We start from the raw sequence: 288,358 nt of genomic DNA, 5'->3' as shown, positions 1-288,358 counted from the left end.
TAGCAGTTCCTCTCTCAGGAAGTTTTGTTTTGAATAAAAATTTAATGTCTTGAATTTATTTTTGGTGGAATCATAACCTTTCTATAATCATTACCATTATCATTACCATCATCATTATCATTATCACTATTATTATTATTATTATTATTATTATTATTATTATTATTATTTTATTATTATGTCCTCTTAGGCATATCACCACAGTATCTTCTCGTCTTCTAGAATGCTGAAAATATCAACAAGTATTTTATTCCTGTTTGGCTCTCTCTTTCCATGTCACTATACAACTTCTCTGAAATGTTCTTTTATATCAATTCTTTCAATTTCAGATTTTTGACTCATATCCCTGCCCACATTATGTTCTCCACTAAGTGTTTGGGAAGTGAAGAATTATCTATTTTGTTCTTTAAAGCTGTTGTCTTTATTCTTTCTCATGTGAATGTTCTTTATATCATTTTAAAATATGTTCCACTACTCTGACACCTTGAATGGAGAGTAGGGCTTCCCTTTCTTTAGTTCATTCTCCTTGCATATTTTAAAATTTCTTTTTGTTCTAATGGGAATTTATTCAACCTCCAGGTACCTCTGCCAAATTTCCCAGTTTTTGAGAAATTAATTTTATCTATTACCATAGCATGGTAAGAAATAATGTTATCTTTCATATGGACTCCTCCCTTGAACCTATCTCCAACATCCAATCATTCACAAAGTCCTAATGTTTTTGCCCCCATGATTCTCTCTCTCTGTTTCTCTCTCTCTCTCCTTCTCCCTCTCCCTCTCATTCTCTCCCTTTCTCCCAAGATTTTATTTTTTTATATCAATATGATTTCTTTCAGTATCCATACCATTTTCCAGAGAACCATCCAATATAATAATAATAATATTAAAAGGGAAATAAGAGGAAAATTAGAATAACTGATCAATCAATAAATGCAATGTACATTTCTGGAGCTTCTAACTTTTTAAGGGACTTGGGGGTAGGTTATATTCTCATATATCTTCTTTTTGAGCCACTTTTGTTCTTTGTAATATCCCAATTTTCATTATTGATATTGTTTCATTATTTGTGCTTCCTGTTTACATTGTAATCATTGTGTATATTGTTTTCATGACTATTTATTTCACTCTTCATCAATTAATGATCTATCCATGCTTCTCTTTATTCACCAAATTCATTGCTGTAGCACAGTAATATTATATCATATTCATATTCCACAATTTATTTAGCCCCTGCTCAATTGATAGGCATTTATTTTATTTCTAATTATTTTTGATCATTAAAAGTGTTGTATCAATATTTTATCTTATATTTGATCACATTCCTTCTGTGGATTTGTGAGAATTACTTTTATAGCCTTTAACTTTATTAAAGTCATTAATTTTCTTATATATCATCTTTAATGATTTTCTAGAAATGTCATCAGCAAATCAGGATATTTTTATCTCATTTTTACTTGTCTTTATGTCTTCATTTTTTCTATCTTGTCTTATGACTAATGCTAACATTTCCAGCAAAATATTGTATAATACTGGGAGGAGTGGTAATTCTTCTTTACTCTTGTATTTATACTGGGAAATCTTCTTGTGCTTTCCCACTGATTATGATTATTGCTTTTGATTTAAGATTGATACTTTTCTTTCTATGCCTATACTTTCTGGGATTTTTTGCATAAACAAGTGACTTTATCAATAGTTTTTTTTTCCCCACACCTGCTGAAATAATCACAGATTTTGTAATATTAATTTTAATAATATGCTTAATTATGCTGATTGCTTAACTAATGTTGAACCTGTATCCTTTGTACAATTACAATTTGATCATAAAAATTAATTTTTATTCAATATATTTGAATCAATATTCACTAATCAGGTTTTTCTTTAGTTTTCCTTCTGTGTTTTATCCTTTCCTGGTTTAAGTACCGCTACTAAATTTGTTTCAAAAAGGATCAGGTTTCCTTTCTCAGTCTTAGAGAGTAATTTGTATATCATTGGTACTAATTATTTTTTCTTTACAACTGTGAGATTTCTCCTTGAATCCAAAAGAAGTAAGAGTATTGTTATTTGTACTTCCTTCTCAGCTTGCTATACTATTCTTGTACTTTGCTATTGTGACAAATAAAATTGAATCACCTTACCTGTCCCCCAGTGTGGGGGGAAACTAGCTAGGATTTACTTATAATTAGAAGCTTCAGGAACAGTTTAGGCATTAAGCATTTATTTAAGTATATTAGAAGTTAGTAAAGAGAGAACATGTGTCTCTGAAAGAACAGAAAAACTAACTCAGATCTATGAGAGAGAGAGAGAGAGAGAGAGAGAGAGAGAGAGAGAGAGAGTGAGCGAGCTGCCTCCACCTAGCAGATCATGTTCCCCAAAGAGAAAGAGTCTCACTCAGTTCAATGGGAAGCTCCCTGTGGGACTGGAAAAGGGGCAGTGCCCACACACTGGTAGTATTCAAGTCCATTGATTGATATGACTTAAAGGCGATCCATGAATTCTGAGGCTGCTTCCAGGATGTCAGTTTGACTTCAGGAAGGTCTAATGCTTTCCTGTCAGGGGGCCCTGGAGGGTAATATTCTCACACTCTACTCTAGATTGCTATACATTCTGAGAATAGAATGCATTATTAAAAGTTCTATTTTATCTTCTGTTAGTTTATGTCTTTTATATTTTTTTAACATGTTCCTCTATTTCATGTATGTTCTTTTTTTTTTCAGGGAAATGAGGGTTAAATGACTTGCCTAGGGTCACACAGCCAGTAAGTGTCAAGTGTCTGAGGCCGGATTTGAACTCAGGTCCTCCTGAATCCGGGGACAGTGCTTTATCCACTGAGCCACCTAGAGGCCCCTCATTTATGTTCTTAGGTTTTATTTTCCCACAGCATATAATAGTAGTTTGTGGTAATGTTTATAATTTCTTCTGGTTTTGTTGTCATTTTACATTGTTTATTTGTTATTTTCTGCTTGATTTCCCACCATCTTCTTTTTAACCAGATTGGCTAAAAGTTTATCAATTTGATAGTCTATTCAAAAAACTAATTTTAGTTTTATTATTTTTATATTTTAATACCACATCTATTCTTTTTCTAATTTTATTACAACTTTTGTGCTTATTTTCATCATATTTATTGCCTTTTAATTTTTAAGGCACACACACACACACACACACACACACACATATATATATATATATATATATATATATATATGCAAGGACATTACAATTTTCCCCTTAAGATGACATTAGTGACAGCCTATAAATTTTATGTTTTTTGTTTCATCTTTATAAATTTTTTTTCACTAAATTGTTTAGAACTCCCATGTGGCTGCATTCATTTTTGCTTTCTTCAACTTCTCCATCACTGAGATATCTTATCATCTTGGAAGATCCAGTAAGAGTTGGTACTCATACCTCATCATTAACAGTTGTCTATCTGAAAAGGAGGGTAGAACGATAAAGTCTCCATTTGTGACTTTGATTTTCGCTTGTGTACCATAAAATGATTATTACTTTTCTTACTTGTTGTCTATAAAGAATATTTATGATTTCTGCCCTTTAACTTTCATATTCTATGACTATGTCTATATCTATGCCTATGCCTATGCATCTCTCTCTTTATACACACACACACACACACACACACACACACAAACACACACACACACACACACACACACCAATCCCTTTTTTAAAATAAAAATTCCATGTGGCACTGAGAAATACATTTATTTTTTTCTACCACTTAAAAGTAGCATAAATATTTTAACTCTAGTTTCTCTGGCAATTAGTTCAATTTCAAATTTTGTTCTTTCAAATAGACATACTGAACTGAGGAAGGGACAATGTAATTTCCTCCCACTATTTCATTATTCTTTATTTTCTTCTGCCACATTTTTTTTTATGAATTTAGATATTAAGGCATTGAAACATATAAGTTTAATATTGATATAGGCTTGCTATTCATGGTTCTTTTTTACATAACGTAAGTTCTTGTTTATCATTTTATGTTGTGATATTTTTGTTTTTTTTTATCGAATGACATGATTAAAATGTATTGTTATTGTTGTTTGTATTACCTTATAAATAGCATTTTTTCTAGTCCTTCATTTTAATTCTATATATATTTTAGATTTGTTCTTTGTAAGCAACAGTTTATGAGTTTTACTTCCTCTCAAATTTGTCAATTATTTTGTTTTTATTTCACCATTTATTCCATTCATATTTAAAGTTATAATCAAATGTATACATTCCTCACATTTGTTTCTATATTAGGATTTTTTCATCTTCCTCTGTAAACATAGTTCCTTGTTTCTTTGATTATTTTTGGTTAATCTACTTGAAAGCATTTCTTTTCCTACTTGTTTTCTTCCCCTTATCCTCAGCACTCCCACATCCCTACTTGCTACCATTTTGTCTAGTCTTGGAGCTTTATATCAACTAATTAATTTTTAAATTTCTTTGTTTGTTTGTTTTGGTGGGGCAGTGAGGGTTAAGTGACTTTCCCAGGGTCACACAGCTAGTAAGTGTCAAGTGTCTGAAGCCAAATTTGAACTAAGGTCCTCCTGAATCCAGCATCGGTACTTTATCCACTGTGCCACCTAGCTGTCCCCTTAAATTTCTTTTAAAAATATCTCTTTCCTTTTTTCCCTTCTCATCTAGACAAAGCAGAATAACTCTTATACTCTTCCCTTTCAGTTTGTTTATAATTTTGTAGATTTTGCTTCCTGAAATCTTTTTTCTGTTGTGCCTTGTACTTAGAAATGCCAGTACCTGCAATTTATAGAGACAGTGTTCCACTGTGGTAATTATTTTCCAACGTTCTTGATTATGTAGTTAATTATTAATCTTTTCCCTCCTCCTGGTCATTTCCCCCATTTGCCTTGAAATTTTCTTTCTAGATTGATGCTTTCTTCTTATTCAGTGTCGGTTGCCTCTGCAAGCTCTGATTCTCTTTGAGGTAGGATGAATTGCTGCAAGTAGCTAAATCCTTGAAGTGCATACTCATTTTAAGCTTCCCATCTCCCTTCATATAATAGCTTGCTTCTCCTATAAGAACTTTCATTAATGATATCCACTCCAACCAGTACAACCTGATTTTCCCCTTTCAATTTTCCCTTATTTTATACCCTCTCTTTATCTCCTTGTTCATTTTCCATAGCTTTTCTTCTTGAGAGATTACAAGTTATTTTCCCTTCATAATTAGCCTTTTCCTTGATGTGATATATATATATGTGTGTGTGTGTGTGTGTGCATGTGTACATATATACATATGTATGTCATATCCCTTCCCTCTGTCTTCTTTCCATTTCCCCTATTATCTGCTATCCTATTTTGTAATTTCATCCCCCCAAAAAAGAAGTTTTACCCATAGGTGATGTTTCAGACCTCTTTTTCCATTGTGACCTCTGTTTGGCTCTTGCTTTCACTCTTATATCACTTTTAGAAAGAAATGTTTTGTTGATTTCTGTTGTTATAGTGTTGTATGAATCTATTCACGTTTATTGTAATCTACTTGTCAGAAGTATACATACACACACACACATATATATGTACATGTGTATGTATATGTATAAACATATCTATATATCTATATATCTCTATCTCTATCTCTATAATTATTTGACCCTTTTATATTGAACATCTGTCTTTTTTCATTAACAGTTAGAACCAGCTTGGCAGGGTCCATTACCATGGGGTGAATCTTGAACTTTTTTGTTCTTTTTAAAACATTAATCCATTTCCTCCCATGGTTTTGAGTTGGTGCAGAATTGTCTTAAATGATTTTAATTTTCTTTACTTTATATTTGAAGGCCTTTCTTCTGGTTGATAGCCACATGTTTCTGGAGTGGGGAGAGTGGATCACAGGAATTTAACAACTATTTGTATTGGTGTGTGCAGTATAGTTTTGTTCTGTTATGCCGATGGCTCTTAAACCCATATATCTGAACCTTATTTCACTATTTAATTGTTCTGTATCATTAACTGCCTGATGGACATCCCCACCTACAAAGCTCATTAGAATCTGAAACTCCATATGTCTGAAATATAACTCATTATATTTATTCCTGAAGCCATGTCTCCTTTTCAATTTTATATTTCTATATAAGCCACTGGTATGCATCTAGTGATCCACATTTTTAGCCTCAGTCATTCTCAGTTTTCCCCTTTACTAATAACCAAAAAGATTCTCTCTTGTTGAATATATCTGAATATCTCTCACACCAACCTTCTCCTCTCCCCCTGACATGGTCACAGCTGTACCTCAAGTCTTCATTACCTCTGGCCTACACTATTGTAATAACCTCCTAACTGGTCTTTCTACTTCCACTGTCATATTTAACTTTATGGGTTTAGGTTTTTTTGTACTAAAATGTCATTCTTTTTCAAATAACAGAATCTTACATGCTATACCACTAATCTTCATGATTGCATTTTCATATATATTCTTATTTTAAATTGTCATTTCCTAATATTTGTGCTATTTTATGTAATCCTTCAGTGTTTCCTTTGAACTCGTTCCTAATTTTGCATCTTTCATCCTACTGTTACTTCTTCAATAGGGCTGTATTCGACTTTACCTCCTCTATATTCCATTTGTCCCTTCTCCTTTTTACAATGGGTACTACTGTGAGTCTATTTTTCTAATAGTTTTGGGTCATTTCTTTCATTAGTTTCTCTGTCTGCTTTCCTCCCACTTTCTTTCCTTTTCTGTTTAGCTTACTTAGGCAAAGCTGTGATTACGGATGTAATTGTTCTTTATCTTCCTTGCTCTGCAAGAGCTATCCTCTCCCCACTGTTTTCTTGTTGTACCTCTTGTTCAACCCTAGCATCTCCATCTGTTTTCTTTATATTTTATTTCTTCACCACATCCCCAGATCCAAATTTATCTTTCCCTATTCCTTTATGTCTTCTTCCATAGCATCCCCAGGGGCCTTCCTCACATTTATATAGACAGATTTTTTGTTTTAAATTTTTCTTCTTCTTTCATCCTAAGCTCCTTCAATTTGTTTAGGTGTCTCTCCCTCCTTTTTACTTTGACATCTTCTTGAGAAGTTTTAACAGATATGTTACATACTATTATGTTTTCATAGGAAACACTGTGTGGTCCTTGTTCTATAAACTTTTCCTGATTAGAAATTTATGATCATATAATAACTCATGATAAATCTATAGCAAATATTTAATTATGTCTTGTACTAGTTAGCTTCCTTGACCCTATTTAAAAATAACCAAAATAGCTTTCCTTCCCTTATCACAGTCTACTTAATTTACTGGAAACTATTCCTATTAAAACCTTCAATAACTATATTTATGTTTTTAACTAAATCATACTGTATCCAGCATTCATTGTTTTCTTTTATTAATAAGAATGAAGGGGGGCAGCTAATTGGCGCAGTAGATAAAACACTGGCCCAGGATTCAGGAGGACCTGAGTTCAAATCTGATCTCAGACACTTGACAATTACCTTGGGCAAGTCACTTAACCCTCCACTGTCCTGCAAAACAAACAAACAAACAAAAAAAACCAACAAAAAGAATGAAGGAAGCCTTTTTCTTTCTCTTATTTAGTGAAATAATTGCAAAGCTTTTCCAGAAATCTCATTAGTTTTTCATATATGTTATTTTTTAAAGTAATAAACCTTTTTTATATAGTTTTGAGTTCCAATTTGAATCCCTCCTTCCCTTCTTTCCCTCCCTCCTCCTTAAGGCAGTAAGCAATCAGATATTGGTTATATATGTACAATCATGAAAATAATCACCATATTAGTCATTTTATACAAGAAAACTTGAATAAAAGAAAAAAATGAAAGAAAGTGAAAAATAGCATGCTTCAATCTGTGTTCCATCAATATCAGTTCTTTCTTTGGAGGTGGATAGTGTGTTTCATCACTAGTCCTTTGAGATTGTCTTGGATGATTGTATTGTTAAGAATAGTTGTCATTCACAATTTTTCATCAAACAATATTGCTGTCTCTGTGTACAGCATTTTCTTGGTTCTGCTCACTTCCCAAACATCATTTCATAAAAGTCTTTTCAGGCATTTCTGAAATCATCCTGCTCGTTATTTTCTTCATGTATTTTAAATATTTATAGATGTTTATTTTAATGAACTTGAATTATACCCAATATATCTCTTGATTTCATGCTAAATGAATTAACAGGATCTTTGTCTCTAATACTGCCTTCATCCCAAGAAGATATGCACGATGAATTTTCCATCAAATTTATCATAGGAGAAATCATGAGCAATATGTTGGCTTAATAATTTTCTCTTGACTCTTTAAGAGTAACTCTTAAAATTATTAAACCATAGATATACATATTATAAGTAAATCCACAGGAAAAGGAGGGAAAAAAAGCCTAAGATGATGGGCAAGTAACTTAATTTCTGTTCTCACTTTCTTCAACTGTAAAATGGGGATAATAATATCTACAATGCAGGATTGTTGTACGGAGGATCAAATTCGATTACATTTGTAAAAAATAATTCATTTAGTATAATGCCTGGCCATATTAGGCATTATATAAATACTTATTTCCTCCCTCCCTCCCTCAACACTCTTCCAGCAGCCTTTCAGTAGCTACATCAGTGATATCAACCAACTCACAAGCTCATGCCTGGGAATCATTAATGTATTCCTTCTACCCCAAAAAGACACTATAGGATCCTCTCCAACACTCATCCTTTTACAGCCATGAGTATCTTAGCAATAAAGGGAGGCTATGTCAAAAATAGCTCTTATTAGATTTGGCATGACCCTTGGTTTTGGACCTTCTGCCCCAACTTATGGAGTCTCCCTTACCTTTAACAACTTCTCAGACTTTCCTACACATTGCAAAAAGGAGCAAATTGATTCATTGCCACTGATGAAGGAAAGGAGAGGACCTTAGGGAGGAGCAATGTTGGGGCCTTATTGTACAAGGTCTAAAAAAGAGGGTACTGAAGAACACCTCAGAGCAGTCCTACCCCACTCAAATCCAGAGAGTTTTCATGACAGGGATCAGACCAGTTCTACTCCACTCAAATCCAGAGAGTTTTCATGACAGGGATACAGGTCAATAAATCCTATTTCCCTACAAACCTAATGGCTGAGTCTACCAAACCTTTGGGAGAGCACCAGATCATGAGTAAATTGTAAGAAGCCATAAACTGAGTCATGGATGAGCCCAAAAAATGGCTAAACACCAAACATTTCAAGAAAAATACTCAATAAAACCTTGTAGAACAAGCAGATAAATCAACAGCAAATGTTTTAAAAGCAGAAGGAATGTTGAATTGTAAATCCTCAAGGATACAAAATCTCCACACAAATGTCACAACACAACTGAATGTGAACCAATTTCTGCTGCAATATCAGATCTTTTTGAATCTGAAGAGAACATAGAACAACAAGAATTTTTACAGAACTAGACAAAATAAAAATAACATTGATTTTGAGGGAAAGATCTAAAATATCAACAATCAACAAGAATTTATGAAACACCATCTATGTGTCACTATGCTAGCCATGGATGATACAAATTCAATTAATAAAACTATGACTCCTTAAAAGAAATTTATAGTCATTGACAAGAAGGACAAAAATGTATATCCTAAATAAATATAAAGAGAATAAATACAAATAAAGATGAAGCAATTAAATAGAAGTTATAATGAGCAAAGAATTCATATAGATGATGGTGTATAAGTAATATCTTGAAGGAAAAGAGAAATACCAAGGAAATATTGAAAATAATACTCATAGAAGTGGAAGGAAAATGGAATTTTCAGACCTTATCATGTATTTTAAAATAGAATTCATTAATACTATTTAGTTCTAGTTAAAAGTAGAAAAGAATATCAATAGATCAGAAGAGAAAAATATAATAGGGATTTGATATATGCTTGGAACATCTAAGATGGAGGCAGTCATGTGGGAGATGCCAGGAAACTGACTCTGGGAAAAAGTATTCCACTCTTTCCCTTGTATGCATAGCCAGATCTATCTGTGTCTTCAAAAGTAACCCAGTTGAGGCATGATCCTTTTCTAGTGGTGGAATCCAGAGGTGAAGGACTAATTACTCATAGTAGAGGCACCATTCAGTGAACTTAAGGTAAGGATCTGAGGGAAGCTTCCCTTCCCCTTAGGCTCTGTAGGACTAGAAGACCAGTTTCGGTTTGGGGTCTTTTATTTGTCCTTTTTGGAAGCTCTAGGTATGGTGAATAGATTCTCTAACCTAGAAGCTCAAGTAATAAAGGCCTTGGAGAATTAGATTCAAGGCTGTGTATTATAAGAAGCCCAGCAAAGAACCCCTGAGAAATCAAAGGGCTAAGATGTGAGCCCAAGGATGTGGGTAGTACTTGGAGTTTAGTGGAACTAATACTGCATAGAAACTGAGCAAAGTTATAAGCCTAATCCCCCTTACCTCCACATTGCTCAGTTGTAAACTTGTGTCTTTGTTTTTACCATTCCTTTGAAGAATATATTCTTTTTAAAAAAGTTAATCTGACCTTAAATTTGTTAAATGAAACTGGGATTAGACCACCTAAAATTGGGTTATTATAGTTGGAAGGAGTTTCATCCAATTATCATGGGTGAGAGGTGGTGATCCTTAGGTATTTTTCAGTAAAGAATTACACTCTGGCACACAATCCAATTATAATTGAAGTGGTCTTTTATTTGGTGCTAGAGAAAGTTACTGATGGGAAGGTCAGAGATGTAGCCTCCTGAGGAGAATGAAGAGTTCAAAAATACTTCCTCCAAGACAGAGGGAAAGGCAAATCTTTTTACAGAGGATAGATTGGGGTGGGTAACCACTTGAAAACTGGAATGTTCCCTTTTTGGGTGGGGTGGGGAAAACTTGGATGCTTGTCATATTCCTGAGAGTCAAGGGGGATTTTTTTTTTTAAATGATGATCATGACCTTTGGGGTTATCTCTGTCTCTTGACTACAACCAAAGTCAATATTCTTGCTATAAACCTCCATCTCTCCTTACTTCCTCCACATGTCTGTCCTGCTATCTGGTCATCACTGAGTCTGCTTCTCACAGAAGTCCCCTAATTGATTCCAAGCCCATGTCATGCTAAGCCTATATCACAATGATAGAGATAAGAGTTTTTCAATGCCTTAAGAGAAAGCTGGAGGAGGGGGTGAACTTTACCAGACTTGGCCTTTAGGCTTTAGGGGCTAAGGAATCATTATATTGAGGAAAAGCAAAAATAATTAAACCAAACAACCAATGGTGAATAATCCCCCACGTAAGGAATTATTTGTGATTTGGGGTTTTCTTAACCCTATCTTTGCTTTATTATGGTGAGACTGAAAAAAAAAATGTAAGCATGGGTGTGTACTTTGGGAGATAACTGAACAAATAAAAGGAACTCTGACCACAGGAAACATTTATTAAAACTAAGTAACTAAGCCTCCTCCCCCATGCCCATGTGGGTCTGGCCAGATTATAATGGGTACATCCTATGTTGGTGTGCTGAGCCAATTGGAGACTCAGCATGGCTAAGAACTTCCCCTCCCCTTCCTGTGGGGGAGTCAGTTAGATTCAATTGGATACAGTTAAAGAGGCAGTTAGAGAGGGCTCTGAGGGAAATGGGAAATGAAGGAAAGCAGACAGTTAGAGGAACTGCTGGTGTTTGACCTTCAGACAAAAACAGAAGAGACTATAGAGCTCATTCTCCTTAGAGCTACAGGTTTCAGGTATTGGTAAGTTTGTGGGTTTTTTTGTTTGTTTGTTTGTTTGTTTTTTTTAGGCAGAGCTAACTCTTTGGAGCTAGCTGGGCTGGAGGCAGGTTCAGGGTGCTTGGGGCCTTTTTACCCCAGAGATTTATACATTCGTTCTAGTTCTATTAATTTCACTTGTATTTTAAACTTGTTACCATTAATAAATAAACCTGTGTTTTATGTTTTTGAAAGAGGCTGATTCTTTTCTTACCTGATATTAAGGCAAGCTGCCCAATTAACTCTTCTCATACTAAATTTGGCCCTTACACCCACAGTCATAAATTTCCCATTGGGAAAACAGAAACAAAGAAAAACCATCTCTTTGACAACAAAAATGAAAAACATTCTGGAAGAAATTAGGATTAGATCAAAGACTTCTATAATATACCAAAATTTAAAATAAATCTGTGGCTTGAATATTAAAGATCATGTCATTAAAAAATATAAGATAACCAGCTCAAATACCTTTCACATATATGATTAAGGAATTAATTTTTTTGTGGGGCAATGGGGGTTAAGTGACTTGCCCAGGGTCACACAACTAGTAAGTGTCAAGTGTCTGAGGCCAGATTTGAACTCAGGTCCTCCTGAATCCAGGGCCAGTGCTTTATCCACTGTAACACCTAGCGGCCCCAAGGAATTAATTTGTAATGAGCAGAGAGGCAGTTGCAAATAAATAAAATTTATAATATTGGTTTCATCAAATTCAAAAGCATTTACATTTATAAAATAAATGCAACTAGTATATATAGGGAATCTTTGACTGGGGAAAATCTTTGTTATCAACTATCACTTAGGTTCTCATCTTCAGATTTTATAAACAACTCACTGAAATACGTATCATCAAATTTCTTTTCCCAAGTGAAATATGGTTAAATAATATGGAGAAAAAGTTCTCCAAATAAGAAATCCAAACTCCTTATACCCATTTTAAAGGATGTTCCAAAGCATTAAAATGAGAATGACTTTGAGTGAATGTTATTTTTGCTTTTATAAATACACAAATTAAAAATAAAGGACATTCATATAAGATACTATCTGCATCCAGAAAAAGAACTGATAATTAGAATTTTCTCTAATTTGTATCTTATGGTAGCCATCTCTAGGGAAGGAGAAGGAGGTAAAATAAATGTACATGATAACTTTATTATATATTTAAAAGAATATCAAGTTATGCATAATAGATAAACATTTTCACATGTAATCATCTTTTTATTATATTATGTTATGGACATTCTTGTTTATTCCATAAATTAAAAATAAAATAAAACTTTAAATTTTAAAAAGCCACACAACTATGAGGTTTCAATGCAATCCCCACAAATTGGCAAATCTGCTGAAAGATAGAAAAAATTAATAATGAAGAGAATTGAAAATGTGGTAACATTATAACATTGTTGGTAGAGCTTTTACTTGCTTGAGCCATTCTGGAAATAAATTTGACATAATAGGAACAAAGTAGCACACACACACTCTTGTACATATACATATATATTTTGTGTGTAGACATATATATACACACACACACATACACATATATACACTTTTGCTTTAGATATATATCCAGTGGAGCCTTTTTTATTACTGTAAACCATATTTAATGAAGTCTTTAAAAATATTGTTAGGTGGAGCTTTAAGAAACAAAAATGTGTGCAAGAGTCTGTTACATGGTTTTAGGTGCCTGTGGTCAAATCGTATACAAATTAATCCATGTACTTTTCTTTTCATTGCTGCTAGAAAGGAACTCTGACCTGTGGATGTGTGCTGGAACCAAGCCTGCTTACTTGGACAATGATTGCATATTATTCCTTCTAGCAACTAAAATTTTATAGTCCCTATACTGGACTTCTCTAGATTCACCCAAACTGTATAAAATTATTTTTTTTTAAATAATGAACTTTTTTTGATAGTTTTGGTTACCAATTTTTATCCCTCTTTCCCTCCTTCCCCTCTCCCCTACCTGAGGTGGCAAATACTCAGATATGGATTATACATGTATAAGTATGTAAAACATTACCATATTTGTCATTTATACAAGCAAATTTTATTAAAAGAAAAATGAAACCGTGAAAAATAGTATGCTTCAGTCTGCCCCATCAATATCAGTTCTTTGGAGGCAGATGGTATGTTTCATCAATAGTCCTTTGGGCTTGTATTGAATTATATTATTGGGAATTAAGTCATTCACAGTTCATCAAGCAATATTACTGTCTCTGTGTATAGTGTTCTCTTGGTTTTGCTCACTTCACAATACATCATTTCCTACATGTCTTTCCAGGCCTTTCTGAAGTCATCCTGCTTGTCATTTCTTATAGCCTGATAATATTCCATCACCATCATATACCAGTTTGTTTAGTCATTCCTTAATTGACAGACATTCCCTCGATTTCCGATTCTTAGGCACCACAAAAAGAGCTGCTAGAAATATTTTTGTACAAATAGGTCTTTTTCTCTTTTTGGAGATCTCTTTGGGATACAAACCTAGCAGTAGTATTGCCGGATCAAAGGGTATGCACAGATTTATAGCCCTTTGGGCATATTCCAAATTATTCTCCAGAGTGGTTGGGTCTTTTTACAACTCCACTAACAGTGGACACTAACAGTGTCCAAGATTTCTCATATCCCCTCAAAGATCTAATGTTTTCATTTTTTGTTATATTTGCCACTCAGAGTTGTTTTAATTTGCATTTCTCTGATCAATAATGATCTGGAGCATTTCTTCATATGATTATAGATAGCTTTGATTTCTTTGAAAATTGCCTGTTCATATCCTCTGACCATTTATCAATTGGGGAATGACTTGTATTTTTGTAAATTTGATTCAGTTCTCTATATATTTGAGAAAGGAGGACTTTATCAGAAATATTTGTTTCAAAAATTCTTTCCAAGTTTTCTACTTCCCTTGTAATCTTGGTTCCATTAATTTTGTTTGTAGAAAAGCGTTTTAATTTTACATATTCAAAATGATCTATTTTATATTTAGTTTTATTCTCTATATGTTCTTTGGTCCTAAACTCTTCCCCTGCCCATAAATCTGACAGATAAATAATTCCATGCTCCCTTAATTTGTTTATGGTATCATCCTTTATGTGTAAATTGTACCCATGTTCACCTTATTTTAGTATATGGTGTGAGATGTTGGTCTATACCTATAAATTGTCTAAATCTTAACTCTGGACCAGAATAAGTATCAAAAGACTCCCAGGCATGGCCTGTACACAGTGACTATCGAATGTCCTTCTGGATCCCATCCTCATGTAATGAAAAATGGGTTGTCTATGTGTGAAACCCTGAGCGCATTCTCCCTTATTTTATTTCAGACCTTTGAGATGTAAAGCTATTGAACAAGTCTTGCTGTGCTTCTGGATAGAGAATTCTCAGATCCCTAAGGTGCTTACTCCATAAGATTGTATTTCTAATAGCTATTCTTATCTTCTTACTGACTCTTTAGCTCCCAAGCAATGGGTTAGAACTTTTGGTTTCAGCCTTCACTCACTGATGACATTTGATTCATAGTTTATTTCATTCATTCATTCATTCATTCATTCGGTTATTTATTTGTTCATTTGTTCAATCATTCATTAATTAATTTATTTTTATTTTTTGTGGGCAGTGAGGGTTAAGTGACTTTCCCAGGGTGATACAGCTAGTAAATGTCAAGTGTCTGAGGCTGGATTTGAACTCTGGTCCTCCTGAATCCAGGGCTGGGGCTATATCACCTGCACAACTTAGCTGCCCCCTGACTCATACTTTATTAAAATCTTTTCCTGTTTTCCAGTTAATAGTTAAGTTGCATATAAAATCTTAGACTTCTCTAAATCTCCACCTTCACCTCTTAATTTTGGAATGGCCCATTCCAAATTTATAAATAACACTCATAGCCTATCTAAATTATAGCAAAAGGGTGCACACAAATACAAATATCTTTGATTAAGTAGATTATCATAGGAAACAAGTGACAGTTTGAGAGAGGGAATGATTCAGATAGATAAAGGTAGAGAGAATTAGGGACCTATTATTCCTGAAAATACCATCTAGGAGCCTATCTCAATGAGCTCTACTCAATACATTTTGCGTAAAGGATCTAACCACATAAGTTACTACTTGGGGTCTAGAGGGAGTAATGAATATTACATGTTTGGGCCTTTTGAGTTAATGCAAGAATGCCTATTTTACTTCTAAATGTATCTGACATCCTCTAAGGAATAGAACTGGGACAATTTGCGTCAGTGTATGTTTTGGAAGAAAAGGGAGAAGGCTATGATTTCTTTTTCAATATTAGCACAATTATATCTAATAATACTAGTTGGCTTATTCAGTTGGGTAGAACATTAGGTTAATGAGGACTTTGGTCACTGTATTGGTTGGTTAGCTTTGTTCTAGTCCAAAGCCATAATTTTTTTCCAATCTAGAAGTATTGAAAATGCATGTTGTTGTAAATAAAATGGCCTGGTGATGAAATATAGAGAGATTCTCCCGATTCCTTCACCCCTTCTAGGAACACCCTGGTTATGATGAGTTAGTAACATCAACTTAAGGAAGGTGAGACAGTCCATCATATCTTACAGCTGCCTCTGTCAGAGATACAAGTGATACACTGGGTGTGCTTTGATCTTTGTGCACAAAGGAGAATTCGACTTAAGCTGCATGCATGAGACAAGCAGAAGCCCAGGATTATTTGCAAAATCTCTTCACCTAAGATTGAGGCTTGATTTCTAAGAAATCTTCAGTTACTCCTTCTAGTACTTTGTTTTCCTTTGTTTAGGGCTCTGTAACTACAAGTCTAATGTGTTTCACCAGATTAAACTTCCATAAGAAAAGAAATAAATCTTAGATGATTGAACTTAAAATTGCCTGACTGCTCACTTCATCATTCCACAGGAAGAGCTTGAAGTTTAGCTACTATTTGTGAATTCATGGGAAAGCATGACATTTTCCTTAGAATAGTGAATTAGTTGCCCTTTTCCTTATTCCTTATCATAGATTTTCCTTTGTTGTAAAGCCTGCTAAAAAGAAAAAATGAATAAAATTGATTTTTGTTCTTTCCATGATGTATTCTCCATTTCATACTTGTGACCTCCTTTGTATAATCAATGCTTGGATATTACTTATCTTGTTTCCATCTTAGTGAATCTCCTACTCTACTTATATTTCCTTTATCATTCATTATTACAAACTTTTCAAATATCTATCCATTAAATTCTAATTCATAGTGTATTATGCTGAAGATTGCCCATTAAAAATTAAATGCTTTTATGACCCATCCCAAAACAACTTACATGATTTCTGTATTTTCTACAGTCTAATCCAAAGCTAATGATACATCTTAATTCAACTATCCTTCTGCCCAATAATACCCCATTTGCCCTGTATTTCTCACCCATGAGAACATCTTTATTTCTCCTCCTTTCTTAGGGTTAGGAGAAACAGCTGAGAAGTTAATGCATATTGCACAGATGTACAATATTATTTTACTCTTAGTGCTTAGTGGCACTTCCCCAACTCCCCGCAACCCTGCCACTGATGCTGTCTTTCCTAGATATATGCAGTTAGGCACTAATTCCTGATCATTCTTTTTCACAGAAATGTAGAGTTTCTATGTTGTCTCAAGGAGCAATCCAGTTCATCCCAAACTTGAAAAAATAATCTTTTCTACAATACACCTGGCATGTCTTCATTTAGCCTTTATTAGATTATCTAGATCTTCAAAGGAAGAAAATAGAATGTGCCACAGTGGCACATTCTACTTGGATAGCTTTATTTATTTATTTGTTTGTTTGTTTGTTTATTTATTTATTTCATTTGGACTTAAAAAAAATCAACCCTCAATTTACCTTTATGCAAACTATCCATTCTTTTCATCTCTACCCTCTAGCGTAAAGTAGAATAAATCTAATGACTTCAGCACCTGAATACAGTGATGGATATATGAGCTCATCAGATTGAGTATCAAGTTCAACCCATCTTGTTGACTCTTTTTCTATATCATCCTGTAAATTCTTCAAAAAGGTTTGACTCAACATGCTACAGTATTCCCATAGATCTCTTGATATTGTGTGGATATTACTGAAACAAATTGGATATCAATCAATTATTATTCCATTTTGCCACTTGATTAGTTCATGCTCTTTACCATTTATGTGTCTTATCTTTAAATAACTTCTTTCTTGCATTTCTTCATAGATAATATGTTGTAGCCTACCCATCTCTACCATGCCCCTCTCTATTGTTATTGGGAGGTGGAGGGGACAAATAACTAAAAATCTTCATAATCTGTGTTATTTTTATTATAATAATATAGTAAAAATAATGAATAGTAATGTGTTTTTCTTTAGAGCATACAGATATAATAAAGTGGGCCTATATGGGTCATTTGAATGCTTATAGTTTTAATTGGTGAATCTCTGCAGCGTTTCAAGGCTTAACCATCATAACATCACTAAAAAGCTGACATCAAGGAGACTTATGTTACCTACACAATGCCAGGTCTTTTTCACTACAAATTACATATAGGTTACATTTATCAATCAATTCATATCATGAAAGGAAGTGAATGAAACTGTGTAAAATATAACTTCTTGCAAAAAATTGCACATGCTGAATATGCAGAAAGATACAATGAAGTAGAAATCAAGTATTCTTAAACACAAAGATATTGCCCACAAATACTCTAACTTATCATCACCATCACCACCACCACCATCATCCTTATGGTATACATATCAGAATCAGAATTTAAATCATCTCTAAATGCAGTAAAATATCCAGTGCCAGATTGACTACCCAAAGCTTGATCCAAGCACCACAAAATCATTTGAAGTTGGAAACATCTGGAAAACCTTATTTAGCATATGTAATCCCTTTTTGATATGGACTGTTTGACATCCTCTATGCCAATTTACAAACACCTTTGGGAAGTATGTCTCTATATGTTAGAAATTACAATGACCATCAATGACTTATAAAGACTGGTGATGAAATACACTATCCATATCCAGTAAGAGAAGGGATAAATTAAGGTTATATAATTATAGTATGTTAAATTATATCACCATTATCATCATTATTAATATTATATTGTGTCATATATAATTGTTTTGTAACATATCATATTATCTTATAGTAATATTATATTATTACATCCAACAGGTATGAAAACAAATTGTGTTTTTTTTGTAGAAAATTTCATATCTGTAACTTTAGAGATAAAATTATAGTCATATTAGTATTTTTACTATTTCATTGACTAGAAATTTTTGAAAATGTCATGTGTTTCAAAGAGTTCATTATATACTTTTTGCCTTAAAAAGCCATCTAGTTATTAAAATATAGTTTGATATTGCTTCATAGCATCTTAGCAGAAAAGTAGTAGCAAAGGGAGAGTCCGTTCCATCAAAAAGTTTTTAAAACTTCCTATATTAAACTATTAGATTTAAAGCTGAGATAAATATTAGAAGCAATGAAGTAAAACCCACATGTTTTACAGAGGGAAAAATGAGATACAGTGAATTTAAGTGATTTACTTAGGGTCACAAAAATAGTGGGTACATGGGGTAGATTGAGATTCAGATCTGCCTTTCTGATTGCAAGTCCAGCAATCTATCCACTCTGTCATCTAGATGCCTTTTGAAATGGCAGCCAAAAAGTTATTATGATATTTGTTTAAAGTACTAGGAAGATAAGGCTTAGAAGGATCAAGGTGATAATTCTGCTCTGTCCTGATAAGACCATGTCTGATAACATATTTAGTTTTTGGTACAACCTTTTAGAACCTAAAATGACAAATTTTAGTGAGTTGAAGTGTACGGTAGTCACGATGGTGAGAGCTATATAATTGGCATTTACTGATCAGTTGAAAGAACAAGAATATTTACGCCATAAGAAAGAAGACTTAGGTGCACAGGAACATGCATTTCCATATATTTTAATGTAATGTCATGTGTAAGAAAACTATATTTATTTTTATTTTCTCCACAGAGTGTAACAATTGGTGGAAGTTTCCAAGAAACTAATTTCCAAATGAGAGAAAAAATAATTTTATGCAATCAGGGATTTCTAAAATCAGAATAGACTGCTTTAGGAGGTGGTGAAATCAGGCAAAGACTTTAAGCAGAGTTGAGATAACATGTCCAGGTTGCTGTGTGTCATGCCTTCTCTGGTATAAATGACCTCTGACGTCCATTCTAATTATTAAATTATATGATATTATGGCTCAAAAATCTGAATACTCTGCCTTTCTAATGCTTGTCATCCAAAAAGACTTCTCCCCATAACTAAAATGATTCCTTGCCCCATTCCTTCTACCATCACTCTTCACTTCAGTCTTATGCCTCTGTAATCCTTGAATCTTCTCCTTTCCCCTTCCTTCTAATGGATCTCATAGAACCCCTGATCTATAATTGACAAAATTCCCTTTATCCTCATCTTTTCTTTATAATCTTTCAAACCAATGGTATGAAAAACTGGGTTTCCTTTGAAGACAATCTTTTTTTCAATGGTGAGCACCCTTTATTTCATGTTCTCCAATTCACAGGACTAAGACAATAACTCACCAGAAATATTTCTATCAATTTCAACTTCTAGACCTGCTCAGCTATTAGCATTTGACCTCCCTTTTGCACTTTATATTATCTAGTTAAATCATTTTGATGTAATTGCTTATCACTGTCATCTTCAAATCTCTAAAAGATTATTCCACCATCTTCAATGTTTTCATAAAGTAGCTAATAGTCTTATTTTGTGTATATATATATATATATACATACCTATATCTATCTATCTATCTATCTATCTATCTATCTATCTATCTATCTATCTATCTATCTATCTATCTATCTATATCTAAATCTATCTATCTATATACACCTATATAGATATATATAGGTGAAGCAATTGGGGTTAAATGACTTGCCCAGGGTCACACAGCTAGTAAATGTCAAGTATCTGAGGCTGGAATTGAACTTGGGTCCTCCTGAATCCAGGGCCAGTGCTCTATCCACTGCGCCACCTAGCTATCCCTATATTTTTTCAATTATTAAACATTTAGTGAGCTTTCCCTTCTCATCATCACCAAAAATGTAAAAGAAAAATAAAAACCATTGTTCACATGGAAATGTGTTTTGTATATCTATATATATATTTGAAATGAGTTGTGTTTTGTCTTTCCTTCTAAATGGGTGGGGGAGGAAGAAGAACTGAAAATAAAATAAAATTTTAAGTGTAATAACATATGGACATTAAAGCAAAAGAAATTCCCACATAGGCCATATCCAAAAGTATATATCTTAATCTGCATCTTGAGTTTGTCATCTTTCTTTTAGGAGATGGATAGCATAGTTCATCATCAGTCCTCTGCAATCATGATTGGGCAGGGTTCTTAAGTCTTTCAAAGTTGTCTTTGAAATAGGGTTACTATGTAATATTGTGTAATTTTTTCCTTCTTTTCATTTAATTTTTCATTTCATATTGATGGTCTTCAAGTCCAATTAGTATCATCATTCTTGGTGAAATATATATTCATAATTATTCCACAGATCTCTCGATTAAAGTACTAAAATCTCATAACTAATTTCACTTTTATCTACATATCTTCAGTTCTCAGCACAGTGGCTGGCTCATTGTAGGTACTTCAAAGATGGTTGTACGTAGATAAATTAGAATTTGCCATCATATGAAACTACTCAATCAACAAGATCAAAAACTCATAAATCTTTGTCATTGGTGACAAATTCTTAATCTTTAATTCTTCCTACTTCCTAATTCCTCACTCGCCTTTCATGTTTGTCATTATCTCTAATCCCTCAATTATTCCACATTCACCCAATACATAACATTTTTCTGCCTTCACTTTCCTTGCTTCATAATTGATAGTCAATGAATAAGCACTTATTGCCTACCACGTTCAAGGCACTGTGCTAAGCTCTGGGATTACAAAAAAAAAAAAAAAAAAAAAAAAGGAAAAAGACAGTCCCTCCTCTCAAGAAATTCAGTGTAATAGAGGAACACAACATATAAATAATGATGACAAGATAAGATATATAAAGGCTAAGTTTGAGTGGTCTTAGAGGGAAGGCACTAAGATTAAGGAGAAGTAAAGTCTTCTTGCAGAAGGTGGGGCTTTATCTGAAATTGGAAGGAAACCTTGGGAGCTAGGGGGCAAAGACAAAAAAGGGGAGAGTTAAAGGCATGGAGAACATCAAGTAAGAATACCTGGAATCAGAAGGTGGTATGCCCTGTGTAAAGAGCAGTAGGGAAGCCAGTGTTACTAGATTTCACTGTACTTGGTGGGAAGTAACATATAAAAAATAGGAAAAGTAGAAGATGTCAAGGTTATGAAGGACTTTGAAAGCCAAATAGAAGATTTTATATTTGATTCTGGAGGTAATAGAGAGCCATAGGAGTTTACTGAATAGAGATGTGGCATTGTCAGGCATTCATTTTAGGAAGATCAATATGACAACTGAGTAGAGCATGAACTAGAGTAGGGAAAAGCATGAGTCAGGGAAACAAACTATTAATATGTTAGAGTTATGAGGTGCTGAAATCTTGTACCAGAGTGGAGGAAGTGTCATATGAGAGTTCTAAAAAAAGATGTTATGAAGGCAGAAATGACAGAGCTTGAGAATTGGTTGTATATGGGGGGGTGAAAGAGTGAAAAGTTGGGGGTCACACTTGGATTGAGAGGTAAGTGCCTGGGAGAATGGCGGTATTCTCAATAGTAATATGAAAGTTAGGAAAGGGGGAGGATTTAGGGTAAAAGGTAAGCTCATTTCTTTTTTTTTTTTTTTTTTTTTAGTGAGGCAATTGGGGTTAAGTGACTTGCCCAGGGTCACACAGCTAGTAAGTGTTAAGTGTCTGAGGCTGGATTTGAACTCAGGTACTCCTGACTCCAGGGCCAGTGCTCTATCCACTGTGCCACCTAGCTGCCCCGCAGTTCATTTCTTAACATGTTTATTTTAAGATGTATATGGTATAGTCAGTAGTAGTTCACCATAGTCAGGTATATATAGAAGCATGGTGGTCAGGATAAAGGTTAGGTCTGGATAAGCAGATCAATTTTTTAGAAATAATCATTGAATCTATGGTCACTGATGAGATCACCAAGCTTCTGTCATTGGCCTCCTTCTTCTATACTTTTTCACTTGGGGGCCTACCATGTTTAGCAGGTGTGGTCTGGATAAAGTTCAGGAAAAAGAGCCTGATATGTAGTCTAACAGGTAGGAGGACAACAATGATAGAGCAGAGTCAAAAAAACTTAATTGGGAGAGATTGAAGGAGATTATTATTAAGAGTGTCAAAGGCAGTAGATACAGTTCAAAGATAAGTTTTGAGAAAAATGTTTGATTTGATAATTAAGAGATCACTGGTAACTTTGGAGAGAGGATTTTAAATTGAAGGATAACATCAGAAGCCAGGCAACAAGGTAATTTTAAAAATGAGAAGAAAGGAAATGAAAGCATCTCTTGTAGATGACCTCAACAAGTTTATCCATAAGAGGGAGGAATGATATGAGATGATAGTTACAAGAACAAAGTTCATTGAGGGGGATTTTTGAGGAGGAATCAGAGAGAGGGCAATCTGCTGGAGATACCAGAGTGTAATGGGATCATTTGTGCATGTAGCAGAGTTAGCCTTTGCATGGGAAAGGGTCACCATTCATCCCATGAATCAGAAGTGAAGGAGAAGAATAATTTCATTCAATTCAATTCAATAAATATTTATTAAGTGCCTACTATATGTCACAGACACGCACACAAACTGAAAAACAAGGTTGGGACAAAGGTACCTGTTGTGTGGACATGGTGATAGAATTGAATATAAGAAGTACAGCTGGTGGGAAACATCTGTGCTGAGAGTCATCTTTAAATGGAGTCTGTGAGAGATGCATTTTGCTTCATTTTCCAGCCCCCCAATCAGAGGGAGAGAGGTTATTGAGTGTAAATATGAGAATTAAATACTGAAGTTTATATACTCTTTGGTATCGTGAGTTTTCTGTTAATGAGCTTTGAAAGGCATCTAAATGATGTGAGTTGAGGAGGAGCTGAAAACTCCACAAATGGCCACATTTTTTCAGTGAATTATAAGGTCAAATTCTCAGTTTAGAGGTTGGGAAAAGGAGAGTTATGAAAGATTTGCGAAGAAATGAAAACATGCGGGAAATCTTCTATGGTGTGTGATACAGTGAATTGATTAGAGAGGAGTGGACGGAATGCCTTGCAATGGTGAAGGCTCAGATGAAATTCTGCAAAATACATCTGTAATGAACCTGATAGGTATGCTTTTTAAATTTTCTGCAGCTTTGTTCAGCAGCATGTGAATAGGAGCAATATCAGTGTGTGGTAGGTGGAATCCAAGCTTGCATTTTGATAGGAACTATTTTTGGATAGGTTAAACAGGCAAGGGACTAAAGAGAAGAGGATAATATAGAGTTGAACTGGAGTTACCTTGGGTCAAGATAAGGAAGGGAAGGATGTATAACCAGTATAGGGGTGATGGTTTGCGGAAAAAAAAAACCAGTGTGTGTGTGTGGGGGGGGTAGGTAGGTGGCACAATAGATAAAACACTGGCCTTTCAGGAGGACTGAGTTCAAATCTGGCCTAGGAAACTTGACACTTACTAGCTGTATGACTCTGGGAAAGTCACTTAACCCTCATTGCCCTGCAAAAAAAAAAGAGGAGGAGGAGGAGGAGGAGGAGGAGGAGGAAGAGAGAGAGAGAGAGAGAGAGAGAGAGAGAGAGAGAGAGAGAGAGAACAGCTGAGTTGAAGGATTGAAGTTCTTGATGATGAAGAGATGAAGAAATGGGTTTGAAGTTGCAAGGCAGAAGGAGACGTTGAATATTAACATAATACAATAAGAAAAAATGATTTCAACCTTCATGAACATGGATATGGAATATTTATAGTGGATGGCACAGTCTGGGTTATGATTCCTTTTGCGTATAGTTGTATATCTGGGGTGATTTGGAGGAGGACATCATGGCAAATGAATACAAGATGGGTGAAATGGGAAATTTTAAGTCTTTGACAGATATACGAAATGGAAGTCATGAATATTATTATTGATACCAAAAGAGCTTGATATCAGATGAATCAGAGAAGTTACCCAACAGTTCAACTAGTTTGACTGAGATATTGTGCCCAGAAGAGTGTTAGTCAAGCACAGTTAATGAATCAGCTAAGCAGTAGAAACATCTGTTCAAGACAAAAGCTATAGTCCCTACAAAAGTTTTATGGAAAGTTCTTGAAATAACAATAGGATATCAGATTTTATTGTTCAACATTGTACACAGTAACAGCAACATTGTGTGATGATCAACTGTGATAGACTTAGCTCTTCTCAACAATACAATGATCCAAGATAATTCCAAAAGATTCATGATGGAAAATTCTTTCCACATCCAGAAAAAGAACTATGGAGTCAGAAGGCAGATCGAAGAGTACTGTTTTCACTTTTGTTGTTTTTTCTCCTTTCTTGTGGTTTTCCCCTTTTGTTCTCATTCTTCTCTTGCAACATGACTGACATGGAAATATATTTAACATGATTTTACTGTATAACCTATATCACAGTGCTTGCTGTCTTGAGGAGGGAGGAGAGAAGAGACAGAGGGAGAAAAATTTAGAACTCCAAATCATGCAAAAAGGAATGTTGAAAACTATAATTACATGTAATTGGAAAAATAAAATAAAATACTATAGAAGAAATAAAATAAAATAAGAACAGGACACTTTATTCTTTAAGATTTGTGAATGAACTATTACTTCATTTTTCTTTAAGTGTAGGCCTATTCTTCCTTATAGATTACGAGTACATTGATGGAAGAATGTGACCTTAGTTTAAATTGTGGATTGTAATGTATTTTTTATTTCTGTTTTTAGGTTATGAATACTTTTGATTATATTATCTTTTTAAATTCTTGCAAAATAAATTGATAAGTTTAGGATATATGCCATAGTTATGAATGAATGGTTTATATAAATGGAAGTACATTTGATGACACTCAGGAGCTAAATGGGTGTATAGTAGAATTGCATTCCCTTAAAGGAGCAAGGTCATGGGGGCAGCTAGGTGGCACAGTGGGTAAAGCACCAGCCCTGGATTCAGGAGGATGTGAGTTCAAATCTGGTCTCAGACACTTGACACTGACTAGCTGTGTGGCAAGTCACTTAACCCTCATTGCCGTGCAAAACAACAAAAAACAAAACAAAACAAAAAAACCAAGGTCATATCTAGGAGGCAGAGAGAGACGCAGAGAGAGACGCAGAGAGAGACACAGAGACAGAGATACAGAGACAGAGAGGGGTGTGTGTGTGTGTGTGTGTGTGTGTGTGTGTGTGTATGTTTGTGTTTTTTTTAATTTTTAAAAAATTTATTTTAGTGAGGCAATTGGGGTTAAGTGACTTGCCCAGGGTCACACAGCTAGTAAGTGTTAAGTGTCTGAGGCCGGATTTGAACTCAGGTACTCCTGACTCCAGGGCCGGTGCTCTATCCACTGTGCCACCTAGCTGCCCCGTGTGTGTGTATGTGTATAAACCTATGGAGGTGGTCCTCATGTAAGATTTAAACCAAGTTTGATGGCAGGTTGGTGTGAATTATTTACCCAATAGATTAAGTACACAAGCCCATGGCAGAGGTATAAACTGTTACATTTGGTGGAAACACCCCATATACCTGTTATATCAATTTTCTGCCTTTTCTTCTCCAATAGAAACTCTTCAACACCTACTAAAATGCTCTCTAAACAGAAGAAGACCATCACCATTGTATGACAAATACATTTAATTGACAGGAAAATTTTTTTTCAAATCAAGGTGAAATTTATCCTTTTGCAACTTCCTTTCATGATACATAGTTTTGCCCTTGGGGACCAAGCAGAAAAAATATAGTAGCATTTCTATTTAACTCTCTTCAAATACTGAAAAATCACTCTCATATTCTCATTCAAAATTCTTTTCTCTCATAAAAACATCCCAATTTGCTTAATAGATTCTCATATGAATTATACAGAAGGCTGTTCATCATTCTGATTGCCCTCTTCTGGACAGAGAGTAGCTTCTCTGCATCCTTCCTAAAAATGAAATGCCTTAAACTGAACATAATATTTCAGACATGGCAGAGTACAGTAGAGATATTGCCTCCTCATTTGGGGATGCTGTGCCATTGTTGGCTATGATGTCACAATTGAGTCATATACATTATATTTCAAGAAATCATAGTGTAATCCTCTTAAACATTTTCCACATTGACTAGCCTAACATGTCCCCTCTCCTCTTTAGCTCCGAAACGAATTCCCATTGTATTGGCTTTTAGACAATTATCATGACTATTCTTTTTCTGAAGAGATTGAAAGCATCCATCCTGAGTTCCTACTCTCAGCCAAATCAATGTATTTTTTTTCAATGCAAAAAACATTTATTTTATTTTTTCCATTTATATGTAGAGTTAGTTTTTAACATTCATTTTCATAAAATTTAGAGTTCCAAATTTTTCTTCCTTCCTCCTTTTCCTCCCCCCTCCACAAGACAGCAAACAATCTGTTATAGGTTATATATGTACAATCCATAAGTGCTCTTTTTATCAGTTCTTTCTTTCGGAGTGAATAGTATGCATCATCATTAGTCCCTTGGGATTGTCTTGGATCATTGTATTGCTGAGAGTAGTTAAATCATTCACAATTGCTCAATGAACAATACTGCTGTCACTATGAACAATGTCTTCTCAGTTCTACTCACTTCACTATACATCAGTTCATATGAGTCTTTCCAGGTTTTTTTTTGGATCATCCTGTTTGTCATTTCCTATAGCACAATACCATTTCACTACAATAACATACCACAGCTTCTTCAGGCATAGCTCAATTGATGGACATTCCCTTGATTCCCAATTCTTAGCCACCACAAAGAGTTGCTATAAATATTTTTTGTACAATTTCTCCCCTTTTCTCTTTTTCACAATTACTATTATTAACTATTTCCCTCCATCCTATTTCCTTCCACATGATATTTACTCTATTACCTATCTTCTTTCACCCTATCTCTCCTTAAAAGGGATTTGCTTCTGTCTGTCCATTCCCCCAATCTGCCCTCTCTTCTTTGGCCCCTCTCTCTTTATCCCCTTCTGCTCCTATTTTCCTGCAGGCTTAGATGAAAAGACCTGAACTGAATGGCAAATTTGATTTTCAAATAGAAGGCCCTAGAGAACCATAAAAAATTGGAGTTGGGGGACATACCTGGGGGTGTGCCGTGGATGACTGTCTTGTGTCTGAGGCCAGGTTTTGGCTGGGTTCCCCCTGGGTCTGGGGTGGATGCTTTGTCCACTGAGTCACCTAGCTACCCCATGATGACATCTTTACTGTAAAATTGAGGTGTGAGAGAAAGGCACTGGGAGAGGGGGAAGGACAGAGGTTGCATGGTGTGAATTCCCACATGAAAGAAACAGGAAAGGGCTTATGGAGTGGGGGAAGAGATGGGGGAGGAGCAGGGCACTAAATGAACTTTACACTCATTAGAAATAGTTCAAAGACCCTTAAACTCATCTGAGTTGGCTCAAGGAGGGATTAATACACACACCCAATTGGGTGGAGTAATCTATCTTCAAAAACTTGTAAAGGGGTAAAGTTTCTTCCCATTCATTTACTTTTTTACTGTTCTTGGTCTAAAAAAAAATAGTAGCAACAGAGTAGGAATATTGCTTCATCTCATTTTCTAAGTACTTTTCTTGTCTGAAAAATTTATAATGGCCCTTTTTTTTTCTCTGCTAGTTGTCACATATTTAAATTGAAATTATTCAGAGAAGTATAACTATAACAACTATAACAATAACAGTAAAAATAACAATAACTATAACCATATATATATATATATCCCTGTGCAACTTGTGTGTATATATGTTTGTATATAATGCTCTATATCTATATTATCTATATCATCAATATCAATATCCATGTCCATGCCCATATGCAATCGATATCATCTATCTATAGTTTTCCTTCTTCAGGACTGTCTTTCCTGTCTCACTGTGTGTATATGTGTATGGATGCATCCATGTAAACACATGTCTGCATATATACATGTACCCATACACACACACATTCACAGTGCTTAAAAACGATATATACACGTATGTATATTTACATATACGTTGTTTATATGCACATATGTGGGGATGTATAGCATTCATTTGTGTATATACATCTACATATATAATATGAGTGTATGTGTATTCTAGAAACAATAGGAAGCTGTTGGACTTGGTTGAATTGGTGGAGCACCATAGTCTGTTCTGTACCTTAAGGAAAAATCACTTTGCTAGCAGTATGTAGGATAGATTAGAGTGATGAGAGATTTAAGGCAGAGAGACAAATTAAGAGGTTGTTGTAATAATTATGGGGAGAAAGTATGAGGGCATGAAATAAAATATAAATTGTAAATAGAGAGAAGAGAAAAATATAAGAAAAATTGTGAATGGAGAAAGTATATGATTTGGCAATTGATTGAATATATTGGATAAGGAAGAGTGAGGAATTAAAGAATAATTTAAGATTTACAAAGCTGGAAGAGTAAAGAGATGGTGTTGTCTTTGAGGGAAATATGGAAAGTTAGAAAAAAAGAACAGTGAGGTCAATAATGAGGGCAGTTTTTGATACATTGATTTTAATATACCATGAGATATCCAGTTTTAAATGTATAATAAGCAATTAATGGTGTGGGACTGAAGATAAGGCATGATCCTGGGCCTGGATATAAAAATCTGTGATATCTACATAGAGCACATATAAATAATTAAATAATCATATTAACACATAAAATCATATATTATTCCATTCATAATACATTTTCCTCACCTTTAAAAGGAAAGAATCTGCCAAGATAATCTTAAAATCTCTAAAATTTCTGAATTCTGGGATTCTAAGACAACTAATTTTGGAAAAGGACCTTCAAAGAATTCCTAAAATGTATGATGTGTGTGCATTCATAAGAAAATATGTGTATCTAATTTCATATATATAATATTTCACTTGTGTCCAGGTACACAATATCCCTTAAAATTCGTTATCTTTCTTTTTATTTCAGTTTTGAGAAATTAATTATTCAATCATGTGGGTCCTATAGCTGCTAGGGAACCATGTCTACAGTAACTAAGTAAAACCTTCTTTTAAGGAGTACAGTGATTATCTAGTGGCATATTTAGCTTATTTTCATCAGTTAAATATTTCCAACTGAACTTATTATTCATTTATTCATAATCAAATCTACCCTTGTTTCTCACCAGGAGGGGACAGATCTAATTAACAAGGGTACATTCTATTTCCATCATTTTCTTTCATTATTATTGTTCCTATCGTTTTCCAAATAGGTGAACAACCCACTCATCTTATTGAGATTCCTGCTCCCCACCCCATTTACTGGTTGTTTTATATTATGAAATTCAATCTGTAGTTCAGGTGGCCCTCTATAATCCTAACATGTTTTTTTTTTCCTTCTGATAGAGACTTTTGGCTCTCTTCACTTTCTTTAGAGTTCCTTGTGAATGACCATACACTTCTGCTTATAGACATAGATTTATTTCAATTTAATTTAGTTCATAATGCATTTGATTAGCTGAGGATTTATTGAGTACCAACTGTTTGTCTTGACTACATAAGGTACTAGCAAGAATACATTTTTCCATATTCAATTAGACACTCTCTGCCTTCAAAGGGTAAGCAATATCATTGTAAAGAGAAGACATGAAATTATGAGATAATCTAGAATCAAATGTCAAAATGTGTGACTCAAACAATTAATGTTTTATATTCAGTCATAATTAGTCAGAGAAAGAAAGAGAACTGTGTAGATCAAAATATTCAGGAAAGGAGGTGAGATTTTAAGTGGCCAATACAAACTGAATTGTGTTTGAATACAAGGTAAAAGGAAAGTGACCTTTTGGGAGTTGGAGTTAAGCTGGGTGGGGTCAAGGAGGCATGGGCAAATATAGAGAGCAACCATGAGCATAGTACATGTCAACATCAGTTAGGAGACTGTACTGATGAAGGGTGTGTGCATGTAGAGGGACAGTGAAAACGAGGACTAATGTGCATTATTTTCTTAAAAGAGAATGATAAACTGATGAACAAGGATTTTTTCATACCTACTATATGCTAGTTCCTGAGTGTTTATATATGTGTATATGTATACATGTGTATATATGTTTATCATATATAAAGCTTCATTTCATTAGGTAAACATTTCTAACTGAACATTATTATTATACATGTGCACCCACATTAATAGGGACTAAGAGCTACACATAAAAGTACATGCACATAAACATATACATGCATGTTATATATGTATATATACACATACGTGCACACATATGTGTATATACACCTATACTTGCATGCATGCATGCATGTGTGTATGGATATATACATATACACATGCATATATACATATACACATGCATATATACACACACATATAAATATATACGGGGTGGTAACTTTTCTAGAAAATGGTACAAAAGAAAAAATTCAAATGCTGAAATATTAAATCTCTGTAAAATAGGAGGTTAGGTTCCTGTGAACACCCAAAATTGTAATTTTTCCCTTGAAATTGTTGAAAATAACTTTCTTCATATCATTATAATAAAACATTAAGTTTGATAATATGCACTTTTGCTAACATAGTAACCATGAATTGACTCATAAAATGCAGTACATGAAATAAAATTGATAATATGATAAATATTTTTCACTAGTAATTTCCTAGAATTCTGTGACCTTTTGTGCTAAAATTTCCAAAAAATGGTTTCATAAAACATTCACTTTTCATAACACATCATATATACAGTACCACAAATACCATACAGCAAATAAAATTCATAAACTATTACATTTTTAACCTAAATATAAACTTCTACTGGGTCAGATGACAGTGTGAGTGTATTGTACCTATACTTACTCCGGTAAACATCTCTACTTTGGCTGCCTACTGAAAGCCAAGGGAGATATTGGTGGAACTTTAGTTGTTGCTATTGGAAGATGCTAAGAATGATGAGATCTCATCATCACTTGTGACACTCTGTCCTTCATGGCTGGTGGATAATGTTGGAGATTGTGAAGGATGCACTAGGTTTAAATAATCCATCAGCTGGCCTGTGCTTCCTGTACTGTTTGAGATCCTTAAGAGTCTTGGAGTATGTGAGCATAGCAGAGGTAAATTGATATTTGCCTTTGAGGCTCCAATTGATGATGGGATTGGTAGCCTCATTGTCTCTGGTCATCTGGTTGATTATGCCAAGCCACTCTTCAAGCTTGGAAACTCTTGAGTTACACAGTCTTGGGAGTTTGTTTTTTATCATCATCTTCACTGTCCTGCAGACCTTGAGACATTGCATTTAACTCCTCTTTCTTTGGCTCCTGGGGTTGCTTCTTAAGGATGTCATAAACATCTTCCACTGCCATATGCTTAAACCCTTCACCTCCAGTGGTACTAGGTACATTGATGCTTCAATATTCAGCTTCCCTGCTGTATGAATATCTTTAAGGCCCTCAGAGTTCCTGATACAAGTAGGCCACACTTTTTTCCCAGCAATTGTTCAAGGTAGTCAGTAAAACATTTCCCGAGGCTGCATTAATGTAGTCAGTGACTTGAAGCACAGTAACAGATTTCCAGAAATCCATCATGATAGGTTTTCAGGTTTGCTTCCAAGTAGTCACAGGGATGATGGTAGATTTCCCTGGTATAATGGGACTTGAAGACTTTTATGATTCTTTAATCCATAGTCTGGATCAAAGCTGTGTTGAGTGGCATAAAAATGACTTCTACATTTTTGTGGGCATTTCCAGCTGCTCAATAAAATGAACTGCTACAGAGTCTAGTATTTTTTTTTTTTTTGGTGGGGCAATGAGAGTTAAGTGACTTGTCCAGGGTCACACGATAGTAAATGTCAAGTGCCTGAGGCCAAATTTGAACTAAGGTCCTCCTGAATCCAGGGCTGGTTCTTTATCCACTGTACCACCCAGCTGCCCCCCTACAGTATCTGGTATTAAAACAACCTTGAACGCAAGGTACTTCCACTACAGGTATCATTCTACGTCTATAATGAAACAGTTGTTGAACCAGTCTCAGAAGATCTCTGTAGTCATCCATGCTTTTCTATTCCAGCACTCAAATGCACTGGTATTCTGGCTTTTTTCCCTTTCAGAACCCTGGGACTTGGGACCAGGTATTTCCTTACTGGATTAGAATAGAAGTCAGTGCTGGCATTGGTGCCCAGGAATAGGCTCAAATGATCCGTAAAAACCTTGAACCTAGGGACTTTGGCAATGGGTTTTATTATGTATGTATGCTCTGCTACCTGTTTCAAAAAACAGTCTCATTGGTATTAAACACCAGTTCTTGCAGGTAAGCTTTTTTCTCAATCAGTGTGTTCAACATATTCTGAAACTCAGTAGCAGCTGTAGTAGCAGCAGAACCAACTTGACCAGAAAATTTCAATTTTTTAAACCATACTACAACTTAAAACAAAAAATTTACCCTTGGTTAGCTACAAAAAGACTTTAGATTTTCTTGGCCCTTCATTGCATATTTGTAAATTTGTTGGGCCTTCAAGTAAATGGTTTCCATATCAACCACACTCTTTCATTCTTCCATCCTCTCATTTACACACAAACTTATCCACTTTTCACTTTTTTTCAATTTCCTCATCACACACTTGAGAGGTTATGTTAACACTTTCTGTAGCAAATTTATGAACACTTTTATGGATACTTTCTTCCTCTTTGCAGTTATACCAAATCATCTATTCATTAACACCAAACTCACAGCTGACAACAACTGTAGACATTCTGGCATGAATTTATCTAACACCTTTATTTTCTCACTAAGCTGCATCACTGACTGTACACTTAGTCTTAGAACCCAGAATACTTGAACTTTAGGGGCAGAATTACAACACAAAACTTTAGTCTTATAGGGAAATGCTGAAAACATACAACAATGGTAAGATGAATATGACCAATGAAGCACCCAGAAGGATACCACAAACTTGCATACATTCCGACTCTCATTTTTTCTCTACTGCATATAGCTGTGAATGTGTGGGGGTGCCAATATAAAAGTAAAAAGGAGGTTATGAATATAATCATGTTTAATGTAGCAAAAGTTAAACACACAAATGTTGATGATTGATTGCATGTACATAATATGTATAGTGCATGTGTCTCTATATACACACATATATATAAATATAAATAATGCATGCATGAATGTATAAATATACCAATAAATACAGGTATAATTGTATACATCACATATATGACACTATATTTATGTATATACATGTGGGTATAATGCAAATATTCATATATGAAATGGACAACATAATTTGGGGGAGACTGAATTAGTGTGATCAGGAAAAACCTACTGTAGGAGGTGACATTTAATGTCATCTTGAAAGCAAAATAGACATTGTACAAAGCAAAGAGGAAGCTCATTTGAGTAGAATATACTGTGTATGGTAGGGGATTAAAGTCTAACAAACTAGAAAATGTGAAGTAGGTCCAAATTATGAAGACATTTATTGCCAACCAAAGGGATTTCCATTTCATCCAAAGGGCAATAGGGAACCAATGGAGTTTTTAGAGTAGGGTGGTGATTTCTTCAAATGTATGCTTAGGGAACTACTTTGCCATTTATGTGCAGAATACCTTGAGGATGGGAGAAACTACATAGTCTATATCATTGCCTTTACCAAATATGACCATTGGAAACCTATTTAATTTTTAAAAGTCTTTGGTAGTATGTATAGAATGCTAGACATTTTGTAAGAAAGACTTTCAAATTCTGTTTCATCTCAGGCAAATCACTTAGACCCTACATAACTCAGGCAGCTCTCTAGTATTCATCTTCTAAGTTGTATAATTGAGGTAATATTTGTTAGTGGAGGGACTTCTGATATTGAATTCCCCATCATAACCTAAACAATAATAAATCCTTCTAGTATTCAAATCTTAAATTATTCTTCTTATTCATTTGCCCAGCAACGTTCTGAATATGGGGGAAGGCTTCATATATAGAAACCTTGCTTTTGCTCCCTCAGCAATACGAAATGTTCTTTGAGGCATTTCTCTTTACCACCACCCTCCCCTCACCATAAGAATAAGTTGTACTGTCATTTTTATTTGGTCCAGGTGATCTCATTAACATAGATAGCAGAGGTCTATGTGATTAATTGTAATAGGCTGCCATTGTTTCATAACTTCAGAGTTGTTTTCTTTGACTTACTCATGTAACCATAGGATAGCTTATATAACATGGATGTAAGCATCCTTGATCTTAGTGTTGCATTTGCTTAATCTTAGGCATTCACCTATTTTTCAGTGCTGAAATGTTCCCTTAGTTATGACTTTGTTGAATTGTGCTATTAATACAGAGATCTCAGTTAGAAGAGATTAGAACTAAATGGTGCCTAGGTGTTTCCCTGTTGGGAGATATTCAAATGATAATTGGGCCATGATATTTCTCAGAGGTGAGGAGGGATTCTGTAGAATAAGAGAAGACAGTGACTTAATTGGTATAAAAATGAAACTTGATTCTCCTATATATATTTGCCCATTTTGCTCACTTTAACCATTAGCATATCAAATTTCCTTCCCAGTAAGTTCCTTTGCTCAACTTCAGTAACCTGAGAGAGATCTGGTCAGTTTGACACACCTTGGTACATGTCATAAAGTCAGCTTGCTAACATACAGTTCTATAGATTCACTTACCTGTTTATCCTTGTGGCCAGTGACATGATTTGTCACTCAAGAGGCTGAACTATACAAATCAACATGTATTCTAAAATACTCCCCTGTATTCTTTGATTACTTCATGTCTATTAGTCTTGCCTTCCAAACCAAGCCATTAGCTCAGATAGGAAGGGACTGTGATTATTTTTTCCGTTTTATTCAACTCATTGAAAAATTCACTAAATGGGTACTCAGTAATTTCATCCTAGGACTGAGAAGAATGAAAACCTTTGGTACTATTGTTTTTTGTGCAGAGAGCAAGCTGGAACTGAAAGGTCGATGTTGGAGAAGAATAGACTGCTAAATTCATGCATTTTTGTGTGTGTCAGGCAATTGGAGTTAAGTGAATTGCCCAGGGTCACACAGCTAGTGAGTATTAAATGTCTGAGGTCAGATTTTTTTTTTTTTTTTTTTAGTGAGGCAATTGGGGTTAAGTGACTTGCCCAGGGTCACACAGCTAGTAAGTGTTAAGTGTCTGAGGCCGGATTTGAACTCAGGTCCTCCTGACTCCAGAGCCAGTGCTCTATCCACTGCGCCACCAGGCTGCCCTGATTCATGCATTTTTAAGGGCCATGTTGTAGCTTGCATGCAATTACAGTTTTTTTAATTAAAATATTTTTTAATTAAAAAGTATTTATTTTCTCTCTTTTGTATCTAGTCCCCCCCAAAAAATCCCGAGGAAAACAAAGTCAAGGAAAACAAATTCTGTTGATGACCATGTTCCAAACTATGTCTTGTTCTGAAAATTTAATACATTACTTTCTCTCTTCCTTTCCCCTCCCCCATACCTTCAGACCCTGTCTCCTTTCTCCTTGGTTGGGCCCCACTAATTACTCTGTAGACAAGACATTTAATCCTGGAGCCTATGAAATTAAAAAAAATATGATAACTATCTCAATATATTAGGTTTTCTTTGAAATTATGTATTTTATGCATTAAAAACATTATTCTGAAAAGGAGTCCATAGCCTTTAAGAGATTGTCAAAGGGGTCTATGAAACTAAAAACATTTAAGAAACCCTGATTTAAGCAGTTGCACCAGCAGCAAGTGAACTTTTATAAACTAGCTTGGTCTTTTAATAGGCGAGATATTTCTAATGCTGCTGAGAGTATTGACTTAGACCATAGTCTATAGTCTATAGGAGGGGGAGACCTATGAAACTTCTGCTTGTCCCTTGTACCTTGTCAGGCCCATTGGCTTTGCAGGGGAGATTGAATAGTATTTTAACTTTTAATATTTTTAAAGTGTGGTCTTTTAATTGAATTTTCCATTTCAATAGTGCATTTCGAACTTTAAATTTATTGGTTGTGGTTGTTGTTTTTATTGTATCATTTTTCAATTTTGTCCAAAGCTTAATTACCCCATTTAGGGTTTTCACAGCAAAGATACTACTTTGCTATTTCCTTCTTCAGGTCATTTTACAGATGAAAAACTTAGGGAAAGAGGGTTAATCTACTTACCCAGAGTCACATAGCTAGTGAGTGTCCGAGGCTGAATTTGAACTCAGGTCTTCCTGACTTGAAGGTGGATATTCTATCCACTGTTCCATCTAGCTGTTCTTCCCCCAAAACTAGACAGATGCAATGATCTAAGTACTTGTATATTGGTCCTTTTTGCTGCTCCTGCCCCACATGACTTGACCCCTAGATGCTGTTGAATTCAATTTTTTATGTTTAATTTTTCTTTCTATTTCCCTCTACAATCCCTGTGCCTTGACTTTATCATGCCCCAGGAGGTCCTTTCTTTGGTATAAGCATATTCAGACATACTCAGGAATCTATCTTCACTCCTACATGACTACAGCTTTTAGAATTGCATTTCTCAGGCCACCTCTGGGGATTGTCATGTCAGCTTCTCTCACTGTCATGTCAGCCAAACTTCACAGCTCAGTTCCCCTATTCTAACCTCTCTAAGAAGTGCTCTCTTAGTTCTGGTTCAATTTTTCAATAAAATTAGACACTCGTTAAGTCATCAAACATCTAAAAAAGGAAGTTTACTTTGCCTTAACATACAAAGGATTTGCCACAAAGATATTATTTATCTTGAATATTCATAGATATGATCTTCTTTACTGTCTCACAGAAATAGGTTTTATCAATAAGTCATCAGGATATAACAACTTATGTGGTGTTAGGCACCCACCAAGTCTGAGAGACTTAGATTTCATGTAGCCTTTACTTTTCATGCCCTCAGATGACAAGGAAGTTACCTTAGGTAAACTGCAACCAATCAAGTTCCATGGGGCAGCTTTGTCTTCCTTTAGGTAAAACTACCCCATATTATATCTGGGAGATACAAGACCAAGAACAGATTCCTGGGTGCTGTCTGTTGAAGCACTTCTTCCAAACTGACATAGAACCTTTAACTCTTAGTGCAATTTTTTTGTTGTTGAGGCAATTGTGGTTAAGTGACTTGCCCAGGGTCACACAGCTAGTAAGTATCAAGTGTCTGAGGTCATATTTGAACTCAGGTCCTCCTGAATCCAGGTCTTGTGCTCTATCCACTGCACCATCTAACTGCCTCAGAACCTTTAACTTTTAAAGAAGTAAACAAAATTTAATAAACACTTACTAAGTGCCAGACAGTGGGGATGTAAAGACAAACAAAATAAAAGACATGCCATGCCCCAAAATATCTTTCATTCTCTCATAGCAATGGGGGTAGGGGAGACAATATATAAAAGGGCACTGAAAAGGAGGAAGATGTAAAGAAAGGTTGGTTCCAAAGTCTTGAGAGTAATATATGGCTCTTCTGGGTCCTTCCTCAAAATGAAGAGTCCAGAAGGATATCACCAATAGAAGAAAGGGGCTACAGGTAGAGATAGAACTCAATAGCAACTGAATAGGGAACTCAAAGCAACTGAATCATGATGGCAAAAGTCCAGAGAGAGAAGTATGACTTCTCTGGGCCTTTTTCAAAATAGAGTTCCTAGGAATAGCCAATTGGAGAAGGGAGCTATGGGGGAGGAGGGAAAAGGCAGCTAAAGACTGGTATAGAAATCTAGGTAAAGAAGCATTATTGGTCCAAGCCCTTTCTCAAAATGGAAATTCTAGCTAATCAATCATCTCTATATCCACCAGATCATACTCTCATATGGCCCACATTTCTCTACATTGTTCACAAGAATTGCAGAAAAACTATCAAAATCTGAGATATAATCTAGACAAAATATTTTTAGAACATTCTTCTCATCTACAAATTGTATAACTTATCATAAAAAATGAAGTTAGTTTGGAATACCCTGTTCTTTATTAAGCTACGCTGGCTTATTGTGATCAAAGTAAAATACAGGCATGAATAAATTATTGGAATAATTCAAGCAAAACAAACATGTTTTTAACTGAGTTTTAGATGAAAGTGATGTAGGATTCCAATTATAGAGACACTTAGATTATGAAATTTGATTCTATATCAAAGTAAATGATTGAACAATGAAAATCAAAAGAAATTTAAAGATCAAGTCCAGTGGTATCACATTCAGGTAGAAACAAAGAGCACTGAACCTTACATAAGGATTCCTGTGGGTTGCATTCTGAGATATATACATATAACCTATATTCTATTTTATTTTATTTATTTTATTAAATATTTCCCAATTGCATTTTAGACTGATTTGATCAAGACTTGGGAATGTTGGGAGATAACATTGTGACACTTCTGATCTATCCATTTCCTACATGCACTTCTTGTTATTGCTCTTGTTCTTGTTCTTTTTCTCAGAGTCACATATGCACATTTTATAATGTGGTGCTTAAAAATGTAAATAACAAGGCATAAGTAATAGAGGGGGAGATCTTCATTTATTGATAGGGCCATATTTTTTTATGCAGATACAATAGTCAGCTAAGTAGTACAGAAAATACAGTGATTGATTGGGATTCAGAATGATTTGACTGCCTCAGACACCCAGTCCTTGGGTAAGTCAGCTTTACAATTTCCTCATTTGTTGAATAAGGTTCATAATAGCAACTATTTCATGAGGTCATTGTGAAAATCAAACAAAGTAGTATGTATAAAATGATTTATAAACTTTAAAGCTCTGTATGAGAATAATTATTTTTAGTCTTGTTGTTGCTACTATTATATGAAGGAAACAATAAAATTTTCATTCCTTTATTCAACTATTTATGATACATAATTTTAGTGACATTTAATTTTCATGTGTACAAAGGTAGTTCTTCTGAGAACCCTCTTGTTTGTTTCTTTCATTCAATTGACTCATCTCATCCATTTACAACATTTCAATCCTATTTCCACATAAAATGAATGATGCTGATAATTCTTTTTTCTTATCTATTTGTCCAGGTATTAAGGCTACGAGGTGTTGCTGCATCAAGAGGGGGTATAAGAGCAGGGCGAGGTATGGGTCTTATGGAGATCACACAAAAGTTAAAACTTTGGGGAAACAAGATCCCTAGCCATCTTGCAGATGTCCCTTCCTGTATCTTGTCTCCAAATTTGATGGTAACTCTAAGAAATACTTCACCTCCTATAATCAGGTTCCCATTTTCATTTCAACTCCTTGGGCTTGGCCCCCCTGAGGAAAAAATAAAGCCTCAATAACAACACCCCTTGTATCTTTATTCCAATATTATCCCTTTCCTCACTAACAGAAGTAATGTGAATTTCAGAAATGTTCTCATAAATATTCTAATTTGCATATTTTCGAATGCCTGAATTACTGAATATATTTGAGAAAATCCCTGATAATCTCTTTCCCTAGAAATGTTCAGAGAAGAGAATTATGGGTGATATGGAAACCAATCAAATCATTATTACTAATGTACTTGTAGAGTAACACAGGTGTATTTTACCTGGAGACCATGCCTTAAATAATGCAAAGTTACTTAAAAGTATATGAAATTCATAACTAATATAATAATAGATGAGGTAATTTTATTTTCAAAAGATGACTCATGAATATTGACTTCCTATTCTCTTAGAGCTTTAATCCTACGTTTTAAGTTGCATTTGAAATAAAAGATTTATTCATTTCAAATGTTAAAAATAATAACTTAAGTGTTAGCTAGACAAGATCAATCACTTATTTATACAATTTCCTATATTCTTAAAAGGATATCATATTTAAAAACACAAAGTCATATAAGAATATTTTGAACAAATCTTATATGTATACTTTCACATAGTTCAATAGAGGGAAATTTATAAATTGTAATAAGGGTTTAGAAAATTTCCTGATTTTATTAGCAGCACTAATGGTGTGCTGATATGAGTCAGTGTTAGACATAAGGATGCCTGTTTACTTGGGTTGGCAGTTAGGTGGGGGAAGGTAAGAGCTGTTTTGGGAGAGGGGGGAATGTGAGATGAAAGACTGTGGAATTTGAGTTCACTGCTCAGATTAAAAGTACACTTATGATAATTATTTAACCACTGTGATATATGTATATATATATATATATATATGCATGTGTAGATATACACACATACATGCATGTATATTATTATATACGTGTGTATGTTTATATATAAACACATTCTTTTTTAAAAAGTTGCTAATGGTGTTAGGACAGAGGCCAAATGTTCCTGATGATACCTTTAATTTGACCCTTTGACTAAACCAGTGACCATTCAGTACAAAGACTATCAAATGAACATCTATTATGTAGCAAGCTCTGGAAAAGATTGTGAAGATATACCATCTTTGCCCTTAAGGAGCTTATAATCTAGTTAGGAAGAAAATATTTATTTACATAAGTAAAATACTTGAAAAACCAGGCTGAAATTAACTGTCATAGTGTGTGGTACAGATTAATAATTATTATGCTAAATCAGAAAGGGGAAATGTCAAGAGTGGAAAAACAATAACAACAACAACAACACATGCAAAAGGCATAGGAGGGTCATTTGATTATACAGCCACAGTGTGACATGGTTATCAAAAAGCCTAAAGAGCTCGGGATGCATTAACCAAAATGTAGGGTGCCCAAAAGGGAGATGAACAAATATTCTCTGGTATCAGTTAGACATCATATGCAGAATTATGTTTAGTTTTGTGAGTCATAATTTAGGGCAAGAAATTGGAATTTGGTGATATCGGCCTCTTTGGCAGCTTGATGGAACCTGTGGGCCCCTTTTCCTAATATTTTAAATGCATACAATAAAAATAAATAGGATTAGGAAGGAATATAGTCTATAGACAGAAATGCTGTGATTGCATAAGGTCTAGAGAAATTCCTTGTAACTAGTGTGCTGACCCCTTAGTCATAAATATGTTTGAGATGTCTGTACCAGCTGTAATAAGATAGGAAAATATCTGAGTTCTGTTGTTAACAAAGTTACAGTTTTTGCTAATGCTACCTTTCCCCTTACATTCATCATTGGAAGAAATGCTAAATTATAGTCAAAGGTTAGTGAAAATAACAATGTGATTTTTTAAATACAGGTTTACAAAACTCCTTAAAATCTAACTACAGATCCTTTAAGGGTTCCTACTTTATGAAACCTTTATTTAGAGGGACATGGACAAATTGGAGACCATTCAGAAGAAAGTATCCATAATAGTGCATTCAAAGTTGTTATATGAGGAGCAGTAGAGTGAACTGGGGAAATTTAACCTCAAGAATAGATTTATAACTCTCTTTAAATATTTGAAGAGCTGTCATGAGGAAGACAGATTCGACATGTTCTGTATAACTCTGGAGGGTGGCACTTGGCCCAGTGGCTAGAAATTACAGGAAGATGGGTTTCAAGGCAATATGAGGAAGAACTTGTTAACACCCAGAACATTCCAAAAATGCAATGAACTGCCTTTTGAGGGGCTAGATTTCCTGGGTTTTTTGTTTGTTTTTTGTTTTGTTTTGTTTTTTAATGTAGAAGTCAGATGACCATTAGGCAGGGTTTGGTAAAAGCAGTCCTTGCAAGTGGAGCCAAATAAATGACCTCTTAGGTTCCTTTTATTTAAGATTTTATGTGATCAGTGCGGGAAAGATCAAACTACTGTCTGATATTCAGATATTACAACATTTTCTATTGGGCAAATAAAGTAGAAGCAGCCAGGATACCTGAAAGCACTGAGAAAAAGAGGAAGGTTCTTTGTAATCTTTCTTGCCTCTTTCAAGCTAGGTTCAGCCAAAAATGGGCAACAGCCTAGCAAACAAAGGACTTTTGGTTCCCAAATGCCATTCTCATAATCGATATGGACAGCTAAGACTGCAGCAAACTGCATTGATCATTCAGCCCAGTACCAGTGATGTGTACAGTGTTTGCCAAGCTATTGTCATCATTTTCTCTTAAAAGTAGAAGTGGCTGCCTCAACCTTAATTTTCTCATCTATAAAATTAGAGGCATGGCCTAGTAGACCTACAAAGTTCTTTTTTAATTCTAATCTTTTATGGATTCATGAAATTATGTCTACACACAAAAGTGGTTCGATTGTCGTAAACCCAAACCCTAATTTTAGCTTTAGAAACAAAATAAAAAGCCAAATTGACTTGAGAAATGCTGTACTGTTGATAAAAATTAGCTCGTTTGAAACTTTTATAGCAATAAGCTTCCTACACTCCTTCTGTACTTAACCTTATTTGTGGTACACTTTTCTGTGGGGAACAATAATTTAAGCTGTTCCTATAAACACTAAATGAAGTGGAGAAAGAAATTGGATAAACAAAATAAAGTTGGAAACATGAATCTTTGATAGCCATACATATCATGGATCTTTAGATGTATTTTCAAACATCCCATCCACCAGTAGTAAATAAGTGCCTACTATGTGTCAGGTTCTGTCTTAGGTGCTGAGTATACAAATATATAAGACAGTTTCTGCAATCAATAAGTTTATATGCTGCTATGGGGGCCACATGTTTTTATGATAAGTAACTGCAAGATATATGCACAGTAATCTGGAGGTTTACAAATAGGGGAATCATTCTTCAATTTTGTCATCCAGATGTTTGTCATCAGGTAAACCTAATCTTACTGTAATTTCTATTGACCATAGTTTTAATGTCACTTAAGACTCGTGAAGTGTTGTTTTTTTTTTGTATTCCATTTTATCTCCCATCAATTAGACCCTAACCCAATTACAGATAACAATGACAAAGTGACAAGGAGACCTAAATCATACTATCTGAATAATACTTGTTTCACAAAGAAATCTAGAAATATAGGCCAACTGAGGCAAAACCCTTGAATTCTCTGTTGAAATGTCTACATTTTCTCTTTTCAGTTGGACCTGGCCTAGTTTCATTAAGATCTATACAGAGAGAATGTGCCTTGACATAACAGCTATCACCTTGCGTTTGAATTACAAATTCTTTTTGTTCTTTAGCTTTTGACATGCTTTTAATGCTTTTCTAGTTCAGCATGTTATTAATTGTGATTTCCATTAATCTAAAGTTACCCAGGAAGAATGGAAGGTGCCAAACACATTTTTTTCCTTTGAAAACTACATTGTGCAGTAATATTCAGAGCAACACCCACTCTCCAGCAATTTTGAGTTGTGTGGAATGAGTCATACAGACATATGCATGTGTATTTTTATCTGAGTAGAAAATGTCATGCACGTCTAATTCTCAACCTTCCAGATACATGCACTTCTGGGCTTTGTTCCTGTTTCTCACATGCATGGAATGCATAAATTTGAATTTAGTCTAATAAATCAGGTGTTCTAAAAATCAACAAAGAAAGCCTGCTTGTGCATTCACTTATTTTCCTTCAGTTCTTCAAATTATACTTCATTATTTTTGATGGGCCCTAATTTCAGCAATGTAGTTTGAAATTCTCCCTCCCCACCCCACCTACGAAGAGTAAATGGTTTAATCAGTTATCAATACAAAAAATACCTAGTGGCAAGTCTCCCTTTGCTCAAATAGGAAGGCCCTCAAACCATAGTTGATTGTCAGGTACACACATAATGGTCTTTTTTTGATTGATAACACTTACTAAGACAGAAGTCGTATCCCATTGGCATTGCTTTTGAAAACTGAGTGTAACCTTTATGCTGCAAGGTGCATCACACTCTGCCTCAGCTGACCTCCTCTGCAGGCTAGTTTCCTGAATAACTAGAATCCTGGCTCCAAAGCTGCCATGGCTCAGACTCTTGGTATGATGAGCAACATTGCTGGCACATCAAACTGAGAAAGAAAATTAACAGTCAGGCCCATTTATTGCAGCCTGGGTAAGAAAGAGGGAGAAAAGAAGGAAGGCTTTCCTTTCACACTACTTCAGTTCATAATACTGTAGTTGTGAGTAAACTATGATTTTCATCCTTTGGGGGAAAAAATCAAGAAAAAGTATGCAGGAAAGAAAGAGATTTTTTCAGCCTGGATCAACCAAATTTGAGAATATATTTTGTGCTCCCCACCAATACTTGTCCACTTCTGAAAACAAGGGAGTATGAGAGACATGGTTGCTGGTAAGGAGAAGGAAGGAGATTTGCCATTTGGGCATGTGAGAGGGAGAGAGACAGGTCACAGTTGTATTGCTCTTTGGAAACAGCTGAGTCCAGTTGGTGTGATTCAGGTCATATTATTGTCCTGCCCCTATTCCCTTTTTCCCTTGTCCCTAGTTCTACTAATCTTACTTGTGTTTTAAATAAGTTCTTGTTAATAAACCCTGTTTTGTTTTCTTTTTGGTTTGGTTTTGTTTTTTGAAAGAGGCTGTTAATCTCCTTCCTTACCCCAATTAAAATTTGGCCCTTATAGATGGGAAGTGAATTTCTTATCTTTCTTATGGTCATTGCTACTAGAAAGTGGAGCCATTTCCAGTCATCTTGATTTATGTCTTGCTACTCGATTCTGATGCCTCTAAAGAAGAGAGTGAGGTTGATGACTTTGCCCAGCCCTTAAATCTAATTTACTTGTAAGTCAAGGCATCATTCTCCTAATGTCATTGTATGTCTTCAAGAATGAAGGACAAACAACAACAACTACTACTACTACTACTACTACTACTACTACTACTACTACTACTACTACTACTACTACTACTACTACTACTACTACTACTACTACTACTACTACTACTACTGGAAAGTATATATTAATCTAAAACCCTGTGGCTCCACTCGCCATTTCTGAACATTTTAAACCAAAATATCTTTTCTTGGCAACCACTTTCCTTTATCAGGTAGAATTTATGGTCCTTAAGAACAGGCAAATTTTTCTGTTTTGTATTTGTCTCCTCATCTTCTTAAAGTTCATGGCATATTTCTAGTCATTTTGCAGACATTTCTGACTCTTCATGACCCCATTTGGGGTTTTCTTGGCAAAGATAATGTAGTGGTTTACAATTTCGTTCTCCAGCTCATTTTACAGATGATGAAACTGAGGCAAAGAGGATTTGCTCAGGGTCACACAGCAAGTGTCTGAGGCTGGACTTAAGTCAGGTCTTCTTGACTCTGGGTCTGGAGCTTCATCCTCTCACTGAACCACCTAGTTGACCTAGTTGCACATAGTAATCACTTAATAAATGCATTTTAATTCATCTGTTCTTCAGGACAAGTATTAGCCATTTTGATTTATTTTATTTTTTGTGGGGCAATGAGGGTTAAGGGACTTGCCCAGGGTCACACAGCTAGTAAGTATCAAGTGTCTGAGGCCAGATTTGAACTCAGATCCTCCTGATTCCAGGGCCAGTGCTTTATCCATTGTACCACCTAGCTGCCCCTCAGCCATTTTAATTAAATACTTTTTATTTTCCTTTTGAGGTTGTCATTCTTTCCATTAATATGTATGTATATTACTTCCTAAGAAACATTTTTATTAAATGTAAACTTCATTGAAGGTTTTTTTGAATGTGAATAAAAAGCACATAACTTTGAATCAAACATATTATGATGGTCTATAATATGAAGTGTTGAGCACTTGAATTCAGGTTCTGACACCCAATCTAGTACTCATATAACATATGGCATTTATAGACTCCTTTCCCCCCCTCCCTCAGACTTTTTATTTCATCAGGATGTAAATTCTCCTTCCCCCCAGTTATTTAGATCTAGAACACAACTTAGAGAGTGTCCTGGGGCCTTAACAGTTTAAATGGCTTTCCCATGGTCACATGATGTATCAAAGAAAGGAGTTGACTCTAAGTTAAGTCAACTCCAATTTATTAAGCACCTAGCATGTAATAGGCACTTTATTAAGTGCTGGAAAAACAATGAAAGGAACACACATACATGCACATGCACATATGCACACACATTCACCCATGCATACACACCAAAACATACAGGTACAACAGCACAAAAATGTTCTGCTTTCAAAGAGCTCACTGACACCTACTATACCTTTCCTCAGTCTTAAATACTTTAAGGAGGGATCATATTTTTCACCATACATATCCCATGCACTGATAAATTATAACCCTTCGATAGTAGATAGGTTTGAAGAATTACTGTGATAGAAAAATGCATCACTATGTATTAAACGATGAATATCCTTATCTTAGCTAAGGTAGTCCTCAGAAAACAGGCATCACATATCCAAAACAATGTCTATAACTAAAACCTTTTTAAAGCTTATTACATAATATTGTAATTTACATGACTTATTTCCCTTTTTAAATGTTAGTCTCCTGGAAGATATAAGTGGCATTTTATTATATTGTTATAGTCCACAGCACTTAGTATTTGCCATTGGATAGCGTGGCTATTCAATAACTGCATGTTGAATGAATAATGAACTGAATCTGTAGCAAGAAGGGACTGTGTTTCTTGCATACAATTTAAAATAATTTGTATCAGATTTTGCAGAAGGTAGTGAGTGAGGGGATATATGTGTGTGACTGGATATTTATTAAATTCCCAAGGGTTTAGAAAAATACTGACATTATATTATTCCAAGAAATACAAATTTAACCCCCATTGTACTAATTATTTTCTTTACCCTTTCCCTTTTTTTTGGGGGGGGGGGCAGGTAAATAAGGGTTAAGTGACTTGCCCAGGATCAAACAGCTAGTAAGTGTCAAGTGTCTGAGGTCATATTTGAACTCAGGTCCTCCTGAATCCAGGGCCAGTGCTTTATCCACTGTGCCACCTCGTTGCCCTCTCCCTTTCCCTTTCTGAGGAAGAAGGGAATAAATAATATAATGGAACTTGATGGGAATTAAAAATACTTAATAAGAAATATTAATACGAATGGGATAAATTCACTCATAAACTTTTGAGGAATATGGAAGCATTGATTACAAAAGAAAATCCAACAGCATGCTGTAAATAAGAAATGCACTTGGTTTTGTACAGGTTTTTTTTAAGGATTAGAATTAAATTTATTTAAAAAGAGCAAAGCTGGCAAACATGATCTCAAATAAAACAACAGTAGAAATATATACAGTAAAGAGATGAAAAAAGTGAAACTGTACTATACTCAATGGTACTTGGTAGACATGAACAGATTGTAATACTTACCAAAGAAGGAGCCACAAATAAGAACAATTAAATTATGCAATTAAAAAGTCATCTGATGCTGCCACTACTATTATTAAGTAATATGAGTGAGCCACATTGATAATATAAGATAACTTATGGATAGTCAATTTGATCTATAAGGATCATTATGATTTTAAGAGAAAACAAGAAGCCCCCGGCATGGTAAGTGGAGCACCTCTGGAGCAGTTTGGGGAGTACATGAACAAAAAGATCATAGGAGATACATACACAGATGGATTGTGACCTGTATCTTTGGAGGGTATAGCCACATCAGTGAGGTTACAGATTATGTTGAGCAATTCTGGTAAATGTATCATTACCTTTTTCTCTGAATAATATATTTTAACTAGTTTCATCAAGCCATTTGAAACTCCTTGGAATACATGATTTGAGATCTTATAATTTTGTTCTATTTTAGTGTCTTATCTGGCCATGGAATAGAACTTGGATTCTTGCAAGTTATGCCAGTAGAATGAAAACCCTCCCAATTCTTACAAAATAAGGATGTAAAATAACAGCCTGTATTGCATTAAGACAATTGGGGGAGGGGGCAGCTAGGTGGTGCAGTGGACAGGGGAACTTTTAATGACTCCACATATCTCCTTGAGGAAAATCCCAGTTTTGAACCATTAGTTCCAGTGATAGTTTGTTTATGTAATTATTTGGAAACTTTCAATCTCCCAAGAATTAAAATGTGCATTACTCAAATGGCAGTAGAGTAGTGCATGGTCAACATGATTAGATTCCAAACGTAACCAGTGAAGAGGTACATTTTTGAATCAGCACCAAGGGTAGTGAAAAAAATAGGATCCCTAAAAAGATAGTGTGCCAGTCATGTAGTGAAGTCAATGAATAACTGCTGCACAATATGCAGATTCGCATGGTATGCACACAACATTGAAAAGTATATAGAAAGACTCTTTAGCTGGTCTGTGTTTGGAGGATTTAGGAGATGGACAAGAGCTGCACATGATGACATGGAATAGATGGTTATAATCATCTCCATTAGAAAGAGGACCTACATGGATGAGATAACATATCTACCAAAGTATCAGAGAATATACTAATCCTTAGTTAGCAATGAGAAGGCCTGACAGTATTATGTGAGGTAATTTCTCACATAATGACAGATGAACATAATAATACTCACCTAGTCATCCTGTTTCTAGTCTATAATATATTTAACACATTGCTGCTAAATTAGTCTTTCAAAATAATTCAATTCATTATGTCATTTCCTTCAATGATCTTCCATTTACCAATATCTATATATAATGCAGATGTTTTATCCTGACATCCAAGGCCTTCCCTCATCTTGTTTAGATGTACCTTCCCAATCTTATTATTTGGTACTTCATCACCCCCATAATCTACCAAGGCTAATCTGCTTGGTATCTCTTGAACATGTATTCCCCTATTCTTCCTCTCTACTAAATTGTATATATATATATATATATATATATATATATATATACCTTCCAAGATAATCTTGATCAAAAAGGCATTATATAGCTAGGTGGCGCAGTGGATAGAGCACTGGCCCTGGAGTCAGGAGTACCTGAGTTCAAATCCGGCCTCAGACACTTAACACTTACTAGCTGTGTGACCCTGGGCAAGTCACTTAACCCCAATTGCCTCACTAAAAAAAAAAAAATAAATAAATAAATAAAGGCATTATAAATAGTGTGCTTAGCTTGTAGTCAAGAAGACTTGAATTTAAACCTTGATATTAATGACATGTGGGGGTCATGAATAAATCACTCAAATTCTCTGAAATCATTTCCTCATCTATAAAATGCAAGCAATGATAGCTAGACCTGGAATACTTATTTCACCTTGATAGAGGATCAAATGAAATAATGTTAATAAAGAGTGTTGCAAACTCACAAGTACTACATAAATTTTAACTTCTATTACTCTTTTCTGCTTTCATAAACCCTTATGAAATTCTCCAATCTACACCTTTTCTGAAAAAGAATTATTGGGAACTTGTCGTTAGCAAAACTTTACATATCCATGCATATGTATTTATAGATACAAATTATATGACAACATGTAATTTGACAAAACTGCCCTATTTGTTTGTATTTATTTCTGTACTTTTAATCTTATGCTCATTTAAAAAATAGTTTATTGATGCCTTTTGAAATGCCTATCATTGCCCCCTAAGCAATCCCTAATTCCTTAATGGAAGCCCTCCCTTGTAATAACCTTTATTAATATATCTCCTTTCTTGGAGCTCATAAAAACTGGGTATATCATTTATTTGAAATGTAATCATGTACTAGCTGGTGACACATGTTGTTATCTTTGTGTTAGCATTTATATTTTCATGGGGTTATTTTTAATTTCTTCCTGGGCAGAAAACTGCCTTATGCTTCTTCTATGTCTCCCAGAGCACCTAGTCCAGTGCTGAGTATGTACATAGTAAATGCTCAATATTTATTTGTTGAACAGATGAAATTATGGCCCTGGATGGCATGGCAGATGAGGGTTAACCAGAGCAACACATCCTTGCAGGCAGAAAAAACTGCCACGCTGACTCATTCAGCAGCTGCAATGTGTTTTCTTATCTAAGTGTCAGAATTTGAAATAGACAGACAGTAAAATGGAACATTGCAGGTCTTTATGGGACCTGGACATTTTTGTGGTTTAATTACTTATCTCTTTGAACTATCAGGCATGATTTCACTCTTGGAACCAAGGAATGTGTTAGTTCCATTTTGGAAATGTTGGGAGAATTTCTTGTACTTGTTTAGATATCAGGAGAACGAATAGGCCTTGAATCCATTTGCTCTCTTGGATCACCTATTCAAATGGACAGTAGATTGGGGTGCCAAGCATAAAATTTCTGTCATGCTAATGGTAATCACAACTGAAATGTGCATGTTCCAATGTGGGGTTAGCATTCTGTTGAAATCAATGGAGAATAGAAAGTGAGTCACTGAATAAACATTTATTAAAGGCATACTACATGCCAGACACCTTGCTAAACACCAAAGATGCAAAGAGAAGCAAATGTTAGTCCCCCCTATTGAGAAAGCTCACAATTTAATAGGGTAGAACCAAGCAAATACATATGTACAGATAAGCTATATCCAGGATAAATACAGAAAATAGTAAGAGATGGAAGACATTAGAATTAAGAAGAGTTGGGAAATACTATACAAAGTAGGATTTTTTAGCTATAAGTTTAAGGAGGCCAGGGAAATCAACCAATAGTCAAATATGAGGAGGGGAAGTATTTTTGGTGTGGGGGACAGCTAAAGAAAATGCCCGGAGCTGAGATATGCACTGTTTTGTTCATGGAACAGCAAGGAAACCTTTATAACTGGAACAAAGTATGTGCGGCAAGGACAAGAAAATGGGAAAAAATTATGAGGTGCATAGGTTATGGAAGACTTTGAACATCAAACAAAAGATTGTGTATCTGATCCTGGAGATAATAGGGAACCACTGGAACTGTAGGGAAGAGGGAGGCGATGTGATTGGATCTGTCCTTTAGGAAAATCATTTTGGTGGTTGAATGTGAGATGGATGAGAACAAGTGGAGATTTGAGGCAGGCAGCCCCATAAGCAGGCTATTGCAATAGGCCAGGCTTCAGGTCATGAGGCCCTAAACCAAAGTGTGGGAATTGTCAGAGGAGAGAAGGGGATATATTCAGGAGATGCTACAAAGGTAAAATTGACAGGTGTTGGCAACAGATTGTTTGTGGGAGTGAGAGATAGGGAGGATGACACCTAGGTTGTGAGCCTGAGAGACTGAGAGGATGGCAATACTCTCTACAATAATAGAGATGATAAGAAGATAGGAAATGGCACACACACATATACACACATAAAATTTAATGTAAGCTTTTAGAATTGTAAAATGAGACCCCACAGATGTGGAAAGTCCCTCCAACCCTCAAACCTTCACAATTAATGAAGAACAGCACACATCATCTTAGAGCAGTTAAAAAAGATGTATATTTTGTCAATACAAAGGAGGAAAAATTGATAGAAGATTTTTTCCAGTATATATTTAACCAGTCAACAGCTTAAAGAAAACAATTGTGATGATAATTTTACTGATAAATAATAGAGGGTGATAGTTACACACCACTGGATTTATCAAATATACACTAGCAATAGAATATATGAAACATCTCATGGCCAAGAATGGAATCTAAAGATCTTCCATGGGCAACACACAAAGTCTTAGCTAACAAGATGTTGATAATTAAATAGATGAACCATTCTTTAAGCACTTACTTTTTGTCAGTAACTGTGTTAAGTGCTAGAGATACAAATAAAAACTTACAAGATAATCATAGATTTGAAAGAGCATCAATTCTAGAAGGAAGAAAATACAAAAAGGGGAGTTGAAAAGTGAGGAGAAGGGATATGCATAGAGTTGCAGTTTATAAAAGTGGCTAGGAATTTGCATGAGAATTGATTTGGGATAAGATGAGGCCAAAATTTTCCTATTAGAGTTTGGATTCCCTGGGTTGGAATAACAGCCTGTTGGAACAGTATGGGGTGGGGTGGGAGATGAAAGCTGAGATATAGGCCAGTGGTATCAATGGAAACATATCCATTTGGGCCACAAATTGACTTAAAAAATACAAATTAACATTATTTATGTTGTGTTTTCATTTTATTTCCTTTGCTTAAAATGTCCTAAATAAATTTTGATCTGGTTAAAGCTGCCTTTAGTAGTGTTGCAATAGTGGGCCTCAAATTCGTCACTTCTAGTCTAGGCAACATGATGATGATGGGATGACTGGAAAACCAGCTGTTAATTGAGAAGCTTGGGACAAATTGCTGAGTCATGTGGATTTGTTTTTAGAGATGGAATGATTTTTGATGGTAGTTTAACACCAGGTCAGTGCCACAAAAATTACAAAAGTTTTTTCCTTAAGGAGCCACAGTTAAGTGATAAATTTAGATCATAAAGGAAATGATGGAATCTGTAAAACATACCAACATGCCACTATAGTAGGTGACGATCTAGTTCCTACCAAATATAAATCAAGACATGACCTGTTGGATAGAATTAAAAGTCAGAAGTTAGCTATCTTTCATGGACTCACTGATAATGAATTTGAATGCTAAAAATATAGATGTCAGACTATCCCAGAGGACTCAACAAATAAGCTGTGTTGGGACTGGGTCATTACCACATTCTAAGCTGTTTCCCATATTTGCCCAGACAAAACATTTTTGCCTCGAAACAAAAGAACACTACTTTTCATTAATGTTACCACACTGAATATTCATAATCTCTAAGTTACCAGAACAAAAAGCTTTCAAAATAAAGAGAGCTGGAAGAGAAGACCAGTATCATGTGGGAATGACATGAGGTCTGAATCCTTCCTGTTATCCTATTTGCTTCTGAATTTATATTCATCATGTTTTCAATGGGCCTATAAAGTATGATTTTGAATCGTAATGTTTTCATCTAACTACAAAAATGATGGTTTAATCAACTTCTTCACTATTCAAAATAAAATGCAACTTTTATTAAGTCCAGGGTAGTTTTCAAAAGTACAGCCCTACATCTGCATATACATAGTAGACATGACATCTTATTTTATGAGAGAGGGAGATAAGCTGTTACATCTAGATGAAATATTATACATACTCTTAAGAGTGATCAGGGAAAGTAGGACTGATATTAACCCCTTTCTCCACTCCTCCAAAAAAGCATTTCATTCTGAGTATTTGATATTTGAGGAAGGTGGTACAAGTATTACTATTTGGATTTTGTATATGAAGAAGCTGAAAGAGAAGTTGCCTGACTTACCTGTGATGGAGGCAGAAATCAAATATAAGACTCACCCTCCATGCCAAACCAAGAACCATTTCTATATCACACTGCTTGATAGACTACCTCTTCCTCCAATCTGCCCTCCCTCCTTATCCCCTTCTCCTCCTTCTTTCCTGCAGGGTTAGATAGATTAATCCACCCAATTGAGTGTGTTTGTTAATCCCTCCTTGAACCACCTCTGATGAGATTAAGGTCTTTGAGCCAATTCTGATGAGTGTAAGTTTCATTTACTGCCCTGCTCCTCCCCCAACTCTCCCCCCACTCCATAAGCCCTTTCCTGTTTGTTTCATCTGGGATTTCACCCCATTCTACTTCTCCCCTTCCTCTTGCCCCAGTGCATTCCTCTACCCCCTCAATTTTACCCTAAAGATATCATCATGGGTCAGCTAAGTGAAACAGTGGATAAAGCATCCACCCTGGATCCAGGAGTTCCCAAGCCCAAAACTGGCCCTAGACACAAGACACTCACCCATTGTTCAACCCCAGGCATGTCATCCAACTCTGACCACACCACAAAAAAATAAGTACGTAACAGGTATCATTCCTTCATAATCAATTCCCACCTGTTCCCTCTGTGTAAAATTATTTCTATCATCTGCCCTAATACTGAGAAAGTTCTTATTAGTTATATGTATCATCTTCCCATGTAGAAATACAAACAATTTAACCTTTTAATATCCCTTTTAATTTCTTTTTCATGTTTAGCTTTTTATGCTTCTCTAGGGTCATGTATTTGAAAGTCAAATTTTCTATTCAGTTCAGGTGTTTTCATCAGGAATACCTGAAAGTCCTATTTTTCATTGAAGTCCCATTTTTTTCCATGAAAGATTATGCAAAATTTTTCTGGATAGGTGATTCTTGATTGTAAGCCCAATGCCTTTGCCCTCTGGAATATCCTATTCTCTGCCCTGATCCTTTTATGTAGAAGCTGATAGATCTTGAGCTTTCTTGACTGTGGCTCCACAGTACTTGAATTGCTTCTTTTTGGCTGCTTGCAATATTTTCTCCTTGACCTGGGAGCTCTGGAATTTGGCTAAAATACTCGTGGGAATTTTCATTTTGGGATCTCTTTGAGGAGGTGATGAGTGATTTTTTTCAATTTCTATTTTACCTTCTGCTTCTAGAATATCAGGGCAATTATCCATGACAATTTCCTGGAAGATGATGTCTAAGCTCTTTCCTTGATCATGGTTTTCAGGTATTCCAATAATTTTCAAATTCTCTCTCCTGGATCTATTTTCCGGCTCAGCTGTTTTTCCAAGGAGATATTTCATATTGCCCTCTACTTTTTTTATTCATTTGGATTTGTTTTATTACTTCTATTTGCTCAATCCTAACTTTTAAGCAATGATTTCCTTCAGGGAGCTTTGGTACCTCCTTTTCCATTAGGCCAATTTGGCTTTTCAAACTGTTGACATTTTTTTTCATGATCCTCCTGCATCACGCTCATTTTTCTTTTCATTTTTTCCTCTACCTCTCTAACTTTATCTTCAAAGTCCTTTTTGAGTACCCCTATGGCCTGAGACCAATTCATATTTTTCTTGGAAGCGTTGGATGTAGCAGCCCTGACATTGCTCTCCTCTTCTGAGAGTACATCTTGATCTTCCTTGTCATGAAAGACATTTTCTATGGTCCTCACCTTTCTCTATCTGCTCATATTGCCTATATTTTACTTGTTTTTAAATCCTTAGAGTGTGGTACTGTTTCCAGGTTGCACTGTCCCAAGCTCCAGGGTATCCCAGGTGGTATGATTTAAGGAGGTTATTAACTTTCCTGGCTTATTCCCTGCTCTGTACATAATCCCTGGCCAACTTTCTAAATAACTAGACAGCACAATTTTGTGTGCTGTGGTTGCTAGCTCTGAAGACCATGTACCCCTCCCCAACCTGGGCCAGTGCTACTCAAGCCTACTTCCTGGCTCCAAGCAGGAGTAAAACAACCAAATTCTACCTCAGCACCAGCAGAGACCCCTGTAATCTCCCCCAGGCCAACCACTCAGCCCTCTCACCAGACCATGAGCTTAGTTCTAGATGACAATGGCACTGTAGCTGATTCAGAGTTTCTGGTGGTCTCTCTCTGGCTTGACCTGCCTGGGATTGGATATGTCTCAGCATGACCATGGAGTTGGGCTCCACTCCTGCCTCAGCATAGCAGCCCCCTCCTGCCAACCTTCTAAGCCATTTTTGGAAAATGATCTCAGGCCTGTGACGAGTAAAACTAAATGTGTGGAAACCTATTTCTGTCCCAATTGTAGGGAAAGCTAGGAGGGTTTACTTATAAATTAAGAACTTTAACACCAGTCTTTGGGCATTTATTAAGAGTAAAGAGAGAATACGTGGTGTTCAGAAATATAGGAAAGCCAATCTACCCTAGAGGAGAGATAAGGGTTCAGCCTGGCCTCCTTCTTCTCCCAAGTCTTCTGCCACCATGGGCTTGTTCACATAATGAACTGTGTGAGAGGGAAGAGCACTTCCTGTGTGCCCCAGAAGAGGCAGTCCTTACACACTGCTTCAAGCTGATTGGTTAGTGTCACCCAAATCCATTGCTTCACTGTATTGATGTCATAGTCCTCAGCCTCTGAGAACACTCTTTCTTGGGAGTCAGGCAGGTGTGGTTTTAATCAAGTCAACTTTAAGTAAGTTACTCATCAGAGTCAGTCAGTCTCACTTAATTCAATCAATCCAAATCAATTTCCTCTGGTTGGGCCCTTTGGTTGCTGGCAAAAATTGATTATTTCTTACTGGCCATTCTTTTGTGGGTTTTGCTACTCCAGAAATTGTCCTATGGCATTATTTGGAGGTTTTTTGGAGTGATAATGTCATGAGTTCTGAGAGCTTACTGCCTTTCCTCTGCTATCTTGGCTCTACCATGGAAGCTTTGAGAAATAAGGTCTTTCATTGGGGCAGAAGAAATATAGCTCATGGTATTGCAAAGCAAGATGCTAGGAATACCCCAAGTTCCCTGGTCTTAAAGCATATTTATTTTTATCTCTTCAATACACCTCATAAATTTTGTAACATGTGGCATAAGAGCTTCTTGCCACATTCTATCTCCATTTGGGAATTTCTGTAATTTCAAGACAATTTTGCTTCTTTGTATATGAATATGTTTATTCATTTGTTAAAAATTGTAATAAATGGAAAGAAGACTTCTGGGCCCACTGGAAATTTTTTATAACAGTCTAAACATTTAAATTTAGGTGAATGTTTTACAATTTAATAATAATACTCATATTTTATAGCCTAACATGGACTGTTTCTGACTTGGCTTTTTTTTATATATCCTTGAATGGAATGGGATGTTAATTAGTAAAAATTTATCTTTTTTCTCATCATCTATCCTCAAGGATTTCTATTCCCTCGTCTAGGAAAGCATTTTTTTTCTTCATATCTAATGCACTATTAATTGGAGAGATGCAAAGCAAAATAATTCTGGGGTACTACCTCATAGCAATTATATTGGCTAACAGAACAGAAGATGAAAATGACAAATATTGTAGAGGATTGGGAAAAATGAGATATCAATGCACTGTTGGACTTGTGAACTGATTTGACCATTCTGAACAGCAGTTTGGAACTGTTTCCAAAAGGCTATAAAACCATGAACTATTTGACCTAGCATTACCAATTATAGGTCTTTTTTCCAAAGAGATCATAAAAAAGGAAAAAGTACCCACATGTAGCTGTTCTTTTTGTGGTGGCAAGGAATTGGAAATTGAGGGGATGCCCATCAGTTGGGGAATGGCTAAACATATTGTGGTATGTGATTGTGATAGAATATGATTTTGCCATAAGAAATACTCTCAGAAAAACCTGGAAAGACTTATCTGAGCTGAGGCAAAGTGAAATGCACTGTTTACAAAGTAACAACAATATTATAAGTTGATCAGTTATGAATGACTTAGGTATTCTCAGTAACATAATGATCCAAGACATGTTTGAAGGGCTTATGATGAAAAGTGCTCTCCATCCCCAGAGAAAGAACTGATGATATCTGAATACAGATTGAAGCATAGTTGTTTAACTTTATTTTGCTTGAGTTATTTTGTCTTTTTTTTAACAACTAAATATGGAAATATTTTGCATGACTACACATATATAACATATATTGAATTGCTTGCCGTCTCAAAGGGTTTGGGGTGAGGGAGGAAGGGAGATGATTTGGAACTCAAAGTTTTTTAAATTGATGTTAAAATTGTTTTTACATGTATTTGGGGAAATAAAATACTAATTAAATAAAAAATAAAAAAATAAGATCTGGGGGGCGGCTAGGTGGCGCAGTGGATAAAGCACCGGCCCTGGATTCAGGAGTTCCTGAGTTCAAATCGGGCCTCAGACACTTGACACTTACTAGCTGTGTGACCGTGGGCAAGTCACTTAACCCCCACTGCCCCGCAAAAAAAAAAAAAAAAAAAAAAAAAAAAAGATCTGGGTATAAGTCTTGTTTCTGATACATGTTAAGTTTTTTATATAGTCAAGTCAAATCATTTAAATTTTCAGTGTTTCAAGAAATAAAGAAAAGGAAACCTTCACTTCTTTTTTCTTTTTTTGGCAATGAGGGTTAAGTGACTTGCCCAGGGTCACACAGCTAGTAAGTATGAAGTGTCTGAGGCTGGATTTGAACTCAGGTCCTCCTGAATCCAGGGCTGTTGCTTTAGCCACTTCACCACCTATCTGCCCCCTTGAAATTTTCACTCTTAAAGCTCCCAATACCAATGAAGTTACAGATTGAGATTTCTCCCAAAAGACTTACAGTAATTTTATCCATGGGTTTAAAAATCCCAAATTCATTGCATTCCTTTTTGAATACTTTTAAAGAACATATTTTAATTATGTTTTTCACCAATATATTTTGGTTAATAGAGTATAAAGCTACACTCAATAAGCAGAGAGCCAGTGAAGTTCTCTGAATGGTACAATGAATTGCTAAATTTCTTCCCATTTTTACTCAATTTGTAGCAGGTTTCTTGTCTGTAATCTGCTTCACTGACTTTGTTACTTATTCATTTTATTCATTTTAATTGGCTAAGAAAATTATTTGCTTCCAATCTGTTCAGGAAAATGAATGTTAATTAAAACAAGGGCTTCAATTGAATCAATTAAGATTGTATCCTTAAATCTACTCTCCAGAAAGGCTTTGGGGAGGGTAGAATAAAACTAGTTCTAGCAAAATGACTGGCTTGATACTTCACAGTTATAGCTAATGTGCTTTATTCTGTTTGGCCCATAAGCTTATGAGCAATGTATTCTTTTGGGGATGTAGAGAAGGCAACCCTTATTTGACTTCCCTCTATATTCTTGCTCATCTGCTTTGCCTCACAATTTTCCCTATTTTTAATCCACTTCCTCTTACATATGCATCTTGAACCTATGGTTTAAAGTGCATATCCAGAATTGACTCAAACTGGGATGGACTATTAATGTTAGACATTAGGAGTGTGGAGGAGTAAAGGTTATGCCTCTCCCAAGGCAGCTAATGTAGTAGATGTTCCCCCAAGGGGAAATTATCTCTGCTACTAGAAATATGGTTGTCCTAGGGCAATACCCTACCTCAGTCATAGCCTTCAGAGTAGCAGTGAGGAATAACTGAAAGTCCCCTGGGAGACCCTGTTGTGCACACAGTTCAATCAGGGCTGAATTCCAAGGTAAGTCTTAGCCTATGCACTTGCAGCTAATTCTGCACTAAGAATTTCCTAGGAGAGCTCACCCAGGAGCACAGTGTTCCCTTCAGGCTAGAGGGTAGCTTCATCTTTGGAAGAGTACTATATTTGGTCCCTCTGGTTATCCCCATCTACCCCCATCCCCGCCCAACACACACACACACACACACACACACACACACACACACACACACACACACACACACTTTGTTGTGGCCAGTTATAAATTTCTTTGACCCTGAGGAGCCTGAGAAATTCTGGGGAATGCTTACTCTAAATTCAGTGAAGTTGTATTGTTCTAGTTTACTTTTTTGTGTGTTCTCTCCTGCAGAAATGGAATGAGCCCTAAGGGAGGCTTGTGCCCAGTTCAGCTCAATATTAAACTTTTATAATCATCCTATCCATAGTACCATTCTATGTTGTGATTGAATACAAACCCACACCATATGCCATCAGGTTCTACTTTTACCTCAGCCACTAAAAAGTGAATGAACTATAGCCTTTATAAGGACTCTATAGTGGTCATGTATTTTTGCTTGCTTCTTGGTCTAGCCATGTATTGGTATCAAGAATTCTTAGTTCTCAAACTCCCTCCCACAATATAGATCAATAGGTTTCTTACAAATTATAGCCAATGATATTTGCCCTGGGTCATCAAAATTTAAGTTACTTGCCCATGTCACAAATGTCAAAGGCAGAATTTTACCTTCTAGACCTGGACACTCAATTTTCCATCTCCTAAGCCATGCTTCCACTCATTCATGGTCATGTTGAATAATAATGTTAATCCTGATAATTATAGCTGGTTTCAAATCAACCATCAATTTCCCACTGACCTTACCCACCACTCCTTATCTCTACTTTTCCTTTCCCACATACTCCTTTTTTATATATTTGATGTAACTTTAAATGACCTTTTAATTTTTTATCACTCTTTTCTATTAATTAGGCCTAATTACTGTTATTGAAATTTTTAAATACATTTATTCTACCTAGGACCTTGGTCTATGGCAACACTTCAGTCCACTCACATTTTAAGGACAGCTGGATATTATGAATTAGTGAAACAAAATAGTCAAACTACAATGAATCAGATGAACCACATGTGTTTAGGGTCCTTCTATGAGTGCTTAGGAACAAAGCCCTTATAAACATTTGATTCAGGATGCCCATAATAGTTATTCCAGTGTTTCAAAGTACCATCATCTGTATTTTTTCCTATGCCAAAAGAAACTACTTATCATATGATAAGGTGATTTCAACTTAAAATATGTCAGTGTAGCCAGAATCAGGCAAAGTTCCTGCTATTTTGGAATAGTTTCTTCGATGAGAAGATTAAAAAAAATGAATCACAACTATTTTGAATTGCCATTTGAATAATTTACTTTTGTTCCAGACCTTGATAACTTAATTCTCTATCCACAATATTCTAAAAGAGAACAAATAGCAGCTTATGATTTTAAAGACACATATGTAGAACCTGAGAAAAAATAGATGGCAATTGACTTTGTTCCTACATATTTATGTTTAATTAAAATTAATTGAAATAAATAATGCTTATTTACCCAAAAGTGTTTTCATTATACTAAATTGATAAATAACCATTTCACAGCTTTATATGTGTTATCTTGGGGAACTGATAGCAAAAAATGATCAATTCGCTAAGTTATGAGGTGTTGGATAATTATTTTGTGAAAATATTTTTAAAGTATAGTTTACTTAAAAATACATTGAACATCTTATAATAAGATACAGCTATTTTTCATTATTCTCACAGCTCTCTAGACCATGTAGGGTTTCTCTGGTAGGAATGTTATTGGTGCCATTTTCTAATGGAGAAATGTACAGCTCCCTAATACTTAGGTCAATTCTAACACCATTAAATCACACCACTCACAAATCTATTTCAGCTGGAAGCCAAACTGGAAATAAGTTGAAAAGAAACTATGAGACTTGAATTCTAGACCCATGTCACCTATCCCCTCTATGATCATAGAAAACTCTAATAATTTCTCTCTTCTACAAAATGGGAATGAAAATAACTGCCATGATTATTTCAGAAGATTAACATAATAATGAAATTAATATTGAGTGTAAAAGTTTTGAAAAGAAGCACTGAAAGAAAAGTTATTGGCTTGGAGTCCAGTAATGACTATTTGAACTTAGAAAGTCACTCCATCTCTTGCATTTTAATTTCCTGCTATATAAAATATAGACAATCATATCCACACCTTAGAGCAATGGTGGAGATAAAATGAGATGAAACTGGGTAATTTTGGAAAATCTATGATTGATTTAGTGGGTTTCCTATTCCTTGGGTTATTTTTGGAATATTTTGGAATATTTTTTCTGGAGCCAGACATTTATCTTTAGGTTCCCTGACAAGGGACCTACACCACCCTGGGAGGACACTACTGATAACTGATGCAGAAAGTTCTCTGAATTTAAAATATTATGTACATATAAATGGTGATCACATAAAATTATTGTTCTAGAACATGCACCATTCAAATGTATTTGGGAAACTAGTGGATCTGTGCACAGTCCCCAAGCAGGAAAGTATATTAGAGATTGTGGGAATATGCTCAGTGTTGTTTTTGCTCTGTCCTTCTCCAACCATACTCATTAATGATAACCTGTACTACATTTAGGACAAACACCATATCCCTGGAATTAATACACAGTGAGCTTCTACATATAACTTATTGATACCCAATTTTGACATGTAGGTAATAGAGACACACTTATTGATGATGATGATGGTGTTTTTTTTTTTACTTGACATCATCTGGAGTGAAATAATGATTGGAGATCTGAAATTTCAAATCTGATTTCAAGTGTAAGTAGAGGGTGATTGGACAGTGTATAGATATTTACAAAAATTATCCTTTCCTATGCTGCAATCTTCATAATTTGGGTGATGAGATTATAAAGAAGGTTATTGAGCAAACTTTATTTCTGAGAGAATATTTGAGCAAATCCTTGCTTTATAAAAAAGTGGCACTTCAAAGATGAGACAAATATATTCTCCCTCAATAATAATCTGGATTTATTTGGAGAATATTGCTCTAATTAAGATAAGAGAAACTTAGTATCCTGCATTTATGTTTCAAAACAAAGGTTTTCATTGAATTAGTTACTTCTGAATTAATTGTAACAATAGGAATTTCAAGGATTAGAAAGTAAAAGTTGCTATCAAATGGAAATCAGGGGGCGGCTAGGTGGCGCAGTGGATAAAGCACCAGCCCTGGATTCAGTAATACCTGAGTTCAAATCCGGCCTCAGACACTTGACACTTACTAGCTGTGTGGCCCTGGGCAAGTCACTTAACCCCCATTGCCCTGCAAAAAAAGAAAAAAAATGGAAATCAGCCTTTTAGGGTAAACTCCTAAATTATATATCTCTATCTGTATCTCTATCTATCTCTACATCTATATCTATATCTATGGAGAAGGATTGAAAGTGAGGTTCTCTAGGAGTGAATTTTAGACCTGATAACTGGAACATTCATGGTATGTATATTATATTGAAATGGCCTCAAACACTTCCAGCAGGAGGAGAAATAACTTTCATGAAACCCACTAACTGGGGGAATTTATGCAACCATTTTTCATACACAAGCTGTTAGTCTTCACTTGAGACCTCGGGGAAGAGGTTGGCAAAGAAGAAAGAGGAAAAAAAGAAATTAATGAAGGAAAACAAAAAGGGAAACATAGATGTTTTCAAGTACTCAGCCTGGGGTCCTTGATTTCAAGTGATAGCAGATGGCATTTCTGCCTATTTGCAGCAGATGAGTTAGCTCTTCACAAAAGTTAACTGAATTTTTTTTTCATGAATATGGTCAACATGAAAACAAAACTCAAACCAGAAGAACAATAAAAGAAAACTCATTTGCGTTACTTAAATACAAAGTAGCATATAATCTTTAGAAATGCATTTCATAACCTATGACAAAGAAGTAAATATAAAAACCATTGATGGGAGTCCTCTACAAGTGTGCACCGGATGGATTTCACAATCTTTCTTTCCATATACACATATTTGTAGCCAGGAAGACAATGTCTATGGGATTCCTCATAATTCATGGCTTCCAATAAAATATGTTCAATCCTTAAATGAATAAATGAATGACTGAGTCTGGTGGTGCTAGAGTCCAAATCAAGACACCAGGCTCCTTTGCTTTGATCTTACATTAACTTTTACTGTGTGACCTTTGATATATCAATTTACCTTTCTGGCTCTCACTTCCCTCACACTCTAAACAAAATGATTGCATTGAATTATAAGCTCCAGTTCTAAAAGTCAATGGTTGTATAATTGTTAAACACTCAAATTCCCTAGCATAGGAAAGGCTAGATTCATAGGGAAAAGGTGGAAGGAGACAAGTGGAGTAAGAAGGCACACAGTCACATCAATTATAGAAGTGTCGGCCTGATTTTTTTAAAGCTTGAAGCTGAAGAGAGTTTTCATATTATTTCAAAATTCTGTATTTCCAGTCATGCCATCTATTTATTTAGCAAGTCTGATAAAGAAAGTTTTCCCTCTGTATCTGTAAATGTGATTTATCCCTCTTCAATTACAAAGTTTAAAAATGATAAAGATAAAAGTACATTTCTAAAGTGCCTCTTTAGATTGAAAGCTTTATGGTTTCATGGTTCTATGATTTTGAAATATTTTCTCATTTGTTACTCTCAGCAACAATGTAAAATAATTATTGCAAGAATCAATATCTGCATTTTCTAGATGAGAAAATAGTTTTAGATGTGACCTGACTTGTCTGAAATCCTCTAGGAAGAAGAGGCAGAGACAGAATTCAAAACCAGATTTTTAGACTAAAATTCTGGAGGGTCTGATCAATCTACAAGAAGCAAACAGTTTCAAATATTTGGCCCCAGTTTTTCATTTCCCCACATTTATAATATATATGATCAAATGTAATTTCTTAAAGAAAAGGCAGAGTGTGAACTTTACTCAAAATTTCCATGCTTGAACATCAGAAGGGTTCTGTCTAAACCTTACTTCCAGAATTAATATAAAAATCAAATCAATTCAATATCAATATAAAATCAAAAGCAATCAATTTAAATAATTTTGAATGGACATTGAAAAACTAGTTAGGCAATAAAGATTTTCCATGGCTGCTCATTCTTTATCCTCTTTTTGGGATGTATATGTGGATGTATGTGCATATATATATACACATGTATACCTACATACATAATATACACATATATAAAATAGAGACATCACCTAAAGATCAGAAAGAGGAATGACATCCACTTTAGATAGTATTTCTTTCTTTCTTTTTTTTTTTGTGGGGCAATGAGGGTTAAGTTACTTTCCCAAGGTCATATAGCTAGTAAGTGTCAAGTGTCTGAGGCTGGATTTGAACTCAGGTCCTCCTGAATCCAGGGCCAGTGCTTTATCTACTGTGCCACCTAGCTGACCCTAGATAGTATTTCTAACCTAGGAACTTATACATGAGATACTGGGAGTCTAGTCCTGGTTCTTCCATTAACTAGTATTTTTCCTTTTGGATTATTAGTTTGAGGACTTTATGACTTAAAATTCCCTTTCCCCTCTAGTGATTAGTGACTTAGAAGATTATTAAAAATGTAAGGATTTCTATTTGTGTATTAGACACTTGATTTCCCTTTGGTAGAAAATTAGTAAACTAGTTCTCCAGTGGAGTTCCCAATGAAGAAACTCCCACTACCCATGTAAATTTGCACTTATTCTGTAATTTATAATCCCAGGAAACTGCCCACAGCACTGCGAAATTAAGTGATTTCTCAGAGGCACAAAGCCAGAAGAGATCCAGGATAGAATGTGAACTCAAGTCATTCCAAATCCCAGGCCAGCTCTTTATCTGCTATATCATGGTGCCTCAAAAGCCCAGTGAACATTCAAAACACAAACTAGAAGTTATAGCCTGTGACTGGGTGATGTAATGGGGAGAGTTAGACTTAGGTTTTAATCTTTCCTCTGACACTCACTCCGTAGGTGACCATGGTCAAGTCACTTAACTTAAAGTTGAGTTTCAGTTTCTTCTTCTAAAATATACCCTTGGGGGCAGTTAGGTGGCACAGTTGGTAAAGCACTAGCCCTGAATTCAGGAGGACCCGAGTTCAAATCCAGCCTCAGACTCTTGACACTTACTAGCTGTGTGACTCTGGGCAAGTCATTTAACCCTCATTGCCCCATCCCCCCCCAAAATATCTAAAATACACCCTCTAGTAGCTAAGTGGTGAAGCTGAAATGAATATCAAAAAAGCTAATATATGTGAAATGTTTTTCAAACCATCTAGACATATTGGTGTATATATGCATAAACATGAATGAATATATATACACACAGGTATATATGTATGTATATTTGTAGTATATGAATGTACATACACACATGCATATATACACATTCATGCACATATACATGCACTCATGTATGCATCCTTCAGGGATGACACCCTGCTTACCGTCACAGTAGATTGTTCTGGAATGGGGCTAGATCATCTTAACAGAAATGACTATAGAGCTGAAACATGTGTGAACTAGAGATTTAAATGAGGCTAGTAGAAAAAAATCAATTTATCCTGGAATTTATTTTAGAATTTAAAATTCATTAACTGCTGGAAAATATGTTGTGGTAGAACTTCCCTTCTTAATTAATGTGATCTATACTTTAGGAAGTTTCAGTAAAAATTAAGAGAAAATATTGTTGTTTGTCCTTTGTTTTCAAAAAGGAACATGACATTGGGGTGATGTCATGATTTGCACCGAATTGGATTTATGTGAGGGAGGGCTGTGCAAGGTCACCAACCTCACTCTCTCCTTCAGAGCTATCTTGGTCTATTGGCAAGGTATAGATTAGGATGACTGGAAATGGCCCTGGAAAGGGAAAGCAGGCCTGTTGTTGCTTGCAGATGAGATAACAGGCCAGGGGGAATGGGGAACTTGCCTCTCCTTAAATTGTACCACTTCAGACTCCCTGAACCTTGGGACAGTGCATCCTGGAAGCAGTGTCCCACTTTAAGAAGGAGTTAAAAGTCAAAAAATAGACTAGGAAAATGAGCAAACAAAAAAAAAATGCTGACCCTGGAGATAGCACTTGATCTTTAAGGCAACTGGGTTTAAGAGACTTGCCTAGAGTTACATAGCCAGTAAGTGTCTAAGGAGGAATTTGAACTCAGGTCTTCTTGACTCCAAGAGGTAATGCTATATCCACTGTATCACCTAGCTTCCACAAGGGGGGAAAAACATGAACTTAGGAATAATATGCATTAATATTATTTAGCTTATCTTAACTGAGATTTGAATTAATCTACCTTGTCTTTGCATTTTATATAAATGTGAAAACACACCATTAGCAAAATTTAATATATTCTTTGTTTAGTTTAAATATTCACCACTCAGCAATTTTATAAATGTCTTCATAGTATTTTGTTAGCAGCTACATCCTTTCACTGTTTTGCCAAGTAGTGGATATCCAGATGCTCATAAGCACAATAATGTATTGGCATAAACTAATTATCTGCTATGTGAAACTATTTATATCTACTCACTACATTAGTAAGACATGAAAGCAGTTTACAATTTCCTTTAAATAGCCACATGCACCTGAATGTTGGTTTAACAAAAAAAATCTAGAATAAAAAAGATATGTCTCTTTATTTTTTAATTTAATTTAATTTTTTTGATGAGACAATTGGGGTTAAGTGACTTGCCCAGGGTCACACAGCTAGTGGCAAGTATCTGAGGCAGGATTTGAACTCAGGTCCTTCTGAATCCAGGGCTGGTGCTTTATCCACTGTGCCACCTAGCTGCCCCCAATCATCTTTTTTTAAAAAAAGAAATTTAGTTCTCTTCTTTTCAGTCTTTCCATTTTTTCCATAAATAGTTGTTTCTTTCATCTTTTCTTTCTTCCACCCCTTTTCATTTTCATGGTATCATATTGGATAACCAAAGCTATTATTCCATAAATGCCATCAAGGAATTAGGCATTCTATGTATCAAAATATAAGAGAAAAACTAAATTGTTGAATTCTACCAGAAACATCTATGCCGGGTTTAGAGAACATTTAATGTCCTATGATAACAGCATGCACTTATTCCCAACACCATAATTTAATTTTAAATATACATTAAACTAATTACAATAACAAATTAATTAGTTTCCAAGACTATATAATAACGGAGTTGTTCAAAATTAACTCAGGACAACTATGGTATGTATTCTTAGCCATATTATTCTGATATTCACACCCAGTTGCCAAAGAGCAGCAAGAAAGCTAAAAGCTAGCTGGGCCAAGTTGCTCTGTAATGGAGCCAGTAAATTAGAATTTAATTTTGCAGGAAAATCCCCCTACTGAGTTTATTTATTTTTGAGTATGTATTTTAGCAGAGAAGAGATCAAACTGCATGAAGGATTCAACTGTGAATTCTCGGGAGGAGCTCAAGCCAGCCTCCTGCGTGATGCATGACACACCAAGATCTTATTTTTTTTTAATGGTCATTTCTTTTTAGAGTGGAACATTTAAAAATTCGTAGGAGCTCTTGTTCAATTACTTTCTAGGTTGAAGATCTTCATACTGTAATGTCCACTCTTTGTAGGAGAAATTAATGAACAATCTCTCCATTTGGAATCTGATTATTTGGTGATCCCAAATACAAAAATGTTATTTAAAGCTAGAAGGGACAATAAAAATAATGTGAGTGATTTTATTTTTTAAACAAAATTTCTTCTATTAAACTGTCCCACTATTACACTAAAATGTGTCCCCCCCATACATATGGATGTTTTTATACATATACATGCATATACACATATATACATATGCATAGACAAGTAAAATTAAGTCCTACATCAGTCACATATTACATTTTATAGATGAGAAAAGTGAAACCCACAGAGATTAAATGATTTACTCAAAATTACATAGCTAGTTATTGGCTCCGTTGGGATTAGAATACAGGTTCCTTAGATTTCTGACAGTCCAGTTCTTTTTTTCACTACTACACCACATTAATAAAATTCAAATGTGGTGACTAAAAGATCCACCAAACAAATCCATAATGATAACACCAATTTGAGTTCTCAGATGAGATGTAAGGGAGCCTCTTCCTATCCAGATCTACTTCTGGATATCAAGGAGAAGATAGCTAGATTTAACCCAGCTAGACAAAGATCCCACAAATTTAGACATTGTCTATTTTTTTAGGGACTTAGACATTTCTTCAAAGAAGGAACTATGAGTATGTAGGCCCTTTGGCTAAAATAATCAGGAAAAGTTCAAACAGATAGATGGGGCTTCCCTACCAGATACTAACAAAATGTAAATTTTCTAGGGAAATTCTTGCTAACCGTCAGCATACTGCATATCAGTTTAGATAAAGGGGAAACACTTCTCTGGATACAATTACCTGTGTGATGCCATCTCCCTCAAGGATCAGGTAGATGTTGCACTTTGTCCATTTCATATGAAGAAGAAAGCACATAGAGTAAATATCATTCATGCATTTTCCAGGCAATTTCCATATTTCAGGAATCAGGAAGAATATGTCTGCACCATTCATGTCATAGTTTTTATGTATTAAAAGTCATGCTAGACCTAAGGTCAAGTGATCTGAGCTATCATACATGGAAGACAGTGAAATTCAATTTCCTCAGCTAGAAAATGAGGTCAATAACTGTGGTACCTTGTATGGTAACAACCTGAATATGTTATGCAAATGTGAACTATTATCTGTATATAAATTCTCTCTGTGCTCCCCAAATGTACAAGTCGTAGGATTATGAAGCCATTCTCAAGCCTCTTTATGTGAACTATTGGGCAATGGTAGATCAGATACTACATATTAACATCATCCTTCTGAAAAATGGCAAGTCTTTCAACTGGGCCAAGAAGCACCTCTTTTGTCATTAATTTCTTGAAGCAATTCCATTGTAGTTGCCTCACTGGATGGAACATGTTTCTCATTGGTTAGCAGAGTTATGTCTTGTTCTGAGGGGACCTTGCTTATCCTGCCTTATGAATACCTTAATAAGAATTTACATTGTTTCCTTTATTGCCTATTAAATGAAGCCCCACTCCTCAGGCTTATAAGAAAACACTGTTATACACAATGATAAAAATATCCCAACACGATGGGTCCCCAAAACAAGCTCTCCACTTGAGGATAGCTAGCTAACTAGCTAGATGGTAGATAGACACAAAGAAAAAAGCAAAATAGCCCTTGCCATCAGCAGCTTACATTCTTATACACACACATATACATACATATACAAATACACACATGCATACACATATATGTGTTTGTGTGTGCATATGTATAAGAACATAATCTTCTGAGGGCAAGGGCTATTTTGCTTTTGTCTTTGTGTCTATCATGCCGAGCATAGTGCCCCACATATAGTAGGGGCTTAATAAGGATAAAGCCCAGGATGTAATGGTTAAAAGATGGAGCTGAGCCAGGAAGACATAAGTTTTAGATCTGTCCCATGCACTTATTAGCTATGTGAATTTAGAAATGTACTTACCCTCTCTGAACCTTAGTTCTCTCATTTATAGAATGGGCATAATTCTAGCAAGCTACCTTACAAAATTGTAGTGAGGATCAAATGGGATAATATATATACACACATACACACACACAAAGTGTTGCACAGTTTAAAGAGCTATATAAATCTTAGCTATTCTTATTACTAACATCAACAACAATAACATATATATGTATATGTATGTATGTGTGTATACACACACACACACACACACACACACACACACACACAACATTTAATTTAACTGAATGGAACTCTACAGAGAGAACTTTTGTTACCTCAGTGCCTTTACTCATTCTGGTTCCTACCCTCTAGGTCTCCTTTCTTTTTTCTTGTCCCAATCTTGCACTTCTTTCAAGAACTAGTTGAAATAGGATGACTTACATGAAGCGTTTTTTTTTTTTTTTTTTGCAGGGCAATGAGGGTTAAGTGACTTGCCCAGGTTCACACAGCTAGTAAGTGTCAAGTGTCTGAGGCTGGATTTGAACTCAGGTACTTCTGAGTCCAGGACTGGTGCTTTATCCACTGCGCCACCTAGCTGCCCCTACATGGAGCATTTTAAGGACTGCTTCAGTCCTAAAATCACAGATCTTTTTCTTTTCACTGTACCTGGGATACATCATATCTATACCATATACTGTAATATTATATCATACGTTTGTGTTGTTCAGTCATTTCAATTGTGTCTGATTTTTCGTGACCCTATTTGGGGTTTTCTTGGCAAAGATAATGGCTTGGGGGACAACCAGGTGGTGAAGTGCATAAAGCACCTGTGGTCCTGGATTCAGGAGGACATGACTTCAAATCTGGCCTCAGGCACTTGACACTTACTGGCTGTGTGACCCCTGAGCAAGTCACTTAACCCTCATTGCCCCCCCCCCCCCAAAAAAAGGAAGAAATAAAAAAGATAATGGCTTGGTTTGCCATTTTCTTCTCCGACTCATTTTACAGATGAGTAACTAAGACACATAGGGTCAAGTGACTTGCCCAGAGTCACACAGCTGGTATGTGATATCAGACCTAAACTCAGGAAGACTTATCTTCCTGGCTCTAGGCCTGGCACTCTATCTGCTATACTAGCTAGGTACCCGGTATTATATATGCTCTTGCATTATACCTGTTTTTTCATACCTTGCTAATATAATCCTCAAACTTCTTCCATAAAAATGTAGAGATTTGCATATATAAAGTAAAAATGAACCTCCCAATTAATGGGAACATTTAAATATGGAGATAGAGTAAATAAAAAAAAATTCTTCTGATATTAAAAATTCTAATAATAAAAACCTCTTAAAATATTTTTCTTTCTATAGAACATTTAGTTTCTTAGTATTTTAAAGCTCTGTAAGGCACAATCAAGATCATTTGCTCCAACTTTTCTGATTTTACAGAAAAGGAAATTGAGGATTAGAGAGATTACATAATTTACTCAGGATCATATAGTTAGGTACCAGCAGAACAGAGACTAGAATAGGAGTGTCCAAATTTGTTTCTTAACACTTTCCATCATACAGTAATTTATTGATTCTCCCTTACTACTTTTTGCTTGCCTTGAACGAAACATGAATTTTCAAACATTTTTTTTTGTTTTTATCTAATCCCTATATAGTTGGCTTTGCACTGAGCTTAGAGACTTTGAAAAACATTTTTCCAATTTGAACTTTATTGTTCTTTGCTTCATGTTGATTTGATGAATGATTATCTTGAGCCCTATTCTCCAGTGACTGATTCATTTGTTAGATGTTCTGACACCTTTGAGATGAACTAGATCCATATTTTAAAGGTTATGATTTTTGATTTTTGGTAAAATCCTGATATGCCTTCTCTGAGACTATGAGCTAAACAATGCCATCAATCATAACATACTTAGGTCACCATATGGATTCAGACAACACTGAGGTATGAGTGCCCAAAAATTAATTAATAGGGAACATTTTTTTTCCAAAGAAGCCAAGGGAGTTTTATAGCTAACACTAATAAAAGAAATTTGTATTTGTAATGTTAAGGGCTAAAATTCTAGCTAGTCTGTCTAAAATATTTAATGAGTGGTCGCCAATAAATTATAAGCTTTAGCAAGAGTTAGACTTTTAAGCATTTATTAAGGAGAATAAGAATTTGGTAAAGAGAGAGAGAAAGGCCTAGATTCCTATCTATTAAAGGGAGAGCGCATTTCTAGCTCCCTTCTCCGCCAGAGTCCAGAGGAAAGAGCCCGAGACTGAGCGCCAGTCTCTTCCTTCCCCCTCCCACTAGTCCGCGTCACTTCCTGATGCCAAAGAAAATACTCCTGGTCTTGCCCTCAAAGACCTTCGCTTCATGGGCAGAACTCTTCTACAGTAAGTATCCAGCAGGTGGCGTTATTCCAATCGTTACAGTAATAATAACAAAATATAAGTTATTTTAACTATTACTGATGCCTCCTTGTGTATGATCAAATAATTGATCAGAGTTAGTATTTAGCAATTATCACTGATTTTCCAGTGAATGGTTAGTAAGGTAATGGTATATATCTTGGAAAATTAAATCATCAGATTTTGCTTGCCAACTCATCAGTGGCACTTAATAAATATTTATTTGTCGATTAGTAAACACCCTACGAAATTTGGCATACAAAAACATCAGTTCCAGCTAACAGTCTTAACCAGCGCTGTTCAATAAGCAAATGGTTAAGATAGGTCCCATAAGACACACATATTCTCTTAACAAGAATAACTGGAAACCTAATCTTTTAAATGAGAATTGTTACACTGGGACAGAGCCAATAACAAAAGCTTAACTTAAAGAACTTGCAAGAAAAACACATAGCATACTTCTGTATGTTCTCTGGCTAGAGATAGGGACAAGGTCTATGATCTCTACAAGCAAGGGTGCTTTGGGATACCTGTGATAATATATATCAATATGTAGTTTGCAATAATAGAGGCATTGTTCAGAATAAGGGAGTTGATATTCTCACTTACTTTGCAATGACCTTATTGTATTGTAGTTTTGAATTCAGTTTTGGACAGCAAATTTTAGGGAGAACATAGGCAAATCAGGGAATGTCCAAAGGAGAGAAGCCTAGATGGTCAACACATGAGTAGCAGTTGAAGGACATAGGACAAATGTATGGTCATAAAATTTTCAAATGTGTTTATGCTCATTCCATTTAAACATCAATTGAAGGAACTAGAAAAGTTTAGATTGGATAAAAGAATAATTGGTAGTTCATGATAGCTATATACGAGTTTTTGAAGCCTGTTGATGTTCAGGAAGAAGCAAAGGTTTCTGCTTTGCTCCAGGGGGAAGAATCATGCATAAGAGTAGATGTGGTAAAGAGGCCAATCTTTTCTTTAAACAAGGAAGATTCTTCCTAATAACTACACCTAGATAAAAGTAGAACTGGTAATTCCATAGAGTAATAGCTTCTCTAATACTGAGGAGGTCTTTAATGTGGGTGGTGCTGAATGACTACTTTTCAAGGAACATTGTTGAATGTTCTGGCACAGATTGCATTATAGAACTCATCTCTTCCAGGTCTATGATTCTGTGATCTTCATCATTTTTAAGTCATATACTCCCCAAAGATGCTACTGCCAGGAACCCATCTCTTTCCACTATGGTCAGGCTCTTTAAGCTATTCTGATTTTGTACAGGTCATGTTAGGGAAGAGAAAAAATAAGACAAAATTCATGACCATCCTAAAATGGAGCCAAGTAAAGGTATGTCTGTTGGGGAGAGTCCTGCTGCTTAGATCTTAACAACAACATTGTTCCAGAAACAACTGATATTGACCACTACCATAGCTAATGTTACACAGATGCAAAGTTACTTTGTTTGAATTTGGGGAAGTAAGGAAGACTTTTTTACTCTTGAATATCTTCTCCACTGACATCTAAAATTATACTTTTCCTTGGCTTCCCTTTTAAAATGCAAAATATTCTTCAGGAAGGTAATCAATGAAGTCCATATGACTTAAATGTGAATGAGTTTAGCACATTTCTCTTGACATTTATAGAGAAAACTAAGGGTAGTAGCTGTTTCTGAACTGAGGGGAGCAAATACCAGGATAACTTCCTATACTTAATAATTATGTTAAAAATCAGTACTTGGGGCAACTAGGTGGCACAGTGGATAAAGCTCCAGCCCTGGATTCAGGAGGACCTAAGTTCAAATCTGGCCTCAGCCACTTGACACTTAGTAGCAGTGTGACCCTGGGCAAGTCACTTAACCCTCATTGCCTGGCCAAAAAAAAAATCAGTCCTGGTGGGCAGCTGAAAACCTCCATCTTTACTGAAAGTTTATGCCCTCTGCCATTTAGATGTGTCTACATAATATACTTAAAAACCTAAAGAATTTTCATGGTTCAATTAGGCCAATCACTATTTCAGTCAGTGGAAAAATAAGACAACTAATTCAGCCAATATGTTTATCAAAAGACCTTGTATATAGTGACCTTTATTAAACACAGCAATACATATCTACGTACATTTAAAAAAACAAACAAACATAACTATTGTTATTAACAGGTCAATAGTTCATTACCAGTTCTGCAACTTATAGGTTTAGAGAGTGGCCAGAAAGCCCTGAAACTTTAAATAACTAGTCCAGGGTCCCATAGTCAGAAGTAGGGCTTGAACCCAAGTTTTCCCTATTATGAGGCCACCTCTTTAGCCATAAGGCCACACAATGCCTTACATGCTCAATTACATATATATGCTCAATTATACATACACATTTTGTACAAAAACTCATATATGTATATTATAAATACGTGGTTGTGTGTTATATGTTCAGTCCCCTGAATTCACACTCCTACATGAACCTTAAACCACATATGCACATTCAAGTAAAGGCATGCAAAGAAAGAAAAAATAATAGCACAAAAAAGAGAGAAAAGGAGAATGCAGGAAAAGTGACAAAAAAGTAAAAAGGGAAATACAGGACAAGCTGGAATAAAAAAGGAGGACAGGTCATATCAAAAGGAGGACAGCAAAAAAAAATAGTAGGGAAGAAAAAGAAAAGAGTGAATGAAAAACAAAGTGGGTGAGTAGGGAAAAATAAGGGCACATGGAGGAATGTGGGTAAAAGTGTGTGCTCTAGAAGTAGGGCTAAGTTAGTGGAAAGATGGCTATAAGCAAAGAAGTCCTGGAGGTGTTAAAAAAGAATAGAGAAAACAGTAGATAATTAACACAAAGAAGAGGTCATAAGAGAAGGGGAGAAAGAACAATAGGAGGAGTAAAGGGAGAAATTATTAGATCATAAAAGTTAGAACTCGTGGGAACTTAGAGATCAGCTAATCCAATTACATGTTCTATAGATGCTAAAAATGTGAAAAGTTCAGAGCGATTCAGTGACTTATCCAAGGTCACACAGCTAGTTAGTGGCACTTTGTATGAGAACTAATTTATCATGATTCCTCGTCATTTTCCATTACCCCACATTGAGGAGGATTTTTTTAATGAGGAAAAAGGGGTGAAAAATGCAAAGATGGAGATTGTAAAATGGGTGAAGAAAAGATCTGAAACAGAACAAAGGAAAAAAAAAAACCTGAGTAAAAATGTGTATGGCCCCAAACCTCTTTAACTTTTGGAAAACATTCTGATAATAAAGCATTCCTTTTTTATTTCTGTTCAAATAGATATGTGTAATTTAAGATTCTAATTGTGGATTCTAATCTGTTCCCCCAGTTTTGGGGGAAACTGACTAAAATCACTGATAAAAACAAGTTTAGGTTTTTTTAAGGGTTCTATTGGAAAATAGAAAGGAAAAAGATTGAGAACAGAATTCCAACAGCTGGCATTCCTACTCTTTCCTCAAATTTCCTGTGAAGTCCTCTGCTGCCACCAACCACCACCAAGTCAGGAGCCCAAAAAGCCCAAGAGCTCTCCGCGCAGGCTCCCCTTTCCTCCTTCCTGTCTCCTCCCAGAAAATAGGAGGCTTCTCAAGTTGATTGGCTAGTAGCCTTGATAGACAGTACCCATGAGCAAACGTCATTTCCTGACGCCAAGGAAAAGCCACAATGTCTCTGAGGCATTTTCCTCATGGTGGAGCTTTCCCACAGCAAGTCTCCAGTAGGTGGCATCATTCCACTCATTACAGATAGCAGGCATTTCTTGTGGGGAGCAGAGCATTTATCCATTTCCTATGTGATGTTTGACTTGACTGATCATGTGTATTATATGATTCTACTGTTTATCACTTCTATTTTCAGTAGATAAGTATTTTAGTATATCTATGATCTCATAACTGTCTGTAGGTTCTCCCTTCAGTAACTCAGATTGAAACTCATTCATGTCCTCTCATTCTGTGTAATGTTTACTCCTTTCCAGAAATCCTCAATATTTCTTCTTTGGCAGGCAAAATGTAATTTTTTCTCAACTAACAGTAAATTAATTATGCCCCTACGATGCACCTTAGGGATACAAAGGCATACAAAACATTACTTTTACTGTTCATTGAGTATATCCTGGTTGTAGTCAAATTTTCAGCACTGGAAGGAATCACAGATATCATTCAGTCAAGTTTTCTTTATTTTATAGATGATGAAACTGTAGGTAGAGAGATTAAAGAACTTGCCCCAAATCACAGGACAAATTACAGATCCGACTCCAAGTTGTCTGATCCTAGAGCCAATATTTTTTATATCATACCATAGTAGTTTTCACAATTGTAACATCTATATTAATGAATTAGTCTTGATTTACTATTACATAATTTCTTTTATTTGTTAATAGGGGAAAACAATCCCATTATCTCCTTCATATCTGGGCTACTTCTGACTGAGAGGAGAGAAATACTATAAACTGTTGCATTTTTCAACTCTGTTGGGGACTGGGAAAAGGTTTTTTTCAATGACACTTATTGTAAATGCAATTTTTGCTCATCCCAGAGGTTGGGAGAACTTTGACATGAACATTCCTGCTTCTAAGTCTTTGCTCTTCCCTCACCTGGCTTGCCCTTTTTCTGTACCTCTGTCAAAACTAAACATATTTATTCTTCAAGGTTCTAAACTTTGCTCTTTTGGAAAACTAAGACCTACCTCACTTCTTCCCCATTTTCTCTCACTTTAATCCTTATTTGCAAAGTTGTTACACAAAACTTACATGGTGTTAAGAGATAACAGGACCTATAAGACCATGTTGTGCTTGTATTTCTTAATATTCAATAGATACAGCAGGAGTAATAGAGCTCCATTTGTGGGAAATGTTCCAAGTATAACAGTTCTCCATGAATAGAGACTAATTGTTCTCTGAATAAAGAAATCTTTTTCTTACAGTGGTGGCAAAGAAATACTTCCCACCCTCCATAACTCCAGATGAAGATTCCTGTCTTTCCCTGGCTTCTATGAATACACAATCTTATTCACTCTGTCTGTGTCTCTGTCTTACTCTCTCTTACCCTCTGTGGTTTCTTTAGCTTTTCCTCTCTCTTTCTGTAACTTTTCTCCTTTCTGACTTTCTGTCTCTGTCTCAATTTCTATTTTTCTTTCCCTCTGCCCTGTCTATCTCTACATTTGCTCTTTTTTTGCTCCCTTCTTCCATTTGCTTGCCCTTCTCTTTCCTTCCATCCTTGAATTCCTCTTCCTTCCCCTCCCTCTGCTCATCTATCCCTCTCCCACCCTGTCTCTATCCTTACACACACCCCCCACACACAGATAGAGCCTATAAGAGATTTATTGCTTAAAATGGTACCCCAAGTGTCTTATATCTCTATAATTGTTTTGAATTAATCTTCATTGCCAAATGTCATTTTCAAAAAATCACAACATCAGCAACTTTTATGAGGCCTTCTGATCAGTTTAAGTACTGAGACCATTCCCCAATTATTCTTCTTTATTTTTTCCTCATTAATTAAATGCATTTAAAACAATCTTAATCAAAATTCTTGTTAGGAAATTGATCATTTAACAAAGATTTATTTTATTGCAAAGACTACTTATTCATAGTCTCAGTATATTTTGAAATATTCAGATTTATTCATTCCAAGACATATTTAAATCATGAACGTCCTCCTTCATAGGTTCCTCTTAAATTTGCTCATTGTTATCTATATACAGTTTCAACAACTATATGATTTTAACTTGTCTATGAAATGAAAAAATAAAAACTTGCACACGTTCTTCTTTTCTTAGCTGCATGCTTTGAGCTCTTAAGGGTAATTTTGTGTGATATCAATTCCAGGGATATCTATTAAGTATAGGACATCTTATGAAAGGCCTATACTGCAAAAATATGCAATTTTTTTCCCACCTTTTCGTATTAATACTCCTCAACTCTATGTCTGTTAGAATTGCCAATATGAGTACCAATCAAGCCCACATAATAGGCAACACCTGTATTTTGACCCTTGGCATTTTAAAGAAGAGTATGATTTATTAGAACCTGAAATTTTGGCTGTGATTTTCTGTAAGGTAAGCTAAGAAAGCTTAGTTTCTTTAAAATGTTAAGTTTACATACACATGAAGCACCATTATAAATATTACTAGTGCTACTCAAGGGTACAGACAGATGTAGTCAAATTGTAACATAGCTTGATTTTCAGTCAGCTATGTGATGCATTATAACACAGTAGTTGTCTTCTTTTTTTGTTTTGGCTTATACTTTTCTTTCATATATGGTGTTAGAAATTGTCAGTTATATTGAGGAATATTGCAATTTTTACAGAGAAATACAAATAGACTACACATAGAAATTCAAAGAAACAATTGATCTTTGTAAATCCTTAATCCAAGAACAATTAACTCGAAGTTTCCCAGAAGTTGCACATATTACATGATATCCCTGCATATTTGGTTGAACAGTGTTGATTTGAATGTTCTATGAAAAATGTGTAAATTGGTTTATAAACAGAAAGCTTCAGCACGAGGTTTGAGGAAGGAAATGTGCATAGTTTATTTCAACCAGTGTACATGAAATATTTAGCTCTTATGAATGTGACCTAGATACAATAATTTTATCGAGTAGTATGTGAATTATTAGTGTGTAAGACTAATGACTCTCCACATTTAAGCTGTGCCACTCTTTCAGTGTCTTGGGGCAAAGAGGACTTATTAGTACAAATCTATCTAAATCCACCTCACAGAAATGGCGGAACTGAAACATTTAAGATTGTAAGTTACTGCTATACCTCCAATAAAATGTTTTGTTAATTTTTTTCAAATTAGTCATGTAACTATAAGAAAATATTATGTTGAAACATTTTAATTATAAGAATTCCAGGTTACTATTTACGACACTGTTTAAGTCTTTTTAACATACTAAATCCCCTTATTTGTTCTAAAGTACTTTTTGTTGTTCATTTCTTGTGATCAAATCTGATAGAAATGCATTTTTTTCATCTATACCTGTAAAAGAAATTACATTATACTATTTTAAAAAAATCATTAATATAACAGTGAGTGATATGTTGTTTTCTGTCATATACGTGATTCTGATCTTACAATTTAGAAACCATAGAACTGCCTTTTGTGGAATAATTTAAAAGGAAAAGTAAAATATTCTGAGCCTTTTTTCATAAAACATCTTAATAGCTGTACAATTATATAATTGAAATAATTATTTGGGTTTATTAATTCAAAAATTGATATTGGCCTACCTCCTTCTTCACTGTGCCCTAACATCATCAAAATGCTTGTTATCCTTCTTTATAGGCTTAAAAATTGACCACATCCTCTGGGGCATGTAAATCTGTTCTCTAGAGCAGTGGTGTTAAACTTAGTGAATGCTGTTTTTTTGAGAAAAAATGGTAAAATTTCCTATTAGAAAAACACCTGTTCTAAAATATATCAAGAATCATGCTGGAATTTAAAATCATAAGAAAGAACATGCCAGAAATTTTCATATAAATGAGGGAATTTGCCACTTCTTTAGGTAGGTTTTTCCCTCTTAGCACTCTCCTTTAAAATGCTGAAGGAGGAAAGGAAGGCATATTAAAAAGAAATGATCACATAAAATCAATCAAGAGGAAAGGAACTCAAATAGGGCTCTTCATATATTCTCAGCCTGGGATGGTTTAGATTTGTTGGCAACCAATTAGATCTTCATCAGGATTGGCTGCCCTAGGACTCTCTCTAGGAGCAGAAAGGAAGAGCAGAGTTACTTGCAGCCCACACAAGCTGGCTTTGAGCCAGGCATCATCATACCAGGCTGTTAACCTGCATCTATTCCAGAAAGAGAATGAGGTTGAATCTGTGAGGTCTAAGTGTGGATGGGGGGGGGGAGAAGGGGGGAAGGGTTAAATTGTATCAATGCCACAAACATTTTGCCTGGAACAGTAGCAACAAAAGGAAATTTATTGATATTATATACTCATAGAGACCCTGTGCATACCATTTTAAAATTGGAAGCTTCTTTCATTTACTTTTTCCCCTTAAATGTGTTCCAATCCATCATTAATCAACTTAGAATGATATTTGTATACTTCTATGATGGGGAAAACAAAAATAATAGACCATTTGTTATCAAATGTTTTTTAATGTGTAAGACTAGTCCATTTTTAAAGCAATATATCTTGAAACCTATAGGAAAATTTAATATAAAATATAGAAAAGCCCATGGCTCCTGAAACATCGACTCATAAAATATTCTCCCTTGATGTGGGTTGTCATGGACTTGTAAAGATAAACAAAAATGAGAAAAATTTACAGGAACTTAGTGAGAAATTACTTCAAAAGGGCCAGGGTTTCTAGAGAATATAAACAAAATGAAGATATGGAATTCTAAATTCCAATTTCAGAATATACTTTATGTGATGACATAAGGAAATGCATAGAAAATAGTGGTATTCATTAAATATTATGATTATAGTGAATAAATAAAGATGGGAGAAAATGCTACTATGCAACATTAACTACTAATAAAAAAAATTGATAAAATAGAAATGGCAAGCTGGCGGATATCTTGACACTAAGAGCTGTATCTGAGGAATAAAGGGACCGTAACTACTGACAGAATAGATTAGAAAGTACTCAAGCCAAGCAGAAAGGGTGAGTTTGGTTTCCCTGCTTTACATGGTAAATGACATGCATATCATCTTTGTGAATTTCAATTAGACAGTCAATAGGCAAACAAGTAAGGAGAATACTAATATGGACAGATTGATGGAAAAGAACTTAGTGGTGTTCTTCACAGAGCTGAGTAAAATAAGCAAATGTTTGTTTAGATTGTTGTAGTATATAAACATCTTAGAAGGTGGAGATTAATAGGTTAAAAGAGCAACTTGAAAATATCTACAGTGTATAATTTCCTCCCCCTTTCCCTCCTACAACCTAACAAAAGTAGAGTAAAAATGGATTGAAGATTTCCAAAAGAGCATCATTGTAATAGATTATTACTAAAGCATTTGTATTTCTCTGTCTCTCTGTCTCTCTCTAACTCTCTCTGTGTCTCTCTCTCTCAAAATATGTTTGTATTTCATCACTACAGTAGAAAGGAGAATGATCAACCATATATGATAGTGAGCCTGATGTAGGGTTGAAAATTAAAACTGTTTCTTTAAGGAATTTTAAAAAACAAAAAGCACTTTTGAAAAAGGAAAGAGTGAAAAATCAAATACTGCTCCAATATTCTTCTAATGGATGTTTAATTTAAAAAGCATCAGTAACCAAGCATGTCTTCTGTAAGTCAGTTAATATAAACTTTTTGAAATTGTTGATTCATTGTAGCCCCACTATAGTAGTAGGAAGGGGAAAGAGCCCATAAGAATAGAATAGGGGCAAAGGAGGAAAGTGGTTTTCCAGGTGCCTGGAATTAAAATGGATACAGATCACTGATAATTTCAATCTGAAAGAACAGGAGTCTGGATCGGGGGTTTTTAAAGAATCCTCTGTCCTTTTCAGAGTCTAGTAGAAGAATTGGCTGACTAAATAGTCGTCAAGAGGACTCAGGAGAAAAAGAAACTTCTTCAATCTTTGGCTTCAAGGAAGGTATTTTTGAACTTTGTTTTGTTTGGGTAAGGTAATGGCAACAGAAAAGGTGACTTTTCCTCTCCCCCAAAATCCTTAACACTTTCTCCTCTTCGGGATCAGTAGTGCGCTCCTATGAAGGGAATGGGGGTGGGAGGATACAATCCTGGGCATCTAGCTACTCAGCAGATTAGCCTTTCTTCCAATACCTCAATTCTCCTCCCCCCCCCTCCCCCAGAAACCTCCTCTTTCTCAAGGGGGGCCACAAAGCTACAGCTGCTGTAATAAGCACAGAGCAGGCAGGGCCATGAGTACTGACTGGTTTTTGGTCTCTCCTGGCCAATAAAGGGAGCAGGAGGGAGCTGTCCAGCGCACTCATGAGCGCACTAGGCTACAAGGCTACAGCCACCCAGCAGGCGGTGGTCCAGAGTAAGGGTTCTTCTCTGCTAGTGTCACAAGGTGGGGGCGGGGAGAGGACGTTTTTCGGGTGTAGGCTAATTTAACCCTCTTTCAGGGCTTAGGCTCCTCCTCCCACTCCCCCAGAGCCTGGGCTCGTGCCCGCCACCGGCTAGTGCGCACGGCGCCTTCCCCCTCCTCCGCCGCCTGCTATCTCCTCCTCCTCCTTCTCCTTCTCCACCTCCTCCTCCTTTACCACCGCCACCACTACCACCACCACTGCCACCTCGCTGCTCTGCTGCTGCTGCTGCCGTCGCCCGCCTCTGCTGCTGCCACTGTGGACTGCTGCTCCTCTCTCCTCCTTCTTTTACCAACCCACTCTGAATCAGCTCCCTTTTCACGACTGCTATTGCTGCAGTCCTCTGCTTTCTCTCTTTCTCTCTCTCCTTAGCGCTCCAAGTTTCCATCTTCCAGCCTCCTTCTTTCAGGATCAGGCCAAAGGGAGGGAAACATCTAGGTCCTGTTTGCTGCTCCAGGTAGGGTCACAAGCGTTAGTTCAACCAGAGACCATTTCCCTTCGCCTCATGTGCATGTTTGATCTTGTTCCACCTCACCCCAACCCCACCCTACTTTCCTCTTCTCCACGGGAAAAGAGGGGCTCTCTAGCTTCATTTCCTTTCGGAATAGCCGTCTAATAATTATAAGAAAACAACAATAAAATTCACAACCACCACTACCCAGCAAGACATTAATCGGGCTCCGTTATATTCTTGAACTTTGCACTACAGGGATTGCTGTTGCCTCTTTAGTATTTGAGCTGATATCCTTTCTCATATTGTAATCATCAGTTACTGAACAGCTGTCAAACACGTTCGTCGTTTCGCAGCAGTCCAGCCGGCTGCCTTCTGAGACCTAGTCTCAAAAACACCGCGAATAGATATATTAGTTGGGGAGGGGGGGTTACGGTTGGCAGCTACACTCTAATGAAACCAGGCATGATGGAACCAAGCTTTTGGTGGGCTTGTGTCCCCCCTTCACTTCCTTGCTGTCGTTGCGGTGTGATTGCCTGGGTTGGGAGGGTGTTGTGGCATGAAACATACTCTCTCCCCTCCTTTTTCTTCCCCCCTCCCCCTTTCCTTCTGCAGCTCACATGTCACTTTGGGTTCCCTGGAATTTCATGTTTGCACAAAACAGGTGTTCGCAAAAGATGAGAATAGGATAAGTTCCTACTGGAGTAAAGTCAGATTACTTGTTCATGGTGTTAAAAATGCGCCCCCCCCCCCCAATCACTCCCTGCCATTTCTTCATTAATTTTGTTACATTGCTCTGTAAAGTGAGTCTTCCTCAGAATGAGTCTTTTAGTCTAAACGGTCAGTGAGAGTATATAATATATATATATATAGTTCTGAGTAGGTTTTTGCTGTTTTCTTTTTTCAGGGCTTTGCAAAGAACAGTTATGAAGAACAAAACTGTCAGACTTCACTATGCAGTTGGTCCTTCTTGTTTTCTTGGTGTGGGCACAGCAAGGTGAGATTTGTGTTTTCATCATCTAATTTTATTATTTGAATTAAGAAGAAAATTTGTTTTGAAGATCAACAATAGTATGGGAGAAAAACTATTGAGAAATTGGGTTATAACAATGTAGCTTGATGTATTCTTATCTATGGAAGAAGATTATCCTGGTAATATCCTAAGGTGTTTTAGATATCATGTAAAGTTGCCTAGTTATTCTCTTTTACAATAAGATACAATGGAGAGAATAAGTAGAGTTCAAGGGAATGCACTGAATGAAAAATTGCCTGGGAAGTGTTTTCTCTTCTTAATATTAGGTTATAAGGTAGTGGAGTAAATGTGTTATATCTGCCACAATTCTGCAATTGTTATCATTGTTGTTAAATAGAAAGTCGCATTTTTAAATGAAATTTTAATAGACTTGTATCTTTTGGTCAATATAGCAAACAAAAATGATATTTGATCTTAAACCTCTAGGTGGAGATAGCAGACAACTTCACATTCTTAAACAATAAAACAAAAGCTTGATTTATTTAATCAACTTTTCCATCTTGTAAATTTAGAAACCATTTCAAAATGACAACTTAATAGAAAATACTTATTTTTAAAATGCTTTAAATTTCCAATTACCTACACTTCCCCAAAATATAATATTTGTGACTGCAATCTGTAATTTTATTTTCATATAAATAATTTTATCCAAACATCAGAATGGCATCCTAATTTAAATGTGTTTAGAATATTTATTTTTAAAAAAATAATAGAAAATTGTTATTCCAGTTTAATGATAAAATTCTCATATACACTTTGGATGTGACTATTCTATTTATTAATTAAAAGCCAACCAAGATGTTCCATTTATATTTACAAATGTTTTTTTTTGATACAATAAGTAGACAACTTTATTAAAATATCCTAAGGTAAGTTCAAGATAAAGAACCCATTTCCAATAAAACACATTTTACTTTAAATATATTGAAAGGGAACTGATCTCTGAATTGGAAAATATCCACTACTTTGTTACATTAAATATTGGCTCCTAAGAAGAATCTTAAATACAAATTTTAAATATGATTTTTGGTATGAGAAGGTTTACATGAAATTTCAGTCTTATCTTAGTTATATGTTTCTAAATAAGTTATTTCACCAATGTAGAAACTTTTGCCTCCCAGAGCCTGAAAAAATTTTACACACATAATCTTCTGAATGCTTGTGAAGTGTACACAGTTAAATGTTTTTCTTTGCTTCCTGTAACCATGTGTGTGTGTGTTAGCTTTCAATTTTGTGGGTGTGTTTTGATCTATATGGTAGTTTTGATTGCTAGTGTGAGTGTGTGGATGTGCAATGTTCATGCACTTTATATATGGATAGTCATTTATTTGTACATTTTCACATATAGTTGTCTTGCTTAAATAATGAACAAATTATAATCATGAAAATTTTGCTATTTTCATTAATTTTTTTCTAACTGTTCTTAGCTTTATCTTTGTACCCATGATAATATAAAACTAGACTTTTATACATTATATAAAATCATGCACTCCAATTCTTTGGTCAGTATTTAAATCTCAAATCAGGGTAAGGGGAAAAAAAAAGCTTGTGAAGTAAGTTTTTCCTCCACCATCTATCTGAATTTCTGATTAAAAAGCTAAGCTTCATAATCATGTTCCTTCGGATATGAGAATACTTTTGATAGAAATGCTGATGGTAAAAATCAAGTCTCTACCACTTTCTGAAGAGAACGTAAGGCCATTTCAACTTATTTTATATTACCTATTCAGGAAACGTCTGGATTAATTTAATATGTGAAAAGGGGTTATTACTGTTGTGGTAGACTGATTTAAAGCTATTGCACCTTTAAGACTGTCTGCAGAAATGTGTTCAACTGCTAATCTGTTTTAGAGCCCACCCCACAGTACTGACATCAGAGGACTCCCTGAGCATGATCAGTGGAGTTCCCTCATATCTATATTGTATTTTATGTGGCCATTGGGTGGAGGCATATATAAAGGATGTGGTATATGTAGTTTTGGAGATAAAGTAATGGCAAGGAAAAAAAGGAAACCTGTCAAACAATAAGGTATAGAATTCTTATTCCTTAGTAGAGTTAATCTGTTTCACAATTCAAGATTCAAAACATTGAGTGATTATTTATGGCACATATATATTTTATTATCACTTTCTGTCAGTGTAGCCAAATTTTTACTACTTAATTTGATGATTATTGCCAAATTGTTATATTTGAAAATAGATTTTAAAATATTCTGTCAAATCTAAAATATGACACTTGGGAAAATTGGGGAAGTTTGTAAAATATTAAGCAACAGATATGTGAAAACTAATTTGATTTCAAGCTTTTGAAGAACTCACTGTTGGTGTCCCTTTTCAACTGGATAGCCTATTCTCCACACTGTTTGTAAAATACATTTGTATTTATAGTAGTGATAACAAAAAAGGTGGCACTAGTAACTTAGGTGATAAAACTTGTAAAACATTAAAAGACAAATAGCATAAGAACAGAGTGTTCACATTACATAAAACCAGGTATCTCTCAGCTTGTAAATTGTCTCTTTAGGGTGGTACTGGCTGACCCTCAAGAAGATGAAGCTAAGAATAACATTACCATATTTACAAGAATTCTCGAACAGACTTCTTGATGGTTATGATAATCTGTCTTAGACCGGGATTGGGAGGTAAGTAGTTTTTTGTCCTCTGAATTATGTTTGGTGCCCACAGGAGTGAAATGATAACATCAATGAATTATTTGATAACTTTTTACTTATGGATAGCTTTATGCCTATTTAATCACTGTTTAAATTTAAACTGCAGGTGAAATGAAAAAACAAAACCCTAATCTAATGATATATATCATATTTGTGATTTTCTGAGTGATCATGAACACATGAATAGATAAATTAGCCAAGCATTTATTAAGTGTCTATTACATGCCAGGCACTGTTCTATGGACTACCAATACAAAAAAAATAAACAAAAAACTACATACTTAAGTGTAGCTTACATTTGAAATATATGTTGCAGATAGATAGATATTCACACCTAAAATCAGTGGAAGCATAGAACTTCCTTTGATTTATGAGATGTGTCCACTTAAATTGTCTTTACTATGTTTGACAGAAAGAGTTTTTTGATGAGTATATTGAAATCTATGATGAATTAAGTCGATATCCATATAGAGAGAGATATGTCTATATCTCTCTCTATATATTTATGTAGTTTTAACAGTTTTATTTTACAATTTTTCCAACAGAACTTTTCCTTTGATGAGGGTGCTGGCAAGTAGAATAGAAAATATAATATAAGATATAATAAAATATTTTAGCATCTTTGAGATTACTTTAAAATGTGATTTTGTTTTATAATAGATGTCAAAGTGTACCTCTGTTCTTCCTAAGCTTTTAAAACCATTTTAAAAACATAAGTAGCTGATGCCTATGTTCAATTTGGCAGAGATACCATGTGATTTCAATTAAAAGAACAATTTTCAACAATGAAAAATAATCAACTTTACCCATAAATTTAAATGAAATTAGTTTTAGTTAATGTGTTTACTTTAATCTTCCTTAGAAAGGAGCTAGATAATAATGAACAGTATGAGGAAAATATTGGCTCGGCACAAATTTCTAAACAGATGTTTGAGTCAAGAAATTATGTGCCTCTATTATATCCCATATTACCTTTTTAGGTATAAAAATGTTAACATGCCATTCCAAATCACTTACATATACATATACATTGACATAGAGACAGAGACACAGACACACACAGAATGTTTTTGATAATTCAAATCTAGGGATAAAAAGGTGAACTATTGATGCCCATAAATTATTTTTTTTATCTTTTCTCAGAGTGATAATATAAAAATTTATTTAATAATTCTAAAGTCTATCTGGATCAACTGCCTGCCAAGTGTTTTACAGATATTATTTCCAATAAAGATTTGTAATGTTTCAGCAAAAACTAGTAGGAGATCTTCCATGTTATAAAGGGATTTGACCCTTAATTAGCAAATTAGCTATTATTTGAGTAGAATATTTGGATTGAGAAATTGCGAAATGAGCATTAAAAGAAAAAAACACTGGGGTGTGTAGCAGCAAACCTATAAGAAAGAAAATTTTCTTTTATTTTTTCATTTATAATCGAATCCCTGAAAAGCCAGATTTATTTTTTAAAATTATTTTCATGTAATTAACATATCTTTTAGTCCAAATGAAAAATAAGAAAATTAACTTTTGTGTTGGCATATTGGCAAATAAACCACTGTCAAACAGTTGCTGAAATGAAACTGTGCCAGGCAAATAAAGCCATTTAGGATTTATATGTTTTTGGAGGTAGGGTGTTTTCAAGAAGATGGTTTTTTCCTAATGATATAATTCATATTTGTTTATAAAATGGGTTTTTTTCCGATGCTTTTTTTTTTTTGTGAGGCAGTTGGGGTTAAGTGACTTGCCCAGGGTCACACAGCTAGTAAGTGTTAAGTGTCTGAAACCAGATTTGAACTCAGGTCCTCCTGAATCTAGGGCTGCTGCTCTATCCACTGTGCCACCTAGCTGCCCCCTCTCCTATGCTTTTAAGAGTAGCATATACAAATTTAATATAAAGGTACTTATAGTGTGGTCTACTGAAAAGATCATGGGGATAAAAGATTGATTTCCTTATTAAAAATGGATTTTACTATTAGCCTGTCAATTGAAATATAAATATCTCTTGTGACTCTCTTCCCCGCTGCCATTTTAGTTCAAGAATTTAAAACCTTTTGATTGGAAGACCCATCAGGACTGTTTCTCCTTCTTTCAATGTATCCTGACATACAATAAGTGAATTAATTTTTTTCTAAGTATCACTTGGATTATGTCACTTCTTGGCTTCCCCAAAAAAGTGGCTTCTAAATTCATTCAAAATAAACTCTATAGGTATTCAAGGCTTTTTGTCCTCTAAGGCCCTCCAGAATCTCTTTACAATCTTGCTTCCTACTGCTCCTCTCAGCCAAATTTCTCATTCATCCTTGGACATATTTGGACATTTCTGCTCCTGAAACTTTGTTCATGCCAATTCTTCACCTGAAATTCAGGTCCTTTTACTTTGTTTAGCTAAATCTTGAATTCCTGTTTTAAGGGAAACTAGACTGGTTTTACCCTTATAGATTCAATTCAACAAGCATTTATTAATCCTTGATTATCATTTATATAGCACTTTAAGGTTTGCAAAGGAACTTACAGATGTTGTGAATGTAATTAATCTTTACAACAACCCTTGGATGTAGGTGGTATTATAATATCCATTTTACAGATGAGGAAACCAACAAGGACTTGTCCAGGGTCAGAGAGGTAATAAGCCCTAAGGCAGAATTTAAGCTTGGATATCCCTGATTCATGTCTAGCACTATATCCATTATGCCATAAAGTTATATACCAGACATATTGCTAGGTCAGGAGGCTACAAAGAAAACACAGACATATTCTCTGATTTAAGGAGTTTATATTCTTTTAAGTTGGGGAAAGGGGACAGGGATAGCATGTACAAAGATAAGTAAAAATAGATATGTAAACAAAACGAGTATAAAGTCATTTACAGAAGAGGGAGCACTAACAATTGGGTTTTTATGTGGGAGGAGCTTTTGAGCTGAACCCTAAGGGAGTTTTCGATTCCAATAACAAAAGGTGAGAAAGAAAAGCATTCTCAGTTTGAGGGACAGCTTTTTGAAGGTTAAAATGCTGTGTATTGGGGGGAAAAAACCTTTAGAGAAGTCAATTTAGTGGAACATAGAATTTATGAGGGAGGAATCATTGAAACTTTCTGTGAAACTTTCCTCAACTGCTTTATTGAAATTCTCTTTCCTTCCTAAGACTCTTTGGCACTTTTGAGGCCACTCATTTATTAATTATGGGATATTCTGTATTGCCTATTTACTTATATAGATCTTAAATAGGTATATACATGTAGCATATCTCTATGTGTTTATATGTATAATTTTTTCTCAATTACAATGTAAACTCCATATAGGAAGGACTGTGATTTATATATTCAGCAATTTGCATATCCTTTGTACATCAAATGTTTGTTTTATTACTTACTTATCTAAGTTTCCTCATTTATAAAATGAAGATATCATCTTTACGGGTTAGTTAATAATAATAAATATTGGTATAAATAGGATATAATATTATTGAAATCAGAAGAATTCACTTTCACAATGCCAGATATTATACGTACTTCTTCAACCCATAGGAGTTCATTGTATGAAGTGATGCAGATCAAGTTCATATTGAAATGGGAAGCAATTGTTTATATGGATTAGCTTCCACAAGCTAATATTAAAAGAAATGTGAGACTTTTGACATATTGATTAGGACATCTATGTTAATCAATTATAGAATGATAGAATTTGAGAGGAGAATGGGTGTTGAGATAATTTATTCCAACCTTTATATTTTATAAATGGGAGATTTTCCTTAATTCAATGATTGCTAAGTTCTATAATGTATTGAAGACATGTTCCCTGATACAGAAGCCTGGACATTTGAGGACCAGAAAACTGATACATTAGAGCTACACCTTTGGTATTATTTTCCCTCTTGTCTGCTTGTGTAGATTACTGTGCCTCCTTCCAGGTTTATCACTTGTATTTGGTTCCAGATCTATGTGTTTTCTGGGAGGTCAGCTAACACTAGATGGAGATCTTTTGTGTCCAGACCAATCTGTGGATGATCTGAAATGGAGAGCTCACTTTAATTGATGAAATTATAAAGGAAATCCACCACTGGTAAAATGTTTGCCTTAGATTTATAGTCCTTTGAGACTAGAGCTGAATCCAAGGATTACCTCACTTTCTACTACACCATCAATGCTACACCCCAACCCCATCATCCCCAGAAAGAAATTTCTTTATGGAGATAGTCTCTCTGCTACCCAAGGACCAGAACTGTTTTTTTCTCAATACTTGAATCCATCACTCTTTCCTGTGTTACCCAAACAATTACTTAAAGCACAACTTGGTATATCAAAATATCTAATTTCCCTTAAAAACCAAACAAACAAACCAACAACAACAACAAAACCCAGTATGGAAATGCTGAATCCTGAAATGCCTTCATTATATAGAGGGTATGAGAAGAAACATAATTCTGTCTGTCTTTTAGTTATTAAAAGCCAAATATTAATATAGTAGAAATAGCACTTTTTTTGGTATAATGGAAATTAGAACAAATTAAGCATTGGTATAACAAGGTAGCCCAACTGGAAATAACAAGCCATGTAACCTAGGGCAAACTACTATGATGTAGTATAGAAAGGGGAGGCCTGGAAGTCAGAAAGAACTGGCTTCTTATTCCACCTCTGACACTCACCAGCTGTGAACTCTTTAACTTCTCTGAGGCACTTTGTAAGTTTTTAAGTTCTATCTGTGTTAATTTCCCTTGTCATAAAGTTCAGGGAAATATGATTTGATCTTTTCATAACTCATGTAGATATTCTGACAATCAAATAAAAAAGCGTGAAAACATTTTATTATGCCTGTAGTTGTATGAAATTGTTAGATTATTAGTTGAACAAAAGGGTTTAGAAAAACTCTTGGAAGTATGAGCTTAGTAACTGAAAGCTTCTTTGAAACTGCAAAGTAAGGAATTGTTGGTAGGCTTTTTGTGTTCAAATAGACTGCTTCATTGTGACCTTCTCAAATCATAGCTAGGTTGGCCTTGAATATCTTATCTACCAAAACCAGTAGCTTCAGATGACCTAAAACTAAGAACCTCGATCAATGCCCAACCCCTGTCTTCTTCTTGATCTTTTTATCTAACACTTCACTGTTCTGCCCAGGGATTTTATATTACATATGAGACTTTCCAGTGATTGTGTCCTATATTTTAACCAAGTGAAAGAAAATTATTTATTTTTTTGAACTCTTTTGGGGGGTAATTGGGCATGAATGGGATGATTCCAGAACACTGTGTCATTTTCAGAAAGTTTGTGTGTGGTAGTCTATTTGATTCTTATGCTTTGTGAGAGGTTTCACTGGGTAAATATTAACATTTGGGAATTAATTTTGGGAAATCTATCCTAAGAACTATACTCACCTGCAATCATGAAAAATACTAACATAGCAGGAAACATCTCATCTTGCTCCCATTCCTGACCTGCTGATCATAGCTCTTGTTATTTTCTCTAAATCCATAAAAAAAAAAATCATTGTTAGCTGTAATACCAGCATAAAAAGACTAATAAGGTATAGCAAATGATAAAGATGTGTCTGCAAGTCTTCTAAGCAGTAGAGGATTTTAAACATTTCTCTATTTATTTTATTTTGTGTACAGACTATTAGCAGGACCAGAACGGTTCTAGTTAAAATTTAATTTCATATGCTTTTATCATAATAGCTTGTGGAAGAAATAGGCAAAATTTTGGGGTAAAATCTTGTCCCCACCATAAACGAAAGAAGTAAATTAATATTTACCTTGTGTTATACTATTTTATTGTTTTTTTGTATATTGTAACAACCATTTGTGAGCATTCTTCATAAGCAGTAAGCTCTCTACTACATATTCTACAAACTTTTGCTACTGCTTAAGCATGAGTATGGCTCTAAATGATGAGACTCCTTATGGAAGCAGTCTCATTGCTTCACTATAAAATTAGCTTGTGCATGTAAAACATTTGCTATTTAAATGAGATACCTTAAAGTTAACTTAAAATATTACTATCATATCTATAATCATGACTGTGGGGCATTATAATCAATCCTAGATATTTCACATAATGTTAATTTTTATGTTATTGAACCAATTTTTAGTAATTTTTCCTAATTTTTCTTTGTTAATTCTTGTAATTATGGTCCATTAAGATCTGTATTGATACTATTCTTTAGTGCATTTCTCTTGCTCTGTAAAACTCACCCACTCATCACAGGAGTTCTAGATTTGATGCCCCACCAGGAGTGATGCAGATAGCTTTATATTTGAAATTAAACAGCATGTGTTCATATGCTGGCTTGCTAATGTACTTCCTATGTGGCTATAGACTACATACTTTGCATTTCTGGACCTTTGTTTCTTCATCTTTAAAGTGAAGTTGGCAGATTATACTCATCTAAGGTCCATTACATCTTCTATTCTATGATTCTGTGATCCTTCTGAGGCCAGATTTGAACTCAGGTCCTTCTGAATCCAGGGCCGGTGCTCTATCCACTGTGCCACCTAGCTGTCCCCAATTGCTTCATTTTTAAAAAGAGGAAACAAATCCAGGGATTTTAAGAAACTTGCCAATATCACACAGATAGTAAGTATCTAATACAGGATTTGAACCTAGTTTCTGTGACTTCAGAGGCCTTTTTATATTGTACCATGCTGCTGTGTTTACTATCTTCTTCAAGTCTTGTGGCAGAAGAATAAAAGCAGAGGAGTAATCTTTAAGGAGAAGGAAGGAGAAAGATCAGCTAGGTCTTTGATCAGGAAAGGTAGTTCTAGGCCTTGAGGCTGTAGTTATATGAAATCATTGATCTCAGGACATGTTGTTCTATAGTCAGGAACTACCAAGATAGAGAGACCCTGTATCTAGAGGTTTTTTTTTTTTTTCTTTCCTGGAAAATAGAGTTGGGCCTGCAGAATGTTTTGAAAAACTGACAGACATTCATTTTCACCCAGTGAGCATGCCTTTCCCCTCTCCCATTTTGGAGGGCCAGGGAGATGATGTGGTTCACAAAATAAAAGGCATCCTATCCTAAATTCACCTATCATTTTGGGTTAAGCATGGTAATATAGCAAAGTCAGGATTAAGGCTCCTCCTGGAACCCTCCCCCAAAAGAGAACAATCTCCTACCAGGCTTACTTGTGCCAGAAATTCACTTAACAAAGGACAAAGACTTTCAAATCACAATTAAAGATAAAAGAGTTCAGATGCAAATAGGACCTGGAAAATTAACATATTAATGTAAATGAGTTGTACTCAAAGTATAAATGTTATCAGATGATCTGTTACTGTTTTGAGTGGAGGAGGAGTTTAGAGGAAGATATTCAAAGCTAAGAAGAGAAAGGGATATTACTAAAGAGTGGAAGTTCAAGAAAAAGGACTATTTTTTTCTTTTTGTTTGAGTATACTAATTTTTTAAATTATTTATTTAATATTTTTTCCAGTTACATGTAAAAACAATTTTTTAACATTTAAAATATTAAGTACCAAATTCTCTTCCTTTCTCTACTCCCCCTTTTTTGAGAAGGCAAGCAATTTGATATAGGTTAAATGTGTGCAGATGTGTAAGACATAATTCCATATTAGCCATGTTTTGAAAGGAAACACAGACCAAAAATAATAAAATAAATGAATGAATGGATGAACAAATAAATAAATAAATAAAGCAAGGACGATAAAGAAAGTTAAAAAAAGTATGCTTCAATCTGCATTCAGACTTCATCAATTATTTCTCTGGGGAGAGATAGCATTTTTCATCATAAGTCCTATGGAACTATCTTGGATTGTTGGCTTGCTGAGAATGGCTAAGTCATTTATAGCTGATCATCTTACATTATTGCTGTTACTGTGTACAGTGTCCTCCTGGTTCTACTCCTTTCACTTTTCATCAGTTCAGGTTTTTCTGAGAGCATTATGCTTGTCATTTCTTATAGCACAATAGAATTCCATCAATCACATACCACAACTTGTTCAGTTGTTCTCCAATTGATGATCATCCCCTTGATTTCCAATTCTTCATCAACCAGAAAAAGAGTTGCTATAAATATTTTTATACATATGCATCTTTTCCGTTTTGATTTTTATCTCTTTGGGCTATAGACCTAGTAGAGGTTTGATGGGTCAAAGTGTATACACAACTTTATAACCCTTTGGGCATAGTTCCAAATTGCTCTCCAGAATGGTTGGATTAGTTCTCAACTCTGCCAACAATGCATTAGTGTCCCAATTGTCACACATCCTCTCTAAAATTTATCATTTTCCTCTTCTATCATGTTAACCAATCTGATGGGTGTGAGGTGGTACCTCAGAATTGTTTTAATTTGCATTTCCAAAATAGCTATAGATAGCTCTGCTTACTTCGTCTGAAAAATGCCTTTTCATATACTTTAACCATTTATCAATTGGTGAATGACTCTTATTTTTAGAAATTTGCAGGGCAGCTATGTGGCACAGTGGATATGGCACTGGCCCTGGATTAAGGAGGACCTGAGTTAAAATCCGGCCTCAAACACTTGACATTTACCAGCTGTGTAACCCTGGGCAAGTCACTTAACACTCATTGCCCCACCAAAAAAAAAAATTTGCCTCAGTTCTTTATATATCTGAGAAATGAGGCCTTTATCAGAGACATTTGCTATTAACTTTTTCTCCAGTTATGATAAATAACTGTATTTCTCTCCATTGTATTCCCCCTTGTTTATATTTAAACTTGTTTCATATAGATATATGGAATGAGAGGAAGCCTGAAATAGTAGATAGTGGATGAACTTGAGAGTTTAAGTTCTTCCTTGAAGCTAGGTTCAAGTCCTGCATCTGAAATCTATTAACTATGTGACCCTGCCTAAATCATTTACATTCTCACTGCCTTAGGTAACTTTGAAAACTATAACTTACAGACCAGTTGCTAATATGCTTCAGTGGAGGGATTTTATAAAAATTTAGGTCAATATTAAAAAAGGCATTTATTAAGTGCCTACTATGTACAAGGAAATGAACTGGCCATGGGGTAAACAGAGATTAGTTAATCTGCCTCTTATATATTGCCAGTTCATTTATAATCAGTCACTTCTAAATGATAATCACATCTCTTCCAGTATGGATTTATTTTATTTTATTTATGGAGAGAGAAATTTTGGTTGAATAATGATGTGGGAAGCTCCATTTCAGATTGAAGAAGTTAGCAGAGCAGAAGGAAGTGGGAATGTCAATTGTAAATGACTCAATGAATTTAAGCCATGAAAGTGAAGGGAGATTTGGGGCAATAGCTAGGAGGGATAGATGAATCAAATAAGGAATTTTTGAGGATGAGGAGGATAGGAGCCTGTTTGTACACAGTGGAGAAGCAGCCAATTGAAAAGAAATCTTGAAGATAAGTGAAAACCTGAGGATGAGAGAGGGGGCAATATGTTGGAGAAGACAGGATGGAATGGTATTATTTGTTAACAGAGAGCTTTGCCTCAGCAAGGAGAAGGGATACTATATTATACATGGCAGGGGGTGAAGGTAGAGACAGTACCAGAATCTTCCTGGCATATGAGTTGAAAAGGAGGGGAGAAGATGAAGCTCTCATTGATTTATAATAGATTTGGTCAGAAGAGTTTTGTGACACCACCCATTTTCTATAAAGAGATTTTAGAGTTCATAAACAATGCGGAACATTTGTAGGTGATGACAAAATGAAGAGTATGAGTGTTTCTGTATGTAGCTGTCATTAAATAGGCCAAGGTCTCCCACTGCATTTGGAGTCATCTTCTGTAATCCTGACCATTGTGTTACCACTGGACTCAGATGACTCTGGAGGACAGATGGAGGCTGATAACTTTGCATAGCCATGCCTCACTTAAATCCAATTCAGTTGCAAGTCAAGAAATCATCTTCCTGATGTCCTTGGTCCTCTTTAAGGACCAAGGACAAATAACAATAGACATATGGTGGGTCATAGGAAATGAGTGACTTGAGAAATTGGGAGGTAAGAATGTTTTAGGGAGTATTAGTATGTATATTGAAGTCCCCTTGTATGAAGGGAGAATCTGGGAAGGAGAAAAAGACTATGAGTCAGGCACTGAACTCATTGAGGAAAGAAGGAATGTGTCCTAGAGGCAAGAACTTTCAGGTTTTTGATTGGATGTATGATATGGATTTAGTAAACTTCAAAGGAGAAGAGATTTATAATGGAGGTAGAGGGTACGTCTATAAGTGGCAATGGGGAGCAAGGAGTATTCGGAAGTGCTAAACTCAAACCAATCTCAAATAGATAGGAAATATAGGAATTCACCATTTCACAGTGAGTTGTTTATAGTAGCAGTGCATTTGTTAGAAATTAATTAAAAACTAACAATATTTGTTTGTAGGTATAAGTGCTACACATACTCTTTGGTATTTTCAACTTGTTTTTTAGAGGTGAACTGACCATACTGCTCTCCCTATACAGTGTGAAGAAGTATTATTGCTTTGATGTAAATGAGGAACATGGAAAATACTGCTTTCCTCTTTTGCACCATGTTTAGTTTAAAAAGGTAAAAATAGTGTTTTTCCAAACAGAAGCAAAAAAAAAATGGGAAGATCACATATCATATTAACCATATCATTATTATATAAATATTGAGGAATGAATGCTATACTTGCATTTCTTTTGAGAGCATTGCTAGATTACAGGGTGAAAAGGAAGGGAGAAAAAAGTTAAAAAAACAAAAACAAAAAACTGTATGTCTCCAAATAGCATTCTAAAGCCCATTAGTTAGGTTCTCCTTTGTAGTGTAACCTAATGCATTTTAGTAGGGATTGGGGAGACATTTGATTTCTATTAGGGATGTGAAAGGGTCAGGTGTTTGTAGAAAAGTAGGTGTTAAAAGCTTTCCAAGACAGACAAGAACTCTAGCCTGAAATTGGATGGCTATCTTAGAGTAGGAAGGCAATTGCCATGGGAGAGTTTCTAAAATGAGATGAGAGGCTCTCCTATATACTTATACTGCATTTCTCTTGAGAAGATTTTAGATTTGAAAGATGTTTATTTGGTATTCACATGGTCAGGTCAGAGTGGGAAGAAAATGCCTAATTATATGATTTTAGAAAAAAATACTTTTTCAGCCTTCTCAATAGAATTAAATATGCCAGCCATTCTGTGTTATGAGGATTGAGGGCAAATGGAATAAATTCAGGTTGGTTATGATGAGCATACAGAACAAGGCTTCAATTTCTCAGCAAAAGGAGTAGACTAAAATGCCAGCCAGGTTTTCAAGCAAGATTAAAAACTGGAGAACAGGAAAGAAGAAGTCTTAATTAAAAGAAAGTGGAATTGCAAGACTGGTGTTCAGGTCAGGTAGAGGGGAATATGGGAGGAGAGATCTAATTAGTTATCTAGGGCATGTAAGAGGGTAATCATTGAAGCGAAACAATGCAAGACTGATCGTGGTGCTGGGAAGGATAGCAATAGACTATTTTAAACAGATATTAAAGAAAAGAAATAACAATCAAAAATATCAAATGGATTATGGGTGATAGATAGGGTAAGGATGACTAAAGAAGTGAGTGAATATAAAATAACATTATGGAAGATTTTACTGTGGGTGAACCTGACTGAATTAACATGTCTTATGTAGAATGGAAAACAATGTGCACAGAAAGTAACATTCCTAAAATACTTGACATTATTCTTATGAAAATGAAAAGTTTCCTAAATAACTCATTACAGATTTGAGTCATAAATTATGATTGTGCAGTTGCTTAGTAGAAGGCAACGAACCTACAAACAATGGCATTATTGCTATTGCTGCTATATTATCACCTGATAATGGAGTCATTACCTAAAGTGGAATGCCAAAATATCTAAGTCAAAATCATAGTATTTTCAGAACTTAAATTCTAAAATAAAAAAGAAATATATATGGGTAAAATGCTGTGATACTAGAATTGTTTTGCACTTTCATTCCATGTAATATTCCAAATATTATCAAGAACTCTAGAAGGGATTTTTGTTTTGGCTGGGGGTGGCAGAAGAGAGGGGGAAGGGAAGGGGAGAGGGAGGGGAATGGAGGGAGAGGAAGATTGAGAGGGAGAGGGAAAGAGACAGAGAGAGACAGAGAGGGAGGGTGGGAGGGAGAGTGAGTGAGTAAGCAAGAGAGCACTGGTCACAGAGACACTACTGTACTGTGCCGTTCACATCTGTGGCAATATAATGTGACATGGAGACTGAATTATTGATGTAAGGCACCAGTATTTGAATGGATAAGGCACCACTTTAGAACTCCTATTCCCCATGACTCTTTGTCCTCACCAGCAGTCACCATACATGGCTAAAAATGGGTTGATCTCGGCCATCTTGATGGACTAGTTCTGCACCAACAAACCTAGGTGGGCACTTAACATTATTGTGATGGTAACTTTCCATTTCTGCTACGGTTACTATCTTAGTCCCCAACTGAAGGCCTGGGGTAAAATACATTAAAAGATTAATTTTTCAGGAAGAGAAGAGGCTAAATCTGTGTATGAATATAATCTAAAATTCAGTAGTATAGAAAATAAACAAATTTCAATGAACTACATTAGCCTTTCAAATTCCATTATGTCCTAATAATTTTGCCACATGCCCTATCTTGGTACTTTCTCCAGCTTGCTTTGAGGAGATAGCTTAATTTTTCAAACACTTCACCACCATCATGTCTGGACAAGATATTGTTCATAATTGACTTTTTTGGTTTTTTGTTTTTGTTTTTGTTTTGCAGGGCAATAAGGTTTAAGTGACTTGCCCAGGGTCACACAGCTAGTAAGTGTCAAGTGTCTGAGGCCATATTTGAACTCAGGTCCTCTTGAATCCAGGGCCAGTGCTTTATCCACTGTGCCACCTAGCTGACCTCCATAATTGACTTTTAAAATATAATTTGTTACCTTTGTAAACAAATGGGTTTTATTCTCCAACATTGTGGTAAATTTTTCAAATGCAGGTACTGGGAAGATAGCTTTGTTTTATAATCCCCTGTAGAGCTGAACCCTGACAATTCTAGATAAGTAACATCAGTTTCTGAAAAATCTCCAAATCTCAAAGTTGGAACAATTCAATTCAATAAACATTTTAAGTTTCTCTTACACTGCTTCAAATTCTTCCTTCTGGGGTCTAGGAAAACTGTCTTCTAGGTGTCATTCTTTCAAATACATGGAGACAATGTTATATGAAAGGAGAAGTTAACACTCCCCTTGATAAAAGATGGAAGAGGTTCTAGTAGCCTTTACAACACATATACAGTTAAAGCATTGCCACCTACTCTGTGGCATCTAATCATCAGACCATTACCCCCCTTCTCTTTTCCAAACCAAATGAATTGGGCATCTAACATTACATAATTATCCTCTCAATTATTTATTTATATATATAAACCTCAGATTGTTTATTCTCTTACATTAAAATAAAAGTAGTTTTATGTTTAATATCTGAGTGATGTAGGATCTAGTAAATCAGCAAAAGCAGAAATAAGTCTATAGGGGTACAGGGTGGCTCCAGAGAGACTAAACCTTCTTGAAGATTAATCTGGATAGGGAACATTCTCTTCATGCAAAAATTTAATAAATACCCACTTTAATAAATACCACGGCACGAGGTGCCATGTTAAATATCAATAATAGCAAAATTAAGTAGATGGAAATCATATTTGTATTGGATATTTGTTTATATGTATATATTTTAAACATTAGCTATATAGAAAAAACAAATTAAGCAAATCATTTTTGCCCAGATTATAATGTGCATTTTGGTTGAGTAGCTTATTGAATTAGTCTATACATATTTATATCTCTGTCAAGCATTAAAGATGAACAATGAGCTGTACCCAGAACTAAGGAGAAATGGATTATATTTGGAATATGATTCAGTGCCTTCCATGACCCCATTCTATTTGTCACTATGAGAACCCAAAAGATGCTATGTGGTTAAAGGGAACGGAATACTATGTTATACTGAAAAAAAGGAAGTGAAAAAGAAAACTGCATAGTTTATAGAATTCAGATCATATCACATGTTTGTGATAGTCTAAAACATTATCAATAAACATCTATCATCAGAAATGAGAGTGGATTATATAGTGAGAATGAAACAACAGAGGTAAATCCAGATCATACACTGGTTTCAACAAGGTATTAGAAAAAAATCAACGTAGGACTTCCAGTATAATTGGTAGTTCCTCTGAACAGAACTTGTACAGACAAATGGATAAGAATATTGTTACATAAGAAGACCTAAAAGGTCTATAATGTACATCAGTAGTAGTACCAATAGAAATTAAATCATGAATCCACCAAATGACCAAAATCATAATAGATTTTGAAATGGGTATTATTTGGACTGGCAATTTTTTTGTTTTTTTATCATTTCCTTATGTTTCCTTCCCATCGCCATATTGGATTATCTCTTGTCCTTCAAAAGAGCTTTTTAGGCTTTTGATTGTAGTTTGGGATTTGGACAGAGGCTGTTTAAATGAATAAGAGAAGTCCTGATACAGAAGCCATCTGGGGCAACTTAACTGGTGCTTTCAGAATTTACTGGAAAGCAAGATTTTTTCTGACCATATGCTCAATTGTAGCTTTATGAGAAGAAATTGAGAAGACTGTGTGTCCTAGAAATATGATTCCAGCATGAAATACAGTAAATTCTATAAATATAGTTGACTGTATAACCAAAATGTTTAATTTTCTCAGAGAAAATGAGGATATAGGATGAGATTTTCACTAAGATCACTCCTGGCTCTGATATTTTGTATTTTTGTGATTTTTTTCTTACTTCTATAAGTCTTGATTAAAGAATATTGTATGTGGGAAAGGAAGAAGCTTGAGAAAGGGAATGAGATAAAGAAATTATGGAATTCAATAGTGCTTTTTCATCTGAGACTGATTAGAGGTCAGTAGGCATTTCTGGTAAGGTTAGTTCATCCTTTTTGGCTCATCTGGAACATAACAGTCCTGCTGATGTGAGAAGAAGAATGTCATACTGTATAGAGCCAGTGCCAACCTAACAGAGGGATAATGTGAGAATTATTTGAACTGTATTTAGGGAATAAAGATTACTTTACACTGATGATAACAATTGATTTTTTAATTACCTTTAGCCATTGACCTCAGAACTTACTATTTCTGTTGTTCTTCTGTGCAATACTCTTCCCATGAAGCTTTGTGGTAGAGTTTTGATTATTCAGAAACTGTAAACTGGAAATCATTCCTGCTTACTCTTTGTGGATGAAAAAGAAATAGCTGGCTTGGTGAAATATTGTTAGGGAAGTGAGAAAGCAGAAAGAAACAGGCTGGTAATTGTTTCTAAGAAAGTAATACAGAGAAGATGAGTGATGGGCTAGCTTTCTTTTAATTATCTGCCATTTTAACTTCCTTTAAAAAATTTTAAGATTCTGTCAATTTTCAAAATCATTTTTGGGGTAGAGGAATATAGGGAAGGTGTAAGACCCCATTTTTCTACCAAGGGGTAGGAGAGTGAAGAGCTGTTCGAGTCTTCAATTGCATTGTTTTCACTGACAATATCAAGGACTTTTTGGACTGGAATATGCAGACAAAATGGTTAATAAGGAGTTGATTTGTTGTTGTTGAGGTTTTTTAGTCATGCCTAACTCTCCATGACCCCATTTGGGGTTTTATTGGCAAATATATTGGAGGTGTTTGCCCTTTGATTTTCCAGCTCATTTTACAGATAAGAAATTGAGGCAGAGTTAAGTGACTTTCTCAGGGTCACACAGCTAGTGAATGTTTAAGACTTGATTTAAACTCAGGTTCTTCTTACTCTAGGTTTGGTCCTTTATATACTGTGCAATCTAGTTGATACCCAAGATAAATAGATAGAAAACACTTACCTATGCCTGATGAACATAAGTTACCTGGCCTATGATACCAAAAGAACTGGTGAATATGATGATATCTGTGAAGTATTGGAGAGAACTCCAAAGGGAGCAAAACAATAGTGAACGGAAAATAAGGTGCCAATTTTTTTAAAGGTCAATGAAGACTACAGAATAGGATAGCAGCCAGTGTGATGAGGGATCTTAAATACAAGAATGAGTATTGACTGAAGGAAATGAAGATATTTAGTGTGAAGAGAATTTTAACCTGGTGTGGGGGAGGTGAGACACCATGGGGATGTTAGCTATTTTCAAGTATTTGAAGACTTTTTAGGTGACAATAAAAAGAGTCTAAAGAAAAAACTGGGAGAAATAGGTTGAAGTTTCAAAGAACACAATTTAGACTGGATTGGGGGAGGGGAGTGATGATTTGAGGTATCCTTAAGTGTAATGCTGCCTTCAGGGGGACTCTTCCATAAAGGTTTTCCAGCAAAGGCTAGATTATGACTCAGTAGGTGTATATTACAAGGGATTCCTTTGCCAAATAAATTTTGGAGTAGAGAGTTGCTGAGCCTCTAATGTTCTTTCCGTCTCTGAGGTTTTATACAACCTAATCTGGGAGTGAGATTGTAATGGGGAAGGCGGAATGCACATGATAGCATAAATTCATAAATAAATGATCTACTGTATTCTTATTTTAGAATTTTATTTTTCAAAATTACATATAAATACAAATTTTGACATCAACTTTTAAAAAGAATTTGTGTTCCAAATTCTTTTCCTCCCTCACTCCCATCCCAAAGAACTAAAGCAATTCAATATAAGCTATACATGAGCAGTCATGCAAAACATTTCCACATTAGCCAGGTTGTGAAAGAAAACAGACAAAAACAAAACTTCAGATAAAGAACTAACCAAAAAATTATGCTTCAATCTGTATTCAGAGACCATCAGTTCTCTCTCTTTAGATGGACCGCATTTTTCATAAGACCTACAGAGATGTCTTGGATCATTGCATTGCTGAAAATAACCGCGTCATTCACAGCAGATTATCTTACAATATAGCAGTTATTTTGTATACAGTACACTTCATGTTGCATCAGCTCATGTAAGTCTTTTCAGGTTGTTCTGATAGCAGCCTTTTTTTTTTTTGTCAAAGAAAAAAATTATTTAAAAAATGCGTTTCCATCTGTTTTCAGATACCATCAGTTCTTTCTCTATAGATGCGTTGCAATTTTCATAAGTCCTTCAGGTTATATTGGATCATTGCCTTGCTGAAAAAACCCACATGCTTCCCAGCAGATCACCTTACACTATTGCTGTATTTTTTTATACAGTACATTTCACTCTGCTTCAGTTCATGGAAGTCTTTCCAGGTTTTTCTGATAGCATCCTATTCATCATAACCTGTATATAGTACCTTAAACTTGACAAAGAATTTTCTTCATAATAGCCCAGCAAAGTAGGTACCATACATTTTGAGATTATAATCAGTCATCATAACTATTTCCCCCATCCTATTCCCTTCCCATGATATTTACTCTATTTTCTATCTTCTTTTACCCTATTCCTCCTCAAAAGTGTTTTACTTCTGACTGTTCCCTCCCCTGCTCTTCACTCCCTTTTTTCACCCTTCCCTCCTTATCCTCTTCCCCTCCTACTTTCCTGTAGGCTTAAATAGATTACTCCTCACACATGGGTGTGAATGTTATTCCCTCCTTGAGCCCACTCTGATGAGATTAAAGTCTTTGAACAAATTCTGTGTTCTAAATTTTTCTTCCTCCCTTCCTCCTCAATTCTCCCTATGAAATCAAGCAATTTAATATGTCATACTTGTGCAGTAATGCAGAGCATCTTCACTTTCCCCGAGAGTGTTTTGCTTTATACTGCTCTTTCCTTCAATCTGCCCTTTCTTCCTTCTCCTCTTCTCCCCCACCCCAACTCCTTCCCTTCCCACTTTTCCTTAGGGAAAAATATATATTACTATACCTACTTGAGTATCTATGTTAGTCCCTCTTTGAGCCAATTCTGATGATATTAAGGTTCACTCACTCCCCCATGCCTCCCCCCTCTTCCCCTCCACTCCATAAGCTTTTTTCTTGTTTCCTTCATGTGAACTGTCTCTCCCCAGACCATCTCTCCCCTTCCCTCTCCCCTAGGCTATTCCTCCTACCCCTCAACCATATTTTAAAGATGTCATCATGGGTTAGCTAAGTAGCACAGTGGACAAAGCACTGGCCCTGGCCCCAGGAGGCCCCAAGCCAAAATCTGGCCCCAGACATAAGACACCCCACAATGTTTGCCCCACAAAGATTAATCTAGATAGGGAACATTCTCTTCCAGGGGGTTAGATTCTGCTAGCAGCCCAGTAGAACCCCTTTAATCTTGAAAATAATCTCAGAGTCTTTTTGTGGGTATTCCTGCTCCAGGGTTTCTTTTATTGCTGTTTTGGGGGTAATTGTCTCAGAAGCTCTGTGTGTTTAATGTCTTTCCTCCACCATCTTGACTCTGCCCCTTCCTGATAGCATCCTGCTCATCATTCTTTTCATAGTAAACTACATTTATATGCTACTTTAAAGAGAGATTTACTTACAATAAACCCATGAGGTTGATTCGTGCAACAACAGTAATAGATAACATATATATAGTACCTTGTACCTAGCAAAGAATTTTCTTCACTATAGCCCAGCAAAGTAACTACCATACATTTCATCACTACTACCACCACCACCACCACCGCTATCATCATCATGGATCAATTCTCACACCATCAATCAGTCCCCATCCTCATCCATTAATCCTCCTCATCATCAATCAGTCCTCCTCCTCATCAGTCAATTCTCATCTTCATCCAATCATCATCAATCCACCCATTCATCCATCAATCATCATCTTACAATACTCTTGCCTCTACTTCAATTTGTTTTCACAGTTACTACTGTTAACTGTTTCCCTCCATCCTATTTGATCCCCCATGATATTTACTTTATTTTCTATCTTCTTTCACCTGATCCCTCATCAAAAGTGTTTTGCTGGGGCAGCTAGGTGGTGCAGTGGATAAAGCACTGGCCCTGGATTCAGGAGGACCTGAGTTCAAGTCTGACCTCAGACACTTGACACTTACTAGCTGTGTGACCCTGGGCAAGTCACTTAACCCTCATTGCCCCACCAAAAAAAAGAAAAAAAGTGTTTTGCTTCTGAATGTACCCTCCCCCAATCTACCCTCCCTTCTTTCATTCCTCCCTCCTTATGCCCTTCCCCTCTTACTTAGATAGATTACTCCACCCAATTGAGTGTGTATATTATTCCATCCTGGAGCCAACTCTGATGAGTAAGGTCTTTGAGCCAGTTTTGATGAGTGTTAAAGCACATTCACTGCTCCACTCCTCCCCCATCTCTCCTCCCTTCTTTCACCCCTCCCTCCTTATCTCCTTCCCCATCTACTTTCCTATAGGGTTTAGATATATTACTCCACCCAATTCTGTGTGATTGTTATTACTTCCTTGAGTAAACTCTGATGCAAGTAAGGTCTTTGAGCCAATTCTGATGAGTGTAAGGCTCATTCACTATCCTTCTCCTCCCCATCTCTCCCCCCACTCTATAAGTCTTTCCTGCTTCTTTCATATGGGATTTCACCCCATTCTGCCTCTCTTCTTCCCCCTCCCACAGTTCAATCTTCTCCGCCCTCAGTTTTATCTTAAAGATGTCATCATCGGCCAGCTAGGTGACACAGTGAATAAAGCACCCACCCAGTACCCAGGAGGACCTGAGACCAAATTCGGACTCAGACACAAAACACTTACCCACAGCTTGACCCTGGGCATGCCATTCAACGCCTGGCCACCCCACCAAAAATAAAGATAAATAAAAAATAAATTATTTACAGATATCATCCCTCCATAATCAATTCCCCACTCGGCCCTCTGTCTGAATTTATTCCAATCATCTGTCCTAATACTAAGAATGTTCTTATGAGTTAGATATATAATCTACCCCTGTAGGAATGTAAACAGTTCAACCTTTCAACATCCCTCTTGATTCTTTTGACTGTTTACCTTTTTAGGGTCCTCTAGGTTCTTGAATTTGAAAGTCAAATTTTCTATTCAGTTCAGGTCTTTTTATCATGAATACCTGAAAGTCCTCTTTCTCATTGAATTTCTATTCCCCCCCCCCCCCCCCCCCGAGAGATTGTATTCAGTTTTGCTGGGTAGATGATTCTGCATTGTAATTCCAATTCCTTTGCCCTCTGGAATATATTCCATGGCCTCCAATCCTTTAATAAAGAAGCTGGTAGATCTTTTGCTATCCTGACTGTGGCTCCACAGTACTTGAATTATTTCTTCCTGGCTACTTGCAATATTTTCTCCTTTACCTGGGAGCTCTGAAATTTGGCTATAATATTCCTGGAAGTTTTAATTTTGGGATCTCTTTCAAGAGGTGATCAGTAAATTCTTTCAATTTCTATCTTACCTTCTGTTTCTAAAATATCAAGGCAATTTTCCCTGACCATCTCTTGGAAGATGATTTCTAAGCTCTTGTTTTGATCATGGTTTTCAGATAGTCCAATAATTTTCAAATTATCTCTCCTGGATCTATTTTCCAGGTCAGCTGTTTTTCCAAGAAGATATTTCACATTTCTCTCTATTTTTTTATTCATTTGGGTTTGCTTTATTGTGTCTTGGTTTCTCATAAAGTCATTAGCTTCCATTTGTTCAATCCTAATTCTTAGGCAATTATTTTCTTCAGAGAGATTTTCCATTCAGCTTTTCAAGCTGTTGAATTTTTTCTACTGATTTTCCTGCATTACTTGTATTTCTCTTTCCATTTTCCCCCCTACCTCTCTTACTTTATCTTCAAAGTCCTTTGTGAGCACCTCTATGGCCTGAGACCAATTCATATTTTTCTTGGAAGCTTTGGATATAGGAGCCCTGATGTTGGTATCCTCTTCTGAACGTGCACTTTGATCTTCCTTGTCACTAAAGAAACTTTCTATGTTCTGCATCTTTCTCTTTCTTCTCATTTTGCCCACCTATTTCTTGACTTGTAACTTTTTCTTAAAGTGGGGCACTGCTTCCAGGTTGCACTTTCCCAAGCTTCACGTGGTCCAAGGTGGTATAATTTATGGAATGTCAGGTTCTTCACTTGCTTGGCCTGTGCTCTTCTTTGTAAATAACCCAGGTCTCCTTGCTTTTCAACCAGAAAATAAAATTTTTGTTTCACTGGGTTGATAGCTCCAGTGAACCTGCACCCCTCTCCCCCCTGGGTTATAGCCACTCAAAGCTTCCTGGTTCCCAGTAGGGGTAAAACTACTGAGCTCTAATTCAGTACCAACAGAGACCCCTGTAACCTTCCTCTGGCCAACCACTCATCCTTTTCCCCAGACTGTGAGCTTAATTCCAGAAGAAACCAGTGCTGCATACAATTCATGGGCTCTGGAGGAGTCTTTCTCTGGCACAGCCTACCTGGGACTGGATCAGTGTTGGCACAGCCTCAAGTTGGGTTCTACTCCTGTCCCAGCATAGCAGACCCCTCCTGTTAACCTTCTAAGCTGTCTTTGGCTGGAAAATAATTTTACCCCATCCTTTTGCGTGTTCTTCTGCTCTCAGTATTGTCTTATGGCATTATTTGAAGGGAATCGGGGGATTTGGGGGAGAATCCTGAGGAGTCACTGCCTGTTTTCCACCATCTTGGCGTTTGATACACTGTATTCTAAGTAATTTCTAATAATACACAATAGAACCTGTTCTAACCTGACTTATTTTAACCTTGATTCAAATATGCTGTGGTCATCTCATATTATTCCCAAACATAATACCTTAATACAGAAAAAAATAAACAAACACAATTATTTCATTAAGTGAAGGGTTAATCATGGCTTGTTATAAAAGAAGAATTTTATTGTAATATAGATATCAAATTACTATATGCATCTATATCTTCCACATTATGATAGGAAAATAAATTTTTAGCACTTTGTCCTTTTACACGAGAAGTTTGATATCTCTGGCAACCTCCTTTTGTCAAAAAATGGTTTGTAGTCACCATTAATCTGGATAAAGAGCTGTATTAAGGGAAAAATTACTGCTTTAAAATATTCCATTTTTATTGCATAAATTTACAATTTATTTCACTTCCATGCCAATCGTGGAACAAAACTTCTCTAAAATCATGTTTAGGGGGCAGTTAGGTGGCGCAGTGGATAAAGCACCGGCCTTGGATTCAGGAGGACCTGAATTCAAATCCGGCTTCAGACACTTGACACTTACTAGCTGTGTGACCCTGGGCAAGTCACTTAACCCCCATTGCCCCGCAAAACCAAACCAAACAAAAAAATCATGTTCAAGGTGTTAAAGGTCAACTTCTTCTTATTGTAGTATCAAATTACTTCACATATTTAAAATGCAAAACCAGGGGCAGCTGGGTGGTGCAGTGGATATAGCACTGGCCCTGGAATCAGGAGTACCTGAGTTCAAATCCAGCCTCAGACACTTGACACTTACTAGCTGTGTGACTCTGGGCAAGTCACTTAACCCCAATTGCCTCACCAAAAAAAAAAAAAAAATTGCAAAACCTCTAACAAAAAAATAAATAAATAAAAAATTCAAAGAAGTAAAGTTAGTGAACCTGAAATAATTCTTTGAATTACTGTCAATTTATTCCATATTCAAAAGCAGTGTTAGGAAAGTACATTATTTCATAAGTTGTCTTCCTTACGTTCTATAGCACTATAATATTAGGATTTTACTTCTGTTCATTGTTGTTCATTTCAGTCACGTCCTACTGTTTGTGACCCCTTTTGGGGTTTTCTTGGCAAAGATACTGGAATGGTTTGTACTGAAGTGGTTTGCCAGCTCATTTTACAAATGAGGAAAGTGAGACAATCAGAATTAAGTGACATGCCCAAAGTCATTTAGCTCATGAGTTTCTAAGGCAGAATTTGAACTCATATCTTCCTGCCTGCAGGCCTAGTTCTCTATTGACTGTGACATTTGGCTACTCCAAATTTCACTTCTATCTCTTTGACCTCTCTCTGACATTTTGTCCTTTAAATGTAGTAATTCCTCATGGGTTTGGCCTTAGTTTTCTTTTTTCTTCATTTATAATCTCTTAGAAAAATTACCAACTTCTATGACACATACTTCTAGATGGACATTTCCCACACACCTGTGTCTAGCTTTTCTCTTGAGTTCTGTTCCAACTACTTGTGGTGCCTCTCAGCTTAGATGTCCCACTGACACATCAAAATAAACATATATAAAACTTACCATCTCATTCTACTCTTTATGAATCCTTATATTCCATTATTTTCACAACCATTCTACTCAACCAAGCTTAAAATTTGGCATCAAGTTTTGATGCTCTTGATCCTGCTGCTCCACAGTGACTAGTAGCCAAACCTATTGATTCTACTTTCAAAATATCTCTATTATCCATCCCTTCCTTACATTTTCATTGTCAATTATTTCATTAACTTTTTATTACCTCTTACCTTCATTATTTTTATGGTTTTGCCACTTCTAATCTCTCCCCCTCACTAATTCATTTTACATTTACTGACAGATTTTTAAATCTTCTTAAAACATGATTTTGATTCTGTCAATCCAATGTTTAAAATATTTCAGTGAGCAACAAAAAATGTGGTCTATAAATAAATTTTATTATAATTTTTCAATAATGGGGTTAACTTCTTAACTTGCTTTTCTAGGCCCTATACAATATTAGTACAATCTAAATGTTGATTACAGCTTTACTGCAGCTTTCCTTTAGTTTATGCTAATACCTTATAAGTCCTCTAGAGACCAGTTAAATGGGAATATTTGCCATTCAGTAAGATATTTATAAAAAAAATTGTGGTATTACAAAATAGACAAATTAGTGAAAACCATAAGAGAACTTGAATCTACACATTTTAGGACTAATTTTACAAATGAGGACACTTGAGCTCCAAAGGTTAAATTATTTTTCCTATTCCATATACCTTGTTGCTGTCACAGAACTAAGATGAGAGAATTAGTTACTGATTTCTAGTCTAGTCATCTTTTCACTGCACCGTGAAGTATAAAATGCTCTTCTTAAAACAAAGAAAATACCTGACTCATTGAAGGGTTCTGCTTGATCATATGTTCTCTGAATTAATTTCAAATAAGATTTGAGTGAAAGAATAGATGCATTGACTAATGGGGAAATATCTTTAACATCACTGTAATGTATAACCTAGATAAAATTGCTTGCTGGCCTTGTAAGGGGGGAGGGAAAGGAGGGTCGGAGTAAAATTTGGAATGCAAAAAATTATTTTTACATGTAATTGGAAAAAATTAAAATTAAATTAAATTTTAAAATTTGATGCAGCTCTTCAGGAACATATCTATTGTTTGAAGGAAGCTACACAACCAACATAAGGCCTTTAAATTTAAGGAATTTCAAGACTGTTAATAAACAAACAAACAAACTGACGCAGGAGCTCTTTATACTTGTGGTCCAAGTTTTTAAGGATGTATCATTGTCTTAGATGGCTATAATTAATAGTCTTGATATTTTTTTTGGCCAGGTAATGCCAAATTAAGCATAGGTTATTTTTTAGGTGGTTTCAAGGGAATTCCATAGTTCATACATGATGAATGACCTATACTACTGCTCTTCAAAGTTCTAAAAACACACATCTTGAAGAGATCTCCATTATATATGAAATATATTTTACTTCCCTTATGTTGACTTCACCAATGCTTAATGTAATATAAATGTAACAAGTTGCATAACATTGCAAATGGACAAAAGTACTAGACAAATAAGTACAGAATTTAATGATTCTTACACCAATTGAAAGGAGGTATGGCTGCTAACTTTAGCTAGAGAAGTTATATATTCTATATAGTTATAACAAAATGTTTCCACCAAATTCTTGGTAAGTGGCAATCCTTGATGATAAACTTATATGTTGATGAAAATATATGTTAGTCATTTAGCAGTCATCAATACTAGTTAACAAAACAACTGTATGTATGTATGTATGTATTTCCAGGGAATCAATGCTAATAGGCAACTAGCCTTCCTTTTTGAGAGAATCCTTGGTGACACTGCAACCTATAGTTATCCACTTATTCTATTTGTGTACAGAGTATAGAAATCAAAGATAGTACAAACACATTATAACTCAAGGAGGTCTATTAGTCACTAATAGAAGTTTGTTCGTTTTTGTGGTGGCAAAGAAATAAAACTGCAGGCCACACATACACATATACATATACATACATATAGATAGATATGTACATCATGTAAACAGCCTATTTTAAAAATGTTATTTGAGTAGAAAAATGGAGTATGACACAGCTCTGTACTCTGGCTGATGATAGTAGCCATTGCCTCAACATATCAGGACAGTGAAATAATGCTAAATGCAATTTTTAAAAGAAGAGAAAAGTACTATTAAGTACTAGATGGGATTCACATTGCTGCCCAGACGGAAATTACAGTTTTCAATTAAGAGAAATCACTAATTTTTGTAGAATTACTTAATTAAGACCAAGTTAAGCATTATTTCTCTGATGCTCAACATGGCTTCTTTTTCTGATATTGTTGTATCACTTCCTCCTTTAAAAATATATATATATATATATATATATTCTGGGGCAGCTAGGTGGCTAAGTAGATAAATCACCAGCCCTGGATTCAGGAGGACCTGAGTTCAAATCTGGCCTCAGACACTTGACACTTACTAGCTGTGTCATCCTGGGCAAGTCACTTAATCCCAATTGCCTCACCAATATATATATATATATATTCCACTCAATCAATTAGTGGAAAAAGAGGAGATTGACTTGTGAAGGAATCTTCAATCCTTCTGTTAACTTTATTTTTAAATTTTTAAAAATTTATTTTTATTTTTTTACACGTAAAAGCAAATTTTAACACTGATTTTTACAACTGTGCATTCCAAATTCTCTTCCTGCCTCCCCATCCTCCTTTAATAACTCAAGCAATTCAATAAAAGTTATACATGTTTTGTCATGTAAAACATTTCCATGTTATTCGGGTTGTGAAAGAAAACAGATAAAAAAACTTTACACACACACACACACACACACACACACACACACACACACCACAAAATCATGCTTCAATCAGTATTTAGATACCATCAGTTCATTCTCTGTAGATGGATTTTATTTGGAGCTGTCTTGGATCATTCCATTGCTGAAAAACAACCAAGCCATTCATATTAGGTGATCTCAAAATATTGCTGTTATTTTCTATACAGTACAGGTTTTTCTCATAGCATCCTGCTCATCATTTTTATAGCATGATAGTGTTCCATAATAATCTCATCCCAAAATTTGTTCAGCCATTTCCCCAGTTGATGGGCATCTCCCCAATTTCAAATTTAACTTTTTTTAAATCTATTTTTGGATACCAACCTACTAGTAGTATTACTAGGTTAAAAAGTATACCTGGATTTATTGCCCTTTGTCCATAGTTCCAAATTTTTCTACAGGATGTTTGAATCAGTTTACAAATTTAGCAAGAGTGTATTAATGTCTCATTTTCCCCATATCCCCTACAACATTTATCATTTTCCTCTGCTGTCCTATTATCCAATCCAATAGATATGAAGCAGTATCCCAGAATTGGTTTGACCTGAATCTCTCCAATCAATATTTAGAGCATTTTTTTTTCACATGGCTATAGGTAGCTTTGATTATTTCATCTGAAAACTTTTCATGTCTTTTGATCATCTATCAATTGGGGAATGACTCTTATTTTAACAAATTTAAGTCAGTTCTCTATGTATTTGTACACTGAGACCTATCAAACAAACTTGCTTCAATTTTTTTTCACAGTAAGTATTGATAACTGTATTTCTCTCCATCTAATTCCCTCCCCATGACATTTACTCTATTTTCTATCTTCTTTCACCCTATAACCCCTCAAAAGTGTTGTGCTTCTGACTACCCCTCCTCCAATCTGCCCTCCCTTTCACCCCCCCCACTTATCTTCTTCCCCTCTTACTTTACTGCAGGATAAGATAGATTACTATACCCAATTGAGCATGTATGCTATTACCTCTTTAAGCCAATTTTGATGAAAGTAAGGCTCAGTATCTCCCCTGCAAGTCCCCCCACCTTCCCTCCACTTCATAAGTTTTTTCTTGCTTTTATGTGAGATACTTTACCCCATTTCATTTCTCCCTTTCCCTTTCTCCCAGTGCATTCCTCTCACCCCTTAAATTTATGTTTTAAAGATATCTCTTCATAATCAACCCCTGATTGAGCTCTCTGTAAAAATATGTTCCATTCAGCTGCCCTAATAATGACAAAGTTCTTATGAGTTACAAATTCCATCTTCCCATGTAGGAATGTAAATAGTTTAAACTTTTAATGTCCCTTATGATTTAGTTCTCCTGTTTACCTTTTTATGCTTCTCTAGGGGCTTGTATTTGAAAGTCAAATTTTCTATTAAGCTCAGGTCTTTTCATCAAGAATGCCTGAAAGTCCTCTCTTTCAGGTGATTCTTGGTTGTAACCCCAGTTCCTTTGCCCTCTATAATATCATATTCCAAGTCCTCTGGTTCTATAAAGTGGAAGCTGCTAGATCTTCTGTTTTCCTGACTCTGGCTCAACAATACTTGAATTGTTTCTTTCTGCCTGCTTGCAATAGTTTCTTGTTGACCTGGGAGCTCTGGATTTTGGCTATAATATTCTTGGAAGTTTTCATTTGGGGACCTCTTTCATTAGGTGATCGGTGGATTCTTACAATTTCTATTTTAATTTGGGCTTCTAGAATCTTGGGGCAAAAATTTTCCCTGACAATTTCTTGGAAGATGATGTCTAGCCTCTTTTTTATCATGGTTTTCTGGTAGTCTAATAATTTTCAAATGATCTAGCCTGGATGTATTTTCCTGGTCAGGTGTTTTTCCAAGGAGATATATCACATTTCCTTCTATTTTTTCCTTCTTTTGGTTTTGCTTTATTGTTTCTTGATTTTGCATGAAGTTATTAGCTTCCATTTGCTGAACCCTAATTTTTGAGGAAATATTTTCTCCAAAAAGCATTTGTACCTCCAGTTTCCATTTGGCCAATTTGACTTTTCAAGCTGTTGACTTTTTTTTCTTGATTTTCTTGCTTCACTTTTATTTCCCTTGTTTAATTTTTTGGGGGCCAATGAGGGTTAAGTGACTTGTACAGAGTCACACAGTTAGGAAGTATCAAGTGTCTGAGGCCAGATTTGAACTCAAGTCCTCCTGAATCAAGGGCCAATGCTTTATCCACTGTGCCACTTAGCTGCCCCCATCAATCTTATTTCTATTTACATTTTTTCAACTACCTCTTTTTTTTAAGTTGGGCAGTGAGGATTAAGTGACTTGTCTAGGGTCACACAGCTAGTAAGTATCAAGTGTCTGAGGTCAGATTTGAATTCAGGTCTTCCTGAATCCAGGACCAGTGCTTTATCCACTGCACCACCTAGCTGCCCCCTCCTCTACCTCTCTTACTTAATTTTCAAAGTCCTTTTTGAGTCTTGCTATGGCCTGAGACCAATTCATATTTTTCTTGGTAGCTTTGACTTTGTTATCTTCTTCTGAGGGTGTATTTTGATCCTCCTTGTCATCACAGAAACTTCCTAAGGTATGCATTTCTTTTCTGTTTGCTCATTTTCCCAGTCCAATTCTTGACTTTTAACTCCTTAAATTGGGGCACTGCTTCCAGGGTGGAGGGCATACTTTCCCAAGCTTCAAGGGATGTGAACAGCTGTTCTCTGAGATATTTCTAGGAATTTATAAGTCTTTAGTTCTTCCAGGGTTGTATGATTCCATTAGAGGCACATTCACCACTCCCCTAGCCTGTGCTCTGTTCTGCAAGCAGTCACAGGCCTGCTTCTCTACCCTGAAAGCCAGAACAATGCCCTGCTCCACTGTGGCTGTAAGCTCTGGTGTGCTTGTGCCCCTCCCTTGCCTGGGACCACCACCCAAGGATGTGACCCGGAAGTGAGCCCGGGTGCAACAACAGAGTTCCATCTCAGTGCCATCAAAGAGATCCCTGTAATCTCCCCCTGGCCAACTGTCCAACCCCCTCACCATCCTTGAGCTGAGTTCTAGAAGCAGCTGCTGCCACAGCTGATTCAGAGTCTGTCAATGGTTTTCTGGGGTGGTCTGCCTGGGGCTTGATCTGTGCTGGCATGGCCTACACAAGGCTGCACTCCACTCTCACTCTGGTACAACAGAACTTTTCTGCTAACCTTCTAAGCCATCTTTGGCTGGAAAATGTTTTCATCCTGGCCTTTTGTGGGTTCTGCTGCTCTAGGAATTGTCTTATGGCACTATTTGAAGGTAATTGGAAGGGTCTTGGAACAAGTTTAGGGAAGTTATTGCATTTCTTCCACTATCTTGGCTTCCCATCCTTCTGCTAACTTAAAAATATATATATATATATATATTTCAGCATCTGAAAGAGTATTAAGCTCCTCAAAACCATATTTTCTGTTCTGTATGCACCTAGCTTCCCACTGTACATATACACCATGCAATTGATAAACATACACACACACATGTTTATTGGTAGTGCATTTGAAAGGCGGGAGAAGAATTGGCTAAAAATATAGAATCAGGCAATTAAAAAGAAATGATTCCTTCCTGATCAAAATAAATTTCAATTATCCAGAATAACCATATCTAGAATAGGAGAATGTGAAGATCTATGATGAAGAAAACTGTTGAATTTGGTCTTGGTACAAATGGGACAGCAAGTAGTTTGACATGGACAGGGGAGATAGAGTAGCCTAGGCATTCATTAGACTGAACAAAAGGTTTTGCAATGAGGCAAATGTTCTGGATGAAACCAGGTATAGAGAAGATCTTAGAAAATAATATAGCAAGATTTGTTTATATAAAATTTGAACAGTTTTGTATAAATAAAGTCAGTGAACCTAAAATTTGAAAATTGGGAAAATTTTATAGAAAATTTCTCAGAAAAGTTTTGATATGCTTTCCATATATAAATTGTGTTTATATTCACATAAATTTATGCATATCTATATAAACACACAAACACTTGCCTACTGTCTACACACACAGACACAGACACAGATAGACAGACAGACAGATACACACACACACACACACACACACACACACACACACTCAGTTACTACTTCTATCACCTTCTTCCCTTAGAGTCTATTTAAAACAGGCTCGGCCAGGATGCTGTCAGAAAGACTTTTGAAAAATGCAGCCCATCTACAGAGAAAGAACTATTGGTATCTGAATAGAGATAGAAGTATAATTTTTTTTGGTAAAGGTTTTTTGTCTGTTTTCTTTTACAACTTGACTAATGTGAAAACGGTTTGCATGACTGCACAAGTATAACATATTGAATTGCTTGAGTTCTTAAAGGGGTGGGGAGGAAGGGAGGAAGATAATTTGGAAGAAAAAGTTTTCAAAATCAATGTGAAAATTTGTTTTTATATGTAACTTGGGGAAAATTCCAAATAAATAAGCAAACAAATGAATGAATGAATATATGAAAAAATAAATGAACAAATTAATGATTGGATAAACAAATAAATACATAGATAATTGAGTGAGCGAATGAATGAATGAATGAATGGACAGATGGATGGACGGATGGACAGACAGATTAATGAACGAATAAATAAATAAATAAATAAATAAATAAATAAATAAATAAATAAATAAATAAATAAAAAAAAAAAAACAGGCTAGGCCAATGAACCTAGAGTGCTAACAATAATTGCACTGTCATCACTGCTTCTATGCTGGGAGCAACACTATTTTTGAGTGAATAGGCACATTCTTTGGAGAACAGGCACATGCACCTTGACATCATCAACATAAACAATTGCCATTGGTGAAAAGACAAATATAAAAGCAATGCCTCACAAACCATTAGCCCTGATTTTAGTCCAGTCCATACAACCATCATCCCAGAAAACAAACTCTGTGGAAATGGGATCTGGAGATATATCCAAAAGAGCTGAAATCCCTCTCTCTTCAGTTCTAAGTTCCTTGTTACCATGAAAGAGTTCAACATTAGAAATAAACAGAAAATAATGGTGAAAAGGATAGGAATGAAGAAAAATACCACATTATGACTTCAAAATATATTATAAAGTAACAATCATAAAAATCACTTGGCAGTAGTAAAGCATATTTTTGGAACAAACTACATCAGAAAGAATGAAAAATAATGGAACTCAATAATGCAATATTATATAAAATTGAAAACAATTTTCTTGGGAGAGAACTTCCTATTTCACAAGAATTATGGCAAAACTTTTAGGTGGTCTGTTGGAATTTCTGCTGTATATAAAAGATGGTAAAATAAGAAAAAGAAGAAAAGGCAGAACATATACTTTTCACAGCTGTGGATAAACTTTAAAATGCTATGTAAATACTAGATATTATTATAAACATAAAAATGAGCATAAAAATAAAATGAAAAAATGTTGCAAAATTATGAAAATAAGCACGGCTCCTTGGAAGAGGACAATCTCTTATCCCATTCCTTTGAAGATGTGGGAGTTTCAAGGACATAAAACACTGCATATATTTTTGGAGCTTTTCTGATAACTTGATCTGTTTGGGTGATGTTCTCATTTAAAAAAAAACTTCTTTGTAATATGGGATAGTTCTGAGAGAAAGGAAGAAGAAGGACATGGGGAAATATAGGTAATATAAAAAGAACTCTACATATCAATAAAATTCATTCTAGAATTAAATATATTTTATATATTAAATAAGATATTATTAGTGGAAAAATATTAAAGAAGATTCATTACCATTTGCTTTGCCATTATACTGTAAGGTACACGAATCCTTTACTTTTGACTTATAGCTAGAATTTCCTATATGTGTCATGCCATCCATTAGAATGATAACTCTTTGGGAGTACAGGTTATTCACACTTTTACATTTTTTAAAAATTTCTAATCTGCACAGTGATTTTAATATGGTAAATGTTAATTTATTTTCATGCAAGCTTATAATCAAATTGTATTATAGATATTACTCTATGCTCACAAACCAAAGTAAATATTTAAACATAAAAAAGTCAACTATTATGTAGTGGTACACTTGCAGGGAAGTGGGACTATTTTAAAAAGGCCAGTATTTTCATTCTGATATCTTATGATTGTGAATCATGGAACACCATTCTCAGAAGAATCAAAATTGATGAGATTCAAATGACAATAGGACATATTAAGGGAATAAGTAAGCTACAGTGTCATCATTATAATGACTTGAAAAGAACAAATAGCATAAAAGGTAACAAGAACAGCTCTGATTGGAAAAAAATGTAGATTGCTAGTTTTGGTGTGAGAGTGAAAGAGATAAGATAGGTGAGTTAGCTGGCATATTTGAATGAATGAGAGGATGCCTGCTACCTACACATTAAATACAAACTTAAATAAAGCATTTTTTTAAAAGGTATGGACAAAAATCACGTGAAATGATAAAGTGTGAATGGGTTGTACAAAGAGGAACCATATAGAGGAAGACATGGACTGAGTTTTGTAGTTTAGGAAAGAATTCCACATGGATTATCATCATCATCTTTGTCATCGTCATAATCATCAACCACTGTGTGAATTGCATTAGAAGTACCACAACATCCTATACAAATGAATAAGACTAGCCATATCTGTGTAGATCTCTGGGTGCATGTGTGTGTGTGGGGGGAGGGGGGTGTTTGTGTGTGTTTGTTAGTTGGGTGGTCTTAATCACTATTATACTACCTCATGTGCCAACAAAATAGATAATGCCTGTGTATCTACATTTTACGCATTAACAAGAAATTTAAAAATACTTTTTTGTTTGTATATTAAATGGCATTGGAATGAACCTTCATAAAAATTCTCATTTATTCTCAAGAAATGATTCAGATTTTAGGAAAATTGGAGGAAATACAACCAAATAAGAAATGATACCGGGGCAGCTAGGTGGCGCAGTGGATAGAACACTGGTCCCAGAGTCAGGAGTACCTGAGTTCAAATCCGGCCTCAAACACTTAACACTTACTAGCTGTGTGACTCTGGGCAAGTCACTTAACCCCAATTGCCTCACTAAAAAAAAAAAGAAAAAGAAAAAGAAATGATGCCCCAAATTAAAAATTTCTTTTATCCCAGTTGTTATTCATCTTCTCAACCAATTATACCATAAGCAAATATGATTGATAAAGGGAGGAAGGCTAGCAAGCAAGAAAACAAACAAAACCAAGAATACAGAGATGTGCCTTTAAATCATTGATCTATGTATTGTCTCTCTACTTCTGCTAAGTGTCAAATATGATGTTCTATTTCTTTTTTATAAAGCCAATGACTGGCAATGGATACTGTGCGCAAGTTGATGCCCAAATTAGTTTAAAGAGACTATAGAATTATATGTTTTATAAAGGATGTGCTGCTAATGGTTTGGTGTCATTTATAATGAATACCTCCCACAGCTAGGTCCCCATTAAGGTCCATAAAGAATCCTCTGAAATCGGCACAAGTATTTAAAATTGCACTATTCAGAGTTACAATTAGGCCAATGATTCTAACCCAGTGGAATTAATGCAGAAGATATTCAAGTATGGCACATTTCACATGATTTTTATTCACATTAAATACAATATTGCTATAATTAACTGCATGCTTAAGCTTTGCAAACAATTAATTTCATATCATATAGTGTATTTTCAGCTTGCAACTCATGACCCCAGACTCCATTGGAATGTGAACTGAGGAGGTAAGGAAAAAAAAATGAAGCAAATGTCAGTGCCTTTAAACATTTACAGACTGACTTTGTGAAAAGAAAATTATGGAAAGAGGATACTATGTAATTCAAAAGATTAATGAGAGATGAAGGTAGAAGAGTTGTCTAGGAGAATGAGTGAGAAGCAAAGAAGCATTATTTTCTTTTAAAAAGAAGTTTTATATTTTATTTTCCCCAATTAAACATAAAAAAGTTTCAATTAAACTTTTATCCAAGAAAATTGATGTAAATTTCTTTACAGTTATGATTACTAATTATGTATTTCACTCCATCTTAATTTCAACTGTTTATCCTAGTCTCTCTCTCTCTCTCCATTCCCAAAACTGCTTTATTTCTGACTACTGCCTCACTTGATCTGTCCTCTTTTCTATCAGTATATCCCTTCTTTGATCCCCTTCCCCACCTACTTTTCTATCAGGTAAGATAGATTTGATTACCCAAGTGAATATATATGTTATTTCCTCTTTGAGCCAATTCTGTGAGAATATGTTTCACATGCTCCCCGCCACACTTCTCCCATCTTCCCTCCACTGTGAAAACTCTTTCACACCTCTTTTTCGTGAGACACATTAGCCCATTATAGGTTTGCCTTTCCCTTTCTCCCAGTTCATTCCTCATTCTCAACCATTAATTTTATTTTAGATAATCATTCCATCATATTCAAATCATATCCATACACAGTGTTTATATATACTCCTTCAAACTTCTTTAATAATGAGAAAGTTCTTAGGCTTTACAAGTATCTTTCCTTGTTGGAATGTAGAAAGGTTAATCTTTTTGACTCCTTTATGATTTATTTCTCTTTCCTATTTACCTTTTTATGCTTCTCTTGAAAATTGTATTTGAAAGTCAAAATTCCCATTTATCTCTAGTCTTTTTAACAGGAATACTTTAAAATTTCTATTTCATTAAATGTCCATCCCTCCCAACCACATCTCTGAAGAATTATACTCATTTCTATTGGGTCGGTTGTTGTCTAATTCTTTTGACCTCCAAAATATCATATTCCAAGTCCTCTGATCCTTTAGTGTACTGTCAAACCTTCTGTGATCCTGACAGTGGCTCCACAATATTTGATTTGTCTCTTCCTCACAATTTGCAATATTTTTTCCTTTGCCTGGAAGCTTTGGACTTTGGCTATAATATTCTTGGGAGTTTTCATTTGGGGATCTCTTTCAGGAAGTGATGCATGGATTATTTTTCACTTTCAATTTTACCCTCTCATTCTAAAATAACAGGGAACTTTTCCTTGATAATTGATTGAAGGATGATGTCTAGCTTTCTTTTGTGATCATGGATTTTAGGTATTTTCATAATTCTAAATGATCTCTCCTTGATCTATTTTCCAGGTCAGTTGTTTTTCCAATGAGATATTTTATATTTCCTTCTACTTTTTCATTTTTCATGTCATTTTTATTTTTTCATAATGTCTCATGGAGTCATATTACACTTGCCCCATTATATTTTTAATGACTTATTTTCTTCAGTGAATTTTATATCCTTTACTCTTGGCCAATTCTACTTTTTTGAGAATTTATTTTCTTTTTTCCCCAATTTATTTAGAATGTTATTCTTTCCAAAATTACATGTAAAAACAAATGATAAAATCAATTTTTAAAACTTTGTGTTCCAAATTCTCTTCCTACCTCACTCCCCAATATCCTTTAAGAACTCAAGTAATTGAATATGTTATACATGTGTAGTCATGCAAAACAATTCAAAATTAGTCATGTTGTGAAAGAGACCAGAAAAATCATTAGAAAAAGTAACTAAAAGTATTATTCTTCAATCTGTTTTCAGACATCATCACTTCTTTCTCTGGAGATGTATTTCATTTTTCATAAGTCTTTCAGAGTTGTCTTGGATCATTGTATTGCTGAAAAAAACAGTCATTCACAGCAAATCATCTAACAATATTTCTGTTATTTCATATGTAGTACATTTCCCTTTGCATCAGCTCATGTAAGTCTTTCCAGGTTTTTCTGATAGCATCCTGCTCAGCATTTCTTATAGCACAATAGTGTTTCATTATAAATTCATCCCACCATTTATTCAGCCATTTTCCAATTGATGGGCATCTCTTCAATATCAAATTCAACTTTTTTATCTCTTTCTGGATACCAACCTAGTAGTGGTATTACTAGGTGAAAGAGTATTCATGGTTATATAACCCTTTGGCCATAGTTCCAAATAGTACTACAGAATGTTTGGATCAGTTTACAACTTTACCAAGAGTGTATTCATGTCTCATTTTCCCCATATCTCCATTTGTTATTATCTTGTGCTGTCCTATTATCCAATCCAATATGTATGAGGTAGTCCTCCAGAATTGTTTTGACCGGCATCTCTCAAATCAAGTGAGTTAAAGCATTTTTTACATATGGCTATAGGTGCATTTGATTGTTTCATCTGAAAACTTCTTATCTTTTAATGATCTACCAATTGGGGAATGGCTTTTATTTTAACAAATTTGACTCACTTCTCTGTGTCTTTGGAACTGATGCCTGTTCAGACAAACTTGCTTCAATTTTTTTTCACAATTACTGTTGCTAATTGTATTTCTCTCCATCCTACTCACTCCCCATGCCATTTATGCTATTTTCTGTTCTTTTATTTTTCTTTCTTTCTGCAGGACAGTGAGGGTTAAATGACTTGCCCAGGGCCACACAGCTAGTAAGTGTCAAGTGTTTGAGGCCAGATTTGAACTCAGGTCCTCCAGAATCCAGGGCCAGTGCTTTGTCCACTGTACCACCTAGCTGCCCCCTTTTACTGTCTTTTCTAACTTTTTAATGCTATCCCTCTTTAAAGCTGTTTTGCTTCTCACTACCCTTCCACCAATCTGCCCTCCCTTCCTTTACCCCTCCACCCCTTAACCTCTTCCTCTCCTACTTTCCTGCAGGGTAAGATAGATTCCAGTGCTCAATTGAGTGTGTATGTTATTAGCTCTTTGAGCTAATTCTGATGAGCATAAAGTTCACTCACCCCTACACTCCCTCCATCTTCCCCTCCACTCCATAAGCTTTTTCTTGCATTTTTTATGGGAGATACTTTACCCCATTCCACCTCTCCCTTTCCCTTTCTCCCAGTGCATTCCTCTTACCCCTTAAATTTATTTTTTAAAGATATCATCCCTTCATATTCAATACATGCATGAGTTCTCTGTTAAAATGTACTCCATTCAGCTGACCTAATAATGAGAAAGTTCTTATGAGTTACAAATATCATCTTCCCATGTAGGAATATAAACAGTTTAAACTTTTAATGTCCCTTATGATTTTGTTCTCCTGTTTACCTTTTTTATACTTCTCTAGGGGCTGGTATTTGAAAATCAAATTTTCTTTTAAGCTCAGGTCTTTTCATCAAGAATGCCTGAAAGTCCTCTCTTTCATTGAATTCCCGTTTTTCCCCTCAAGGATTATACACGGTTTTAATGGGTAGGTGATTCTTGGTTTTAATCCCAGTTCCTTTACCCTCCATAATATCATATTCCAAGCCACCTGATTCTTTAAAGTGGAAGCTTCTAGGTCTTACGTTATCCTGACTGTGGCTCAGCAATACTTGAATTGTTTCTTTCTGCCTGCTTACAATAATTTCTTGTTGATCTGGGAGCTCTGGATTTTGGCTATAATATTCCTGGAAGTTTTCATTTGGGGACATCTTTCATTAGGTGCTTGGTGGATTCTTACAATTTCTATTTTAATTTAGGCTTCTAGAATCTTGGGGCAATTTCCCCTGACAATTTCATGGAAGATGATGTCTCGGCTCTTTTTTTTTTTTTTATCATGGTTTCCTGGTAGTCCAATAATTTTCAAATGATCTCTCCTGGATGTATTTTCCTGGTCAGGTGTTGTTCCAAGGAGATATTTCACATTTCCTTTTATTTTTTCATTCTTTTTGTTTTGCTTTATTGTCTCTTGATTTCTCATATAATCATTAGCTTCCATTTGCTCTATCTTAAGTTTTAAGGAATTATTTTCTCGGAGAGGTTTTGTATCTCCTTTTCCATTTGGCCAATTCATCTTTTCAAGTTGTTTACTTTTTTTTTTCATGACTTTCTTGCATCACTTATTTTCTTTCCCTTTTTTCCTCTACCTCTCTTACTTTATTTTCAACATCCTTTTTGAGCCCTTCTATGGCCTGAGACCAATTCATATTTTTCTTGCTAGCTTTAGATGTAGGGGCTTTGACTTTGTTATATTCTTCTGAGGATGTATTTTCATCTTCCTTGTCACCATAGAAACTTCCTTGGGTCAGCATTTTGTTTCTGTTTGCTCATTTTCCCAGCCTTATTCTTGACTTTTAATTCCATCTTAAAGTGGGGCCCTACTTCTAAGGTGGAGGGTATACTCAAATCAGGGGATTTGAGAAGCTGTTCTCTTACATACTAGGTATTTGTAAGTCCTTAGTTCTTGAAGGGTGGTATGCTTCCATGAGAGGTACATTCAACACTCCCCTGGCCCCTGCTCTGGTCTGTAAGCAACTACATGCTTGCTTCTATACCATGGAACCTGGAACAGAGCCCTGCTCCACTGTGGCTGTAAGCTCTGGTGTGCTTTTGTTCCTCCTCCACCTGTGACCACCACCCAGGACTGTGAACTTGTTCTGAGCACAGGCAAAACAGAGTATTGCCTCAGTCCCAGCAAAGAGATTCCTGTAATCTCCCCCTGGCCAACCACCTATTCCCCTCACCATTTTTGGGTTGAATTCCAGAAGCACCTGCTGCCACATATGATTCAGAGGCTCCCAAGGCTTGGTTCTCTGGGGTGGCCTGCACTGGGGCTGGATCTGTGCTGGCACAGCCTGGATTGTGTTGTGCTCAACCATCACCCCATTACAACAAACCTTTAGTCCAGACCTTATAAGTTATTTTTGGCTGGAAAATGATTTCTCCCTGTCCTTTTGTGGGTTCTTCTGCTCCAGGAATTTTCTTATGGCATTATTTGAAGGTATTTGGTCTTGGGTCTTGGGGAGAGCTGAGCTCAGGGAAGTCATTGCCTTTTCTCTGCCATCTTGAATCTGCCCTCCAAGAACTTACTTTCTTCAATGTATTTTTGTACATCTTTCCCTTGCTTTGGCCCGTTCTGTTTTTTAAGTAGTCCTTTTCTTCAGTGAATTGTTTTTTTCTATATTTTTCCGTTTAGCCATTTCTACTTTTAAGGCATTCCTCTTTTCGTTGAATTTTTGTTCCTTTCTTACCATTTGGCCTATTCTGTGTTTTTCAGGGTTTTTTAAATATTTTTATGTCCCTTTTACCAAACTGTTGAATCCTTTTCATGACATTCTTGCATCACCTTAATTTCTTTACTCATTTCTTTCTTCTACCTCATTTATTTGATTTTCACAATATTTTTTGATGTCTTCCAGTATTTTTATTCAATCTGTGACCAATTCATGTTTTTTCTTTGGGGATTTGTCTGTAGCAGTTTTAACACTGTTGTTTTCTTCTGAATTTGTGTTTTGATCTTCCCTGTCACCTTAGTAACACTCTATGGTAAGGATCTTTTCCATTCTTTGCTCCTTCTCCATCCCAATTCTTTAATTTTAACTTAGTGTTAAAATTGGGCTCTGGTCCTAGGGCATTGTGCAATGATTTGTGTTTTTGTTTGTTTTGTTTGTGTGTGTGCCTGTGTGTTTGTGTAGCTATTTTCAGAGTAAGTTCATGGGCTCTGTAAGTTTTCAGTTCTTCCAAAGAGGTGTGATCCAAGGAGAAGTTGTTTTACTGTTCTCCTGGCCTATGTTTTAGTCTGTGAGTGATCACCAGCACACATTTCTGTTCTCAAAATGTGACCAGGTTCTTAACTCCCCTATGAACTTAAGCTCTGTTGAGTTGGTGCTCTTCTTTATTATGGACCTGTGATCTATGACTGCAACTCAGAATTTGAACATGGGCAATGCTAAAAAGTCCTTCCCCCAGTACCAGCAAAGGGACCCCTTTAATCTCCTTCTCACCAGTTGTCCAATATCCATATCATCTATAGTGAAGAGCTCAAAAAGCCATGGCTGGTGCTATGATTCAGTTGTCCCAAAGGCTTGCTCCTGGTTTATTGGGGTGCATCCTGCACTTGTACATTTGTGCATGACTGGGATCTACTCTCACCTTAGTATGACAGACATTTCCTACATACCTTCTAGGTTATCTTAGGCTGGAATTTTTTTCACCCCAATATTTTGTGGGTTCTTCCCTTCAAAATATGTTTTGAGGCATTATTTAAGATTATTTATAAGGGAATTTGCAAGAACTCAAGTGAATCCCTGCCTTTTCTCTGCCACCTGTGCTCTGCCCCTGACCTCTATTAAAAGGCATTATTTTTTGTTTTGTTTTGTTTTGGTGAGGCAGTGGGGGTTAAGCGACTTTCCCAGGGTCACACAGCTAGTAAGTGTCAAATGTCTGAAGCCGGATTTGAACTCAGGTACTCCTGACTCCAGGGCTGGTGCTTTATCCACTGCGCCACCTTGCTGCCCCAAAAGGCATTATTTTTAATGGAAAAATTTGCCAAAATCATGAAATACTCAAGGTAATAATAACTCATTTTTGTTAACCATTTTCAGATTTACCAAGTGCTCTACTTATAACTCAATGAGATATATCATTATGCCTATTATAAAGTTGATAAAAGTGAGGGTCAGAAAAGTTTAGCGACTTGTCCATATGTCACACACATCAGAAGACAGTATTCAAACCAAGGACACAAACTTCATTGATCATCACAACATTTCAATGCAATGAATGTGAGTATACAGAGATCAAAATTCATGATGTTTTAAAAACTTCTGTAACATTTTCTTTTTAAGCAGTGCCATAAACCGTAATGGTTCCTTTTTGTGCAAACTATAGCTAATGATAATATATCCTTTGGGCTCAGTCTCTGATTCAATTTCCCCCCCAATAGACCCTTTTTATGGCAAATAATTTTCCTTAAATGGATTTTGAAATTATTTTTAACCTAAAGTTATTATTAAATTATAGAAAATTAGGGAAAAAGGTTATTACATATATCAGGCATTCATTTTCTAGCACTCACTGCAGGATGGCTCATTTAAAATGTACTAATCTTGATTTGCCCAGCACCTAAGGTACTCCCTGGGAGTAACTTTAGTTGATCCAATAAAGCCCAAATGAGCTGGCCTGCAGGTCTCAAAGAAAGACAGATTTTAAACATAGGACTACTGGGAGTAAAAGTAAAAGTTCTATATTTTTCTCTTCTCTGAGTTTTTTCAGATGATTTTACTTTAATTTAAAGCTGTATAATATTAAAATATTACTATATTCTCTTTCTGAACGGAAATAGTGCTTTCTGGCTCGCATTGCAGTTTCAGATTTTCTATTATGTTATCCTAAACATGAACATGTGTGTTTTTTTGTTTGTTTGTTTCCTAGTAGAAGGAAGTATGCATAGAATGATGGATCTGTAAAGGTTATAAGTTCTAAGAATTTAGAGTTGGAAGGGATCTCAGTGATCATATTGTCCAATTTCCTCATTTATAGATAAGAAAAAAAGAAGCCAGGGGGCAGCTTGGTGGTTCAGTGGATAAAGCACAAACCGTGGATCCAGAAGGACCTGAGTTCAAATCCAATCTTAGACTTAGACACTTGACACTTACTAGCTTTGTGACCCTGGGCAAGTCACTTAAGCCTCATTACCCTGCAAACAAACAAACAAGCAAACAAACAATACAGAAGCCCTAGAGAGCTTGATGGTTTGCCTAATAGGGAATTGTTCTTATAATTGTTCCTAATTCAAATACATTAAATACTAGATTCTAAATATGAACCCAAGAGCCTCTTAATCCATAACATTTCCTCCCTCCATGATTCTCTGAGACTTCTTTAGAGCCCATTGTTGAAAGGATATCTCTAAATGGATGGGTTACACCTAAAATAAAGCTTCTGAAATGAGACATGACTGGGGAAAAAAACAAAACAAAACAAAACAAAACAAAACAAAACAAAACAATTTGACTCCACTCCATTAACCTTAAGAGCATAAAATGTGGGAGCTGGAAGGGAAATGGAAACAAATAGGCTATCTAGACCATCATCTAGGCTAATACCTCCATTATACAGAGCAGGAAATTGAAGCCCACTTAAGAGAAATAAATTACCTGGATCACATAAAGAATTAGTGGCACACCTGGGACTAGAACCTATCTTTAAACAAAACAAAACAAAACAACTCCTAGGGCAGCAAGGTGGCACAGTAAATAAAGCACTGGCCCTGGATTCAGGAGGACCTGAGTTCAAATCTGACCTTAGACACTTGACACTTACTAGCTGTGTGACTCTGGGCAAGTTACTTAACCCTTTTTGCCCTGGAAAAAAAAATCTTAACCTAAATTTATTTTTATTTGTTGTTGTTTTTTTTTTAATCACATTGTTCTCTTTCCAAGAATACCTCAATGATTCCAATGATCCCACAAGTATTCTGGGTGTTATTATACATAGATCACTGTACATATATGTGTTTGTATGTATGTGTACATCTACATGCATGCGTTTATGTGTATGTGCTATAGTGTAACTCATCTAACACATGCCATTACTTGTCTTTCATTAAGAGTGCTTTGCAGTTTCAGCTAATTTTCAACATAAAAAGAGGATTATATATCAGACAAAAAACTTGAAATCAAGGGGATTCTCATAATTTTGGAACTGTCTCCAAATTTTTCATTTATAAATATAATGTAATATAATTCCACAGATGGAAATGTGTAGAATCAGAATAATTTATGTTATGATTAAAATAATATAAAGGAAAATAATTGAAAGATTTCTGAACTACAATTCTTTCTAAATTTTCATCTACAATGGCTATTTCTTATTTTATCTTTCTGTTTCTTTTTCTGCAGCTCTCTCTTTTCCTCTCTTTCTTCCTTATTTTCCATCTCTCTGACTTTCTGTCTTTTTCTTTCTGTCTTTGTCTTTCTCTTTTCTCTGCCTCTTTTTTTGCACAGATACAAATACCACACATATTTATTTGCTCACACAAATATGAACTGATTTAGTTAATTTTATATGTTGGAAGTACTCTTTAGTCATTTACTTGCTTTTTCTATCATGGATGCTTCATAAAATCTCTTTTAAGGAAACTATAATTTACAATCTGAAAGGATTGCAGTTGCCTTGGCTAAGTACATTTAGCACAATATCTCTGTAAATAAAAATCGCAGGGGAGGGGGCGTCTGCATTAATTGTGAATTCCTCCTTTAATTGTATTCTGTACTGGTAAACTGCCATGTCACTAGCAAAAAGAAAAACAGATAAGCAGATATGTCCTTGTTTTATGATCCCATGGATACATATTTACAGTATTTTGGAAAATAAGATTCTTTAAAAATGAAAAAAAAAAGATTTTTTAAAGGGATACTGAAAAGATAACAGCAACTACATTATGTAGGTAAGTATTTAATACCAAAAACAAAACAAAAAACCAACAAAAAAGTATTTGACTTGATAGTGCAAAACAAAAGCCCTTCTCCAAGACTGTATGTGCTAAAATATATGAATAAAAATATGTAATACATATTTCATTTCCAAATTATGAAAAAAGTTGATAATTTGTGGGCTTGGTTATTATAATGACTAATATTTAGATATTGTAGATATTTAGGTAAATGATATGATAACCATAACAAAAATTCCAAATCCCATAGGATTTATATACTCATGGCGAATGAAAACACTCCTAAGGCCTGTCTTCATCTAAAGCTCTTTCTTCTCGATGTTCCTCATTGTCTATACTCACTCCAAATGCACCTCAGAGAGTGAAACCTGACCATAGCAAACTAGATTAGTTTAGTTCTATGGTTCATTTTAGAGGTATAGGCAAGATTACCCTGGGCAAATTATTCATAAAGTGAAGGAGGTGTATAATAAATGGAAGAAAATTGGAAAATCTTCTAAAATAAACATCCTGTACTTTATGGTGTTAGCAAGGGTAAGTTTTGCCTACACATCATCTCTAAAATGGACTGTTAAACTAAATTAATCTAGACAGTTTGCTATGTCAAGTTTTCACAATCCATATGGAGTCTCCTCTCCTAATTGATCATACCCATCTGTGTCAATTGTTTATAACCTAAGCAGTGAACTGTGCAAACTGTTATTTATTTTCTGTATATGTATGCAGACCATTTTAGCCATGCCTTTTAAAAAATATACAGAATGGGGTTTGGACTGAGGTCTCCCATCCAAAGTGAAGGCAAGGTTTATTACAATTATATGATAAACTTTGGCAACTTAATCCTTGCAGTGAAAGTTCACATAATCGGTTGTAAATTGACACTTAATTCTTCATTTCAGGGGAGATATAGCTTGGGACTTAAGGAATTTTGCCTCAATATTTATTAAGAGGAGTGTATTTTCTTTTAGTGTTATATTTATATCCTTGTGATGTTTACAGATGGGATACATAAAACCTTTCATGCTTTGAAGAAGAGCAAACAACATTATATGAGGGGAAACAAAGGAAAATATTGCTGCTCTATTTTCTTAATCTGTCAGTTGTACATCCAGGTAAAATGCTGGGGTACAACATTTGTAAACATGGCATAGAAATGTTATGGTACTGCTATGGCAGAAACGTTATAGTCAAGAAGGAACAGGTTATATGTGAAGCCTACTCATTGAACTACAACTGTTCCTTTGATTGCAAACTGGCTATATTTTTATTTCAGGCAGTACAAAATATCATTTATCAATGTGTTTCTACCCTTAAAGCAAAAGATGAATAAACTCATGCACCTAACTCAGGGATGGCAAATGTGGTATGTTTGTGTGGTTTTTTTGATCCATTAGCTAGTTTGGTGATACAAATATACCTTCTTGTAACTGTACTGAGAGCTGCACCATCAGTTTAAATCACTTGTTGGGTAGGAAGGGAAGGGCAGAAAGAGAAGCCATTGAGTATGAAAGGATAAATACCAAAGAATGAAAAAAATATTATGGGAGTAGTGGGGGTGGGGGAAATGAACCTATTTACAAAATCACATCAGATTATAGTGAAATTGGACATCTTAGAAATAAGGTATAGAAATAGACCTAAATTTTGCATTCTCTCTCTGTCTCTTTCTTTCTCTCTCTTCCTCCCTCCCTTCCTCCTCATCCTTTATTTTATAATATATAACCCAATATAGTTAATAGTTTTACCAGAGAAGTATATATGTCTCATTTTAAAAGATTATAAAAATTTCAGGGGCAGCTAGGTGTCACAATGGATAAAGCACCAGCCTGAGATTTAGATGTTAAAATCTGGCCTCAGATACTTGACACTTCCCAGATGTGTGACCCTGGTCAAATCACTTAACCCTCATTGCCCCGCAAAACAAACAAACCCCAAACCACCAACAACAAAAATAAAAATATTATAAAATTTGATAGAGGTCTTTTGATTAATCTGGTGACTGATCATATAAGCCACAATTAGGCCATGGTTACTCTATGTCTATGTTTATATCTATTATGAGGAGTCTATGTCTCCTCATAATCTTTATCACAATTGTGATTATCAATTACTAGGACTCAGGGCATAGCATAATTGCATGAATTAATCCCTAGAGAGGTAAAGAGTTCTAGCAATCTTATGAATCCTATGGACTCCCTACTTAGAATAATTACTTTTTATTTGATTGGTGATTGCAGGACACACTAAATTTCAGTTATAGGTGAGTGAAAACAAATGAATGTTTTGTTTTTTTTCCATTGAAGTTCATGTTCTCTTCTGAAATCTACCCACATGTGCCCTGGGAGGGGGAGGGCAAGAACCACAACTTAAGAACTTCTGTTTTGAAGCAAATAATTTTGGATTCTGGGATAAACAGTACAAAATAAACACAAAGGACAAAAAAGGACAAAAGTATCCTCAAATCAAGTGTAGGTTGTCTGAGGTGAGGGAATACCATAATTTTTTTTTAACCTCCCATAGTAGGGGAAGAGAGATTTGAGATATTGTCCCAGGAGAAAGACCACATATGAAGGAGGACCAAAGTATACTCACACCCAAATCATTCCAGGGGGTTCATCTTGTATGTAAATTTTTGCACTCTCAATATTGGGGCAAATTCCTAGTATCCATGGTCTAATTATGGCTCACATTATCAACCACTGGAACAATTCAAAAGACCTCTATAAAATTTTATAATCTTTTAAAATTCCAGAATCATAATCCATTCCCTTTCTTCTATTTCTCCTTGAATTCTGAGATTCCATTTTTTCATTTTTATTCCATTATCTTGTGAAGTTAATTTCTAGAACTGTACCCTACCCTGCACCTATTTCCTCAGTAGCATGCTTTTTATTATCCCCAGCCAAAATCCACGTTTCCTGGGGATTCATTTAATAATATTTTGGCTGCACAGATTAATTTAGCTAATGAGCATCAATTCTTTTATGTGCCACCCAGGAATTGAGATGATAATAGAAGATGAAGTGATAATAGGGAGAAGTACTATAAAGAGAAAGAGAGGAAAGCAGTATTGAATAATTTTAATAAAAAGAAAGGTGTGAAAATTAACTGGGTTCAACTCCAGCTCCTATCTATCCATGGCTTTCTTATGGAACTCCCAATGTAAGATGTTGTGGTTTAAACCTCTTAGTAGAGCTATGGGGCAATTTATACCATAGAAAATCATGTAAAATTAGTGACTTAATTATATTTATACAAAACAACTAGCCCCTCATTGCAAATCTTATGATTCTCTGATTCTTCCATGTTTTTGTTCTTTATCTTCTCAAGTAGATCTTAGTACCAAACCTGAGGCTAACTAGCTAGTTAGTTATTGACAATTATGTGCTCATTAATTAAAATTGTATCACTTGGAGGCAGCTAGGTGGTGCAGTGGATAGAACACTGGCCCTGGATTCAGGAGGACCTGAGTTCAAATCTGACCTCAGACATTTTTACACTTACTAGCTGTGTGACCCTGGTCAAGTCACTTAACCCTCATTGCCCTAAAAAATGCATCATTCAGAAGAGTTAAAATACATTCTGAAATAATTTGAATGTGTTATATAGCTATCTAAAATGTATTTTCTTCCTGACCATCATTTTGAAACCACAGTAAGATATAAAATGTTGAAACATGCTAAGAAATAAGATAAGGATGAACCAAAAACAATGTTAAACCTAAAGTAACCATGAAATTAAAAACAAAAATTTTTACTTAGTGGTGTCATGAGATATGTGATAAAATTATTAGAACAGAACCTCTGAAATGTTATGCTTCCAGAATACTTTAAGATAAACTAAATTTAATGAGCATGTGACATTTTCAAATCAGAAAGTTAATATACTAAATATTCTGTAACTTTATTTTTGTTCTAACATATTTCAAACATGAAATACCAAAGAAGGTATCAAATACCTTTGAAGAATTGTCATTCAGCAAATCAGTTTCCTATGTGGGATTACAACTTATAGAGTTAAAAAGAATCTCAGAAATCATGTAGTCTAACACTTTCATATTACATATGGGAAAAACTGAAACTGAGAGAAGGTATATTACTTTCCCTGGTACAAAAACTAAGTAATAGAACCAGGAATCTAGTACACCATATTGTTGGATACTAAGTTTATTTTTAAATTATTTTATATATTTAATTAAATATTTCCCAATCATATATAAAAGTTATCAATTTAAAAAAAAAACTGGTTCCAAATTCTCTCCCTCCCATCCCACCATTTTGTCCTCTTTGGGAGAGCAACAATTTAATTTTGTTTATACATATACTGCCATGACAAACACCTTTCCGTAGTAGCCATGTTGAAAATCTAAATAAAAACTAAAAAACAAAAACTAAATAAAACAACAAAAATAAAGTATGCTTCAATCTGCAATCACAGTTCATTAGTGCTACCTCTGGAGATAGCATTTTTCTTCATTGGTCCTTTGGAATAGATTTGGAACAATTTCTTGAACCAGAGTAGCTAAGTCTTTTTACTATTGATCATCCTGAAAATATTGCTGTCCCTGTGTGCAGTGTTATCCTGGTTCTGCTCATTTCACTTTGTACCACTTCATATAAGTCTTCCCATGTTTGTTTGTTTGTTTGTGTGTGTGTGTGTGTGTGTGTGTGTGTGTTCTGAAGCCATCCTTCTTATCATTTCCATTACAATTATATACAATAGTATTTCATGACAATTATATAACACAAATTTTTTTCAGCCATTCCCCAATTCCTGGACATCACCTTAATTTCCAGTTCTTTGCTACCATAAAAGGAGCTGCTATAAATAATTTCATATAAATATGTCATTTTATTTTTTCTTCATTCTCTAATAATGGTATTACTGGGTCAAAGTATATGCAGAATTTCTTAGCCTTTTTTGCATACTTCCAAATTATTTTTCAGAATATTTGAAGTGCTTCAAAACTCCACCAACAATTCATCCCTTTAGCAATTTTCCCTTATCTCATCCAGAATTTTCCATATTCCTTTTCTGTTATGTTAGCCAATCTTATAGGTGTGTGTGTGTGGGGGGGGTGACTAGAGCTGTTTTAATTTGCATTTTTCTAATCAGTAGTGATTTAGAGATTTTCTTCATGTGACCAGTGATAGTTTAAATTTATTTTTCTGAAAACTTCCTATTCTTAGCTTTTGACCATTTATCAACTAGGGAATAGCTTTTGTTTTTGTAAATTTGTCCCATGTCACTATGTATTTGAGAAGTGAGTCCTTTATTAAAGAAAGTTACTACAATTTCCCCCTAGTTACCTATTTTCCCTCGAATTTTGGGTGCATTGATTTTGTTTGTGTGAAAGCTTTTTGATTTCACGTAATCAAAATTATTTATTTTATTTCTCAAAATTTCCTCCATTTCTTGTTTGAACCTAAAGACTTCCCTTATCCATAGCTGACAGGTACATCTTTCCATGGTACCATAATTTACTCATAACAACTTTTATGTACAAATCATTTATTCATTTTGACTTTCTCTTGGTATATGGTGTGAGATATTGGTCTGTGCCTACCTTCTGCCAAACTGCTTTCCAGTTTTCTCAGCAAGTTTTTTCAAATGGTGAGTTCTCAAACCAAAAGATTAGATCTTTGGGTTAATAAAAAACTAGATTACAATGGTCATTTACTATATTGTATTGTATACTTAATCTATTCCAACTATCCAGATCTCTGTTTTTAGCTAGTAGCATATTGTTCTGATGATAGATACTCTGTAATAAAATTTCAAATCAGGGACTGTTGGGCCACCTTCTTTAACATTTTTTCATTGATTCTCTTGATAGTCTTAATATTTTGTTTTCCCAGATGAATTTTGTCATTATTTTTTCTAGCTATATAAAATAATGCTTCGGTAGTTTGATTGGTATGGCACTGAATCAATAAATTAACTTAGGTAGAATTGCTATATTGATCATATTGGCTTTGCATGAATAATAAATATTTCTCCAATTGTTTCTATCTGTTGTGTGAAGTGTTTTATAATTGTGTTCATATAATTCCTGCATTTGTTTTGTCAGTTAGACTCCCAAATATTTTGTGTTGTCTGTATTTGTTTTAAATACATTAAATCCATTAAATAAATTGTTCAGTAGTTTTCTTTCTCTGTTTTTGCTTTCCCTGGTTTTCTCATCAAAGTCACATTTATGTCAGAGAAACAATTTGGCAGGATTCCTTCTTTACCGTTTGTTTCAAATATTTTACATAACAGTGAGATTAATTATTGCTTAAATGTTTGGTAGAATTCCCTTGTGAATCAATCTGGTCCTATGGATTTTATTTCCTTAGGGAGCTCATTAATGACTTAATCAATTTCTTTTTCTAAGGTAGTTATTTTAGTATTTATTTTCTTTTCCTGTTAAACTGGACAGTTTATATTTTTGTAAATATAAATCCATTTCATTTATATCGCCAATTTCACTCATGTATAATTGGACAAAATTACTCCTAATAATTGCCTTTATTTCATCCTCATTTTTTGTGAATTCACCCTCTTTACTTTTGATACTGATAATATGGTTTTCTTTTCTTTTTTTAAATTAAACTAACTAGTGGTTTATCCATTTTATTGCTTCCCCCCAAAAAAAAAGCACTTTGATTTATTTATTAGTTCAATCATGTTGTTTCATTTTTATTAATCTTTTCTTTGATTTTTGAGGATATCTCTATTAATATTTAATTGGGATTAAGTTGTATTTTCCAACCTTTTTAGGTGCATTCCCAGTTTATAGATATGCTCATTCTGTCTTTTATTTATATGCATATTCAAAAATATAAAATCCCCCCTAAGTTCTGTTTTGATTTCTTGGTTACATCTCACATATTTTGGAATGTTGTTCCATTGTTGTAATTACGTTTAATGAAATTATTTATTGTTTCTAAGATTTGTTCTTTGTTCTTTTGACCCACCCATTCTTTAGAATTAGATTATTTAATTTCCAATTAACTTTTAATCTACGCTTCCATGGCCCTTTATTGGAAATATTTTATTGTATTCTGATCTAAAAAGGGTGCATTTAATATTTCTTCTTTCCTGCATTTGGTTGCAAGTGTTTTATGCCCTCATGTATGGTCAGTTTTGTGAAGGTGCCATGTACAGTTGAGTAAAATGTAAACTCTTTTATATCTCCATTCAGATACCTAATAAATCCAATTTTTTGTAATATTCTAGCTATATCGGTGACTCCTTTCTTATTTATTTTATGTTTAAATATATCTACCTCTGAGAAGGTAAAATTGAGGTACTCCACAAGTATAGTTTTACTGTTGATTTCTGCCTGTAATTCATTTAATTTTTCCTTTAAGAATGTGGATGCTATACTATTGAGTGCTTATACGTTTAGTGTTGATATTATTTCATTGTCTCTGGTTCCTTTTATGGCTATTTTTGCTTTGTTTACGATGATTATTACCCCTCACCTTTCTTTTGCATCAGCACAAACTGCACCAACTGCTTAGTTTAATCGGTTTCTTTCTTTTTCAAGTATGTTTCTTGTGAACAATATATATATTTGGATTCTGGTTTCTAATCAATTCTTCCATCCAGTTAGATTTCGTGATTGAGTACATCACACTCAAATTCAGATTTCTGATCCCTAACTGTGCATTGCTCTCTATCTTATTTTCTTCTGCTTACCTTTCTCTTACTATTTTATCCTGTCTCTCCTCTAAAATCTGTTTTACTTCTGACCACTACCATGTTTTATTTGTCCTCTCTTTTATCATCTCCTTTTCTCTTATTCCCTTCTCTTCCCACTGTCATATTAGGTAATGTATCTGTATCTATGTGTATGTGTATATGTATGTGTGTATCTATTTATCTGTCTGTCTGGCTATCTATTTTTACTTATTGAAACAATTTAGATGTAAGGGAGGTTCAGACATTGCCCACCCCCTATAATTTTCCCTGTTACTGTAATAGCTCTTCCTTGAATTCCTTTTTACATGAGAAAATTTTCCCCATTCTTCCTCCCTTTTCCTCTTTTCCCAGGACATCACTCTTACTCACCTATTCATTTTTTAATATCATTCCAACATAATTGAATGACTCCCTCACTCACTTTCTATTTAGAATCATTCTAACTGCCCTAAAAATGAAAATAAAGTTCTTAGAAAATACATGCATCATCTTCTGATAGAAAAAGGAATACAGTTAAACCTTATTGAGTCCTTTATGTTTTCTTTTTCATATTTACCTTTCCATGCTTCTCTTGAGTCTTGTATTTGAAAGTCATATTTTCTATTCAGCTTTAGTATTTTTATAAGGGATGTTTGAAAGTCCACTATTTCATTATATGCCTATTTTCCCTTGAAGGATGTTTTTCTGTGTAGGTTATTCTTGGTTATCATTCCAGCTCTTTTGCCTTTCAGATTACCATATTAGAAGCCCTTTGCTTCTAATGTGTTCACTGCTAAGTGTTGTATGATCCTGACTATGGCTCTATGGGATTTGAATGCTTTCTTTCTTTCTGCTTGAAATATTATTCTTTGACCTTGGAGATTTGGAATTTTTTGTTTGTTTGTTTTTTGTTTTTTAGTGAGGCAATTGGGGTTAAGTGACTTGCCCAGGGTCACACAGCTAGTAAGTGTTAAGTGTCTGAGGCCGGATTTGAACTCAGGTACTCCTGACTCCAGGGCCGGTGCTCTATCCACTGCGCCACCTAGCTGACCCGGAGATTTAGAATTTTGACATGATATTCCTAGGAATATTTATTTTGGGATCACTTTCAGATGATTATTAGTATATTCTTCAATTTCTCCTTTAAGCCCTATTTCTAGGATATTGGGGCAGTTTTCCTTGACAATTTCTTGAAATATGATGTCTAGGCTTTTTTAAAAAATCAGGTAACTCATTCTTAATTTAATTCCTCTTTATCTATTTTTTTAAGGTCAGTTGTTTTTCTAATGATATATTTCTGATTTCCCCCCCTTTTTTTTTTTTGCGTTGTTCTTTTGACTGCTGTTATTGTGTCCTCATGTCTTATGGAGTCATTAGTTTCCACTTGCCCAATTCTAATTTTTAAGTGATTACTTTCTTCAGGGAACTTGTTTACCTCTTTTTCTATATGGCCAATTCTGTTTTGTTGTTGTTGTTTGTTTGTTTGTTTTGTTTTGTTTTGTTTTGCGGGGCAGTGGGGGTTAAGTGACTTGCCCAGTCACACAGCTAGTAAGTGTCAAGTGTCTGAAGCCTGGTTTGAACTCAGGTCCTCCTGAATCCAGGGCGAGTGCTTTATCCACTGTGCCACCTACCTGCCCCCAATTCTGTTTTTTAAGGAGTTATTTTCATCACTATATTTTTGTATCTTTTTTTTTAATAAGCCAATTATGTTGTTTAAGGTGTTATTTTCTTCAATTTTTTGCCTCTTTTGCCAAGTTGTTAATTTCTTTTCATAATTTTCTTTTTCCTGCCTAATTATTCTTCTTTTACTCCCATTTGATTTTGAAAAGCATTTTTTAATGTCTTCCTGGAATTCTTGTTGGGATTGTGTCTAATTCACTTTTTTTTTTCCTTGGAGGCTTTGCATGTAGCTATTTTGACATCCTTGTTTACGTTTTAGTTTGTATGTAGATCTTTTTTTTTTTTTTTACCATAGTGTTTTTTTACGGTTATGTCATTTTTTTTTTGTTGTTGTTGTTTGCTCCTTTTCCCACTCTACTTCTTCATTTGAAATTGTATATTAATTTTGCACTGTGTTTCTGGCATAGAGGTCAGGAACTTTGTCTTAATTTTCAGTTTTTTTCACACTTCTCTTTTCAGAACTAGCTCTGGGGTGTGATCTTGAGAGAGATATCATCACAGCTGTCTTGGTCCCACTCTGGTACTTACCCAGGAAGACTCCCTGATCCTTTGACATAGCAATAAATACTGCTCCTCAGAGCCCCTAGTCCTTTGGTACCAGGAACAATGCCCTTTGAGTTATCCTCTTCCTTGTGACAAAAAGTGCTCCTTTCTGCCCTTAAATCATTAGCCAGAAGTGGTTAAAAATAATGGAGTTGCAAACAGTTATCCCATAGGGTTCCCACCCCCTTTTGACCAAAAGTACTCCTCTCTGCCCTTGGGATAAGACCCAGAAGTGGATATAGGCAATGAATTTGCAAGAAAACATCTTGTCCTGTATCCAGTTATAGCATAGAGATCTCATATGATCTCTTTCTCTCCAGGTGCCCAATCCCTTTCTGTCACCGCAACTTAGTTCAATCACTGGTGCTTCATTCCCATAGATTTGGGGCCAGCCTTTTCCCCTGTGCCATAGATCTCTCTTTCTGACCTCCTATGTTTTCTTGGACTGTAAAGATGCCTCACTCTGACCTTTTGTTGGCTCTGACACTTGAGAATATGATTGGATGTGTTTTTTTAAGGCTATTCATAAGGGAATGTTGGGAGAACATGTCTGAGTGTGTTACTCTGCCATCTTTTCACATTAAGTTTCTACTTTATTTCCTATATTATTGTTGTTGGAGTAGTAAGTGTTAGAGACATGAACCATCTTGAAATACCCGTTTCTAAAAATATCATTAGTAGAACATGAATATAAAACATTCATTCAAAATTATCATTGTTGTTTTATGAATAAATCTTCTTTTTGAACATATTCAATGATCTAAAATTTTTACTTAGTATCTATGCATTAACTCCCTAATTTTCTATTTTCCCCACTTTTTAGTGGGGCAATGAGGGTTAAGTGACTTTCCCAGGGTCACACAGCTAGCAAGTATCAAGTGTCTCAGGACAGATTTGAACTCAGGTCCCCCTGAATGCAGGGCTGGTGATTTATCCACTGCGCCATCTAGCAGCCCCCAGCTCCCTAATTTTCAATATTTCTTAAAGTATTATTGACTACATACAAAACAGCCTTCATAAGGGAGATAAATTGTTGTTTTTTCTCTTCAAATTCTGTTAATTTTATGTCATTCTTATTTCAAATAGTTTAGTATAACACTCTTAATAATGCTTTTATTTCATTAAGATATTTTTCATGAAAAAGAGGATAACCAAATGGAAACATGGTTGTCTAATTACACCAGCAGTAACTGATGCAGTGCCACAAAATTCATAAATGAAAAATTGTCAGTAAACTTGAATTGTTTTTCCCAGTTGCTTTCAGAATGAATACTGATTACTGTTTGTCAAAGGGGAAAGTCAGTACCATATGACTTAGTATTCAGTTAATCACATTTCTTAGAGGATTCAGTGTCACCAAATCTATGATAATTTATTGTAAAATCATGATGTTGAAAATATGAAAACATGTGTGAATAGGATCATGCGTTTCCTTACCTCATATTTTTTTTAAATGGAGCTACACGTGAGCAAAAAATAACCCAAAACAAACTAACAAAAAAACCTCTTTCCTTTGACTCTTCCCTTTATTTTAGGTAGTTTGTGTCTTAGCAAGCGTAGAGCCAGGTTTTACCAGGCAATAAAACTATTCCTGATGGGCACTTTAACAAATTAGCATAACATTAGCTGGACACTGGGCTACTGGAAATGATCGTACTTTGGCGTCCACAAATTTTTTAGCCACTCTATGGAAGTGTAAGAAGATTAGATAAAAGCCTTGGATTCAGATTATTACATTTTCACTTACTAGCTATGGGGGCTAGTACTGAGTCACCTCACTTTAAGACTTGCATTTATTTTTTTAATCCTGTTTATTAGTCTTAACTTCCAAATATACGTACTCAGTTCATTACTCCATACCATCACATATCCATCAATTCCACTCATTTTATTCATTTATTCACTGATTCAACAAATATCTATCAAATATCCTCTGCATATGAAGCACTGCACCTGCCTGATAGAATGTCATTTATATTCATTTTGAAACACCATTCATTCAACAAGACACATATGGATGTAGATATAGACAGAAATACAGATAGAGATGATATAAATTTTTGTTGCTCTATGAGGAAGCCCTGAGAAGAGAAAACAAAGATACCTATGTTGCCACCACATTAGATGATAAATATAATCACAGAATTACGGTATGATGGGGAAAGCCCTGAATTTAGAGTAAGAGATTCCTTGTTTAGGGGCAGGGTAGGTGGCCCAGTGGATAGAGCACCAGGCTCTGGATTAAGGAGGATCTGAGATCAAATCTGACCTCAGAACCTTGACACTTACTAGCTGTGTGAACCTGGGCAAGTCACTTAACCCCAATGCCTCACCAAAAAGAGAGAGAGAGAGAGAGAGCAGAGAGAGGAGAGAGAGAGAGATGAGAGATGAGAGAGAGAGAGAGAGAGAGAGAGAATGAGAGAGAGAGATCCTGGTTTAAGTCTCAACTCTATAAAGATGCTTGTTAAGTCTAGAATGGCATTGCTGGCTCCCAAGTTCAGATGCTACTTACTCATATTTAATATTCTTTCTAATTATGTAATTAATAGTGAATCCAGAGAAGTATCTGCAAGCATAACTTTAGATTCCTGTTTATGACATACTGCCCAAATTGTGCTGCTCCCTCTTGATAACTGCCTCTTGGCTGGATTCCACTAGTCAGATGATCTGGTGATATGTGAAGCCATCTAGAATGGATTTTAATAGCGAGTACCTCAATAGATTGTTAGCTTCTCCTTTACAAATTTTGTTCATATGTAACAAAATCAATCTTAAGTAACACAGTTGGCCCTAGTACACCCACCAAAGGGAATGGTTGCCAGGATTCTAAATCAATCATTTATGAGATCTGACTGTCCCAGCAAGATTGTTCTGGCATTGTGGCAGGCCCTGTTCTGCTGATGCTGCATCTCTTGGGCACGGCCAAACTGTACTTGGAATCTTACCTTAACATTTTGCCTCAGGGGGCAGTTAGATGGCACAGTGGATAAAGCACATGTCCTGGATTCAGGAGGACCTGAATTCCAATTTGATATCAGACACTTGACACTTACTAGCTGTGTGACCTTGGGCAAGTCACTTAACCATCATTTCCTCCCCCTCCAAAACAAAACAAAACATTTTGCCTCTATTTTCTTGCATAATCAGCATATGCAAAATTGACCAAGCATCTTTTTTTTTTTTTAAGTGAGGCAATTGGGGTTGAATGACTTGCCCAGGGTCACACAGCTAGTAAGTATTAAGTGTCTGAGGCTGGATTTGAACTCAGGTACTCCTGACTCCAGGGCCGGTGCTCTATCCACTGCACCATCTAGCTGCCCCTACCAAGCATCTTAATATGACAGTACAACAAAATCTACATTTCACTACAACACTGGGAGGGTCAATAAGGTCAGAGTCAATACAGGGAGAGTGCTAAGCATAGACTCAGTAAGACTTTGCCTCTGACACTTACTAGTCTTGTATTTCTGGGCAAATAACTAACTTCCACGTACCTTAGGAAATCCCTTAGATTATGTTTCCTATGTCAAATATAGTTGCGATATAGCAATAAATGACAAATCATTTACATATTTCAAAGAGGCAAACATCATTTGAATTTATCTTCTGGGTTCTTCTCAATCATTCATTCATCAAACATTTAACAATGGATCCATTGTGTAACGAGCACCACCCTAGGTGCTGGGAAAGTTATAAGACAACACATGGTATCTGCTTTCCTAGTACTTACAATCCAAAAAAGATCACTGAAATACATATTATTATATAATTAGTACATACAAGGCCTTTCAGTATAGTGCAGAAAGTACCAGATTTAGGGAGAAAGAACTGGGTTTTAAACCCAACTCTGCTATTTACAACTTAGGAGACTTTGAACAAGTCAGTTAATCTCTACGTCCCAGTTCCCTCACACTATTTTGGGCTCTGGAGTGGGCTGAAATATTTATGAGGCTGGTGATCAACAGGGGCTACAGATGATCCAAGGACTCTGCTTCTTCAGGCCTGAGCCCATCTTAAGACACAGGGCTGTCACTTAAGTTGCCATGAGACATTGTATATTATTATTATTGCTTTTCTCTTTCTAGTGGTGTTTTGTGATGGAGCTAATAAGGGTGCTCTCCAGAACATAGTCAAGCCATATTTGACAAGAGAAGAATAGGGCCCAGCTTTAGATATTACCCTGCAGGACCTTTTCTGCTACATCCTTACTGCATCACTAAACCTGATTGCTACTATTTTGCTGCCTGGATATTCTTTGGGGTCAATGGATATTTATTACTCAAGACTCAAAGACCTACTGCTCTAACCAACCTTATCAACCAACCACTTCAAACTCCTACATTACTTTACATATGCAAACATCTGGAGTGATCCAGCACCCCGAGTATTTAGTAAATGCCAAATATGTCCAGAGCATTGTACTAGGAACTGATGGATAGAAAAGGATTTAAAGGTAAATAGTCCCTGCCAGAACTTACAATGAAATATGGATACCAAAGTTTCAAAGTATTTTGATCAGACATCTGGCTATTTATTTGATAGAGGAACAATTTTAAAAGTTATAGGTAATTTTATATAGTCACAGAAGATGAATGTATTCTTCTGTAGCCGCAGAAGAATATATTCTCTATTGCTGAAACTAGCTCCTGCCTTTAAGCCCATTTTCTATCTATTGGCATGCTATCACTATCTATTTTTCAAAACCCAGCTGAGAGATTCCTCTAAAAGTTTTCTCTGATCATACCTACCCGAATTTTAATCCACTTTCAAATATCTCCTAGCCTTTTGTATAACTTTTATCTATTTATATTCTAAGAAGAGTACTTAGTGTAAAGGTGTCAGAGCCAGGAAGATCTGGAGTCAATTTCTGCTTGTGTCACATTGCTGCGTGACCCTGGGAAAGTCACTTTTAATACCCCAGGAAACACAGACTATTGGTACAGAACCAATGTCAAGCTTCATTGAATGAGGGTGTTTCTTTACGGGGAGTTTTCTGTACCCATGAAATCTTAACTTATGCCAAAAACAAATAAAAACAAGTATTATTATGTTGTTTAGCACTAACATTCTCTTCTCTTCCAACTAATTCATATGCTCTTTGATGACAGGGACCATGCACTAATATGTTTGTTTAATCCTGCATCCTGTACCATATCTTTCACATACTTTCTACTTAATAACTAATTAATTTATCCGTCATTGCTTAATGGCATTATGGAAAAGGCACTTACCTGGGATCCAAGTCTCAGATCTGATATTTATTAGTTGTGCAATGTTGAACAAGATAATTAGGCTTTCAGAATCTCAGTCGTCTCATCTGCAAAATGGAGATAGTAATTCTTCTTATCAACCTTGAAGGGTTATTAGGGAGACTAAATAGTATAATGAAAGGGAAGAACTTTGTCAGCACTATTGAAATGCAATATAAAATGAGGAGAGAAGGCCTTCAGACCAATAATGTCATTGGCATGAGCCATTCCTCATATAAAACTTCAGTCTGTTATTGCAGATAACTAACACCTAAAATATTTATCTTTATAAATTTTTTGGGAGCAGTAAAAGTTTTAGAAACATTACATAATTAGTGTTTGTCAGGGGAATAACTAGAATGCAATATACTTCCCAATATACATGTTCTAATATACATACATACATATACATATACATATACTTATATGTAGCCTCTGTATCTTCAATAATATAATCATAAATATACTTTTATATATAATATAGTCTACTAGATGCTCAGCAAAATAGAAAGATAATCAAGACAAGGGAGCCTTCCCTCAAAGACTTTGAAATCTCATAAGAATGGTTAAAGACATACAAATATACATAACATAAATTGGAATATTGCAAATGTACATGAAATATCAACAAATGCACTAAGACCTACTGAATTAAATGGATTTATATTTGAAGAGTAAAGTAGGAGATTCTTTTGGTTTTGATGCCAACAGACCACAGCCATATGCAACATTTATAAAAGTATCAATAGGGGCAGCTAGGTGGCGCAGTGGATAGAGCACTGGCCCTGGATTCAGGAGGACCTGAGTTCAAATCCAGCCTCAGACACTTTACACTTACCAGCTGTGTGACCCTGGGCAAGTCACTTAACCCCAATTGCCTCACCAAAAAAAAAAATAATATAAAAGTATCAGTAAAATAAAGAAATCAACACTATCCAGATATTCTTTCTTAAAATATATTATTTTCATCAATATTTTGATTCTTATATCATCATAGTTATTCCCAGTATCCCTCTCCCTCTCAAAGAGCCATCCCATATAAAGTAGTACTTTATAGAGAGGAAAAGGAATTAGTAAAACTACTCAATCCATATTTTGAAAAAGATGTAAAATAGGTGCAATGTGTAACACCTGTGGAAATACCACTTCCATCAAGGGGTGGGTTGGAGAAGAACTCATCTCTGTTCATTCAAGCACTGCTTGATATTTATAAGTCTCCTATAGTTGTATTTACTTCTGCTGTTTTTTGGGGGTTGTTGTGTAGTCATTCTTTCCATTTACATTGGTGTAATCACTATAGATATTGTTTTTTTAGATCTGCTTCCTTCACTTTGCATTATATAGATCTTCCTATGCTTCTCTGTATTTGTCACACACATAATTTTGTAAAATAGTACAAGATTTCTTTACATTCATATGCCACAATTTGCTTTATCATTCCCTAATTGATGGGCATCTGTTTCATTTCTAAATCTTAGTTATTACAAAAAGTGCTGCTATAAATATGTTGGAATATATGATAATTTTCTTTTTATAAATGGCTTCTTTGGGACAAAACCCCAGTAATAGAATTTCTGGTTCAAATGGAAAACATATTTTAGTCATTTTATTTCCATAATTCAAAATTGCTTCCCAAAATAGTTGTACCACATCATAATTCCACCAACAGTGGAATACCTCTCCTTCAACAGTGTGTCCAATATATACTATTGCTATTTTTTCTCATTTTTTGTCCATTTACAGTGTTTGACAAAACCTCATGGTTGTTATTTGCTTTTCTGTTATTATTAGTGATTTAGAGTGTTCTTTCATTTGGTTGTGAATACCTTGCAATTCTCTTTTGGAGAACTATTTGTTTATATCTTTTGACCAGAAATCTGTTGACATATGGCTATTAGTTACACACACACAAACACACACACACAGATTTTTTTCTCATTAAACCCCTTCCCTTCTCCTAAATACATGAATCTTTTCTTTGCAGAAGCTTTTCAGTTTCAAGTAATCAAAGTTATCTCCTTTTTCTTTCATAATTGCCCCTATTTCATGTTTGGCTAAGATTACATCCCCTACCTATCACTGTAAGGATTATATGATTTCTATTATTTTTATAGTATTAGTTTTAATATTAAGGTTTCTTCCATTAAGAATGTATTGCAGAATGTGGTATAAAGTGTTGGTCTAAGTGTAATTTCTGCCATACTGCTTTACAGTTTTCCCACAATTGTTTTTTATCAAATAAATAGTTGATTTCCCTAAATAATTTGTTTTCCACTTTATAAAACACTGGGTAATTGATTTTTATTGTTTGTGATTCTCCCTTGGCTATCCAGATTTTCTTGAATAATCATTAGAACTTTACTTTTGCTATCACTATTACAGATTCTTCTCTGATTTAATATTACAAATACATGTTTTACAATGTTTTGAGGCAAATATGGAATATTGCTAAATTTGACAAAATTGCAGCCTGATAGGCAATATTAGTCATAGAAAATGCATTTTATTTCACTATTGCACCTACAATTCTTGCTTTATTAGCACAAATAAATGCTCTTTTTAGATTTCTACACTCAGCTAGACATTCAGCTTGCTTATTTATCAACTGATATACTATGCCTTTCCATAGCTGACAAAAAAGTACCATTTCAAAAATTACTTTGCTTCAGACCTGAAATCATAGTAGGTTCTTCAAGAATATTACTTTCACCAGACTGACGATGGTGTTCTTACAAGTAATAAAGGTTAAAAAGAGAACATACTTTCCAAAGAATTTCTAAGTTATTGCATTATTAATTTAGAACAGTGACAGTCAGATGTGATTAGCATTAGATTCATTAGACAATGTTACTTACTCTTTATTTTTTGGTGTATGTTTACTTTAAAAACTTCAAAGCCCCACTTAATTCCAACATTCTTTGCTTTGGAAATATCAGCTAATCAGTTAATCTTTCTAATCCAACAAGAAGTATTATCTGAAACTTCCTAGCGATAATGCTGTTGTTCTCACCTTCACGGTCTCAGCCGATTTCCTCAGAATTCTAGGAACAGTCAGGCTATAAGTGACCTCCAGAGTTCAAATCAATTCACTTTAACATGACCCTGTTATGGGTCATCAAGTCCATCTTTCTCAACTTTATTTTTTATTCTCTTTCCATAAAATTAAACTGTTCTAATGCAACTATTTTGTAGCAGAATTACAAGGTTACTATTTTAAGTAATCATGTTTATACTTGTAATGACTTAGTTTAATCGCCATCTTTGTTTATAAGATTTTAATGTAGAAAAGTAATTTTGCAATTAAATGTTGTTATAATTATCATAGGAACGAATATCATAATTTGTTCATATAATGTATTTTGTTTGTTAATGTCACACATATCTCTATCTATTTTTGTAGATTGAGTTTTACTCTAATAGCATTATTTGACGTTACTGTATTTTTTAGGAAGGGAAAATTCTTTACCTAGTGTTTCCATTGTTCTTTCACTTTAGCGCTATACTATGCTGACAAATTCCCATCCAAGCTTATTCTATATGTAATGCAGTCCCAAAGGATTGTTTCATTGTCTTTGCTTTTGAATTCTCCTTATTGTTTCAGCATGCTATTTTGGCTTGAATTTATCTTAATCTGGGTGCTTTTATATAATCTCATATTTAATGAGTGTAGGGAAACAGATAATCATATAATCACAAACTGGAGGAGATCTCAAGCAATCATTTGGCACAGCTCCTCCATTCAAAAGAAGTCTAGCACACCTGAATCATTTATGACAGATGGTTACTTATCTCATTTGTTTATCCTAAAAACTTTCAGGGATGAAAATAATTAAGTCTACCATCATAGTTTTCTCCACTGGTTAAACACCTGCAAAAACATATAATTCTTATGAACTCTGTCTTTTGTAATATCTTTATCTCTTGTTCAGTTCCCCATATAGAAGGACACTTTGTCACTGTCTTCCTCACAAGTTTTCTGTCGCATCTTAAAAACAGTCATTTCCTAGAAAATAATGTTGCTAGGAGCAGTAATTTAGTAACTAAATTAGGGGAAGCTTCCAGGTTGTCAGTAGCCTTTTTCTCCCCTGCAATCTGTGATACTTCATATCTGTCTCTGTATCTCCAGTACACAGAAGGCCCTTGATACACAACTGTTGTTTGCTTTATTTAGTGATCAGTGCCCACCCATCGAGGTGTCTGTCCATGGCTCTAATACCCAAAAATAGGACTGGGAGAAACAATACAATAACAATTCTTTCCCATATCACATAACAGAGCAGTAAATTAGTAATTTATTTAAAACTTAACTTTTCCCTTTCCTACAAATCCTTACTTTCCTAATATCCTTCTAACATGCATGGGAATACCATCTCCTTTTACCTACCCTGTTCTAAATAAACTTCTGATTATACCATGATATTCTTTAATTTTTTATATTTTAATTACCTCTTCCTATAGACCTTATGAGGAAATAAACTATCCTTTTTAACCTTTTGATTATAATGTGTGGTAGATTTAATTATTCTGTATTATTTATTGGCTTGTTTTGAGGGGATGAGGAAAAAAATACAAATTTTTTTCTCATTTACCCTCTCACATTAGACTGTTAGAGTGAAGAATGCCCTCACCTAGCTGCCCCAATTATCTGCTACTAATTAGAAATTATATGACCCCAGGAAGAAGGTAAATGGACTATTTCCAGCATGCTCAGTTGAGAAGTTAATAGACTAGACCAGATTAGACTGAACAGACGAATGAATTTCAATATCAGACTTGGAATTTCCTAAAGTAAAGGATATCCATGAAAGCTCTAGCTGTTCCACCCAACAGGGAATCAGACAAGGTCAAGCTAAATTTTGAGGATATAGGTAGAGAGATTGGCTCAATAAAGAAAAAATTACCTGTTCATGCATTTCTTTCTTTCTTTCTTTTTTGGTGAGGCAATTGGGGTTAAGTGACTTGCTCAGGGTCACACAGCTAGTGTCAATCATCTGAGGCTGGACTCCAGGGCTGTTGCCCTATCTATCCACTGCACCACCTAGCTGCCCCTGGTTATGCATTTCTAACTTCTGATGTATTGTTTCTGAAATTTTCTATTGTTTCTGGATGTCTATGTTATCTTTTTCATTAGAAATTAATATTGGAAAATGCCTTCATTTCTGGAATGTGAGAAAACAAGAAAGAAAAAGAAAGAGGAGTGGTGGGAATTAGGTATTGGAAATAAGCACCAAGATATGGTGAGACCTGCTCACCATAGGGGGATTGCAGAATAAGGAATTAAGTGAGGCAGATCTCTGAATTTAGGGTGCCAAGACAGCTCAGGGACCAAGCAAGGCCTAAAGATACAGTGTTGAAGTTGGGATTTAGTGATTAGATTGATACAGAATAGAGTCTGGAACCAAAGAATTCTGAAATGGCTCCAAAATGAAGGTATCAACCCCACCAAAAATGTCTGAGATCATTGAGGTCTAAGGCTCAGGCCTAGAATGTTGAGTCCATAGCCAAGCTTCATTCAACAAACCCATCCAATTTTGAGTACCCATTTAGTACCTAATAGGTATTTGGATAAACAGAAGAGCTGCTAAGAAATATATGTAGTCTTCAATGAGCTTATATTTAATTCTTTTTTGATCAAAATAAAATTTTTGCTTCAAATAATTTGCCATTTTATTCAAATTAACAAATATTTATAGATTTTCTATTTTATACTTGTCATTTTCCTTGATTCTTTTATCTTTTAAAGCTCAGATCTTTGAGTAAAGGCACTTTAAGTGAGCAATGTAATATGATTGAAAAAACATTGAAAAAACAAATCAACTTGAAAATTTATAAGCATTATATAAAGGAGATCTCATTATAATGGTTATTATTATTAACTATTATGTGCAAGGCTCTAAAGGAAAATAATTTTCTGGGACATAAAAATGGAAAAAATGTGAATACCAGTTCTGAAGGACATTATTTTCTGAGGTATCTAAGTATTATTACAAGGTAGGATATGAAAAATTCATATTCTCCTCTTTACCAATTGGATAACAAGATTCTTAAGGCTCTGTCTTTCTCCAATAGCTCTAAATATTTGTAACTCCTTTACTTAACTAAATATAGAGGTACTGGGTGCTGTGTGTATGTGTGTGGGAGCAAGAATGTATGTTTCAATTAAATTGATTTATATTCCCATAATATTTCCACTCATCTCTACTTCTCTTTGCCTCTGAGACTCAAGCTTTTATGAATTATGTATTTACTATAAAATAGGGGTGTAGAGGAAATATTATTAACTTTGTCAGAATTTTCTATGGATGGGTAATGGAGTAGGACATATCAAACTAACTTCAGAGTGAATTTTCCCAACCTTATTTTTCTTAAGCAAAACATATTAAAATACTGTAAAAAGATGATTCTTATAGTCATTCTTCAATGTAAGAATAGATCATATTTTAAAGCTAATTTTTATGTCAACTAGCAGCAACTGGAAGTTTTGTTTTGCTTTTGTTTTTAATCTCATTAATACAATATTAGGTGGCTATATTCTCAGGCAAGCTTAACGATCTATTATTCTAACTTAGGCCATTTTTGTTTTCCATACCTGTGACTTCATCAGTTCAGGGAACTCTCTTTGGGGAAAATTCCTGTCAAGGTATATTGACAAGTGCTTTGCAGCTAAAGAGTTGGTTGACTTGGGTCTGGAGATGTTAGATTGTACAGGGCCACACAGTCAATATAACAACAGAGATAATTCTTGATCCTAGGTTGTCCTGATTCCAAGGTCCTTTTTCTCTGTCTTTGTCCACAGCTGCCTTTCATAACATATAATATATCTTAATTAAGTACTCTAGGACCTAATAACTACTTAGGATGCTTCTTTGGGGAAATTAATGCTATATTCTTATTATGAGATTCCAGGAACACTTTTTTTCTTGCCTGAGTATCATGGGACTAGGGATGTGGGAAAATGGTGCTTCATTACAGTAGATGTTGAAGGGTGAGGGGTTGGAAGATAATGGATTATACTGGAGCTGCAGGAGGCATGGCAGAGTTGAGGATTTGGGTAAGAGCTCCCAGACAGTGACAGGGAGGACTGTTTTAAAAGGAATAGGTAGTGTACATCAAATCAGCCTTAACGTTCAGGTTACATCTAAGCTATAAGTAATTTTGGGTTGTTGCACCAAAGAAATTTTGTGACATTGGACTATAATTAGCCCTCTGTAATGTCCTCCATCTAATTAATCTATATGCCTATTTATCTATACATATATGTGTTTATGTATATATATATATGTACACACACATATATATATTTGTGTGGGAGTGTGTGTATGTATATGTATATAAATTTGTATGTAGACATATATAAAGGTATACACACATATAAATATATACACACAGGTATATATACATACATTTATACATATACATATATACATATACCTGTACTATGTGTATATTCTATATACATTCTATATATACATATATTTATATACGCACACATTCTATCTCTCTATCTACAGACACATACACACATACATATATCAAAAGAAATCATGTTTGGAAAAGTTGTCCATGGGAGGTTAAAGTAACACCCCTTAGTTTCCTAGATGTAGGACTTCTAGAATAAATACCTGCTATTTGGTCATTGTTCTATATAATCCACTTTTATATAACATTTTAAGATTTTATAACACTCATCTATAACCCTCCCTGGCTCCCAGTCCCTTACATGTGTTGTTTCCCACATTAATATGTAATCTTTCCTTTTTAAAAATTTTATAAAAATATTTTTAGCTCTCAACATAGTACATGACATATAGTGATTGCTTAATAAATATTTCTTTTAATTCCTTAATTCATACATATATAATATTTAAAATGTAGTAGAAAGAGAATTGTATTGAGTTAGAAACCTATGTTCTAATTCAAGAGCTACCACTACTGAACTACATTTTAGCTATATCTCAAGACCATTTTTAGTATGATTTTTTTCATTTGTGAAAAGGGGAGGTAGAGTTACATAAAATCCAAAATGCCCTACAAATCTAAGATCTCTGATTCTAGTTGTAATGACCAAACTTAGGTTCACCCTACCTTTTATTCCCTCCACAAGTTTGGTAATAGCCCATAATTGTAATGCTTTATTGAACCATCCAAATAATTTTTAACTTACCCCATGGAAACTACCATTATCATCTTAGTCATTTGTTAAACTTTTCTGAAACTTCAAACATATGACAAAAACAGTTCATATATCCCTGGTGCTAATGTACCAAGTTGTTTTGCTTTATTTTTGGAAGAAGGCAATATTTTTATCTCTTTTATTTCCAGTACTTCTCATGCTTAGTTGAATTTTGTTCCTAATATCTGATAACCTTATAATAATGCTTAACATTTTGTTGAACCCCCTTTTTTGGCTATTAGTTTCACTGAGTTGTGCCTATACTAACCTTGAAGATTGATTGATTCATTCATGCATTTATCGAGCATAATATACTGTTAAAGATGCTACTGAATCTCAAAAACCTTTGTAATGTTTTCAGACAGAAAACGAATGTTTTAAGTTATATATCTGCGATTATATCACTTTTTCATCAGAAAAAATTCATAAGAATTTTTTTAAATCAAAATAATTTTAACTGGAACACCCTTAGAAAGTATTGTCCTAGGCATTGAAATCATTGAGATATTAATTTAAAAAAAACTTTTGTCCTTGCTTTTGGATATAAAACTAAAACAAAACAGAAATTATCATAAACTTCTCTCAGTAAAAAATGTGGACCTTGACTTCATCTTTCTGAATGTTATACAATCTTAAAAATATCAGAATTATGTGAGAATTGGAGCAAATATAGACATAATTCAGGAAAACACCTCCTCACCAAAAAAAAAAAAAAAAAGACAAAAAAAACCAAACAAACCAAAAATTTTTAACCCCTGAGACTGAAATTCCCAAAAGGATCTCAATTTGCTATCATTTATTTGATTCTTTCTAAGAGTGAGCACAGGAGTGTTGTGTATAACTTGAGACATCTTTTCAAATGCATTTCAGTTATCAGTTAAGTATTTTAAGAATTCAAATGCATTCTTGCTCAAAGGACAGTTTATCATTGAAGAAATTTTCTCCAACTAGTATAAATTCTTTGTTTAATGTGTGGCATATAATTAAATAAAAAAGCTCTTCCTATTAGAATGAATCATATGTGTTTATAAAGATTAATTGTCCATTTTTAGAACATCAAGGAGGAAAAATACTTATTTTTAAATAACAAAGCTAGATTCTTATCCTGAAGAAATATTTCAGTTTGAAATTGTTTTTAATCTAAAAAATCAAATAACCACAGGTTTGAACATTAACTATGCTTTATTTTTAGCACTGTTGGTGATTTTATTGTAAGCTTGTTTTCTTAGGATGGTTTGTGAAGAAGCTATTTATTATGGAGAAACAGACTTGAAACAGACTGCACTTAATAGCTATGATCTGAAACAGTGTAATAGAGCTGCTATAAAAACATTTTATATTTAGAATTGAGATAGCCTCCTATTAAAAATCCAACAAGAATGGTTATTTTCATGGGTTTGTTGCTTGTAAAAGCAAAGAAGGAGTTTGTTATGTGTACATATCTTTAGGTATATGTGTGTGTAGATTTTTATAAATATAACTATCATGATGCAACTTTCTAAACAAATCATCCTTAAATATGCCTTTATATTATGTCATTATAATTTTCACTATTTACATTAAACCAATTTTTTTTTAATTAAATCAGACAGCATTACTGAAGTCTTCACTAATATCTACGTGACCAGTTTTGGCCCTGTCTCAGACACAGATATGGTGAGTCTTTATTAAAAGATCATTTTGAATAAACTATTTGATTATAGCTGTCCCAATGTTATTTATAGATTTTAAATCCTTGTCTTTGTTTTTTTAATTTTGTCTTCATGATAGTACAAGGATATTTTCTTTTCATACCAAATGAAAAACAGCTTGTCAACACAGTGATATGTTTTGCTAGTTTGGCTTTTTATAAACACTGTTTACATCTTTCCTTTTACCTTTGTCTTAACTTGGTGTCTAAATACTTGTTGCCTTTTATTCTAGGGATATTGTTTAGACGTTCCTCTTTGGTTTAGCTGTCTCTGAGTAATTCTTAGTTTTGTAGATTTTGTCCATCCATATAGTCCATACCACTTACCCAACATTTTATTAGCTGGTCAAAAATCTGGTTTCTCCCTTTTCTTACCTCTTTTTTCTTCTTTAGGGAAAATGAATTAGGCAAAACAATACCACATACAGGACATACTGTAGCCCCGAACTTTAAGTTTTTTGTGTAATGGTGAAGATTTTTTTTATCGTTTCAAATGAAAGATGTTTATCTTTCTTAGTCATTTATTGTCTTAATTTTAACCCGGCCCTTTTTATCACAATTTATATATTATTAAAGTTGCAAAGCCTTTTTGTTGAAGGCTGTCTTCAGAAAGATACAATTTATTTGTTCAGAATTTCCTGCTTGACCTGATCTATACTAATTTCATATTGGAATTTCTGCTTGTCATATAGACAAGAACACAATATTAAGTCTTGGTTAAGAACATATAACCTCAGTTCAGACGAACACAAAGTTTCTTGAAATCCATTTGTCCTTCTCTCATGACTACTTACTACAGCAATATTTATAGATATTGTAATGAATATACGTCTATAAATTTGTCAAGGGGAGATTGTGACTAATGTTTAAATATCATGAGGAATCTAGGATTGATATTGAGGGGTGAGTCTTTAGGAGGAAGGGCATACCATTTTCTATCTGCTGTCTGGTTTCAACTGCAAAGAACAAGATGCTTCCAAACCAAGTACCCTCTGGTGTCCCCATTTCCTGCTTTCCTATCTCCTTTTGTGTGTTGTATCACCCCACTAGATTGTAAGTTCTTTGAGGTCAGGTACTATATTTCTTTTTTATTAATTATACATCCAGAACTCACCACACTGCCTGACACATGTTAGGGAATAAACTTTTTTGTTGAATGGACAGGGACAAAGAATATCAAACCTGGACCCTATGATATACACAAATTCTCAAAATGAAGGAACTTAAGTGCTTGCAGTGATGACATTATCTATTCTTCCAGTTTCTGGATAAGTACTTCTGAAAAATTGATGATATAACTTATATAAACAAAATTACAGAAATTTTATTTTGTTTGGACACTTAAAAACATAGATCCATAATCTCATTATTGTAGAAAATTCTCATTATGAAAACTCACTCTGTAGATAAAAATTGGGAAATAATTTACAGTTTATACTCTAAGACAATTATCTAGGGTCCCTAGGAATTTAAGTAACTTGTCCATATTAATATAGATGATATAACTTAGTGGCAAATCTTGAACACAGATCTTATTCATCCTAGGATGGCCCTCCACTATGCCCCACCTCTTGTTATGTGCTGATGATTTTAACATACTTAGGTAAATGTTCCTTTAAAGAAAGAAGTTGGGACAGCTAGGTAGCACAGTGGATAGAGCACTGGCCCTAGAGTCAGGAGGGCCTGAGTTCAAATCCAGCCTCAGACACTTGACACTTGCTAGCTGTCTGACCCTGAGCAAGTCACTTAACCCCAATTGCCTCACAAAAAAAAGAAAAGAAAGAAGTTAATTCAAATCATCTGAAACATCAAACAAGTCAAGTGAAAAAAGAATTTATTAAATACTTTGCCAAGAATTTTGCTAATAATTGGAGATTTAAAGAAAAGCAAAAACCTGCCTTCAAAGAGATCACATTCTAATGGGGAAGATAATTTACAAACAACTGTATACAAGCAAAATATTCCCAGGGTAAATTTGGAGTTATCTTAGAGGCAAGGCAATAAAGCATTGGGTGGAAGAAAACAGTATGGCCTTCATTGAGAAGCCTCAATTTGATCTTGGTCTTAAAGGAAATCAGGCAGGCCAGGACGTAGAGATGAGAAGGGAATGAATCCCATACATGGGGGACAGTTTATGAAATGGTACCAAGTGGGGTTTGAGGTTAGTATAGCTAAATCATCAAGTTCATTAAGTCAAATTTCAAAAGATTTAAATTTAGAAAGGGGTGAAGTTGTGAAACACTTTAAAATATAAGCAATAGATTTTATTTTTGATCCTGGACAAAATAAGGAGTAAGAGAATGATATGGTCAGACCTCACTTAGTAAGATCGTTTTGTCACCTAAGTGGAGAAAAGACTGGGGTGGGGAGATACTTAAGCCAACAATTGAGATGGGTGAGGGATGCCACAGAAAGTTTTAGGAAGGATGAAAAGTTTTGGAAAAGCCTCTGTGGTGAGTGGGATAATGAATAGATTATAGAGTAGTAAAAACATTGCTTTGGCACAATGGGGACTTTGATGAGATGATGTAACATAAATACGTTCCAGTCAGCATTGTTTTGTGAGCTTTCTCCAATAGTTCAGCATCATATGAATAAAATCAAAGGCAGCAACTAGTGGTAGTAATCCAAGTTTGGGATTTATTAAGGCATAATTGGTGATAGGATAAGAGGGCAAGTGACTCTAGGATAGAAATAATCGTTAGAGTTAGAAAAAAGGTACAAGAATTATTTCTGGAGTTACTGTAGGATCCTGTACTTGGGAAAAAAAATCATTTAGATGTTGACATACTTATTTCTTACTTAAGAAAATTTTTCATAGACAAATTAAGGTGATCTAATTTTTTCCATCATAGAAAGATAGAATTATGTCTGTACTAAGAGAGTAAACACATATGCTTCAGAGCAGAATTGTTTTAGTGTTTTGCATACTGAAGATACAAGAGACAATAATTCAGTGCATTAGAATGTATTTGAAGGTGTGAGATGACATTAAAAAAAGTGGAGTAAATGATAAGTTTAATACCTACCACAAGACCTTCTGCTCAGCCTCTATCACTCACTACAAAATGGAGCAATATAGAAGCAGAATGGATGATAGAAATTTAAATTTAATAACCTAATTCAATATGTATCCTATGCCAAATTTGGCACATTGTCAGGACAGGAAGAGATTGCTAAAATCATCCCAAAGATTGATTTAAGGAAAGGGTTTGAGTAAATGGTCTTGGATGAAAAACCCAAGCTTCAAATAACTTCAGTAATATTAGATTATGTGTTCAGTGTGTCTTACCCTTTAGACCAAGGAATTTATTTACCTCTTTCCTCAGGCTGCTTAATGGTTCACTCAGAGTATAGGGACATCTTCCAGACTGCACAGCAAATGGAGATCTATTTAGCTATTGTGTAACAGGGCATTTGAAACATTTCAGGATACCTACAATCTATTAGGATGTTCTTCGAAAATAGGAACTTTTTCACACTCTTTCCATATTCTTTCACTGAACCCCACTTCTACCAGGTTCTTTCCAGAGGACTCTGAATTTATGCACATGCATATATACATGTGTGTATATATATTATGCACACATAGATATAGATTGATAGATATAGTTATATAGAGATAGAGATATAGATGTAGTGTATACACAAACATAAATGTGCATTTGTATTTGGTCATTAGCTTCAAATTTAAATCCCTTCACAATCTGGCTCCCAACTACTTCCCTAATCTGACTTCATATTATTTGCCTCCATATATTCTCTGTTTCCATCATAATAGCCAACTAGCTGTTCCTATTAGAGAAAATTCTATCTCTTGTCTATGTGGCTTTGAAAAAATGCATACAACAAAAAATGTTAATTTCCACAAAAAACAATAAAACTAGCATTTATATAACGGTAAAAGGATTCCAAAATGCTTTGTATGTATTACTTGATTTGCTTCTCACAATAATCACCTGAAGAAGGTGCTATTATCTTCATTTTACCAATTAGGAATCTGAGGTTCAGAGGTTAAGTGACTTACCAGTATGTAGTAAGTTTCAGAGGCAGGTTTAAAACTCAGGTCTTCCTGACTCTATCTTTGGGAATTAATCTACAGAGTTCTCTTAGTGCCTACATGAGTCTGCCTAGAAGCAGAACTAATTCATCTGCATTGTAGAATCTCAAGATTCCTTCAAAATACAGGTTATTTGTAACCTCTGATGTAATACTTTGCCTGACACACACTGTCATTTATTTGCACTCTGTGCCTTTTGATATGACTTTATACATTCTGTTCATGCACTTGTATACATGTTATATCTCTCAAATACAATATTAACATGTTGAGGATAGATACTATTTTACTTTTTACTTTTCATGTCTAGTGTCGAGCAGTGTCTTGCTTATAATTGGTATGCAATGTGTGTTTGTTGAATTGAATGATATTAAAATTTATAGGACCTAATGTTGAATATGTAAAACAGTTGTGTAATAGACTAAATAAAAACTATCAGAGTCTAGCAATATTACAAATCTAAGGAAATAGCCATTGTTCAAATTGTTCAGGTATTGTAGGGTAATCCTTTATTTGGGAGCTTAATTAATAGGATTAAATTATGACTTTAAATGGACAAGTACATCAGAGAGAGATAACTGTAGCTGGGAATTTCAAGAAGTTTATGGAATATCAACATTTGATTTAGTTTTTCAAGCTATTTTGAATGCATCTAACTATTAAAAACCACTTTCAATTACAATTAATATGGCTGATCTTGTAATGAGTATGGTTTGAAACAAGACAATGGGTAAGGTGAAATTCTATAACATAACCCTAGAAAATTAATAGTGGGGAAAATGATATTTTATCAAATTCAGAAGAGATACCTAGTAATTTATGAGACTTTGAATAAACACAAGTCATTTCACTTTTGGATGGCAGTCTAGTGTATGGACTGATCATCAAATTCCAATGAGGATGAAAACCATGCATTTTGAATAGCAAGTTAGAGAGAGAGCTTTATTAAAGGAGAAACTTTGAGACTCACAAAAGAACATACGTCTTGTTGTGAGTTGAATATTTATTGGCAAACCAGCCTTCTTATAAGAGAAGGATGAATATGGATCACCTTGTTGACATACTCAAACTAAATAGACACTGTAACCTGAATTTTTGTTGGCAGAGAAATCCACTTTAATAAATTAAATGGAGATATGAGGAAAATCCACTGGATAACTTGATTCAAAAGCTGTTTCATTATATTCACATATGCTTAGAATATTAAGGGGGAGTGTTTGTTTTTAAAGGCAAAAAGAGATGAGAATAGAGTAAAATATCCTAATTCTGGTACTGAAGTCACAAAAGAATATAGAAGGATACAAAGGAACCAAGGTTATATTGATGTGTTATACATGATTCATTTTAACTTTAGGAGAAGGAAAATTATTGCTTTATTTACAAGAGGATGTTGCTATTCCACTTTCAAGGGAACATGCATATTGAGTTCTCCTCTTCCATAGTGGAAATAATTTTTCACTCAATTATCCTAGTTTCCTAGTTCCATCCTGGCGATCATTGATTGGCATGCATGTGAAAAAATAGTTGACCAGGGTCAAAAATGAAGCTATTAATTATGGAGCTAAATGAAGACAGCTGGTCTTTATGGGAGTGTAATTCACAACTTTTGTCAACTCTGTACTTTTGTTTTGGTTTTGTGTCATTACTTCCTTCCTTTTCATCATATCCTTTTCACCTTGGATATACTTGTCTTTTTGTATGAAAAGATGTTTAGGGACAGTGAAACTTTTTACACAGCCCATCTAGAATGTATAAGCTTGCTTCCATATCCTTAGAGAATCTCAGTGAAAGGTGGAAGGTTGTCTAAGTTGATAAGATGTAGGGAATTACCGAGTAGAAGAGAAGATGTAGCAAGTTTGGAGGGAGTAGAATGTTATAGTGATCATGAAATCCATTTGGGGCAGTGGATACTCATAAAAAGATATATTTAAGAACTTTTTAAAGGAGATAAATATGGTAAAAATGACAGTCAAAGGGAATAATTGTGCACCTTGACAATATGATAACTAATATCAATAAAAGAAAAACAGGGACATTGGTAAGGAAAGGATTAAAGTTTTCATACCTAAGAAGAAAAACTTTTTGAAGGTATTGTACAATTAAAGGTGTATTACTTTAAATGCATGAACTGTTAGAGCCACAAAGACCTAAGAGCTTGTCTTTTTCAATTCCTCACTCAACGGATAAGGAGACAGACCAATAGAAGTGAAAGGACTTGTCAAGTAGACACAGCTAACAGGTGGAACAGCCAAAACTTAACTCATATCCTTAAACTCCCAGGCCACAGTTCTTTTCAATATATTTCGCTGAGTTTTAAAAAGGAAAATGTTTCCTTATCAGTAAAATACAGAGGTTAGATAGATTCTCTGTGTAGTCCCTTCTAGCTCTGAGAAATCACTGTATGAGATGCTGTGCTAATGTCACTAAAATGCAATTTTGCAGAACACAGAAAATTATCATTGAAATGAAGTGCAGAACAAAGCAGATTCTCCTTGTATCAGATTTATCATTGCACTCTCTTTTTATGCAGAATATACAGTTAGAAGCATGACCTAAACTGCCAAGTATTCCTGAGCAGGGTAGTGATGTACATTCGTAAGGACATTAGCCTAAGAGGAAAAAGTGGCTTAGCAAAAAAACTATTAGGAACAATGAAACACACACACACACACACACACACACACACACACACGCAAGCATTGTTATCTCAAAATCATTAATCACTCTAATTGTCCAAGGAAAGTTGCAGGATTAAATTATAATTAAATATTCTAATTACAATGGCTGCAATTAAGTTAAAATATTTTATTTCAACATTTAAAAATTCATGAGTAAGAAGGTAATTAAACTTTGCAATGCACTATGCTGACAAGATGACAAAGATTGTAGTGGGTGTGCGCATTTAAGCAATTTAAAATGCCTTCTTCTTTTCTTTTACATTTGGAGCTTCTATTCCTAGGATAAGGAACAAGTAATTTGCTTTAATTATATATATACACATATACATGACATGTACATATGATGTATGTTATATGTGTATGTATATATACATAAGTATGTGTGTTTGTTTTCACATTTTTAAGTTAAAATAAGCATATCTAACAGTCATCATACTTGGGATGCTGCTGCAGAGCAGCACCATTAGCCTAGGGACAGTCAGGATGTTGGAAGAGTTACTTGACTTTGAGTAATGAAAGTATAGGAAGAAATCTGTACTTCCCAATATGGAATAGGTTAATATATATTCTGTAAGTTGCAGGTCATTCTAGTATAAGTAAACAATATAAAAGCCAAGATCTTTTGTCTCCACCAATCAATCAACATTAATTACTGACTGTGTGTTAGGCACTGTGCAGTGAGAGAATCAGAGTACATGCATTGCCTATTAGTCTGTTAAAGTCATTGTTCTGTATTTGCATTCATGTGCATGTATGGACAATTCTTTCAACCACTGAAGATCACCAAATTCTATGCAGTTTATGATCCTAGAGAGGTGACTTGAATGTCCATATATGCATCTATGTTAATATGGTATGTATATAGTTGGGTATTCATGTATTTTATATATATATATATATATATCCATCTGTATATATTTTGTTTAATGCGTCTATGATTTCATTGCTGTGGCTACTTCTTAAAAATGCTGTCTCCCCCTTCCCCCCACCAAGCTTCTCATCTTATACATTTCTTGTCTTTGTTTTCTGATAAATAGCCTACCTAATATGCTGTCTGGTTCCACTCTTTTCTTTCTCACTACATCCTCACCCACCTCTATTTCTAGTGTTACATTTCCTCAGTGTTATCATTTATGCCACGCCTCTTATAAAAGTCCTATCAGTTATATCTAAATCAGAAAGTAGAAGTTGTGGTGTCATCTGGAGGGGTATCAGGATGTTATTGACCTTTTTTGTATGTATATGCATTTGCCTAAAGATTAGAACTGTCCATGTCTTCCATAATTTAGCTATAATTGAAATGCTTCTATGAAGAGTGATATAATAAATGTGGACATTTCCATCAAACCAGTGCAGTATGACAAGTCTTCACTCACCTTATTAAAGTTGCTGTGCATTATCACTGTCACTAAAAATCAACAATCTACCCCCATTTCCCCCATCATCACCTCTCTGGGTGTGAGCTCCTTTGAATTTTATTTCACTAGACTTGTTACATAGACACATGATTCATCTTGGAACTTATGCTAAAATACTTTATAGAAACTTCCATTGTTGAAGATCAAGATCACTTCTGTACCAAATAAATACATTGAAATAAGAATTTTGTAGAGGAACAAAACTTTGCTGTGTACATAAAGGGCTGCCAGAATTAATTTCTAGGGAAGTTATGAGTCTTATCACTCTACATCTATGTAATAGAATACTTCCACTATATGTTCATATTGTTGCTTAATTACACTTATAATTTTGAGAAGAGTTTAGAGGCATACACAACCTAGAAAGGAAGTAATAGAAGAAAACAACATTTTCCTTTCTTAGCACATGGCCCATACCCACCCTCTCATTAGGATGGTAGGGCACAATTAACAGTGCTTTAAAAAAAACGTCCAGGTTTCTTGTCTTTCTGCTTTTAGCTTTTTTAAAGTAATTCCCATTTACATACTTTCTAATGAAAATTTTGATAAACAAGCTACCTATAAAAGTCATTTTAATGCAAATATTTTAGGGTATATGCATATATACCCTCAGATATATTCATGTGTATGTGCATATTATTGTATATATGTATATGTATGCATGTATATATGTGTGTTTATATATATACTCATAAAAATTCATATATTCACTCATATATAAAACTCATATCTCTATCATCTGTCATCTATTTGCCTATCTATCTATCCATCTATTGTCTATCTATATGAATTTTATAAGAGAACTAAGAGACCAAAACAGCAATGTTTAACACAATACTGTTGACCTTTGGAGTACCAATATTGGTTTGAAGATATACCTTGGGGAGCAATTCCACTATATTTTTTTCCTAATTGTTAGGGAGTTTTCCTTTAAAAAAAAAGCCAAAATGCTGTCTCTACAACTTTCATCTTTTGAGGTCAAGTTGAACAAGCCTAACATTTTTCATTCGTCAGTCTTTCAAAGAGTTGAATATAGCTATTATATCCAACCCCTCTCTCCCATATATTTTCTCTTCTCTAGGAGAAATTTACTGATTTCTTTCAACCATTTCTTATAGAGCATAATCTTGAAGCCTTTTCCCATTTTAGATTACACTTGAACTACCACTTTCCATTTTAGGAATGAATAAATGAATGAAGAATAATTTATTAAACACATGCAGTGTGCTGAACATTGTTAATTGTGAGGGATTAAAAATACAAAAGCATAGACTTTGTCACCAGGGAGCTTTTGTTCTGATAGGGTATGATGAAATACGTGTGGGAGATGTGTCAAGAAAAGGGTATCTTTGTTTTTAAATTTATAGTGATGGTGAGGAAAAGAATAAGGAAATAGACTGGCATGCCCATTTATGGAATACTGACAGACTTGGTTTGATTATGGAGCTAGAAATCGACAAAGGGTGGGATGGGGAGTATATACATTAAGGCAAGGTTATTAGCAAAAAGAAAATAATGCCTGGGGAGCAAAGAGAAGTATAGCTGAAACTAGGCCTAGATATACTTGGTATTCACTGATTAGGATTGTAAAGGCTGAGAGCAGGTATTTAAGTGGTAAATGTGGTGGTCAGAACTCAACAGGATATCCAAATTTTGCTTTGAGTAGGCCAGGATATAGTCATATTATCAAATCCTGCATCCTAAAAAAAATCCTCTATCCTGAAAACTGCATCCTTTAATGAAGCCTAACATGGTATTAGCTTTCTTGCCTACTATATCATCCTGTTGAATTTTATTGAGCTTGTAGTCCACTAAAATCCCCACAATAATGGGTGATTCATGATCATATGGTATCATTAAAATAATAGTCATGTTAAAAATATGTGTAAAAAAATACAGGCTTTGTTTTTAGGGAGAAATTTTACATCACATGAGGTGATGTAAACCCGCTCCCAGTGGGTTCCTATCATTTTCAACTCAGCAATTTAGTTTCTTCTTCTTGGCAGTTAATAAATGTACTTAATTGAAGTGAAACATTCCACAGATTATTGGAAATTTTAAGTTATCTCTGAAATAAGCTGAAGTAAATTTATTTACTGGTATCTGAAATGTATTAGGAAGTATTAAAAGAAGTAAAATGTAGAAAGGTGTACCATTTTCTTCAAGTGATTATCACTATTTTTACAAAAGCATGATTTTCCTTTTGTTTTTCATGCTAATAAAGTGAAACTATTATGAATTACGTCTTGTTTTCAGACTATAAAGAAAAAAAATATGTATTCAAAGTAGTTCTCAATAGTACTCTATATACAAAAGAAGAATGAGGTAGATAAAAAATACATCTTAACTATACCATAACATGAATATAGAATAGACATAGAATTAAGTTGAATATAGGAACTAGGATGGACAACATTTGGAATAGTGTGTAGTGCTTTTAGAGATCCCAAACTTCCCAGTTCTACTAAATTTCATCTCTATAACACTATTATTCTCCCAATGATACTATGTGTTATATCACTGACAGTCAAGGAACACCACAGTTTCATAAGAACCAAATTAAGAAATGACCCAAAGTATAAAGGAAATAATAATTTTAGGTATGTGGGATATGGTGTGTTATTAATGGATTTTTTTTCATAAAATTGATTGTAAAATGCATTGTTGAGGGAATTTATAACCAGAAAAAATATACATATTAGTTGGTTTTATCGTAAGAATGGGAGAAAACAGACAGCTTAAATGACACCATGATATAAAAAATAATAGTAAGAATGATTGCTCCATCATTGAAAAACACAAATAACAAGCACATGATTGAGGTGGCATTGGTAGTTGTCTTCTTTATCTATGTAGAAGGTATGTATGACCCAATTAAATCAAGAATGAAACTAATTATAATAATAATATTTTGAGGGATCTGAGATCCTAATGATGTGGTTACCTTAATGATACAGATTATAATTCATCAAGGCAGTCTTAACCTGGGCAGTTTTTGTCCAAATTCTCCCATAATTTCTCCAGAGGGAGTTTATTCAATATTCTAGGGGCCATGCTGTAGATCCTCTTATGTTTTGTGAACAATAATGGGGCACAGCCAGTCCATTGCTTATCCCTCACTTTCACTATGTGACTGGTCCAACTGTTTTCATGGGTTTTTTTTTTTTTGCAGTTTATTCTACATAGTTCATTATTGAACATAAATTGAACCCCACTCAGGCCTATCATGGGATTCTCCATAGTACTTTTGTTTATCCACAATTTAATTTTATTTAGCATTCTTGATTTCATCAATGTGTGTAGATTCAATAAAAATGGAAGCATTGGAAAAATATCAGTTTTAACAATATAGAAAATTAATTCTCCATATCCATAGACAGAAAGGTTGTGAATAAAGAACTGGATTTTGTAATGTTTACATCCTAAGTTTAAATCCTGATGGTTGACCTTGTTCAAAATAATTTAACCTCTCCCTTAAGATTCAGTTCATTTTTTGAATGTGGACAATAATAGATTTTTACTGAGTTTATCTGAGAATAATATGAGATAAAATATGTAAAATAATGTGTATATCCTACATTTACATATACATATAAACTATTATCTATATTTCCACATTTCTATTAGAGAGAAAGGGAGAGACAGAGAGAGAGAGAAACTCAGCAGATTGTCCATCCAAATTTACATTATAATCTAACAACATATTTTTCATCCAAATGATTTCTCTTGTGTGGATAGTTATGCCTTATAAGAGAAGACAATAGAAAAGTAGAAGTTTTGATTCTTTACATGTTGTCAAAATTTCACTATATCACTACTACATGAGAAAATTTGAGATTATATAGATAAAACTATTGTTTTTAGTAAGTTTATGACTGAGTTGGAAACCATTATCTGAAAATGCAAAAGTTATCACCTCTGTCTTGTACAGACACATAAATGCAGACATATTTAACAAACACAGATCTGGCTTTTCATAGTCATACACGGGGAAACTTTTCCTGTGATTAGTGACTGACATCATCTGAAAAGGCTGGTTGGCATTTGCAAAGATGCCACTTAGCTTCTTGGTTAATCACAGAAAAAAGCAACAAAAGAAGCAGCATTTTAAAAGCAATTTTCTCCCAGTTTATGACAGAGAATAAAATTCAGGAACATTTATGATCAATATCAGAACCACAATTTAGAACTACTTGGAGATGATCATTATGAAATATTATTTTAAAGTTTTTGATAAAGAAGAGATTGATTCATTTTTCTAATTTTGGGGAAAACCATATCATTAATGTTTATTTTTATATCTCTCCAAAAGTCATAACATGAACAAAGACAGTTATTTTTCAATCAATGTAAACTCATTATTCAGTAGCTGTGTTTCCATTGGGAATCAATATTATCAAATAGCAGTCACTCAACAACTAAGATAATAGGATAATAGTAGTAGAGCTGGAAAAAAACCCATGAGGCATCTAGGCCAACTGCTTATTTTCCAGAGGAATAACCCAAAGCCCCAACATTGTAGGTAACTTTTTCACAGTTCTACAAGTGGTTAGTAGAAGAATGTCCTCATGTTATCGAATATTTGGAGCAGAGATGAGGGTGTGGGGGAGGTAAAAACAGGTAAAGAAAGAAACAGAGGTCATATTGTAGGGCTTTAGTGAGTTTCTATTGCAATACTTAAAGGTCAAAGATTTTTTTTTTTGGCAGGGGGCGGGGCAATGGGGGTTAAGTGACTTGCCCAGGGTCACACAGCTAGTAAGTGTAAAGTGTCTGAGGCCAGATTTGAACTCAGGTACTCCTGAATCCAGGACTGGTTCTTTATCCACTGCACCACTTAGCTGCCCCCCAAATTTGTCATTTCTTAAGTGAAACTCTCTTCTGATGGATATTGCGACTTTATAAATTACTAGAAATGTCTGAGACTTACATGAGAATTAGATATTAAAGTGACTTTGAAATCTTCAGATATTTGAAAGTCAGCAAGTTCTAAGTTCAAATTTAGGCTCAGATGATTGAGTTTTGTTAACTTAAACATGCTTTATCACTAAAATCTACCTCAGTTTCTTCATCAGGAAGATAGGATCACCAAGCTCACAGAATTGTTGTAAGGATAAAATTAAATATTTTGATGTATTTTGCATACCTTCAAACACTATGTAGTTGTGAGTAATAATAATAATGATAATAATAGCCATTATTATTTTATTTCTAAATCTCAGATATCAACCCACATCTTTTTTATTCTAAGTCTAGTACTCTATATACTATATGAAACATTTTAATATGAAAAAGTCATGTAACATTTATATATCAAACCTCCTATATTAATGTACAAGGGCAATGAGGTAGGATAGTTGCTAAAGATTTTTTAAGCATTAACGTTCTTCTCCAACTTTGTTTATGATCTCATGATTCAGCTATATTTTCTCTCTGGAATATTACTTTGCAATGTCAGGCTCTTTCTTCCATTGGTGATTTCCTTAACAGTTTGCATTTTGGAAAAGGTCAGTCCAGCCCTCCAATCAGGAAATCTTGAGTTCAAATGTGACCTGAGATACTTACTAAGTGTATAATTCTGGGCAAATTACTTCTGTTTGCATCAGTTTCCCCAGCTGAAAAATGGACATAATTATATAATCTAGAGTTGTTGTGAGGATCAAAATAGATAATATTTATATAGCATTTTCTTTTCTTTTCTTTCTTTCTTTCTTTTTTATTTAATCATTCATTCATTCATTTATTTTTGCGGGGCGATGAGGGTTAAATAACTTGCCCAGGGTCACACAGCTAGGATCAAGTGTCTGAGGCCGGATTTGAACTCAGGTCCTCCTGAATCCAGGGCCAGTACTTTATCCACTGTGCTACCTAGAGGCCCGGAATAAAGCATTTAACACAGTGCTAGGCACATAGTAAGCCATATACTATATATCATCATTATCATTATCCTTCTCATCATTAATCCAATTGTGGCATTCTCTCCCATAACAACACACAGACTCCAAGAGAAAGTAGGCTTAAACTAGTCCAATAAATACATGAAAAAAAAATCCTCTACAACACTGCAGGTGGATATCCAGTCCTCATAGGAGACCTCTAAAGGGGGCAACTCACATGCCAAGGTAGTCAGATCTACTCGGAGATAGATTTAATTAGTAGAAAGATTTTTACCCCTTAGAACAAATTGTACTTGCAAAGTTTTTAGTACCATGAAAGAAGAGAGAACTTTCAATTGGCTTCTGTTCCTAACTCAAGTACTGAACAGTTATGTCAACTTATGGCCTTGGTTTCCTTATTTGTAAAATATGGAGAATGTATTACATATACTCTAATACCTCTTCCAGCTCTAAAATTCTACTTTATTCTATTTTCCAGTCTTACTAGCTCACAGAAACAAAACAAAACTTTTTTTTTTGCTTCAGTGCAACGTAGAAATAATTTTAGCTACATGATCTTGACTAAGTTGAAAGTAGAAGGGAACCACATCTTTTTTTTTCAGTTCTTAAACTTGTACAGTCATTATTTATTTTTAAGATAGATTCCTTTTTTGTTGTTATATTCATTTATTTATTTTAGTCCCTGGGTGCAAACATAATTGCTAATAATACAAAAGGTACAATGAATTTACACATCTCTGTGTTCTATTGATTATTCTACATTAAAAAAATGTTTTTGAACAAATGGGGACATGAGTGATGCTGTTTCCCCCCCTTTTTTAGCATTTTTAAATAAGGAGAATTGTGAGAGACTCATCATCCAAACTTGTAAGAAATGAATTGAGTAGTTTGTACTCTACTCATGTTACTACCTAGTTGACTCGCCTACACATCTGAAAAATTTCCTCATAAAGCCTTTTGACAGCTGGATATTAAGAAGTTATGATTAGAGAAGGACACCCACTGGCAATTTTATACAGTCCCCTTCTCTGCATCTATAGCTTGGGACACTAAGAGGTTAAGGGATTTCCTCTGGGGCACATCCAGTCAGATTTATCAGGTGCAAAACATTTCATGAAGAAAGGTGGTGTAAGGATGCAACCATAAGAAGGAGCTTCTGTACAGACTTCAGCATAGCTCATTGCATGTATTGTCTTAAACTGTATGCTCTTTATTGTCATAAGTCCATTAGCATTAATGAGTACCTATTGCACCTTTATTAAAGAGCAGATTGGCTAGTACATAGGAAGCTTAAAAGAGAATCAGGAGGATCTGGTTTCAAGTTATCCTACCAAAACACAAGACTGTGACCCTGCATGAGTTGATTTTCATTTCAGTGCCCTCAAATAGATCTAAAAACCCAGGCCTTTGAAAGCAGCTATTGATCTTCATTGTGACTGGGAGTTTCTTCATCTGGGAAATCCCTATAAAAATAAAGTATTCTGGTCTTGCCACCATGCAAAAATTGGCAATAATAATAATATTAATAATAATAGCTTTATATTTTCATAAGGATTTGAACATTTAATAAAGTCTCTTGACATTTTTGGTGCTTGACAATAACAAAGGTGTTAAATAATCAAGGATGCAACTTTGGCCATTTTTGCTGTATGTGTTATTTCTAAATGACTAAACCCAGGTGCGTGACTCAACATCTTTCAGAAAAGATGTTGCAGTGCATTATTAAAGGCAGTGAAATAGAAACAGAAGATCAGCTTTATTCACAATTATAAGTTGGGCATCCTATGTTCATCCATCTGAAACTGATTTCCTTCCTCACAGAAAGCCACTTCAAAGGCTTTTCCTTATCAGAGTCTGCAGATATGTTGATTCTAATTGAAATTTCATACCTTTTATTGCAAAAATTCCTTGAAAGGAATCACAGAACAAACATAAACTGATCCTTCCTGAGTGGTGGTGATGTTATCTCTTATTTATGGATATCTTTCAAAAGATTCAATTTGCCAACACGACCAATTCAGTTTTCCCACGTTTGGATAAAATTCTCATTGGCTTCTATTTGCAGAACAGGTAAAATTAAATATGGTTTAGATATGGCATTGGAAAGTGATTTCAGTGATACTGACAATAAATGCAGACCGATATTTTACATTGCATTTAAAAAAAACCAAGTCTCATTTGTTTGTGTGTCATAATTAAGTAGCTCTCCATCTTCCAAAGAAACCCTACCATTTAAAATTCAGCTTCTCAGATGAAAAAACCAAACACTTCCATGAACTGAAAAGTATCTGGTCCAATCAAGATGATAACAACATATTTAGTAAAAAAAATCCTTCTACTGAGAACAAAAAAGAAATAAATAGTCTGCCCAGAGTGATATAGACACCAGGATGTAGGCGATGATTCATGGGGACCTGACTGTGTCCTCGTTAATTGGTTCTTTTTGTCTTTTGCTTCTGGGTAAACTGCTACCCACTCTTTATTAGGATGAGTTCAGGAAAAAGAAAGAAAGAAAGAAAGAAAGAAAGAAAGAAAGAAAGAAAGAAAGAAAGAAAGAAAGAAAGAAAGAAAGAAAGAAAGAAAGAAAGAAAGAAAGAAAGAAAGAAAGAAAGAAAGAAAGAAAGAAAGAAAGAAAGAAAGAAAGAAAGAAAGAAAGAAAGAAAGAAAGAAAGAAAGAAAGAAAGAAAGAAAGAAAGAAAGAAAGAAAGAAAGAAAGAAGTCTGCCCATTCTCTTTCCATTCCTGTGCCCCTTTAAACAAGCGCTCCAGGCTCTTCTGTTCCCCAGATTGCAGTTAAGTGCCATTCTTCATAATTTTCTGTGAACCCAAGTGAAAGTGCCCAGTAATAAAACAATACTTTTTCTTCTCATGAACCCATAGAGCTAAGTGTATGAGTACATACCCAATGCTTCTTTGAAAATGGACAACATTTATTTTGTAAGAAATGTAAAAGGATAGCTTTGTATCACCCAAGTTTTGGACTTGAAACACAGGAGATGTCTCTTGGAAAGGCAACATCATATTCATTCTCCAAAAATCACCATACTACATGACGTAATAGGAGAAATTATTTCCATTGTACTTAGATTACTTGAATTATAGTACTTTAGTGAACAGAAATTGTATATATTTATGGCTTTATTATAAAAAGAATATGTACTTTAAAATTCTGTCAGTCTTGGATTGATTTTCTTTTTTTTTTTTGCGGGGCAGTGGGGGTTAAGTAACTTGCCCAGGGTCACACAGCTAGTAAGTATCAAGTTTCTGAGGCCAGATTTGAATTCAGGTCCTCCTGAATCCAGGGCCAATGCTTTATCCACTGCACCACCTAGCTGCCCCCAGTCGTGGATTGATTTTGATGCAAAAAACTACTTTCTTTTCTAGCATCTCTTTTCATTAATTATATTTATTTATAAAATTCTTATAGTCTTGGGAGGGAGGATCTATTTTCCTTCAGAATTATTTTTCCCCCTTACAGGAATACACAATAGATGTTTTCTTCCGTCAAAAATGGAAAGATGAAAGGTTGAAGTTTAAAGGTCCCATGAACATTCTCCGACTGAATAACCTAATGGCCAGCAAAATCTGGACTCCTGACACTTTCTTTCACAATGGCAAGAAGTCTGTGGCTCATAACATGACCATGCCAAACAAGCTTCTACGTATCCAGGATGATGGCACTTTGCTGTACACAATGAGGTAGATTTCTTCTGCTTTTTTGTGTTTATTTGCTCCGAAATGAATATACTAAGCAATCAATCAATATAGTCTCTCAGTTATTAGCTCATTTGATCTTTTTATTATTATTCATGTTAGAAGTGAAGAAAAGCAGAAGAAAGTAAGTTAATGGTAATTTGAATAGTAGTTATAATATCAATATTGCTGTTGTTTTCCAAGCTATGTATTTGTTAATAACAATTCTCATGTTACTTCAAAGTCCCTTATGCATTCTATTCAGTGTTTTCATGTGTCACATCCTATTAACCTATAAGTTTATTTTTATTCATTATAAGTTATTTTATGTTTTATTAAAACATTTCTGAATTGAAGCATTCATAATATACCTTTAATACATTGTCTCAGAATAGGTAGAAATCCTCACTGTGATGATACTTATGGATGCATTCATTTTTCCTTAGAGTCATTTTTTTGTGTGTGTGTATTTTTTTGGGGTTGGGATGGAGTATAGAGGGGGAAAAAGTTCATTACCAAAGGCAACTTTTCTTGAGGGAACTCTATCACACTACATGTTAAAAATCATTTCAGAGTTCTATGTTTTGCTTCTCAGATCAACAAATGCTAGTTGATTAGAATATCAGAATCAATGGGTGGAATATCTTATGAGTAAGTAAAGAATAAAATCAAACATTTGTATAAATTGGGGGGGACTTTATGAAACTTAATTTAGGAATGAATGGGTTACCACATTATTATATGTAAGGAAATCACCACCAGAGGTAAATGTTTTAAAATTGCCCTCTCCCCGCAAAAAAATCTGTTCCATAGGAATTCTGTTGTTTTTTCCTGCAAGTAACAAGTACTATTTTTAATTAACTTGTGTGAAATAAAAAGTAAATAATAGAAAATTAATTTTAAATAAAAGAAACAAGCTTATGGGGATTTGGTATATTCTTAGAAACATTAATAGCTGTGAGAAAACAGTTTGCTTTGATAGACATGAGTAGCTGGATATGTTAACATACATTGTTACAGATATGAATATGCCACTGTTAATATTCATTATTTTATACATATATTTTATTCATATATTTTCTTTCAGTTCTGGAAAAAAATCCCAGAAATACAAATAAATCTCTTTGTTGATTTCTGTCTGTTATGACTAAATTTTTCAGGATTAACCATGCCCAGTTACTATTGAATAAGAGTGAGGAGATGGTTATTCACTATGACCATCTCTTAATACTTCCTGTTTCTAGGACTTGATCCAAGGGTAAGAACTCCTGTTGATGTTGTACTTTGATAAGGTTTAGTTCAAGATTTAAAAAAATTAGATTTAAATTTAGTCTTTAAATTAAATGGAGGAAAATAACTTTTCAGAATTTTGGAAACATCATATTTTAGTAATATATTAATTAAAATATTCGAGTTAAGTAGAATTTTGATGACAAAGATGAGAAAAGCTATGGTGCTATGACAAATTAAACTGGATTTTTAATCCAAATAAATGGGGTATGGTAGTAGCTCTGTCCATAATTGTAGCATCTTACTTTCCTAAACCTCTGTGGGTTTTTTTTTTCATATGTGGAATGAGAAGGTTGGACTTTATGACTTCTAATCAATTTACTGAATCTGTGAGAGAGATATTCCACTGTCATTTTCATTTAGAACTGGTTCTAAATCCTGAGTAGAAAGTGTGGAATTAAAGTTTGGATAATTTTCTCTTTAATAAAAGTATCATATTATTTTCCTCTGTTAGGACTCACGCAACCCAATAATTAATATTAGAACCTCACACTAAAGACAAAATATAGTTTTAAATATATTTATCTACCTAATATTTCCATTTATTTTTAGATTTAATTCCAATAGTTTTTATCTGCATATTTTTGGGGGATATAACCAAATGTTTATTTTATATTTTTCTTTTTTGTCTTATAAATATTATTAACTTAAAGGAAAAAATTTTTTTGAATCATTCAGAATTATACAGGAAAACAGTTCTTAGCAAAATCAGCATTTCTTTGTTCTTTTAAACAGACAAACCATAGCAATTACTATAGGTAACACACACACACACACACACACACACACACACACACACACACACACACACACACACACCCCGGAAAGGAAAACCACTATTTTCAGCAACCTGAAATTGTTGTATCTTTATGTCCATTTAAAAGTATTTTTCCAGCCTGCCGGTTTTTGAGTCAACTGATCAACTCCTTAAGCTTGTGATAAGCAATGAGATCAGGCTTCTTAAGCATCATAGAAAAGGACACTATTAAGAACTTATTTACCTGCTTATTGCCTTAAGTTAATATTATAATCTCATCTCTTCTATGGCTGAGAACCTGTTTCACTTAGCTGAAATTGCTTTATCTTGCTTTTCTGATGAACTTGAATTAAAGACTGGCTTTTGATTTTCAGGCTTACAGTGCAAGCTGAATGTCCAATGCATTTGGAAGACTTTCCAATGGATGCTCATTCATGCCCTTTGAAATTTGGCAGCTGTAAGTACAAGGGCAAAGGTAGAGCTTTTGCTTCATTGGGACTACATATAATACAGCAACACTAATTTCTTTGCAGTCATCTCTCAATACCACATATTATCCAACTATATCCTTAGTCATGTCTTTATTATCAGTCCATCAATCACAAGTATCTATTGACTACTTTATGGATTTATTTCAATTTGCTGATCCACTGCTTTCCAAAGTATCCAATACAAAAAGCAGTTCTTAACTGACTACTGTGTATAATACAGGATGATAGGCAAGGCAAAATTCAAACAAAATCCTCCTCTCAAGGAGTTTATATTCTACTGAAGGGATAAAAGATGTATATGTGTGTGTGTGTGTGTGTGTATATGTGTGTGTGTATATATATATATATGTGTGTGTGTATGTATATATATATGTGTGTGTGTGTGTGTGTATGTATAATAAATTGAGGGAAAAGGAGAGAGCCATAACAATTAAGATCACAAGGAAAATCTTCCCATAGAAGCCTCTAGCACAATATTCTCCCTCATTGGAGATAACATTAGAAGTAATTAAAGGGAAAATCTACTATCTATTTATGTGATATATAGTTTAGTAAAGTATAAAAGAAGGAAGCTAATACAAAGAATGTTATAAAATGATTTGGGAAACCTGTAATCTTGTTCAAGTATTTAACAATTTGGGATTCATATTCCATATCTTTCAAGTAGAAGAGATTATATAGGTTACATCTAAATACTTTTTTTCAGTTTTAAATCCTATAATCTTAATCAATTTAAAGAACATGTATTAAACACCTCAATATACCGAGCATCTTGATACAAAGAAAAAATGAAAAAGTATAAATAGTATAGTTATATATTTTAAATATATGGTATATATAATATGTGTTTAATATATATTATATAAAATATATTAACAAAAAGATAAAGATGAAAATTGCACAAAAAGGCCTTATAATCTAATTAGCATCTCATTATTTCCCACTTGGTCAGTTTTATGGAATTCATGATCTCTAGAAAGTCATCATCCTGAAAGATGAAATCAAGTCTGACACTCTCATTTCCTCAGCTTATTTCTTACCATAGCTATAGCATTTTATTATTCATAAAATAATCTCCTCTGCCCCTTTAGTTTATTTCTGTGTTATTTTCCCCATTAGATTGTGAGTTCTTTGAAGGCAGGGACAGTCATGCTTTTCTTTGTAATCCTAAAGTCTGGCACAATGCAAGACACATAGTATATGGTTAAAATATTTATTGACTGGGGGCAGCTAGGTGGTGCAGTGGATAGAGCCCCTGCCCTGGATTCAGGAGAACCTGAGTTCAAATCCGGCCTTGGACACTTGACATTTACTAGCTGTGTGACTCTGGGCAAGTCACTTAACCCTCATTACCCTGATAGATAGATAGATAGATAGATAGATAGATAGATAGATAGATAGATAGATAGATAGATAGATAGATAGATAGATAGATAAATGAATTAATTAATTCAAAAATAAGCAGATAAATAGGTAAATTAATGGATTAATTAATGAATGATCAAATTACTTAATTGAGAGATAAATGGATAAATAGATTAATACATAGATGAATGAATAAATAAATGAATGATCAAATTAATAGATAAATAAATAGATATATGTCTATATCCATATCCATATATCTCTTTCTACTTCTATCTATATACATCTATATCTATATCTATGTCTTTATCTATATCTATTGACTGATTCACTATGTCTCTAAGGTCCTGTCCAACCCCAGTGATGCTATGATTTTATTTCAATTTTATTTTACTATTATCCCCATGGAAATGTTTATATATTTATATAATTTCCTTTGGAACAAGTCCTTGTTTGATACAAAGTTATCCTAATTGTCAAAGTATACATTAATTAGGAATGATCTTACCAATTCTGAGTATATAATAATTTGTTCAGTTTCAAAAATATTTCACAGTAAAGCTTAAGAAACAATTCTCTGGTACTGCCCTCTTGCTTCCTAACATCATTAAATTTAGGATATTTTGTATTCTAAAATCAACTGGAAGGAAATAATTGACCTTATTTTCCAGATAAAACCATTCCTGAATACACATACTATATGTCAAGGCTCTGGGTCTTCGACCAATTAGCAGTTGTTGAAATTCTCTGGGTCAAATGGCAGCATCATGCTATCTGAATCATAGGGGACATGTTAAGTACCTGCTCCCTGGTATCTTAAAGGACTATTGGGAAGAATTCCAGATTCACTCTTACTTCCAAAGAGGCTTATTTTCTGGATGGTGTGTTCCTTTGGGCACCCATAATATTCCTGTTGCCTCTGCAGTGGAACATTTCAAGATCACTCTGTCAACCAACACCTCTTTATCCAAAAGATGGAGAATTCATCTGGACCTGTGGTTTCATCAGTAGGGGAATCTTCCATAATGAAACTCTATGCAATTTGGCAACTATTCTACAATTTACCATCATAAATTGTTGCCTTCAGTACCTTGTTCTCATTATAAAGGCCAAGTGTGACAAAATAAAGTCTGGTTGACAAAATATCTGTAGAATATCCCTGTTATTTTTCCTGGTTTTATAGAATAAGGAATTCATCATCATTCATCTTTTGTCTTGTTCTTCTGAAGGTGACCTGCCTCCACCCCATCTCTGTCTCTCATTCTGTCACTTTGTGTCTCTATCTCTACCCGTTTCTGTCTCTCAACACACACACACACACACACACACACACATTCACATTGTTGTTTTCATTCATTTCACTAATATCTGACTCTTTGTAACCCCCATTTATAAAATGAGTCTTCCTGACTTTAGGCCCAGCATCTTTTCCATCTCTCTCTCTCTCTCTCTCTCTCTCTCTCTCTCTCTTTCTCTCTCACACACACATATATGCATACACACACATCTCTGATTAACTACAAGGTCCTTTCTCATGTCATAGAAAATGATTTCTTCACACCTGTAATCTCTATTTAAAATCTAATAACTACCTCTGGAAATAATAGGAAATATTAATTTCAAAACAGTAAAAATGAGAGTAGATAAATAACAAAAAGTAATTTAAATTACATAAGTGGCATTACAGAGAAAAATGAAAATCCAAGATTACAATAAGAGATTTAAATACATGAGTAATTCAGGGCAAAATTTATTGGAACAAGATATTGAATATAATTTATAAAAAGACAAGATATTAAAATGCAATAATAAAAACAAGAGTTTATTCAAGAGTTTTAAATGAAACTAATAAAAAGATTCCTTTTAAAATACAACACAATATTTATAATATGGTGATTTAAAACACCTGGATAAGTTTGACCAATGAATAATACCAATAGCTGTTAGTAATGCCAAACTGAGGAAGTTTGCCCGCTTTGTGTTAGCTTGTTATTATTCATTTTATGTTCTTGGTCTGCCAATATCCATGGTTCTGTGGAAGGGGCTATAACAATGATCATGAGAGAACTCTTACAGATTAGCTTGACATCCTGGTGAATGAGAATTTCCCATTGCTCATCTCACTCTTTATTGTTCACCTCAGATACCTTTCTCTCTCAAAAGCTATTCATTTTCCATCCTTTTCTCACTTTTTTCCTGATTCACAGTATATTTAAAAAAAAATAATTTCTTTTCATCAGGGTTACTCTTCTGGAATGTCCAGACTTTCTACTGTCAGACTGAATAGGCCCTTAAAACCATACAATTTTGGCATGATTCTCCTGACAAAGAGGCAGTTCTTTAGCAGAGCTGAAAGACCTGAGTTTAAATTCAGGCTACATATTTCCCACTTGTATGACCCCAGGCAAAGTCACTTATCCTTTGCTTCAATTTCCTCAAACTGTAAATGAGGGTAATAACAGAACCTATATCACAAAGTTGTTTGTGAGATATCAAATGAAATAATACACAAAAAGCACAGTGGTTGGGACATAGTAGGATGCTATATTAATGATTATCTCTATCCATAACACCCCATTCTCTATAATGGCCAGGAGAGAGTATGTTATTCTCCTATAGCTTTGGTTCATTATTCTAATTATTGTTCTCTTTCCTATTTAAGAGCAGTAATAAGAGAGCATCAGTTTTTCATCTACATCACCTCTTAGTAAAAGAGGCATAGTTTATTACTGTATTTCTAACTTTCTAGATCTATACAACTTTATAGATCTTTTAGTTTTCATTTCTCATATGTTCTTACATTTACCTGTTATAGAGCTTAGCCTAATTATTCATTTTGTTTGAAAAATGACTAACTTAAAATCTAAACTTTAAAATAAATTACTAAAGATAATTTTGATTCATTTCTAAAGATTCCTGACCCCAATAACAACTAGGGATATGGTCTTTGGTATAAGAAGAAAAATTAATGTAAAAATATATCTTAGGATTTTTAAAAATCCAAACCAAGGATTAAAAAATCAATAGGTAAGCACTTTCTTGTCATTTCATTCAGTTTGGAAGGCAAAGTCAGGCTAGTTAACAAAATACTGTAACCATAATTTTTTTTACCAGTTTCTCTGATAAACACCTCTTTTCTCAATATATAGAGAACTGAGCCAAATTTATAAAAATGAGAGCCATTTTCCAATTGATAAATGGACAAAGGATATGAAAAAAGTAGTTTTCAGAGAAAGAAATCTAGGCTATTTATAATCATGTAAAAAAGCTCCAAATCACAATTAATTAAAAAAAGACCCTCAGAGGTACTACCACATACTTATCAGAAATGACAAATGCTATGGGGGAAGAGGGAAAATAGGTACATTAAAGAATTGTTGGTGGAGTAGTGAACTTTTTTTTTTCTTTTACTTCTTCTTTTTTGGGCAGAGTAATGAGGGTTAAGTGACTTGCCCCGGGTCACACAGCTAGTGTCACACAGTCAAGTGTCTGAAAGCCTGATTTGAACTCAAGTCCTCCTGAATCCAGGGCCGATGCTTTATCCACTGGGTCGGTCACCTAGCTGCCCCAAGTAGTGAATTTATCCAACCATTCTAGAGAACAATATGAAATAATGCCCAAAGAGCTAAAAACTATTCATCCTCTTTGACTCAGCAATACCATTACTAGGTTTATATACCAAATAGATTAAGAAAAAAGAAAAGGGCCTATTTGTATAAAAAACATTTATAGCACTTCTTTTTCAGTGGCAAAGAATTGGAAATTGAGGGGATGCTCATCACTTGGAGAATGGCTGAACAAGTTGTGGCATATGATTGTGATGAGGTACTATTGTATTAAAGAAGAAATGATGATAGTAATGGGATTTTTAGGGGAGGATTATGGCAAGACCTATATGAACTGATGTAAAGTGAAGTGAAAAGAATCAGGAGAACACTGTACACAGTAACAGCAATAATGTAAAGCTGATCAACTGTGAAAGACTTGACTGTTTTGATCAATACAGTAATGTAAGACAATTACAAAGGACTCAGGATGAAAAACTATGATCTGCTTCTAGAGAGAGAACTACTGAACTCTGAGTGTACAATGAAGTATAATTTTCTAACTTTATTCTATTGGTTATTTGCAATACACCTAATATGGAAATGTTTTTCTTAATTTCACATGTATAATTGTCATCATATTGTTTGCCTTAGCATGTGGGGGTGGAGTTTGAAGGAGGGAGAGAATATAGAACTCAAATTTTTAAAAGAAATAATGTTTACAATAAATAATAAATACTAGATAAATATCAGTTATTGCCATTAGCATCAAATATCTCTTTTTAGAGACTTTCCCTGCTCCTCACAGTCTATAAGAATTTTTGCAATGTCTCCAATATTGAGCTTTCTTATGAATGCAGTAGCATATCCCTTTCATTTTTGAGGTTAGTCTGTACTGCACTTAGTCCAAATTAAAAAGGTGTGGAATTGCCTACTGAGTTTTGTGAATTCTTTATAATGCTTTTATGAGTGTTACTTATATAATCAAATATTGTTGCCTTTTGAAAATAGATGACAGTGAGAATCATGAAGAAAAGTAGAACTTTCTCCCATATGGCTCACAGATAGAACTGTCCAAGCTAATAAAACCAGGCATTACTTGACATTAATCAAATGAACTGCTAGGAAGAATTATACATGTCATAACATTTACTTTAAATGTTTCCCCATAGAAGAGTAATTAAGATTGGTTAATTTGAAAGCAAATGCCTAATAAGTAGCACAATAACTAATATATAACTTTATCAATATGATCTCAGGTATGGATACATTAATATTTACTTAGAAATACCTTTTTAAATTTGTATCATTCTCTGGCTATGTAAGAAAAAAATATGTTTAGCATCAGCTATTTCTGTCATCATTCAAAAGTAGAATTTCAAAGGGTATTTCCCTTAATACATTATGAAAACATTTGTTCAGTTAATGAATGAAAGAATTTTAAAAAAGAATTTATACAGTGTTTCCTCTGTGCAAAGAAATATGCTAAGCACTGGGGGATATAAGTAGATAAGTCTATCAGGACAGCCCCTGCCTTCAAGGAGCTCATATTCTAATAGGAGACAAAGCACAAATGAGATTTCAGCTGTAAGTCAGATAGAATGGCTCCATTATCCTCATGGTAAAGTGGTTAAGTAGATGGTAATACATCATCTACAATGCCATTTTCGTAAGTAAAACCACATGAGTTTTTGTTTTTGTTTTTGTTTTTTTGTTTTGTTTTTGCAGGGCAATGGGGGTTAAGCGACTTGCTCAGGGTCACACAGCTAGTAAGTGTCAAGTGTCTCAGGTCAAATTTGAACTCAGGTCCTCCTGAATCCAGGGCCAGTGCTTTATCCACTCTGCCACCTAGCTTCCCCAACCACATGAGTTTTTGATGTTATACCATTTCACAGTGCCCAAGGCTTTGTTGTTGAGAACTTCCTTTTCTAATCCTCGGTAGCTTTGGCCACCATGTAACTTCAGAGACAATTGTCAAATCCCATTTTTACAATAGTTGCTTCCCTGTATGATGGCTGCAGTGGCTATCCCAGAAGAAACATAGGTAGTCTGTGGTTACCAGTATAATCTCATTGGCTACACTCACCTCAAAATAGAATTCTTCAAATTAGTTGGTGATACAATATACTTAACATTCTTTCTAGCCAGAATCATGCAACATAATGTGGAAGAAAAGTAAAAAGAAATACTACATACCTCATTACTCTGTGCCCATTGATACAAGCAATAAAGAAAAAATTGAGAAATGCCATTTGTAATGTAGATATGTTTCTGATTTCACATTGCAATGAATTCACTTCCATAATGTCAATTACATGAAATATGTCTCTCCAGCTAACTCATTATTTACTAACTAGGTTATATTTAGTTCAACAAACCAGAACACTTTGGACGTAGGATTATTGCCTATTCTCAAGCTGGCCATGGAGAGGCCATTGGTTTTTTTGTGATAATTTATCTGTTTGATATTAGGGGCTTTTTTCCCTATTATCTTTGTATAGGTCTTTTGAATTTAAAGGGACCTCATATCTATATGTGGAGCAATAATAAAAACTTACTATACCTAGCTCATATGGACTTCTGAAAAGGAAAAGGTAGAGGCATGTTTGAGTTTGTAGTTTCTTTCATGCAACCCATACTAAAGTTGTTTTAATTTTAGTAACACCATTTTGCTCTAAAATGGTGTGAATTGTAAATAGAAATTTATGTAATATTTTGTTTGTGGTCCTACTTTGAAATTTTAAGCTCTGGATGTTCTCTACTAAAAAGGTGACAAATTATTTTCTCCTATTTTCTGTTATAGATGCATACACAACCTCAGAAGTTACCTATATATGGACTTACAATGCATCTGATTCAGTACAGGTTGCTCCAGATGGATCCAGATTAAATCAGTATGATCTCCTAGGCCAAACTATTGGAAAGGAGACAATTAAATCTAGTACAGGCAAGTTAAACACATCTGAGTATAAGATCAATTAACTAAGAATCATAGTGAAACATCAGAAGGGTGATTTAATAGGTGAGATATATGGTTTGTTGAAATAGTAATAATGTCTTTTCCCAAAAGTTAATTTCACTTTTTTCCAAAAAAAAAATTAGTTACTTTCCCCCTCATTTCATTCCTCTATTTCCCACTGTTTCTGGGTAATTTTTAAGTCTACAGTTCCTGATTTCTAGATAATTACCTTTGGCCTTTTATTATAGTGTGGAAAAGCTGCTGCTCTGGCTAAGAGGCACACTAATGTATAAGACAGCTGTGAGGGTTAATTAGCTTACATCTGGCAATAATTAAAACCCAGGGAATAGAGAAGAAGCTCTCCATAAGGATCCTGACAGGACTGAATGAACTGAATTTGTTCTGACAGAACACTTGGAACCCCACATTTGGTATTTGGGTTAAAAGTGAAAGAATTGGGTCAAAAAATCAGCTGTGTAACACCAGAACTGTGACTGGAGGTCAGTGCTTAAGGTTCTAGATTCAAAAGCAAGAGTTAGGGTCAATAAAATAGTGCACAAAGTCTAGTGCTAGTGAGAATGAGAAATCTGAAGAGAGTCTAGTGATGCACAATGCTTTCACAAATCATACTTCTGAAGGAAAACAGTGCTAAGGATATTGTATGATTGTATGTCCTCTTAGAAATTCATGGTAAATGTTACATTTCCCTTAGTTAAAATACCAATAGGATAAAAATGGCATATTCAAATTTAAAACATGTTATAGTTCGGATTTTTTAAAAATCACAACTTCTCTAATACCTTCAGATCTCTAAAATGTTCAATCTATTTAGACAATATTATTCTTTTATACTTTCTAATGAAACTTTTTTTCATTTTCATATAGGGGAATATACAGTTATGACAGCACATTTCCACTTGAAAAGAAAAATTGGTTATTTTGTCATTCAGACCTATCTCCCTTGCATCATGACAGTCATTCTCTCCCAAGTATCATTCTGGCTGAATAGAGAATCAGTACCTGCAAGGACTGTCTTTGGTGAGTTATCTCAGGAAAACATCAAGGTATAGATGAATTTTAGCATTCATGTTTATTTTAATACAGTGTTCAATCAAGTTATCAATAGACTCATTGCAAGGTTGACTGAAAGAGGGCAAATATTTTTGTCAGTGACAATCCTCGAAGATCATCTATTAATGTCTCTGTATTGAAGGACAGCAATTGTCATCCACGCAGAGTATCCACTTTGAATACATGGCAAGTCCTTGGCGTAGAAAACATTCTACGAGCGCTACTTAATTATAAGGATGGCATTGTTGACATTTGTGTTTAGGAGGCAGAAAGATAATCCAAAATTTATAGTCTTAGAACCTTGGAGGCAAAAGGGATTTAGGCTATAATATAACACCATCTTTACCTGCAGAGCAAATTCCCTCCACGACACCACTGAGAAGTCATCGACCCTGGTAGAAGTCAATATCCAGGTAACCTTCTCATCGCTTTATTGAAGTTCGTCATTGCTTCAGTGAAAATGTCATACCCAGAACAGAATATTATGCTCCAGACACAGTCTGACAAGGGGGAAGTGGGAAAGATAATTATTACCTCTCATCTTTTAAACACAATACTCCTACTATTGTAACAATATACCATTAGCTTTAGAGATTGATATTTTATCTTTTGATATATGTTGAGATTATGTAAAAGCCCAGGCCTTTCTTACATCCAATTCCCGTACTCTATGCATTTGGACCTGAGAATAACCTTTTATATTCATTAAAGTTCATCTTATTTGTCTGAGTACAACATTCCAGTTTCTCAGTCTATTTTGGATGTTGGTTCTATCACTCAAATTAAGTAGTAACTATCCTTTCCAGTTTCATGTCATCAACAAATTTCATATGTATGCTGTATCTGTCTTTGTTTAATAACTGATAAACATCACAGAGCCCCAGAGGAAATGACAATGAATTGCTTATACCCTCCACAGCATCCAAAACAATTATAAACTGTCAATAAGTATTTGTTAAATTCAATATTTTAATCTGCTCTGGTTTAGCACTCTTCCCTGGGAAGACAGAATCATGTTCATGGTCTACTCTATTTGTAATGAAGTTATAGGTACTGTGCTATACTTATGGGTAGTCAAACTTCAGCCACCATGATGGCCACATAGAGTGGAGTTTAGAATTTCAAAAGGGAAATGAAGAGATAGGTGGAGATTTACTAACATTAAATGGTAGTAAAGACATGTACTGTAAATTAATGTAGGATTTTAGAGTTCAAAAAGATCTAAGTAAAAAGTTTTTAAAAGGGGAAATATGATTTTTTTCTTTTTCTATGGAATGAATATAGATGTTTTAAGTGTATAGTATTTATTTTAGCACATACCTATACTTCTACATATGCATATAGATGTATATGTATGCACATGTATACATATATATGTATATATATTTGTATACATACTTATGCACATACATATAGGTATCTACCTATGCCTATATATTGTGTTGTATACATCATTTACTTAGAATTGTTTATCAATCACTGTATGTATAGGTGTAAAAATATACAGATGTATTGCAATATTTGCATATACTGGTAGAACTAGATGGGTATATTGGATTGGGTAAAACTGGGCATTGTCAAGTCAAAAACACTTATTGAAATAATGGTGTCATAGATTTATAAAAGGCTCGTCTAGTCAACAACCCTCATTTTGCAAATGAGAAATTGAAATCCAGAGAGATTAAATTACTTTTACATGATAATGTATGTATATAAGTACATATATAATTACATTAGCATATGTTTATTTATACATGTATGTTAGCATATATTTCTAGCTATGACTATATATGTACACATGTGTGTCTATATACATGCATACACATATCACCTTGGACATATGTGTATGTGTATATAACTGCATACGTGTGTGTGTGTGTGTGTGTGTGTGTGTATGTGTGTGTGTGTGTGTGTAAATGAGTGGTGGAAAGATTGGGATCCAAATCTAGGTACCCTAACTGCAAAAACGGCAAAACTAGAAGTCTTCTCAAATTCAGCAACTTGTTTCCATATAATCATAGTGATAGTCAATGAATACTTATTAGATGGCTACTATGTGACAAGCACTGTGTTAAAAGCTAGAGATATAAATAATAAAATTAATAACAAGAAGAAAGACAGCCCCTGACCTCAAGAAGGTTGCAACATGATGCGGGAAGACAATACTCAGAAGAAACCTGAAAACGGGGAATGAGTCCAGCAGAGAGTATTAGACAAGTAGTCATGATGTGCCCACAGCTGAAACCAGGCTGTGTAGCTGGTGAGAAATTATGATAGCTAGAAAATTCTGAATCCTCTTTAAAGAAAGGCTTTGGCATGAATTTATTGCTTTGCCTTATGTATGACTTTTATAGGGTATGAATTGAGTTGTACCAGGAATAATTTTTCTTCTTCTATCCCATTATCCTTTTCTGCCTCATTCTCAAAGTTCCTTTAATATGGAAAGAAGACAATTTGTCTGAAGGGAAAATTTTAAAGTATAAATTCCCTAAAGAGCTAACACATGGACTTAAAATTGGACATTAGCATGGCATGGTAGATAAAGCTCGGGATCTGGAGTTAGAACAACTTGGTTTCAACTCTTGTGTCTAACATTTACTGGAAAGAAATGAAGTGAAAAAAAGAGACTTCTAGCAGATGGCAGGAATTACTACTCTTCCTCTGTTTTCTACTAACTGAGAACATACAGCATGCAAATCAAATTCAGGCAGAACAATCTTGATCTTCCTCCCCCAAATGGGTCTCTTTTTCAAAAGTGTTTCTTTTCATCCCAAGGATAAGCAAGAGGCTATATAAATCAAAGATGATGCTGAACATTTTTCCAATTTTCAAGTTAGATACTACTCATCATACCACTTATCTTCCCACCTACTTGTGCACTTATTTATATCATATCTATTTCGGGTGAAGGGAATTGATGATTTATAATACCTTAAGAAAGCTAAGAATAATATTGTATATTGGATTGAAAGAGTATGGTGGATTGGAAAGGTGGCTATATAGTGTCAAGAAGATGTGTCTCATATGCTATTACTAAAATATGCAGACTTTATAATCATAGACAAGTCATAATCTCTTAGTGCCTTTGGAAGTTCTACAAATGTTAAGAACAAGTTGCTGGTATTTAACAGTAGAGGAAGTTTCTAGCTCGGGTAATTTACAACACTTATAAATCAAAGACCTATTTTCTGCCATATCACTTGCCACCTCTTTCAAATAAAAAGATTTAATGCAAAAATATCAGTATCAGTGAGGACAGCAGATAGAATGGGGTTAGGTCCTAGCATCAATTTATTATGGCTAACTAGCTTTATATTTAGATAGATACCCTTTTCAAATTATCTCATTTTTCTAGATCTTTGATAGCCTCATATTTATTTTAATATAATTGTATTTGTTGTTCATATTTTAAGTTCTGAACTCTCTCCCTCTCCACCCTGCACTAGAAAAGGCCATCATTTAACATATATGTATATGTATATGTATAAGTATATGTGTAGGTATATGTGTGTATAATATGAAAAATCATACTATGCACACTTCTATTTATTAGTTCTTTCTCTGGATACAGAGTATATCTTCCTTTATAGGTACTTTGAAGTTGATTTGAGTATTTATAATACTCAAAAATGACTCAATCATTCAAAATTATTCCTAGAACGACATTGCTGTTACTGTATACAACATTCTCTTAGTTCATCCACATTTCATTCCTCATTATTTCATCCAAGTCTTTCCAACCCCCCAAAATATATCTGCTTATAATTTCTTAAAGAATAATGCTATTCCATCAAAATCATATATCATAACATGTTTAGCCATTCCACAGTTGATGGGCATCCCTTAGATTTCTAGTTTCTTGCTACCACAAAGAAAGCTGTTATAAATATGTTAGAACATATTAGCTTATTTGCCTTTTTACTCACCTTGGAAAACAGACCTAATACTGTTATTGCTGGGTTAAAGGATATACATAGTTTTAAACTTTTTTGGGCATAATTACAGTTTGCTCTCCAAAATGGTTGGATCAGTTCAAAGTTCCACCAAAAGTGTATTAGTGACCCCTTTTTTCCACATGCCCTCGAACATTTGACACTTTCTTCTTCTACCATTTTAGTCAATCCATTAGGTGCGAGATGATCTCAAAACTGTTTAATTTGCATTTTTATGAATATACATATATATGGTTTTGATTTCTCTATTTAAAAAATCTTCCTGTTTATATCCTTTGACAATTTATTAATTAGAGAATGACTCGTATTATTATACATTTGATAGTTTTCTCTATATTTGAGATATGGGATTTTTGTCCAAGAAATCGTCTACAATTTGCCCCAAATTTTGCTCTCCTTCTAATCTTGACAACATTAGTTTTATTAGTACAGAACCTTTTTTAAAAATTTAATGTAATATGATAATCTATTTTATATCTAACAATGCTCTTTCTTATGTATTCACAAATTCTTCTCCGATCTATAAGTCTAATAGCTAATATGGTCCATGTTCTTCTAATTTACTTATGATATCTTCCTTTATATGTAATTCATACATCCATTTTGACCTTATTTTAGCAAAAGGTATATTAGTCTATACCCAATTCCTGCCAGACTGCTTTCCAGTTTTCCTAACAATTTTTTAAACCAAATAAAAATTGGGGCAGCTAGGTGGCTCAATGGATAGAGCACCAGCCCTGGAGTCAGGAGTACCTGAGTTCAAATCTAGCCTCAGACACTTAACACTTACTAGCTGTGTGACCCTGGCGCAAGTCACTTAACCCCAATTGCCTCACTAAAAGAAAATAATAATAATAAAAAATCCTTATACCAAAATCTTAAATATTTACATTTGTCAAATACAACATTCCTATAATCATTTACAACTGTGTACTGTATGTCTTCTCTGTTCCACTAATCTACATGTTTAATTCTTAAACAGCACCAGATATTTTGGATAATTATTGCCGTATAATGTAGCTCAAGATTTGGTACTGATATTCTCATGTTTAACAAAAGGAAGCTGAACAAGATTATCTCTAATGCTCCTTTCATTCCAAACTTTCTATTTTTCAAGGCTAGATAGTTGATATCCTTTCATTTTCTTTCATTACAAGATATCTTCATTTTTACTAATGTCATACAAAGTTGAATCAAGTTTTAGAATAGTTCTAAAATTTATATTTTCTTCATCAATTTATAGGAATACCTGCAAAACATAGTTAATATTGTTATTACTGATGTCTGCTTTTAGACAAACTAATGTAGGTAACAGATTGAATATTTTTCTGAGATTTTGAATAAGCATCATTTCCATTTTTCGGAAGACACTTAAAGAAGTTATTTACTAAATTGACAAATTAATTGACCTGGAATTAGACTGCTCTGAAATTCTAGTTTTGTTTTCACAACTGAGTCGACCTTATCACCTCTTTATTACAGGAATTGTGAAAGATTCCATTAGTCTAAGATAATATCAAAGAGCTAAATTAGTAGATGGACAATCAGAAAATAAAAGCTTATGATAAATGTCTAATTTTGTAAGACAGATGATAAGTAAGAGATAATAATATTTGTATTTAGTAACACACTGGATTGTAGGCAAAATATTTAATAAAACTTTAAATGCTATTTAAATGTGAATTAGTATTTAATGCAAAAAGAGTAAGAAGAGAGAAAGGGAAAGATCAATATAGGTTTTATTAAGAGCTACCCATGGAATATGAAAAGAAATATTTCACAAAGTTAAAGAAAAATATATTAGCTTTGACCTATTTAATTTTCAAAATAAGGAACTTTTTTGGGGGGTGGGGCAATGGGGTTAAGTGACTTGCCACGGTCATTCAGCTAGTACGTGTCAAGTGTCTGAGGCCAGATTTGAACTCAGGTCCCCCTGAATCCAGGGCTAGTGCTTTATCCACTGCACCAAGTACACCAATTATTTAACTGCCCCCCAAATCAGGCATTTTTGAAGAATAATATTTAATAGGATGAGAGAAAGCATATAAAAGAGAGCCTACTTTTTTCCTCCTAGACTATGAAGTCCACTTTAGTAGATAAAATTGGATTATGGAATATATCTAATGCTAGTTCTCAATATCTGAGTACTTGATAGCAGATAAAAGCATAACTGTCATTTCCTCAAGTCATTTAGATTTCTACTACTTTCAAATATTTTGTTATAAACTCAGGTGGGTTTATTATAAAATTAACAACATAATCTTGGCATATACTTATATTTTTAAGAACCACATAGAATTTTAGAAATTCAGAGCTGGAGAAGATATTATGCACAATGTAAAGTAGCCAATTAACTCAACAAAATAATAAATTGCTAGACAACTTAAGTGAATCACCCAATGGTAGCTAAGACTGAAGCAGTTATGATTATGTTTAGAAATAAAATCAGTTTTCATTTAATAAATGTTGCCAAAATGCAAGACATTGTGCTAAGTTCTAAAGAACAAACCAACATTCTGCCCTTGTGCAAGAATTGTCAGTTTATTGTTCTTGTTTCTAGGACAAAAATATAAACATGTCAGATTGACATTTCAAATTATTTTCCTTTATATACTCTATTTTGTAACCATATTAGTCTAATTTCTATTTCCTGAACTGGGTGTTTCATCTCTTCCCCTTTGCTTTTACTCAGGCCTCCATGTCTTACATGCACTGACTTTTTGCCTCTGCCTTTAGGAATCCTTAATTTCCTTGAAAACATATCTTACCCACCCTTTTCTTGATCCCTCTAGTGGGTAAGGGCTTTCTCCCCGTTCAATTTATCTTGCATTTACTTATTCACAAAAATGTCATATCTTCCCAGTAGAGTATAAGTTACTTGAGGGTTGGTACTGTTTTAAATTTGATTTTGCATTCCCACTACCAAACACTTCGAATAATAAGCACTTCTCACTTCAGAGTAATGCTTACTCAATACTCAAAAGGCTTTCCCTCATGGAATATAAATCATAATCCCCCATGTCTAAGCACAAGATAGATATGAATTTTTCACAACAAAAAAAAGTGATCACTTTTCAAGTATAACCTGTTGATCAATATTTTTTAACCAAAGCTCACATGGGTTAAATGATTTGCTCAATGTCAAACAAGAAGCTAGTTCATAGGTGCAGCTAGGTGGTGCAGTGGATAGAGCACCATCCCTGGATGGAGAAGGACCCAAGTTCAAATCCGGCCTCAGACATTTGACACTTACTAGCTGTGTGACCCTGGGCAAGGCACTTAACCCCCATTGGCCTGAAAAAAAAACCTAGTTCATAGAGGCAGAATTGGAACCAGGTCATACTGGTATCTTTCTAATATTTCCTTTCTATGTATGGGATACGAGATACTTAGAAGAAGCATCACTGTATTTCACTAAATAAAGAATCACTGGATACAAAACAATGTGCTAAATATGAAAAAAATCCTAACATTAAACACTTCAATGTGATGCTCCTACTCACTAATCTTAAGCGAATCCCTATCACTTCTTCAATAGAATGCAAGACCTCAGGCAAGTCCTCTCACAACAGGTCTAGAATTTTTCACCAGGCCATTTCAGCTCAAAAGGATTTGTCAGATCTTCAATCCTCTGTCTAATCCTTTAAGAATGCAGGGTCACCTTCATGCTAGAATGAAATATCTTAGGGGAACATTCATGAAGAAAATTCAAAAATAAGTAAGACATCTACTGGCTTTAACTTAGAAATATTACTTGTCATATATAACCTGTATCAGACTGCTTTCTGTCTTGGGGAGGAGGGAGGGAAGGGAGGGTGGGAGAAACATTTGAAACTAAAAATCCTATGAAAACAAATGTTGAAAGCAATCCTTATGTGTAACTGGAAAAATAATAAAATACTTTTATTTATTTAAAAAATAAGAAAGAAATATTACTTATATATATAATATAGATACATACAATATATATAAATTCAGGTATTTCTATGTATAACACAATACATATACATTTATGTATAGATATGTGCACATTATGTGTTTGTATATATATAGCTTTTATGCAAAATGAAATACATTGAGTCAAAAATATGCAAAAGGGTTAAAAAGATGAAATGACATTGCTGTGGTTAGAGGGAGTGGATCATTGAAGACTTAATAAAGGAAGTGATATTTAAGCTGAAACTTGAAATATAAGTCAGACTTTAATAGAAAATAATAATTTTAATAGAAAATAATAAAGTAAGAGAGGGATAAGGGAGCCAGCATAAATAGAAAATAATCCAGAAATTCTATGAACAAAGGCAACAGACATAAGAAAAAGTGTATGTAGTGAAAAGCAGGCAAGTAGTCCATTTTATCCACTGTCTCTTGATTTTACCAATAATATAGATGTGAATAAAGCATGGATATCAATATTTTCAAAAGTGTTTTTGGCTGAGGTTAAACTAATAAGGCTGATTTGCATTATTGTAGGGTGCAATTGAGAGAGTTATTATTTTATGGAGAATATGACCATTTAAAATTCACCAAAGCTAATCATCCTGCCTCATTCCCTAAACAGAAGCAAATCTGTTGTTTTTCTTTATATCCAAGCATGAGGTTACATGTATATCTGGTACTTAAATCCTCAAGTTTAGTTTTAAGCTACTTTAAAATTCAAGCTTACAGTTGTGGGATAGTACATATGGTGAATATAGTTATTTAAGGTTTCTTGGTCAAGAGGCTTCATATAGTCTGTAAATGATTTCTGGATCATTAAGTATGGCTGAACTTTCCTCATTTGGAATTAATCTATTAAAATCCTATTCAGAGGCAGCTAGGTGGCACAGTGGATAGAGCACCGGCCCTGGAGTCAGGAGTACCTGAGTTCAAATCCAGCCTCAGACATTCAACACTTACTAGTTGTGTGACCCTGGGCAAGTCACTTAACCCCAATTGCCTCACTAAAAATTGAAAAAAAAATTAAAATAAAAAAAATCCTATACAAATTAAGAAATCAAGAAAAAAAGATTCATTACCTTCAACAGATTTTTTAAAAATTCAGCTAGTGATAAATTGATCAGAGAGATTAAAATTGCATTTAACTTTCTAAAGTTAAAAAGTAAGTGAATGTTATTTGTTCTGAGATTTTTTTTTTTTTTGCTTTATTTTACCCTATGGAAGGGATTACATATTTAATGTCTACTACTTAGGAACAAGATGAAAACATATTTATTCTTGTTAATATATCTGTGTCTCAGAAAAGAGTAAAGGCTTCTCTAATCTTATCTTAAAATACAGTATTTCAAGAAAAGTTTCCCCTTTTGTGGTTTTTATAATAATAATTAATGTATCATGCATAGAATAGTATATTCCATCTTCTCCTAATATGGTCTAATGAAGAAAAACAATCTAAATAAAAGAATATAAATTATGCAGTGTTATTTTTTGCTTTTGTTACATTTTTATTGTTTTATGTAAGAATGCAACCAGGCTAATAAAGGCTCAACTTGTAGGGAAATTGCTTTTAATGAATTGCTAAGAATGGTGTGTAATTAGCATGTAAATTATTTGTTTGGAAATGGCTTTTAAAGTACATTCAGACATTTGAATATAGTAATTTCTTCACAGTTCATAAAAAAAAGAAACATAAATCCAGTGCTTGCTGAAGTATCAGATTATGGATCAATGAATGTAAATTGAGTACTTGTTATGACATTATACAATACAATTCAGATCTTTATTCTTTCTCTAGTACATTATATTTTTTACATTCTTTGTATCTTACAGAAGAATCTATTAAAAGTAAACTATAATATTTTATAGAAAATTAATAGGAATGTCAGTGTAACATCTCTGACAGGAATATCTCTTTATTTTCCTTGTAGCAGTAACCAGTAGGTGGTATCATTGCCATGTTCTCTTCTGTATTTTGTTATATTCCCTGACCTGTCTAGTTTTCTTTCTCCATCTACCTTACACATCCTTCCAACTCAGAGATGAGGAAACAAAGATAGGAGAGTATATTGGCATGTAGTTTTAATATAAAAGTTCTATGTTTTCATCTCAGAAACAAGATTTTAGATTTTGATGTTCAAGGGAACCTTCAAGATCAAGACCAGAGCTGTCAAGCACAAATCTGGAGAGTATGTATTAATTTAGAAAACCACATATGAACATTTCCTATATTTTATTCTATTTTTATTTATTTTGTGAAGTATTCCTCAATGACCTTTCCATCTGATTCAGCCACAAAAAAAAATCCGCAACTGGCCATGTTTTTAGACATCTCTAATCTAGACTACATCTTCTCAATTTACGGAGGAGGAAACTGAAAGGCAGAGACGATTAGTGACTGACTGTCCCAAGGTCATATAGCTATAAAGTAGTAAAGCTCGTAATTGGATCCAGGGTCTCTGATTCAAGTTACAATGCCTGTACTCTTTACATTATTAGGTTTGTTTTTTTTCAGCACCACTAGTCAATGTCAGTGAATAAATATTTGTTAATTACCTTCTATTCACCAGACATTGTGCTAAGTGCTTGAGATACCAAGAAAAGTAAAAGACAGGAGCAGCTAGGTGGCACAGTGGATAGAGCACTGGCCCTGGAGTCAGGAGTACCTGAGTTCAAATCCAGCCTCAGACACTTAACACTTACTAGCTGTGTGACCCTGGGCAAGTCACTTAACCCCATTGCCTCACTAAAAAAAAAAAAAAAGTAAAAGACAGCCCCTGTGCTCTAGGAGCTTATTCTATAAGTTACAATATAAATTAATTGACTGTCTTCACATTTGAATCCTAATATGACATTCGCAAATATTTTAAAAAATAAACCAAAAGGTAAAAAAAGGTATTTAACATCTCTCTCTCTCTCTCTCTCTCTCTCTCTCTCTCTCTCTCTCTCTCTCTCTTTCCCTCACCCTTGCCCTCGCCCTCCCTCCCTCCCTCCTCCTTCCTTCTCTCTTTCTTATCACTGTACTTCAGCTTTCAAGATGATTGTGGTCATGATCATTTTATTTCATGGTTTGTCCCAATTAATTTCTTAGTTTTCCATAAAGCATGTTTTTACTAAACAGTTAAAAGCAAAATCAATTCACATGGAAAATTATATATATATGTATGTAATTTAAGATTCTCAGGATCTTTTCACAGCAGAGAGTAAATAGAAAATATTTCCAACCATTTCATTCAAATGTGACTGTATATGATTTACATCTTCAAGATTTACCCTTATTTTCAATTTATTGTTCAAGGACAGAGGTGCTCACAAATCAGGAACTCCCATTGCATTTCAATTAGTGTGAAGAAATGGAATGGACAAAGGCCTTTTAAAGTCAGGGAAAGCAGAAATTCCTGCAGAAGGAAATGGTTTCCTTAAGATTTGTAAGAAATTTCCCAATGACCCTTCCAGTACTCCTTCCATACTTTTTTCCTCCTTTCTTTTCTGACTCCCCCCTTCCTTATGTGTTATGTGCTTCTTTATATGTGTTAGGAAAATGTAATGGATCCCTCTTCCATGAGAATAGAAGATGACTTAAGGTTAAGGTTTTTGTTTGATTTTCCTCTCTCAAATTTCCATCAGTCACAGGTGTATGAATTATTTATATGTGAAGTACTGAAGACATCTAGGTGGCACAAAGGATAGAGCACAGGTTCTGGAGTCAGGAGACTGAATAACATTTGAACAGACACTTACTGGCTGTGTGTGACTCTGGGCCAGTTACTCTAACTGGTTTGACTCAGTTTCCTTATCTGTAAAATGAACTGGAAGAGGAAATGGCAAACCACTCCAGTGTCTTTGCCAAGAAAACCCTGAGAGGCCGTGAAGAGTCAGATACAACTGAAAAAACACTGAACAATGAAAACAATAATAAAGTAATGGCCTCCACCCTAGTATTGGAGTTCTTAACTATTTTTATGTATTGAACCATTTTGGCAGTCTAGGGAAAGGTATAGACTGTTTCTCAAAAAATATATATTTGAGCTGACAGTTATCTGAATGAAGATTTGCAGGTTTAGGCTTAGGGTGTGTGTGTGTGTTGTGTGTGTGTATTAGGATTTCCATTTAAAAAAATGTTTAACACTTAAATTTTTAATTAAAAATTCTCTCCCTCCCTCCAATGCCCTACCATACCTACTGAGTAGGAAAGCAATGTCATAGCGATTATACGTATGAAATCATGCAAAACATATTTCCATGTCAGCCATATTTCAAAAAAGCAAGATAAAGTGAAAGAAATTATTATACTTCAAATTGCTCTCAGAGACTTTCACTTCTCTCCCTGGATGTAGATGACATTTTTTTATTCTGATTCTTTGAAACTGTCTTTCATAGTTGACCATCATTACAACAATGTCATTACTGTACACAATGATCTTCTGGTTCTTTTCACTTCAGTTTGTCTCAGTTCATATAACACATGCATACATGTATGTGTATATGTATATATGTGTGTATATAGAGACACATACATATTCACATGTTCATGTATATGTGTTTTATGCATATTTATGTATGTGTATACACATATAACATCCCTTCATATATGTCTGTTCACTTTGTATATATTTATATAATGTATATGTGCATGTATGTATATGTATATGTATATGTTTGTGTATTATGTATAGAAATGTAGCTTACTGAATAGGGAAATAAAAGGAGAAGGGGGTAAGAGAAAAGCGGGAATGATAAAAGGGCAGTGAGATTAAGGGGACAGTGATTAAAAGCAAAATAAACTTTTGAAGAGGGAGAGGATGAGAGAGAAGAAGAAGAACAAGAACAAGAACAAGAAGAAGAAAAGAACAAGAGAAGAACAAGGAAAAAAGAACAAGAACAAGAAGAAGAAAAAGAAGAAGATGATGATGATGAATTGATAAAGGGAAATACAGTTATTAATATTATTCTTTGCTCATTTTTTCCAGATTCTTATTGATTTTGAACTTTATGTTAAATTTGGGTCTGCTCACTGGGGCAGTATTGTCCTAAACATTAAGATGCAGCTTTCAAAGCTAGTTCTGAGGGACTGGCAAGTTTTTGGTACCATGCAAGTTGGTGTAATCCTGGAGAAGCATGGCCACTGCTCTCCTGGTCCATACTCTATCTCTTTCTTTTTCTTTTCTTTCTTTTTTTTCTTGGGGGGGGGTAGGGCAATTAGGGTTAAGTGACTTGCCCAAGGTCACACAGCTAGTAACTGTCAAGTGTTTGAGGCCGGCTTTGAACTCAGGTTCTTCTGAATCCAGGGCTGTTGCTTTATCCACTGTGTCACCTAGCTGCTCCCCTAGTCTAATCTTTACCCATAAAAGGCTTCTGGTCCCCTTCAGCCACAAGTCCATGCTAGTACTCATTTTTTTGAACTGCAAACAGTACTCCTGTTCCGTTGTGTCTGAATAACAGTGCTCCTCCCAACCTGAAATTGCAACCAAGGCCTGTGTATGTGCAATAGGGTTGCCTATCAGTGCTAGCTATATTCATTGTCATCAGAGTCCCTTCTAGTCTCTTTCTGACCAGTTGCTTGACCCTTTACAACCTTTGGACTGAGAACTCCTAAAGATGTTGATATGGTGTTGGTAGCTGTTGCCATCTCTGTTTGTGTGGACTTTGGATAGGCTTTCACTCTGCTCTCACAGACTATTCCAGATGACCTCTAAAGGTTTTTTAGGCACCCCAAAATATTGTTGGATCTGGCACTCCAGAATTTGATTTGAAGTATTATTTTAAACTTGTTTGGAAGATAATATTGGAATGTCCAGTTGTGTGTCTACACCTAATCTACCATCTTGTCTCTGCCTCTCTACCATGATGTTTTTAACCAATTGTTCTTATTTTTTTTATTTTAGCAAACAATTCCAAAAGCTAATTAGGCCTGGCTCTTAATCTATGGGCAACATATTGATGGCAGCTCATGAGCAATAGTAGAAGAAAAGCAATCCTAGTTCCTCAGCTTTACTTCTATAACTCTGAGGGGAAAAGTAGCTAACCAACTTTTAGTACCATGCCTGCTATTTCAGTTTCAGTAGGAAAAATGAGCTCCAAACTGTGTTTCATTTATTATTCAAGGTATTAGTAGCTTAACTTTCCAGGTCAAATTGTACTAGGTTGAATACCAGAGAAATCTCCTTTATTTCCCCAAAAAGGGAAGAAAATCCAATTTGTATTGCTCTCATGGTTTACAGAGAAATTCTAGTTTATCTTAGATAAAATAAAACTTTTTTGTTTGGCATTAAAAGACCTTAAGTATCTGGTTCCCATTTATCTTTTCAAATTAAGTACATGCATGCTAAAGTCTAACAAACAGACTTACTTATGTTTTTCACATAAGACATCCTATCTCTATCTTTATGCCCTTTGGACAATATCTCCCAATGCTAGAATATCCTCACCTCTCCTTCTTATACTGTATCAGAGGGGCAGCTATATGGTGTAGTGGATAAGCACTGGCCCTGGATTCAAGAGGACCTGAGTTCAAATCCAGCCTCAGAAACTTGACACTTACTAGCTGTTGTGACCCTGGGCAAGTCACTTAAACCTCATTGCCCTGCAAAATAAATGAATGAATGAATACATACATACATACGTACATACAGAAAAATAAATAAATAAATGTAAAAATTTAGAATCTGTATTAACCTCCAAAACTTAATTCAAGAACCACTTACTTCATGAGGCCTTTTCAAATGTAGTAATATTCTAGTATCAACATCACCAATTAATTCATGTTTACTTTGCATATATTTAGCATTTTAAATTATATGTTTATGTTGTTTCCTCAATTGACTATAAGTTCCTCATTATCAGATGTTTTGTTTTAGTCTTTCTTTCCCCAAAGCCTAGTACATTGTCACAAATAATAAGTTCTTAATAAATTCTTATTGACCAATTTGTTGAAATAAGATACAGTATGAAAGATTACTTTATAAGTAAAAAGCAGAGGTACAATTTCTACATTTTATTAATTCTATATTGTTCTTCTGACACATTGTATTTTGCCTTAGGTGTATGTTTTTAATGTGGGTATCTATGTGTATATGTGTACATATATAGCTATCTATATCTATATATCTATATCTATATCTGAGAACATAAAGTATATATCCTTAGTTTACGTACCAAAATATAAACTTCTTGAGCATTTAATTTTTTTTATGTTCACCATAATGATTATAAAACTAGCTTGTATGTAGTAGGTACTCATTATTAAAAGCACGAATTGCTGTTTGCAAACTGTATATGATACTCTAGGAAGAAACAAAATGTTGACCTTCTACTGTGCTGTTTTCCTTACCATGATGAGCCCTTCCCTCCTCAGTGTTCCTCCTACTCACCTAAGAATAATTTCTACTTTAATTTTTTCATTCCAATTTCCAATTCAATGTATCTTTACAATGAGGTTATTTTTCTCATGTTCATAATTGTTCATTTTTTTTTGTTTGTGTGACTCAGTATTTTGCCCACTTTCCTCCACCCCAAAGGATTGTAACTTCTCTGAGTTTTGTTTATCATTTCATCTTGCTAAATGCCTTCCTTACACATAGAAAGTACTTATTAGGGCAGAGTCAGGATGGCAGAGAAAAGGCATGGACTGCCTGAGTTCTCCACAAAACTCCTCCAAAAATACCTTTAAATGGTGCCTTTAAAAATTATTTAGCAGCAGAACCCAAAAACGAAGGGGTCAAACTATTTTCTAGCACAAGACAACTTAGAAGGTTGGCAGAAAAGGTCTGTTTCATGAGGGTTAGAATAGAGTGCAGTCCAGCCAAAGCCATGCAGAGCAAATCAGCAATAGTTCTGGAGGGAGACTGAATCAGTAATGGCAGTGCCAATTTCTGGACCTCTCAACCCATCAATGGCAGGAAAACTGATTAAAAGAAGATTACAGGTGTACCTTTGCTGGCACAAGGGGCTAGACTTTTTTGCATTTCCCACACTTGGATCTGAGGTAAAATCCGGGATCTCTGCTCCAGGGTGAGGAGGAGCACTAGCACATCAGAGCTTGTGGCATAGGAGAACTGGGATTCAGCTCATAGTTCCAGGACAGAAACAAATTGATTATGATCTCTCAAAGACCAGAAGACAGGGCAGGAGAGTAGTAAACACACATCTTGCTAAATCATGCCATCTTGGAAGAACTATAAACTTACAGGTTCCCAGAATTATTTCTGAAAACAGTCACAAAATAAAACAAAAACAAAAAACAGAAAACACACCTGAAGCTTGGGACAGTGTTCCCTCCACTCCAGATGCTGAGCCACATTTTCCCATAGAGTTAAAGTCAAGAAATAAGCTGGGAAATGAGCAAACAGTAGGAAGAGATCCCAACTACAGAAAGTTACTATGGTGACAGAGGTGATAAAAATACAAACTAAAGAAGAAGAAAACAAAGTCAAAACTGCTACATCCAAAGTTTCAAAGAACAATATGAATTGTTCTCTGGACACAGAAGAACTTGAAAAGGATTTTTAAAAATCAAATAAGTGAGGGAAAGGAAAAATGGGAAGAAAAATGAGAGTGATATAAGAAAAACATGAAAAAAGAGAGTTGAATTTGATAAAGAAGGCAAAAAACACTGAAGATAATAAAACTGTAAAAACAAAATAAGCCAAATCGGCAAAGAGGTACAAAAATTCAGTGAAGAGAAGAATGGCTTGAAAAGCAGAAGTGGGCCAAATGGATAAAGGATACAAAATCCATTGAAAAAAAGAACTCCATAAAAAGTAGATTTATCTAATTGAAAAGGAGTACCAAAATCTCACTGAAGAAAATAATTCCTCAATATTAGAATTGGGCAAGTGGAATGAATCACTACGAGACATCAAGAAACCATAAAATAATCAAAAGAATGAAAAAATAGAAGAAAATGTGAACTATCTCATTTAAAAACAAACAAACAAACAAACAAAACAACTATCCTGGAAAATAGATCGAGGAGATATAGTTTGAGATTCACTAAACTACCTGAATGCCATGATCAGAAAAGAACCTAGAAATCATGTTCAAAGAAATTATTAAAGGAAAACTTTCCTAATACTCCATAACCAGAGGGTAAAATGGACATTGAAAGATTTGATCATCTCCTGAAAGAAATAATAAAAAGAAAACAATCAGAGTATTATAGTCAATCCAGACATTATTATATCCAGAGTTCTCAGGTCAAAGAAAAATATTGCGATCAGCCAAAAAGAAACAATTCAGATTATGTGGAGCCACAGGCACGATAACACAAGATTCAGTAGTTTCTTCAGTAATGTATTGGAGAGCTTGGGCTATGATATTCTGGAAGCCAAAGAGCTAGGATTACAAACTGAGTTAAATCCTTCGGGGGAAATGGTTATTCAATAAAATAGAATGCTGTCAGACATTCCTGAGGAAAACACCAGAGCTGAATAGAAAATTTGACTTTAATTATAAGACTAAAAGGAATCAGAAAAATGGAAAAACGGAAATATAAATCATTAGGCATTTGATAAGATTAAACAGTTTACATTACTACATGAGATGATGATACCTGTAACTCCTAAACCTTTTTCATTATTAAGGTAGTTAGAAGGAATATATATATATATATATATATATATATATATAGTTAGAGGGCATGGGTATGAGTTGATTATTAATGGATGATTCTTTTTCTTTTTCTTTTTTTTTTGCGGGGCAATGGGGTTTAAGTGACTTGCCCAGAGTCACACAGTTACTAAATATCAAATGTCTGAGGCTAGATTTGAACTCAGGTGCTCCTGAATACAGGGCCGGTGCTTTATCCATTGTGCCACCTAGCTTCCCCCAATTATTTTTCTTTTTGTGAGACAAAGTCAACTAGCATTTATTTATGATCTACTATGAGATTGGGCAAATCAAATTAGGTCAGTATTTTTTCTCAGAAAAAAACAAAGTATTTATTTAATCGTTCAACTATCTATCTATCTATCTATCATCTGTCACTTTTTCCATAAAAATATTTTATTATTTTCCAGTAACATGTAGGAAATAGTTTTCAACATTTGTTTTTATAAGATTTCTAGTTTCAAATTTTTCTTCCTCCCTACCCTCCCTACCCCCTCTCCAAGATAGCAAGCAATCTGATATAGGTTATATATGTACAATAACATTAAACATATTTCAGGATTAGTCATGCTGTGAAAGAAGAATCAGAGCAAAAAGGAAAAACCTCAAAGAAAGCAAAACAAATAAAAATAGAAATAGTATGGTTCAGTCTGCATCTAGATGCCACAGTTCTTTTTTTCTGGATTTGGAGACTAATTTTCCATCATGAGTCCTTTGGAACTATCTTGGACCATGGTATTGCTGAGAAGAGTTAAGTCTATCAGGTGTTGATCAACACACAATGTTTTTGATACTGTGTACAATGTTATCCTGGTTCTGCTCATCTTACTCAGCATCAGTTCATGTATGTCCTTCTAGGTTTCTCTGAAATCTGCCTGCTCATCATTTCTTACAACACAATAGTATTCCATAACATTCATGTATCCCAACTTGTTAAGCCATTCCCCAATTGATGGGCATTCCCTCAATTTCCAAATCCTTGCCACCACAAAAAGAGCAGCTATAAATATTTTTAGACATGTGGGTCCTTTTTCCTTTTTTTATGATCTCTTTGGGAAAAAAAGGCCTAATAGTGGTATTGCTGGGTCAAAGGTATACACATCTTTATAGCCCTTTGGGTGTATGTAGTTCCAAATTGCTCTCCAGAATGGTTGGATCAGTTCACAGCTCCCCCAACAATACATTAGTGTTCCATTTTTTTTCCACAGCTTCTCCAACATTTATTATTTCCCTTTTTTGTCAGATTAGCCAATCTGATAGGTGTCAGGTGGTACCTCAGAGTTGTTTTAATATGCATTTCTCTAATAAATAGTGAATTAGAACATTTTTCATATGGAAATAGATAGTTTTGATTTCTTCATTAGAGTATGCCTGTTTATATCATTTGATCATTTCTCAATTGGGGAATGACTTGGATTCTTATATATTTGATTTAGTTCCTGATATATTTAAGAAATGAGGCCTGTATCAGAGATACTGGCTATAAAAATTGTTTCCAAGCTTTCTGAATCCCTTCTAATTTTGGATGCATTGCACCTGTTTGTACAAAGCCTTTTTAATTTAATGTAATCAAAATCATCCATTTCACAATATTCTCTATTTCTTGTTTTGTCATAAACTGTTCTCCTTTCCATAAATCTGAGAGGTAAACTATTCCTTCCTCTCCTTATTTACCTATGTTATCACCTTTTATGTCCAAATCGTGAACCAATTTTGACCTTATTGGAATGATTATTTAAAAAAAAATATAAGGCTGAGAAAGATGAATGCACTGGGAGAGGGAGAAAGGGGGAAAAGGTAGAGTGGGATATATTATCTTACATAAAACAGGCACAAAAGAACTTCTACAGTGCGGGGCAATATAGGTGAGGTGAGGAATAATCCATGAACCTTTTTGTCTTCAGAATTGTCTCAAAGAAGATAACATACACACTCAGTTGAGTATCTATCTTACCATAAAGGGAAGTAGGAGGGGAAGGGGATAAGAAAAGGATGGGGGTGGGATCAGAGCTGATATAATGGATAGTGGGTTGGGGGAGGTAAAAATAATAAATAAAACACTTGAGAATAGATAGTGTGAAAGGAGAGAGTAGGAGAAATAGGAGAAAATAGGATAGAGGGAAATACATAGTAATCATAACTGAAAAAATGTTACAGTAAGTTTCTCTGATAAAGACCTCATGTCTCAAATATATAGAAAACTGAGTCAAATATATAGAAATACGACCCATTTCTCAATTAATAGTCAAAGGATATAAACAGGCAATTTTCAGATGAAGCAATCAAAGGTATCTGTAATTATATGAAAAATGCTCAAAGTCAGCATTGATTAGAAAAATTAAAACAACTCTGAGCTACAAGCCCAGACCTATCAGATTGGCTAACATGACAGAGAAGGAAAATGACAAATGTTGGAGGGAATGTGACAAAATTGAAATAGTAATGCACTGTTGATGGAGCTGTGAACTGATCCTACAATTTTTTTTTTAAATAAATTTCCACCAAAGGGAAAAGCCATGAGTAAGAAAGAAACAAAAAACAAAAAAAGTGAAAATAGTATCCTTTGATCTACATTCAGACTCCATAGTTTGTTCTCTGAATGTGAATGGCATTTTACATTATGAGTCTTTTGGAATTGTCTTTGATTATTGTCTTGATGAGAAGAGCTAAGTCTATCATAGTTGATTAACACATAATGTTGCTCTCATTGTGTACAGTGTCCTCCTGGTTTTGCTTACTTCACTCTGCATCATACCATGTCTTTTCAGATTTTTCTGAAATCTCCCTGCTCATTGTTTTTTATAGCAAATAGTATTCTATTACATTCATATAACCACAACTTGTTCAGCCATTCCCCAATTGATGGGCATTCCCTCCATTTCCAATTCTTTGCCACTACTAAACGAGCTGCTATAAATATTTTTCCACATATGGGCCCATTCCCCTTTTTAGAATCTTTTTGGCATACTGACCTAATAGTGCTATTTCTGGATCAAAGGGTATTTGTGGTTTAATAGCCCTCTGTGCATAGTTCTAAACTGTTCTCCAGAATGATTGTGATGGAACCATTCATTAGAACAATTTGAAACTATGTCCAAAGGCCTATAAAGCCATGCTTAGCCATTGACCCATCATTACCACTACTAGGTCTGTATCCAAAAGAGATATAAATAACAGAATAAAAAGGACCTAAATGTATTAAAATATTTATCATGGTGGCAAGGAATTGGAAATTGATGGAATGTCTTTCAGATGAAATAATTAAAGCTACCCATTGGAATGGACAATAGGACAGCAGAGGAAAATGACAACTATTGTGGAGGATATGGGGAAAATGAGACATTAATACACTCTTGGTAAAGTTGTAAACTGATTCAAATATTCTGTAGAGCAATTTGTAACTATGGCCCAAGGACTATATAACCATGCAGCCTAACAATACCACTACTAGGTTGGTATCCTAAAAGAGATTTTAAAAATTGAATTTGGGGGCAGCTAGGTGGCACAGTGGATAAAGCACTAGCCCTGGATTCAGGAGTATCTGAGTTCAAATCCGGCCTCAGACCCTTGACACTTACTAGCTGTGTGACCCTGGGCAAGTCACTTAACCTTCATTGCCCCGCCAAAAAAAAAATTGAATTCGAAGTTGGGGTGATGCCCATCAATTGAGGAATGGCTGAAAAAATCATGGGACAATATTAGGTTGGAACACTATTGTGTTGTAAGAAATGATGAGCAGGATGCTATCATAAGGACTTATGAAAAATGAAATCCATCTACAGAGAAAGAACTGATGGTACCTGAATACAGATTTAAGTATGATTTTTTTGTTAGTTCCTCTTTCTAAAGTTTTTTGTCTATTGTCTTTCACAAACTGACTAATGTGGAAATGTTTCACATGACTGCATATGTATAACTTATATGGAACTGCTTGACTTCTTAAGGGGGGATGGTGAGGGAGGGAGGAAGAGAATTTGGAACACAGTTTTAAAAATCAATGTGAAAATTTGTTATTACAAAAAATGTTTTTAAATGTAACTTGGGGAAAACTCTAAATTAATTCATTGATTGATTGATTGATTAAAAAGAAATTGATAGGATGTCCTTCAATTGGGGAATGCCTGAACAAGGTATATGTGATTGTGATGGAATACTATTGTGCTGTAAGAAATGATGAGCAAGATGCTCTCAGTAAAACCTGGAAAGGCGGGGAGGAGCCAAGATGGCGGAGAGGAAACAGCAAGCTGCCTGAGCTCTCCTTCTGTTCACTCAAAAAGAACATTAAATCAAGCCTCTGGATGGATTCTGAAACTACAGAACCTGCAAAGAGACAGAGAAACACAGTCTTCCAACCATAGATAATTTAGAAGACTTCAGGAAAAGGTCAGTCTGACCCAGGCAAAAGAGAGGCCCAGCACAGGGCAGCAGCCCACCGCCAAGGAGATCAGGGCCAGTCAGCAGGAGCTGCAGACCACATCTGAACAACTGAGGCCCCTGGAACCTGGCTCAAAAAATCTGGTGTCCAAGAAGGACAATGGAAAAACCTACCTGCACCAGCCAAGAAGCCAAGTTGCCAGCAGTAAGGCCACGAAAAGGATAGGCCCGACCAGGCACACAGAGGCAGTGCACTTAGACAGGAAATGCAGGGGTGTGAATTGCATACACTATAAAGGCCTCAGAGTAAAAAGCCAGTCACACAGCACCTATACCCCTGCACAAGAAGCCCAAAACAGGGACCCTGGTGCCCCCAGAGCAGACCTCAACTTAAAAAATAAATAAATAAGCTGCAATAATGAGTAAGAATCCAAAAAGAGCCCTCTCCATTGAGAACTTCTGTATCAATAGGGAAGAAGCCAATGCAAACTCAGATGAAGACAATACCCTCAAATTGCCTACATGTGAAGCCTCCTGAGGGAAGGTGAATTGGTCTCAAGAACAAAAAGCCTTAATGGAAGAACTCAAAAAGGATTTCAAAAATCAATTGAGAGAGGTAGAAGAAAAAATGGGGAGAGAAATGAAAGCAAAACAAGAAAACTATGAAAAAAGAATCAGCAGCTTGGAAAAGGAAGCACAAAGATTGACTGCAGAAAACAATTCCTTAAAAAATTCATCTGGCCAAATGGAAAAAAAATTGCATAATTTCACTGAAGAAAACAATGCCTTAAAAATTCATTTGGCCAAATGGAAAAAAAAAAGGTGCATAATCTCATTGAAGAAAACAATGCCTTAAAAAATTCACTTGGCCAAATAGAAAAAAAAGGTACATAATCTCACTGAAGAAAACAATGCCTTAAAAATTAAAATTGGACAGTTGGAAGATAAGGAATCCATGCTACACCGGGAATCAGTCAAGCAGAATCAAAAGAATGAAAAAATAGAAGAAAATGTGAATTACCTCATTGGAAAGACAACTGATCTGGAAAACAGATCCAGGAGAGACAATTTGAGAATCATTGGACTGCCTGAAAGCCATGACCAGAAAACGAATGTAGACACCATATTCCAAGAAATTATTAAGGAGAACTGGCCTGATATCATAGAATCAGAGGATAAAATCATCATTGAAAGAATCCACCGATCACCTCCTGAAAGAGACCCCAAAAGGAAAACTCCAAGGAATATTGTAGCCAAATTCCAGAATTATCAGGTGAAGGAGAAAATACTCCAAGCAGCCAGAAAGAAGCAATTTAAATATCATGGAGCCACAGTCAGGATTGCTCAGGACCTGGCAGCTTCAACATTAAAGGACCGCAAGGTTTGGAATATGATATTACGGAAGACAAAGGAGCTTGGATTGCAGCCAAGAATCTATTACCCAGCAAAAATGAGCATTCTCTTTCAGGGGAAAAGATGGATATTTAATGACATTGGGGACTTTCAATCATTCCTGATGAAAAGACAAGAACTGAATAGAAAATTCGATCTTAACATACAAGACTCAAGAGAAGTTTAAAAAGGTAAACAGAGGGGAAAAAAAAGGTTACTCAATTAGGTTAAACTGTTTATATCCCTACATGGGAAGATAATACTCATAACTCTTTTTTTTTAATTAATAAAGTATTTTATTTTTCCCATTACATGTAAAGATAGTTCTCAAATTTGTCCATACAAGCTTTACAATTTCAGATTTTTCTCCCTCCCTCCCCTCCCTCCCCTCTCCCCTAGACAGCAGGTAATATGATATAGGTTATATATATATATATATATATATATATATATATATATATATATATACACATAATAACATTAATCCTATTTCTGCATTAGACATGTTATGAGTAAAAATCAGAGCAATGATGAAAAACCTCAAAATAGAAAAAAACAACAGCATCAAAAACAAAAGAAATAGTATGGTTCATTTAGCATCTATACTCCGCAGTTCTTTTTTTTCTTTTCTTTTTTTTTTTTTCTTGGATTTGGAGATCCTCTTCTATCACGAGTTCCCTGGAACTCTTCTGTGCCATTGAATTGGTGAGAAGAATATAGTCCATCACAGTAGGTCAATACTCAATGTTGATGATACTGTGTACAATGTTCTTCTGGTTCTGCTCATCTCACTCATCATCAGCCCATGCAAGACCCTCCAGGTTTCTCTGAACTCCTCCTGCTCATCATTTCTCTTACAGCACAATGTATTCGCATTGTTTCATATACCACAACTGTGTCCTTCGGCTAGTGCCTCAATTGATGGGGCACTCCCCTCACTTCCAATTCCTTGACACCTACATAAAGATGCAGGTCTATAAATTATTTGTTGTACATGTGGGTCGCCTTTCCCCTTTCCATGATTTCTTTGGGGAAAAGACCCAAAAGTGGGTAATGCTGTGTCAAAGGGTATGGACAGCTTTATCGCCCTTTGGGCATAATTCCAATTGCTCTCCAGAAGTGGTTGGATCAGTTCACAGCTCCACCACAATGCAATTAGTGTTTCCAATTTCCCACAGCTCCTCCGACATTTATTATTTTCCTTTTTGTCATTTTAGCCAATCTGATAGGTGTCAGGTGGTACCTCAGAGTTGTTTTTATTGCATCTCACTAATCATTAGAGATTTAGAGCATTTTTTCATATGGGAATAGATAGCTTTGGTTTCTTCATCAGAAAACTGCCTGTTCATATCCTTTGACCATTTCTCAATTGTGGAATGACTTGGGTTCTTATAAATTTGATTTAGTTCCCTATATATTTTAGAGATGAGGCCTTTATCAGAAGTACTGGCCTCAAAAATTGTTTCCCAGCTTTCTGCCTCCCTTCTAATTTTGGATGAATTGCTTCTGTTTGTACAAAAATTTTTTAATTTAATGTAATCAAAATTTTCCCTTTTGCATTTTACAATATACTCTATCTCTTGTTTGGTCATAAATATTTTCCTTTCCAAAGATCTGATAGGTAGACTATTCCTTTCTGTCCTAATTTACCTATGGTATCACCTCTTATGTCTAAATCGTGTATCCATTTTGACCTTATTTTAGTATAAGGTGTAAGATGTTGGTCTATGCCTAATTTCTGCCATACTATCTTCGAGTGTTCCCAGCAGTTTTTGTCAAATAATGATACTCATAACTCGTAAGAACTGTAAATGTATTTGGACAGAGAGAAGGACTTTACACAGAGGGTATAAATATAATTTTCTTTGATGTGATGAAACAAAAGAAAACTAAGGGGTTAAAAGGGGAGTCTATGGGGAGGAGAGGAAAGGGGAGGTGGAATGGGGTGAATTATATCATATGAAGAGGTGAAAAAAAAACCTATTACAATAGAGGGAAAGAAAGGAGGGGTGAATATTGTTTCAACCCTATTCTCATTAGATGTGATTCAAAGAGGGAATAACACATATGTTCATTGGGATAAAGAAACTTAACTCATTCTTTAGGGAAGCAAAAGGGGAAGGAAAGGGGGAACTGATAGAAGGGCGGACAAAGCAAGGGAGAAAAGGGTACAGAAGAAGAGAGAGGGGTGATAACAAGGGAGGGCAGATTGGGGAGGCAGGGTAAGAAGTAAAACATCAGTGAGGAGGAATAGGGTGAAAGAAGGGGGGAAAGTACAAAGGAGGTAAATAGAATGGAGGGGATAGACAGTCAGTAATAATAACTGTGAATGTGAATGGGATGAACTTTGCTATAAAACAGAAGCGAATTGCAGAGTGGATTAAAAACCAGAATCCTACAATATGCCGTTTACAAGAAACACATTTGAAGCAGAGAGATACACACAGAGTAAAGGTAAAAGGCTGGAGCAGAATATATTATGCTTCAGCTAAAGTAAAAAAGCAGGGGTAACAATCCTTATCTCAGACAAAGCGCAGGCAAAAAATAGATCTCATTAAAAGAGAATAAGGAAGGAAATTACATCTTGCTAAAGGTACTATAGATAATGAAGTAATATCAATATTAAATATGTATGTGCCAAGTGGTATACCATCCAAATTCTTAGAGAAGTTAAATGAGTTACAAGAAGAATTAGACAGTAATACTATACAACTGGGGATCTGAATCTCCCCCTCTCAGAATTAATAAATCTAGCCAAAAAATAAATAAAGAAAGAAGTGAAAGAGGTGAATAGATTACTAGAAAAGTTAGACATGATAGATGTCTGGAGAAAATTGGGGATAGAAAGGAATATACCTTTTTCTCAGTAGTACATGGCACATTTTCAAAAATTGACCATGTATTAGGGCACAAAAACATCATAGTCAAGTGTAGAAAGGCAGAAATAGTAAATGCATCCTTCTCAGATCATGATGCAATAAAAATTACATGTAAGAAAGAGCCAGGGAAAAGTAGAATGAAAATCAATTGGAACTAAATATTTCATTCTAAAAAGAATGAATGGGCCAAACAACAAATCATAGAAACAATCATAACTATATCCAAGAGAATGACAATATGAGACAACATACCAAAATCCATGGGATGTAGCCAAAGCAGTACTTAGGGGAAAATTTATAGCTCTAAATGCTTACATGAATAAAAAAGAGAAAGAGGAGATTAATGAATTGGGCATGCAACTTAAAAAGCTAGGAAAAGAACAAATTAGAAATCTCCAATTAGATACTAAACTAGAGATCCTGAAAATTAAAGGAGAAATTAATAAGATTGAAAGCAAAATAACTATAGAATTAATCAATATAACTAAGAGTTGGTTTTATGAAAAAACCAATAAAATAGATAAAAATATTGGTTAATTGATTAAAAAAAAGAAAGAACAAAACCAAATTACCAGTATCAAAAATGAAAAGGGTGATGTTACCACCAAGTGAAGTGGAAATTAAATCAATAATTAGGAATTATTTTGCCCAACTGTATGCCAAGAAATTTGACAATCTAAATTAAAATGGAAGAATATTTACAAAAATACAAACTGCCCAGGTTAACTGAGAAGAAATAAAATCCTTAAATAAACCCATATTCGAAAAGAAATTGAACAGCCATTAATGAACTCCCTACGAAAAAATCCCAGGCCAGATGGTTTACAGGTGAATTATACCAAACATTTAAAGAACAATTAATTCCAATATTATACAAAATATTATTTGGAAAATAGGTGAAGGAGTTCTCCTAAATTCGTTTATGACACAAATATGATGGTGATACCAAAACCAGGCAAAGCAAAACAGAAGAAAGAAAATTATAGACCAATTTTCTAATGAATATTGATGCTAAAATCTTAAATAAGATATTAGCAAGGAGATTACAGCAAGTGATCACCAGGATAAATACACTATGACCAGGTGAGATTTATACCAGGAATGCAGGGCTAGTTCAACATTAGGAAAACTAATAACATAATTAACCACATCATTAAGAAAACCAGCCAAAATCATATGATTATCTCAATAGATGCATAGAACGCTTTTTTTTTAATTTTTAATTTTTAATTTTTTTTTGCAGGGCATGAGGGTTAAGTGACTTGCCAGCGTCACACAGCTAGTGTCAAGTATCTGAGGCCAGATTTGAACTCAGGTCTTCCTGAATACAGGGCAGATGCTTTATCCACTGTGCCACCTAGCTGCCCCTGCATAGAAGCTTTTTGACAAAATACAGAACCCATTCCTAATAATAACACTAGAGATTTTGGGAATAGGTGGAGCTTTCCTTAAAATAATAAACAGTACTACCCTAAAACCATCAGCAAGTATTTATGCAATGGAGATAATTAGAGGCCTTCCAATAAGATCAGCGGTGAAACAGGGATGTCCATTATCACCCCAGTATTTTATTATTGTCCTAGAAATATTAGCTTTAGCAATCAGAGAAGAGAAAGGAATTAACGGAATTAGAATATAGGCAAGGAGGAAAACAAAACTATCACTCTTTGCATATGATATGATGGTATACTTTAAGAATCCTAGAGAAATCGACTCAAAAATTACTTGAAACAATTAACAACTTTAGCAAAGTAGCAGGATATAAAATAAATCCACATAAATCATCAGCATTTCTATACATGACCAACAAAGTCCAGCAGCAAGATATAGAAAGAGAAATTCCATTTAAAGTAATGGTAGATAATATAAAATACTTGGGAGTCTACTTGCCAAGACAAACCCAGGAACTCTATTAACACAACTACCAAACACTCTTCACACAAATCAAATCAGATCTAATAATTGGGAAAGATATGAATTGCTCATGGATAGGCAGAGCTAATATAGTAAATATGACAATACAGGACTAATTAATTTACTTATTCAGTGCCTTAACAATCAGACTACCTAAAATTATTTTATAGAGCTAGAAAAAATAATAACAAAATTCATCTGGAAAAACAAAAATCAAGAATATCCAGGGAAATAATGAAAAAAAAAAAATAACAGGAAGGTGGGTTAGCGGTACCAAACCTGGAGCTTTACTATAAAGCGGCAGTCATCAAAACTATGTGGTACTGGCTAAAAAAATAGAATGGTAGATCAATGGAATAGACTAGGCACAGGGAAATGCATGTGGTAAATGACACTAGTAATGTAGTGTTTGATAAACCCAAAAACTCCAGCTTCTCTTATAGGAACTCAGTATTTGACAAAAACTGCTGGGAAAACTGGAAGATAGTATGGCAGAAATTAGGCATAGACCAACACCTTATACCTTATACTAAAATAAAGTCAAAATGGATACACGATTTAGACATAAGAGGTGATACCATAGGTAAATTAGGAGAGAAAGGAATAGTCTACCAAATTTATAAGAATCCAAGTTATTCCACAATTGAGAAATGGTCAAAGGATATGAACAGGCAGTTTTCTGATGAACAAAACAAAGCTATCTATGCCTATATGAAAAAATGCTCTAAATCTCTAATGATTAGAGAGATGCAAATTAAAACAACTCTGAGGTACCACCTGACACCTATCAGATTGGCTAAAATGACAAAAAAGGAAAATAATAAATGTTGGAGAAGCTGTGGAAAAAGTGCAACACTAATCCATTGTTGTTGGAGCTGTGAACTGATCCCACCATTCTGGAGAGCAATTTGGAATTATGCCCAAAGGGCGATAAAGCTGTCCATACCCTTTGACCCAGCAATACCACTTTTGGGTCTTTTCCCCAAAGAAATCATGGAAAGGGGAAAGGGACCCACATGTACAAAAAATATTTATAGCTGCTTTTTATGTGGTGGCAAGGAATTGGAAGTTGAGGGGGTGCTCATCAGTTGGGGAATGGCTGGACAAGTTGTGGTATATGAATACAATGGAATAGTATTGTGCTGTAAGAACCAATGTGCAGGCAGATTTCAGAGAAACCTAGAAGGACTTAAATGAACTGATGCTGAGTAAGATGAGCAGAACCAGGATAACATTGTACACAGTATCAACAACATTGAGTGTTGATCTACTGTGATGGACTATATTCTTCTCACCAATGCAGTGGTACAGAAGAGTTCCAGGGAACTCATGATAGAAGAGGATCTCCAAATCCAAGAAAAAAAAAAGAACTGTGGAGTATAGATGCTGAATGAACCATACTATTTCTTTTGTTTTGGGTGCTGTTGTTTTTTTCTATTTTGAGGTTTTTCATCATTGCTCTGATTTTTCTCTTATAAAATGGACTAATGCAGAAACAGGATTAATGTTATTATGTGTGTACATATATATATATATATATATATATATATATATATATATATAATAGAGAGAGAGAGAGAGAGAGAGAGAGAGAGAGAGCGAGGGGGGGGGGGGGGCCGGGGGAGGGAGGGAGAAAAATCTCAAATTGGAAGCTTGTATAAACAAAAGTTGAGAACTGTCTTTACATGTAACGGGAAAAAAATAAAATACTTTATTAATTTTTTAAAAAGATTACATGAAAGAAAATAAAAATGAATAAACAACTTGATTGAATAAAATATATATAATGATAAATAAAACAATTTTTCAGGAAAAAACAAAACAACAGAAAAAAAAACCTGGAAAGGCTTATATGAACTGATGCAGAGTGAAATGAGAATAATTAGAATAACTTTGTATACAGTAACAACTTTTTACTTAATGCTGGTTAGATTTCCAAAGACACTAAGCAACCCAGAATTCCTCTTCTAAGATTCCTAGCCATGCCATGTACTCAAATATAGTTAATATATTAATAACATTTCTGTAAGGGCCATAGTGTGGAAACTTGGCTTTTCTCATTTCCTGGCATAATTGGGGTCTTTGATTAATAAGTCAGTGGGAAGTATCTCAGGGCTTTTTCCATTAAAAACAATGTCAGGAGATCAATTCAACTGCTTCTTCTACAGGCCAGAAAATCAACTACATTATGCTGTTTCGTTAAGTCTATAGCTAGAATATATTTAGTAAGAAAAGAAACAGATCTATAATAGTTGGCCATGTTGCATTTCATTTCTATTCAAATTTTTTTTTCTTTATGTTCACAACCCTTAGCCCCTTCTGCTGGTCCTTAGTGTAATTAATAATTTCCAGATGATGGTGATTTCAAGGTTTAAGATAGATGTATATTCAATATATGCACCTAATGTCCAAAGTAACTAAGATTATGCCTTTTCTAAGTTGCACAGATATTAAGGAGAATCAAAAAAGTTTCAATTTAATATAGGATCAAACTTCTAATGGTACTTGATGCTAATATTGTGATTTCCTCCCATTTTCCTCCTTAGGAGTTACAACTGTCCTGACAATGACAACCCTGAGCATAAGTGCTCGAAATTCTCTCCCCAAAGTAGCTTATGCAACAGCTATGGACTGGTTCATTGCGGTTTGCTATGCATTTGTCTTCTCTGCTTTGATCGAATTTGCTACAGTCAATTACTTCACAAAAAGAGGTTGGGCATGGGATGGAAAAAGTGTAGTCAATGACAAGGTAAGTGTTATCCACCTTTATATTAGTGTCTTGCCACATCAACCCCCAATGAACTATTTTGTAAGATATGGTTTTTTATAACTGTACATTTAGAAGAGGTAGTACATAGTGGATATAGGGTCAGCTTTACGGTTAAAAGCATTTAAGTAAAGTCCTTCCCCTGACATCCTGGCTATGAGTTCCTAGACAAGTCACTGTACTTCTCAGTTCCTGAGGCAGTTCTTTACAATTATTTCCTCAGAGTAGCTGCTGATCTGCGTTGATGGAAGGAATTTCTATATAGGAGTAGTCTTTAACCAATATGAAATTTTACATCTAGGGAAGTACATATTTGCATATACAAAAATTATATATATAATGTATTTGTGTATATATGTATGTGTATTGTAGAGCTTGTATAATATATAAATTTGTACAGTTAGAGATAAACATTTATGATATACATACATAGCTGTATACATACATATGTGCATACATATATACATAGATATGTGTAGGATTTGAGACCTATAAATTCATTGATAAATGGAACTCACAGTGAGAAAACTGTACTTTGGAAATATGAAGGTCACATCTATGTTTCAGACTATATCAGTGCTCTAAATGAAATAAAATTTATTCACTATTCATGAAGGATGAGGAAGATCTTATGGAAATCACTTTCCCTGTGCTATGGAATTCTAGACTGTACAAATAAACCAGGTTTCCTCTGTTACCCCTCATTTTTCTTCAGTCATTTCAGTCACATTTGATGTTTGTGATTTCATTTGCGGTTTGCTTGGCAAATGCAGTATAGATCATTTTATATATGAGGAAACTGAGACAAACAGGGATGTGACTTGAACAGGGTCACATAGCTAGTAAGTGCCTGAGTACAGCTTTGAACTCAGATCATTCTGATTCCAGGCCTCATTTTATTGCCTATCATTACCTTTACCTGTACTGTGCTTTATCATAGGAATTCTCTTTTTATTCTTTGCTTCTCTAACTTGAAAAAGACTACACACACACATATATGTGTGTATATATATATATTATATATACATATATGTATGTGTGTATTATATATTAGTTGATCCTTAATGCCTTGATAGAACAGAGAAAAAGAAGCAAAATCTTGGACTAGTTAACTATGTTATATCATAATCAGGTTATAATTTTATAAATGATAGTTAACACCAAGTCCTATGTCCAGGAACCAGGGTAGGTATGATGGAGTTTATGTAACCAAAGGTGCCAAAATGTTATTGTTCTTTGGTTTAAAGCAATTGAAACAATCAACGCTCTTAAAGTTTAGGCCCTAGTAGAAGAAATGTCAGTGATCTATCCCAAGACTTAACAATTCACAAAATTGCTGGAAAGAAAAAAATGAAGATGAATTTGGGAATATATTTAGATTTTCAAAATAAGAAAATAAACTCTTCCTAAATCTGCCAGTGGTACTTGCGAAGAGAATTTTGTGCAGAATTTTTACTAACCTCCTCATCCTTATTGTGGTAAAAACAGATTTCTCTGGCATTCTGTCAATTTGAAAAGTCCCATTAAATGGCACTTTTGTTGATCTGTTAAAAAAAGCTAATTCATATTAAGAATATGAATACTTCCAGGTTTTCTGCAATTTTTTTTTAAATGATAAAATGTATTCTGGCTATTTCATTTGAAAATGTATTTTGTGTGTGTGTGTGTGTGTGTATGTTAATACATACACACACAAATTTGCCTATCTTGCCTTTTCAATGGGTGGAGCAAGGAGTGGAGTAAGAGTGAGAATTTGGAGTAGAAAATTTTTTTTAAATGAAATTTTAAAAAATTGTCAATTGGAATGTGTTTTGTAACCCAAACATTTCATTGCCATCCATGGTGTACCGCAGATAATTTACTGTACTATTATAAAAATTTATAACCCTGAGGGAAGAAGAAAAATCTATCCATTGGAAGGGTTTTCTGTGTCTATGCATGCATGCATATGTGTGTGTGCTAGGCCCCCTTCTTAAATAGCACATTTTCTCTCTCATATAGCAACAATTTTTACTATCTGAACAATGAGTGGCTATTAGATGACTTATAAATGTGCTGCTTCTTAAGTAGATTATTAACAAAGAATGAAAAAATTCAATTTCCATGAATAATGACTGAAATTCCTTCAGATTAGGACCATTATTAGAGTCACACTCTTTAACAACTGCACTAAAAGACCTCTATGAAAATTCTCCTGTTAATGTTCATTAACTTTAATCTATTTTGTCAGTTACCTCTTTGATTAATTTGTCAAGGACATTTGTAAATAGAAGTGAATATTCATGTACTTTAATCAACACAGTCTATCTGAAGAATGGAAATGAATGTCATTGTTATTATTATTTATTTTAGTATATGTGTCTAGATCTTTGCATGTATGTGTATATATACATGTCTACATATATACAAATATGTGTATATATGTATTGTGTGTGTATATATTCTGTGTTTTGAACCTATAATTTTACCCCTTTAGGAAATATTCTCTATAGATGCATGTCAGTATCTCATTTATAACTTCTTGTGTTAGATAATAGCCTGTGGTATTAAGATATTAGATGACTTGTCTTGGACCACACAGTTTGGTTTTCTTAGAGCAGGTCTTCTTATCCTTTTTGTTTCTTGAGCCCTTTATCAGGCCAGTGAAGCCAGTGGCAATCCTTTAAAAATATTTTAAATGCATAAAATAAAAATAGTATTTTAAAATGAACTAATTATGTTGAAATTTAGTGATCAAATACTTAAGAAGAAATTCAAAGGCCACAGGTTAAAAATCCCTGTCACTGATTCAATGAAAGTTTATATTTTGAGTTCTAATAATACTTTACTTGAATGTATGTGCCAATAACTTAGCAAAGAAAAATTTATCCATCACCCCGTTTTCCCCTCATGTGGAAAGAATTTACTAATTTCATTTAAATTTTTACATCATCATTGAAACTTCAAAATAGTCCATCCCATTTCCATTGCTTTAGCAGACTTGGAAGCTTTAAAGGAATAGATTACTTGATGCATTTTAACTCACTCAAAGAAAGGCTAAATTTAGGCTTAACTTGAATCCTTGGAGCCTTGAGGAGGAGGAGGAGAAAAGAAGAAGAAAGGTTATATTGGGATCATTCTAAAAGATATAATAATACTTGATCTCTGGAGTTTAGTATACATCTATGACTTGCCCAGAAGATCATTATTAGGACCTTGAATGAGTGATCTTTTGACCATAACAGAAAAAAGGCAAGCAGTAATCTAGAGAGACGTAACACTTATTACATGGTGCCCAATTTATGGCAGGTTATCATCATCTCTCCAAATTAAATGTGAATACATTTGGGCTGTCATGTGACAGGGTTGTTCCCTGTTGGAAGGGATGGGTTCTTTCCGAGAGGCTGTAATTTTTAAATTTCTACAGGACAAGGAATGAAAGTTTTTTTTTTCCAAATACAGGACAAGGAATGAAAGGTATTTAAAAAAAAAGGTGAGGAAGGCTGATGCCAGTCAGAAAAATGTATATTTAAGTAAAAACTTGTCATGAGAAAGAATAAGTTAAAAATATCTAAGCATTTTTAGACTAACATAAGAGATAAATATCAGCATCTTAAAATTTATTATCTAAATTGAGCAAGCTCTGAAAATTGCATTATAATGCTAAAATTATTCTAGATTTCTGCAATAGGACAAGGCTATCCAGTAAACATTTAAGAAAATCTGGTCAAATTTCTGCACTTATCTCCTCAATCTTTTCAACATGCCCATTGTATTTTATTTGTTGTTTTCTTTTCCCAATATTATAATATTTATGTCAATACATGCACTCCATTTTAGGTATCTTAATAGGCATACCTTCTTCCAGGTTTGATGTATGCATTTGTAAGAAAATTGTCATTGTCAGGTGTATCAGTCACATGTATATATGGCGTGTGCCCTTGTTAGCACAGAGTTTTTTTGTTTTTTTTTTAATAGGAATCCTGGTAGCTAAGACTTCTATAGAATTTTACTATTTACCAACCATTTTCTTAACAATCCTGAGAAAGAGAGTTTTTCTGATGATCATTTTACAGCTATAGAAACAGGCTCAGAAATATTAAGTTGAGTTACTCAAGGTTATGCTTCCAGTAAAGTGGTAGAGACAGGATTGAAAACCAGATACTCTAACTCCAAATCTAATAGTATATCCAGTACCTACAGAAGAAATTTATTATGCTTTGCTTGATCCGCACCCACCTAAGTTGTCCATCATTCTTAAATTTCAATTGTGACTTATAGTACCAGAAAATTACCTTTACAATACTTGTACTCAGAAGACCTGTGGTTGAAGGCATAACCCTCTTAATTGTACATCCTGAAAGCAATTACCTAATAGGGATGGATATTAGATTTAAGTATATCTGCCTGTCAAATTATGAACAGCCAAAGCAGCTCTTACAGAATCATTGAAGGCCTATCGTAATTGCACAGGGAAACAACTGATCTTTTTCATTTGTTTCAATTTTACTTCTCAAATTGAATGGATATTCTTTCTGGATATTAATTTAGAATCCTGACATCTGAAATAAATTTCTTTTTATGCCTCTTTTTTGGAAAGAGAAGGACAGTAAAAGAGAGGGTAGGACAGAGAGAGACAGACACAGAAACACAGAGAGACAGAGACAGAGTGAGAGTGAGACACATAGAGAGAGCTTCCATACAGGTTTATAGTTAAGTTTAGGGTGATTTGTCCAGAGACAAAAAGGATTCAAAGGTAAGGGTGAGGGGAGTTCACAAGTCATCATGAGACAGGAAAAGGGGAAGAAGTAGAGGCAGGATAAATTCATTTGGTCATGATGAAGCAGCAAATTCAGTTCATGCAGATGAGTCCTAAATTGGTGAGCCAGACAAGGCTACAAAGACTTGTGATGATGTTTAATTCAGGTTAGGAGCCCCCTTCCCCTGAAATCAACTGACTGCTTGTATGAGTCAGCACACTGGCAGTCCCATAATCTATTTTTCCCTGGATTTAAAAGTTCTTTGGCTTCCCCAGTAATGGGTTCTATCTCCTATGATTCTTCAGTCCCTCTATCAAGTTAATTATAGGTTCAACTATCCATCAGTTCTTTGCTGATAGGCACTACATTTAAAGAAAGTGCTCCATATGCAGTATAAAAATGACCCAAATCATTTGCTTAGTCTTTGGACATACTTGTATATATAAGAAGCATGGAAAGTACTAAAGAAAAAATCCCATGGGCATAGAAATGTATTCATAGGACCTAAAGACAATCAGGCATTGTAGCCATTGAAATTCATGGTCTTCACCTAAAAGAAATGCCCATGTATTCTTAGATTTGGCTTTCCATGAGAATCAATATTCTAGTGAAATACCAGGGTTTTCTATAGGCAAATGGTTATGATATAGAGAGTGAATAGGACCTATGAACTCTTGGTATTAGTTAAGCATGCATAGGAAAAGGTGGTGGGTTTTTTGTTTGTTTGTTTGTTCTATGTTTGAAAATCAAAACTTTTTTGCAAGAGTCCAATCAACCACTATATAGCTCATATGCCTTATGAGCTTTCTGGGAATGCCACTAATTATGTTCATTCCTTTGTAACACAACCCTTAGAAACATCTAAACAGGCTTTTTTAAAATAGAATTTTATTTTCCAAAATATATGTGAAAACAAAATTTTAACATCAATTTTTAAAAAAAACTTTGTGTTCCAACTTCTCTTCCCCTCCCTCCATTCGCACCCCTCACCCACAAGAACTCAAGCAATTAAAAATAAGTTATACATGAGTACTCATGGAAAAATTCCTATATTAGCTAGTTGTGAGAGAAAACAGTCAAAAACCCCCAAAACTTCAGATTAAGAAATTGTCAAAGAGGAAAAGAAAAAAAAATTAAATGTGTTTCCATCTCTTTTCAGATACTATCTATCAGTTCTTAATGGTGATTAAGGTGCTGATATACATGGGACCTTTCAGAGGGTTTGATTCTGTTGACTGCTGTCTTATTAGAGCTCACTCTCTCTTTGTTTTTTGTTTGTGTCTCTCCCCCCCCCCCGCCAGGATTTTATGATCTCAAGCCATTCTGTTTTTCTTTTTAATTCTGTCCTATACCTTTTCTGCCTGCATTTCAGGGTCTTCTTCAGTATTCCTATTCTTTAAGAAAAATATTTCCCATGATTCTGATTTGCCCTCTTTTTTATTCTCTTCTTCAGTAATTATATCTGATCTAATGGCTATAGCACTAAGTGATACCAAAATCTGCTTGTCTATAATGCTGACCACATATTTCTCTGGGAAGTCTTACTGAGATTTTCTGTTTTCCCACTGAGTATCCTTACCTGAATGCCCTGGGAATTATTTGATACTCAGCACATTCCAAAAGAAATTATTATGTTGTTGTTGTTTTGCTTTGTGTTTAACTCAAAGTTGTAATCTCTTTAATTTTCAGTTTTTCACCCCTCACTCAAGCTTGCAGTCTTCCTTCTTATTCCTTTTTCTCTTTCAGTCAATTCCTTTGTGCAGTGACAAAATTCCATGGCATAGAACACAGATTTTGAGTTGGGAATTCCTTAAAAATTCATATATTCTTGGCAGCTAGGTGGCGCAGTGAATAAAGCACCGGCCTTGGATTCAAGAGGACCTGAAGTCAAATCCGGCCTTTGACACTTGACACTTACTAGCTGTATGACCCTGGGCAAGTCACTTAACCCTCATTCCCCCGCAAAAAAAAAAAAAATAGTTAATATATTCCCACCCCCGTTTTATAAGTTAATGACTGATGCCTAAATAGGTAAAGTGTTTAGCCAAAAGTCACATAAGTAGTGTGTCCCACCTATCATCTGAACTCAAGTCCTCTATTTCTTTTTTTGTTTGTTTGTTTGTTTTTGTTTTTTTAGTGAGGCAATTGGGGTTAAGTGACTTGCCCAGGGTCACACAGCTAGTAAGTGTTAAGTGTCTGAGGCCGGATTTGAACTCATGTACTCCTGACTCCAGGGCCGGTGCTCTATCCACTGTGCCATCTAGCTGCCCCAAGTCCTCTATTTCTAACCAGTGCTTTTTCTGGTGGACTACATCTCTCAAATATTACTCCCTTTTTCCATTACCACTATTGCCAGCTTGATCAATATCTTTATCACCACCTGCCTGGACAATTAGATGATTATGATATTTTAAACTTTCAAAGTGTATTCCTTACAAGAATTTTATGATGCAGGCAGGTAGGTGTCACAGTGCATCTAGCACCAGCCTTGGAGTCAAGAGAACCTGAGCAGGGCAGCTAGGTGGCGCAGTGGATAGAGCACCGGCCCTGGGTTCAGGAGGACCTGAGTTCAAATCCGACCTCAGACACTTGACACTTACTGGCTGTGTGACCCTGGGCAAGTCACTTGACCCCAATTGCCTCACAAAAAAAAAAAGAGAACCTGAGTTCAAATCTAGCTTCAGACACTTGATACTTACTAGCTGTGTGACCCTGGGCAAGTCACTTAACCCTTATTGCCCCACCAAAGAAAAAAATACAAAACAAAAAAGAATTTTATGATGCAGATGTGAAAGTATTATTATCTCTACTTTACATATGGAGAAATAGAGATGCTGAGAGGTTTTGACTTGCCCATCATAAAGTTTAGAGAACATGTGAGTAATGGTTGAAACAGATATCTCCTGACTTTCAGTCTAGTATTCAATCCACTCTATTGCTCTGGCCAACTTCCTAACTGGTCTCCCTTCCCCCCATCTCTCCACATGACATTAAATTCTAGTTGGCAAAGTAGATAGAGCACTGAGTCAGAAGGATTTGGGTTCACATCCAGCCTTACATACTTCCTACCTGTGTGACCCTGGACAAATTATTTAACCTTGATTTGCCTCAGTTTCTTTATAAAGTGTTGATAATAATAGTACCTACCTCCCAGGGTTTTTTTAAGTATCAAAAGAGATAATAATTATAAAGTGCTTAGCATACTGCCTGGCACAAAATAAGGCTATATACATGTTAGCTATATTCAGTTAACCTTTCTTATACATAAACTGGTTATTTTATTCCAGTGCTCAAAATTCTCAAATATTTTCCAAACTGCTTACTGAATAAAAGTATAAACTCCTTAAGGTAGCTTGCAATCCAACCATCACCTTACAACTGAAGATTCCCCTCCTGTCTTTCCATAGCTCACAGTATTTGCCTATATGTGGGGTATTCTCTAGACAGACTATGCTATATTTTTTTTACTCCCTATGTGACTTTGAGTGAGTCAGTTCACCTCTGAGCTTCATAGTGCTAATCTACAAAATTAGAATTAGAATAGGCTATCTTTAATGACCCTTCCAGCATTTTACTTCTTATATGATTTTAGAGTAGGAAAAGTTAGAGACAAGATGATATAAAGCACAGAGTGCTAGACTTGGTTCAAAGAATCCTGGGTTCAGTCAGCCAATAATGATTTATTAAGTACTTACTCTGTGCCAGGCACTGTGGTAAGCTCTGCAGATGAAAGGAAAGGGAAAAAATGGTCCATGCCCCCAACTAGTTCACAATATAATATAGGAGACCACAAGCAAATAAATATTTACAAACAAAATAGATAAATATGGCATATATTTGTGTGCATATGTATGTGTTCATATGTATGCATATATAGTGTGTATATATGTATGTGTGTACATATATATACATATATATACATATATATGTATATATGTATATGTATATGTGTATATATATATATATATACGTGATAGATAGGAAATAATAGAGGGAAGGCACTAGAATTAAGAGCGATTCAGCAAGGCTACCTTTAGAAGCTAAGATTTTTGTTTAGACTTGAAGGAGGCTAGGGAGCAGAGAAGAGATAGAAAATTTCAGGCAGAAAACCAGAGAAAATGCCTGGTTCAAATCTTCTTTTGTAATTTACTAGCTGAGTGTTATTTCATAAGTAACTTCAAATCTCTGGGCTTCTGTTTCTTCATAAGCAACATTTGACATTTGAACTGAATAAACTCTATGGTGCCTTCCAGGTCTAAGTCTGTGATACTAAAATCTGACTATAAAATCATTGTCTCTGTGTGATACAGATAGATAGATGATAGATAGGTAGATAGATACATACATACATGGACAGATGAATAGATGGATGGATAGATAGATAGATAGATAGATAGATAGATAGATAGATAGATAGATAGATAGATAGATTTTTTTAGTAGCCTGGGATGGAGTTCCACAGAGACTTGTTCAGTAAAACTTTAATGAATATATTTTTTCTTATAATCCACAATATGAAATTCATACAAGGTCCTATGTTCTCCTGGAAAGGTTTTATTTTCTTTACATAGAATACTTTCTTTCTGCACATGAAGAAGGAACCTTGATCCTACATAAAACAAAACAAAACAAAAAAACCCCTTTCAAATGGGCCTTCAGGAGTATTCTAGTCTCAGCTCTTTTACTATCTACCTTATTAAATTAATCTCATTGTACATTAATTTCCCCATCTTTTTAAGGTGAGGCATGAAGTGGAGTGGATTTAGAGGACTCTTAAGGTTCCTTCCAACTCTAAAATTTTGTGAGTCATAGTTTGGGCCATGTGCTAATTTGCTTCAACCAGTGGAGTTCTAATGTTCAGATATATTCTTATTATTGTCACTGTATTATTTTCACTTCTTGGTTTCAAAAAGCATACTTTGGTTTGCCACCAGTATATAAGTCCTGCTTATTGTGCTAATCTGGCTTTTTCCTGGCTTGAATTAAGTCCCTTGGTGCTTTAGTCATTGAAATGATTGGCATTTTTGAACATCCACCCAGAGGCCTCAATATAGCAATAAACAAACTCTCAATATATTCTGAAACCTGTAAGACATAATTTTAAAAATAGCAAATAGAATTTAATTATGGTGGGTTGCACCATGTTTTCATTCTGCTTCAGTGGAAACAACAAACTATGGAAAGGATGCTTTTTAAAGTTTTCACTTCTCAAGTGTGTATGTGAAGGTTATGCTATAATTTCAGAAAGATTTTTTTTTAAATCTAAATAGCATACATCTTGAATTACCAAAGTAGTTGGAGAAACTACAAAGGAAGTCACCTTTTCCTTCAACTTTTGAATATGTTAGAATGAGAAGAATGAGAATTGCTGTTTATATTTAATTATAGCTCTGTTAAATATAGAGTTATAATTAAATTAAGCCCCATGGACCTCATTAAGAATTAAATACATATAGTCTTAATCCTGACTTAATTTGATTCCAACAGGATAATCATAATTATCTGTGATTTTTTAAAAAGAGAACTAATCAATGCCTTCTTCTAAAGCCCCAAGAAATATAAACTATTTGATGATTGAGTACTTGGTTGAAGTAAACTGAGAATGGAATTTCTTTTGTTCTATTGGTTTAAATAATCTTTATTTTTGTTGTTCTCTTTTAATGAATTTTAAAAAATTTAAAACTGAAAGCAAATATTGGCTCTCTGTTTTGTAAGGAGTTTCCCCTCCTCTCTTCTCTTCTCTTCCCCCTTCCACTTTGGGAGGATGTTGATACATTCCAAATATCCAAGGTTTTAATCATGATGTCTATTCTTTTGTGAATACTTTGTCTTTTTTTAAAGGACTCTTTGGAGTAACTATGATGACAAACTGAGAAAATGTGATATTACACCATTTAGCACAGTATTCAAGGGTGCCTACAATTGATAGTTTGACTACTGACTCATATAAAATAATTTTAGAGAATGTTATATTAGAACTCAAGACATGTGGTCAACTTCCAGAATAAATGGCAAGTGGACAAGTTTTATTAGTGTTCATGGTAAATGGTTATGCCTATGACTCAGACAACTGAAAAACATACTGAATTTTAAAAAAATCGTTATCTATGTCCCTTGAATTGGCAAATTAGAGGTGTGGGGGAGAGAGAGAGAGAGAGAGAGAGAGAGAGAGAGAGAGAGAGAGAGAGAGAGAAATTTTTGTCACAGTTTGAGAAAGGTTAGATTACCAGCAGTCCGTGCCTAAAGGATTTCTACTTCCATAGAAGAATGGATTTGTCTAGAATTGGATTTTGTAGGCAGGGAACAATTGGTCTTTGCTTCACAATTCAGAGAGCGTATGGCATTATTGACCTAAATAGATACACTCTTTTATTGTTTAAAAATTTAATTTCGATGCTGAACTTTAAAAATAACAAAGATAATATTGATTTGTACATAGAAAATTTAGTGTAATAAAGATTGTATATGAAACCATGAAACTCCATTCCAATGTAGCTTCCTTTATTTATAATATAAGATGAGTTCACCTTTAAATTAAAAATCTTTTTTTCCTGCCAATCTCTTCTTTTGGAACTTCTCTTTGTTCTCTTCTGTATATTACAAATTAGGTTTTATTATTCTCTTTATATTTCTTTTTTTGGGGGAGTTAAGGGGAGGAGACACCAATTTTGTTACATTTCTATAGAATCTTCAGACCCATTCAAACATTAATTTATTTTTCAAAATAGGTTAATTTAGAGTATCCATAAGTATAGATATGTTACATGACATATTAAAAATATGTGAAATTTTAGATGTCAATATGTCCATATAGACATCAATATTGTATGTTAAGAAGAAGCCCTTAAGTATAAAAGTTTGAGAGATGGCTATTGTACACACAAGTAATATAAAAGCATTCTTTTGGGCAAATATATTTATATTAGCATGAAATTTCTAGGCATTTAAATGCTATTTTAATTGGGGGGGGTTTCAATGTTCTTTCCTTTAATTTTTGTTCCTAATACTTAGATGAATTTGTGAGGGATGTTCTTTTTGATGATACACATCATAGCTAATTTGTTCCTGCCTATCTAGGCAATTCATTTCCATGCCTTCTCATAAATTAACTGTAGCAGATTTATGCAACATGTTGGAAATCTTCCTAGTTTTACTCTGGCATCATGACACAACAGTGAAGCACAAAAGCTCAGATGTCTCTTTCTCTCACCACATCATGAGCCCATATTAATTTCCTATTGACATTATCCTCATGACATCTTTTGATTATTTTTTCTTCATGGTTTCTCATTGCTTATATACCGTAGCCTCCGTACAACCCACCATATACCTTTCAGTTACCTGCTAGGTGAGATTAAAACCATCACATATATACTCATACACTCATTATTCACTTTTTTTTCCTTGCACTGCCATTCACATCTTTACTGTGACTTCTTTACTCAGAAATGAAAGATTTCTCAAGATGTTTGTGTTCTCAACAAAACATCCAGAAAGTGAATTGATTTAAATTAAATCAGAGTATTCTCACTTTGGAATTACACATTTCTACAGAATGCTTTCCCATATTCTTTACCCTCTGTATGCAACTTGTCATATTATATCATGCCATGAAGCATTGGATAATTTCTTATAAGCACATGATCTTCTTATTATAATAAAACCACACTAGCAACGGAGTAAGCATCACTGATGTACCTGTAAGGACTCCCTGTTGATGGTAGTTTCATGACTCCATGATCCTCCTTCATTGAAATTAACTTCTCCAATCTTCATGTCCCTGATATTTGTTGTTTCCTTTAAAAAGCTACCAGAATAGCTATATAATAGCAAAATATAATGAAAAAATGGCCTGGAAAATAATTCTTTTGATCAAGTTCATTTGATGAGGTCCCGAGACTCATTGGCCAAGCCTCCATTAAATAGTTGTCTAATTCTGTCTGCACAATTTTAATTTCTATGTCTTTCATAGAAAAAAGAAAAGGCATCCGTGATGAAGAAGAACAATGCCTATGCTGTGGCAGTGGCCAATTATGCTCCAAATATTACGAAGGACCCAGTTCTTTCTACCATCTCCAAGAGTGCCACCACAGCAGAAACCAACAAGAAACCAGAGGGAAAGCCAGCAGAAGCAAAGAAAACCTTCAATAGTGTTAGTAAGATTGACAGAATGTCTAGAATAGTTTTCCCAGTCTTATTTGGTACTTTTAATTTAGTGTACTGGGCAACATATCTAAACAGGGAGCCTGTGCTCTTAGGGTTTGCTCCATCAACCTAAATGCAAAACTTTATATGGATAATGCAAAATAAAAATCTGCTAGGTTGTTTTGCTATGTACAGTCTGACTAATAACTGCTAATTTGTGAACCAATATGTACAGAATGTATATAGAAATCTATCTTATCAGTAAGTCTCCAAAGGAGGCCCACATTTGCTAACTCATGGGATCTGTAAGCAGATAGCACCCATGCCAACTGAGCCATTGCTTTTACAAAGGTGTACCGAGGGAAGTTGGTTTGGAGTCAATTTCAGGTATGCTGAATATGACCTCTATTTACTGTAGAAATGAAAATGGGAGTCCTACACAACACTTCTGGAACACTTTTGTTTTAGTTAGATGTTAGGATCTTTCTCTACCCATGTCTAATTTTACAATAATGGGTGAAGTTATTATTTAAAAGATGAGTTTTTTTTTTAAAACAGCAAGGTTTGTGCTCTGCAAACTTAACATTTTCCCTGAGTGCTCAGAATCCCTGTTGATGTATTTGGGAGTTTGGTGCACATAAGAAGAATGCTAGGAAGCAAGATTTAGCCTCTAATTATTCTGTACAGTTTGTTTATCCATGTACATATTACAGTCTGATGATGACCTCAAATTTTAGATGATTCACAACCTGACAGGATGTTAATTATGCTTAGAATTGAATAACTGTTGGAATGTCATAGTCATTATTTTCTTACCTTTAGACCTTATTGGAAAGTTGTCATTGAAGCAGTCACTGAAACCCTGCAAATTATTTTTGTCAGCCACAGACAATTTAAATTCTTAGTGTCTCCATTTCACAAAAGAAAGTGTCTTACTCTTTCAAATATGTATTGAGATTGATCAGCCAAATTGTCTTGGTTTGGAGACAGTAACAATTCATTTCAAACTCTGAAGGCTGTTGAGCAATGCTGACATTCCCACTCCTCAGAAACTGATCAGAGCTTTTGTGTCCTGGAGAACATATATGAAAACTGTAAGATACTCTTTGTTCCTGTTTACTAATACAGAAAAATTCTGCCTTAAGGCTTCTCTCTTCATCATTTTGGGGAAGCCACTAATTCTAAAGGAAGAGGCAGTTAAAGTGGCACTTTTTCTCTGTCCTAAAAGCAGCTCACTCAGATAAGATTTAATGTAAATCTGCTTTTGTAAATTGCAACTTTACATTTTGCTGACATAACTTTACAATGGCTTTGTATACCAGAAAAAGGTTTTGGTAAGGGTTGAACATTTTTTTACTTAAACTTTAAAGCATTACTGGCAATTATTGACTATTTCACACACATATACACACAACTCATACATAAGTAGCAAAATTAGAAGCCGTTTTCAATTTTATATCAATGTTTAATAAGAATGAGTAAATTTCTGGAGTTTTTTTTTCTTTTCTTTTGAATGTTTTGAAAATATTCTTTATACCCTGAGACAGCTTTTTAAAAAAATGTAATGATTGTGTATGACCCCCTAACTTCCAGGGTTCTGAACAACCTAAAAGCCCTTTTGATTCACACATATATTAGCAGTTATTAGTTGACTTTTACCAAGAGATCACCTTTATGATGATGTCTTTGTAGAAACATGTGTAGTCGTACAGTGTCATTTCTTGCAGTTTTGTATAGTATTTGAGTCTAGTGCATAAAATAGGTATGTTGAAAAATCAATAAAAGGAATAACTTCTGATGTGGAAAAAAAGCAAAAAGAACCAAACAATGTTGCTTTCATTTGCCTTTTTTCTTTGTTTCTTCTAGTTTTTTCTTTTAAAAAATGTGATTCTCTTCTGTATTCTGCATGACTATATTGAAATCAAGGTCACAAATTCATTTTAATAACAGAATTTACAGTGAAGACAGACATAATTGTCAATAGTCCCAGAGGCCACAATATAATCCATAAGACATTAAAGAAACCAAAGGGTGATGCATAAACCCAATATAAATATCCCTAATCCCCTTCTAATGATGCCTTCTTTATCATAAAAATAGTTTAAAACATGCACTTTACTCAAGCATTCAACTACAAAGGACCTTATTTTCATACATATTTCTGTATACATTGTAGATCTCCCATGTAATTCAGATATGTTTGCAATATGATAAAGTATGTCAGGTTTGAGGGCAAACAGTAAAAGGGGTGCTTTTTTCATGGTATATATATATTATACATTTAAAGAGGTTTTCATTTGTAAATTATAATATATGTCCTTAATGTCAAACAACCCAGGTATAAATTATAAATTTATAAATATGTATATATGTAAAAAAGCTTGTAAATAATTGGTACTTCAAATCAAACACCACCACAAACAATCTCTCTCTTCTTTTGGCAAAGGGCCGTCCCTGCATGGTTTATTGCTGGCATCAGTCCTATGTACAAATTAGAGTAGATTGTCTAGAATCATTATTTTCTTTGGTTTCAATGGTTGAGGATCTTCTGTACTAATTACAATGTAGTCTTATCATATGTTCATATAATTTATTTCAGAATGCTCTGTTACTGCTCTGACTTTGGTGCATGTATCTCTGTGAATATTCCTAAATAGAATCCTTAAGAGTTCTGAATAGGTATGGAGGAATATTGAAATTTTGTTGGGGAGAGGTAGGAAACTCCATGGAGAACAAGGATCACAAGTTATAGAGCCATGAACTTGAAAAATTTACTCACCCCTTAGAAAAACAACTAAGAATGCAGACTAATGAAAGCAATGATTTACTCCAAGGAGGAAAAAAAACATGCAGGAAATTAGGTGTTAAGAACCCTGAGCATGCTCCCTTGGCATATTAATACCAATTTCATGTATGTGTATATATAATACCCAAAGTTACATACACAAGAAATGGAAATATGTCTAATTCAATTATCAGACATGCCCTGCTTTGAAATTAACTGATGTAATTGCCATTAAAGTGAGGAGAAATTAATATGAATCTCATCCCTTTAGATAAGATGCTAAAATAAAATGATCAATGAAATATGCAAATCTTTCTTAATATTGGAAATAGTTTTCTATTTTTCTGCTATCCATTTCCTATTGATTTCAAATATAAAACTACAAAGAATACAAACAGTTCACAAATTCATTAATAATCAGTATTTTTTTGATTGTCAGCCTTAAGAATTTTTTCAAGGGATCTTAAGATGATAGTTCTCCTCAGTTTCTCTGTATTTCCACTTTGTGTCAGGATTAGATTAAGATGCATCTTCAATTATTTATTCAGCTTTATAAAAATACAAAGTTTCACTTAAAAATTCCAGTTTGTGTCAGGATTAGATTAAGATGCATCTTCAATTATTTATTCAGCTTTATAAAAATACAAAGGTTCACTTGAAAATTCACTATTCATATTGCTGAAGATCCTTAGGTCTTATATTTTTATCATTAATGTATTAAATGAAAATATAACTTGTGAATTCTCTCATGACTCTTAAAGCTTTCCAAATTATAGATAAAAAAGACCTAGCCATTACTATCCTATGGATTACTGGTATATATGATACAAGATGGTGACAAATGTCTTATTTGACATAACTTTTCTGTTTTCAGAGAGGAGGGGGAGGAAAAAGAGGAGTGAAAGAAGACAGATATGATGGCTTTCTGTATGTTATCAGATTCCTTAAGTCTACTTGTATTCATCTATTCCTTCATTCAGGCCACATTCATTGAGTATCCAATATGTGTAAGAAGTCATATGGGAAAAGACCCATCAGGGAGCTCTACTCTCTTTATACTCAATGGGTTTTAATCCCTAATTTGAAGACCACTATATCAATGTCAGTTAAACATGATTTAAATCCTGTAGTTATTTTGGAATAGTCAACTTTCCCAACATTCTTATTAGCAGCTATTTAAAATGATCATTAGGTTTACTAAGAATAAAGTATATGCAGTAAGGCAATTTATTTTGTTTCCAATCATCTAACTAATGTTTAATATAGTCATAAATCCAGGTTCATAAGTCTTCTGTCTGATTTGTCTAGGTAGAAAAGTAGACAATTTTAGGGAATTATCAACTAGTCTAATACTACCCAGTTCTGATGTTGATTCTCTATTAATTGAGCTCCTTGAGCACTTAGGACCTGGCTTGAACTAGTCTATTAATCCCAAAGGCACAGGATTAAGACCATCTGAGGAACTACTTCTGGCTTAAAATTTGTAGTAACAATACGCTGATGCCACACATCCTAAGACATACAGTTTAATGCATAGGCTTGAATTATAATGAAACATTTATTCATCTCATCCCTTTTGGGTTGAATGCACTGTTTAAAAAATTTAAAACCTATATTTATCATACTTCCTGACTGTATCCTTAGTCTATATAGTTTTATGTATCACAAGACAATATATTCATCATTCCTGTATTAAATCTTAGGTTAACATATAATTGTGGTTTTACAAAATTCAAAGAAACAGAAAGCAGAATCATAGAATAAAGAGAAAAAAATAAGTTAAAAGAAAGGTAAGGGTATATCACAAATGAGTTTAAGTTTAAGCCAAGTTTAAGTTCAAGTTTAAGCCAAGTAAGAACCTCATGTTTTTCCCCTTAAAAAAGGAGAGAATAAGTATCCCTCCAAGTATTATAATATTTCAATAACCTATTTAAGGAAATATTGATAATTTTAACAGTAGAAAAAGAGAAAATTCCTTATTAAAATTAATAAAGTTTACTTAAAATGAACTTTTGTTCTAGGAATAAAAAACTGACAGTTTGGTTGATTTCAATTACAAAGTTTCTTATATGTGTTCTATTTTAAATATTTAGTTAGAACCAACTTTAAACAACAGTATGTTTTTGTTTCCTATATTTGATTTGTTTTTCAGGATATTGATTTGTTTAGAGGGAATTTCTATTTTGTCCACAATAGATATTATTTAAATGCAGACCACTCTCACTCTTTACATTATAGATAGTGACCCAATGCCAATAAACAGTCATAGTAGGAAAGAAAAGTAAATTTGTTATGCTTCTGCTTACAAGATTTCTCTTTCCAAAGAATTAAACAGTAATATCTTAAAGTTTGAATCTACATGTTAGCATATGAAGATGGAGCCTACAAACCAAATGGGCAAGATGAGACAGGAGAAATTCATATGAATTTGTGAAACCTATTTTTTCCTTTATTCAGGGATACAATTCATATGACAATTTTACTTCAAGAATTAATTAGCTTTGAAAATGGTATAACTTTGAAAAGAGAAACTTTAAATGAAAATACTCACTGTTATTGTCTTCTATAGATTCTAGCAAGCATTTGGGTATGTAATAACAATTAAATCCATTATTTTTCAAATGGGATAGTTTTCCTTATACATTTAAATTTCTAAATGCAATAAGTCAACAGGATGACATAACTGTCTGCTAAAGAAAGCCAGAGATCATTTTAAAGACTATTCCCTTAGGAAGTTATTAAAAGATTATAGAAATTGAGTATCCAACTCATTCTCAAATTACTCATTTAACTTCTAGTACAATTGGCTGATCGAGATCCAATGTGGCTTTCTTCTTATGTGAGTAATATACTATGGAGTAGTATTTATGGTTGTAAATGCAAATTCCTATTTAATGCATTCCAAAGCCACTTAGTGTCTAATTTAAGTAAAGTGAACAAATTGTTGTGTTTGGCTGAACTTTCATTGGCTGTCATGTTAATATCTTTCCAATACTTTTGAATTAATGTTAATATAAACATCTGCAACACCAGAGCTACTAAAAGACAATATGAAATTCTGGATGGCCTGTTCTCCTGTGAAACAAAGATTACTACTTGGTATAGAGAAATGAAAAAAAAAACTCATTTAAGTTGAAGTATTGGTTAATATAGTTTATCATTTTATTTCTCCTATGTTGTCATTTAGTTTTGTCATTTAAAAGTTGGTGATAGCATTCAGGAAGTTATTTTTGCTATAAAATTTCGTTTATCATTTCATACTTTAGTTCTTTTTGTTTTACTGGTTCAAATTTGTCATTAATTTAGGAGAAGGGGTTATACTTTGATTTGAAATGGTATTTGCTTAAAATATGTAATTCTTCAAATCATCAAGTTTACTTGTTATACCTTTTTCCCTTCTGGTGCTTAACACATCATGGTATATTACAGGTTGAAAAGAGAATCGTGAATTGAACCTGAGCTCTCAGATGAATTCCAATACTTGGGCTTTACATTTGAAAGAGGCTTAGGGAAAGAAATCAAAAGAATTATGCTGCAATTGGTGTTAAAATTGCTTTTATCTTATTTTTGCCCCATTGCCACTGTTCCCACTCAGTTTGGTTCATTTCTTGAGTGCAACTTTATGTTTCACCTGTAAGAGAAATATGAAACCTCTGGCCTAGTTTTACTGTGATGTACTGGGTACAGGGGCAGTGAAAGACTAATAATCAGATCCTACCTCTGACAAATACTGTCACTTTGGTCATCATATTGCTAGCACCTAGCATTTATATTTGTATTTGTAACTATGGCTAAATCACTGACATCTCTCTTGAGACTTCATCGTAGACCAGTTACTTATTTGCACTGGTGGAGGGAGTTTACAAACTTGGAGCTCCCAGACTGATGAAATGATAGGTCCTTACTAATCTCTCCTAGCCCCAAACCAAAGGGGATAGATTCATAATCCTTCTGCTCAGAAAACAAAAAGGTAAGCATTTGGTCCCAGGTAGAAAGCAACGTTTGCAGAAACATCTTGTTCTTTTATAAAAGGAAAAAATGCCATTTAAGAGTTCGTGAAATATTGAGTCCTTGGGTTTTGGGACTGCATCGCTTTGGTTATTATTTCTATAGCACCTAGTATAATGACTGGATGTAATAGGTGCTTATTATCTTTGTTTGGTTTTTGACCTATAGTTTTGTCGAGGATAAACTATGGTTAAAAGTCCTCAATGAAACTGAACGCTTGTTGTAGATTGCAGCCTGAAGGTCATAGCATGATCTTGAAATATTTCAGGTAATGCCTGATCCCCGGGAATTATGGGTGCTTGTGCTTCAAATTCCATCGAGGTTTAATAGATTTTATTAAGACAGGCCAATTTGGGGAATCCTCCCTTTCTGAATGCTGGGATTAAACAAAATTTGATTTCAGTGTGTGAAGAATCTCAGGCATGCCACTCTAGCCTCCTTTTGAAAGTGACAGCCTTATTGTCAAGGTTCCACTGGGGATGTTGTGAAGTGTCTTTAGAGAATATTTTCTATGAGTTGCCCAATTAGCAGGGAAGGAGGAGAAAAAGAGAAAGGGGTTCGTATTCTATTTCTCATCACCAATTAACAGCAATGTCCACATGCAGAGTCATTGCATGATGCGTGCACATTACACTGACCTTTGAATAGTGACACTGCATAGAATTTTCTGGGTGCTTCTCTGGTAAGTTTCATAGCTATTAGGATATAACTAAGGGGTGATAATATTCTTTCATTTGTGACCTTGTTTTAATTGGAAAAGTTATCTTGTTTTAAGTGTAAGAGAATCAATTTAACCTTTATTTGAATGTGTCACTTTTTGCTTGCTGTTGGAAAATAATTATTGAATACCTGCAAATATTGCTTAACATTATCTTTTTGTACTTCTTATTAAAATTAATTTCAATATATTGGATTTCAGAAGTATTTCTTAAAACTATAATGACAGAGGGGGCAGCTAGGTAGCGCAGTGGATAAGGCACCAGCCCTGGATTCAGGAGGACATGAGTTCAAATCCAACCTCAGACACTTGACACTTACTAGTTGTGTGACTCTGAGCAAGTCACTTAACCCTCATTGCCCAGCCCCCCCAAAAGAAAAAAAAAACAACTAAAAACTAATAACAGAGATTTAATAAGTAAGAATAAAAAATTAGTATCAATTAAAGTTTTAGTTATGGGATATGCCAGAAACATTTTATAATAATTTTACTTTGTCTCTTTAAATTGTATTTAATTGAAGAGTTTGGGGTGGGAGAGAATAACTCGTGACCAAGTTGATTTTTATAAAAAATATTCATAACATTCCTAGTTATGAAATAATGAAAAAAAACTGCCTCATTGCCTTTATTCTTTATTTGAGAAAATGATCATATAGACTTCTTGAGTTCAACCAGAAAATTAGTTACTTTTAAGGAATTTTCATCAAAAAATCACATTTCTATGACAGGATTGGAATAAAGTGATTAAGCATGCCTATTTCTCTGATAGCAGCCTCAAGCTTTTATTTCATTCTTAAATCAATGAATCCTTTTATTTGAACATTTCTTTCTGTTAGGCTCATCTTCTTGATTTAATGGAATGCTATTTAAATGTAGGACAACTTATATTAATATAAGTATTCCTATTTAAACTAATGATATCTCACAACATTATCTCCAACAGAGAAATTCTTTTAATGTGACCCTGTTAATGGACATTTCCATAACTCTGGTTATCTTTGGAGGTCACTGTTTGCTGCATGAATCTATTTAAGGTTAGGGTACAACCATAATCTTAGAAAAATACTATTGGGCTCTTGGTCATCCAGTTTGCTGTGGATAATGGGAGAAGATAGCAAGATTAAAACTATGAACATACCCACTAAGTCCTAGTGCAAAGGGTCATTTGTATATTTGTATCACTAGCCTCTTTACACTTAATTTTGTGTGTTAGAGAAAATGTGGCATAGAAGAGAAAGCAGTTGATCTTGAGTCATGAAGCCTGGACACAAATCTTAGCTCTGGCACATCCTAGTTACATGGCCATTGACAAATCACCCTCTTTGAAACTCAATTGCTTCATCTTTAACTGGAGGTATTAATAATTACCTAAGCATCATTATATCATAAAGCAAGATCAATGTTTTTGGTTTCAGAAGATGTGTTTTCAAAACTCTGTTCAATTTAAGATTTGTGTCACCTTAAGCAAATTACTTAACCTTTTTGATCCCTCATTTCCACATCCATGAAATGAGGAAAGGTCAGATCATATGACCTCTAAGTTACTTTTCAACTTATTTCTAGATCTGTGATTCTATGAAACTGATGCATGAACCTTAAATTGATCTATAATGTGAATTGTGAGATCACTTAATGGAACTTTGCTTAAACTAATCTTAATTAGAAAGATTCTCTCAACTGAATTCAGAGCATAGGATCTCAAAGGGAGACCCAAGAAAATGAAAAAAAGTCTCTGGTTCTCATCCTAAAATTACAATAAGGGGCAACTAAGTGGTATTTGATTTGGAATCAGGAATCATTGGGCTTGGAATTTGGAAGATTCATTTTCATGAGTTCAAATCTGGCCTCAGACACTTACAAGCTGTCTCACCCTGGGCAACACACTTAACTCTGCCTCATTTTCCTCATCTATAAAATTAGCTGGTGAGGAAAATGACCAACCTCCTAATATCTTTGCCAAAAACAAATAATCAAATCCAAATGGGTTCAGGAAGAGTGAGACATAACTAAAAAAAGAAAAACAAACATAAAACAAGGGCTTCAAAAAGGAAACAATGTACCCTATAGTGCTACAAAGGAAGATCAAAGTAAAGGAAGCCTCATGTAAAAGAACATGCTCTAAAGTTTGTTGTAAATCATCTATTTTCACTACACATGAAATATATGGGTATGTATTTAATTTTAAATCAATATATTGTTGCAAATTTCACTCTCTAAGAGGCAAGAGAGCGTGGATATCTGCTTAAGCTGCCAAGTGAACATGGAAATTAAGCACAGCTTGGATTATGAGCTAGACATTTATTAGGCTCAGGATATGATCATCATTTTGCCCCTCCTTCCAAGCTGAGAAATAAAGGCATCTCTCAGACAGTAAGCTACTACTGGTGGCAGCACAGGGAGTTAAGGAAGCCTTCTGACTATTGAAGCACTTTTTAATAGAGGTCCAAAGAATCTTTCCCTGTCTTTTAGGCTTTTTAACATCCACAATATTACAAAAGGCTCCAGAATCCCTCCTGTGTGTGTTTAATTCTCTATCACTATTAGTCCTATCCTTGTCCCTGGTTTCTTTCTTTCTGTCCTTGTTTCAAGAGAATCATGACTAGCTTTATACTATGGATGTTAGACTCAATGACCACTTGATATCTCTCTTATCTCTATGAATACAGATTACAGTGCTAAACATTAAGTACAAGTACATGGAGTAGTCTGTTCTAGTTCTAACAATGGATAAGTTGCCTTCCAGGGAACTGAGGCAGAAAGACTTGGATCAATCACAAAGAATAGATTTCCTAGCGTTGGGAACACAAGCACCTCCTGAAATCATGTAGGAGATAATTATGAGGTCAATAGCCTGAAGCCCAGTTAAGAAACTCAAAGGCATAGACAGGGAAGTTAGTACTCAACTATATGGACCATACACAGAGAGGAGATTAGAAAATTGATTCTATAAGATATTAATTATTCTATCAAACCCAAGAGAATTTTCCACTCATATCCAACTCAGGCTAATAATGCATATTTTCTAAATTTATCATAAAATAAAGCTATATAATTTTAAAGAGCATATATATGCATATTTGTGTATAAATAGGTATATATACATATATGTATATGCATGCATACATATACTTGAGGATATTATAAAAGTAATCTATTTTCTATTTCTTTATTTTCATTATCATTATGTAAATCTTTATTTCTATTCATAGATACATATGTAACCATGTGACCAGTGACCAGTGGTCATCCCAAGCTCTGGGCTGTCACAAAATATGTTCAACCACAATTTTCTTTTATCGATTCTTTGTCCTCACCTGGAGTTATTCCAGGAAACCACCAAAATAAACTTCTAGTGTAGGTATCTCCAAAACTGGGTAATGGAAGCCCCATGTCCTATAGAAACAGAAAGGGTAACATTATGAATTTTTGGAATCAAGTTTTATTTTACCCCACAAAAAATAAAGATAAAGTTAATACTGACAGGGTTTTTAAAATAGATATAAACACAAAACTCTCAAAAATAGTATCAGCATCATTCAGGAGTGAACCTTTGATATTTCAGCTGGATTTTCATTTCAATCAAAGCTTCCTACACATTCTATACATTCATCCTAGACCCTTAGCATCATTCCATGGTTTCAGTTCTTCCTAGAAAACAAAAACACTTGGGCATTGTGGAATAAGCTGTTTACTTTCCAACAGATGTACACTTTCTGATAACATACTGACTTTTCTCTCCAAATGAGTAACTGCTCAGGCTGTGGAGACAACCTTCTTTTGGCAAGAAGCTGGATATATTATGACAATAATTTCTTTCTCTAGGCCCAGTCCCCAACTCCCGTACATGACCACCACCACTGACCCAAGAATTCAGGCCTATACCACTGCACATTTATTTTTCTTCTTGACAGGGTAGAGTGAACATGAAGCCCAGGAAAGGAAGCCAGTCTTTTAGCTCACTCTTATAGAATAAGTAGATTGAAAAGTCTTCTGAGAAAGTTTCCTTTAATGACCTAGTGAGCTGGTCTTTAGCATATCCCTATTTAGATAAAGATTCTCATCAAAATGATTACCCTACAGTGGGAAATGCCTCCCCAATTAAACCAAACAAAGGCTAATATCCTGTAATTTTAGGAAATCATTGAAGTAAATAGGTAAATTGGTTATGGGCTTTCATGTCACCCCCTTCCAATTGGGAAGTCATTTTTATAATTATATTTTATATTAACAAGTATTTGTTTTGTATTCACTTCCCAAAGAGGGACTCTTGAAAAAAAATTAGAGAAAACATTTCTACATTGGTCATGTCTAAAAAGGTATGTCTCATTCTTTGTCTAGAGTCTCTTCCTTCTCTGTCAGGAAGTGGATGGCAAGCTTCAATATTGGTCTACTGGAATCAGTAGTTTAGCATTGCAGTAATCAGAGTTCTTGAGTCTTTGAAGTTGTTTGCCTTCTCAGTAACATCATTACTGTATAAATTATTATTCTGGTTCTTCTCACTTCACTCTACATCATTTCATACAAGTCTTTCAGGCTTCTTTGAAATAATCTCTATCAAGACAATTAAAATTAATATGAATAACAGAAATAGATTCATTCTTCTTGGCCCAAGGGGCCAGACCTACTTGTGATGCTTGGGATTTATAAAGATAAAAACTTGGGATATATATATATATATATATATATATATATATATATATATATATATATATATATATACATATATATACATATATATACATATATATATATCTGTTAACTTTATTAACAGATAATAATAGATATAGATTTCTATGAACAAATAATTCCTCACCTAGTTACCAACAGATAAGTGGCAAGCCACTCAGCACTCAGTCCCTAACTTAGTTTTCCCCAGGCAACCAGATTGATTTTTTCTGGGACCTAGGTAGAATAAGTGTCTTTTAATGGGAGCCTTCTAGAGACAAAATATAATAACCGAATATATTCCAGGGCTAGGTAGGACATATTTTTAAATAGCTGATCCTCTTCATTCACCTCTAATCAAATATTAATAGATGATTATTCTGTTGATATAAAAAGGTACTTTGAACCAATGATTTCCAGGAGCAGAGTTCCCAAAGTACATATTTAGAATTTCCAGGACTTGGGATGGGAGTACACAAAGTGCTCAATAAATGTTGACTGGACATCTGACCAGCTGAATAAAATTATAAGAAATCTATACTAAATGATAGCTGTGAGCCCAGAGGGACACTACTACATTTCTAATGTGCTGAATCATTCAATCTTTATTCATTGTCTGTTAACATTATACTTTCCATTATCTAATTGGCTAACAAAGCATAGTCATCAAATTAAAGAAATGATGGCTTGGAAAATTCTTCCAGATTTTGCACCTCATGATGCAGCTGTAGTCACATGCAGTATTCGGTATAAATAATTTCCAATTGTAATTCATTGCCCTTGGAGGAACTGTGGAAAATCTCTATAATTAGGCACTGAAAACAAAGTGCCCATTTCTTGGACATAGAATTATTTAAACTTGCAGCACTTGATGATGGTTACTGTTTTTATAAATGCTTTTAAACTGACAGTCAGTTTGGTCTAGGAAGAAATTGGAAAACAGGACTTACTCAGATAATTTTGGCAAAACGTCTCAGGAATATGTAGGTTGTTTGATTAGAAAATTGATGTCTACCTTTCATACATGAGTCATCTGCCAATTATATTGCAATGATTCACAAAAAAATAAATTAGAAATCACTATGAAATATATTGAGGATCACCCAAAGAGCATCTGACAAGTGCATTGTCAGCACAGTCAAACTGCAACCCATTATCAAGGAAGAAATACACAGGAAATGCAGTATAAAAATAGCATCAAAGAAATGAGAGAAAAAATTAGCCATTCCCATACCATGAGAGTGAGGAATAACTAACATCCAAATGCATTCATGGGCATTCATGCAAAATCAAGCGGTCTATGTCAGGTAAACACCCTATGGAGGATTTATGGAATGATGTGCAGATACAAACTATGGGAAGATATAGGTAAGTGGCTATCTTTATCATTAAAAGGAATCACAAGAATGATATCAAAGATACATAAATATATTGAACTATATTGAAGAAGTCTCAGACTACCTCATTCATTAACCATTAATCCATTAGGTAAAATTCTAAGGTAGAAACTAAATCTTCTCTAGAATTTACCTTACAGCCTTTCTGTCCCTGAATTTTATGGTTAATGGATAAATAATAGGAAGTTGAACCACTATTTTTTAAAAAGAGTCTTGTCTACATTGCTCACATAATAATTCTTTGAACATGGTAAAGTGTTGTCTATACAAAGAGCAATTTGCATATTGTTTCTTTATCCTGTATAAAATGGTATAGCCCTTTCCTTCCTTTCCTTTGAAGAGTTTATACTTTAGTTAGTTTGATGGGTTACATTTAGAAAAAAGATTTATGAATTTAAGAGTAAAATAACAGACAGTTAAAGATGATTAATGTAATCTCTTATATACAAGGTAATTATTGTTTATTTTTCTTAGTGACAAAAGGAGAGAAAATTCACTAACCAAATATACATTCTAATTGGGGATAAAACATGTAAACAGTCAAGTATGTATAGTATAATTTGAGAAAGATTGTGAAAGAACTTAAAACAAAGAGATCAAGAAAGGCCACCTATGGGGAAAGAGCTGAGCTTTTGAAGGATGATAAGAATTCTAAAAGGCAAAGGTAAACAGAAATTATATTACAGGCATGGACAGCTTTTGCAAAAGTACATTGTGGGAGAATATGCAGGAAAATATTTCAAAGGAAGATGAGTTTGAATCCAGATGTTGAAGAAAATGATTATAAATTTACAGAGAACTAGAGAGGACATTGCAATGATCTATGACAAGACCTAGAGGCAGGAATAAGTCTCACACACACACACACACACACACACACACACACACACCAAATGGTAGGTGAAGGGAATATAATAGAAATAGTTTAATGAGACATAAGCAAAACTTTTGATAAAGTCTCTATACTATTCTTCTGCAAAAGATTAAGGGGGCAGCTAGATGGCGCAGTGGATAGAGCACCGACCTTGGAGTCAGGAGTACCTGAGTTCAAATCCGGCCTCAGACACTTAACACTTACTAGCTGTGTGACCCTGGGCAAGTCACTTAACCCCAATTGCCGCACTTTAAAAAAAAAAAGATTAAGAGGATACAGTACAAGAAAATACAAGTTGATATATTTAGAACCGGGTAAATAGCTGGAATTATAATGGTTCATTTTAGATATTTCATGAGGTTTCCAGTGAAGTAACCCCATAGTTTATGCATAGCCAGTGATTGTAATACTTTTTATCAATGACTTTGATAAAGGAATAAATGATATGTTCATCACATTTGCAGATGTCAGTCAACTGAGAGCAACCACTAGTTGTAGATGACAGTCAGAATCTAAGATCTGAAAAGAATAAATGTAAAGTCTTGCAATTGGCAGCAAAAATCTTCTTCAGAAATATAAGGGCATCATAGAGAAAAAAAATATTCTGAGAAAGATCTAGGTGTTCTAATTGACTATAAGTTCAATACGAGTTTGCAGTATTGTGTGGAAACCAAACACACACACACACACACACACACACCATATTGCAATCTTGCATTGTATTATGACATACATCTATTTCCAGGAATAAAGATATGGAAAGCCAGTATATACTTTAAGCTCCTCAGACACCAACTGAAGTACCATTTTTAGATATGGCCTCCAGAATTTAAGAAGGATGTTGATATGCTGTATAATGTTCAGGTCATCCTAATGACCAGGATGATTGTATCCATGTGGTTTGAGGATAGACTGAAGAAACAGGGAATGTTTAGTTTAAAGAACACAAGATTTAGTGAAATATGCTAGGTTTCAAAAATAAGTTAGGGAGATCTTCCAGGAACCAAGATGGTGGATTGAGCAGTAAATCACTATAACTTTCCCATATTCGACTCCAAACAACTGTAAAATAGCACCCCAAAACAAATCCTGAAACAGTAGAACCAGCAAAAATACAGGGTGAAACAATCTTTTGACCCAAGGAACTTGGAAGATCAGCAGGAAAGGTCTGTCTCACTGGGGTAAACAGAGAGCCTAGGCCAGGAAAGGAAGCATCCCATTAAGCCAGCAGCAAACCTGACCTCAGCAAACCAGCGGGATATCCTGAGCCTCAGTGTGGTAGAGCAGGCAAACACCAACATCAAGAATCCCCAAATGCCCCAACATAGCCAGTGGAACAAGCAGACTCTAGTTCCAAGAACCACCAGTTGCTTCAGTATAGCCCTGGACTAACAGACATTTACTAGCCAGTGTCCAAACCACCACATTCTTCAGTGTAGCCCTAGAGAAATGCAAAAAAAAAACCAAAACTCAACTGGCCTCAGTACATACCAGATATGATCAATACGACCCTGGATCAGCACCAGGTAAGCTGGCAGACTCCTACAGCAGCACCAGGCATCCAACTCTACCCCCACGTACCTCAGTATAGAACCAGAAACAAGGCTTATATGTGGGCCTCAGGATAACATCAATGCAACACCAGATGAATAGCTAGGGCCTTCAATCCCTGACACAAGAAGTCTGAGAAAGTGTCCCGCCTAGTAAGTAGAGCTCAAATTTAAAAGAAATGAAAAGACCCTCCCCCACCCCAAAAAAAGAATGAGCAAAAAAACAAGAAAAAAGGATATGACCATTGAAAGTTATTACAGTGACAGGGAGATCAAGACACAGATTCGGAGGGGGGAAACAATGTCAAAACATCTATGGGCAAAGCCCCAAACAAGGATGGGAAGATGTCTCAAACCCAGAAAGAAGTCATGAAAAAGCTCAAAAATGAGCTTAAAAATCATATAAGAGAGGTGGAAGAAAAATAGGGAAAAGAAATGAGAGGGATGGAAGAGAATTATGGAAAAAGAGTAAACAGCTTAGAAAAATAAAACAAATGCTTAAAAAGCAGATTGGCCAAATGGAAAATAAGATACAAAAATCTACTTTGGAAAACAATTCCTTAAAAAGTACAATTGACCAAATGGAAAAAAGAAGTAAAAAACCTAACTGAGCAAAAGAACTCCCTAATAGTTAGAATTGGCCAAGCAGATATGAAGGACTCTGAGACATCAAGATAATCAAATATTCAAAAGAATAGAAACATAGAATAAAATGTAAAATACCTAATTGGAAAAACAAGTGACCTGGAAAATAGATCTAGGAGAGACATTATCAGAATCATTGAACTACCTGAAAACCATAATGAAATGGAGAGCTTGGGCAGCATCTTTCAAATAACTATCAAGGAAAACTGCTCTGATATCCTGAAATCAGAGAGCAAAATTGGCATTTAAATAATTCACCAATCACCTCAGGAAAGAGATCCCAAAACAAAATCACCAAGGAACATTATAGCCAAATTTCAAAACTCTTTGGTCAAGGAAAAATACTGCAAGTGCACAGAAAGAAACAATTCAAATATTGGGGAGCCTCAATAATAATTACACAGGACTGGGGCAGCTAAGTGGCACAGTGGATAAAACACTGGCCCTGGATTCAGATGGACCTGAGCTCAAATCCAGCCTCGGACACCTGACACTTAGTAGCTGTGTGATCCTGGGAAAGTCACTTAACCCTCATTTCCCCCCAATAAATAAATAAATTACACAGGACTTGGCAAATTAAAGGAAGGAACATGATATTCTGTGAAGGAAAGGATCTAGAAATACAACCAAGAATCACCTACCTGACAAAATTAGGCATTACTTCAAGAGGGAAAAAATAGCCACTCAATAAAATAGGATTTCAAGCTCTCATAAGAAGTCCACAATTGAACAAAAAATTTGGTTTCTAATATCAAGACCCAAAAGAAGCTAAAAAGTTTAAAAGGGAAAAGAAGCTCAACTGTTTCCTTCCCTACATGAAAAGACTTGTAATACTTAAAAATATTGTACCACTAATAGTACAGCTAGAAAGAATACACATAGACAGAGGATACAGGTATAAGTTGAATTTCAGGGAATGACATAAAATTAATTGAAGGATGAAAAAGAGGAGGATACTTGGTGTAGGAGGAAAGGAGAGATAGAATGTCTAAGGAAATTCAGAATATTTTAAAGATATAATAAAAGCAAAAATTGATTTTTAAAAAAAATTAATATTACTGTAAACCTCCTGTTGGGAATAAATTGAGAAGAGAATTATGATATTAATAAAACTTTTTTAAAAAAAATCTTCATTTCATCACTTTTTTGCATCATCTGTCTAATTATCCTCATGCCATTATGAGAAATTAAAGAATCTAATATAACTGGTAACAGATATCAAGGCCAAATCCAACATGTCCATCATGACATCTGAGATAATTATGGGGTTACCACAAAAGAATAGAGAAGTGATGGGAAATGAGAATTCTCACACTTGAGCAATATATACAGCCCATTCAGTATGCCAGGCTTAAAATAAGTGGATGGGATATATGTCCATGCCACCCAACATATTGGGGGAAACTGAGTCAGGGTTAGATTCATGGGATTGAGATGTCCATGGCATCAGGCATAGTGGAAGGTGAATAAAAGCCAGGTGTAGAATGAGATAGTTGGGATGAAAACTTCAAGCCATTTGTAAAATATTGTGGGGAAATGGAGCCAAAAGAAGCCAACTTTGGCTCTTGCCAATAACCATTCTCTCTGCCTTTCCCAAGGCAGTGCACTACCTGGACTTCATATGTGTCTTCCTTTCTGTGACAGTCCAATGCCTGCTCTCGTATGTATTCCTCTCATGGATGAAGGCAATTAATGTCTTAAATGCTAAGTACCCATAATCCAAGTCTCACATGGATTTAAAAATTGAGGATAATAATGATCATGAAAAATTTAAATTTGCCTTGACTCACAATATAAGTTACAATGTATAATAATTCCAAATAATAGTAAATTTTTAAAAATAGTACTTCTAGAATTAATGAATACTTGTCATGGTTATCAATTTACCAAGGAAATACATTATATAATTTGATCAAATAATCAGTTGGAAAAACAAATAGTTTAGAAGAACAAAATACACATGGGAGAATAAAAAACAATAAAATTCAAACTGGCTTAAAACACAATCATAAAAATGAAAATCTCTATGAAAATAAACCCATACTATTAATTTTAAAATGTAGATACAGTGGCATAAAAAGGAAATCCTTATGTAACATTTGAACTGACATTATTTCTCTGAGTGAATTTAGAGCATTTTTGATTTTGATATCTAAAATCTCCAGATCTCATATTAATATCTTGCTGTCTACTTCTGCATTTCTGCAATATATTTCACTGTCTATGGCAGTAGAAGCAGATTCTTGAAATATGACGATGATTAAGTTTCTCTTGTTTTTCTTCAACTTCTTTATTATCTCTGTTGGTCCTTTCATAAGACCAATGCTTTATAAAGTTATTAGTTAAAGGCAAAAGCAAGTAAAGATAAATCAAAATAGAAAATGCACAAAATGAAGCATTAACATGATCTTATGCCCTATTTGTCTGATTAACCATACTAAAGTTAGAGGAAAGTAGGTACTTAGGAATTACTTAGCAAGTAGAAGAAACCCAATTGAAAATTTAAATGAACGGGCACATAAAATCAATGAACATAGGAGAAATGTACAAACATAAAATTTCTTACCCAACGTGAAGATCAGAAGATTGAGGGGTTCAGTGGTCCCTTTGTGGTCACCAACTATGATGTTTAAAATCTAAATGTGTGGTTGCCTTAAATTAGAAGCTTTAGTACTAGTCTTTGGCCATTAAGCATTTATTAAACTATACCAGTTATTCATGTGGAGTTCAGAAAGTTAAGAAAAGGCCTATCTAGCCTAGAGTTCCAGCCTGGTCTGGTTCTTCCTCAAGTCCTCCACCATGAGCCTGTTTCAACCACACACTCCCCTCAGACTGAGTGTGGAAGCTTCTTATAGGTCAGAGGCAGTCCTTACACACTGCTTCAAGCTGATTGATAGGCATCATCGAAATCCATTCACTGGACTTGAAGGTGGTCTGGAGTTGAGTTCAAAGTCCTTAGCTTCTGAGAACAATAACTCATTAAGGGCCAGCCAGGTGTGGTTACAATCTAATTAACTTGAAGTAGGCTAATCAGCAAAGTCAATCACTCTCACTTAATTCAATCCATTTAGATTAATCTCCAGGTGGGCCTTTGAGTATTTGCCATTTCTCAGCAGCATATAGCACCTATGCAAAAATTGGCCTCATATTAGGTTATAAAAACCTCAAAATCAAATGTAGAAAGGCATAAATATTGAATGTATTCTTTACAGATTATAACGTAATAAACATTACAATCAACAAAGGTCAGTGGAAAGATAGGTTAAAATTATTGAGGAAGTAAACTAATCCTAAAGAATAAGCAAATCAAAGAAGAAATCATAGAACCAATTTCTAATTTCATTAAAGAGAATAACACCCATGAGATAACATTCCAAAATTTATGGCATGTAACCAAAGAAGTACTTGGGGAAACTATAGTTTCTCTGAATTATTGCATCAACAAAATAGAAAAAAAGCAGAACAATGAATTGGGGAAGAAAATAACATAGGAAAAAAATTTTAAAATACCCAATTGAGCACAAGGTTGGAAATCCTTAATATCAAAAGTGAGATAGATAAAATTGAAATTAAACAAATAAACTATTGAGCTAATAAATAATATTAGGAGCTGGTTTATTAAAAAAAAATACCAACAACATGTAGATAAGCCATTAGTTAATTTAATTAAAAAAAGAAACAAGAAAACCAAATATCCTGTATAAAAAAAATGTGTGGTAAAATAATGGAATTTGGCAAACACCCAGGGGTCTAACTTGATTGATTTAGTAGTATCTGAATTGGGTGTGAATGAGAAACTACTAAGTACCCATTTAAACCAGCCCTGTTAAACCTAGTTTAAACTTAGCCAACCCTGAGAAGGAGTTGCCTCACAGGCTGTGGACTGTGTCATCAACAGGGAACCAGTCTCAGCCACATAAGTTGAAGGACCTACCCTTTGGTGTAGGGAGAAAAAGGTGGAAAAAGAGACTCCCCAAAGGAAGTGGCTGGCTCTAGCTCTCTCTCTCTGGCCTTGAGAGCTTTCTGAGCAGACTGGAGACCTGGCTGCACAACTGACTCCCACAGAAATTATGGACCCCTGGTGGTGAGTTAATAAAATCCAGCTCTTTGAAATAGCTGAGCTGAAAGTGAGTTTGGGTTTTGAGACAGCCTTTGCCAGAGCCAAGGAGATTATCCATTTTCCTCTTTCCCTATTCCCTTGTCCTTGACTTTATTAATTTCACCTTTGCTGTGTATTTTATTCCCATTAAATAAAACCTGATTTGTTTGTGGAAAAGAGGCTGTTAAGCTCCTCTCTTATCAGCCTGGGAGAAATAACTAAAAATGGCATTTCAGAGAGGAGGAAGCTTTGGACCTAGATGTCCCTCATTTTTTTCTGAACCCCAATTAACTCTCCCTATATTAAATTTGGCCCCTACAAATGAAAAGGATGAAATCACCACCAATGAAAAGGAAATTAAAACAATCATTAGGAAATATTTTCCCAATCATATGCCAATAAATCTGACAATATGAGAAAATCAATTAATATTTACAAAAATATAAATTATCTAGATTAACAGATCAAGAAAGAGAATGCCTAAATAACACCATCTTAGAAAAGAAAATTGAACAAACTGCTTTTGAACTCCATAAATAATCCCCAGCCCTAGATTGGTTGACAAGTGAATTATGTCAAACATTTAAAGAAAAATGTTTTCCAATATCATATAAACTATTTGGAAAAATAGGTGAAAGATTCCTAGCAAACTCCTTTTATGATACAAATATGATGCTGATCCCTAAACCAGGAATAGCTAAAACAAAGAAAATTACAGACCAATTATCCTAATGAAAATTGCTGTAAAAATTTTGAACAAAAATGGTGTAGTGGATAAAACTCCAGCCCTGGACTCAGGAGAACCTGAGTTCAAATCCAGCCTCAGACACTTGACACTTACTAGCTATATGACCCTGGGCAAGTCACTTAACCCCCATTGCCATGCCAAAAAAAATAAAATAAAGGGATCTTTCCTGAATATTATAAGCAGTATCAAACTAAGACCATTAGCAAACATTATTTATTATGAGGAAAACCTAGAAACCTTCCTACAATAAAATCAGATGTGATGCCCATTATCACCACTATAATCAATCTAGTACTACAAATGATAACTATAGAAATAAGAAAAAGAAATTGAAAGAATTAGAATACGCAACAGAGAAACAAAACTATAATTCTTTGCAGATGACATTATGGTATACTTAGAGACCCTTAAAAAATCAACTACAAACCAACTTGAAATAATTAACAACTTCATCAAAGTTGGAGGATATGACAAACTCACATAAGTCATCAGTATTTCTTGATATAACCAACAAAGCTCAGCAACAAGAGAAAGAGAAATTCCATTAAAAATAATTATAAACAATATAAAATACTTCAGAGTTTACCTGCCCAAACAAATCTAAGAACTATATGAACACAATTACAATTCACTTTTCACGCAAATAAAGTCAATTCTATACAATTAGAAAAATGTCATTTGCTCATGTGTTGGACAAGACAATATTATAAAAATGACAATTCTACTTAAGTTATTTATGTATTCTTTCCCATACCAATCAAACTACCAAAATATTTCATAGAGCTAGAAAAAAATAATAAAATTCATCTGGAAGAACAAAAAATATATGTATCAAGGCAATTGATGAAAAAAAGGAACATGACTTAGCAATACCAAATCTCAAACCATAGTATAAAGCAGTAATCACCAAAACTATATGGTATTGGCTAAGAATTAGAATGGAGGATCAGTGGAATATATTAGGTACACAAGACACAGTAGTAAATGACAATAGTAATGTAATGTTTGATAAACCGAAAGACCCAGCCTTTAAGATAAGAACTCAGTATTTGACAAAAATTGCCGGGAAAACTGGAAAACAGTAAGGCACAAAATAGGTATAGACCAACATTTCATACCATATAACAAGATAAAGTCAAAATGGGTGCATAATTTAGACACAAAGAGTGATACCATAAACAAATTAGAAGAGCAGGATTATAGGGCTTAAAATAGATAATTTTGATTACATGGAACATGTTTTATGAAAAAAAAATGCTCTAAATCACTACTGATTAGAAAATGTAAATTTAAACAACTCTTAAGTACTACCTTGCAACTATCAGATTGGCTCACATAACAGTAAAGGAAATTGACAAATGCTGTAGAAAATACTGAAAAAATTGGAACACTAATGTACTGTTGGTGGAGTTGTGAAGTATTGCTCTCATTTTGGAGAAAGATTCGGAACTATGACCAAAGGGTTATCAAACTGTGTACACCCTTTGACTCATGAATACTACTTCTAGGTATATACACCAAAGAGATCAAAGAAAAAGGAACAGGTACTATATGCACAAAAATATTTATAGCAACTCTTTTGTTGGTGTCAAATAATTGGAAAACAAGGGTATGCCCATAAGTTGGGGAATGGCTGATAAAGTTCTATATGATTGTAGATTGTAATGGAATACTATTGTACAATAATAAATGAGGAGGAGTATGGTTTCAGAAAAACTAGGAATACATAAAGTCATTCAAAATGAAATGAGCATGGGGGCAGCTAGGTTTTGCAGTGGATAGAGCACCAGCACTGGATTCAGGAGGACCTGAGTTCGAATCTGGCCTCAGACACTTGACACTTAATAGCTGTGTGACCCTGAGCAAGTCATTTAACCCCTCATTGCCCCACACCACCAAAAAAAAATGAAGTGAGCAGAACTAGGAGAACATTGTATACAGTAAGAGCAATCCTGTAATGATTATCAAATATGAAAGATTTAGCTATTCTCATCAAGAAAATGATCCTAAATTTCTGAAGCACTCTAAATGCAGATTAAAGAATACTTTTAAAAACTGTTTTTTTCACCCCTTGGTTTTCTTTTGCAACATGGCTGATATGAAAATCAGTTCTGTATGACTTCATATGTATATTTGATAGCAAATTGCTTGTCTTTTTAAGAAGCTGGGAATTAGGATAGAGGGATAGAATTTGGGACTCAAAATTTTGAGAAAAATGATTGTTAAAAATGCTTATGGGGCAGCTAAGTGGTGCAGTGGATAAAGCACCAGTCCTGGATTCAGGAGGACCTGAGTTCAAATCTGGCCTCAGACACTACTTAACACTTACTAGCTGTGTGACCCTGGGCACTTAACTCTCATTGCCCTGCCTCAAAAAAAAGCCAAACAAAAAAATGCTTGCATGTAATTTGGAAAACTTATGAAATATATAAAAGATATGAGAATATAAAGATATGATGACATTTAGGGAGATTCGAGAGAAAATAAAGATATAGTGCCAATTAATTTTGCAGTGTTTATTGTTTCAGTGTTTCAAGCACTATAGGAATATCAGTGTGGTTCTGTCATTTAAGTAGTGGGAGATATTTATTGAAGAGTGAATTAGAGGGGAGGAGCAGCATGGCATAGTAGGTATAGATGAGATAGAGAGCTGGCTTCTGTTTCATGAAGACCTGGTTTAAAGTTCTGCCTATGCAAAATACTGGCTGTGCCATTTTGAGAAAGTCACTTAAGCTCTCAGTTCCACAGGCAACTCTATATAATCTGCAAATTGGGGAATAGGTGTTGATCTGCATTAGTGAAAGAAGTTCCTCACTTAGAGCCTTCTCCATAGTTGAAATCACAAGTCTTGTTTAAAAAAAAAAAGATAAGAAAACGAGAGAACAGGAAGTCAAACCTGGGAATACCTATTCAAGATCCCTCTCCAATTTGAGGGGATGTGAACTCACAAGAGTGGATAAAAATTATGAGACAATAAAGGTCAAGAAAGAACTAAGTCCAGGAAAGTATTTTTTTATATAAGAGAAACATCAGAATATTTGATCAATAGGGGCAGCTAGGTGATACAGTAGATAAAGCACTGGCCCTGGATTCAGGAGGATCTGAGTTCAAATCCTGCCTCAGACACTTGACACTTAGTAGCTGTGTAACCCTGGGCAAGTCACTTAAACCTCATTGCTCCACAAAAAAAAATTATATCACAAGCTATTGCTCTCTCATAGATATAGAAATAGAAATAGAAATAGAAATAGAAATAGAAATAGAAATAGAAATAGATATAGATATAGATATAGATATAGATATAGATATAGATATAGATATAGATATAGATATAGATATAGGTATAGGTATAGGTATAGATATAGATATAGATATAGATATAGATATAGATATAGATATAGATATAGATATAGATATAGATATAGATATAGATATAGATATAGATATAGATATAGATATAGATATAGATATATGATGATCAAAAGAGCCCCCAAGAAAGATTCTACCATCTTTTACTGTAATGCTGTTTTATAACTCATACTTCATTATTTTATGAGCAAGTAAAGGATGAATTTGGGGGTTTAGTGTACTCTTTTTAACAATTTGCCATGTTAGAATGAAGAACATGTGGAATTCATACACAAAAAAGGGAAAACACAAATCTCTGGGCAGGTGGAGTATAGTAGTATTGATGACATATATAATACACTTTCTAGAACAAGAAATATGGATGAAAGATTTTTTAATATGTATTTTTTTTTCATTTGCAACATAAAGAGTAAAAAATGAGGTTACTCACTAATATTAGAGGTTTTCCCTATCTATAACAATCAATCCCTTTTGCAAAAACTCCAGAAAGCAACAAAGGAAAAGGTTTTAAGCAAATAATTTTCAGGCCCATTGAAAAGATAATTGACTGTGTAGTTATTTGTCTCTTGGCACAGACAACAGCTCACTCTGTCCAGAAAATTATAGGGCAGCTATACAGAACACTGGGACTTCGTTAAGAGAAACACATCACCCTGTGATTTGAGAAGCAAATAGCTACATGAAAGAAAAAAAACATTAAGTCATCTCAAATCTCTTTTGTTGTCCCTCTAAAAATCCATCTTAAAGTACTTATATTTAAAAATATTTCTTTTAAAATCTATTTAAATGTATATAAATATGGAAAGGATAAGTGAGCATGTCAGTATTGGAAAACAACCCCAACAAATCCAATCTTAACCTGTCCTGGTTGTTGTTTTAGAAGTTTAGATGTTAAATTACAAATTGAGTGTCAAAAAACTAGCAAGCACCAGAGACAAGATTCAAACCCAAGGCTTCCTGAATTTAAGTCCAGAATTAATTGTATTTACTCTTCCATAGTATAGTATAGCAGTATACCATACTACTTAGAGATTTTAAATACATAACCCTGAGGAAAGTGCTAAATTTTAGATACAATTTTATTGAAAAAGTAACATCTGCTTTTTAAAAAAGTTTACTTTTAATGCTGTAAACAGGATATTGTTTAGGAGATCAAAGCTATAAGCAGAAAGTTACACAACATGGGATCCAATTTCTGGCTCAACTATTGATCAGGTAGGTCATTAAGATTTGTGAGCTCAGTTTTTCTAGTTTAAAAATGTGAGCAATTATCTTTCCTCAGATTTTCTTAGAATTAATTAGTGTAATAGCATATGGCACATTAAACTCCTCAGTTGATTCTCACATAATTGTTGAATAACTATATATTTCTTACTTAAGTGGGCTTAAGACAAAAGAAGGTTTCTCTGACTAATCACATGTAAATTAATACTAGACTTTCATTCTCACAACACTTTATTTAGTTTGTACTATCTTTTCATAAACTCAATTCACCTTTGTTTTGTTTCATGTGTGTAAATCTTGCTCCCTCATATAGATACCAAGCTTCTTATGTTCAGAGACCTTGGCTATTATTTCTCTTTTATCTGGCATAATGATCAGTAACTACTCCATTAACATCTAGCTTAGATCCCTTGTCAAGATCTTGATATCTACATGCTTGGGGAGTATAATTCAGAAAGAGCCTTCCAATAGTGTAAACCTTTGTCATTTGGCACATTGACAGACTATATATATAGTCCCAGGACCAAATCTTGCAAAGTTTGTAGAGGCCATTCACTATGCAGGCCACTGTGATATTTTCTTAGCTCGATTTTTTTGGTAAGGAAATGTATTATTTTTGAAACTTGTGTTATTATTTTTCAATTGAAAAAAACTATTTTCTTTACCTTCCACCCACCCCTCACTCATGCCCAATGGAAAAAGAAAAAAGAGGAAATAAAATCCTTATAACAAATGTGCATAGTCAAAAAAAATTTTTTGACTATGTCCCAAAATCACATCTCAATATTTACAGTAAACCCCCCTAAAACAGACCCTTTCACTATTTATTACAGCATGCTAGTATTCTGTTGTATTCATATACCATAATTCATATACCCATTCCCCATTTGATGGACACCCTCTTGGCTCTCAGTTCTTTTATATCTCAAAAAAAAGCTTCTATAAATAGTTTTGCACATATATGAAATTTCACTCTTTCTTTGATTTGACTGAGATGTAGATCTAGCAATGATCCTGTTGGAAGAAAAGATATGAACAATTACGTAACTTTGGTGGTATAGTTCCAGCTTACTCTCTACAATGTCTGGATCCATTAGCAGCTCTAGCAGTTGTACATTATTGCAACTCTTTGGTTATAGTTCTTCTAACCTTTGTCATTTTCTTTTATTTTTTAGGGAAGTTCAAATTTGCCAATTAAGTAAAAACAAATAATTTTTTTTCTTTTCTTCTGTTTTATATTAATCATTGCTTTTCTTCTATTTTATATTTTCTTGAGTTTTTCTGATGCTTTTCCCAAGTATTGCGTGCTATGTTCTGGAAGGATCTCAGGAGCAGCTTCAGCTAGAATTGTCCAAGATTTTAGTATGTCCAAAGTAGAATGGTGTTATCCAGGGCAGAGTATGATTTCTTTCCTCCTAGTCTGAACTTTAAAAGATCCCAACCTTGGTTTGTGTCTGAGCAAAACAATTGTGGACTTGCCTCAGGTTGGAACTTCAGTAGACAGCTTCTGTTCCCAACTACTATCTGTCTACTAGCCTATACAGGTGCATAGGCTTCTTCATGGTCCCAGTGCCTGGATCCAGATTGGGTTAGGGACTCAATCTAAGATTCTGCTTGGTTCCTAGCATCAGAGCTACATATCTGCTGCTTGCTTCTATTTTTTTCTCTTTCCCCAACATACAGCTTCAGGTATAGAATGTCTCCTCACCCTGGTATACCACCCCTAAATGCAGTTCCCCTTCTATCCACGTGAGATCTGTTACCCAGTTCTTGACTGAGCTGCCAGTTGGCACCTGTTCTTTCTCTCTATATATTAAGGCCCTTCATGTTAGATCTTGCCCTTCTCTGGTGTAGGCCTAACCCAGTTAAGGCCCAGTTAAGGTCTCTCACTGTAACATAGATTACGATCCTCAACAGACCAAGAACCAAGAACCCAGTATATCTGTTTCCATAAACTGACATGGCCTGGAAAAAATGAATCAACTTGATTTTATCTAATATCTTCCTTTCATATTCCTTAGATAGTTCTGATCAGAACTCAGTCTGGTACATTTTTGAGATTTTTTGTGAAGAATTGTCTGAATGAGTTAGCTGCACTGCTTCCTCTTTTACTAACATCTTGGCCCATCTCAGAGTAACTCCTTTTTTTTTTAAGGGAGGTAATTGGGGTTAAGTGACTTGCCCAGGGTCACACAATTACCAAGTGTCAAGTGTCTGAGGCTAGATTTAAATTAAGGTCCTCCTGACTCCAGGGCCAATACTCTATCCACTGTACCATGTAGCTGCTCCCAGAGTAACTCTTACAAATTATCTACCTAATTTCTGTGGTGTTATCATCTATAGTCATGTAGGAAATACTCTGCAAGTGAAATCATGAATCTTTGAGGTGTTGAAATAATTATTATTTTTCTTAGTTTGAAACAATACATTCCACAGTTGCATTTTAAGAACTCTGGACTTGGCATCAGACATCTTGGATTCAATCCCAATTTTATATTTATTAGTTGTGTGTTGATGAGCAAAGTATTTAACCACTGTTAATTTCATTATTATATCTAGAAAATGAGATTTAAATAAATGATATTTTTCAAAGAACTGTTATAAGTTTGAGGGCCAAAATTTGATATGTAGAGCATTATTTGGGTGATGCCTTAATATTGGGGTCCCCAAAATAATGAGTGACCTTTCAGGTTCACCCTCCCCTCTGAACTGCCCTATTTAGATATTTCTCCCAGGCCAATAAGAAAGGAGCCTTTAAGCTTTAATTCACAGAAGGATCATATTTTATTACTTGGGAATTAATTAAACAACAAAGGTGAAACTAATAAAAATAAAAGACAAGGAAATAGAAAAAAAATACAGATAAATGCTCTTAACTCTAAACTTAACCTACGCAATCCCCAGACCAGTTCCAATTAAGCTAGTTCAAAGGAATTTAGGGTTTTCCGTAATTCACTCACCAAAACCTGGAAGCCCAAGAGAGCGAGAGCTGGTGCACCACCAAAAGGGGAGAAGTTGGAGAAAGCAGCTGCCAGAGAGATAGTGCATTCTGGAAGAGTCCTAGCATTCTGGAACACCCTCCTCTTCCCTTCAGGGAGCATTCAATCTTTCCTCCCCCCAAAGGGGAGGTCCTTCAAAAACTACCTATGGAGAGTTCTCCTTCTGACCTCAGTAGCATAAGTAACCTCAGGGTGGGCCAGGTGTAGCCCCTGCCCAATGAGTCAGCTAAAAATGGCAATGATAACTTTATCACAAATAATTTTTACCACATAATGAAACATTTTGTAAACCTCAAGATACTATATAATTAAGAAATCACATTATTGCAATGATTGTGATGATGATTATTATTTTAAAAACCCTGGATGCGATATATAGATGAAGAAATCATGCAGGAGAAAATTAAGACACTTGCAAAAAATAAGGAATTCAAGGAGTCAGCTATAAGAAAACCTGACATTATATTCTGGGACAAGTGAATATCTATCTATCTATCCATCTATCTATCTATCTATCTATCTATCTATCTATCTATCTATCTATCTATCTATCTATCTATCTATCTACCTACCTACCTACCTACCTACTATGGACTAAAAGCATTGTTCCAAGTAAATACATCACCACTAAAAGGGAGATAAAGTCCCCCCACAAGTCTTCTCTAGATATTTTTGAAAATGTTTTTCAGTTATCTTGCAAGCGTTAGGGAAGGGGGAAGTGGGAGATAAAACAATAAATGGCAGGAGTGTGAAGTGCTTTCCTTAAACCATTGGATCCAAAGGAAAGTTCTGACTTGATTAAGAGACCCATAATTCCCATTGTGGAAGAAAAATAAGCAAACTTCCATGCTATTCTGAATTTACATGGAGTTGGAGACAGAAAATTGTGATTTTTTTTTTTATCAATTATCTAGTTTATTTAGGCATAAGCCTATGAAAAGTCGATTTCCACAGCACAACACTTCTCATCAGTGGAGTGCTCGCCACTTGTCCAAGGGGCCCCGGCTGGGAACATACTTAACCCCACAGCCATCAGGAATGAGACGCTTCTAAGCTATCATATCCTCAAACTGATCACCATTGAACTTGGTGAAACTCCACTTCTTGGAAATGTGGATCTTCTGGCGGCCAGCTAACTTGAACTTGGCTCTCCGCAAAGCTTCAATCACATGTTCTTTATTCTGGACCTTGGTTCGAATTGACATGATAACTGGACCAATGTGTACACGGGTTACAGTGCCCTGGGGCTTCCCAAAAGAGCCCAGTATTCCAGTCTGGAGCCCATCAGCCCCAGCACATGATAACATCTTATTGATGCGGATGACTTGAAAAGGATGCAAGCGCACAGGGATATGAAAGACCTCCTTGCCACAACTCTTCACCATGTACTTGTTGGCACAGATCTGAGTGGCCTCCTGGGCTCCTGATGATAGCTACTCATATTCATCTGACACCATATGGCCACACAGTGGAAATTCATCCACTTTGGCTTTCTTTCTACCAAAATCAAAGATTCGGATCTTGGCATCAGGAACTCCCCTGCAGAAATGGGACTTTGGGTACGGCTTATTTTTACAGTACCTATAACAGCGGGCAGGACTATGCCCCATGGCGCCGGCGCCAGCAGGGACTGGGTCTCCCCGCAGAGAAAGACGAAAATTGTGAATTCTAAAGAAAACATCCCTTTAGTCCCAATAAATTCTTCATATAGGAGGCCTAGACTGTAAGAACCATGTTAAAAAAAATAGCTTAATGGGACAGCTAAGTGGAACAGTAGATAAAGCACCAGCCCTGGATTCAGGAGGACCTGAGTTCAAATCCAGTCTCAGACACTTGACACTTACTGGGCAAGTCACTTAACCCTCATTGCCCAGGGAAAAAAAAACATCAAAAAACAAAAAACAACAAAAAAAAACAAACAAACAATCTTGACAATAAAAACTGAGGACAGTTCCAGGAATATAACTGCATGAACGTGAATGTTGAAGTCCAGCTACCTTTCAGCACTTTTAAACAGAAAAGGAAGAGAACAAATGTATAAGAGAAAGGATTAGCAAAAAAGACAGAAAAAGAATGATGTTTAGAAAGAAAACCCCAAGGAAAAATCACTGTGAGACTGAGCAAATGAATGAACATTAAAATGATTTCTATCATTGACTATTTTGGTCCTCAAAAGGTCAGGTGTGTTACATTTTACCCTCCCTTCCTCCACATTTCTCCAGGACCCTTAAAAATTTGGTGGTGTCTAGGACCTCTGCCAATGACTCCAGTCACCACTAATGATACTCCCTCAAGTATACAGGATGGGATCTCCTGTATTTGGCCACTAACAATCAGAATAATTTTTATAAAAAAATTGTTTCAAAAGGTAACAAATATGCAAACATTCTTCCAACATGGTAGAGGCACAATACCCACTCTTACGAGTGGTGGGATATTAGATTAACATTTTAGTATACTTCCCATACTGTACAATCCCAGGTATAAGTGCAAAATCACCATTGGGCTGGAGTCTAACTCACCCTGAATTCTCCAGACTTCACTTCTGGACTGTATGGTTGCAACAACTTGCTTCTAATTGTGGCTTCAAAGTCAATAGTCAATATGGCTTATACTACTTGGTCCAAGGGGGATTACTTCCTGGCTCCAAAAACTGAGAATGACAAAATAGAACAAAAAATATACCTAGCCTATTTCCCCAAGTTTTGATACAAGAGGGAAAAAACGACATCATTCTTCTCCCATTGGTTGAATTCATGGTGCTCATGTTGTGGATGAACTATGATCTTCACCCTGCAAGGCAGAAAGCAAACATCAGAGAGGGACTGCTCATTCTTATAAGTTTTAAAGACTAGACTATTTCAGTTATGCAGCTAATTGTTTATGACTTAAGGAAAATTTAGGAGAAATTTAAAAGGTCACATCTCTCTGTATACTATGTTTTTAATCAATTTATGTAGAATTCAATATGGTTTATGTGTTTGGAGGTTGCAAACAGGGAACAAATGGATCAGACTACATATCTAAAGTTGAGAACAAAGTACCTTGTCCATGGCAAGAAAAAAAAATCATATATATTCTTCTCAGCATTTATTTAACAAGACAATGGGTCTGAAAATGAGAGCAGCTTTGGCATCATACTATATGGGTTTATATTTTGTCTCTCTTACTATTTGCGTGACTCTCAGATGTTTAATCACTTATATCATTAATACTCACTGATACAAAGCATGTTGGAACACTGGGTCTTTAAATTCCCTTCCAGGACTAAATCTGTGATTCTATCACATAATAATGCAAAAGCATACAATAAATGGGATAGTTTGAATTCAGGGATATTTTTGAGCTGTTTTTATTTTCCTTAGAACTAATTACTTCTTTTTAGATACTTTTAAAACACCGACTTTTTTTTTAATTTATGTAGCCTGATAGTTCAAAGAAACCTGTGAATAAATGTGAAAAATGATAAAGCAATATTTCATTCTATCATCATGAATAGTACTCTAAATTATAAGGACAGAAACGGTTTCTATTATGATATCAGCATCATCTTGACCATTTCAATAGCATAATGACTTGAAAAGAAATAACCATAAAGCAAGGTCTTTGTGTTCAAGGGGTGGGGGAGTGTTCTTTAAATCTCTTGCTCTTGGATTGAAGATAGATATTTTTATTCCTGTGAAATAGGCTGCAGCCTGGCTGCTATTCTACAAATTTCAGACATTTCTATGATGCTTGTGGTTCTCTGTGTGATTGATTCAGTTCTAGTATTTGCAAATGAAGATAGCTAAAAGGTGTTGCTAGGCATACTGTGAGAGCTAGAAGTGGAATGGTGCTAGCACCTCAGGCAATTTCAATTGGAGGAACAGGAGAGAGAGAGAGAGAGAGAGAGAGAGAGAGAGAGAGAGAGAGAGAGAGAGAGAGAGAGAGAGAGAGAGAGAGAGATTCTTGCATGCTGTCATCTCCATTGTTCCTACTGTGGATATTCTGGACATGCTCCCGCCATGTTATGGGTGAACAGTCTGCTGTAGTTCCTAGCAATGGCAATCTTGGATTTTAGTAGCTACTTTAGGGTAATAATCATAATTATAACATCAGCATTTATATAGTTCTTTAAGGTTTGCAATGTCCTTTACAAATAGTATTACAATTTATACTCAAAACAACTCTGAGAGGTAGGTGTTATTTTTTTCCCATTTTAGAGGTGAGAAAACCATATGAAAGAAGGATCAGTGGGACTTCCCCCAAGATAATAACATCCTAAGGGAGCATGTTTCCTCTCCAAGACAGTCCTCCATCCCCCAAGGTTACTGTTGGCTCTGTGATATGATGGCCAATGTGATCATTTTGGGAAAGACATACCTTCATTTATTGCCATTAGTTTCCTAGGAAAGAATGACTTCCCTCCTATATGTTGATATCCTGGTACAACATTAGTTACTACTTGTCAGCAAACAAGGCCACACACTGAGTGTCTCTCACTCTGAGGAGCTGATGACAGTTAGAATTTATTCTTGGTTATAGAGACTTTCATTGAAGCATCTCTAGGTGGTGGGGTGGAGAAGCCAAAAATATGTTTTATTACTAAAGACCCTTCCTAGTACTGCCAGAAGAAACCCATTAGGGTATATCATCTGGTTTACTAGGAATTTTCCTTATAAAATTACCTCAGCATATAAAGCTTCATTGTTAAGAAAAGTCTAAGTAACTTCAGAGTAGAAAAGAACTTATTAAAGGCCTTAAACTCTGGAACTTGGACATTGGGACTTGCATAATTTTTGCCTCTTTCTTTAAATGTAGCTTCAGAATCACATCTTCATTCCATTTCCTTGGGGACAAAAAGCCACAAGAAAATTTAAAATCTGGGGCTTGGGGGTCACAGAAAAGATAACAGGAATTCCTAATTCATTTCTATTCTTTTTTTTTAAATTCGGAGTCTTACCATACCTGGTTAAGCCTTACTATTTGATATACTAAGCTAAGAATATAATTGACTCTATGGTATATTTTTATTTCCAAATCATAAAGGTCTCAAGTTTTTATGCATCAATAAATGCTCCATGTATCCCATGTCTTGACATTTCAATTAGTCTGTATAGACAGTTTTGAGTGCAGTAGGCTCTAAAATTTATGCTCATGCATCTTTATCAGAAACAAATAAACAACAAAACAATTTAACACGTGCACAATAAATTTGTATTTACTTATATATAAATTCCATGTAAGCTCTACTGTACAATTATAATAAACATATAGAAATATACAAATTGATATTTTTAAAAATGAGATTAACTTGAAACAAGTCATATTTAAAAGTACTTATTAAAGGTTCCTAAGCATTTTTGCTCTCATTAGATATTTTATTCTTAATTGCAATTATAATAACACAGTAATTTATAATAATGTGATTGCATAGGCTTCATTATTTTTGAAAATTCTACTCTTCTACTCTGTTATTCAGTTATATCAATTTCTGATTTTACCTGATAACTTTATTATATATTTAAAAGGAGTGGCAAGAATTATATAATTGATTTGTAGTTTCATGTGCAATCATTTTTTCCTCTTCTACTTTGTCATAGAAATACTTGTTTTATTTCTTGAGTTCAGAATAAAATATAGTTTTTTAAGGAAACCCAAAAATATTGAGTTTATTTTTATAGTTGCTTTTAATGGTGGTAAGAGCAAAAAAATCACAGGGACATATAGAGCTAAATGATAGAAATGAATCATTGACTAAATTTCCTAATCATGGATTTTTTCCAATCTTACCCATGAATATGCATTTAAAAATAGATTAATAACTTTCTATCATCCCTGATGTCAAACAATTATTCTCAAAAAACTAACTGGAAGGTGTTGTAATTTTAAATAATGATTAAACATTTGATTCAAAATCCAATGAAACACCATTTGAACATTTTTTTAAAATCTTGAAAAATTTTTTCAGATTAATATAAGTATGCAGGTGTGAAGTTTTTTTTAAACAGGTGACACATTAAGTAATAACAGCTTACTTTAATATTTGAATCCATATTTAAATAACCTTTTAAAAAATTTTAAACTGCTTTGACTGATTTCTAGTCAGATCTAATGAGATATCTTTATAATGTATATTATAAAATACTGATACTTGAGTCAGTAGAATTGTCAGGTGTGCCTGACCAGGGAACCACATTCTTAGGGAACTACCTTATGAATGCATTTGAACAGTTTTTAGTGATGACAATGAACTTCAGTTAACATTTCTATATGGTAGGCATCTCATTTACTTTAGATTTCTCTCAGTTTTACTAGTTTCTCCTTTTACCTACCTATCAAATACAGCAATTCCTGGTGTGAAATGATAAATGCAATGAGATTTCTTATTAACTCCATATGCTTAATTTGATTCCACATTCTAAATTATAGTGTTTGTATTATAGTGAAATGTGCAGTTGTTAGGCTGTTTTGTCTTCATGAGATCATTAAAAAAAGTTTGAGTGTAATCTTAGAAAAACATTGTAGGGGCAACTAGATGGTACAGTGGATAAAGCACTGGCCCTGGCTTCAGGAGAACATGAGTTCAAATACAGCCTCAGACACTTGACACTTACTAGCTGTGTAACCTTGGGCAAGTTACTTAACCCTCATTGCCCTGAAAAAAACCAACACTGTAAAGGCAAAGTTGTGTGTATAATTAATATTTGTACAAATGCATATGTATATATGCATATATGTTTATATGTATGTGTATTTTTGTGTATAAAACTGACTGTGAATCGACTTGTATTGTGATTGCAAAAAAACAAACGCTACCTCAAAAATATATCATTCTACACATTTTAAAAGAGATACAGAGATAAAGATAAAAGAATGCTGACAAAAAAACATACCTCATGCACATACACAGTGAATATTGTGAGAAAATAATTGTTAATAGCAAATTTCTTGGGGACTCAGGGACCCAGTTTTAGTTGGGTTGTCTTTCTCTCCCCCTTATGCCCCTATATTTCAGAAAGTTCAGTTCTTGAGAAAGTTCTAATTTCTTTTAGGGCAAGCAAAAAGGAACAATAGGAATGGAGATAGACTCTCTTTGTCTAGTTGAGTGAACTGATGGTATTATACCACACCTAGAAAATGGACTTTGCCTTTGCCCCACAGGGGGTCTCTCCCATTAGACCATGCAGTCAATAATTTACTAATGTTTAATTTTAATTAACAAATAAATATTGACTGCCAAAACAGGTACAATGGCTATTATTATATAAATAGCCATTAGTATGTAAGTAGCAAAATTTTAGAAAACCCAGCTTAGTCACCAATAATTGAGTAAACAAAATATATTGACAAGTACAGACTTTTAAAAGATGCCCATGGAAGATTGAAGTAAGGGCAAGTAATGAAATTTTAATACAGAAAGTATGGCCCTGTAAGGATTGTCTCAAGAATGGAAAAGCCCAGAACAAGTTGAGGATGATGACAGATGCTAACAATACAGAGGCTTTAAAATTTAACTTTATTCTACTCAAAATCATTTCCCCAACTGAAAAAAGAAAGAAAAAATAAAAGCCCTGTAAATATATATATATATATATATATATATATATATATATATATAATTGTAGAGCAATGAAAGTTTTAGTTGATGTAGTTGTTGATCCCCCATCAGAGATCACTGAAAGATATAGCATCAGAGGGTACCACAAATTTAGGGAGACAGGAGGAAAAATAGAGCCCAGAAACTATAGACAAGTGAGTATGACTTCTACTAATTTCAAAATTCTAGAAGGCAATATTAGTGGTATGGGTTATAAGAATTTAGAGAATAATTATCACTAAAAACCAGCAAGGCGTCATTATGAATATGAGCTAACGGTGAAATGTTCAAAGGATATGAACAGCCAATTTTCTGATGAAGAAATCAAAGCTATCTATTGCCATATGAAAAAAGGCTCTAAATCACTATTGATTAGAGAGATGCAATTTAAAACAACTCTGAGGTACCACCTGACACCTATCAGAATGGCTAATATGACAAAAAAGGAAAATAATAAATGTTGGAGAAGCTGTGGAAAAATTGGAACACTAATGCATTCTTGGTGGAGCTGTGAATTGATCCATGCATTCCGGAGAGCAATTTGGAACTATGCCCAAAGGGCTATATTGACCCAGCAATACCACTATTAGACCTTTTCCCCAAAGATATCATAAAAATGGGAAAAGGACCCACATTTACAAAATTATGTATAGCTGCCCTTTTTGTGGTGGCAAGGAATTGGAAATTGAAGGGTTGCCCATCAATTGGGGAATGGCTGAATAAGTTGTGGTATATGAATATAATGGAATTCTATTGTGCTGTAAGAAATGATGAGCAGGAGGAGTTCAGAAAAATCTGGAAAGTCTTGCATGAACTGATGATGAGTGAGATGAGCAGAACCAGAAGGACATTATACACAGTATCATCAACATTATGTGTTGATCAACTGTGATAGACTAGATTCTTCTCACCAATAAAATGGTACAACAAAGTTCCGAAGGACTCATGATGGGAAAGCCTCTCCAAATCCAGAGGAAAAAAAAGAACTCTGGAATATAGATGCTGATTGAAACATAATATTGCTTTTGGTTTTGGTGCTGTTTTTCTTTTTTGAAGTTTTTCCTTTTTGCTCTGATTCTTCTCTTATAACATGACTAATGCAGAATTATGTTTAATGTTGTGTGTGTGTGTGTGTGTGTGTGTGTGTGTGTGTGTGTATATATATATATATATATATATATATAACTTAGATTACCTGCTGTCTGGGGTGGGGGAGGGAGTGGAGGGAGGGAGAAAAATTGGAAATTGGTAATCTTATATAAACAAATGTTGAAGACTATCTGTACATGTAACTGGAAAATAATAAAATACTTGTATTTTAAAAAGGAATATGAGCTAACAGGAGGAGCAAAAACAGAAAAAAAGAAAATTAAAAACCAATTTTCCTAATGAATGTTAATGCAAAAATCTTAAATAAGATATTAGGAAGGAGATTGCATCAAGTGAATACAGGATAATACACTATGACCAGGTGGGATTTATACCAGGCATGTAGGACTGGTTCAACATTAGAAAAAACTATCAACATAATCAACCACATCAATAAGAAAATTAACCAAAATCATATGATTATCTCAATAGGTGCAGAGAAAGCTTTTGACAAAATACAGCACTCATTCCTATTAAAAATACTACAGAGCATAGGAATAGGTGGAACTTTCCTTAAAATAATAAGCAGTATCTACCTAAAACCATCAGCAAACATTATATGTAATGGGGATAAGTTAGAGGCATTCACAATAAGATCAGGGGTGAAACAGAGATGTTCATTATCACCTCTGTTATTTAATCTTGTACTAGAAATGTTAGCTTTAGCAATCGGAGAAGAAAAAGGAATGAAAGGAATTAGAATAGACAAGGAAGAAACAAAATGTTCACTCATTGCAGGAGATATGATGGTATATGTAGAGAATCCTAGAGAATCAACTAAAAAAAAACCTACTTGAAACAATTAACAAGTTTAGCAACATTTCAGGATATAAAATAAACCCAGATAAAGCATCAGCACTTCTATACATGACCAACAAATTCCAGCATCAAGACATAGAAAGAAAAATTCCATGCAAAGTAATGGTAGACAATATAAAATACTTGGGAGTCTACTTGCCAAGACAAATCCTGGAACTCTATGAACACATTTACAAAACACTTTTTTTACACCAATCGAATCAGATCTAAATAACTGGAAAAATATCAATTGCTCATGGCTAACCCAAGCTAATATAATAAAAATCATAATTCTACCTAAATTAAATTACTTATTCAGTGCCATATGAATCAAACTACCTAAAATTATTTTAGAGAGCTAGAAAAAATAATAACAAAATTCATCTGGAAGAACAAAGGGTCAAGAATATCAAAGGAACTATGAAAAATGCACAGGAAGGTGGGTTAGCTGTACCAAATCTGAAGCTTTACTATAAAGTGGCAGTCATCAAAACTACTTGGTACTGGCTAAGAAATAGAGTGCAGGATCAATGGAATAGGTTAGGCACAGGAGACACAGTAGTAAATGACTATAGTAATCTACTGTTTGATAAACCCCAAAACTTCAGCTTCTGGGATAGGAATTCAGTATTTGACAAAAACTCCTGGGAAAACTGGAAGATAGTATGGCAGAAACTAGGTATAGACCAGCATCTTACTCCTTATACTAAAATAGGTCAAAATAGGTACATGATTTAGACATAAAAGGTGATACCATAGGTAAATTAAGAGAGGAAGAAATAGTTTACCTCTCATATTTATGGAAAGGAGGACAGTTTATGACCAAACAAGAAATAGAGAATATTATGAAATGCAAAATGGATGATTTTGATTACATTAAATTAAAAAGGTTTTGTATAAACAGAAACAATGTATTCAAAATTAGAAAGGAGACAGAAAGTTGGGAAACAATTTTATAGCCAGTATTTCTGATAAAGGCTTCATTTATAAAATATATCAGGAACTAAATCAAATTTATAAGAATCCAAGTCATTCCTCAATTGTGAAATGGTCAAAGGATATGAAGAGGCACTTTTCTGATGAAGAAATCAAAGCTATCTATTGCCATATGAAAAAATGCATTAAAACAACTCTAAAGTACCACCTCACACCTATCAGATTGGCTAATATGACAAAAAAGGAAAATAATAAATGTTGGAGAAGTTGTGGAAAAATTGGAATACTAATGCTTTGTTGGTAGAGCTGTGAACTGATCCCACCATTCTGGAGAGCAATTTGGAACTATGTGTATACCCTTTGATCCAGGGATACCACTATTAGGCCTTTTTCCCAAAGAGATCATAAAAAAGGGAAAAGGACCCACATGTACAAAAATATTTACAGCTGCTCTTTTTGTGGTGGCAAGGAATTGGAAATTGAGGGGATGCCCATAAATTGGGGAATGACTGAACAAGTTGTGGAATATGAATGTAATGGAATACTGTTGTGCTGTAAGAAACAATGAGCAGGCAGATTTCAGGGAAACCTTGAATGACTTACATGAGCTGATGCTGAGTGAGATGAACAGAACCAGAAGAACATTGTACACAGTAGAAACAACATTGTGTATTTATCAACTGTGATAGACTTGACTCTTTTCAGCAATACAGTGGTCCAAGATAGTTCCAAAGGACTCATGTTGAAAAATGTTCTCCAAATCCAGAAAAAAAAGTACTGTGGCATCTAGATGAAACATACCATTTCTATTTTTTTTTTTTGCTTTTCTTTTTTGAGGTCTTTCCCTTTTGCTCTAACTCTTCTTTCACAGCATGAGTAATGCAGAAATGTGTTTAATGTGATTGTACATATATAACCTGTATCAGATTGCTTGTTGTCTTGGGGAGGGGTGAGGGAGGGGAGGGAGGAGGAAAAATTGATACTAAAATTCTTATTAAAACAAATATTGAAAATTATCTCTACCTGTAACTACAAAATAATAAAATACTTTTATGATTAAAAGTTAATATTAGCCAACATTTACTTAATACTTTAAGTCTGGCAAAGCACTTTACATGTAATTATTCCATTTGATCCTCCTGCAAGGGAGATGATTATGATTATCCCCATTTTACCAATGAGTAAATGGAGAATGAGCGAAGATGTGGCTTGTTTAGATGTAGTAAATGACTGAAAGAGGAACTATTAAGATCCCATGGTCACTCTGCTTATTACCCGTATTTGATGTCTCTGTACATTAATATATGAGACCATGGATTTCATTCCTAGCCCCTCATCAGGAAGGATCAATGTGTTTTCCTCTCCTCTGCTATTCTAGCTGTTCTGTCGTACCCATCACTCTCTGTGGTATTAGGCTTGTCAAGGACTATGTGTGCTGTTATTATTTTCTTACATCTCTCTATCTTTTAAATTTAAAGCTTTCTTATCGATCAGTCAATAAACATTCATCAAGTACCTAATAAGTACCAGGCAAGACAGATAGATGACTCAATGGACAGAGCACTGTGCCTGGAGCCAGGAAGACTCTGAATTCAAAGCTGAGGTCAAACCTGGCCTCAGATACTTACTCACTGTGTGACCCTGGGCAAGTCATTAAACCTCTGTTTGCCTTAATCCTCTGGAGAAGGGAATAGCAGACTATGACAGTGTCTATGCCAAGAAAACCTCATAGACAGTATTTCCCATGGAGTCATGGAGAGTTGGACACAACTGAACAACTGAATAACAACAACAAAGTACCAGGCACTGCGCTAATTGTTGTGGATATAAACAAAGCAGAGTCTAGATTCTCAAGAAATTTAGAGTTTTGGGGGGGAAAGAACACGTAAACAACTGTGTACAAACTCTCTCATACACACACATATATATGTATATGTGTGTGTGTGTGTATGTGTGTTTATATATGTATGTATGTATGCTTGAGAATTTAGAGATAATCAACAGAGGGAAAGTGTACAGTGGTAACGTTAGCATTATAGTTATAACATGCCTGACCATGTACAGGATAAAACTCATACACATTTCGAAAGTATGTCCATAATATAAAGCAATCAAACAAAGTAGGACTAATGAAGTAAAGCAGAAGAATCAAGCACCTAAAAAGGGTATTTTTAGAAGTTCTTCATCTTTTGTCAAATGTTCAAATATGTCTTAATGACTTAGGGATTCAAATCCTGTTCCCAGATACTATTTTCTGAACCCACTATACATTTCCCAGTTCTGCATTTTTGTCTTCTTTCCTCTACTTAAAACTCTACTTCATTCACCAGATTTGCTTAACAGGCCCCTGTTGCCTACCTGGATTCCAAGTTCAGGTCTTTCCTGCCCAACCTATGCCCTTTATCCCTCTTGCTTGACATGTCAAAAGTCTGTTGAAGTGGCATTCACACTGTGAAATCATTATTCAATTATGATTTTTAGCAGCATGTAGTTGTCACAGCTGACAAAAAAGGGAGTAATCCACAGAAGTTCAGTTAAAACATACTCATCATGGAAACAAATAACACAGTTGGCTGTCACAACAGAAAGACTGAGAGTAATAGCAAAGGAATGTGACAGAGAGAACATCCATGTAGTCACACACTACCTGGCCCATGAATTCATTACTTGTCAATTGAATGGGAGATGGTTGGACCTGATCTATATTTATCAGAGTCCAGAATTCTTCTGATATTTGTGAGCAGATAAACTTCCTTTTTTTAAACCTAGCAGATAAAAGTAATTATACAACAGAATCTGTGTTCTTTTACAATTAGAAAACCTAGGTAGGGCTCTATATGTACCAGGAAATTTCCTTCTTACTGGGTTTGGGATACCTTCCACGACAGTACTTTTGTTTGAATTTATATGCATCATTTTTTGTCAATACACCCAGGAAAAGTCCAAAGGAGACATAGACTACCCTTATGAGTGGTGAGAGAGTAGAAAACACCAGAAAGTATTGTCTATCTTGGAGTAGGTGGGAAAATGTGGCTCAAATTGGTCAGATTAATTGAGGTGACATAGACTGAGCTAATTAAAGTCTTGTTTGTGAGGGTGGTTTCTCCTGTGCCTTCTTTCAAAGTATTTTTTCTCATCTAATCAAGACTATACCTGTTTCAAAAATTAAAACACATATCTATTGTATTCTAAGCCTAGCTTAATGTCTTTGAAGTTATGTGGTGCTATATGGATTTGTTGTCTTATTTTATTTTCAGCTTCAGAGGGATTTGAAATAGCCATATTTCAAGAAACTTTAGTGTTGTGCTATTTATTTCTCTTCTATCATTAATAAAAATATTAAAAATGCAAACCTCATACTCTAGACAGTTTCCTTTTGCTTGATGTGGAACTGAATCCCACAAGCATATACTGCAATTTATTATTCTTCTTCATCTTCATTTGAAATCAGACTTTCAACCACCTAGAGTTATGCTCTTGACCCATGCAATTTAGATCACTTTGCACATATAATGAAATACACCTGGGAAATATAGAATAGGCTGCAAAATTGTAACCTAATAATACTGGTGGTCACAACCAATTCCAATTCTCTTTGCATATTATTCACAAACTTCTCCCAATAACTTCTCATAGAAGCAATCTTTCTGAAGCATTTTCAGCCATTTTACATGATAGAAACTGAGACACTCACATGTTTTGTTTCTTGCCCTTCTAGACAAGATAACCATTCTAGAAACCAGCAAAATAAAGATTCAAAGAGAAATTATCTTTAAAATGTTTGAAGAGGGAGAGTACTTTAAAGATGGAGCAGTCCCTAGGAATGTTAGCATATCACACTGATGGGTCAAATTGTCCAAATGAAGATGTTAAGAGCAAATGGAAAGAACAATTTGAAAGTCTCCAGTAAGGATTATTAATGACACATTACAAAGCAATTCAGGGGGAAGATGTATCCTGAAGATGAGGCACTTATTTCAACAAGACAAAGTGAGATGTTATCATAGTTGGGTGTGCTGTTACTCTTTGAGAATCCTTTGTTGTTTTCAGAATCCAGATGAGTATGCTTTAAATACAGTCATTGAAAGCACACTTCTCAAGTTCATTTTAAGAGATCACTTGCATTCTTTACTTGAAATTTTTAAATTGAGGTCTGGTTGGAAGATGTTTATACTGAAATTATGCATAAGTGACTGAATAATGCATGAAAGTATAAGAAAAAAGGAGTTACTAGTATGTATGAAAGTCTGTTTAAAAAAAAAAAGCAGACTTTTCCAACTACTAAAATATTTCCCAAAATGCTTATTTTCTTTTTAAAAATAAATTAATTGGATCCACTGGTTGTTTTACCTTCCTGTAGAAATAGCCTAAATCAGAAGAAAGAAAAAAATCAGAAATTTTGCTATATTTTTTTCAGTTTTCCCAGAATCAATAATAGACCAAAATATAAGGCATGTATAAGATTATTGCTGATTAGAAATTATTAATACATTCCTATATGTCCTTATAATTTTCCATTTTCTCCAGTAGCATACAGGTAACATAACCCAGCTCTAGATTTCCAAGAAAAAGAAATGTACCTGAATGCCTATTAAATATAACTATAGAAATGTTATTGATAATGTATAAATTATGTGCAGCATACACACAGAAGATACAAGAATGTTGGTGCCAATAGTTTGCCCTGAAAATGCAATTTCTCAGCTGTCTATTCTGATCCCTATGAAAAAAGCAGCATGGGATAGTTACAAGTAAATCTACTATTGTCCAGATATATAAGCTAGCATGGAGTCAAAGACCTTTTTTTAAGTCCAATATGTTTTTATACCCAACTAGAGAAGCAGAGCAAGAACCTTTTTAATTGACCTCAGTCAATCAAAAAATATTATTTAAGTTCTTAATATATTCCAGGTACTACTACACAGTAAAGATAAGACAAAAACATGCTCCCTCCCCTCAAAGAACTCACATTCTAAAAGGGAGACAACATGCATACAATTATGTTCATACAAGATATGTAAATAGGGAAGGGTAACTCAAAGAGAGGGCAGTAGGGAACAGAGGAGGAGGGACTCAGAAAGTCTTGCAGAAGGTGGTGTGAGAAAAGAATGGGATTTGGCAGATAATCAAAGGCCCACCTGGAGATTAATCTAAACTGATTGAATTAAGTGAGAGTGATTGACTGCTGATTAGCCTACTTCAAGTTAACTAGATTGTAACCATACCTGGCTAGCCCTTAAGAAGGTATTGTTCTCAGAAGCTAAGGACTTTGAACTCAACTCGATACCACCTTCAAGTTCAGTGAACCAATAGATTTGGATTATGCTTACCAATCAGCTTGAAGCAGTGTGTAAAGACCACCTCTACTCCAGACCTATAAAATGCTTCCACACTCAATTTGAGGAGAGTTTGTGGTTGAAGTAGGCTCATGGTCGAGGACTTTATGAAAAACCTGACCAGGCTGGAACTTTAGGCCTTTTCTTAACTTTCTGATCTCCATGTTAAAGCTAATATGCTTTAATAAATGCTTAATGGCCAAAGACTGGTACTAAAGCTTCTAATTTGAGGCAACCACATATTTAGATTTTAAAAGACACAGTGGACTTCAGCATAAATCTTTTTTTGTTGTTGTTATTTTATTTTATTTTATTATTTTTTTTTGCAGGGCAATGAGGATTAAGTGACTTGCCCAGGACAACACAGCTACTATCAAGTATCTGAGGCCAGATTTGAACTCAGGTCCTCCTGAATTCAGGGCTGGTGCTTTATCCACTGTGCCACCTAGCTGCCCTTTTAGCATAAGTCTTGAAGGAAAGTAGGGAAGAGAAGAGATAAAGGCAAGAATGGAGAGTGTATCAGTCATGGGGGACAACAAGTGAAAATTGAATCAGGGACAAAGTGCTGCAAGTGAGTTAATGGAAGAAGTCATTGTTGCTACATCAAAAAGTATGTGAAGGGGAGGGAATTATAAGAACTTTGGAAAGTTAGGAAGATTCCAATTTGGAAAAGATTTTAGCAGCCAAGCAAAGAATTCTATATTACCTAGAGTTCTAAGGAGCCTATGGACTTTATTGCCTAAAGTGGTTATGTGGTTCAGAATTGAACTTTAAGATCAGTTTGGCCACTGAGCAGATGATGGATTGGAGTGGCAAGAGAATTGAGACAAGGAGACCAATTAGGAGGCTAGTACAAGAATCCAAGAGGGAGGTGATGAGAGTGTATACTAAAGTGGTAGATATTATGAGCAGAGAGAAGAGTATGCATACCAGAGATGGGAAGGTAGAAATAACATGGCTTGAAGAAAACTGGGCATTTGTAGTGTATGGGTGAGATGTTGAGGATGACAGTAAAGTTGAAAGCCTAAGTGATATTTGGTAATCAAGAAATTATTGGATACCACTAATTTATTTTCATTTATAACACATTATAAATGTTTTATACTTCAACTTTAAAAAAATACAATGATAAAGTTCATTAAAATTTGATGATGAATTTAGGTGATAAAATAAATCCCCTTACTGGAAGGTAATTAAAATGACCCGTGAGGCTAATTCCATTCAAGTTTCTAAAATTATATAATAGAACATTTACTTTCTTTTCCTGAGGAACAATTCCATGGTTGATTCAGTATCAGTGAAATCAATTTTCCTTATTTTAATTTAGTATTAATTATACGGGAAGATGTAAATCTCACTTTTTGGTGAAATTCTGGTGATTTTAGAAAAAAATTCAAGAAAGGGAAGGATGGGAAAGCATTCCCAAATTTAAATAGAAAAGAACATATGAGGAAATTGATTATTTTGGGTCATGGTAGTATGTTATGTCTATCTTTTGGACAATTCACACACTCTCTTTTTGTGTGGATGGATATATATTATTTATGTGTCCTAATAGCAAGTATGTGTGTATATACAGATATCTATCTATCCATTCATCGAACCATCTATCTATCTATCTATCTATCTATCTATCTATCTATCTATCTATCTATCTATCTATCTATCTATCTATCTATCTAACCACCAATGGGCTTAATGTACATTAAACTTGATGCTTACAAGGGATCCTACTTGAAATGCCCCAAATGTAGTTGAAAATAGAGGATATGTACTCAGGAGGGAGATGCACCAATTGGTACTTATGTACAAATGCTATCTTTTTTGCTCTGTGTGTGTGTGTGTGTGTGTGTGTGTGTGGTGTACACGTGTGTGTCTGTCTCTGTGTTTCAGTCCCTCTCCGTCTCCTGTCTGTCTCTGTTTCTCTGTCTCAACTTTTCTGTCTCTTTCTCTGTCTCTCTATTTTATCTGTCTTTCCATATCTCTGTGTGTGTCTGTCTGTCTGTCTCTGTTTCTGTCTTTTGCACCCCTTCCCTCTGTCTGTCATTTCATCTATTTGCAGATAATTTCTGCACCTCTATATTCACTCTCCTGGGCTTAAGTATTATGTTTCCATTTGCATTCTGGGCATCTAAAATACTATCCCTTATAAGCCTTAAGTTCAACATGTCTACAAAAAAAATGCAATGTCTTTCCCTGAAAAGCTTTCCATCTTAACTTTCCTCAATGTGGTACAGCCCTGCCAGGTTTTCAGTAACACAGGTGTGCAATTGCTACCATATCTTCAACTTTTGACTCTCTCTCCCACTGCATATCAAGTTGCCAGAGTTTGACGTTTCTCCCTTGGGGACATCTCACACTTCTATCCAACAGTCTCCCTTCAGAAGATTGCCATTCTATTTTAGGCCCTTCTAACTTCTTCCCTGCAAAAAACAAGACAAAACAAACACACACACAAACAAGCAAACAAACAAACAAAAACTTACTTATTATGCTCCTCACTTAAGAATTTCCCCTCTTAGTGGCAGCTAGGTGGCACAGTGGATAAAGCACCAGCCCTGCATTCAGGAGGACCTAAGTTTAAATCTGGCCTCAGACACTTGACACTTACTAGCTGTATGACTCTGGGCAAGTCACTTAAACCTCAATGCACCACAAAAACAAAACAAAACAACAAAACAAAACAAAGGAAAATAAAATCATTAATACATTTGGGGCAGCTAGGTGGTGCAGTGAATAAAGTACTGGCCCTGGATTCAGGGGGACCCGAGTTCAAATCTGACCTCAGACACTTGACACTTGCTAGCTGTGTGACCCTGGGCAAGTCACTTAACACTCATTGCCCTGCAAAAAAAAAAAAAAAAAAGAATTTCCCCTCTCAAATCCATCCTCACACAGATGTCATAATAATTTTTCTAAAACAGGTTCAAGTATGCTTCTTCTCTTCTGAATAAATGTCTTTGTCAATTTATTAACTCTAGGATCAAACTACTGAAACGCCACTCCTTTGCCTCATTGAAAACTCTTCCCAAGTTAGTTTTATTCTAATTCCAGCCTTGTTAGACAGAACTACAATTTATATCATTTACATTACAAGCAAACTCGACTTTCAACTTTTCTTTATACTGTTTCCCATCTCTGGCCTTCGTACTATCTGTCCCTCATGACTGGAATGTATTTCCTCCTAATCTCTGCCTTTTGGAATCTAGAGATTTATTTACAGTGCAGTTCAATTGTCCCCACTTACACCACATATTTCTTGATACTCTAGCCCAGAGTGTTCTCAACCACACATCCTAGGAAAATTCCTTTTATTTATTTTGCATAAATTTATATGTTTATAGTTTGACTCTAGCATAGAAAGTAAACTCCCTGAGGAAGGGGATTATTATATTTTGTCTCTGTTTCCCCAGTGCCTGGCAGAGAATAGGAGTTTAATAAATTCTTGTGAATTGAATTTTTACTTTTGAGAAGTCCTCCCCTGAAGGTATGGGAGAAGCCTTGAAGACACAGTTTGATTAACCAGTATTTTGTTATTTGCAGAAATACTTGGAAATTGGTTTCTGAAAATGCAATAGATTTATATAAGTTCTCTTTTGTGTTATTCAACTTCATAACTAGAATTTTTTTCAATGATTTTTAAAAAACTATATACACAAACACAGAGACAATAAACTTTCATGTAAAAATGAATTTATAAGTGTGTAGTGCTGCTATATTTCTTTAGGAGCCATAATTTAAGGTGACTGTGACTGAGGCCTGATAAAATATGTGTAGCAGTAACATAAAATGAACTGTATGTCTTTAGACAAACCTGTTTTTACTGATAAGCATTAGCTCCTTTTAGCCAGACAATGCTTATCCAATTGCAGATAGGTTTTCATTAGATATATCTCTGGTGAACATTTTGGGATATATGTAAAGAAAAGGGTCAATTGAATAGACTATAAATAATATTGTGAAGACCTTGGGGACTGGACCACAACACCAATCTTTTTTTGAATAGCTACTAAATCTTAGCTAGCTTGTAGAAAGACACACTTTCCATATTGTGCTCAAGTATTCTTGTTTCTAACTTTTCTTTTTTCTAGGAAAATGTCTCCAACTTACTATTCTTTAGAAATGATGATGAGATTTTCCTTACTGATCCTAATACAAGATGCTTTGGGCAATAAAGGGGTGGATTTGAGTGTTGTTTTGCTAGCCGGATCAAGGAAATAACAAAAATGTTTAATAGCAAGCATCCTCAAAATAAGACAGAAACAACCATCTCTTGACTGGGAAATTCAGAATAAAGGATCATTAGGGTAACTTTATTTTCTTTCTTAAGCACAGATGTGTACAGAAAACTACTTATTTTTCTTTACAAAAGTTATGAGTGATGGATTTCATTTGAATTATACTTATTTACATTATCCTTATATAGTCTTAGATTATGTCTTTCTTAGACTCTTGCTTTAGTTAATTTACTTTGATGGAGTAAGAGCTTTGTTATCTGAAATTGAGAAGGAATAAGTGGAAATCAGTAAAAATAAAATAAAATAAAATTCCAGGCAATGCCCAGGACTGAATGAAAGTACAGGTATTCAAAAAAAGCCTAGGAGGCTTTTTCATCCTCAAATAGCAGGGTCAGATAATACTTTGTCTAGGAATGTCAATGTTAACTCTAGCATATTCTACATATTCTAACTGATTAATTCTGGGCAATTTTGACAGTGGTGGTGGCTTCTAGATTAGTATTTTGTATATAGGATTTTTAGAAATACTTTTCTTTTTTCTAGTTTGTGAAATACCAGATAACAAAGCTATCACCAAATTAAATTTTAACTTTTAAGTCATTGGAACAATTTTAGGTAAATCTTGGTTCTGGCCAGCCACTTAGGTGGTTCAAGTATGGATTAATTTGGTTAGGTTGCAGCCCCGACTTGGACATGGAATGAATAGAACTGAATTTCCAAGGCTTAGAACTAACAACTCCCTTCCTCCCCTATTTCTGAATTAATTGAAGGATCTCTAGGACCACACTGGCATGCAAGACGTATATTCGGTTTAGGATTGCTTAATGTTACCAATGGAGATCTCTTCACTGATTTCCTTGAGAATAGTTATTTCCTTATATGTCTATTTAGTAGTCCATACTTTTACGTACAATATTTCAAAGATAGACTATGCCTTGTACTTCTGTTTCCTTGTGCCTACCACATTTCGATTCAGCAAATGCAGCAAAAGATATCAACCAATCATTTATTATATATCTGCAAAATGTCACACTTTCCCAGGCACTGGGGTAACAAATACATGAAACAATTACTAGTCACAAACAACTTATGTTATTATTTTTTTTAATTTAAGTATTTTACTTTTTTCAATTATAATTTTTAAAAATTTCCTACCCACAAGGAAGAAGGGAGGAAGGAAGTAAAGAAGGAAGGAAAGGGAGAGAGGGAGGAAAGACCTTTGTTTTACAGACGTACAGATGCACAGTTAAGGAAAAACATATTCCCACACATTGGTCATGTCCTAAACTATGATAAAGTCTGGAGGAGACTCTAATCATGCCCAAGGGTAATCAAGGCCTAGAGCAAGGGCAAGGGAGGGCAAAACAATATAAGAGAGAAAGACGGAGCTGAGGGGGAGAGTTAGAGTTAACATATGAACAAGGAAACAAAAAAGAAGAAGCCCTGAAGAACCGCTATAATTACACTGGTGTAATGCATCTGTAGTGAGAGAGGAATATCTAATCTCACATGATTCTAGATCTTGAAAATATTATTAGAGTAATATAGGGAGATGACTTGGGTTGGGGGGAATAAGGAAAGATCACCATTTTGGTATAACAGAGTATAAGTAAGCTTCATGCAGCAAGTTGGCACACTGGATGAAGTACTAGGCCTGCAGTTAAGGAAGATTCATCTTCCTGAATTCAAATCTGGCCTCAGACACAAACTAGCTGTGTGACCCTGGGCAAGTCACTTAACCCTGCTTGCTTCAGTTTCCTCATCTGTCAAATGAACTGGAGAAGGAATTGCTAAACTGCTCCAGAACCTTTGCCAAGGAAATCCTAAATTGGGATCACAGAGAGTCAGAAATGACTGAAATAGAACAACAACAAAGCTCCAAGAAGGAGGAGCCCTATCTTTTCTTAACTTTGCTTCTACCTTAAGTCTGCACACAGTTAATGCATGTTTACTGAATTGTGTTGACTACTAAAGTAGTACTAAAGTACAAATCTAAATATGTTGCTCCTCTATTCAATAAATCCATGTGGCCTCCTCTCACTTCCAGGAGCAAATATAAAATTGCAAGTTTGGTTTTTAAAACCCTTGATAACCTGGTACATTCCTACCTTGCAAATCTCCTTACACCTTATTCCTCTGTGCTTCTTACATTCTCTGTGATCCAGTGACACTGGTGTCTTTCTTGTTCCCCTATCTCTGGGTTAATTCATTTTCACTTGATATTTCCCATTACTGTGCTACTCTACCTCCACAACTCTGCTTTCTGGCTTACCACTCTTTTTTATACCTTACTCCTCAACGTATATTCTTCAATGCAGTGACAGTAGCCTCCTAGCTGTTCCACAAACAAGACATTCCAACTCTCAACTACAGGCTTTTTTTTCAGGGCAAGGAGGGTTAAGTGACTTGCCCAGGGTCATGCAGCTAGCAAGTGTCAAGAGTCTGAGGCCGGATTTGAACTCAGGTCCTCCTGAATTCAGGGCCAGTGCTGTATCCACTGTGCCACCTAGTTGCCTCCAGCAAGGCATTTTTTGCCTGCCCTCCATTCCTAGAATGCTGTCCTTCCTCATCTCCACCTAATGGATTGCCTGGCTTCCTTTCAGTTCCAACTAAAATCTCATTTTCCACGGGAAGCCTTTCTCAACTCCTTTTATATCCAGTGCCTGTTGAACTTTTTTTCCCCCAATTTTATCCTATATATAGTTTACTTGTACATAATATATTTGCTTCTTGTCTCTCCACCTCTCCATTAGATTGTGACATCTTTGAGGGAAGGAACCATTTCCCACCCTCTTTTTGCATCCCTAGGTCTTAGCATAGTGCTAAATAAATGTTTCTTGGATTGACTGATTGGGCTAGCTGGCTTCGTTCAAGTCTCAGTTAAAATGCTACCTTCTGTAAGAAGGCTCCTCTGTTCTAACTAAGTTTTTCCCACCAAAGTGTATGCATGTATATTAATGTATTTATACACATGTGTATATATGCAGTCATGTATACATACATGAAATGTTGTCCTCTTCATTCCAACATGAAATCCTTGAGAACAAAAGTTATTTTTGCCTTGTGTATCCCCAGAACATAACACAGTGCCCAATGCATAGCACATATGCAGATGCTAAATAAATGTTTGTTGATGACAATAAAACAGAAATATTATCTAATCTTCTCTTTTTTGAAGGTTCATTTCTCTCAAAATACACTAACAGTGTAAAATGTCCTTTATCTCATCAACCAGTTTTCTTTTCCTTATTTCATTTTTGCTACTGTTTCAGGATCTAAAATCTTTACTTGCAGGAATCAAGTGTTCACTCATTCTGAATTTTCTCACTAAGTAAGAAGTGATGCATCATGTAATTGAATGTGTGTGTGTGTTGTTGTTTTTTTTTTATTCCTGAAGGAAAACACTGCCTTGGTTTTTGTTTGTTTTATTTTGTTTTCATTTGTTTTGAACAGAGGGAATGATTAAGGGGTCCTAGGCTTTCTTTTTTTTTCCTTTTTTTCCTGCCTTGATTTTTGTAGTATCTAGATTGTTCATAAGAAGTCCTGGAGAGTGATGTGGGTTCGGGAAGTATTTAAGTTTACAATCTCTAAAAGGAGCTACACAGAATGATGGTGAGCTTAGCTTTGTCCTATCTTTCCTCTTTCTCACCACAGATAAGCAATAACTGGTAGATACTTTTAAATCAATAATTTCTTGTCAGTTTAAATAAATTATTGTGTTTATTGTGGTTTGAGCCAAAATTTACAATGGGAAAATGGAGGCTTTACTTTAAATTTTTCTCATTGTATGTCTATCATCAAATGTTTCATAAATTATAATTATTACTAAAAGGAAACTTGAGGATTCAGTTTTATGTAAAGCTCTATGCTTCTTAAATGGAAGAAATTCCAGTGTACATATATTGATTTCTCTGTCTGTGTATATTCTTGTCTTTTAATCCACGCCCCTGATATTTTCAAATTTTATATAGCCTGAGATAGAGATATGAATCTAGCTAAGCATGAAGATTTATCTTAATGGGGAGGAAATAGAGACAGTTTTCAGACATAATAAATGATATTTTAAATGGTTTTATCATCTTGCACAGTTTTAAACATCTAAAAATGTTTTGGTTTTTTTGTAAATGCAGAAGTGTTGGGTTTCGGCCCTTGCCATTTTGATTGATAAAATGCCCACTTATTATTTAAAAGTAGCTAACTTTCATTTGTGCAATGAATTTCAACCTTGATCTTTCTAATAGTTAGTTCCATTCATTGATAAAATCATGGATCTTAGCCAAATAAAAGCCCCCAATCCTTCCCAATACTGTAATAGAGAGGATGAAATGTAGTCTTCATAAAAGGTTCCTATATTTGAATTTTTTTAAAAAACATAAGTGTGCAAAGGGTAAGATATGATTGGATAACTGTATTTAAAATACCTAGATGTTTTATTGAAAACTAAGCCATAAAGAAAGAATGACTTCTTTTTGGAGGATTGGTAGAGGAAGGTCCTCTTCTGATTATGATTACATATGATCCTATGTAATTTTGGTCCAGTTATGATGAGAGAAAAATTTGATGTGACTTTCTTGAAGAATTTATAATGATTTGGGGATGACTACTTCCATATTTTAAGTTTTTACTTAAATAATTCACATAAAAATAAATATACATAAAAATGCATATATGCATATATACATACATGCAAATACATACATACATGTACACATACACACACACACACACATACTCCAAAATTATGTCAGGAATCAAGCTAAACTTGCCAGCCTAAAGTGCAAAGAATTCACATTCTTCTCTAAAGTTCTTAGCCATATTAACCATTTTCTTAGATTTTGCAGATTTGCCAACAGTGGTTCAGTAATCACATCTGATTATGTCCATAGTGGTTTAAACTCACTGAAGACAGCCTATATTTTCTCTTACCTCATAATCAATTATCTTGAGTTCTAACACTCAGCTTGTAAAATTCGGTGAGGATTAGACTTTTTGGCCTTTAAAATCCCTTCTAACTCTAAGTATGTGACACTATGATCACTTTTTTTTGGTTAGGGATTGTGCCATTAGCTTTCATAATTTGAAAAAACTTCCTCAAAAAAACCAACCAAACAAACAAGCAACCTTCCACTTCTAACTTGAACATTACAGATAATTTAGCCTTAACAGATTAATATGAATCTGCCTATATTCCCTAGGAGATATATAAATTGGGGTAAACTTTAAGAAGAGAATAAAGAAAAAAAAAGTCTCCTCTTTTTTCATCAAGATGAATGATTCTGTAAGATTTCTGGGCATAACATTCCATTTAACTTTTGCAATAGCCTTCTGTTTGGCACTGTTGCCTCAAGTCTCTCTCTTCTCTGCTCCATCATCCACAATGCTTTCAAAGCTCTATTCTGGACTCAGATCTGATTGTATCACTCTAGTGTTGAGAAAAGTTCTACTGCCTTCCTGCTGCCTCTACTGATTAAATATAGATACTCTATTGGGCACTTTATTGTACATCACAGTATAGCTCCTACCTACCTTTTAAGAATGATTACACATTATTCTCCTTAAGGAACCTATAGACTTGACAAGATGGACTTTTTACTGTTACTCAAACATTACATTTCATGTCTCATTTCTGTATCTTTCTCCATATTTTTCATCATACTTAGAATATACTCATTCCTCACCTCCACGTCTTAGAAGTCATGACTTCCCTTCAGGCTCAGCAGAACCACTATCACCTACTTGAGGCCCTACTTGATCTTCCAGTTACTATTGTACCCCATTACACCTCCATAAATTAACTTGTATACAAATTACCTTTGCATACATATTTTTATTATAGGTTCATATGTTGCTTTCTCCAATAGAAATCTAAAATCCTAAAGGGAAATTTGGTTTCCCTTACCTAATATGATATGCATAGTGGTGCTTATTGATTGATGAATTATATGGAAAACAATGTCTATGCCTAGGGTTATTGATGGTTGTCAGGGTGAAGATAATGTTAGAGTTTTGGGGAATAATTCAATGTAATTAGATCAATATTAATTGATCTATTTTTTTTTGTAAAGATACATATGTTTTGAAATCAGTTTTATTGACTGAGCTTCTCTCTCTGCTTTAAATTTCTGGGACACATCCTTATTTGTTTGTTTTTTTCATGAGTTTTACTTTCCATCATAGGTCTTTCAAACCACAAATTCACTGATATACTTGGAAAGGATCATTACTGTACATATTATACATTAAGAGGAAATGCATTCCCACCAGGCATTTAATTTTCTTAACATAGAAAAGTATGGATGTCACCTAAATCTAAGTAATCCTATGACTGTCAAAGAAAGATCTAACAGGAATTTGAGGAGTATTCTCTTATTTTCAATGGGATCAGCAGTAGTAATCTTGGTGGTTTATGCTTGGTTGTGCTTTATGTATTATATGGGACCCTGGGCAAGTCACTTAATCCCAATTGCCTTGACAAAAAAAAAAGAAGTACATAGCTAAAAATGGGATGGAGGTAAAATATGGAGTTTTTTATTCACATGATGTCAGTTTTGTCAGAAGTCTTGTTCTTACTGAGTAACTTTGGCCATTAGCCAAATGGTGTCTTTGATGATGTACTGTGTAATTCTTGATTTACTGTCATATATATTTAAGGTTTTTTTGTTTGTTTTCTTTTTTTTACTGAGCTGTTTCTCTTTAATCATGATATATGATCTCGGTTTCCTTTCTTTCCCTAGGGGAATAGAAAACCAATTCTATATACATGGTAGATAATATGGCAGTTATGATTAAGATGTCAGGAAAAGAAAACCCTTTAGGAGACAAGCCATTTTCAAGTTGAGTGTCATCTTGAAGTTTTCAAAATTATTAGCTAAAAGTTTAAAAATGAAATCTATTCCACTATTCCAAAGAAGTTTGATATTCAAAAGCTTCAAAGCATATAAAGAGAAATATCACACTTGGCAAGAGTATTGTTGATCTTGGATATATTTAGAAGAATATACTTTAAGTATTGTTGTTGCTGTTGTTGTTAGTCCCTTTGATCTCTGAGAGAACCATGACATCAAGAGGTGGTCATGACTTACACTGAATTGTATTTAAGTTAGGAAGGGCTGTTCAAAGTCACCAACTTCATTCTTTCTACCAGAGCCATCGGGTTTCAGTGGCAAGATATACATCAGGATTTCTGGAGATGGCCCCAGATGTTTAAGGCAATTGGGGTTAAGTTAATTGCCCAGGGTCACACATCTAGTTTCTGAGGTGAGATTTGAGCTCAGATCCTCCCAAATTCAGGGCCAGTACTTTGCCCACTGCACCAACTGGCTGCCCAGTCCATTTTAAAATTAAAAAAAAAACACACACACATGCAAAATTTATGCTAACAAAAAATACATTTATAATTTTTGGAAGGAAATTGAAACCCAAATTTCCCAAGGATGAATCCCACATAATATACCATAATACACTTACTAAATAGCATACATATTTTAACATAGCTTATTGTGCTTAAAATATAGTTCTCATCATATCCAAGATATGAAATTTTATGCCATTTTCCCCCAATAAGTGAGGGAAAATAAACACATTGGTGTAGAAAATGAGGCTATTTAGGGCATTTGGATTGCTCAGTGGATAGAGTGATAGGTCTGGAGTCAGGAAGACTCATCTTTCTGAATTCAAATCTGGCCTCAGACACTTACTAGCTGTTTGATTCTGGGCAAGTAATTTAATCCTTCTTCCTTCAGTTTCATCATCTGTAAAATGAGCTGGAATTACTCCAACGTCTCTTCAAAGAAAATCCCAAATGTGGTCATGAAGAGTTGGAAACAACTGAAAAATGACTAAACAACAAAATGAAGCTATTTGATAATCAGGTTACAGAATATCAGAATCTAAGAAGGAGAAGGATCTATATGAGTTTCCTCAAAAGGAGTTCCCTATAAGCTCTCTCTCTCTCTCTCTCTTTCTCTCTTCACAAGAATTGTAATGTTTATATGGATTTTCCCTTCAAAGAAAATAATTAGGACTGAAATTCACAAGAATAAAGAAATGCATTATGAAATAAAAGCTGTGGTATTGTTTGTTGTTAAAGTACCTAATCCTACAATTGGACATATGCTAAAATAGTCTAAAATTTATTTTCCTTCAGCTGTTAAATATTTTTCTATCTCTATTCTATATTTTATTGTGTATGCTAATATCTGATTTAGTTTCAAAAATAAAAAGGAAATTGCCAATCTATGTATGTGCTCATATGTATATACTTCTTGTTTTTATTTTACTGGTATAAATTATACACACACTGAAAGGATGGCATCCTGCCCATGGCATTTATTACCTGTATGCTCTAAACATGCCATCTAACCTGTATTTTCCTAAAATAATTCTCTTGGATTCATCTACTAAGTCATAAATGGGTTACTTGTTGGTTGAGGAAATTTCTATATTGCTTATGCATATATTTATAGAAATAAAGTTGAATGTTCAGATATATGTGTGTATGGTATAAAAACACACACATATATACAGATATCTATGTGGGTATGTATATATGTATGTATAAATGGTCTGTTTATATATACATATATATATATATACATACAAGTGTGATTGTATCTCTCTATGTGTATGAGACTGTGTATTAGTTGTCAGTGAGCAAGAAAGAAAAAGAGTAGGTGTGCGAGAAATGTGAGAGTGAAAAAGTGGAAAAGCTACAGAATGAGTGAGAATGAGAGTATGAGAGAGAAATATTTTCACTATTAAAATATGAATTAATTGAGGGCAGAGCACATTTCCTTTTAACTTCCAGTAGCATTTATCACAGTGTTCTGATGAATGAATTTGGCTTTGATTCATTAGGTAGCAATAGAAGCTCACAGAGTAGAAATAAAGCAAAGCATTTTTAAAAAAGACTTCAGAATAGAAAAAAAATAGTGAGCAGAGACTAGTCAGAAAACCACCCTAAGAATCACAAAGACTTGGGTTCAATTTCTTCCTGTGATACATCCTACTTGATATTCATGGATATGTCACTTAATCTTTCAGTGTCCCACCATGTCTTTCTAAGTCTATAAATTACAGAAAAGTAGCTAACTCACATGTGTGTAAGGAGTTTCAACCTAGATCTTTCTAATAGTTCCATTCATGGATGAAGTAATGGATCTTAGCCAAATAAAAAGCCCCCCCCCATACTGTAATAGAGAGTAAGAAATAGCATTTTAAAGTGGTAACTAATATAGTCAATTTATTTCCTAATCATTTCAAAGCATATTTTAAAATTTAGTCTTTATATCTTAAAGAGTATTTCCACTTTTCATGGTGAGATTTTTCCATTCACTTACATTAAAAACTTGGCATTTCCCCAATATTTCATATGTATTATGATCTAATATATTTTTCACATTACTTGAAGAAGCACCTAGGGACGTTTAAAGGCCAAGAGCTAAAAAGATACAGTGAATCAGTGAAGTAATATATTCATTTTGATTGTACTAACCTTTCCCTAGAGATTTCAAGTAGTATGATTTTTGGAAGGGGTACTAACATTCAAAATCTTCAGTTTGTAAATAAAATGAGGTCAGAACATAAATTGTCATTAAGAACAGCTGTAACAAAATGATGAATTAAAATTCAGCTATATCTGAAGGAGACATTTGCCAAGATATGTAGGTATTTCCTAGAGTATACCAACATTTTCCAGTTTCTGGATTATATATAGTAATATCTATTTGAAATAGATGTTTCTTTAATAGACATGCAATTTGAAAAATAATACAGATATATTAAGTAACTAGTGCTAAATCCCTCCCTCCCTCCTCCCCCAAAAGAAAGCAATCTAATATAGGTTATATATATGCAATCCCATTAAACATATTACTGCATATTGTGAAAGAAGAGTCAGAGCACAAGGGGAAAACCTCAAGAAAGAAGGAAAAAAACAGTCCAAAAGTAGAAACAGTATGGTTCAATATTTTTTTTTCTGGATGTTGAGAACATTTTTTATTATTCTTTGAAATTATTTTGGACCATTGCATTACTAAAGAGAGCCAATTCTATCACCATTGTTCATCACACAATGTTGCTATGGTTCTTCTCCTCTTGGTCAGCATCAGTTCATGTAAGTATTTTCATGTTTCTCTCAACTCCTCCTGGTACTCATTACTTTTCACATTGATTTTTTAAAACTTTGTGTTCTAAATTTTCTTCTTCACTCTCTCCTCATCCCTCCCTATGAAATCCAGCAATTCAATATGTCATACATGTGCACTTATGCAAGACATCTTCTCATTAATCAGGTTGTGAAAGAAAATAGACAAAATACCTTTAGAAAGAGGAGCTAACAAATAAAATTATTCTTCAATCTGTATTCAGATACCACCAGTTCTATCTCTGTTGATGGTTTGCATTTTTCATATGTCCTGATAGTATTTCCATCCATTTTATTCGCTCCCCTTGATATTTACTCTATTATCTTCCTTCACCCAATTCCCGCCTCAAAAGTGTTTTGCTTTTTACTGCACCCTCTCCCAATCTGTCCTTTCTTCCATTGCCTTTCCCTCCACCCTTATCCCCTTCCCCTCCCACTTTCCCACACGGAAAGATATATTACTATACACTCTTGAGTGTGTATGTTATTCCCTCTTTGAGCAAATTCTGATGAGAGTAAGGCTCACTCACTCCCCTGCTACTTCCCCATCTTCACCTTTACTCCATAAGCTTTTTCTTGTTTCTTTTATGTGACCTAATTTTCCCCAATCCACTTCTCCCTTTCCCTTTCTTCCAGTGCATTCCTCTTAACCCTTAACTTCATTTTGAAGATGTCATCATGGGTCAGCTAGATGACACAGTGGACAAAGCACCAGTCCTAGACCCAGGAGGCCACAAGCCCACATGTGGCTCCAGACATAAGCCACCCCACCCTTCCCGCCCCTCAAAAAACAAGGATAAACAAAACAAAAATGCTTCATAGATATCATCCCTTCATATTCAATTCACATCTGTGCCCTCTGTCTAAGTATATTCCTTTCAGCTGCTCTAATACTGAGAAAGATCTTATGAGTTCAAAGTATTATATTCCCACATAGGAATGTAAAGAGTTTAATCTTTTAATATCCCTCATGATTTCTTTTTCCTATTTATCTTTTTATGCTTCTCTAGGGTCTTGTATTTGAAAGTCAAATTTTCTGTTCAGTTCAGGTCTTTTCATCACAAATGCCTGAAAGTCCTCATTTTCATTTAAATCCCATTTTTGCCCCTGAAAGATTATGATTTATTTCACTGGGTATGTAATTTTTGGCTGCAGTCTCAGTTCCTTTCTCTTCTGGAATATCATATTCCATTCCCTACAGTCCTTTATTGTAGATGCTGCTACATCTTGTTTTATCCTTACTGTAGCTCCACAGTATTTGAATTCCTTTATTCTAGCTGCTTGCAATATTTTCTCCATCACGTGGGATCTCTGGAATTTGGCTATAATATTCCTGGCAGTTTTTCTTTAGGGATCTCTTTCAGGAGGTGATCAGTGGACTCTTTGAATTTCTATTTTGCCTTCTGCTTCTAGAATATAACATCAATTTTCCCTGATAATTTTCTTGGAAGCTGATGTCTGGGCTCTTTTTTTGATCATGGCTTTTAGGTAGTTCAATGATTTTCAAAATACCTGTCTGAGATCTATTTTCCACATCATCTGTTTTTCCAAGGAGATATTTCATATTGCCCTCTATTTTTTATTCAATTGGATTTGCTTTGCTGTGTCTTGGTTTCTCACAAAGTCACAAGCTTCCATTTGTTGAATCCTAATTCTTAGGCAATTATTTTCTTCAGAGAGCTTTTGTATCTCCTTTTCCATTTGCCTTTTCAAACTGTTGACTTTTTTCTCATGACTCTCTTGTATTTCTCTCATTTTTCTTTCCATTCTTTCCTCCATCTCTCTAAATCCTCAT

The 288,358-nt window shown here is 34.6% G+C and overlaps 1 protein-coding gene, 1 non-coding gene and 1 pseudogene across 2 annotated transcripts; 2 read left to right on the top strand and 1 right to left on the bottom strand.

Annotated features, from left to right (window-relative positions):
* Window positions 1-83,569: 83,569 nt before the first annotated feature.
* GABRA2 (gamma-aminobutyric acid type A receptor subunit alpha2) lies at window positions 83,570-235,001 on the top strand. Its single transcript, XM_043970766.1, has 9 exons — window positions 83,570-83,704; window positions 86,265-86,382; window positions 154,276-154,343; window positions 171,905-172,125; window positions 174,541-174,623; window positions 182,371-182,514; window positions 183,412-183,564; window positions 214,198-214,400; window positions 227,130-235,001. Exons 2-9 carry the CDS (start codon window positions 86,346-86,348, stop codon window positions 227,433-227,435), a joined length of 1,215 nt encoding a protein of 404 aa, XP_043826701.1. The 5' UTR covers window positions 83,570-83,704; window positions 86,265-86,345; the 3' UTR covers window positions 227,436-235,001.
* On the top strand, window positions 99,546-99,671 carry LOC122733187. The gene has a single exon (XR_006353773.1). It is a non-coding gene; the product is annotated as a U6atac minor spliceosomal RNA (small nuclear RNA).
* A 22,350-nt stretch (window positions 235,002-257,351) lies between the features above and the next one.
* LOC122732593 lies at window positions 257,352-257,993 on the bottom strand (annotated as a pseudogene).
* Window positions 257,994-288,358: the final 30,365 nt, after the last annotated feature.

The sequence above is a fragment of the Dromiciops gliroides genome, chromosome 6 (assembly GCF_019393635.1).
Source record: "Dromiciops gliroides isolate mDroGli1 chromosome 6, mDroGli1.pri, whole genome shotgun sequence".
In the NCBI taxonomy this organism is placed as follows: domain Eukaryota; kingdom Metazoa; phylum Chordata; class Mammalia; order Microbiotheria; family Microbiotheriidae; genus Dromiciops; species Dromiciops gliroides.
This window is presented reverse-complemented; position numbering and strand designations above follow the sequence as displayed.

Excerpts from the sequence above, each read along its gene's own strand:
- GABRA2 (XM_043970766.1), top strand. The coding sequence starts at position 86,346 with ATGGTTATGATAATCTGTCTTAGACCGGGATTGGGAG. Across the intron at positions 174,624-182,370 it reads CCCTTTGAAATTTGGCAGCT|ATGCATACACAACCTCAGAA; the intron begins GTAAGTACAAGG and ends TTTCTGTTATAG. Across the intron at positions 183,565-214,197 it reads ACCTGCAAGGACTGTCTTTG|GAGTTACAACTGTCCTGACA; the intron begins GTGAGTTATCTC and ends TTTCCTCCTTAG.